Source organism: Pseudonaja textilis, chromosome 2 (genome assembly GCF_049901715.1).
Source record: "Pseudonaja textilis isolate UNSWEBS1 chromosome 2, rPseTex1.2, whole genome shotgun sequence".
NCBI lineage: Eukaryota > Metazoa > Chordata > Lepidosauria > Squamata > Elapidae > Pseudonaja > Pseudonaja textilis.
In genome coordinates this window covers 182237704-182444656 of record NC_141991.1, presented here as the reverse complement: position 1 = coordinate 182444656, position 206953 = coordinate 182237704, and the positions used below count along the sequence as shown (strand labels likewise).

General features: G+C 37.2%; 4 protein-coding genes across 5 annotated transcripts; 1 reads left to right on the top strand and 3 right to left on the bottom strand.

Annotated features, from left to right (window-relative positions):
* The first annotated feature begins 20361 nt into the window (after positions 1-20361).
* Positions 20362-160486, top strand: FOCAD (focadhesin). Of its 2 annotated transcripts, none has more exons than XM_087926563.1 (44): positions 20362-20441; positions 22892-22978; positions 25239-25313; positions 27669-27823; positions 35033-35137; positions 37559-37660; positions 38549-38753; positions 40747-40953; positions 43514-43601; positions 47229-47428; positions 48851-49108; positions 60553-60657; positions 64609-64710; positions 68137-68267; positions 69764-69890; positions 88566-88700; positions 96070-96120; positions 97150-97233; positions 99117-99249; positions 100862-101050; positions 102144-102265; positions 113135-113227; positions 115602-115690; positions 117354-117395; positions 118405-118513; positions 119046-119162; positions 125891-126129; positions 128564-128653; positions 136502-136649; positions 136796-136915; positions 138665-138787; positions 140147-140224; positions 142631-142702; positions 143664-143766; positions 144238-144318; positions 145162-145290; positions 146777-146892; positions 147229-147489; positions 149897-149983; positions 151251-151428; positions 154201-154298; positions 157258-157506; positions 159394-159469; positions 160026-160486. In XM_087926563.1, the coding sequence occupies exons 2-44, from the start codon at positions 22922-22924 to the stop codon at positions 160097-160099; spliced, it is 5403 nt and encodes a 1800-aa protein (XP_087782689.1). In that variant the 5' UTR covers positions 20362-20441; positions 22892-22921; the 3' UTR covers positions 160100-160486. The 2 variants fall into 2 exon arrangements, with proteins under 2 accessions (XP_087782689.1, XP_026574141.1); XM_026718356.2 differs by having other exon boundaries at positions 149894-149983.
* On the bottom strand, positions 159376-180674 carry HACD4 (3-hydroxyacyl-CoA dehydratase 4). Its single transcript, XM_026718359.2, has 7 exons — positions 180088-180674; positions 177729-177844; positions 173530-173657; positions 166982-167094; positions 165650-165756; positions 163754-163885; positions 159376-162227 (listed from the first exon to the last, which is right to left on the bottom strand). The coding sequence occupies exons 2-7, from the start codon at positions 177823-177825 to the stop codon at positions 162145-162147; spliced, it is 660 nt and encodes a 219-aa protein (XP_026574144.1). The 5' UTR covers positions 177826-177844; positions 180088-180674; the 3' UTR covers positions 159376-162144.
* Positions 180675-189408: 8734 nt separating this feature from the next.
* LOC113447915 (interferon alpha-21-like) lies at positions 189409-189972 on the bottom strand. Its single transcript, XM_026718397.1, has one exon. The coding sequence runs from the start codon at positions 189970-189972 to the stop codon at positions 189409-189411; it is 564 nt and encodes a 187-aa protein (XP_026574182.1).
* A 12492-nt stretch (positions 189973-202464) lies between these two features.
* Positions 202465-203022, bottom strand: LOC148127269 (interferon tau-5-like). The gene has a single exon (XM_087923211.1). The coding sequence runs from the start codon at positions 203020-203022 to the stop codon at positions 202465-202467; it is 558 nt and encodes a 185-aa protein (XP_087779337.1).
* Positions 203023-206953: the final 3931 nt, after the last annotated feature.

Below are 206953 nucleotides of genomic sequence, written 5' to 3'. Positions count from 1 at the left end.
CGCTCTCAGCAACAGAGCGCAACTATAGTCAGATAGACAAGGAGGCTTTAGCCGCAGTGGCCGCGGTTAAGAAATTTCATGAATTCCTATTTGGCCACAACTTTGAGCTAATCACGGACCACAAGCCTCTCCTGGGTCTTCTTTCTGGAGACAAGCAGACTCCCCAAGTGTTGTCTCCCAGAATGATGAGGTGGACTTTATTCCTGGCGGCTTACTCGTACAAGCTCATCCACCGCCCAGGAAAAACATTAAGCCACGCAGACGCCCTCAGCCGCTGCCCCTGCAAGCTCCAGCAGAAGACCCAGCCCCGGTCCACGCCATCTTCGATGTCACCGAGCTCGACCTTCCTGTCACCACTCTCGACATCGCCACCAAATCCAAGACGGACAAAACCATCGCCCAGGTACTGGACTGGGTGAGGAGGGGGTGGCCGGGCTCTAACCTCGCAGCCGAATTCACACCTTTTAAGACCCGTCAACAGGAGCTGTCTAGCATACAGGGCTGCCTGTTGTGGGGCACCCGGGTTGTTATTCCGGCCTCACTACGCACACCAGTCTTAGAGGCACTACACGAGGGCCACCCGGGCATCGTCCAGATGAAGGCGTTGGCACGGAGCTACGTCTGGTGGCCTGGCTTGGACGACGACATCGTCAAGTGGGTAAGCTCATGCCAACCATGCCAGGAATCCAGACCTTCCCCTCCAGTCACCACCCCCACAAAGTGGGAGAGCGCCAACGCGCCTTGGTCAAGGCTACACATTGACTTAGCGGGTCCAATACACGGCAAAACCTTTTTGGTGGTCGTAGATTCATACTCAAAATGGATTGACGTGGCCCAACTATCCACGACCACCACGCTAGCAGTTACCAAGGCTCTAACTCGCCTATTCGTAACACACGGGCTACCAGATACCATTGTTTCGGATAACGGCCCCCAGTTTGCCTCAACAGAATTTAGCCGTTTCGCCACAAATCTTGGCATCCGACATATCTTCACGGCCCCCTTCCATCCTGCCAGCAACGGACTGGCAGAGTGAGCCGTGAGGTCCACAAAAGAAGCGTTGGCCAGATTCAGCAAAGAAGATTGGCATCACAGACTCTCCCGTTTCTTGCTTAGTCAACACTCGACCCCTTGCATGGTCACCAACAAATCCCCTGCTGAACTTCTAATGGGTAGACGCCTAAGAACTGTGTTGGATAGGCTCCACCCTCACTATTGCCCTGACACCCCTCTCGCTTCAATGACGGGGGTCAGAGATTTTGTCTTGCAGGAACATGTATTTGCGAGGAACTATGTCGGAGACCCACTGTGGATTCCAGGAGTGATAGTAGCCATCACCGGCCCCCGGTCATACCGAGTCCAGCTGGAAGACGGCCGCATCTGGAGAAGACACCTGGACCAGCTAAGGAACCCCCGGATCGGGGGCTCAGGTCAATCCTCAGGTGCTACACCAAGCTCCCGTCGTAGACCATGCCAGAGCCTCTACACCACCGCCATCCGGACCAGAGGAGCTGGCAGTAGACCGGGACTGCCCGATGGGTCCACCACCGGCACCAGTAGACGGGGCCACGACATCACCAACCAGAAGCACTACACCGGTGCCTGTGCAACCCTCAGAGCGAGGCTGCACCCCATCACCAACCCCACCGGGTTCCTTGAACTCTGAGACACTTAGTAACTCACCGGAGTTACGACGCTCGGGGCGCCAGCACAGACCGCCCGCTTATTTAAGTGACTATGCGTGTTCGCATCTGGGGGGAAGGGGTGTTATGTCCCTGGAACTTGCCAAAGTCCCCACCCAGGTCCGTTCATGCTGCGGGGGCGTTTGCTGCCCCTCATTGGCTGGCCGCCCTCGACAGCCGGCTATAAAAGCCAGCTGCAGGGTCCGGCCAGTCGCTGATCGCTGGGAGCCTGCTCCAGGCAGAGCTAACACGTTCAGTCCTTTATTGCTACAATAAAGTCTTGTTGCATCCATGCCCTGGTCTAGCCTCTCATTGCTCAACTACAACAAATACCACTCTATAAAGCCTTAGTAAGACCACACCTAGAGTACTGCATCCAATTTTGGTCACCACATTATAAAAAAGATGTTGAGACTCTAGAAAAAGTACAGAGAAGAGCAACCAGGATGATTAGGGGACTGGAGGCTAAAGCATATAAAGAATGGTTACAGGGACTGGGCATGGCTGGTCTAGTGAAGAGAAGAACCAGGGGAGACATGATAGAGGTCTTCCAATATTTGAGGGGATGCCACAGAGAGGAAGGGGTCAATCTATTTTCTAAAGCGCCTATAGGCCAAACAAGGAGTAATGGATGGAAACTGAACAAGGAGAGATTCAACCTGGAAATAAGGAGAAACTTTCTGACAGTGAGAACAATCAACCAATGGAACAGATTGCCCTCGGAAGTTGTGGGAGCGCCATCACTTGAGACCTTCAAGAAGAGATTGGACTGCCATCTGTCAGAAATGGCGTAGGGTCTCCTGCTTGGGCAGGAGGTTGGACTAGATGACCTACAAGATCCCTTCCAACTCTGATTATCTGACTTACAACTACAATTGAACCCAGAATTTATGTTACTAAGTGAGAAAATTTGTTAAGTGAGTTTTGCCCCATTTGATGACTTTTCTTGCCACATTTGTTAAGTGAATCATTGCAGTTGTTAAAGTAGTTGGTTGTTAAGTGAATCTGGCTTCCCCATTGACTTTGCTTGTCAGAAGGTCACAAAAGATGATCCCATGATGCCGGGACACTTTCACCGTCATAAATATGAACTGGTTGTCAAGCATCTGAATTATGATCACATGACACACGGGGAGGCTACAACGGTCATAAGTGTGAAAATGGTCATAAGTCACTTTTTTTCAGTGCCACTGTAACTTTGAATGGTCACTGAATGAACTGTTGTAAGTTGAAGACTACCTGTACAGGAAAATAATGCTTCAGAACTTCATGTAAACTATCCCGTCCCGTCCCAAAAAATATTTCAGTACTTAACAGGATAGATAGGTTATTCCACCTCCTTTGGCACTGTAAAACGGATCTGTTAATGCCTAACTGAAGGAGTCATTTAAAATATTTGAGCTCATGGTAAACTCCCATTTATGGATCTTTGATTTCAGGAGAGAAAAACAATGGAAGGGGGGCGGGGAAAAGGGAAGTAATATTTTATTACAACCAAGTCTGTCAGTCTGAAAAGGCTCTCTTCCAAGAAGCAGAGCAAATAATTTTAATCATCCTAGTAAACAAGAAAAGACTTGGAGAAGAACAGCTTGCATATTAAGTAGTCTGGGCCGTAGTTATGCATGCTACATATATAGAGGGAATTTTTCCTTTCCTTAGGTGAAAACAGCCTGAGCTTTAAAACAGCTTCTAAGGCTTAATCTGTCTTGCTGTTCACGGATGGCAGTAGTTTAGAAATGATGTGCTATTTTTAGGCTGCAACTTCTCCACAAATGCAATCTAAGCATCAATACCTAATTGCCGAGTTTTTTTCCTAGTTAAGATAATAGAGCGTACAAATAGGGGTTTTCCTGTGAAACTCCTGTTAACAGAATCGGATTCCTGTCCCGCGTACATAATGCATCGCTTGATTTTCTCTGACAGTCGCTATTCACTTTTTTTCTATAGTTTATTACCCTTCTTGTGTCTCTGGGAGCTGTGCATCTTTTCCAGCTTGAATAAACGCTTCTAATGAACTAAATATCATCCTCAGTCATTTTTAGGCTGAGTAAGCAAGTGACGAGAGCTAATTATGGTCTAAATGGATGTTTCTCCCCTCCCCAGCCAGAACGATAATGTTAAAAACCTATCTCAAACTCAGCTAGATTTCCCAGCTGTGCAGTTAATCTGTACTTTCATCTGACTCAATCTCAACGAAGATATTAAAAAGTATACATTAATAAAAACACCCACTCTGTAAAGTTTCTGTGCAGTGTTTAATGTCACATCTTGGATTTTCAAGCCGGATGCATTACTATAATGTGGCAATGTAGTACACCTGGATTAAAGCAGAACGAAATGCTATCCGTTTATATTTCTTGCGTTGTCTGGGAACAGGAATATGCAATAACTTTATTTGCACATTTAACCACAAAATAACTAAGCACATTTCAGCTTAGTCTCTCCAGCAAACCCTGGTCATGTGTGATCAGTTTATGATCCAATATACTTTATTGTATAGACCCAGAAAACTAGACTCAGCAGCCAATGGTTGTTAATTATGTGTAGATGCATTACGCAAAGATAATCATAGGGCAATACTAATCAACTATGTTTTAATTTATGGTTTTGGATGAACCAAACATTTGGTCTATGATGGTCCCAGGTAGCTGTGACTTAGTCCAGAAACAGTAGCATGTGATATAACACAATATGCAAAACTAACCTGCAAAGCATGGATATATGTGCTATAGGCTCTTGCCCATTCTGAATGGTAAGATCCAGGTTGTATGTCTCTCTGTGTGTTTGTGTGTACGTGTGTCCTACTGGATACATCCAAAGATTGGTCAAAGCTTCTCTGTTTGATGGAATTATTCCCAATATTTTGAGAAACATGGGCTTCTCTTGAAAAAAAAAACCCTCTTCCTGATCTTGATGCTTTGGACACCTACTACAGGTAATCCTTGACTTATGACAATTGAGCCCAAAATTTCTGTTGCTAAGTGAGACAGTTGTTAAGTGAGTTTTGTCCCATTTTGTAACCTTGCTTTCCACAGTTGTTAAATGAATCACTGTAATACAATTGTTAAGTGAATCTGGCTTTCCCATTGACTTTGCTCATAGGAAGGTCGGAAAAGGTGATCACATGACCTTGGGACATAGCAACTGTCATAAACATGAACCAGTTGCCAAGCCTCTGAATTCGGATCACATGATTGTGTGGATGCTGCAAAGGTCGTAACTATGAAAAATGGACATAAGTCACATAGTTCAGTGCCATTGTCTTTGAACGGTCACTAAATGAACTGCTGTAAGTCGAGAATTACCTGTACTCAGATGTAAATATTGGGGCTGTGTATTGCTTTGAATTCCCTGAGGAAAAGGGGCTTCAGGCCACAAAGGTATACAACGCTAAACAATACATTTTAAAAAATGAAGTACATGTCTGTTTCTTTAAAAAAAATTAAGGGGAAGGGGAAGGGAGAACAGTGAAGTAAAACACTTAGATAATATGCTTTGTTCTTTTTTATTTAATACAACTGGTTCATACTTATGACCATTGCTGTGTCCCAGGGTCACATGATCCCCTTTTGCAACCTTTTGACAAGCAAGTCAATGGGGAAGCCCAATTCGCTTAATAACCGGATTACTAACTTATTAACTGCAGGGATTCACTTAATAACTGTGGAAAGAAAGGTCGTAAAATGGGGCAAGACTCACTTAACAAATGACTCACTTAATCAACAAATATTGTTGATTAATCAATTGTGGTCATAAGTCGTATTTTTGTAGTCATATTTCTGTAGTCATCCAGTAATATGGACATAATGCCTTTTGTATACTGTGTTCCATATGTTAAGGCTCAGCAGGATTTCTCCTTTCCACCTGATCAGAAAAGCTATAGAAGCCTTTGAGAATTGTACATTCTCAAAGGTATTTGTAGAATAATAGCTATTCTAGTATAAGTCTGTTTTTAGATTGCCTCTTATCCAGCTTTTCTATTATTTTAAAATTAACTTTGGTTTAATTTTCAAAATTACTGTTTTGGGGCATCACTGGTTTTATGATTTTGATAAAGATTGCTTGTTATTGTTTTCTTGAAAATGGCTCCGGGCTTCTTCTAGGAAGGAAGCGGAGTTGGAATGAAATGAAATGAAGAAAATGAATTTAATCGTGATCAAAAAAGAAATGGCATCTGTTAATGTAAAAAAAAAAATTCCTGCAACCAAATCTGTAGTTTTATAGGGGAAAGTGCAATAGGGATGATTAAAAGTCAGTTTAACATAGAACGAGCCCCTTTAAATAGAAGGGTTAAAGGCAATTTTAAATCCACCTCCCTTTATGTATGCACGTTATTAGTGCAAAAGGTGCCTTAAAATTTCTTTCTATGGCATGTCTGAAATCTCCCTTTGTGTGTGCATGTGACACTCCCTAGCAAGCTGCCTCTTTGCCAAAGGGTCACTTTGAGAAGGCAGCAAGGTTGAGAGGCCAATGAGGCTATTGGCAAATCCTCCCCATTCAGTGAATAGTTCTATTTAAAAAAATAGATATACAAGTCTTGGATCAGCCATATAACTGTTTTGGTTCCCAACTGAAAACAATGGGATGGGTTTGTCGGGGGAAAGTCAGCACAGGAATAACAAGACTCTTCTTGATGTGGCAAGGAGCAAGCAAAAATGACCATGGAAAAGAAAAGAAAAGAGGCACCCCACAGGCAAAAAGCAACTTCAATTGATCAACTCGGTTTATTGTGTTTTTAAAATAGTTATTCAGCTGGCTGTTTTCTTTTCGCACTGCGTTTTAATATTATTATTGAAGAAACTATGAAAACTTAAAACGATAATGCAGATTCTGGGCCCTACAGGTAGACTTCGACTTGCAACCCCAATTGAGCTCAAAATTTCTGTTGTTGGGTGAGACATTGGTTCAGTGAGTTTTGCCTCATCTTGCAACCTTTCTTGCCTCAGTCGTTAAGTGAATCACTGCAGTTGATAAGTTTGCAACCCAGTTGCTAAGTGAATCTGACTTCCACATTGGCTTTGCTTGTCAGAAGGTTGCAAAATGGGATCGCGGGACCTCGGGACACTGCAACGGTCGTAAATATGAACCAGGTGCCAAGCACCTGAATTTTGATCACAAGATCATGAGGATGTGCTGCAAAGGTCGTTAGCAGTGAAAAACGATCATAAGTCACTTATCTCAGTTCTCTTTGAACAGTCACTAAATGAACTGTTGTAAATTGAGGACTATCCGTACATCCAAATTAACTGATGAATGAGAAGCACCAGTAAAATCGATAAGACAGTCTTTAACTCCTGTGGTCCATAATTTTAATTAATGTAGTTTTAATGCTATCCATGAATGCTAGAAACAATTTGTTTAGAAAGGTAGCACAGAAATAGCGGATGACTAGGCTATGTCCTATATAAAATGAGAAGTCATTATCTACTTTTAACTCAATAGACACTGTCTTCACTGGATTCAAATTTGGCAACTCTTGTTATAAAAAATCCATCTACCCCCCATGACATTTTTTGATTAAAATACCTTTGGGCCGAAAGAACATTAAAGTGATACAGGTGGTTTTTAAGTTGCTTTGGGATTCTGGAGGTTTTGTATTTTCTGTATCTTAAATTGAACCCACAAAACAAAATGCACACATATACACTGTTGTATAGGCAGCATGATCCCGAACTGCCATTGTCATTCAAGATCCCATCAAAATTAATGAGGCATACAGTGTAAAACTGTCAATAAATTGTGTGGTTTGCAATCCAGAAACCATTTCATAGCAATTTCTAGGAATAGGGAGACTCAGATGGCGCCCTAAAAGATTTCTATGGTAGGTTGATGACTGCAACTGGGAAGTACAATATATAGGAGGTAAAAATAATCTCCCATAACAATATAACACTAGGCAGGTTTGCATTTGCTGAGTGGATTCTCTTCCTGTCAATCAATTCCTCTTCTAGTGAAAGTCGGGCACATCTACTATGAAATGTTTCATTCTTTGATGAACCAAAACAATTACATGAAGCCTAAGTCCTATCCCTAATTCTACAATATGGCTACGATCACACAACATCAATTTGGCTGGATTTGAATATTGACACCTACATTACAGGTGCTCTGGCTGTCCCATTAGACTGGGATGATAATCAGTAATAATCTGTCATAAACAACTCAGAAAGCTCAAACTGCCCAAAGAGCTGCTGATTCAATTCTACAGAGGAATTATTGAGTCTGTCATCTGCATCTCTATAACTGCAACCAAACAAGACAGACACAGACTTCCACGGATAATTAGAGCTGCAGAAAAAACAATGTCTACCAACCTGCTTTCCATTGAGGACCTGTATACTGCACGAATCAAAAAGAGGGCTGTGAAAATACCTGAGAATACCCTCACATCCTGGATATAAATTGTTTCAACTTCTACACTCAAAACCACACTTTAGGACTCTGCACATCAGAACAAGACAGAAGGACAGCTTTTCCCTGAACACCATCATCTGCTAAACCAGTGGCCCCCAACCTTTTTTGTGCCATGGCCTGGTACCAGCATCACAAAATGATCCACGGCCCGGTACTGGCATCAGCATGCATGACAAGGCAAGGCGAGCCGAGCAACCAGCCAGCCAGCCGTCCCCCGCTTCTCCCCGCCACCTTCAACTCCTCCTTTGTACCTTTGTCGATGGGTTTCGGGACGGCTTCGTGACTGTCGCTCGGCTTGCCTTGCCTTGGGTGCTGAAAGAATCCTCGTGCCTTAGTTTTGTTCGAAGCCGCCTTCCCCGCCCTTCGATGAAACTAAGGCGTGAGGATTCCTTCAGGACCCAAACGCCGCTTTCCAACCGGAAAAGCTCACCGGAAGCACTTTCTCATCAAAACAAGATGGTGGCACTCAGCAAACCGGCGGCCTGGTAGAAAATGTTCCACAGACCGGTACCGGTCTGGGGCCCGGTGTTTGGGGACCCCTGTGTAAACAACTAATTCCCACAACACTGCCAACTTATTTATTAAGATTGTATTACTATTATTCCTCTCATCCTTTCTGGTATCTATATATCTTCCCACTTATGACTATAACCGTGTTGCCTGTATCTTTACAATTTATATTGTTTTATTTGTTTCCTAGTATGATTTGATTGCTTATTAATCACTTATGACCATCACTAAGTTTTGTATCTTATGATTCTTGATGAATGTATTTTATTTTTTCTTATGTACACTGAGAGCATATGCACCAAAGGCAGATTCCTTGTGCGTCAATCACACTTGGCCAATAAAGAATTCTATTATATTAACAACTTATATTAGGGCTACCAAATCTAAGCTGCAAAAATCAAGATGGCAGCAAAGGAAACTTTGCCTCTTTGTGATTATCTTGTAATCATTTAGATTTGTTTCAGCCCAGCTCTGCTAGCCATAATATATGCTATTATTACCGATTATCTTCCTGGTTTAATAGGAGAGCTAGATGACAGGGAATAAATACAAAGGTTGTAAATACATCTAGCTGCATAAGAGATTGGCGGTGGACCTTTTTTTTAAAAAGAAATAAATAAAATGTTATAGTCCCCTAGTGACAAATAATAAAAGCTTTGGCAGTCCTCCTGAGACACCTACATGAATGCATTTGACTTCTGATTGCCTCAAAAACATTATTCCCTGAAGAAAATACAGCATAACAAATACAAAGCTGACTCTACAAATTATTTCCTTCAGCCACTGTACATATATAACAATAGAGGGGCCGTTAGTCTAACCTGTTTCTAATGCTATTTTGACTGGATTAAAATAATCATAACTGTTGGGTCCCACTCTGTTCAAAAATCAGTTATCCTATTATTTGTTGATTTGGGTGCTGAATTGAATAGCTATAACTAGAGAAAAATGTGGCAGTCTTTGGGTTTCCCCTAGTTTTAGGGACAAACAGGAACTATGGAAATTCTGAAAATCTTTTCAATATGTAACTCCCATCATCCACAGCACGCATGGTCTTTGTAGGCTAATATTACTGGAGAGCACCTGGCTGGAGAAAGTAGTGTTATTTGTGACAGAACTATTATAATTCCTTATCCAGGCAATTATTTTTGTCAGTGTAATAATCTTCTCACAAATTGTATTCTCTGATAAGGAGGCATAGTGGCTCAGTGGCTTAAAGACATTGGAGATGGCCTTTGCTCCTGCGGTTTGAGTCCTAGCACCTTGTGATGAGGTGAGCACCCATCACTTGCCTCAACTTCTGCCCACCTAGCACTTCAAACGCATGTTATGTGCAAGTAGATAAATAGGTACCATTTCGGTGGGAAATGTGATGCCGTTTCATGCAGACAATTGGATCCCTGCCAGTGCTGGTAATACCTGGATTTGATGCCCAATTGCAAGGCAACCTCAGTAATGGGAGAAGGCTCCAGATGATGTGATGGATGCCACTTGTCCAGGGGTGGGATTCTTCCAGTTTGGACCAGTTCAGGCAAACCCCTTGTTCTGATGATCAGCTGGCTCCAAACTGGTTTGCTCCCATGAGCACGTGGGCCTGCCCACCCCTGCTCTTTCCTGTGCTTTATTTCCTTTGTTTAGAGCACAGCTGATTCGCGCAGCACAGCGGTTTGCCGAAACTCAGTTGTTTTATAAACAGAGGCTACAATTGAAGGTAAGTATTAGAGGCTTTTTAAAAATGCGGAGTGAACCAGTTGTTACACCGGTTGAATCGCACCACTGCACTTGTCTTTCTAGGGTGATGTCTTTCTGGTAGTTTCCCTCCTGGATAGCATACGAGAGTGAACAAAGCAGACTAGCAATCTTTGTCAGCAAAAATTGTAGTGACAACTAACAACAACAATTTGTATTAACTCCGTAATCTCCCGACTAATTGTAATATTAGCATATGCTAATGAAATATATAATGTTCTCTGATCAAATTGTGCATCATATTGTGCACATTGCTTGGGTGGTTGATTTAATATAACTTATAAGCCGCTTCATTTCTGAAGATTCTGAGTAGTATACAGGTTTATACACTACATTAAACATCAAACCTCCTGTTAAGATGTCTAAATAGATTGATAGCTTAGTTAATTTAGCTTAATATATGAAGTCAGCCAGCAATGTTTTATTCAATAATAGATGCTAAACTCAGTAGCATCTGCAGAAAACCTCTGTGACAAAATGTCAGGATACACAGGGTGAGATCACTCAAATGCTGTAGGAGTGCAGTGGCTCATGGGGTTAGAACGCTGGCCTCACGATTGGCAGGCTCGTGTTCGAAACCTGCTGCTGCCACAGGGTAGGGTGAGCCCCCACCACATGCTTCAGTCCTGCCAATCCAGCGGTTCGAAAGTCGACAACTGCAAGAAGATAAATTGGGACCATTTTGGTGGGCAACTTCACAAGGACACGAAAGGAACCCCCAACTGGGTGTCTCCTGGGCAGTGATGAGGTACCAGCCAACCCTTTCACCACAGAAGCACTTCAGTGCTTTTAATATGGAATGCTGCCCATATATATTTCCACCCTGAAAAGTGATATAAATATATCGGTTACAGAATCTACATGTATTATTTGCCCCCCACTTGCTGACACCATATAACCTGAATAACTTGTTGTTACTATTTGATGCCATACATGGCATGACGCCATGTTACCTTCAGGATTGTATTTGATTACATTGGCTGATCCCATCTGGTCAGGCAGGAAGGTATGTTACAGACCCTGTCTACTAAAGAATTTTGCTTGGTGAGGATCCAGAATAAGAGGCCTCTTGGCTATTGCCTCCACTGTGTGGAACATTCTTCTATCTCCCAGGTGAGGCAGGCCACAATTCTCCTGGCCTTTTGGAAAGGTGTGAAAACATGGCTCTGTGGCTTTGCTTGTGGCTCACATAGGAGCATGCAACCGTGGGGCTGATTGGCATCCTGAAATCTCTCCCCCTGCCTTTTAATTAACTTTCACATGCTTTTTAATTCATCCTTTCCTTTAAAAATTTAAAATATATACTGTCTTTATGTTTTTATGTTTTCTCTGTACACAATCTGTGGTTTTAAAATTTGCTAAATAAATACAATTTATCTGTGGGTGTGATCTCAGGGCTGACATTGAGGCTGGGGAAAAATAAGACTAGGTCAATATAAACAGATGGATATTTCAGTGTCAAAGAGTATTACCCCTTCAGTTTTGCATTTTGGGAAAGGTGTTTGAGGAAGGTGTATTATATATCCATCTTCATAATTTCATTAATGAATGAATGCTATTAATTCCTGTTCTTGTCAATAAACATAGTGGTGACTGTTGATGGAATCTTTCTGGGTTGTACTTTGTTCTTAAGGGCTTGACATCACCTTTAAAAAGGAAAAATTAACTACATTAAAGAAAACTTGTTGGTTTCTTTCTGGAATTTCTGACTTTTTGCTAAAAATGCTATATTAATTTTGGAATTTGACAATTATAATTGTTTATAATTATAGAAACATTGCACAATATTGAATTTCAAATTAAAAGTTTAATGTATTTTATTTTGGTAATTATATCGGAAAAAGTTGAAAGTTGTTTTTTTTACCCTGCTTATCCCTCCCCTCTTATTTCTTTGCATCTTCCCTTTCTCTATTTTTTCTTCCTTTTTTCTTGTTTTTAAATATTTTTTATATTTTATCTTTTGCAGAAATGTAAGGAAGTATATTAGTGGAACCATCTCCAGAAACATCTGAGAAGATTGCCAAGTGATTGTAACAGCCATCAGAGGGCTCTGGTTTTAGCTTTGGAAATGTTTATTCATTTTCTAACTTTATTCATTTTACTAATTGTTTGGCTCTTATATTAACTTGTTTGATGCTATGTGTTCGTGATTGTATTAATTTCGACTGTAAATAAATATACCTCAACTATTTAAAATGTGAATTTGTCAAGTGAAGGTGGTTAAGGCACTAGGTTAGAAACTGGGAGATCATGTCTTCTAATCCTGCCTTAGGAATGAAAGCCAACTAGGGGACTTTGGGCCAATTACTCTCTCTCAACTCAACACACTTCACAAGGTTGTTGTGGGGAAAATAGGAGGAGGAAGGTGTATTAGGTATGTTTGCCACCTAGAGTTATTTATAAAAAGAATAAAGGTAGGATATAAAGAAATAAAAATAAATGTGACCTGAGAAAATTTACAAAGTTTGCAACTTTACAAACTTTGCAACTTTGTAAACAGTGTGCAAATACATCCCTAGATCTTCATGTAGCTTAAAGTTCAGCGGAATTAGAAGATATTAATATTTGAAGGTTTGTTAAAGGCAAATGACACTGTAATTTCCACAGCCTAGATGAATATACTGTGCTGTAGTGTAGCATTCTACAATTAACAGAAAAATAAGAACACTACTTAATACATGGAGTCCAAAAATGTCAGCATCCTCTAGCAAATGATATAATACAACTGTCTTAAAAGTAGGTTCAAAGCTAAAAAAATACCAAAACAAGAAACCCACAAGAAAGAAAATAACCTCATATTTTCTGATTGGCCTCTTGTTGAGGATGTGTAGACATTTAATAGGTGAAGTTTTTCTATTCATGGTAAATCCATAATCCTGCCTGATTTATTCAGGCAGACTATATTATGACTGCTGTGATTTCCTCATTTCAGCATCTGCTTCCAAAACTAACAACTGCTTCTTTAATCACCTTTGATCAAGGCACAACTTCCAGATTTAGTAACGGTGTGTTTTTATAATCATACACATCCATACAAAATTTGTACAAACTCGCTTTGATGGCTATGAGTATATATTCAGTGGAGAGACCCTCACCAACACAGTAATTTCACTTGAAGTCCATGGAAGTAATGCAATCCTTTCATTAACTTTGATGAGATTTGGCCTACTATACCAGCTTTCTGGAATTCATCACAAAAGAATCTTTCATATATAGCAACAGACACTGCTTGTTTAAAGTCACAAAGTAAAATACATGGATTGGCATCATTCCATTGTTTAGCGATACCTGGTAGAGCAGGAAAGGAGAACCATGGCTCTTTTATGACTTGTGGACTTCAACTCCCAGATTTCCTGAGCCAGAGTGGTAGAATCTTGTTCTACTCAAGTTATTAGGGATTTCAGTTATATAATACTGTATAGCTTCACAATTCTTCAAAGATTCACAATTATTAAAGATATTAATGGAAATAAATTTGTATAGTATTCTCCTGACCCACCTAAACAGCTCAGAAGTTCATTGGGCCCAATCTAAATGTTTCCAAATCAGCAGAATATAATATTTCACTATAATGTGAGGTACCAAATTTGTAAAACAACCACAGGAGATTGGTGGAGAACAATATTTAGTATTTTTGCAACTGGCAACTCATCTTATAAGTAGCTGTTGCCTTAGCAGTTCTTTACTAGGTCTCGAAAATTACTTCCACTAAGATATTTATTCACAGAATCATTTGGTTCCTATTATTATTGTATAAGATGGTGACTGAGACATGGGAGTCTAGCTGAAGTCCTTTTGCACCAGGATTGTGCTAACAAAATCTGCTTTACCCCATATGTTTTGGTGAAGCTCTGTAACATCCGTTGAAAGAAAGTTGGGTAAAAATGATTTTGAAAGGAAAAGGCAGGCCTGCTTCACACATGGTGCTAAGGCTTGTTCACTTCAATTTAGTATGAAATACAAAGAAGGGCACTATGGCTTATGTTTGCTAAAAAATAATAATCCATTTTAAAAATTTTATGTGAACCAAGCCAAAGCATGAGCCAGCAACAGAATACATATTATTTTTCTAGGTATTTAGACCAACCAGTTAATTTGAGTCCCTGTGCTAATTCTACTAATATAGATCAGAGTCAGAGGTGGTATTCAGCCAGTTCTGATAGGTTCTGGAGAACCGGTAGCGAAAATTTTGAGTAGTTCAGAGAACCAACAAATACCACCTCTGACTAGCCCTGCCCCCATCTCTTCTCTGCCTCCCATTGAGTCCCAGCTGATCGGCTGGGTCTTCTTTTGTTACCCTGCACAGGAGAACGGAGCTGGAAAGCAGGTTAGTGGGATGGGGAGGGAATGGGGATTTTGCAGTAACCTTCCCCCCAGGAGTGGGGAGGGAATGGGGATTTTGCAGTATCCTTCCCCTGCCATGCCACCAAGCCACACTCACCAAGCCTTGGTGGGCGTGGTGTGGCCACTAAGCCACACCAGGCCCACCAAGCCACACCCACAGAACCAGTAGTAAAAATTTTTGAATACTATCACTGATCAGAGTGCAATATAAATAGCAACTTACTTATATATTGCTTCACAGAGCTTTACAGCCCTCTCTAAGCAGTTTACAGAGCCAGCATATTGCCCCCAACAATCTAGGCCCTCATTTTACTGACCTCAGAAGGATAGAAAGCTGAGTCAACCTTGAGCCGGTCAGGATTGAACTCCTGACAGTCAGCATGAGTGTTTGAACAGTCATATTATTATGATCATCATATAACTCCCAACCTCTATCAATAAATCATGTTAGCTGGGTTACTGTTAAAATCTGTAGGGCTTTGGGTTCCCAACTTGACATAAATAATCTTAAGAGGGTCCTGACACAGTCGTATTCCTGGGAGAAATGCCCTTAATCTATAGCATTGACTGGCCAAACAAATAGCCTCTTTGGTGACTAGCTGACCTTCACAGCAATGAATTCTATAACTGTAGGAGATGACTGGGCTGAGCCCGAGGGTGGTGTCAAATGTATTATCAGTTTTGAGTGCCTTTGTGTCCACAAGAGGTCTAAGTCCAGCCCACCTTGATCTCCATTGACTCTGATCTACTGCCAATTTGCTTTGACTGTACTAGTTCAGATTCTTGTAGAGATCTTAAGTGTGCCTTTATGTTCATGAACCTTTATGTTCATCTTAACTGTCTGGATTTCCGATTTTTCTATACATTGCAGAAGTTACTTATATACAGTATACTATAGACCATATATACTGGTCTTTTCATGGTACCCTAATTCTACATAATGCAGGCCACACATTTTGCCAGCTGTCTGAATGAAGGATATATTGTTTGCGTGGATTTGAGCTTTATTTAATCAGCCATTTAGGTTAATAGTAGCTGCACCTAAAAGTTTGCTTTGTTTTAAATTACATGTAATCATGGAAATGATTAACACTCTTTGGGTCAAGATATATTTTACTGTCTGGATTAAGCACTTTAAAATAAATATTATTTTAAATGGAAGGCTTTACTTGGAAAGATTCCTATAGTGCATTTTAAATTATCACTGCTTTTGATGTTTGCATTTTTATCTTAACATTTATTTTAAGAAATACAATTTTTTAAAATGCTGTTTAAGATAGTATGAACTTGATGGATCTCTTTTATCGAGCACAAATTAATGTAGTTTGGTGGTGTTCTCTGACAGGAAACTGTGATTGAAAAAAGGTTTTAGGCCCCAAATTGCTAGCTTACATTATAACTTAGTGTATGGGCCACCAGTGTAGCACACCGTGTCCCTGTAGACACTTCTTTTGTTATCCACTTTGTTGATTTTATTTTTAAAAAGTGGGAGCTAGCATGCTACAAAACAAAGTGCTAGCTCTTACATCATCCTTATTCATAAGCTGTGGGTCCCTGTTAATGGACTTTGGATGCTACAGATATAATTTCTGTCCAGGCATTCCTGAGTTAATGGACAAGTTTGTTGAATTCCAATAACATGGACAAGGATCTTAAATTTACATCATTGAATAATATTCACATTATTTGTATCAAGTTATGACAAGGGTCTTCAAACTTGGCAAGTTTAAGACTTGTGGACTTCAACTCCCAGAGTTCCTGAGCTAACATGACTGGAGGAGGATTTCTGGAAGTTGAAGTCCACAAGTGTTAAATCTGTGTTTGAAGACCCCTGAGTTACAACATAGAGATTGTCAACCCTGAAATGAACTTGGCTGAGGCCATCTTTGAGGCTTTAAGTTGCCAAAAGGAAGAAGAGACAGGGAGTGGGGAAAGCAGATGGAGGGGATTTTGTAGCCAAAACGAAAAGTTTCCTGTGGGAACCAAGGGCACTCTAACAGGTGGCTGGGGAGAGGAAGAGAGAAGTAACCAAACAACTGGCCAGCACCTCTATTGACCAATGACTTGGGGAAAGGGGGAAATTTCATTTTTTAATGAGGTGAAAACCACTGGGAACTTTCAGTCAGCTTTCACCAGTTGTGCCAATATGATGTATTCAATAAATTGTTATTTGAGGAATCTACCTGCCTCGGAGTTCTGATTTCAATGGGTGCATTACTTGGAACAGATAATCCTTGACTTATGACCACAATTGAGTCCAAAATTTCCATTGCTAAGTGAGACAGCTAGATGAGTTTTGCCCCATTTTATAAACTTCCTTGCCACAGTTGTTAAGCGGATCGCTGCAGTTTTAAGTTAGTAACATGGCTGTTAAATGAATTGGCTTCCCCGTTGACTTTGTTTGTCAGAAGGTCACAAAAGGGGATCACATGATCCCCACTGCAACCGTCATAAGCATGACCCAGTTGCCAAGCACCCAAATTTTCATTACATGACCACGGGGATGCTACAACAGTCAGAAGTATGAAAGCGAGTCATAAGTCACTTTTTTCATTGACATAATTTCAAATGGTCACTAAACAAATGGTTGAAAGTCAAGGATTATTATAATATAAACAATATAAATTGCCACATCTGATATACTTTAACACAAAGGATGGGGAAGTATTGTTCAAAGTTGTTCCATAAAGCAAAGGGCTTCATTACAAGGAATGAAGATAGAATATAGAATAACCGAGAGAGATAGAATACAGAATAACCGAGTTGGAAGGGACCTTTGAGGTCTTCTAGTCCAACCCCCTGCTCAGGTAGGAAGCCCTATATCATTTCAGACAAATGGTTATCCAATCTCTTCTTTAAAACTTCCAGTGTTGGAGCATTTACAATTTCTGGAGGCTAGTTGTTCCACTGATTAATTGTTCTAACTCTCAGAAAATTTCTCCATAGTTCAGGTTGCTTCTCTCCTTGACTGAACATTTCCACAATAATAAGTGTTATTCACAATGAAATGGATTGCCTTGGAACATGATGGACTCTTATTCACTTGATAGGTTTAAACAAAGTTTGGACGGCCATTTGTCACACATGCTCTAGCAGTGATTTTCCTATACAGGACAGAAGATTGGTTCAAATGATCTTCCAACTTCTATGTGTGCAAACCATATTCTCCCACTTAGCTAGGACAATATGCTGAAAGTGATTACAATAGCATTTATAAAGAAGAATCGTTCTTCACTGAAAACTGTGAAGTAGAATGTATGACAATATAAATAGAAGCTTGCCCTGAAATCCCACAATGGCAAGTGCAAATACTTAAATAATTGAAATTTTATATACATATTTTATTTATGCTATAGATTAAAAAAACAGTACACTGTCAAGATAGACTGATGTGATTAGTTTTCTTTATATTAAAAAAAAAACCTCCACAATATTCTTTCTGAACTTTAAACACAATAGGCTAGTCCTTGTATAACCCATAAAGCATTACATTTTCTTTGCTTCTGGCTTTGCATGATCTCACCCTGATAGTTAGCATGGTTTGTTTCACAGAGAAAAATCTGTTGCCATAGGTGGGGATGCAGCTGGCCCTTTAAATAACCAGCCAGCTTTCTGGTCCCAGAGGGTGTCACATGACCTCTGAGAGCCAATAAAGGAAAAGAAAAAAGGTTCTGTCAGGTTTTTGGCGGTAAATTTTTTGGATGTTTTGAAAGAGTTGATGATTACTAGTTCTATCTTTATTATAAGCTTGCATTAAAAGATATTTGAAATGAATGATAGTTCAGGTTCTATAAATATATTTGAAATATATCATACTTGAATATTCTGTTTGTGTACGTATATATACACGCAGGCATTCACTGTACACATACATATACATATATGCTTACACACACGTGTGTGTATGTGTATATGTATGTGTATGTGTACAGTTTATATGTGTATGTATATGTATCTTTTATGGATATGTGTATATATGGATATGTGTGTGTGTGTATGTGTGTGTGTATAAAACTATGTTAATTCCTTTATTTTGCCTGTTATATTTTTCACTTTTTAAAAAGTTTTTATATCCAGTCTCAGCCTTTGCAAACATAGGCATTATAATTATCCTTGTATTTTATTTGTTGTCTTTTTTATTATTTCAAAAGCAATATTAAAAAAAAGACTGAAAAAACTCTTCCCTTCCTTTGCTTTTATTTTCTTGAAAACTAGGAAACATCCTGAGACGTTCTGCCACTGCCTCCTTTGAACTCAAATTTCATTTATCAGACTGTTGTTGAGGTTGAGGATCTTCTGCCTGCCCTCCCATTAACCCATTGGGAGCTAGAACAAATAACTTCTCTGCTTTTAATTAAAATTCTTTGTAGGTATTTCTCCTTAACTAGTCTGATAGTATCAATTCAGGTTTGGCTATTTGCATATTGATTTCCTTTGTGCTGGTTAATAACTACAATAAAATATTTCAGATTTAGCATTATATGCACAGTTAGGATTGTTTCTTTAAAAGAAATGGACTCTTATTAGTTTCTCTGTTTCACCAAGAGATTTGGAATGAGGACTAAATACAGTACAATATTTGGCTTCTAATTTCATAGAACTGTTTTTAAGTCACAATCCAATATAATCTGATCTTTTATCTGAAGATGTTGAAGAAGGTTGCTCACAATGTCTATATACACATTGTGCTGAGCCACAATGTGGCTTTCACATAACATGGCTAGTATATTGTATAGAGACCTAGTCACTGCAATTTGCAAATTATGTGTTTGTATGTTGTGCAATCCCAGGCAATATTAGTTTAATAAACTATGAATGAATTATAGTTTAGCACAAAGTGTGAATACATTAAGGGAGAAATATTTTGTTGTATTAACTTATTATAAAATACTTTTCTCCAACTTTGATATTACAGAAACTCTTTTTGTTTAGCCAGTTATTTGAATTAATAATATTGTTATGTGTTTCAGTATCTTTTCTTTAATGGGATTGTAATTTGAGGCTATTTTTATTTTGATGGTTATATTGCCATGAGTATTTTAATTGTGTTTATATAAGTGTTATGACCAGGGTGATTTGTTTTTAATGAAACAAAATAAATTGTCTCTCTAACACGAGTTAGAATCCTAATGTTTTAAATAAAATTAGTGTAGTTTGGAGTGTAGGTTAATTTTATTGTATTTGTGCTATTTTGTAAGGTATGGATTTTTTTTTCGAGGCAGCTGTTTTTAAATAATAGTGTATGAAGAAACTAACTCTTCACAGGTCATTAAATTTTCTTCCATGTTCAAAGTCTACTAAATAACCCCAGAGATTTCTAATGGCTTCATTGTAGCTATATATAGGTATATGCATGATTGTAATAAGCAGCCACAGAGTAGTAAAAACAATATGAAGAAAGTGAAAAATCTGTCATATTATACTTAAAAAACTAGCCACATATAAATTGGTAAGTGACCGACACTTCAGTAGCTGGGGAATTCTGGGAGTTGAAATCTTCCAGGCTTAGGTTGTAGACCCCTGCGTGAAGTTTAACACACCACTCTTATGAAACCAAATCTTCCTTATTTGTAATGCGGCTGCTCCTCTTCCCGGGCATGCTCAGAAGCAACAATGTAGCCAACGTGCCCTTTTGTGAGTCAGGGCGACCGAACGCTCGCTACTGAGTCTGCGCTGTACATCACGTCTCCGGCCGTGGGACGTTCCTGCGGGGTTTGACAGAGGGATCTCTGGTGAAGGCAGGTGAGCGCCTGTTTCCGCCTTAAGAGTCTGCTTTCGGTTTGGAACACTTGCTTCTAACGCTGCCGATCGCAGCCTTCCAACAATGGATCTAGTAGAACGGCCTCTGCAGAGTTGTGTGTGGGGGGGGGTTGCGCAGGGCTGTTGAGTCGTGCAATTGGAAAGTAATTTAAACTTTTTAATGTCTTTTATTCTCCTGGATTGCGTTGATGCATGCCACGTTTTAAGTTATGCCTCATAACTTAAGTCGGGCACTGCAGTTTAAGGCAAGCTTCCCACAGACTGAAGTCCTCCCATCAGTTGGACTCCTAATTTTTATAATCTCCATGCAGAATGGCTTGGCTGTCTGGCAATGATGGGGTTGCAGCCCACCGTTTCTAAAAAGCTGAAATAATAGAGGTCTAAAGTCGAACCTAGCTAGTATAAGGTTTGCTGAGATTTGTAGTGCTTTAGCAGTTCACTACTGGGGAAATTATTTATCTACGTGTATGTAGTCCTTATTGGGTTACATGACTACCAGAGTCTTCTGAAACTCCCAAATTGTTTTTTTTAATGTTTAAAGTTGTGTAAATAAAATTTGAAATAAATTTAAAACCACTGCAACATGAATAAGATGAATTAGAATTATATAACAAAGCTAAGCTGCTACAGGAACAGAGCTTTGGACAATGAGAAAAATGAAAGCTTGATTCAAACCAGTGCTATTTCAACTTGCTTCAGAGTTTTAGAGAGGTAATCCCTGCTAACTTGGCCTTGTGGATGCTGGCCCCATCCTTAGTGATGTTACATGCACTTGATCCCTTAGCTCCAAACTTGCTCTCTGAAGATATGAAGCAAGGTTCCTGATGATGCAGTAAACTGTTGTATTTTTCAGTTAATACATGTAGATTGTCACTGTCTTTGACTTATGGACAGAACCCAGTTAATGCAAACATTTTTAAGTCTGAATGTTTCATATACATATCAGCTAACATTTTGAACAGTATGGCAGAGTACTCACCTCTACTCATCTGGTTTTTCATACTATAAAAATACAATGCCTTTGCCAGTGTTATTAGAGCAATAGGACTGACAGCCCTCAGCCTGAAGATGATATATGTTTGCTGATAGAGAATATGTGACATGATTAAGAAATAGAGTAATATTACCAGAAAGTTAAAGCAAAACAAAAGTTAATATACAGTGGATATAAACAGTCTACACACTCCTGTTAAAATACCAGGATTTTTTTATTTTTTACCCAGGAGACAATTTTCAGTTTGTTTTTCAATTGATTGCTCAGTTTATATGTTATGAAGGTGGAAACAATTCTGAAGTTATTTATCTTAGTCTGATTTTCTTATATTTCAAAAACCTGGGATTTTAATAAGAGTCTAGACTTTCTGTATCCACTGTGCCATGTGGAATACAATAATCCAGGAATTTTGACAATGTACTGCTATTACAGAAGAGTAATTATAAATAAATAAGATGGTTGATCTAATACCTTATTCGGCTGGTAAAAATCAGAACAGATTCCCCCCAAAGCATCTTGTTAATAAGGCACTTCACTAAGTAGATAAGCATCTTTTGTGGTGTACTGTATAGTTAAAGGATTGGGCTAAGTATGGGAAATTAGGTTCAAATTAGATATTTATTTATTTAATTTATAAGCCGCCCACGTCACTTTGCAAGGCATCTCTGGGCGGTTTACAAATTGCTTACAGATTGCTAAGTGGTTCACTAGCGGTCTCTGAGCATCCTATATTTCAAAATTGTTGCCAGGGTTAAATTAAGGGTGGTTCTGGTATGATCTCCTAGACCAGGTGTGTCAAACACACATTGTCATAGCAGCATTACGTGATGTATTGGGACATTTTTCCCTTTTGCTAAACCAGGCAGGGGCGGGGCCAGCATGTAACACATCCGGCCTGCGGGCCATGAATTTGGCACCCCGCCCTAGACAAAGACAAGTAGCTACAAAAACAGAGTTTTGGTTTAAATATAAAGCAATAGAAACAAATTAGCAATTCTGTTAAATTGAAAAACCCTTACTACATTCTATACTTTCAGTAAGAAGAATAAGTGTTTTCAGTTGTTTGTTTTCAACAAAATGAGCATATAGTACTTTGGAAGATTGTTTGGGCAGCAACAAACACACGCAGCTCAACTTGTGCGACTGGTGGGCTGGTTCACCTCCCCCACGCCTGCTGGGTCACCAAGCTGTAAAGACTGGGGACTGCTATGCTACACTATGTGCTCTTAATTTAAGAAGATGATTGTTTAGACTTGTGTGGACCTTCACTTAAATAACTGTTATTCAGAATGCACACATGGCTTAGCCATGATGTGGTTACTTTCACATAGATTTAGTGTAAATCTATAAACTCAAAATTTTGGTTTATGTTTAATCATTGCAGTTTATTCAGCAAATCAATGATAATAACATTTTGTATCTACTTTTGTTGTTTCAGAAGTTCCATTGTCTATAGCTTAATCAAACAATGTCTGAAGAAATCAGAAAAAGGCTTGATTTTCCTAACACGCTTATACAGTCACAGGTGAGAAAGCTTCTGTTTGGTGTGTACCATATATGGCCTGAATATATAGATTTATCCACACAAGCAATTATACTTGCTGAAAAATAAATTCTTTACATGAAACCCCTGGGGAAGAGTTTTGAGTGGGATGTCTTCAGGATGATGGGACCCTGCTTTGCTGCTTCTTACCACTCCATTTCAAGTAAGCATTTGATACTCTGGAGTATTGCCAAAGTGCCATTATGGACTGGATGAGAAAGAACAAGCTGCTGTTTAATCCAGCCAAAACAGAGACGCTGTTATTAAATAGGGGTCAAAGGTTGAGATTCAGATCATTTTGGAGTGGGTTGCATTCTCCTTGAAATAAGAGATTCATGGATTCTGGAGTGGTTCTTGATCCTCAGCTGTCACTGGATTTGGCATCTGCAACAACTAGTGTACCAGCCGTGTCCCTTCTTGAGCTAGTTAAATTTGATGATATATTCATGTCTTGTCTTAACTAGTACTGGAATACAGTAGGCTATTTTAGTTCCACCTGGTATAAATAAAAAGCTGCATTTGTTGTTTGTCTCTTTTGAAATAGGAAAGAGAAAAAAAAACTTAAATTCCTATTTTAAGGTTACATTTTACTAGACGGCTGCATCTAGCCAATTGTGGCTGGTTTTAAAAAAATAAGAGATAGAACAGATTAGTATTTGACCACAAAAATTACCAGGAGCATAAAAATGGGAAGTTTAAAAAAATGCAAGATACTGGGGATAGTGGGAAACTGCTTCTATATTATTACTATTAATGCATTGCTACCAATTTTATGGAACTCTCCTAGAAGTCACCAGAGGCTGAATTTGACTACTAGAGTATATGCTAGTAGTTTGCTAATTCTTTCATAGAGAAGTATGAAATAGATTCTGTGAGATCAGAACTAGTAGTCTTTCTGTTGCATCATTCTACTTTTCATAATAGCCATCTGGCAGCTGAAGTGCAATAATAGTGAATTGACAGATAAACTTCTAAACAAAACTCTAAATCTCTTGGCCAAGACATGCAATTGCATCAGGTTCCTTTAAGCCTTTGCTTGGTTTCCACATTGTAAGAATAACCGATATGCTCTTGTATGGTTTGTTTTAATTAGTGAGAGCAGCCATTATATCAGTGAAGAAACATTCTTAAGAGAAGATGCAAGTTGATGTTAGGCCTTCTTATTCTTTCTGCTGATTTATGATCCTGTTAACTAGAGCTGTTCATTTTTCAAATATGAATACTGTTCCTACAAATATTTGGACCTTTTTTTAAAAAAAAAAGATTCTTGCCTCTATTCATTGGATAAAGTTGGGCATTTTGTGGTCTTTGAATTGATACTGTAATACAACTTAACACCACTGACTTCATTAGTTTACACTGTTGGGAATAAAAACTGTCTGGAGAACTAAAGGAGGCTCATGCCTACTCCAGAATGTTGTCTGCAAAATTATATTTCTAGTAGGCATATGATGTATATATTACAAGCAGCTTGATATCTTTTCATATATCTATCATATTTTCATATCTTACCTGTCTGACTTATTGCCACTTTGCTAAATAAATTAATCAGAATGTATTCAAATTTAGAAAGTGAAAAACAGCCTTGTACATGCATTAGCAGAAAGGTTAGGGAAATAGCATTTGTTTATTTTAAACTCCATGAGGGAGTCATTCCTTATTAGGTGTAAATATACAAGATAAAATATTTTAAATACCTCTAAAGTGCTTTCTTATAAGATTTTCTACTTTTTTTAATAGAGGCACCAAATTCTTAAGGAAGTTTAGAACTCATCTGGCTATTTGTCCATTTACTTTATAATGACAGAGCACAGAATCCCATGTCCTAGGCAGAACTTTTTCCCATTATCAGGAACAGTTATTAAATCACTTTTTAAATAAATGTAACTCCTAAGTAAAGGCCCATCTGCTCTAATTTTTTAATATTAGCTTTAATATGTTTTTGCTATGCTTATTCAGGTAGCAAGTTCTGGCCCACTTGAATTGACAATCTAAATGGTTGTGAGTGGCCATATTTTTAGCCCCGGGATATTATAGCCCAGAATTATCTGTGAAGATAAATAGAATATCAAGTTGGTACTATTGAATTGTGTGTGATAAATTATTCCCCCCACCCCCCCATATAACCTTAGCCTTCATGTTGCTGTTTAACTAACATAGCAATGGGGAGGGGGGGAGGTAGGACATGGTTGCTTCTGGCTGCAATAAAGTTCATAGTTTAGTGATTTATGTTTATTCACAGGCTGTGGGCCATCTTATTGCTGCAGTGCTGAAAGAAAATGTTTTATCTAACAAGATCAGCCAGTCCAGTAACCAGGTTTGTGACTTTGCTTTCATTTTTCTTTCCCCCCATTGCCCTGACAACTGCTTTTGTGGTGCAACATGATTGAAAATCAATTGTGGCAACTTTAAATTTTCACAGCTAGAGGATGATGCTTCACTGAGAAAAAAAGAAACATTGAAATGGTGTACGTAACAATATCATCAGACTGTCTAATGATAATGATGTACTGTCTGGAATGGGTAGATTCATGCAAGGAAGACTTTGAACTGTTCTCTGGTCTACCGGTATTTCTCTTACTGAACATGTGCAAGCAATTATTTTACAATTATTTCTCTTTGCTATAACCTGTATCAAGCGTTAAGGGAACCTACAGGTAGTCCTTGCTTTAACAATCCTTTGTTCAAAGTTCTGACAGGGTTGAATAATACTTAAGCCTGGTTCTTGAAGTCATGGACAATACAATGCCCCTGAAGACATGTGATCAAAATTCCGGTGCTTGGGGTGGTAGAGTGCAGGACGGCTTGCTCACCCACCATAACAGCAGCCAGCCCTGGCCTGGCTGCACTTTGGTCAGGCCACAGCAGCCACTTACCTGCCTCCCAACCTGCTTGTGAACTGCCTAGGACTTGTGACTTCCTGCCAATGTGGTCATATGGCTTTGCACTTTTTGATCGCATCACTTAGCAATGGCAATTCTGGTCCCAATTACCAGAAGTAAGTAAACACAGTTTGCCACAGTTTGTTAAGTGAATCATTGCAGTTCTTAAGTTAGTAACATGGTTCTTAAGTAATCTGGCTTCCCCGTATGCTTGTCAGAAAGTCACAAAATGTGACCACATGACCACAAGACACTGCAACCATCAAAAATACATGCCAGTTGCCAAGTGTCCAAATTTTGATGTGACCAAATGTGACCACAGGGATGCTGAAATGGTCATAAATGTGAACAAATGGTTGTAAGTCAAGGACTACTTGCATTTGCTTCATTTTCCTCAATTGTTCATCTTGACTTAGAGATGCTGAGATTTGTAAAAATCTGTAATGTAATTGAAAAAAGATTTTCAAAAGATTTGCAAAATCTGGTAATAGATTACCTGGTCCTGATATAAAATACATTTTCCTATTCTGTTATCTTTTTCATGACGTTTACTTTGTGTTATAGTTTATTAGGTTTAAATGGAACAAAATTTACATTTTTGAAGTTAAATTTAGAATTGTTGGAGCAAAAACTATTTGTTGAAGTTTTACTTAATTATTGCTTGATCCCTTTATATCTGGTTTTCATTCAAGATACAAAGAACTCCCTCTTCCTGTTTCTCTCCATAATAACCCTGTGAGATAGCCAGATCTAAGAAAGCATGACTGACTCAAAATTATGTCAAAATCCATAGCTGACAGCAGACTAGAATCTGAGTCTTCTCAGCACTAAAGTTACCCTTTGCACCTCCTTTTTCATTCCCAGTATTGTTTTCATGCATATTGTAATGCTCATTAGAATATAAGTACACAACTGAAAATGAAATAATTAATTGATCATGGCCTTTTTCTGTTGTTTATGTAAATTTTGTGGATATTTCATTATAAGTGGATTTTTAAAAAAAGAATACATACTGTACATGTAAAAGTGTAGCAAAGTAAACCATCTACTAGACATCTTTCCAAGTATTAAATGGAAACATGCCTTTGTTTATTAAGAAGGCCAGAATTTTGTACTCTCACAGAACATTTGCCATGATGAACAGTTCCACTTTTGAAGCAGACATTTTATGCAACCCATTGACTGATGTAAATTGCTAGGTGCAGTTAAGCGTTTTAGCTATATTTTTAGAAGTATCAAATATTAAAATTACAATAGGATAACTACCAGTCATCTCAAGATTAAATTACAGATTTTGATTAAATAAAAATTAAATGTCAATCCTAATAAAAAGCAAACTCTGAAATAAGCCTTCCTCAAAAGATACTTACATTCTAAATGCAAAAAAAAGAACAAAACCCCCCCCACATTTTTACGAGGTATTTCCATAATTATGAAGCCGCTACTGAAAAATGCCTTTTATATATTATTTATTTCCCATGCTGTCCTGAGAGAGATATTTGATGTTCAAGCCATGCTCCAATATCTTACACAACTATCAAAAGCAGGAGTCTTTATGTCAACAGTTTCTTGTATCACATATTACTTAGTTTTGAGTTCAGAAACCCATCTGAGGTAAATTAATGATATATTTAGCAAGTGGCAAGAGAAAAAAAGAGTCAAATGTTCATTAACTTTCTCTGTTTTTACTCAGATATCAATTGAAGCAGAATAGCTATGAGAATAATAATTGAATTTATGAGTCATCAGTCCTGAGTAACAGATCTTGTTTTTCCTCTCTCTGATTCTAGACCCCGGCGTTAAATTTGCTTTGGGAAAAGTCCTGCAGTGACAATATGATGGTCCGGACAACCTGCTGTGAGGCTCTGGTGATGCTTGTTAAACAAGATCATGCAGAGTTTGGCTACATTCTTAACACAGCACTCAGCCTCATTCCTTCAGCCAGGTGATGGTCATTTAATTAAAGATCAGCTCCTTTGTAGTTCAGAATCAGTGATACTATCTTGTAAAAAAAAGGTAGACTTGATCCTGGGGAAAACGTGAAAGAGCCACTAGTGGAGGAAGGAAGAAATGAGCTATTAAGGTAGAAAAAATTATATGGGTTGTCCTCAACATACAACCATAATTGAGCCTAAAATTTCTGTTGTTAAGACATTTGTTAAGTGAGTTTTGTCCTGTTTTATGACCTTTCTTGCCACGGCTGTTAGGTAAATTGCGGTTATGAAGTGAACCTGGTTTTCCCACTGACTTTGCTTGTCAAAAGGTCCCAAAAGGTGATCACATGACCCCGGGATACTGCAACAGTCATAAATATGAACCAGCTGTCAAGTGTCTGAATTTTGATCACATGATCATAGGGATGCTGCAAAGGTCATAACAGTGAACACAGGTCATAGGTCATATTTTTCAGTGCCATTGTAACATTGAACGGTCACTAAACAAATTGTTGTAAGTTGAGGACTACCTGTACAAACCTGAGATAGAGGAAAGCATGAGAAAGATGCCAAATAACTCTACTTTGGTTTTATCTAATATATAATGTAACAGAGAGAAACTTGGACAAGTTTTCTAGATCCTATTTTTTACTTTATAAAGAACATTCCACGAATTCTTGCTGTTTCTGTTACTTGACCTGGCCTACCTTGCAGGGCTACCACCTCTGCTCTTTTCTGCTCCAGTGCCCTCATTTCTGAACACTAAATAGTGATGGGGCTTCAGAGTCATACTGTCTTCTCTAATCTCTGGAACACCTAGTCTCTTCCTTTTCCTCTTCCTCTTCATTATTATTATTATTATTATTATTATTATTATTATTATTATTATTATTATTATTATTATTCAGAGAATATCTTTCTAGGTCTTGGGCAAAATAATAATGCTTTTCCTCCAAGAAAGCTTTAGGCATGTAACTGTTTCCTTATAATGCTCAAAGGTATTCTCATTTTGCTGTTGTGAATGAAAACACTACCAAATACTCTCTTTTTTGCCATTTCTTTTGAGACTCCAGAGATCTTATTGACTTGGCCCTGGATTCAGTGTTCATGATGTCTTTGCTCAACCCAAACCCAAACAGGTTTTATGGAAGTTTGCCAAAGTTAAATATGTTCCTTGATGTTCTTCCTCTTCTCTCGTATTCTTAAATTGGAGTTAGATAAATGATGGAGCAGAGTGGTGTAGCAAAAAATAAATAGGCAAATGATGAAAAAGAATAATTGTAATGATGCTGAAGCTTAATCACCTACAGATTTCTGCTCTTTGCATAGAGGTTGTTTTATTGCTCAAGGCTAGTAATTTGGTTTTCCACCTGTACTGTATTATAAGGTCACTGACTCTCAAAGTCAGAGATTCTATGATTTGAATCATCAAAACGTATTTCTACATTCTAACTTTCACAAAATTACATTTTGAACATGCCTTGCTTCAACAAGTAAAACCAATATATCCCTCTCCACCCCCAATCCAGCACAGTAAAACAGCAATCTCTTTTTTAAACACTACCAAAAGACTCTATTAAACTCTAGCTGTGTATTACAATGTACATTAGCATATGTCTTAAAAATATAATCCAAGCCCCTGAAGAAGGTTAAAGGAAATTAGTTAACTTGTCAAGGTAACAGCTGGAATTAAGCTAAATAAGAACAGGAAAACTAAACAATTTCCACAATATCTTCTTGAGCATATAAGTGCCATTTTCAAGGAGAACATCAGGAATTGCTTGCAAATCCTGAACCTCACTGACAGAGAATCAGAGCAACTATGGATTGAACATAACAAAGATGTGAAAAGATACTGCCAAAGACAATGAAACAAGAAATCAATGATGGATGTCAGAACAGATCATGGAAATTACCAAGAAAAGAAGTCAGAGCCAAGAAAAAAAAATCTCAAGAAAAAAACTATCAAACAATTTCAGGGAGCTGTTAGAAGAGACAAGAAACAGTACTAAGAGTATTTCTGTAAAGATACTGAAGATGAAAACAGTTTTGAAAAATAAGGAAAGCTTTCCAAAATATCTCTGAACTCTAGAAGTGGGTTGTAACCTCAAACTGATATGCTAAAAGATGCCAGTGGATAGCTTCAAAAAAAGATTGAATGAACAGCCTTAAATATTGTATAGTGAAATTGTCAACATTCAAGATATTATAGAAGATATTGCTACTTACAAGCACCTCTAGTACTAGAAGATGAAATTAAATTAACATCCAGTCTTTTCCTAGTCAGAAAGTACAGAAATGGATGGAATACTCACTGAAATATGGCAACCAACAGAAGAAGAATCAGTAATGATTCTAACCAGGCTATCAATTAAGATTCTAATGAAGCAAATCTGGAGGAAAACACAGTGGCCAACAGATTGGAAAATTTATATCCCAATATGAAAAAGGAGGGGGGACGCGGTGGCTCAGTGGCTAAGATGCTGAGCTTGTCAATCAGAAAAGGCCAGCAGTTCGGCGGTTCGAATCCCTAGCACCGCATAACAGAGTGAACTCCCGTTACTTGTCCCAGCTTCTGCCAATTTAGCAGTTCGAAAGCATGTAAAAATGCAAATAGAAAAATGAGGATCACTTTGGTGGAAGGTAACAGCGTTGCGTGAGCCTTCAGCATTTAGTCATGCCATCCACATGACCACAGAGATATCTTAGGAAAGCACTGGCTCTTTGGCTTTGTAACGGAGATGAGCACCGCCCCCTAGAGCCGGAAACGACTAGCATGTATGTGCGAGGGGAACTTTTACCTTTATGAAAAAGGAGACTTAACAAAGTATGCAAACTATTGCACAATATCCTTGATTTGATATGTCAACAAAATAATGCTTGAGATCATCTAATGCAGATTGGAGCCATAGATAGAAAGAGAGATGCCAGATGTTCAAGCTGACATTAAAAAAATGCTAAGACGCAAAAGATATTGCTGAGCATGCCGAATAATTAAGAAAGCCGAAAAATACCAGAAAAAAAATCAGCATGTGCTTCATTTCTTTATAAAAAGGCTTTTGATTATGTCAACGTGTGAAACTGTGAAATGAATATTAAAAAAATGGGAATCCCAGGACATCTCATTGTCCTCAAGCAAAATATATATACAGATCAGGAAGCCCCAGCATGGACAGTACATAATAAAACCCATTAGTTCCAGGTTAGCAAAGGAGTGAGACACAGTGCGGAGGTCAGGGAATGGTCTTGAAGGACGGTTGGGTGGCAATGATTAGATAAAAGGAGACTGAACCTGTGTCAAGAGAGTAACTTGGCAAGCCCGCTACCTAATTCAGTGGAGATAAAGGGAGGGAAGGGAAAGCACATTCAGACTCGCAAGATTATTATAGCTGTTGCAATAAAAATAGTACTAACCTACCTGACGTTAGTTTCTCAGTCTGATCTACCTTGTAAGACTGACATAAGTCTTTGTACTATCCCTTCATTTATTCAACCCGTATCCTGAATATATATTAAGGGAATTTGGATTCGAAGCAGATGAATGTGTTACTTTGGAGGAAGAAATATCAATAACCTAAGCTGAAAATATAAAGGATCTCCAAGCCCTAGTAATAAAAGTTAAGGAGAAAAAATGGAAATGAAATGAAATATAAAGAAGACTAAACAAATGACGGCTAAAACAACCACCTTTAGAAGATATCTAAGTGGTAAATAGCTTCTATCTTTCAGGATCAACAATCAATAGTAAGGGAAGGAGCAGTCAAGAAATAAATCATAGACTAGATGGTGCAGCTGCGAAAGTCTTTGAAAGGATGTTCAGATGCTGTGATGTGTTTATACTCACAAAGATCAGAATAGTGCAGGAAATGACATTCCCTATGGCACATATGAAAGCAAAAATTGGACTTTGAAGAAATAGAACAGGAAGAATATTGCTGTTTTTTAACTTCACTGTTGAAGAAGACTCCTGGGAATATCGTGGACAGCCAAGAAAACAAAAAAGTAGATCATCAAACGAATCAATTCAGATATTGCAATTGAGGCTCAAATTATCCTACTTTAGATTAATTATGTAAAGCTCTCTGGAGAAGGCTGTAATGCTGAAAGTGAAAGAGAAGAGGACAACTAGCAGTGAGGTAAATGGACTCAATTACAGTGGTGATTTATATACCATTGGAAGATTTGAAGCACTAGTTTATGAGCAGGTTGTCATGGACAAAATCTAGATGATTGCTAATAGTCAACACCAACTTAATAGTACATAATCAAATGGGCCGTAGAGAGCAAGGAAGGTGACCTTGACAGAAATGTGTAAGCTCTATCACCAAAGTGATGAGGGGTGAAACAAAACTTAAGTCCACAACAGAGAACAAATATATGAAAGGGGCTCAGAAAGACACCACTCCCTAATTCACCACAGAATAAGAAGAGGAACGATATATAGCATAACCAGAAAAAGTGGCTACAAGGAGCCTGTCAAGATTTTGGGTTCCCCCTCTCAGTTGACTTTTAGAAGACTGGAGGATAGTATCCATTTTGTCTTGGTTTTCAGTATATGTTTTTCCCCCTTCAAAAGGACACTAGGTTTACATACCATGCTTCTCACAAAATAAGGCCGGGCCTCTTTTTTTTTTTTTTGACCCCTGAAAAAACAGCTAGGCCATCTTTTTGGGGGTGACTTAATTTCCTCCCCCACCTAGAGTGCCCCATGCGCAGGTACTTGTCCACGAGGCTGTTTCTATTGGCCAACGAAAGCTCCCCAAAGGCAGAGTCACCAGCCGCTTTGGGGTGAGGCGTGTCTGCCCGCGTCCCCTTGCCACGAGGCAGTGTCTTTCAGGCAATGGAAGCTCCCCAAGGGCAGTCACCAGCCACTTCGATCGGCTGGTAGAAGTGGCCTTGGGTGAGCACCCATGCACACTCCCCTCACCGCAAAAATACCCAAGAGCCCCTCCACTCTGCCCCCTCCCTGCCCCCCCAGTGCCTGCTCTACTCAAGTCAGAGATGTGGGGGGCAGAACCAGTCCTTGGATTCCCAGAGCGCACCTGGGAGGGGGCTTGTCTAGGATGGAAACTTAGCAGGGTTGGAGCTGGGATGGAGTCCCCAGGAGAGGATTTCAAAGGCTGGAGAGAGAAGTTTAAAACAGTGGGACAGGAGAAGACGAAAGCTTCTTTAGCGACCCTCCTGTGATCCAAATGGTTGCAGTGGGAAATCGGGGTGGGGGGAATAGGGCTATCTGAGGGGACAAAGAAGAGTGACTGGCTCAGGAAGCAGAAATGCAGCAGGAATCTTGGGGTCATCTGATATTTATTCTGACAACAGCATATGTACATTGCATTGAATTTGCAGTTGTATTGTTTGGAGTTAGGAACCTGATGTACAGCCACACCTTGCCCCAAAGTGGCTGATGACTCTGCCTTCAGGGAGCTTTCATCGGCTGATAGAAGCGGCCTCATGGCGAGGGGAGTGTGCATGGGCGCTTGCCCCAAGGCCATTTCTACCAGCCGATTGAAGTGGCTGGTGACTGCCTTTGGGGAGCTTCCATCGCCCGAAAGACACTGCCTTGTGGCAAGGGGATGTGGGCAGCCATGCCTCTCCCCGAAGCGGCTGGTGACTCTGCCTTTGGGGAGTTTTTATCGGCCAATAGAAGCGGCCTCGTGGCGAGGGGAGTGTGTGTGGGTGCTCACCCCTAGGCCGTTTCTACCGGCTGATCGAAATGGCTGGTGACTCTGCCTTCAGGGAGCTTCTATCAGCTGATGTTCTATCGGTAGTAGATTGGGGTATTCTGGCCTAGGCTACCTGCAGGGTGCTCCTAAAGGCAAGTTTTCTCCCCGCCCCGCCACCCTTCCCCCCCATTTCTCTTCACCTCGTGTAGTTCTAACGAATGATGTGAGAAATGGCGGGGAAACGCATGGTTTAAATAGGCCTAAATGGGGGCGGGGCTTAATTTCACCTCATGCCTAGAAATCATGCTGAGCCTTCCTATTGCTGGAGGCCGTATTGTTGGAGAAACACGGTACTTCCTTTTCTAATTACTTTTGGAAAATATTTGTTAACTGGTTTTCAGCTATTGGAAACCTTTGGATTGGTTTAGTTTTAATAATACTACAGTATGTGAATTTCCTTCAATCCTTAGTGAAAGAAGTTTTAACAGTAAGTTTAAGAACTTTAAAAACAATTATGAAATACACAGCAAGAATGATTAAAACTTTGATTTTAGAAAGTTAAAATTTGAATAAGTATCCAGTTAAATTTGCAATAAGATCTTGGAATTGATTATAAAGAATCCTCCATGTGAAAATTCTTTTGTTTCAAAACATAATGAGAGAAGTTTTAAAAATAGATACTAAAGGAAACTAGAATGAGTTAAAAATTATAATTAAAGGAGAAAACCACATAAACTCTATTTACAATTACAGAATGAAGCAAACTATTTTAACATTGGATATTTTGAAGAATATTTTTGAACAATGGACTGATAAGTTAATTTTAACTGTAGAGGTGTTTGCCTCTATAGATACACTGTATCTAAAAGATTTTATGGAAGTGGAGCAAGTTCTACCTGACGAGTAGAACTGAGTTGAAAGTGGATTTCTATAAGAATGACATGGAAAAAGATGCAGAATTAGACATAGAAAAACTTTGGCTAATGTCTTAATAATTAAAAGGAATATCAAAACAGCAAAAGGAAGAGAATGATCTGAATAATTTTGCTATATTGGATTGATAAAAAAATGGCTTGTTAATATTTGAAGAGTTTTGTGATAAGGAGCAAAGAACCAATCAGGTTCAATGACATTACTTGAAGGGATTAAAGACTGAGATTGTTAGAATAAAAGGAAGAAATATAAAGTTGGTTTATTTGATCAAAGTTAAACTAAGTATGTTGTTAATGATCTTTTTGCTGACACCAGGACTGACCCTTAAGGATCTCTAGTATATGTACATATGACCTGTTATATCTTCAAAGAAGATATTTTGAAAATTAAGGCTGTCTTCAGATAGTGCCTACAAGATAATTTACTATGTAAAACTGGTCACCTAGCTATTGGAATCAGAGCTAATCAAATGAAAAAGTGGTATGTTGAATTAAGTTTTGATCCTGTATTAATGACATAAGCTGAGAAGTCCTTTCAAACTAAAAAATGGGGACATCATGAAAATGTTTCTCTTTGTGTAGAAATCTGTTCATTGAACATGTATTTTTACTGTGCTCTTGATAGGAATGTCCAGGGCTTGATAAAAATAATTGTAAAGCTGTTACAGATGCAAGCCTTGAAGATATCAAAAAGTGAACAACAGCACCAGCTTGACTTATATGCAATCAGGTATGCCTTAAATCAGTGAAATTTGCCATGTTGTTTTGAATTGTAACATGATTAACATTGCAAGTACCAAGGATTCTCATTATTTGCAGTAATGATTTTATAAAGTCATTTTGAAGACTAAATTAGTGAATACTAAAACTTTAGCTGAGAACATGTGTGTTGGGTAACCCAATTTTTCTCCATTCTGCATGTCCATAAATGACCACATGTTTCTTGAGATTAAGAGGAAGAGCCACAATCAAGGCAATGGTCAGATAAATCTGAGTAAATAATAAATAATAATCAATAAATCAGATAAATCCAAAGCAAGAATGGAATTTCAGAAAATATTTCAAGCTTAACCCTCCCTGTGAAGGCAAAGAAACTGGGAGACACATTCAGATTTACAATATTGATGTCGGCATTTTGAAGTATAAAAGACTCAAACTCTAACATTATGCATATTAAAACTACTTTTATTACAGGGTTGCAGTAATCAAATCTTGCAAGATTTCTCTTTATATGACTATTGTCTTGGCTGTGGTTTTTTCCTCATGTTTCTCAAGTTTATCTTCAAAACCCATTATATCACAAAAATGTCAGAAATATTGTGACATATTAATCAGTTACAAATACATTTTATTCAGTGGACAAATTTGAAAATATGAAATCTGCAAATAACAAGAATTCATTGCAGGTATGCAAATAAAAAAAAATTGCCTGAAATGCTGGTTGCTAAGAGTCCAATAAAATCTTCATTAGGCAACAACCACAAAACGGTGGAACTAGGTTTGGGGGGAAAGCCTGAAGAAAATTGGAGAGTAATTTTGGTTTAGTGGTTAAGCCACTGAGTTAGACAGCAAGGGACTGTGAGTTTAAGTCCCACCTTGGCCACTAAAACTAAATGAATGACCTTAGGTCAGTCACTCTCTCTTAGCTCAAATCACTTCACTGGGTTGTTGTCAGAAAATAGGAGGAGGAAGGGCATTGGTTATGTTCACCCCCTTGACTTATTTGTAAAAAAAATAAAGGCTGTATATAAATAAAATAAAACTATTCAGCTGAACTTTTGGCTTAGTATTCTCCAGAAAGCAGCATATATTCAAGTAGACAGTTATGGAGGATGTGATGAAGAGGTAGAAATGTGGCTTGAGGTTAATAGACACATATTTACAATGAAAGAGTTTAAATCTCCAAAGCCAAAGTAAAAACCTCTGACATTATAGACATAACTTAATGATTTGATCAAACCTATATCCATTAACAGTGAGAAAGCTCAGAGAATTTGTGAAATGCCAGACAATTTAAGGAGAGTAATTGATTATGTTTTAAAAAGAGGCCAAAGGATTTGAGGAACGGACATTTGATACCAGAAAGATAAAACAACAAATCTATAAACACTTTGAATGCAACACAGTGATTACTGGAATTCATCATGGATTTCTTGAGAATGAGTCTTAACAGACTTCCTTCCTCCCTCCCTCCCTCCCTGTAGATCTGGAAAGTACTTTGAACCAGAGGTAGTATTCAGCAGGTTCTGACCAGTTCTGGGGAACCAGTAGTAAAAATTTTTTGAATCCCACCACTGCTTTGAATGCAATGTTTCAGCAAAATATTTTACAACTTAACCTATACCTTTAATTAACAATTTAGTTTACACTATGCCTATTAGGTGGGTCAATAGCTACTAAAAACTTGAAAATTAACAATCACATGCATCAAATTATTAAGGTGTATTTAGTGGAGTGATATACAGTCAGGTTTTGGATTGTGGGTTCTTTAGAATCAAATAATAACTTGGATGGCAAGGTGAAAAGTAAAATTGCAAATTACATAAAATTGAATATCTCAGCTAACAGGCAACAAAACCATGCCCAAAACTTGTCCGGAAAATCAGAATTAATTTTAACAGAGGCAGTTTCATATTTTTTCATTTGGGTGAGTGGGTGGGGTGGGATAAAGTCCCGAACAAGCTACATCCTGTATATCAGAAAATATGAAACATTACCCAATATATTTTTCTTGCATTATCATTTTTCTTGATAATGCCCTTTGAGCATCTGAAAAGAGATAGTAGTAAGGAGTGCACAATACAGTATGTTATGCATATATTCATATCAAAGAAGAAATATTATTCATTCATTTATTTCCTAAAATTTATGCAACAGAAATACATTGTAGGAAAAGTTCTGGTATCACAATAAACATATCTTCATTAGAGTTATTATCACCATTCATGAAAGTCATTAAAGAGTTTACTAATGTATTGCATGTAAATACATTCTGTATCCATGAACATGTACTCCGATTAACAAAGCATATATCATGGGCAATTCTGTATATTATTAAAATACTGTATTTATGGTTGTGCTTATTTTTAGGATAATCATATTTGCAAGTTTTATTTTCAATGCATTTCTCCTCATTTTGGTTTTCTCTTAGAAACTCTCCTCACCCTCTTATTATTACACTTGAAAACAGACCTGATTGCTGGCCATTCCTTCTTCAACATATGACCATATTTTTCCAGCAATGTCCAAAAGGGTAGGAAAATAAAATAATTGCATAAGTAATTGATGACACAGTTGGTCCCTAGGTTCTTATGTGAATTCAGGCTTTAACAATACCAGATTTTTGCTGCTAATTAATAGAATGGTAACAGTTACAATAGCTTAGCATTTTAGGTTTAAAACCCCATAGTGCTTTACAGTATTTCTGGGCAGTTTACAATGTAAGTTTTATTTTCATGTTGTCCCCAACAGCCTGGGTCATCATTTTACTGACCTTAGAAGAATGGAAAGCTGAGTCAACCTTGAGCCCTTTTCAGGATCGAACTCCAGGCTGTGGGCAGAATTTGCCTGCAGTACTGTACATGAACTGTGCCACTAGTTCAGCAAAGTGTACTATTCTGACAATAATCATGGTATCGTATTAACATGGTGAAAATACCTCTTGTTTTTTCACTGTTTCACAAATTATATTAGTTACTAGGCTAATGCATGTTTTGGGTAGCACATGAATTTCTGAAAACTTAGGCTTGATTGCTTGCTATGGTTCCTTTATTCAGTATATATCCATGAACATGCTAAGATATTGGATAAGGTCTTGCAGGTTGTACTGCAATCGGCAGATTGCCACCTGTTTAGGCTCTCATTCTTTCTAATTTTTTCTATGATTAGGAATCAACAACTGCTGTGTATTCTAGAAAACATTTTAATTCAGGTCTTTCCAAGTAGCAGTGTTTTATTTGCTTTTCTTTGGTTGTATTTGTTAGTTTACATGTTTTAAACCTTGAGGGTATAGACATTAATTACAATTTTTGTATTTTTCCAGTTTTTTCTCTGACTTTTTGTTGTATACCAAAAGAAGCAATCGATACATTGATTTGATAAATGTCTTGTGATGTCTTAAAATTATTTCTTATAATTTCAGGGCAGAACTTCTATGTGTCAATATAATGAGGCCATTTCTTAGGTACCTATATTGTGAACCTTACCAATTGCGGGAACATGCAGAATTACGCATAAGCCTGCTTAGAGTCTTGCTTCAGCCATATGGACTTTTGGATAGAGAGGAACCCCCTGCGCTTGAATGCCACCTTCTTCAATTGTTTTGTGACCTAGTCCCGTATTATCAGGTAAAACTTCTCCAGTGCTAACCTCTCATTGCACATTATTTTATTTATTTACTTTCTATTTTTTCTAAATTTCTTTAACATATGTACATATGCCAGTTAAAGATGCTGAGCTTGTCCGCTTGGGTTCGAGACCTGAGTGCCGTATGACGGGGTGAGTCCTGTTACAGCTCCTGTTCACCTAGAAGTTAGGAAACATGCAAATGTGGGTAGATAAATAGGTACCGTTTCAATGGGAAGGTAACAGTGTTCCATGCGCCTTGGCCACGTGACCATGGAAGTAACTTTGGACAATGCTAGCTCCCTCGACTAAGAAACAAGGATGAACACTCTGCTAGCAGACATGACTAGACAGGGGAAACCTTTACTTTTATGTCTATGGCCACCCATATACCAAACCTGGGATAGTGGATAAAAGAAAACAAAATGACAATCCATAGTGTAAAAATAGCAAATCTGAGGACCTTAAAAAAATTCATTAATCACAGATGTACCATATCAGAGGGTTTCTTTTGGGTGGGTGGGGCATCATGGCTCTAGTACCTGGGGAACAGCCAAGCCTTTATGGCTTTCCTTTCTGTAGTTAAAAAAGTTACATGGAAGGAGCATCATGGTTGCCTGTATCTCAAGTCTGTTCCATAAGACAGGCACCATTACTGAGAAAGATTCACCAAATGATCTTACTTTACTGAAAGGAGTTGGAGCCTGCCCACTCTGATTTGGTGGGATAGGCAGAAACTATTGGGGAGAGGCAGTCCTACAAGTATCTTGGCCCCTTCCATGTAGGACTTAAAAATAACCATCAAAACTTGAATTTCATCCAGAGCCCACTGCACCTTATGAAGAAACATGCAAATGTGGGTAGATAAATAGGTACCATTTCAATGGGAAGGTAACAGTGTTCCATGCGCCTTGGCCACATGACCATGGAAGTAACTTTGGACAATAATTGGGTTTACAGATAGTCCTTGACTTATGATGACTGGTTTTTTAATAATTGTTCGAAGTTATAATAAACTCAAAAAATTATTTATGACCTGTCCTTGAAGTTTTGGCTGCCACACACATCCATGATCACATGACTACACTTTGGGTGCCTGAAAACCGGCTTGTATTTACAACCAATTACAGTGTCTGTGGTTACATGATTGCTTTTTGTGACTTTTCTTGTTTTTTCTAGCTGGATTTGGACCATGTGATTTGCTTAGTGACCAGAGTGACTTGCTTAACAACATTATAAAAACAGTTGCAGGATCACATCTGGTCATGTGGTAATTTGATTTACAGCAACTTATGATAAATTCTAGGCTCAATTGTGGTCACAAGTCAAGGACTACCTGTGCTATGGAACGCTCAGTACTGCTTGGCTCTTGAATTCTGGACATGCAGAAAATTCTAAATGTTCTTCAGCCGTGCAGAGCATGTTGCATTGATCCAAGTGACTGAGATATGAGTGACCATGACCATTCCTCCAGTTCTAGGAATGGATATAGTTAGTGCACAAGATGTGATCGGGCAAAGGTCCTCCTGGCAATGGCTGTCACCTGCTTCTTGAACAGGAACTCTGAGTCTAAGGGAAACCTCAGATTGTACACTAACTCTGCCTGGAGGAGAGTTACCCCATTCAAAGACCACTGCATGCAAGGGACCCTGAGGCTCATAGCCATTTGGTCATGTCAAGGTTGATGTAAAGTTGGTTTATCCCTATCCAGACCCACATGGATTCCAATCACTGGGAAAGCACTTTGACAATATTGCTTGGCAGCTAGGGATAGAGATGTACAACTAAGTATCATCAGTATAATATCAGGCACGTGTTTCTAGAATGCATATAGAGGTAGGATCTTAGATTACCTATTCCAGGTAAACTGACATACTATGAACACAATATGTATTGCTTTCCTCTATGCAAATTCTTCATTTATATATATCTATCTATTAACACTTTATGCCTTTGCATGTATAATGTAATCTTGTTTTTTTTTTCTTTCCATAGGTAAAAGATGCTGTACAGATCACAGAAGCATTGCTTTTTCTGCAGGAATTATTTCGGAGTCTGCTGCGTTACCCTAGTTTTTGGAAGACACAATTATGTCATCTTTGTCTGCAGCTTCTGGTTTTCTGTGGGGTTAGCCTGCAGGCCACAGGGGAATGTTCATCTTTAATTGGCTTAATGGAAGAAAATGTTGAGCTTCTGAAAGAGGTAGGCTTTTTGGGGAATAAGATAACTTTTAAAGATGTATTCATATCTAATTTGGGTGGTGGCCCTTAACTTTTGTCACTTAGTTGTAAGGCTTTTGTTAGTAAGGTGGACTGTAAACAGGCATCACAGGTATGTAAGGACACAAGAGTTGCTGAGAAGTACATTTATTATAGAAAAACTAAGTCATTATATAAACTTTCCCAGCATCTATATACAACTAAACAGGGGTGGAATTCAATTTTTTAAACAACCGGTTCTGTGGGCATGGCTTAGTTGGTGGGCGTGGCTTGGTGGTCATGTGATTGGGTGGACGTGGCTTGGTGGTCACGTTATTGGCTGGGCGTGGCCAACTAAATATCACATTGAGGCGCGCATCTCCTCGCCTGGCCTCTCATGACTCTGGGGATGCTGTGACAGTCATAAGTGTGAAAAACGGTCATAAGTCACTTTTTTTCAGTGCCACTGTAACTTTGAATGGTCACTCCATGCAAGCAAAGTACCAGCAAAGGAGGGAAAGAAAACTCCAGAGAAGTTCTTGAGACAGGAAGTCTAGTCCTGCCAAGAATGTAATAAGGGTTAATGGAGAGGCAGTTTCTGTAAGCAACACCAGAATGTTTCCTTCCTGCCCCTCCGTGCACTTTGGCTGAGCTGTGTAGTACCACTCTTGTCCACCCTCATACACAAAGGTAACCCATGCTGCTCACCCAGACTTCCTTTCCTACCTGCAAAGTATCTCTAATACATGTACTCCTTTCCTGACCCCCCACCCATCATCCAGTGTGCCTTTGTTGACCTATGCAGCACTTTCTGTGCATCCCACACATCATTTCTTATTTACACTGCCCTCAGTAACTTTCAAGCTTCCCACAAGCAAAATAAATGGAGAAGCCAGCAGGAATTTGAGGGAGGAAGGAAAGAAGGTAGGTAGGTAGGTAGGTCGGAAGGAAGGAAGGAAGGATATCCAGTGCTTCCTGCTAGTTCCCACAAGGAATTTCAATGGGGAAGAATTTGGAAGCTGCTGCCCCTCCTACTGCTTTTTTTTTTTTTCCTGCAGGTGGTCATACTATTTTTTTGTATAGATAAGAAAACATCTTCGAAAGAATGACCCAGTGAGGCATTGGTTGTATAGTAAGCTTTATTTGCAGGTAATCCTTGACTTAACAATACAATTGAGCCTGGAATTTTGGTCGTTGAGTGAAGCGATCACACCAGCAATGTGGCTGCTTCACTCAATAACTGCAATCCTGACATTCCTAATTGCAGTTGTTAAGTGGATGGATTTCTAGATAAGGAGTACGGATGGGGTTGAGGAAACCCTGGAGGTTCCACTCAAGAACTGAAAATACTCTGTGCCAAAATCCTAGCAGGTTTTTCAGCTTCTGAGGAAAAACACTCTTGGTCTGCACCGGGCCTCCCAGGTCTTCCTCCATCTGCCTAAAGTACTCTGTGCTGATTACCTTATCACACTGCCACTCTGTTCTCTGCTTGAATTTTGGATTCCTCTCGTCTCTAGAGTCTGGCTGAAAGAGCTGCCTCCTGAAGGATGTCAGCTCTCCTCTGAGTTTGGAAAGGATCACCTTCTACTGGGTGGAGAAATGGAATTCAAATCATTAGGATCTGAGCTCTATTTTTGCACTGCATGGGAGGATGTCAGTTTTTCTCTGCCTGCAGAATAGAACTTCTTCCATGGGTTGCTGAAACAGATCTCAAATCATCAGGACCTGAGCTCTGTTTATCCACCTTGCTGAAGGCGTTCAGTGTCCCTTGGTGGGCAGATCTTTCAGCCAGTCCTCAGAGACAAGAGAAAGTCCTTTTGGCTGGCAACGGCAGCTTGCAACTTTTCCCCATCTTCTGTGTGATGATGCTAGGAAATAAATCTGGGTCTTACTATCTTTGTTCCTGTTGGAGTCATATACATTTTTAGTAATGTAGAGAATTACAAGATTCCCTAGTTTACAAGTCAAGGATTCATTATTTGTAAAAGCTGACTTTCAAAGAACATTAGCCTTTTTGACAAGTAAGCACTTAAACGCAGAGATTACTCTAACCTTATTATAAAATGGAACAGTATAAATCAGCTATGCTATTATATATACCTATTACCTACTCTGAACATAGACCTTTTGGCTCTGTTTTTTCTTGTGTAATGAGGATCAAAGAAAGCTGTTGTTGCAGTCCCAAGACCAGAGAAGGGAAATCTGGCTGGCGTTTTTCATGTATATATACACTTATTCAAGCAATATGTTTAAACACCAGTTAGTATTCATTAACTCTCTTGAGAGGAGCCAGAGTCAGTCACTGGCTCTTATGTTATGACACTGTTGTCTGTTGCTGAGGAAATGGAACATGGGAAGTAGCTATGTTACCAACACCAAGTAAAGTCAGAAGGAACTTAAGAGTTATTTATTTTACATATTAAGGCTGAAGAAATATGCTTCATTTTATTAGTTTAAAAAAAACAAGAGTGTAAAATTTGCTTAGGGTATTTATTTCCATAGGCTGTGTTGTATGTTATGCTTGGAAAGAAAATCAGACTTGATTGTGTATCTTGGTTCTTCAGGGTTTTCCATTTCAGATGACCATCATTGGATTAGGTGTGCTTCTGCTGCAGATTCCAGCTAGTCAGCAAAAGCCTATTTTAAATCTAGGTAAGACTTCATCGTAAAATTGCAATAATTCCCTGAAAAATTGCTTGCTTTATTTAGGAAGTATCGGATGGGATTCAAATTTTTTAACAACCAGTTCTATGGATGTGGCTTGGTGATCATGTGACTGGGTGGGCGTGGCTAGGTGGTCATGTGACTGTGTGACCATGGCCAACCCCGACATCACTGACATCGAGGGGTGCTTCTCCTCTCCTGGCCTCTCATAACCATGGGAATGCTGCAATGGTTGTAAGTGTGAAAAACAGTCATAAGTCACTTTTTTCAGTGCCACTGTAACTTTGAATGGTCACTAAATGAACTGTTGTAAGTCAAGGGTTACCTGTACAAAAATACAAAAAGCTTATTTGCTTGCAAAAAGCTGCCCTAAATACCAATCATTAGATTAAAAATACCTGCAAGCTGGAGTTACAAATCAGGCAGGGTGCCAGAGCATCTTGAGGAATTAAAATAGTTAAAATGCAATGATAACTATCGGCAGCCAACTCTTGCTTATAAAGTGAAACCCTTTAGCAGAGAGGTCATTTAAACTCTCCAGAAAGAGCACACCCAGGAGAAGCAATCCTTAGATCTATTTGCACCACTTGAAGATACCACTTAAAGATACTGGTCTCATTCATCTTACAAGATATCCTAAGGAAATCATCCAGATTTAAGGAAAGGCCACATGCCCTCCAGAAAGGCAATAAAAAAATCAGTGCCAAACTTGCATCCTGCCTCTTGGAAGTACACCCCAAAATGACAGTGCCAGGAACCACTAAAGCATTGAAGGAAGACCCCCTGCCCAGATAGAAAAAGAAACCATGAGGCAGGAAAAAATTCAAACACAATGCAAATAATTAAATCACAACAGTAGCTATTGCTTGTTAAACCAATTACCAGAACAAATAGACCCAGGAACTAGTCAGATTTCTCAACCCAGTTTCTTTTCAGGAACAGAGATTAACTTTTTTCTTTCCAAACAAAGCTGAATAGAGAAAATTATCCCGTTAATAAACACAGGATTAAACGTCACCAAGGACAGAATTGAACTTCATCAAAAACCAATTTTAGACCAAAATTCAGAAAGGATATGTAAACTCACGTTTGAATGTCGATCTTTCTAGCTAGCCAAGAAGCCTTGGTGAATGTCACTCATCTTGGTTCCTTTTTATTAAAAGCTTCTTTCTGGCAGATTTGCTTCATTATTCAATTATTTCTTCAAAGTACTGATTCCGGCTGGAAGAACTCCAACAGGTATTTCCTCCCAACAGCAGTTTAAAAAGCTTAAAACAATCTTTCCCCATTAAGAAAGTACCAGCAAAGAAAAAAAAAACTCTGGAGACAAGAAGTCTAGATGTACTCCCAAGATTGTAATAAGGGTTAACAGAGAGACAGTTTCTGTAAACAGGGCAATAAAGATTATGCTAGAAACAACACCAGAATGTTTCCTTCCTGCCTTCCTTACAGGATTAGCCCTGTAAAGTGGAAAAAAGCAAGAGATTTCTTCAAACAACCGGTTCTCCGAACTGCTTAGAAAGTTAACAACAGGTTCTAGCAAATAGGTGAGAACCGGTAGAATCGCACCCCTGGGAAGTATCACTTTGTTGCTCTTGTTGGCAACTATGGTAGATTGAATTTGTTGCCCATAAAGATTAGTAGGAGATTATATACCATAAATATATATTTGTTTAGGTATTTTTATGCCCAGAATGTCCTTCAGTTACTTGAGAAAAGGTCAGTGATTTAAATATCAAATTAAGTAAGAGGAAATACAGAACATTACTCACGAGTTCCATGAAATACTTAGATTGGAAACTAATTTCATTTACAATAATCCTAATCAAAATTAGAATAGAATATCCATTTAATGACAAAAATACATTTGTCATATTTATCAGCCAAAAAGTACTCCAGAAATTTCTTCTGTATCATCTCAAAGACTTTTCCAGTTAGGCATCATGCTGATTTAATTTTTCTAATGTATATTTAAGGTACCAATTAGTAATCCAATATTATTCAAGGGTTTTCATCCAATGATGAAACCAGATTGTGAAGGGTGGACAATCAGTTTAATAATTTATGTAATCCACATACCGGAGTCACTGTCAACATTTTTCCATTAGTATTTAATAAAATCACAATGAACATTTAATAAAATACAAATAAAGACTGTAAAAGAAGTAAAAGAAAAAAAAGAGAAATCTGAAAAAATAAAATATTAATAGATTTCCAGATAAGAGGTACTGAAATAGAATATGGGGACTTTCCCTCTTCCCAACTGTTGGTCCCAATCCAAAGTGGTTCATCTCTCTCTAAAAATGTGAAAAGAAAAACACTGAGCATTAAAAAAGCTGCTACTACCTTTCTTCAAATGATCTCAACACAATAACCTTCTCTGGATCTTCTGTGACAAATTGCTGGAAAAAGGAAAAAAAAGAATTAATTTATTTTTGATTTGCTGCCCAGTGGGCTTTCTGAATAACATCTGCGTCTGAACTGTTTGTGGAGTCAGATCTGAAAAAATCATTATTTCCTTTGTATTTTATTCCAAAAATCCCACTAGCTAAGATAAATGCTGGATGTGATCCCATAGTGTATATCTTACAAATTTCATAGCAGTAGGACAGTGAGCATCTCAACATAGTTTTTCCCCCTCTTAGTTTCTTTATTTTACTCTTGTGGATCAGGAATAAATTTAGAAGAAGCTAAAGCTTTCCGCTGTTCTACATCTCACTTAAGAAGCTTCTTTCCCTGGAAAGAATGGTCCAATTCTTATTTATTATATTTTTTGTGGTTATCTTACAGGTACTAGGTGTTGATAAATGACGCAAGACAAAGGTTTTTCCACTTAGCAATGAGAACTACAGTATTTACTAAGCACAGTGAAAATATGCTGAAATACTACTTCGTCCTTGAGAGGTCTTTGATGCTCTCTGAGTTTGGTTGTTTTCTTGCAGTTGTTTCATTACCCAAACTAGATAACATCATCTGTGTGCGCTGATGTTGTTATCTAGTTTGGGTAATGAAGAAAACTACCAATGAAGAAACTTAATGAAGAAAACAAGAAAATATCCAACTTCAGAGAGCACGAAGAACTCAGCATTTCAACTCTGAGGTTTCTTGGTCCCTTGTCCTTGGAAGGTATCAAAGTTATAAACTCAGTTTGCCACCATTCAACCCAGGAATCTCATATTCCTATTTCTACATTGATTCCATAGTAAATGTACATGTAGTATTGTGGGAGTTGAGATTCTCTAAATGAGACAGAATTATAAATTATCTCAGATTAAAGGGTATTTGTCTACTGAAGGAACTTTGAGTGTAAATGTGAATGCAGCCACTTTATTATGACTCCCTAGGACAAGGGTCTCCAACCTTGGCAAGTTTAAGACTTGTGGGCTTCAATTTCCAGAATTCCTGAGCTAACGTGACTGGAGGAGGAATTCTGGGAGTTAAAGTCCACAAGTCTTAAAGTTGTCAAATTTGAAGACCCTAGGATGTTGATGCTGCATGTTATTGAATACCTTTCTATTCTAAAGGGAGATTGTATCTATTCTGTTACTTTTCAGTATTGTATTAGATAGTTTTGAGTTTTAAAATTCTTAATACAAATGTTCTCTTGTTTTATAGCCATCAAGCTTCTGTCAGGTTTGGAAATAAAGATGACTCCAATGATGGCTGCTATCTTAGTGATGCCTGCATTGCAAATATTATCATCTACAGCTGTTCAGGACAACATGACTGAGGAGAATGATAGCACGACTAGGCAGCAATTAGCCATTAATCTTCTAGAGATTATAAAGCAGGAAGAGCTGAAAGAGCAGCACTTGGTAAAGTTTTCATGCTTACTTTAAGTTTTCCAGCTGTGGGAAAATAATAGTTATATAATAATTCAAACTTTCAACTCTTTTTTTTTAAATCAAACAATGTAAAATATTAAAATAGGTAATGAAGTATGGGGGAAGAATATTAGGAGAGAATAAATCAGATTGTGAGGGGGCAACATAAATAAGCACATGTGGTAATTGTTAGCTGATATCATATCATATCTTAAAGACATTGGATTGTCCTTTACCTAAGTAGAATCTTGGCTTGAGAAGGTCTTTTAGTTAATGTGTCAGGGCTGTTAAGTACCTAAAGCATGGGTACCTAATCTTTGGCTTGCCTGGCTTTATTGAGTGAAGAGGAATTATCTTGGATCATACACAAAATATATAATAATGTATATAAATAATGTGTGTTTTAAATGCAGGATTTGAGGGAGGAAACATGAGGCTTTTCAGTAGGTCGGGAGGTCTTGAGTGGCCGGTTCCATCACTAAGCTCCCCCCATGGCCTTCCCCACTCTTAGATACCTCATGTACTTAACTTACACATTTGTTAACAAATGTATGGGCAAAAGCAGGGAGTAATCACGTTCAAGTTACATGGTTCACTCCTATGAATTCTCGAGTTATGAATGTAATTGGCAAGCCCCATTACATTTATAACTCAAGGATTACCTGTAATTCATACAAAATGGGGGAGTTAATTGGCAAGTAGAATTAAAGAGTTCCAAATAAAACCAAGTCCATCTGGGGCTTAATCAAATATCCTGTGGGTTAGTCCAGCAATTCATCTGATTGGGTTGGAGAGCGTCCAAAACATGTCCGCCTCCTCATATTAAGCCTATATTGATATAATCGTGTATGATATGCCTTAAGAGCCAGAAATGTTTAGGTCCACTTGGAGTGGCAATGGGGTACTGCTTTGAAGAACCTCCTTAAAGAGGAAGCAAGAATCCCTTTGTATGTTAAGAAGCTCCAGCTAATTTTAGCATGCCAATAATTCATAATTATTTGGGGCTTTAAGCATGCTTTTTAGTAACAGAACTCTAGCACTTCCTTTATAGCGATTGACATTTGGGAAGTTTAAGAGGGTATGTAATATAAGTATAATGGTAAGTTTAGTTTAAAAGAGGAAGCCATAATTGACAACAGTGATGTTGGTGACTTATTTGAATGAAAAAAACTCTTCAACAGCAATAAGATAATGTAATTGTTCTTTGCAGCTTTCCCCAACCTGGGACTGTTCAGATGTGCCAGTCCAATATTTCCACAATTCCTAGCCAGTATTTTCCTTGTCCACACAGGCTGCAAATTATGGGAATCATGGTTTTAATATATATTTGAAAGTTGAATAAAATATCCAATCTTTGGCATCATGAAGGAAAGCAGGTTCGTTGTTATAATAGGCCTTTTTCATTTCCCACAGGTCTCTTGGGAGCACTTCTTCCCCATAAATAGCACCTATGGTTCATTGTATGTCACTTGGCAACTCCTTTGGCTTCTGAGAGACAAGACCTCCATGCTTGACTGGTTGTCTTCTGTAAAATCAATGCTTCCTATTGCGACACAAGTTTCTGTCCATGTTGTTCTCCTGGTAGCTCATCTCCTCATTCAAGAGAATGGGGATAATCTTCATAGTGTGCTGGATGCAACCATAGAAATGGCAAAGGTGGATTCATCACAGGTAAGATTGATTTTTGATAAAAGGCCTATATCTAATATCCAAATGACCTCTCAAAATCAGTCTGAGCCTCTTACCTCTATAACTTTTGGCTTTTTGCATATCACCTTTTTGTTATATGTTCTTCCCAGCTCCTCTTATAACAAAAGTAGCAGATGATCAGATGTGAAGTTAGTGATTATTAATTTCATCTACGGAGGCTCTTGTGTGTGAAACCTTAACAGGCTAATCTACACATATATGAAAATACTCATGGACTTTTCTATTTTCTATTAACCTTGGATATATTGGAAGCATTAAATAGGTTGATATAATGTTAAAATACAAAGAGAGCTGAACCATTGAATTATAAGAAATAAACTTTGCAAGAATAAAGAATGCAATTCATTAATAACTATGAAGCATTCAGTAATTGTATTCTATTAATGTTAAACACTTTAGGGTGCATTCAAACACTATATTTCTTTCTCACTGTAAAATTATTAAACATGCAGAACTATTAAATGGCTGTTTAAGTATCATAAAGTCCGAAGAATTGCAAAGGTTAACAATAAAATAGTGAGAGAAAATCTTACGTTGTAGATACACAACAGCTGATCCACTGTATTCCATTTCCTTGGCTGTCTTGTTTTTTTTTTTAAAAAAAAAACATGCATTCAAAATGCAAAAAAAAAACATTTAATGATAAGAGAGGAATTCTGCTTTACAGTTTGCAGCTCTCTGCGGGAACAGCTGTCTGTGGATGGTTTTTGTTCAGGATGCTTTTATCATATTAATTCAGAACAGATAAATGGGAACTACTTTACACAAAATGGGGAGCTTGGGAATTTCTTTTCAACCTCAAATGGCCTGAATTGTCTTTGTTCAAGATTTTCTGCTGATTTTTTTTTTTCAGTATAGAATAGAGAAACGGAAAAAGGTTAGAACCACAGAGGCTGTTGCCAGTGGCAGTCAGCTGTAAATTATTTGCATAGTTATGGATGAGGATATGGGTTAACCCTAGATCAACCACATTGAGTGCTAGAAAAAAGCATTTTTAGACTTTTGGGTATTTGGCTTGTTGGGAGGTTTATGGTTAAGTTTATTATTAGCAGAAGATGCTTGGCTTTTGTGTAGTTTTCTTTTAGATGTGTGTCACAATATGTTTTAGTACATTGGAAAATGGCTATGATAAATCAATGTTATAGCAGACTAACTTGTTTAGAGTTTATGTGCTAAAATCATGAAGAAAGCTTAAGACAGATATAACATTTTTGAAAGAAGCATTATACTTTGCAAAACTGATCAAATAAACATGAAATATAAGTAACAAAAATATTTCAATCAAATTTTTGCAATGTACATAGGCAATATGATAGCTATCTATTTTGCTATAAATTATTTATATTTGGAATTGAGATATTTTGCTTAAATCTCTACAATTTAATTTTCGTCTATGGGATCAAATTGCAGAGGCCTGTTCTTTTTTGATGTTTGCATAATATTTTAATAAATTAGACATTCTAAATAGGAAAAATGTAATAGAAGATGTGAAAAAACATTAATCTTAATTTATCATTTACTATTTAAGATTGTTGTGAATGCTTCTAAGGCATTTTGATAGGACTTCAGAGATACCCGTGTGCTACAATTGTGAAGTAGGAAAAGAGCAACTTTTCTTTTTGAGATTATTTATTTATTAAATTTATTATTATTTTATGCTGCCCGTCTCCTGTATAAGGTGACTCTGCTTATAGGTTATAAAATAAGTTAAAAATAATTAATGTATTAAAATGTTTAAACTACAATAGTTTATGATGGAACCAAAACCAAGAGATGGAGAAAAATGGGATGAGGTCTCCTTATTCTGTCAGCCTCCTCCTCAGGGTCCCAGGCCAAAACAGTGAGAACAGTTCTTACCCCCAGTGGTAGAAGTTCCACAGGGATGGGGTCACAGCAGGAAAGGCTCTTCTTCCACCCACCTGCTGAAATTCCTTAGCAGATGCTATCCAGAGTAGGCCTCTACTGTGATGTGAGTGGTGCAGACTAGTCCCATTGGGGAGAGATGGCTTCTCAGGTACCTAAATATTCTTTTGGATCGAAAAATAATACCTGTGAGTTAATGAGTATCTCTGAATCTCCTCAAATATTAACAGTGCCTTGTTTAAGCTCTCTTTGGATCCTGTTCTATTATGTGGATAGAAGCTATAGATCAGGGGTGTCAAACTCAAAGCCCGCGGGCCGGATCTGGCCTACAGAGTGCTTAGATCTTGCCTGCAAGGCCGCCCTGGAAACAGGCAAAGGATCGGCCTGCAGTGCCTCTGCCAGTGAAAATGGAGTTTAGCCTTCCTGAACTACGTTTTTGGCTGCAACAGCCTCCTGCAACCCTCTGCCAAACTCTGGCACAGTGCTCAGGCCATGCACCCTTCCCCCAAGGTCAAACACCATCCTGAAGTGGCCCTCAATGAAATCGAGTGTGACATCCCTGCTTTTTATTTTGGTTAAAAATTCAAGTGCTTTCTTCCAAACACAGGTAATCTTCATTTAACAACCACTTGTTCCATGAGTATTTGAAGTTATAACAAGAATGAACAAGTGGGACTTACAACTAGTCTTCGTAGTTGTGGCAGTCACAGCGTTCCCACAGTCATATGTTCATGATTTAGGCGACCAAATTGCAATTATGTTGCAGCATCCCACGGTTATGTGACTGCTATTTGTGCCCTTCATGGCCAGTTTCCAGTAGGCATGTCAGTGAAGAAGCTGAGTAGAAAGCTACAAATGGTAACCATGTCCCAGTGCATTTAACTAAAGAGGGTTTGTTTAATGATGGCAACCAGAAGTCCTGGAAATTCTAATTTGGTGCAGTCATGTGATATCACATTTTATAACTCAGTTGCTTAGGGACAGAGTTGCTGGTCCCAATTATATTAAGTAGGGACTAGCTGTAATTTGCGATCTACAACTCTTAGTGCTTTCATTTCCAGTAGCTTATGTAAAAGCAACTGTACATCTAGCAATATTGCAGTTCTCAAAGTTTGCCTTTTAAAACCTTTCCATCAACCAAGCCTCTCCATCAGAAATTACATTTTGACAGTTTTCTGCTTCTTGGCACAAAAGTATCTTGAACATGTTGTATCAAAGGTCACATAAACATATTTCATTATATTTATTTATGGAGCACTCTTTTATTTTTACAGTCAGTGTCTGATGTTTACACCAGTTCAAACTCTTGCAGTCAGAGGAGAGGAACATGACTTTTAATTTCATAGTGTCATCATGTAGATAATGTTTTTCTTTCTAAAGAACAAGACCTTGCTGAATGCTTGCTAATTGACTTATCCGAATGGATTTTAAAAGAGACATATTGTTCCATAAGCTTTCTATTGACCAATTGTAGTTGCTTTAGCTTGTAGCTACAATAGCCTTGATAGCTTACAGTACTACATGTCTGTGTTGACTAATAAGTGACCCCTAATTGAATGGCTTATCCAGTACTACTTAATATTTAAAAAGGAAGTAGGAAAGTTGTAGTTTATCCTACTTTTCCTTGATCCTTTTTTCAGGAATTCCATTTAGCTCAATATACCAGGGACAGCTGATAAGATCAAAGAGAGCAATAGGCATATAAAGCTGCCATTTCTTAACTTGCAGAGTATCTGGTCATTTAAAGGCATAAGTTCCTCAAATGAGACATTCGTTTGGCTCAGCACACAAGTTGATTGTTACATTATGACTCAATAGAGAAATGCAATGATCCCCCTCTTTAGAAAGAATCTAAATTGGCTCCTGCAAGTATTCCAGTGTTTATTTTTAGAGAAAAATAAAACTACTTTTAAAAAAGGCAGTGTAAAACAAATACTCTTTGGCAGTCTTTTTATTTTGTTTTGTTTTCTTAAATTCTGTTGAAGAGATCAATTGGTAAGCCTGTGCTATTCATCTAAGATAATAAAGAATCTGCTATGGGCTGAGATATGTAGCTCTGCTTGCCACATGAATGCTGTATATGCTTATAGGGACATCTGTCACTGATTTCTGTTGAGGTCATTTGCATACTGTGCAAAATAGCCAATATGGGCCTTAATACAATTGCAGTCTGATATAAGGTTGAGCAAAGGAGATCTGCATACTTCATAGAGGAACTATTTAACATTTGCAGTCTATCTGCTTCCAATGCATCTTATAAGGCAAAGAATGATTTGGAACAATTGGGAAGTTCAAGAATTCTTAGATGAGTATGGTGCTAGCTTGAATGTGGAAAATCACTGCAGAAGTCATACTGATTTGTTTTGTTGGCAAAAGAGTTTAATGCTGCTTTCCTAATGGGTTGAATGGACTCATTGTGTCAAAAACACTATTATTATGTTGTGTGTGAATCCAACCATGCTGCAAGAATAAAAAATTAAATCGTTTGACTGAGAGGTCATTTGTGCATTGTAATACAAGATCTATTACCATTATTAGTGGATTATGAGTCCCTGGGGGATATTCACCCTTTTATGGTCTAGCTAAACTGCAGCAGTAAAATACTTAGTTGTAAATGACAGCCTTCTGGGAAATTCATATGAAGATAGTCCTCTTCTATATTTGGACTCAAGTGGAAGACCAAGAACAAATCAAATGAAAAAATAAATGAAACTCGATTTTAAGCCAAAATGGCATTTCAAATTCTCAGTTTGGAAACTAGGGTATGTGTGTGTATGTGCATGCAAAAATGATTTTTGTCTTTAATAACTATAAATTACATTACAAAGGGAATATACTGACCATTATAAAGGAACATATGAGTAATGTAAAATTATGGCATTGTACAATATAGAATAATCAAAACACATCAGATTAAAATAAAATCCAAAATTAAGAGCACTGTCCAGGTACAGAGACTGGTTTGAAGATTGCAAAAGATGAAATAACAGTAACTTATATACAGCTTCAAAATTCTGAAATGTGACAGATACACATATTAAGTTTACAGCCTGAAGAACATGGTAGAAAATTAAATCTCATATGCTTTGTATTAATTTATAGCAGAAATGATATTGTAGTGAAAGTGATGCTATTAAGAGAATAGCAACATTGTTCTTACTCTGAAATCTTACGTTTGAGTTACAACAGTTTGTGTCCTGTATTCTTAAAATGGCAGCAATTTTAAGTTGCATTGCCAAGGTTGAGGCCTGGAGACAATGCCTTCTGCAGGCCGTCAAGTTTGACCTACACCTTCTCCCAATTAGTTCCTTATTTTTTTCCTTTATGTTATTTTGTCTCTTGCTGCCTTACTGTCGGCACAATAAACACACACTCCTTCACGTTTTGCAGATAGAATACTGACAAACCCCACCCCCCACCCCCCATTTGTTAGACAGTTTCTGTGCAAAGTATAAACAATAGTTGTGCCTGGAATTTTCATTTCTCTAAGAACCTTTTTTTTTTTCAAAAGAAGATTATGTAGTTGTGAGTCCAAGCACTTTGTTTTATAAAGAATGCTTTTTCCCGTATTGTATTATAAATTAAAAACTATTCTTCTATATCATCAGATGGTCTTATTTCTCTTTTCTTCTCTCCTCTTCTATCCCCTCCCTTCCCCTCCCCTCTTTTTTCTTTTGAAGGTAATTGCTGTGTAGCTAAATGAAGACTGACTTGTTCTCTAGATATAAACATGGGTAGCAATTCTGTTTTGTGAAGGATCATATTTTGATCCTGGCTAATAATTTTAAGAGCAGCCTTGTAAGTCTGTTCACATGCCTGGTTTGACTGAGATTTTTTTTTAAACTATAGTTTATTTTCTGAAGAAAGAAAGAAAGAAAGAAAGAAAGAAAGAAAGAAAGAAAGAAAGAAAGAAAGAAAGAAAGAAAAGGGGGGGAGGAATGAAATAGCTAACTCTTTGTCAGGCATCTAATGGAGAGGGTTGGCCTAGCTGCTGAATCTTTGGAGATGGTGAGGGGTTGAAAATGCTGCATTGCTAAGCAACACATTCATTCAATAGCTTTCTGAGTGTGTTCGTAGGCAGTGCGAAGCAATGAGGAAGGGGGTGGAAAGAACTCTTGGGGGAAAAAAGGTTGAAGAGTAAATGCTCATTTAGCATTGGTAAGGACATAGCCTTCCTTTCTTTATGCCAGAAGTTAAGAGGTAGCTTTTGCTGGATTTTAAAAACCTATAGTCGAGTACAACAAAGCATCAGAAACCATTGGCTTACGATCTTAACATAATTTATGAAGTAGATATTGGTATAACATTGCTAGCTGCTTTACAAACAAATACTTGTATATTTATCAATAGATCCCCGCTACCAGTTTAATTCTCTCTGTGTATTAGGTCCCAGAGAGAGATTTCTAATTTGAGTGTTTTTCGAGGATATCCTTAGTTAGATTTTTAAATTGTGTAGCTGGTGTGCAAATGAAGTCAAAGACGCTGTCACAAACTTTTATATTTACATATAGCACTTAGCAATAGCACTTAGACTTATATACTGGTTCACAGTGCTTTATAGCCCTCTCTAAATGGTTTACTAAGAGGCACATCATTACATCATAAGGTAAATCACAGAGAACACCAAAGAAAAAAGGCAGGGAAAAAGTGAAACTCCACTTTCAGACCCATAGCAACCAATCAGATTGCCCTCATGCAGGAGCCAGCACTCTCCAACCAATCGACTATAACTGTGCGTTCTGGCTCATTGTACAACCCCACTGTTCAAGCTACTAAATTTAAATATATTAACATATCTCTAATGATTTTTTTCCAGTTGGAAGTAACTGTTAATTCTTGTACAATTGAAAATTATAGGAATAGCCTAATGGCTTTGGAACCATATGGCTTTTGGATGCTTAGTTCCTGTTTCTGAAGTTATGCTAATTTCAAATTATTATCATATGAAAACTCTGAGTTCAAAGAAAAGTTGTGTACATCATAGTAAGCTGCTAATGTGATTAAAGATGCACTACAGAGAAAAAGAAACCTTCCATAAAAATTGTTCAAAGAAGCATCCTTTTCTGGCAAATAAAAACAATATGGGTTTGTGAGAAATTCAGGACTGCTTCGACCAAAGCCTATTTTGGCGCACTCCTCGTCTGCACCTGGACTGTGCTTTATTTAGCCTAATAAATTTCATCCCTGATTAGGCACCTACAATCTCCTGGCTCCAGTAAGATAAAATAGGATGAGGTTGTCTGTAAAACCGATTTAACAACTAACTTGAAAATCTTTGGGATGGGTACATTTTTCCTGCATGCGAAGGTGCATGTTTTTTTGTTTGGTGCTGACCCACCACTCCTAAGATCTGTGCCTTGTTTGAATTTGATAATTTTTGTTTTTCTCTATCATACACATGATATTACTTCTTTTTTTCTGTGCCACTGCAGTAGTTCTGCTTTCTTAATTGTTTTTATACCTTAATGTTGACCTGGCTCTTTAAAATATAGCCACTTTCTGTGGTTAATTATTGTTAAGCAGGGGTAAGATTTATAGTGCAGTTATGCTATTTTATCTTGAGATCAGGCTATGAACCTCGCAGGGAATATGGTCATATCGCACAAAGAGGTAGAACTACAGGACAAAATTTTGATGGGAGTAGAAAAACAAAACAAGTGAAGTTAAGCATACTGGAAATTTAATACCTATTTTAGCTCTTTGGATTTTTCTTTTTCTTTTTGAAAAGCAAAATTATACTGAAAATCAATTATTTGCCTCCACATTTTAATGATGTCATCTAGGAAATTGAAAAATAAACAAAAAGCATTGAATAGACATAAGTACACTGCCATAATACTTTATTATTTTTTTTCAACATTCCTGCCTATAATGTATAATTGGTGAGTATGGCAGATTATAGGAGGCTGGGAAAGAGATGGAAGGGGACATTAGCATAAACAAAGGAGATGAGTCAGTTGTCATCTTTTCATGACCAGCCTAGGTAGATACAAATATGGGAAGAAGCATTTAAAAGTATTCAAAGAGACTTAATTAAGTTCACTACAACTGATACCAGGAAATTATTATTACAGTTTTTAAGGTTTTGCATTTACCTTGAGTAGCATTAAAGAGATCTTATTCGAATCTGCATAATTCTTGCTTCCTTGATTTTGCTGTGCTGTGCTGTGCAAAACAAACTAAGTTGTATATGTGGGTATCAACAGGCAGGCTTGTCAGTATAGTTTTACTCATGTTGATAAATGCCATGTGGTATTCTTAGCAGGATTAAGGAGTTCTAGAAATTGGTCCATTTGAAAGGTGACCTCATATGTCAGTGACTGACTCTGATTTTAGCATTAGACTTACCATGAAGAAATTTTTTGTAAAGCAGCAATGTCAAACTATACATGGTTTAAATTTGGAATCTTCTTTCTACAAAGAACAAATCTATGGCTCTTCCTCATAAATCCTTCAGTTAAATGAATCAACTCTGCCATTTCAAAATGCAGCAGAATATATAATTCTTTACTTACCTAGAGCTGTGGAATTTATGATTTTTTTCTCCTGAAGCATGCATTGCTACCACACTGCTATTGAGTTAATAGTATCTTGCTGGTATGTAAAAATTATAGCAGATATGATATTTTGGTTAAAATAAGGTGAAAATGAGGAAATTTGTATTAAAATGTACTCCCTTTTATAGCATTATTATTTTATTATGCTTATTATTATGCATGAAGAGCATATCATTGAATCTGATGGTTTAAAAATCAGAATACCAAGAAGACTTGAGTATTAAATTTGAGTACAAAATATAAATATCTACAAAAGTATTATTAGACATATTTACTATTTTAGTCTTTATTAAAACTCTCCCATTTAATGTAAATTTTAGATCTAAGGTGTAGAAATGAGAATTAAGTCATATAATTTATTTTCAAAGCAATATTGTAGCCTAAGAAACTAGTTTAGAAACTAAAGATGCTTAATTTATTTCCAGTTCCAGCAAAGTGTAAAAATGCAACCATTTGGCACAGTGGAAATAAATGTTGAAAACACAGCTTGAGCAAATACTGGAAACATTATGGGGATACTCAACTTTTGGGGTTCATCTTAATTTTGAAAGCTTGGTGGATTTTTAAATTTATCACAAAATGATGAATATGATAGAATTTACAAAATAGCAAGCAATGAGAATGGGCCAATCACAAAATGTCCTTTTTTAGAAAAGGCAGACAGAAGGAAATGAAAGACAAGTAACCTGCCAAAAACCTCATTACAAGAATATGTCTAAGTCTGTCTTCCAAGGACATTCAGTTTTTTGCTCCAGTGAAATACACTCATGTTGTAAGGACAAATTTCAAATTTCCTTTTCTTTTTCTCTGTCAATGAGCCAACTCATCTCCACTTTATTTTCCTAGGATACATATTCATAAACCAGATCAGTGTGTCTGTTTGTGTCTTTGAGCAAGATTCAGAGTTTCACAGAGATTCAACAGGGAAAGAAAATGAAAACATACAAGTGTTGAGGCAAAGAAAAGAAAAAACTCTAATCCCAGGTCGAGTCCCATTTATTCACCTGCTAATCCTCACAACCATGTTTTTTTTGTCCATGGCAGAAATTGACATCTTTTTTGATCAATCTACCATCTTTTTTGGCCTTCCCTCCATTTCTCTGTATAACCTACTCTTTATGCTTCAAATCCATACAAACTCAAGTGTAGCCGGGTTACCAGGAGGGAACAACTAATCAAGAATGCTACATAGCCTCTTTCAAATTGCAAATAAAAAATAACTTCGTCATCATTGACACATTTGTCAAACCCGATCGCATTGCAGACTGTACTGTGATGTATCGTGATGGTTTTTGCCTTTGCAGAGTCAGGTGGATGTGGCCTGTGTAGGCCAGCATGCAGGATGCCAGTTTGACAGGTCTGCATTACATTTATTTTAAGTATATTGAATTCACCACTGCCAGGCAGCAATGAATTGAATCTACTACTGCTGAGCATTTCAAGTTCAAAAATTGGTTCAGAATCAACCAAATACTGTATATTTCGAATTCAATACAAATGAGATATGCTGAAGGTTGCTACATTTGATTCTTTCCAACTCAATGGCGTGCAGAATAACTTTTTGAAAATTGAACAAAATAGGGTTACATTTGGCATGGTTGGAAAACTCAAGGAAAGAAAGTTAAAAAATGGTCCAAATTGGCCAGAGGTTGAAGAGTTGGGGGGGGGGGAAATATCTTCCCACACAATATATATGAAGAGCAAACTACAGTGTTGCGGACTCCTCCCTCCCAACTTCCCCTTCCTCTTTTCCCTACCTCTCATTTCTTCTCCTTGTCCTGAAGTGGCATTATTATTAAAAGGGTCTGAAACAACTCCAGATGTTGTGCATGTCATGTTTTCTGCAGATTTTTCAGAGCTATATATGAGTAACTATTACATTGTTAAAAAAAAAAAAAAGAATACTGTATTTCAAGCTTGGCATGTCCAGAACAATTATAAATGGGGAAAATGCTAATATTTATTTTTAAATTTTTTAAAATGGAACTGAAAGATTTAGACTGGTACATAAATTCCTGTCTGAGAGACTTTTATAATCAGCTCCTTAATGTAGAAGCATTTTTTTCATAGAATTCAATGGTTGTCTTCAACTACAGTATGATCCTGGGTAAAGATTTAATTGGTTTAAGGAATTCCCAGCAGGTATTAATAGACATCAGCTCATATGCCAAGGCACCTTTTCCCTTTCAATCTGAAGCACCACTGCACATCCCTTTTAATTAATATAATCCAATTCATAAAAGAGGAAATAGTTGAGGAGTGCTATTATGGAACTGCTGGAGGGTATGAATGCTCATGGGAACTATTATAGTTTATTACTGCAAGAATGAACCATCCTAAGTATTTAGCTTTATTTTCCTTCAAAATAACCTTCCTTCCTTCCTTCCTTCCTTCCTTCCTTCCTTCCTTCCTTCCTTCCTTCCTTCCTTCCTTCCTTCCTTCCTTCCTTCCTATAGGAAAACGTTTTGAAACATTCCCTTTAATGGCAGTTTTGTTATCCAGATTAGCAAATGTCAAATGTTTAATATTAATTCTGGTACGTTTTGAACAACCAAGCTTTTTAGAAGTAATCATAGATATTATAAATCTTGCAAATAACAGAGAAGGTTGTATTTTGCAAAAATGGAAGCGTACAACCTGCAAATTGTCCCAGACATATTAGAAGGCAGACAGGAAGAAGAATGTGTGAAACTGAGACCTATTATATGTTTTAACATATTAAAATATAAATTGTCATAATATACAGATACTTTCTACATTCTATTGCTTCATTGTCAAACTTTAGTTGTAAATTCTCTTTTTTTATTTTGCAATATAAAGTGCAATATTTCACAGTAGCTTTTTATTTCCTTTGATTGTTTGTCTCAACCCTGATTCTGTTCTGAAATTAGGGAAAGTTAGCACAAAAAAGCTTCTATTTATCTGTATTAGTATTATATAAGTAATATAATATGCAAGTTTTAGATCGGTTGCTTTTATGTTTAGGTGCCAAATCTGATTCCAGTTCTGATGTTTAAATTGGGAAGACCACTGGAGGCCACACTCTGCCGGGACATCTTGTATACCTTACCTGCTTTGGGAGTTCATAAGGTCTGCACGAAAATATAACTTCTCTCTCATATTATTTACATTAGGTGCAATTACTTTCAATGCTGTGGTTATTTTCCACAGGATGTGTGACACTTGTGATAATGTTGAAAGCTATAACATTGGGACCCATATTCCTATGCCTGAATCTTATACACAGTTTTGATTGTACAAATTAAAAATGTTAACTATAATTGTCCCAATTATTGGCCTAGAAGGATATTTTGGTGGTTTATTTCTATACTACCACAGTCATCCTTGGAATGTGCAGTTACATGGCTCAAGACAATTATGGCTATATACATTGTGAGTGATTCCTTTTAAGAAGGTACCATGTAAAGGTACAAAATGTTATTCTGGTGCAGAGGTGGTTCAGCAGGTTCTGACCAGTTCTGGAGAACTGGTAGCAGAAATTTTGAGTAGTTCAGAGAACCGGCCATTACCACCTCTGACTGGCCCTGCCCCCATCTATTCTCTGCCTCCCTTCTTTTGTTGCCCTTCACAGGAGAATGTAGCTGGAATGCAGGTTAGTGGGGTAGGGAGGGAATGGGATTTTGCAGTAATCTTCCCCTGGAGTGGGGTGGGAATGGAGACTTTGCAGTATCCTTTCCCTGCCACACCCACCAAGCCATGCCACCAAGCCATGCCACACCCACCAAGCCACGCCCACAGAACTGGTAGTAAAAAAAATTTGAATCCCACCACTGTTCTAGTGGCATGGAAGAAGGTGAAGAAAATGTACTTTATAAATAGATTTTAAAGCAGTTATACACAAGAATCAGAATGGGGGAAGAATTCAAATGATGTCAGGTAGGAAATGATGAAGAAAAAATAGTAATAGGGTTGTTACCTTGTAATTTATCAAAATACAGACAACTGTAACAGATTACCAGACTGAGCCAGAGAGAGGGGTTAAATGGATCATCAGTCTCGAGTCCTTTGATACCCACAAGAGTTCTAAGTCTAGCTCACCTTGAATTCCATTGAGTGTTACTATTGCCAATTTGCATTGCCCATTAATAGTTCAAATTCTTGTACAGAGCTAGCATGGAATAAATTTGTACTCGTTTGAAATAGCCTTGTTCCTGATTTCTTGTGCCCGACACCAAGCCAGCTATTGATTAAATTGGCAGGTTCAACTTAGTTATAATTATTTATCTTTAATAATAAAAGGTAAAAATCAAATAAATACATCCAATGAATACAAGTTCAAATAACAACTCTACAGGTGAAACTCGAAAAATTAGAATATCGTGCAAAAGTTCATTTATTTCAGTAATGCAACTTAAAAGGTGAAACTAATATATGAGATAGACTCATTACATGCAAAGCAAGATAGTTCAAGCTGTGATTTGTCATAATTGTGATGATTATGGCTTGCAGCTCATGAAAACCCCAAATCCACAATCTCAGAAAATTAGAATATTACATGCAATCAATGAAACAAGGATTGTACATAGAACAATATCGGACCTCTGAAAAGTAGAAGCATGCATAGGTACTCAGTACTTGGTTTGGGCCCCTTTTGCAGCAATGACTGCCTCAATGCGGCGTGGCATGGAAGCTATCAGCCTGTGGCACTGCTGAGGTGTTATGGAAGACCAGGATGCTTCAATAGCGGCCTTCAGCTCTTCTGCATTGTTCGGTCTCATGTCTCTCATCTTTCTCTTGGCAATGCCCCATAGATTCTCTATGGGGTTCAGGTCAGGCGAGTTTGCTGGCCAATCAAGCACAGTAATCCCATGGTCATTGAACCAGGTTTTGGTGCTTTTGGCAGTGTGGGCAGGTGCCAAGTCCTGCTGGAAAATGAAGTCAACATCCTCATAAAACTCATCTGCGGAAGGAAGCATGAAGTGCTCCAAAATCTCCTGGTAGAGGACTGCGTTGACCCTGGACTTAATGAAGCACAGTGGACCTACACCAGCAGATGACATGGCTCCCCAAATCAACACAAACTATGGAAACTTCACACTGGACTTCAAGCATCTTGCAGTGTGTGCTTCTCCATACTTCCTCCAGACTCTGAGTCCTTGGTTTCCAAATGAGATGCAAAAGTTGCTCTCATCAGAAAAGAGGACTTTGGACCATTGAGCAACAGACCAGTACTGTTTTTCTTTAGCCCAGGTAAGACGCTTCTGACGTTGTTTGTTGTTCAGGAGTGGCTTGACAAGAGGAATACGACATTTGAAGCCCATGTCCAGGATCCGTCTGTGTGTGGTGGCTCTTGATGCACTGACTCCAGCCTCAGTTCCCCCCTTGCGAAAGTCCCCAACACTTTTGAATGGCCTTTTCCTGACAATCCTCTCCAGGCTGCGGTCATCCCTGCTGCTTGTGCACCTTTTTCTTCCACGCTTTTCCCTTCCACATAACTTTCTATTAATGTGCTTTGATACAGCACTTTGGGAACATCCAACTTCTTTTGCAATTACCTTTTGAGGCTTTCCCTCCTTATGGAGGGTGTCAATGATGGTTTTCTGCACAACTGTCAGGCCAGCAGTCTTTCCCATGATTCTGACTCCTACTGAACCAGACTGAGGGACCATTTAAAGGCTCAGGAACCCTTTGCAGGTGTTATGGCTTAATTAGCTGATTAGAGTGGGACACTTTGAGCCTAGAATATTGAACCTTTTCACAATATTCTAATTTTCTGAGATTATGGATTTGGGATTTTCATGAGCTGTAAGTCATAATCATCTCAATTATGACACATCATGGCTTGAACTATCTTGCTTTGCATGTAATGAATCTATCTTATATATTAGTTTCACCTTTAAAGTTGCATTACTGAAATAAATGAACTTTTGCACGATATTCTAATTTTTCGAGTTTCACCTGTATGCTCATTCAAAATACTAAATATGGATGGAAAAGAATTATTATTTAAATAGCACCAGCACTTAGACTTATATGTCACTTCATGGTGCTTTAACAGACCTCTCTAAGCAGCTTACAGAGTCAGCATATTGCCCACAACAAATGAGGACAATTGGGTCCTCATTTTACTGACCTTGAAAGGATGGAAAACCTTGAGCCCACTCAGAATTGAACTCCTAGAGTGAGCAGTGAGTTAGCCTGCAGTACTGCATTCTAATCACTGCGCCACCTTGGCTCTAAATAATAATAATATAATATGTTAACTATAGCTGTCTTGAGAGCCACTTTGATGTAATAGTAGAAGTATTAAATTAAGACTAGGGTGATAAAAGTTCCAGTCTCCACATAAGCATTTGGGGAATGACAGAATTAGTCTCTCTCTCTCTCTACCTCTCTCTCTCTCTCTCCCTCCCTCCCTCCCTCCCTCCCTCTCTCTCTCTCTGCACAATTAATTTTACAGGTGAGGAAAAATCGGAAGAGAGTATGTTATGTGTATTGCATTGAGTTCTTGAAAGAAAGGGTGGATGTAGCACTTAGTAATAAGTACATCTTATTTAACAATTCATACTTTCAGTTCACATCTCTGAGTGATTTAATCTAATTCCAATGTGTATAATGAATATAGTCACATGTCATTCTTAAGTCATATGTAATTTTTAAACTAAGAATATATCATTGTTTATATTTAGCAGAATAACCTTTTAATGGTTCATTTGCATAAATTTATAAAAATATTGTATGTAAAATTTCCACAAATTAGTTAGTATCCAATATCCAGTATAAACACCATGTCTACTCTTATCTTGTAATGAAAATGCAGATTATAGTTTATAAATAAAGCAAATGTGGGATTGTTGGCCAAACCTCCAATTTTTACAACTCTGCTTTCTGCTTTGTCAGCTTGTAATACTAAATTTTGCAATCAGTCAAATTAAAAATTACTTGATTACTGATTAATGTCTTAAACAAGAAGAACATATCAGTGGGTCTGGAGATAGTACAAAAGTAATCTCTCTGGATTTATTTTACATGATAAATGAATGTTCAAGGAATTGCATTTACAAAAAAAATATCTTCTAGGTCTGTGTTGCACAGATTTTACGTGTGCTGCAGGTGTTAGGAAATACGCCAAAACTTCAAGCTGTTACATTACGTCTGATGACATGTTTATGGGAAAAACAGGTAAAGCTTTGCAAACTGTTAATTTTCACTTTGACAAAAATGCTTAACAGTGTCATTCATGGGTGTACCAAGCCCTACTGTTACAAACTTAAAAAGATGGAAATATAATCTTTTCTTGAAAACATCTTTTTGTTTAAGTAGTTGATATACGTGCTGGGAGTTTGGGAGGGCTACATATAAACTGCAGGTTATCTTTCCATAATATAAACTCCTACCTGAAAATTAGTTAAAATATTGTGTACAGGGATCAGTAACTTTCTTCAGGTATGCACCCTCTTTTTTCATCCATTTTAATCCATATTGGAGAGTTGGAAAAAGTGATATAAAGGGGCTTAAGATCTTCTCTATCAGTGGGTAGTTTTAAAAAATTGAACAGAATTGATTGTGGGGTAAAATAACATTTGGTGCTGAGAAGCAGCTGGCAAAAGAACAATTTTTTTAAAAATGCCCGGGATCTGTCTGAGCAACATAGTTTTAGTTTTAGTAGTAGTTTGTCGTGTACCACTGAATCAAAGGCTTTACAGAAGTCTATGTAGATTGTGTCTATTGCTTTGCCCTGATTGAGTTGTGTAGTCCATATGTTTTTGCAGTGTAAAAGTTGCAGATTACAGGATAGTTTTTTTCTGAAACCGAATTGTTTATTGGAGAGTAGGTTGTTTGTCTCTAAGTGGAGGATAATGGATTGGTTAAAAATTGATTCCATGACTTTACAGGTGACGCAGCATAGGGAGATTGGTCTGTAATTTTCAACTAGGCTGGGGTCTCCCTTTTTGAAGATGGGGATGACTGTGGCTTGTGACCATAGGTTAGGCAAGGAGCTGGTCCTGAAAATTTTTTCAAAGATTATGCTTAGAGATTTGGCTACGGCACTGGATAGCTTTTTTAAGAAGTAGGCACATATTCCGTCCGGCCCAATAGATAGAGATGGTTTTAGATTGCGCAGTGCTTTTTCAACCATGTCTTCTGTAAAATCGATATGTATTAGATCATTGTAGTTTTCTGTGGTTCGACTAGGAAGTACTGGGCTTGATCCATTGCTGTTTACAAATACTGAGCCAAAGAATGTGTTAAAGAGGATTGCTTTGATGGTGTCATTGTTGCAGTCTTTGCCATTAGGTCCTTTCAGGGGTGGGATGGACCTTGAGTCTTTTAGTTTGTTGTTTACAAAAATTGTAGAAAGCACAGGTAGAATTTGTGCGTAGAAAGTTTTCCTCTTGTTTAATGTGATACTTAGTGCATTCAGTTTTTGTCTGGTGGCATAGATTTTTATATCGGCTTTTGAAGTTGGCAATGTAACCAGATTTGTTTTTCCATCAAAGTGATCTATTTTTGGACTGAAGCTTCCTTATTGTTATGGGTAATCTGTTTTTCCTGGTTTTGGGAGTTGTTATTGGTACATATAGCTTGATGGCTCTTTTGATTTCTAGTAAGAATATGTTGTAATGGTCTTCAACAGTATTGCATCCAGTGACTAGAAATGGCCCATCAAGGGAAGAGAGATAGTTGATTATAAGATCATAGTTGCCTTTTTTGAAGTTATAATTGGGGATTTTGTCATTGTGATGATTTTTGTGTGGACGTATGTTGAGACAAAAGTCAATCATGTTGTGGTCACTGTTGGAAAAGGAATTGAATTCAAACTATTGCAGAAGATGAGATTGAGGCAGTTGTTAGGTCTAGTATTGTTGGTTATTAGTTGTTCCAGTCCCAGATTTGTTACAGCATTGTAGAAGGTTGCATTTATGGGTTCAGTTGTACATTCATTTAGGGTCCAGTTAATATGAGGTAGATTGAAGTCACCAAGAAAGATAACAGCGTGTGGGCAGGATGTTGCCCATGTTAGTAGTGTATTTAGCTTGTTTACATGTTCGATGTCATAATCAGGCTCTGTAACATAGTAAGAACCAAAATGTGATATTTAAGGTGAGTTCACAGATGATGGTCTCAGGAAGAGCAAGTTCTTGGGTAACTTGGATGTTTTTTAGATGTAAGGACTTTATAGAAGATAGCTACACCACCTCCTCTACGGATTTCATGATCGGATCGGTAAACATGATAGTTTCTTACTGAGGTAATGGAGTCAGGGAGAGATGCATTGAGCCATGTTTCACAGACAAATATGTCGAATTTAGCTGTATTTAGTAAGAGGAGAAATTCAGGTATTTTATTTACAAGGCTTCTTGCATTGAGTAGCTTGCATTTAAGGCCAGTTGCAGTTTGAATTGAGGTAGTTGACAGAGTGCATGGTGATGGTGGGTGATGGTGGATTGGTTGAAGTAGGTTTGGATGCTGAGTTGTGGGTTATGTGACTTTCTTTTGATACAGTCTGCACGGTAATTAATGTACAAGTCCTCTCCATTGTCTAGATGATTTTTGAGTTCTGTGCATAGTATATAGGAGTGGGCACATTGCTGTAAGGTTAGGTCAGGACGAGATCGGAGGTTTTTATGGTTGGTGTTGTTTTTGGCGAGTGAATTTATAGTATAAATGAATTTATGTTTGCTTAATTTATTTTTGCAAATGACGCTGCAGAAGCGTGGGGCCACAGGGCCGTCTCTGTTTTTGAGCTCTTGGCCAATGCGAGAAATGTCAAGTATTTCATCAGGGATATGGTTGATGCTTAATAGTCATTGATGATATTGTGAGCAATTGTGATATCATTGTCATTGATGTCCTCTAGACCAAATAAGATGGTGTTTGGACGTTTCCATTCGTGCTCAACAGCTTCTCTGATGAGGATTGGGATATCATTATTTGTTGGATTTATGTTTTTTTGTGGATTAGGTTGCAGTTGTTGGTTTGTAGCTATTGGATTAGGTTGCAGTTGTTGGTGTGTAGCTATTGGATGTTCAGGTTTTTGTGTTGTGTCTTCTTCTTTTTTTTCAAGGTTAGTTAATCTTTCATTTAAAGTGTCCAGGGATGCTACTATGGTGTCAAGCAGTTTGCTTGCTCAGTTCTTCACAGTGCCTGTTTCGCACAAATACACCTGTACATACAAATACATGTGTGCACATGGGATGAGAGTTTATACACACAAATGTTTTCACTCTCTTAAATGAAAGAAAAATCAGAGGCCTCCTATAGTAGCCGCTAGTAAAAAAAAAAAACTTGGAAAATTTCAGAAGGCCTACTTTATGTCCTTTCCCTATGTTTTTAAAAATTATGCCAAATTTTGTCAAATACTCTGATATCATTGCATGAAATCCTGTGAGAGCTAGTATGATTATCAAGATATCATAGGTTTAAGGATCTCTCTCCCTCCGTCCATCCCTCCCTTCCCCCCACTCTCTCTCTCTCTCACACACACAAAGTTGGTGTGTGCAGTTATTGCCAGATATTTGAAAAATAGATTAATAAATAACAGTAGGGCAATAAATGTCACTCTCTAATCTTCTATTTCCTTTTCTCCGATCAAAATGTGTTTAGGATCGAGTTTATCCAGAACTGCAGAGATTCATGGCAATGTCTGAAATGGCTTCATTATCTGTTAGTAAAGACACTCAGTGGGAGAAGTTGATAGCCAAAGCTGCTTCTATCAGAGATATATGCAAGCAAAGGTAAATGTTAGGTTTCATATATTAAATTAGCTTGCGTTCTTCTTGGCTTGATCATATGTATTGTTTGTTACTATTAGAATGTTAACTCTTTGTTTTTTGGCAAGGGTTCAAGGTAAAAGGGTTTTGAACAATATGGTCAAAGTTTTTGGGGCTGGTCTATTTATACCATAATTTCCATTCCTTCCTCCCACTTCCCCCACCCCTTTTTTTCCTTTAAACTGATACAAGCTTATCAGTTCTAAAATTACGCTGATTTTAGTTCTTTAATGCTCCTGTGTCTACTTGCATTTTTTGTGGAAAAGGGAAAAAAATCAAATAATGTATTTTTATACTGATAATATTGTTAGTAAGGAGTATGGCCTAAGAAAGGGAATCATAATAGCCTAAAATCTAGGTGCTATAAAAACGTTGAACGGGCTAGCCTTAATGTATGTGTTATGATTCTGTGTCCTTGCTTCCCCAAACTTTATGTACCGAGCTTCAGGTTCATCTTTTCCAGTTTCAACTTTATCGTCTGTTTCTGTTGCAAGAACATTTGGTTTGACCATTGTGTATCTTAAAAGGAATACAGTATCATAAACTCATCTGCTTTTTCACAGTATTCCTTTATCTCATTTCCTACTGTCCTAGGCCAAACTGTTTTCAATTGATTCAAGCTGTTTCAAGATTTTTAGCATTTGTCTGAAAAATTGGTTAAGATCTAACTAAATCCTTAATGAATCTGTCATGTCTGAGAATGAAGTCAATTTATTTCATGCCTTTTCTACAAGTTGAGCTGTCACTATTACTGAACTTAACACAATAATGGTTTATTGAATAAGGTTCAATAGTCAAGCTTACATTTATGTTAAACCACAGACAAGTGGTTAGCATCACATTTTATACTAATGTTCATTTTAAACTGGATTCTTTAAAGAAACTACATAAATACAGAAGAAAATATGAAAGAATAAAGGAATATAATTCAGATGAATAAACTAAGAATTTTAAAATATCATGGAAGATTATAGTTTTTCTGGCTTGAAGCATTTTTATGTTTTCTGTTATGCTAGAGATGGTGAATTATGCCCTTCTAGCTCTAGATAAATTTCAGATTCCAGCTGCCCCATTCATAATGGCCAGTGCTTGGAATGGTAGATTAATAATATATGGATGGCCACAGATTACTTTCCAGAGACAGAGTATGCATGTAGATATGTGTGTGTTTTTATCCCACCTTTATTATTTTTACAAATAACTCAAGGTGGCAAACATATCCAATACATCTTCCTCCTCCTAGTTCCCCCATACAGCAACTCTATGAAGTGAGTTGGGCTGAGAGAGAATGACTGTCCCAAGATCACCCAACTGGCTTTCATGGCCAAGGTGGAACTCCCGCTTTCTAGCCCGGCACTTTAAACCACTAGAACAAACTGCTACAGATTTTGGCATAGCCATGCAATTATGTTCATTTTATATTAGTTCATAATTACATGAAAACTTTTGTATCTTGTTAGGCCTTACCAACATGGGGCAGATATGCTGGCTGCAATTTCTCAGGTACTGAATGAATGCACAAAACCCGACCAAGCCACACCTGCTGCCTTAGTTTTACAAGGACTTCATGCACTTTGTCAAGCTGAGGTACTATTTACTGAGTTCAGAGGGCTATTTTTCTCTTTTATATATTTCATGTTTTATCCATCATTCCTTCTAATAGTTGTTGTTAGAATAAAATCCCATATTTCATTCCTAGTAAATAAGATTCTATTTTCCTCATTCACTAATCTTCTAGTAACTGAAAGTAACTAGAGAGTTGTAGTCAAATCATATTTCAGTCATTGATGGACTGGCTCTGAAAAGTGTTGTTCTTGATGTATACATTGCAATTGTGCCTTGAATTTATTTTGATTCTGGTTTTATGTTGATGTCCTAGGACCTATTTTCTCCCATGCTATTAGAGGGGTAGAATTGTAGTACCTGAGATATCAGTTACAGCAGTATTTAGGTTTCTTCAATTCTTTTGTTAGCTAGTAATATTATTGGTTTTGCAGAATAGAAGCAAGTGGTAGCTTTGTCTGGGAGGGAAGAGAATATAAGTGAAATGAGGAAAATATTCCTTAGGATTGTGATACTGTTGGTTATATGGCAATGAACATGTTTGGATGTAAGCTGTTATGGCATCTAGGACCCTATGGCACCTCATACTGTGGATGGTATAGTTGGAAACAAATACAGGGGAATTCCGAATAATGAAATAACATGATGCTAGGGGCTATTGCTGCTCTTTATCATTATAGTTCTATAGCTAGAGTTCTATAGCAAGAACTCACAAATAGAGAATGTATAAAAGTAATAGAAAAACTGTGGAGCAAGCACTGAATAGTTTATGTCCATTGCAATGGTAGAAGTCATTTACATTTTCATTGCACGTCCTAAATTATTGAATCCATTCAGAAAAAGCAAGTTCAAAGCACCACACAGCCTCTCCTACTTCATATGCAGGCATAACTCTTATTATTTTTTTTGTATTTTTATGACATCCAGTGAGTTTTTGCAGATGGCTTAGAATTAGAACCATCAGTGAAACATAAAGGTACAGTTATACGCTATAAAAGAAGAAAATGGAACATTAAAGTTTCCAGTAGCAGATAATATAATTAACTAATCCTCTGAAATAGCACAATTTTTGACAGTTAAAATGTAAGAACTTAAATAAATTTTATAAAAGTTTTAAAATATGGAATGGAAATATGGTGTGGAAAATAAAAATGTTAGAAGAACTGCAAAGACAGTTTAACAGCCCCAGGATAGCTTTCTGTAGCTTATGTATCATAATCAGAAAAACATTTTTCTTTTGCAGCCACCTACTAGTCTTTATAGTAGTGGTACCAGGAGAACAGCCTCTAAATACAATTTTACATTAGATACCTCTGATATGAGGGAGAGAGATTTCAATTTTAAGGAAGGAATTTAATGGAGAAACAGAAGTGCTCGAAAAGATATTTTTTGCAATTGATGCTGAACTATGAAAAACATCTTTTAGTCTTAAAAATACTACAATGTTGCTGATGGTGATGGCCCTCAGGTGATGGGAGTAGGATTTATTTTTCTTCCAGATTTAGCTTAGAAGTCGATGGAGTGGTGGCTCAGTGGTTTGTTGAGCTTGTTGTCTGGAAAACTGGCAGCTCCAGTTCGAGACCTGTCACACAATGGGATGAAATCAGAGGTGGTATTCAGCAGGTTCTGACCAGTTCTGGAGAACCAGTAGTGGAAATTTTGAGTAGTTCAGAGAACCAGCAAATACCACATCTGACTGGAGACTTTACAGTATCCTTCCCCTGCCATGCCCACCAAGCCACGCCCACAGAACCGGTAGTAAAAAAATTTGAATCCCACCACTGGGTGAAATCCTGTCATTGTCCCAGCTCCTGCCAACCTAGCAATCCAAAGACATGCAAATGTGAGTAGATAAATAGGTATCACTTAGGTGGAAAGGTAACAGTGCTTCGTGCTGACCACATGACTGTGGAAATGTCTTCGGACATCACTAGCACGATGGCCTTAAAATGGAGATGAGCACTGCTCCCTTGAGTTGGCAATGACTAATAGACTAAAATCCACAGGAATTCCTTTTTTACCTTTAAGTGGAAATAACAGGAACATTGGAGAAAAGAGACCAAAAAGAGAAGTTGTTCTTTTTTATTAAGGGAAACTAAAACTGACTTATCTGGACTCAGAAACCTGGTTAGTACTTGTATAGGGGATAATTAGAAAATGATGGAGCTGTAAGATATTTTAGGAAGTTGAAAAGTATCGTTTGAGAAGAGAATGGCAAATTACTTACGTACTATTGCCAAGAAAGATGCATGGCGTGTATCCCTGAAGTCATGCAAAAATCACACTCATTTTACGGGAAAGCATCTATTATAGCTGATGTATTGAATAAGTACAGTACTTTGGACTTCAAGAAAACCTATTTTATTAAACTCAGAGCAGGATTCGGTGATCAGAGAAGCTAATTAGAAATGGAACTCCGAATTTTAAAAAGAAATACTAAAAATACAATTGCAAACAATTTCATTGGGAAAGAATATGAATGACGATAGAGACTAATGTGAAAGCCCAAAAGCCACCCAGAGTCATGTGTTGAGACATTTGTTGAGATACATATTGAATGATTGACTGAATAAATCTCTTAGTGAATATCTGAAAAGAAAGAGACAGATATAGGAGGGTTGTGCTTTGGATTAAGAGACAAAAAGATGCTTTGAAGTATGTGTGGGCTTCAGTTTGTCTGAGCCTCAGTCTCTTATCCTTGAGAAATGTTAGAGAATAGATGACGTACTAGAAATTGAAGGAAGCAAAACGCCTATTTTTTCAAAAGGGAGTAAAAAGATCTAGGGAATTACAGACCAGGAAGTCTGGCACAGATAGCTGGGAAGATTCCAGAGCTATCAATCTTGAATACTATGAAGTATTTAGCAGAACTTAGCACGGTTTTATCAAGACTTGATCTTGCCAGACAATAATATCATATTATTATTTTGGGAGGACAACTTCTTTAGTAGATTGTGATAATACTATGGATTTAATATTCCTTAATATCAGTGAAGCTTTTTATTTTTTTTTACAAAATACCTCATGATGATTTTGTTAGCAAGTAAGTTAAATGTTAGACAGATGGTATGATAATAGAATGGATAAATAGCTAAAAATAACAAAATTAGGATTAACAGATATACTTAGAAATCAAATGCACAGATACAGGATGGGAAACATTGCCATACATGTTGCTGTCCACGAAGAGCATCTGAAAACCTCAGCTGATACAAAATTCAGTGGTGCAGGCAGTTTTATGCCCACCTATATCAGTTCATGTTACACCACTGCTCTGTGAGTTACATTAAAGTTTAGAGAAGGGTAGTAAAAATGATTAAGGAACTAGAAACGAAATCCAATGAAAAGAAATTAAACCTGTTGGGCATGAGTCTTGAGTACACTTCTAATTCTTGAAAGGATGTCATAGAAAAGATGAAGGCTGTTCTCTATTATCTCAAGGTGGCTGATGAAAGAATAATAGTTTGAAATATGAGAAAGAAGATTCCAACTGAATGGAGAGAAGCAGTCATAAAGGCCAATTACTCAGAAAGGTGGTGAGCCTCCCATGAGTGACTGTGTTGCAACTAGAAAGCTTCTGTTGGAATTGGGTTGTGTTTTTCTTAGTTCTGTGGTTCTTTGATTGTACCATGTTAAGAATGTCTTTAAAGGAGAATACAGTAACGATCAACACTGGAAATCAATCTTGAATCTGAATCTCACAGAATAACCTGCAACTTTTAACTGCTTTTTTTAACTGCAATGAGTGTCCTGTACTAAAATATAATATCTTATATGAAATGCAAAACACTGTTCATGAATCACTCATATGACTCCTGAGTATTTGGCTTGCTATCAGTAAGCTACAGTAGCTAATTCTTTTTGGGTATTTAAATGATATACTTCATAAACGATACTTACAGTATTCTTTGCTTTCCATGTCAAACCTGGAAAACATAAAGTAGTCCTTGCCAGACCACATTTGTTAAGTCTTGGCAAATCCATTTTTTACTGGAATAATTCAACAGAAGCCAGCATATTTTCTGTGAGCCTGCATGTCCTGGTCTATAATAGATTTCATGTGGGAACTATTATCAGGGAGGCCAAGATTCAGAAATGAAAAAGCTAAATTTGTGTGGTATGTGTTTATAGTCTTTTCTTCCGTGGAAGCAGTTTTTTTGTGGTTTATTTCTTGATCCTACATTTATCAGGCTTTGACCAGAGAGAAGACATACAGAAAGGTAAAAATGAAGCGAGGCTGACAGAACAGAATACAATGGAAACTATGATGATGACAAATTACATTACCTAGTGAATTTGACAACAGGAAAAAAAATGTTTCTTGGCCGTTCTTAAAATAACTTTGCTATTAAAACCTGAAGCAATATATTTTTGTACATTAAGCAGTTTCTTGGGTTGAAAAATCTTTTCCTTGGAGACTAACAACCTACTCTTATGAGGTTTATTCCATATGCTTCCTGACAGGCACAGGTAAACATAGTAAAATTCAGAGGTGCCATTCAAAAAAAGGCATAGGGACAACTTTATCTTCATATTATTCAGGAACACCAATAATTCTGGATATTTTGAGGAAGAGAATATATTATCACAACAAAAGCTGATACAGACAACTTTTACTAATGTGATTATTTCACTTTTTAAAATATTGGATATCAAATAATCTTGAATTTGAGTAAGAAAGTGAAGTATAGGAATTAAAGCTTTTCAAGTGGCATTTTAAATGATTTTAAGAACTCAGGCTCTTGGTACCAATAGACTATAACCTTAAATGACCCTTCAAAATGCCTCTTACATTTTTTGGACGATAAGTAATAAACCAACTTCCTATACTTGTTATTAGTGGTATCCTTTTAGGTGTAACATGTCTGTCTTTCAAGTAATAAATTACTAGTTATCAATCTGTTCTTAGCTATACATACAGTAGTTCTTCCATAATCTAGTACAGGTAGTCCTCAACTTACAACCACTCATTTAGTGATCCTTCAAAGATACAACAGCAATAAAAAAGTGGTTTATGACAAGTTTTCATACTTGCAGCATCCTCTTTGTCATGTGATCAAAATACAGGCACTTGGCAATTGGAATGTATTTATGACTGTTGCGCTGCCAGGAATCATGTAATCATCATTTTTAATCTTCCTACCCGACTTCCAATAGGAAAAGTCAAAGGGAGAAAGTCAGATTCGCTCTGAGGAAAGAAAGTCCTTATGGTCCAACCAGCAAGGTACAAATCTGAGTTGGTAAACTATAAGTCAAGTGACAGATTCAAGGGAAAAGCAAGTGACAAGGGGAGAGGAAATCCAAGGTCCAAATACAGCCAAGCAGGCTTTGCTTCATAGGTAAGAGCTGACTTTTAGATGAGTTCTCAGCACTGTCTAATGTAAGTGAGCACAATAAGTAAGCCATGCTGAGATTCTATCCAGTGCACCGCTCTAGAACAGTCATACCTGTAGTGTATACCTTGACTTAAAACAGGTTGCTCAGCAACAGTCCAAAGTTTTGACGAATTTACCTTGAGGCTAGTTACGTTCCCAAATCGAAGTTCCAACAATCAACTCCAGCCAAAACCAAATGTTGGGCACTCATCAACATTTTTTAATTAATTTTTTAAATTTGTTTATACTATGGCATACAAAGAGAATACAAAAGTAAATAGTAGGGAAGTTAAGGGAGGGAAAAGGGAAATGGATAGTGAGGGAAAGCAAGGGGGGGAAAAGGCATTTGACTTCCAACTCCTTTGGTGCAGTAAAATAAGTCACTCAACAACATTGGCTGTATTCACAGTAGTTTGCAGTGTTATGAGGTCACATGATGGTGTTATATGATGGTGTCAGGCTCCGGACACACTGCAACATGCGCCGGAGCCCAACAACGATGTCGGGTGGCAGGAGGAACTGCTATTTACCTCGATGCCGCCCCAGCCACCCCTATGGACAGACTAGGATGATGTCATCCGGGGGCAACAGGGCAATTGCAGCAGGCTGGGAATGGGTGGCAGCTACTGAACCTGGGACTGAAGGAGAGACGAGCGATGGCTGACGTTTGGAGGAGAATGGCCATGGTGGTGGATAATCTGGGCACAATCACGGGATAATAAGGAAGGATACTAAGCACACTGGTGAAGGGAGCTGCAGATTGGTAGATGTTAGTATAACAAAGGACCAGAAGTTAGGCAGATTAGATGAGTGGACGGGGCGGAACTAGGGTATTTAAAGCACTGAGAGGCAGTGGCTCTCAGTGCTGGCTTTATTTGGAAAAGTCCTTACTCGCTGTTGCATTGTTTTGGTTGCTGGAATAAAGCAAAGATTACTCCAAACTGTGAGTCCTGGCTGCTTTTTCCAGGTGGGAGACCAAGAAACCAGAGGCAGCCGAGAGATGGTTTTTCCAAAATCTGGCACTTTTGGTTTTGGGCAAAAATGCCCATAGTGAATCATTTACTTAACAAGTGCCGCAAAAAAAAGAATGTAAACTTTGGTCTTGTCACATGTCCAGCTTGTTTTATAGCCATTACAATTTAAGATTGTGATGGGCAGACTCCCATAAATTGGGGATTATATACAATTATTACAAGCCTCAAGAAGAGAAAAACCCTCACTGCATTGATATTGGTTCATTTTGACAAACTGATGGATTTCCTTCACAACAGGCTCAAGAAAATATTGTATAAGAGAACTTTCTCTGTGTTACAGGGCTTATAGGCTATTTCCATCAGAACTTACTCTGAGCAGAGTATAATTTCTCCTCCATCCATTGGGGGTAAAAACAAAAGGCAGTATACAAGGTATAGTTAATTAAAACACCTTAACTATTTCCAGTTGCTCAAGGGATTTTTTTTTTTTTACTACAGTACATTATTTCTTGGGACCTGTTTGACTTCAGTCTGAGTTGTCTCTTCTTCCTTTCCTCTTTCCCTCCCTCCCTTTCTTCTTTCTCCTCCTCCTTGATATTTATACAAATATATGAATGCCATTTTTAGGAATAATAATAATTTGACTCTCAATTGAAGTATTCACAGTTTTGTAAGGTCTGACAAGAGTTAAGTCCTCATTTTTCCAATTTTCTGCAAAGTGATACAGAATGGTCACATAGAAGAAGGTTAATATACTATAAAATACATTTCAGATCTTCATGCAGGTTAGAATAAATTCGGAAAGTACTTATTACACTCATATAAGCCCACTGTATTTTTTATGATCTTTGTTGCTAACAGAAAGGTATATTAAATTTTATTTTCCTTTATGCAAATAGTTTCACTAACAATGTACTCTTCTATTCATGTCCATTCTCAGCTTTGGCAAGGATAATTAAAGCATTTTCTGGTTGAAAGTGTATATCAAATCAGTGTGTTCTTTGCACCAAAGCATAAAAAAAGACACTGTCAATAGTCCTGGAATCTGTGACATTAAATCCTTGTTAGTTCTTAGAGATGGAAATGTTCTATTCATGCTAAAACAACAATAAAGGACGGAACAATAAGCACAAAGTTTAAAACAAACTTACAAAGACTGCTTGCACCCTCAGCCTTTGAACGCTGCCTGGAGTTACAAAGATGCTTTCTGATCAGTTATCGCTCTGTTGTGTCAGAACTAATAGGTGCCCCCATATCGAGGCACAAAACGACTTTCATCTCCTGCGACTCCTTGAGGGTGTTGTGTTCTCAAATAACAGCAATGTACAATTGAGCAATAACTATCCAGACACTGGGCATTTCCTGGGGATTCATGACCGAGAGAAAGAGTTCACTGCAAGCCGTTTATCACAAGACAGAATTGGCTGCTCCCCCGGAAATGCACCATACTAAGATCGTTACTGTAGTGCTGTTATTACCTTTGCATTTGTTTACATTTACCAAAATAATAATTTAGAAAAAAAAGGATAAATTTGATTTCTGTGTAACACGAGAACATTGACAATAGCTAATTCTCAATTTGGTTTCTTTATTCCAGAAAACTTGTTTTGCAGAAAGAGCAAATAAAACATTTGAATTTGAAGTCAAGTGTGTTAAAATAAATTTTATTATAGAAATGTTTCAGTATGGATAGACATTTCCCTAAAGCTAGCCAGAATATATATGATTATATGCTTTAAATTGTGCATGGATTTTTATATTGTATTCCAAAGATATTTTAATAGTGTGGTGCTAAGATACTGCATTTCTGATTGGCTTCACTGTTACAAACTCAGAATGCTGTGTCTAACTTTATTCAATGGGAATATATGTTTGCATATAATGTTGCTGTATGACACATTTTTCATGTTGTAGCATACAATATATTCACCTTTTCCCAGACCAGTATTTTATTTGAGGTAATAATTACTGTATTCGTGCTATTGAATAGAGGAATTATAGAAACATTTCCCTTGATGTAGAAAACAATTCAAGCATAGATCAAAAGTAGAGGCTAACCTTATTGCTTTATAGGAAAAGATATTTAGTATACATTTACCCAAAAAAACAAATAAGGGACACCCATGTTACAAAGTCCTAGGCAAAAAACCATGCTTTTAAAAGAGTGCTGATAAAATGACAGAATATGGTAGTTTTCTACTAATTTTTGTTAGCCCTTCACTTTGTAAGTATAATAGACTATAACTTGTATAGTTTCCAGTTAGTAGATCACTGCTTAGAGTAGTTGGGAATTTTCTGAGGTATACTTCAATATATTCAGAAGGCATGGGAAAAGGTTGTCCTGATTAGACCAATACTATCAAGTAAATAACATTGCTTGAGCAATCACACTGGATGAGCAATTATACAGCCATAAAAGAAGATCCCAAAGTCCTTTGATCTACTCTTAAAATGCTAGGAAAATTGTATGGTATTGTTCAAAAATAAAATAGCATGTAATTCGATATGTCTTGGTAATAGAAGAAGAGCTGACTTTTTGCTCTCATTTTGGGGTCGTAGTTACCTACAACCTGTTTTTATCTTTTGATGCTTTAGTGTCTCTGTTATTGTCACTACGTTTATGATAGTATGCTTTATAATGATTTATTTGATTTGGTTTTACCATAGTTTCCTGCTTTTATAGATTCCATTTTTCTACAAGCTCCTTAGGATAGTGAATATAAATAAATGTGTATATATAAATAAATGTACTGCTTAAATCACCAGTGGATAAGAGCTGTAGTTCAATAACATCCAGAGCAGTGGGGATTCCATTTTTTTTACTACTGGTTCTGTGGGCGTGGCTTGGTGGGTATGGCAGGGGAAGAATACTTTAAAATCTCCAGTCAGAGGTGGGATTTGCCGGTTCTCTGAACTCCTCAAAATTTCCGCTACCAGTTCTCCAGAACTGGTCAGAACCTGTGAATACCACCTCTGATCTGGAGGACTACTAATTATCATCCTTCCTCCAGATTATCAGTTTCAAGATATTCAGACCCTGACCTGTTACCAGTTGCTCTTTTTCTACCATTAAATGTTACCAACCCAGATTAACCTTTCCTTTACAATTCAGGATAAGACCACCTGTTTTTTCTGTGAAACTTGTTTTTTTACCATGATGGTTGTCTACTTACAATCCGATCATTAAACAACCTTCCAAACACTTATTTAAAAAAGAACTACTTACAACCTATTCTCAAATTTATGACTTCCTGTTTTGGACAGGTCACGTGATCACATTTTGGGCACTTGGCAACCAGGTCACATTTTCAACTGGTTGCAGCATCCCACGGTCAGAGAGGACAATGATTTGTGATATTTAATGTTGGTTTCCAGCAAAAAATAAGATCCAATTAGAAGAAGGGGTTTGCCTAACAAGCATATTATTAAGTTTATGATTGCAGGTGACTCACTTTATGACCATTGTAAAAATGGTCATAAAATTGAATTCATCATGTGCCTTATAACTACAATGATTTGCAACCAATGTAGTTATAAGTCAAGGGCTACCTGTAATATTTTTTTGTATAAAATAAATATCTGGGAGGGACTCCACAGCTCTAAACTCAACTTTATGTTATAGCACAGTCAGCAATATAACATAATAAAACATTTATACCCAACAAATTTTATCTTTACAATATGCAATATTTAAATTTTATAACATTTTCTTTACTATGGAAATTAGATAAATGAGTATGCTTTTTAGAATATATCCTGTGCCTTGAATGAGAATATACAATCTGATTATTAGTATCTCGCCTAATCTGAGATTCTTATTGGATAAATATAAGATGATTTTTAAAACTGTAATGCTGGAGTTACAAAAATCATAACCTATCTTTAATCCACCCTGATCTATCTTTCTTTCTTTCTCTTTCTTTCTTTCTTTCTTTCTTTCTTTCTTTCTTTCTTTCTTTCTTTCTTTCTTTCTTTCTTTCTTTCTTTCTTTCTTTCTTTCTTTCTTTCTTTCTTTCTTTCTCCATTGATTTACTGTATCTCAACAAAATTCCAAGGGCATTTGGAAAAGATCAGTAGCTTTAAAAGCTAGGGAAATTTTGACTTTGTCTGTTATGAACAAGGGGAACCCAACCACCAGCAGAGAAGCCTGGCTGACTGGCTGCAAATCACGATTGGTGAATGAACCCCACTGAGCTGGAAATAATACCGTGACTCAAAGTATGATAATCATCAATGCTATTATGTTACCTTGGTGAATATCTGTCTTGATTTAGGTTTTGATTTTTAAAAAAAAGCATTAATCTTTTTTTATAGTGTTTCAACTTAAAGGACCCTGGGGGCCGGGGGCCAGATGTCACGCTTAAAGTTGCTCTGTGATAAGATGATAACTATGGTGCATGTTTTGAACTATAAACATGTAAAACTGAGGAACTTTGTTGAGAAACATTTATACCAGTAAGTTTAAATAGGATGATTTCATTACAGTTGTAGAGACTGGGAAATGGTTCTGGAGTGAGAGTGCCCTAGTTGAGCAACTTTTTAGGGGCCAATTTAAAACTTTGAGACTGTATGCTGGAGAAAACTTAAATTTGTTTAAAATTAAAATTCTTTGAAAATTGAACTGTGTTAAGAATTAAGTTAATATATTTATCAGTGTTCAGTAACATATCCATGCTATCACATTAAATAATGCAGTTCAACAGGACAGTTTAGAATAACTGGCTGAATTTGGCCCTAACCTGCTGATCGTTTATCTCTGCCCTAGCGAATATACAGTCCTTTTGAAAACCATCATTGAGTGTAATGTTTTGTGGATACATTTATTATTTTGAAAAAAAGTCAACCTTTTAAGATACAGATTATTAGATTAGATGTTGCAGTCTGACTGAATATTCCAGTTTAATACCAGCACTCCTCAACAAGCAATCAAATTCACTTTATTATCCTCAAGTTTAAGAGAATTATTCCTTTTTCACTTTCATTTAACAGTGGTATATCTTTTTTAATGATGATGGTTAGCAAACATGTGTTTAAACTCTTGTTGTATCTCTTTCCTCCCTTTATATAATTATTCTGATCTGGGGATCATATTAGGCATTTCCTCTGATAGTAAATCAATATTTTGGCTAATTGGAAAGTATTCAGAGAGCAGCTTAATATAGAGGTGTTTGGAAGACAAATGGGAGAACAGTCAGAAGGAACTGTGTATATTTACCCTGAAGGGTGGGGAAGATAAAGATTAAAGGGTCATAGAAAGTCATCATTGTATATAAACTTATCTCAAAGGATCTCAGGCAGAAAACAATGCTGACACACTTAGTGTGGTCAAAAGTAACACTTAAGGATCTGTAATCTTAAATCCAGAGCAAGTTTGATATAAAAGTTAGAAACCAAGAGACTGTGAGTACTTTGTAAAATATTTTCTTTTTATTATTTTATAATATAAAATACAAAAGTACAAATGCAAATATTAGAAAAAATAGGGGAGATAAAAGAGAAGAGAAAAGTGCAGGAAAAAAAGGAAAAAGAAAGAAAAGACATTGACTTCCGACTCCCATTGGAACAGTAGAATTAGAAGTAACATTGAACCTCAAATTTTTACTTTTACATAATAGTATAAACTAGCCATTTCTATACCAACAGATCCATCTAATCAGTAAAATCCAAAATCAAATTTCACTTTTTTCCACTTCAAGCACAAAGTCCAGCAATGGTTTCCAAGTGGAAGTAAAAGTAATTGTGTTTTTCTTTTTCTTTTATCAAAGTAGTCAATTTAGTCATCTCTGCTAACTCCATCAGGTTTTGCAACTAGTCATTGTGGGGATTAAAGTGTGCTTTCATTTTTGTGCATAAAGTAATCTTGCTGCCATCAACATATATAACCAAAAGAAAAAAAAATCCAAGTCTTTTTCCATTAAAACCAAGAGAAAAGTTTCTAATGTTAGCTTTATACTTAGCTACAATGTTACTTTGAGAATCTTCTTTATTAGAATATGAATCCTACTCCAATATTTCTTTGCTTTATCACATGTCCACCATAAAAGATAAAAAGTCCCTTTTTTACATTTACATTTCCAACATTCATTTGAAGTACCTTTATACATTCCTGTATTTACACTTGTAATTTAACGTAAATTTTAAAACTTCCATCCACATATTCTCCCATTGTTCAAGCTTCACATTGTATCCAAAGTTCCTTCCCACTGAATCATACAATGTTTTACATATTCACTTTCCAAATTCAAATTCAATAATGTTTTATAGACCCTAGCAATATGTTCATCACTACCCCACAGGAGGATTTCCAATCCATTTTTAAGAGAGTCAAACCCATAGCTCTTTTTGTCTAATTTAAATCTTCCTTTCAGTTGTAAATATGTAAACCAATGGCAGACATGTCCTTCTGATTCTAGCTCTTCCTTAGACCTGAGGATAGGATCATCACAATTAAAAGTCCAGCTTTGCCACCATTTCTTTTCTAAAAAAGTTTCCTGGGGGAGGGACACCCAAAGAGGTATCCTCAAAGAAAACCTTGTTTTATATTTATTCCAAACTCTTAGAATGGCATGTCTAGCAAAGTGTTAAAAATCAACATTTTCTTTAACCTTGTCATACCATAAATAACCATGCCATCCAAATCTTAATTCATAACCTTCTAAATCAAGTAGCCTCTTATTCTGGAGGTTCACCCACTCTTTTGGCTAGACCAAACACCAAGCATCGACATACCGTTTCAGTGTCTCTTTGTTGGATTGTAACATGACTAGATAACTAAAAGTGTTCAGACTGACTGTGAATAACCCAAGGTTGGCTTCTTTGTATAGACTATACACATGCACTCACTCACTCACTCACAAACATACTCTTTTACAGACATTTTTTGGTGATTTTTATTTTGTGTACTTTCCAAAAGCACCAAAATGTGTAACTATTTTGCAAAATTAATGTTCCTATCCTCCAAATGGGAATTCATATTAAGTAAGAATTCTTTGGGACCATGACACTATTATTCCCAGGTGAGTCAATATGAAATTGAAGTCTGATGCTGCTAACAAAGGTAAAATATTTACTTACTTGTTACTAGGGCTAAGATCTGCTCTTATAGACTTGATCGGTATCGGTGTGTTGCCATCACCTCATTGGCCAGGCTCTGGATCTTGATGTAAAATTATAAAAGAATTTACAATCTTAAATGACATACTTCTAAAATAATAGTCATTTATAAGAATGTCTCTAATAATTTCTTAATGATTTTTTTTTTTGCAAAATAAAAAATGTTGGTGTCATTTTACACTAAAACACACAGAGACGCAACAGACACAACAGATTCACTGTTCTTTCCATTTTTTTTGGTGGTATGATGTATTGATTAATAATTTTTTCAATTAGTTTGTAAATAAATATGATTTCTCCCAATTTCAGGATTTTGTTTTCATTTTCTCTTTTGCCTGTATACATTCTCCACATGAATTGTTTTGTCTAGTTATTGAGATCAATGTTTTCTAAAGTGGAGGTGGAGAAATGTCATTTTCACTCAACATATAATCAGATTAAGTTTCAGTAGCTGTCAACATGAGTTACACTGGAATTGTCTTCATGGATCCATCTGTTCGTTAAAAGGACTTAACTCAATAGGAGTTCTTAAAAGCTTTATCGTTACTGATTTTGAAACGGTTCCTCTAAAGTATTTCTACAGCCGTCAAAGTGGCTGTTTAATTCTGATGCCCAGGGTTTTGATTTTTTTCTAGCATAAAATATTGCTATAGTGATTTCATTAACTCATTATCTTTTCAATATGAGCATCCCAGACACAATGTCAACTCATTTATCTGCCGATACAGATATTTGATTCTCCCACTTGGCAGAGACAACTACAGTTTTCTTACAATTTTTTATAGATTATAAACTGTTTTTGGCATCTACTTCCTTGATTTTGAATAAAAACCAGATGTATAACCCTAACTTAGACACTACTTTGTCGTCTTCCCCTTAGTATCATCTTGCTGTTTTAATTTTTGCAAGGATATATATTATTTTTTCTAGCCAATTTTTCTTGTCAACATTTCTGCTGCCATTACAGTATAGATTTGAATGATTCATGATAATTGCAGGCAACTGGCAGAAACCTGCAGATATGATAATAATGTCTGAAAAGTTGAAATTCCTGAAGGGAACTTTTATGCATTTCTGTGCATGGATTGACCCCAGGGAAATCCATTGAAGTCTTCATTACAATGGTTTACTCCCTGCAGAGATTCGGCGGGGGGTGGGTGGGTGGGCAGCACTTCCAGCCTTGGAGGAAAACTAAAGGAGAAACCAGATTAACTATCAAAAAAGTACATTAGTGGTTGCTTGATCTATTTCTTCCAGTTATGATCTTACTTATTATATTTCCAACTGGCCAAAAGGATGAGGGATATGTTAGACAACTTAGGAAACTTGTGTCTCTTGAAAATTTCAGAAACTTGGAATACGGAATAAATTTTCGGAAAAAAAGTGGTCAATATTTACAGTTTTATTATTATTAGATTTTTATCCTGTCTTTTTTTACATATATAACTCAAAGCAGTGAACATATTTAATCTTCTTGCCTCTTCTTTTCTCAACAATAAGCCTGTGAGGTAGGTTGGATTGAGAGAGAGAAACAATCCCAAAGTCACCCAGCTAGCTTTCATGCCTATGAGAGGCCTAAAATTCACAATATCCTGCTTTTTAGGGCAGCATCTAGCAACTAAAGAGAACCGGCTCTCAGCTGATGCTGCTATGATGTATTTATAATAAGAAAAGTGTAAGCCTCACCATTTTAATTCTAACAAAATAACAAATTATACATTAACAATCTCATGGGGAGGCAATGGGAAAACATCAGTACTGAAGTGGAACTACTGCTATATTGCTGATTTTAAAAAAACACATATTCAATAAAGTTTGCTTTAAAAAAATAAAAAACACAAAACACTGTTTAGCTTGATCAAAATGTACACATTAAGGAAAGAAATGAAGTAAAACTGCTTAATCTATAATATTACCTCCCTTGGTAAAACCATAAAACTGAAATGAACATTTTACAATATATTTATTACCTTTTGGGAGCAGCTATTAACATCCTTGTTTCCTCTATATGTGACATTGCCATCTATGTTGAATTGCAGTTATTATCTACTCTGGAGTTCTTCAGATTTCTAAGAACTACAACTTCTAGACTTCCTGGTAGGTAAGGGTGCTGACAATACAGTTGGGAATCCTGAAACTCAAATCTTTACTCTAATTAAAATTTTAAAATGTGTGATTTTTTTTTTTTGGTATAATATCTAAAGAAGAACTTCAATATAGCAAAGAACATATGAATTTTATACTAAAAAATAAAAAGGAGACACCTAGAGCTGAGGTGGCGCAGTAATTGGAGTGCAATACTGCATGCTACTTCTGCTGACTGCCGGCTGACTCCAATTTGGCAGTTCAGATCTCACCAGGCTCAAGGTTGACTCAGCCTTCCATCCTTTCAAGGTGGTTAAAATGAGGACCCAGATTGTTGGGAACAAGATGCTAACTCTGTAAACCACTTAAAAGAGCACTGTAAAGCACTCTAAAGTGGTATATAAGTCTAAGTGCTATTGCTACTATAGATCATGAAACACAGTACTTTTAAAACTTGCCCCATGTTAATAAGATAGTGACACTTATTCATACACAGCATTCTTCAAAAACTCTATTGTTCCCAAGATTGCACATTAATGATTTGTTTGATGGCTTCTTCAGTCATGACCATATAATAAAATTCTATTGGGCAGTGGATGGATATATGTTGTTGTGTTTACTGACTAGAGCTTAGATTTCTGTGTTTAAAAATCATTTGACTTAATAAATGATATTAATACCACCTTGACATCTAGTAATACATTGCCTAGTCTAAATGTGCATTACACCTCTCTAAATTATTGCTTTTCTTGAATTTCATTCATATAGCACTCTGGGGGCACATCTAGAAAACAAACTGCTTCAGCATTGACTTACTAAGCTATAATTTTGAAGCAAGTAGGCTCATGCATGGACACAAATTACAGTCTTGTTAGATTCAAAAACTGCTGTCATTATAAAATAGTAGCATATTTCTTTTTAAAAAAATTTTTATATCAAAATATGGAGTCTTGAAAATGTATGGATTTAAAGGCTGCAAATTCCATAGGGGCTTCTGAGATGGTAAAATGTTGAAGCAGAAGCAACTTTTATTGTAGTAGCTTGTCCTGGGTCAATAATGGTCAGATAATTAGTAATGAATACAATTAGATTGCCTAAAAGTAATAAATTTTGCCATGAGTAAATGTGCAGCTCCATTGATTTATGCACAAATGGGGACAACATATTAGCATACCTCTATTATTTATAGGTTTTTTTATTAGGGCTATATTTATTCAAATCTTTGAGTTCTACTAAAACTACTTCTTTAGAATCTTACCTCCAGTGACAGATGGTGCTCACTTTGTTCAGAGATTTTTGCCAAACATTTTTCATTTTTGATAATATGTGTGATGAAAACAGTTTCAAATATGATTCATCTTTTTTACTGTTAATATTAATGTATTTTAAGGGAATGTTAATGAATTGTAGTTCTGACTAGAACTTTTTCAAATTGGTATCCTTTTAATGGTAAATTGCTATTTCCAACTATAAAAAAAACCTACCTGTTTCTCCAAAATTGATTTTATATATGAACCAGATTTTACTATTTTGTTGATGGATCTTTTCTTATCTATTGACACAAAGGATTTTGTATCACTCTAACAATGATCCGGCAAGGATCTAGCTATGAATAAATACAACAAATTTGTGATAATTATTTGAGAATTCTTCTTTAGAATAGGCCCCCTAAATGTATCTGTCTACATTATTTATTCCTTCTAGTTATTGGGATTTAGGCAATACTATATTGTCTTTCAGGGTAATCACTGTATTAGATACCCATGCATAGAATGATGTGAACGTGTCTGAGAAAAATGGATTTCGATTGTGTATATGGCATGTGAAATGTGCTCGAACAGATTTGTATTGCATGATTACCATTAGCAGGGAATACTGCATGTGGCATAGGTGTGGCTAAAGCTGTTGACCTTGTCTACATAGTTCTAACTTTGATGTCAAGTTGATCACAGATATGAGCAGTATCTGTGGGCTCATCTATGATGACCATGGCGTATTAGAATGTAAGAGGAATAAATCAAAATAGAACACAATTAATTAGAAAAAAGAGAAAAGGAAGGAAGGAGGGAGGGAGGAAAGGAAAGAAGGAAGACGAAAGAGAAAGAACTAACTAGAGATTAATAAAAATAGTCAGATTTGAAAGATCTGATCAGATTTAAAAGTATAAGAAAGTGAAAAAAATGAGCCCTGATTAAAAAAGTATTTTAAGATAGATTAAAGGCATGAATGGAAAATGGACATAAGGAAATTTTATGCCAGGAATAGAGAACATAATTATTTTAGTGTGTGCCACAATGTGGAGTTAATGGAAAATATACATGATTATCAAAAGAAGCAAAACTGCATAAACAATATGCTCTGACCACTTAAACAATATGCTCTGACCACTTTATTCATCTTGTTATATGGGAGTGAGAGTTATACCGTATATCAGGAGAAACAAAAAGAACGTTCAATTCAATAGGAGAGATATATTTAATGTGGAAAACAAGTACAGTCAAGAATGATATGAAAAAAGGTGAATGGATTGAGAGGATGGGAAAACCAGGCAATTTGTGGGAGTTGATGAGATCCTGAAAAAGGCAGATGAGAATTTTAATAAAGCAAAGGCAATGTTTGCTGCAGTCTGTGGGCATGCTGGAAGGAAGAATGGCTTACAAGGACAAAAAAGTGTATAGTGAGTGCTGTTGATGTAAACTAGTTCTAGCTGAGTTTGTTTTTCTTACGTCATGCCTTTAATTTCTTTTGCTTACTATTTTTACTCCCATTCTATGTTTTGCATAATATTGCCTAAATCAAAAGGGAATTGTATGATGATATATATGCATCATTTATGCTTTTCAATCCCAAGGCATTGGATATAGCCAGTCAGTTGAAGCTAACCAGATCTGGATTTCATTAATACCTTTACTATATCCATAAATATCAACCGTATAACATGGATTTAATTTTGGTTAAATTTTAGTTGCTTAATAATAATTGAGTTTCTATCTGAAACATGGCACTTCTGGTTTACAATGAGAGCCTACAAGATATAATTTGTAAGTGATACTTCTAATCCATATATCATATATTTTTAAACATATTTTAAACACACACACACAGAGACAGACTGTGTGATGCTAAAAGAAGCCTTTGTTTCTCTGTTCCAGGTTGTTTGCATTCGCTCTACATGGAATGCCCTCTCACCAAAACTGAGCTGTGATACCCGGCCACTTATTTTGAAAACCCTCAATGAACTATTCTCTCTAGTCCCTTCGTTAATGGTGAATTCGACTGAATATGAGGTATGTATCTCATACTGGCCTGCTTTTTTAAAAATCCGTAATTTTAAATAAGGCAGTCAAGTGAGTACCTCCTTGAAGATTGTTTATGAACATAAGTGAAGGAAACTGAACTTGCAGAGTTGAGGCAGTGTTCTAATGACATTATTGGAAAGCAGTACCGCCAGATTTCCTTTGCTATTTTCCATTCAGCTTTGAAGGATTGCTATTTTTATAGACAACGGACAACCTTGGTGTTCTTCAAAAAAGCTAAGCAGGATTGGTCCTCATTAGTATTTGGATAGCAGATCACTTTGAATTTGCATGCCATAGGCAAGGTTAAGAAATTGAAAAATATTCCAACAGATAGCAGTGGCAAAACATTTTGTTGTTGTTGCCAGTACTCTAAAGCAGACTTTATCTTTACCTCTAAGTAAAATGCATTAAATATATTGGAGGATTTGAGAAGTGGGTCAGATCAATCATAGAAACTACTCAGGGTCAGAACTAATGTTTATAGGTATCCTCGTCTTACGACCACGATTGAGCCCAAAATTTCTGTTGCTAAGCGAGACAGTTGTTAAGTGACCTTTGTGCTCTTTTTATGACTGTTTTTGCCATGGTTGTTAAATGAACCATGACAGTTGCTAAGTTAATAACACAGTTGTTAACTGAATCTGGCTTCCCCATTGACTTTGCTTGTCAGAAGGTTGCAAAAGGAGATCACATGACCCCAGGACACTGCAACCGTCGTAAATATAAGTCAGTTACCAAGTGTCTAAATTTTGGTCACATGACCATGGGGGATGGACATAAGTAGAAAAATGGTCATAGGACACTTTTTCAGTGCCGTTGTAATTTTGGTCACTAAACAAACCATCAAGGACTACCTATATATCGGCTATCATTTCATAGCTGAGTAGCGATTAAAACTAGAATGGACTGAAGAGCTGAAGGTTTTTATGATCATTTTGTTAAAGTTGAAAGTCTGGTACTTTCATGGAACTATTGAGGATTTCTTAAAAACTTATGAAAAGGGAATCATATTCAGGAAGAATCAATCTAAATAGGTATTTGCCCTTAGTGTTCTCATTGGCTGGAACCATCTATATAATCAGTTAATTTTAAATAGTTTTGTTTGCCACAAGTAAATAAGACTGCTCCCGATTAGACCAAAAGCTTATCTACCTCAGCATTTGATTCTAACGAAGCCATCCTAAATACTTCAATAGACGCAATATGAATGTATTAGCACTCTCTCCTTATGTTGCCTAGCAACTAGTATTCAGAGGCATACTGCATTTTATAAATAATCTGCAAGTAGCTAGTTGGATAACTCTATTCTGTACAAATTCGACTGTTAAATGTCTAAAAGATTTCAAATGTTCATTCCACTAAGCATGCTATTTTCTTCTTGAGGTGAAAACCTCCAAATAATTTAACCTTTTGTTATTGGAGAGTTTGTACAACACTGTAATCATTTGGGTGGTGCTTTTCTGCATTTTTCCCGCCTGCATTTTTTTAAAGTAAATGAGCAGAATTGTACTAATGCTATATAATTGAATCAAATCTTGTAACAGTGGCAGTTAGGTATTCAATTTATTTCATAAAATGCCAATCTAATGTGAAAGAGTTATGAAAAAGACAAATTCCATTTTATACGCCTATACATACACCTAAGGTGATTGCTTGGTATATTTTTGGTATATTTTAGTTATACAGGTAGTCCTCAACTTGCAATCACAATTGAGTCCAAAATTTCTGTTCCTGAACAAGACTCTTAAATAACATTTCCCCCATTTTCAGACCTTTCTTGCCACAGTTGTTAAGTGAATCACTGCAGTTGTTAAATTAGTAACCTGGTTATTAAGTGAAACTGGCTTCCCCATTTCCTTTGCTTATCAGAAGGTCGCAAAATGTGATCTTGTGATCATGGGACTTTGAAACCATCCTAAACACATGACAGTTGCCAAGCATCCTAATTTTGATGATTTGACCATGGGGATGATGCAACAGTCCTAAGTGTGAAAACGGACATAAGTCACTTTTTCCAGGGCCTTTGTAATTTTGAATGGTCACTAAATGAATGGTTGTAAGTTGAGGACAGTAATGTTGGGCTTCAGTTTGTTTTGTTTTGTCCTGATGGAAATAATGGTCACGAGGAGAGGAGAGTCTCTTTGACTGACCCAAAGAAAACCCTTCCATACGAACTAAAAAGAGAACCGTCAGCATGGCTAAATTGAAGCCGGGAAGGCAGCTGAGACAGAAGTGAAAAAGAGAGGAAAGATCTTGTAACAGTGTGCTTAGTCTTGGTAAGAATCACTCCAATTTCTGCAGTGGAATTTTCCTTGGAAAGTGGGAATCAAAGGATTAACGATCCTTTGCAATTAACGATTGGGAGTGACTGTCAGATTTAGTAAAGAAAAAAAAGATATTGCGGCTAGAAGTAACTTTAAAAGTAAAGGCAGATTGGATTGGTTAACCCAAATTTCTGGACTGTATTTTTACTACTGAACTTGAAGAACTTTGGGAAACTATTGGAAAACAATCTTATTCAGAGACATATTGATTGTAGTTAAAGTGTTTTAATTCAGCGAGTTTTGTTCTCTTTCAATAATCCAGCGTGCTTTTGAACATCCTGTTACAGCCTATTGTTTACAGTGTAATAGCAGCAGCCATCGGAGCAATAAATTCCTCCCACCCAGTAAATAACAGCTGCTAGTAAAACAATTAACCGTTTCCTTGCAGACTCTCAATACTACCTCATTACTATAATCAAACACTGATTAATTCATTGCCTCAAAACTTACAGCTTTTCTACCTCATTACCTATATCAATGATTAGATAATCAATTTCTATAAAATAATTTAATGGTTTAATTGATTTATTGTTTTAATTGATTAGTATGATTAGAGTGTTTAGTGCAAATGGTGTGATTACTGATTAGTTTAAAAAATCAAGATTCATGCAATTTAATTGATTAGTAAAATTAGTGATTTAGTGAATTTAATTGAACAGTGTGATTAGTGATTAGTGTAATTAATTGATTAGCAATTAGTGTAATTAATTGATTAGCAATTAGTGTAATTAATTGATTAGGCTGATAGTTGCTTAGCAAAATTATTTGACTAGAGAGATTATTGCAATTGATTGATTGGTGTGATATTGGCTATATTGATTACCCAAAATTGTTTCATTAAGTAATTTAATCAACGTATCACCTTAACAAACCTATCATGCCAAGAAAAAAATCCAATGCCAAACCACAACCGAAAGAGAAACCAAAAGAGAAAGCCTTAAATGCTATAAAACTCTAAAGGATAATGAAAATTCCATCAAATGTTCTCTATGTAACAAATACGCTCATGATGACTGCTTGGGATTACCCAAGCAAATGATTCAATACCTAGAAACATCCAATGAGTTTCCATATCTCTGCAAATCATGCAGACCCAAACTGTTCTGTTTGAAAGAGTTGATACCATAGAAACGCGAATATCATCCCTTGACACCATAGCAGCATCCCTGGCTGCTTTAAAAGAAAGATTATCCAACCTTGAACAAAAAGACACAATGCAAAAACCTGAACATCCAATAGCTACAAACCATATCTCTACCCAACAACCACAACCCAATCCACAAAAAAACATAAATCAGACAAATAATGATACCCCAATTCTCATCAGAGAAGCTGTTGAGCGCGATCGGAAACGTCCAAACAGCATCTTATTTGGTCTAGAGGACATCAATGACAATGATGACATCACAACTTTCTGAAACATCATCAGTGATTATCAAGCATCAACCATCTCCCCTGATAAAATACTTGACATTTCTCACATTGGCTTAGAGCTCAAAAACAGACGGCTCTGTGGCCCCACGCTTCTGCAGGGTCATTTGCAAAAATGAATTAAGCAAACGTAAATTCATTTATACTGTAAATTCACACGCCAAAAACAACACCAACCATAAAAACCTCCGATCTCGTCCTGCCCTAACCTTACAGCAATGTGCCCGCTCCCATATACTACGCACAGAACTCAAAAATCGTCTAGACAATGGAGAGAAGGACCTGTACATTGACTACCATGCTGACTGTATCAAAAGTAAGTCACACAACCTGCAACTCAGCTTTAACCTTCAACCACAATCCTACTTCAACCAATCCACCATCACCCAAGACTAGGCACGCACGCCCCTATCTACCTCAATTCCAACTACAGCTGGCCTTAAATGCAAGCTACTCAACGCAAGAAGCCTTGTGAATAAAATACCTGAATTTCTCCTCTTACTAAATATGGCTAAATTCGACATCATATTTGTCTGTGAAACATGGCTCAACGCATCTCTCCCTGACTCCATTACCACAGTAAGAGACCATCATATTTACTGATCAGATCGTAAAATTCGTAGAGGAGGTGGTGTAGCTATCTTCTATAAAGTCCTTACATCTAAAAAACATCCAAGTTACCCAAGAACTTGCTCTTCCTGAGACCATCATCTGTGAACTCACCTTAAATATCACATTTTGGTTCTTACTATGTTACAGAGCCCCTGATTATGACATCGAACATGTAAACAAGCTAAATTCACGACTAATATGGGCAACATCCTGCGCACATGCTGTTATCTTTCTTGGTGACTTCAATCTACCTCATATTAACTGGACCCTAAACGAATGTACAACTCAACCCATACGTGCAACCTTCTACAGTGCTGTTGCAAATCTGGGACTGGAACAACTAGTAACCAACAATACAATGTTGAAAAAGCACTATGCAATCTAAGACCATCTCTATCTATTGGACCGGATGGAAAATGTACCTACTTCTTAAAAAAGCTATCCACTGCCATAGCTGAACCTCTAAGCATAATCTTTGAAAAATCTTTCAGGACCAGCTCCTTGCCTAACCTATGGTCACAAGCCACGGTCATCCCCATCTTCAAAAAGGGAGACCCCAGCCTAGTTGAAAATTACAGACCAATCTCCCTATGCTGCATCACCTGTAAAGTCATGGAATCAATTATTAACCAATCCATTATCCTCCACTTAGAGACAAACAACCTATTCTCTAATAAACAATTTGGTTTCAGAAAAAAACTGTCCTGTAATCTGCTACTCTTACATTGCAAAAACATATGGACTACACAACTTGATTAGGGCAAAACAATAGACACAATCTACATAGACTTCTGTAAAGCCTTTGATTCAGTGGAACATGACAAACTACTCCTAAAACTAAAATCTTATGGTATCTCTGCACAACTGCATAACTGGATAGAAGCATTCCTGTCAAACAGACAACAAATGGTCAAAATTGGGAGCGTCCTATCAAATTCTGTACCTGTCAATAGTGGTGTCCCCCAAGGCAGTGTTCTAGGACCAACTCTCTTCATAATCTGCATAAATGATCTCTGTGATCATATTAAGAGTAACTGCGTTCTTTTTGCTGATGATGTAAAGCTGTTCAATACCACAGACAATACTGCTACCCTTCAGAAAGATCTTGACTATGTATCAGAATGGTCAAACAAATGTCAACTTCAAATCTCAACAAATAAATTGTCTGTCTTACAAATTGGCAAAAAAACCCACCAGAAAATAAAATACAAGCTGAATAGTCAAGACCTTGTTGATGATCCAAGCTCTGTCAAGGACCTTGGAATAGTCATCTCTAATGATCTAAGTGCTAGAGCCCACTGTAACTACATAGCCAAAAAGGCATTAAGAGTTGTTAATCTAATCCTACGTAGCTTTTTCTCTGGTAATATCACACTACTAACTAGAGCATACAAAACATTTTCTAGACCAATACTTGAATACAGCTCATCAGTCTGGAACCCACATTACGTATCTGATATTAACACAGTTGAGAAAGTCCAGAAATATTTCACAAGAAGAGTTTTCCACTCCTCTACTCGTTGTAGAATACCTTATACCACCAGACTTGAAATTCTAGACCTAGAAAACCTTGAATTACGCCGTCTTTGGTCTGATCTAAGTATGGTATATAAAATCATACATTGCAACGACTTACCTGTCAATGAATACTTCAGCTTCAACCATAACAACACAAGAGCACACAATAGATACAAACTCAAGGTTAACCGCACCAAACTTGATTGCAGGAAATACGACTTCAGCAACAGAGTGGTCAATGTCTGGAATACTCTACCTGACTCTGGTTTCTTCCCCAAACCCCAAAAACTTTAACCTTAGACTGTCTACTATTGACCTCACCCCTTTCCTAAGAGGTCTGTAGGGGGCGTGCATAAGTGCACCAATATGCCTACCGTCCCTGTCCTATTGTTTCTTTTATTTTTCTTATATGTACCCATTTCATGTATTCATAACTATGTATATACTTACACCTATTATCTTGTAAGCGATTGACAAATCAAAATAAATAAATAAATAGATAGGATGATTACATCCTTATATTGAAGATCATTGGGTCCTGTATCAGCTACTTTACAGTGCAGTCTCTTATATCAGGGATGCCCAAATTCTAAGCTGTGGCCCGCTATTGGGCTATACCTTGTTGGGAACCGGGTTGCTGAAGTAGCGGGCGAGCATGCAAAGCTTCATTTGTGCATGCACAGGATTTAGGATGCACATGTGAAACCATTCCCCTCTACCGCTGAAGCTGGTGCCACCGGTCCGCAGAACCCAAAATGTTTGGGGACCCCTGTCTTATATTACTCCATAGACATACTTTCCAAAGAATTTGGTAATATCCAGTTAAATATTAAATTCTAGTACTGTGTTTCCCCTATTCCTCCTCCTCCCACGCCGTTTGCTCAAATGAGCAGAAGGTGGTAATCTTAGGGTCATTTGGCTGTATCTGGTGTTCGTATTGCAAATGCATTTGTATATATTTAATATAATTGTTCTCTCAATGAAGGACTGAGCAGAATGCTTTAATAGGTAACTTCTATGCTTCTAAAAGCATTTAAATCTGTTTACATGGTTGAGATTGTCACATTGAAAGTGTTTTTTGAATTGCTTCTTTAAGGGTACTTAAAGGTCAACCCCTCCCCCTCAACCTGAAGTGGTACTTTGCATTTTTATTATACATCATTGAATATGGGATCTTGAATATAATTTTTGACCTTTGAAAATTTCTCAGTAAGTATAATAAGGACTATTAGTCTTCACTTTGGAGCCAACTAAATTGCCAAAAACCTTTCTTGTTATTTTAAATTAAACTCCAGTGGCCGCATAGAAATATTATTCCCTTGTCACTGCCTCAAGTAAACTGCTAATCCATAATTGCCTGTCTTGGTTTATTTTATGATGTGTTATTTACCTCAATTTTCTGTCCTGTTTTCTTAATAAAAAGAATGTTTATGAGTTGGATTTTGTTCTCTCTTCCCCACTTGACATTATAGAAGTTTAAAGCTCAAGTTGTCAGTTTCCTGTGGAGCCACACACAAAGCAAGGTGAGATACTAGAAAATGAACTGACTGGCCAGAATCTGGCCTTATTTAAATATTTTCTGTGTTGCATGAAACATCTACCCTGTTTCTCCAACAATACGGCCTCCCCCAATAGGAAGTCCCAGCATGTTTTATAGGCATGAAATGAAATTAAGCCCCTCCCCCCAAATTAAGGCCTATATTAAAACATGCAAAATGGGGAGGAATGGTGGGGGGGGGCTTGCTGTTAGGAAGTACTTTTGTTGCGCACCCGGATATGGTGTTGCCTGCATTGACCCTGATACGAAGTGCCCCACCAAAGCCGAGGTCAACATCCAAGCCGTCGCCGCCCACCCGAAGATGCAAGGGGGGGGGAATTAAGTCACCCCCAAAAAGACGGCCTTGCCATTTTTTCAGGTCTAAAAAAAAATAATAAGACCCAGCCTTATTATATGAGAAACACGGTAGTTGCTTTGTCTATATTGTAATGATGGTTATGTGAAAAAAGGCACTCTTTTTTTCTAAAAGTACTGTATACCTTCCTAATTTTTTATTTAATGCCCAGTTATGATTGATCAATGGTATTGATTAGTTTCCATAAGAATCCACAAATATCATCAAGACCACAGTACAGTCAAGGTAAATGAATTGTGTGTCGCTACGGGCAAGTCACCATTCTTTATTTTTAAAACATTTTACAGTCAGGAGGTTCAAAATATAAGTCAGTCAATTTGTATTTTGAGACTTTTGATCTTACCATTAAGTTATATCTCAAATGTTTACCCAAAGCCCTACTATAGTATAACTACTGCAGAATATTACAACTTCAGTGCAGTAAAAAAAAAAAAAAGGTTTCTTTTGCTCAATAATTTTGGATGATATGATTTTTAGCACACAGTATTTGCTTTTAACCACAAAGTTCAAGGCAATTTAGAACGTGGCCTACATTCTCTACTTGGGAAATCAATGCGGCATTTAACATAATATATAAATACAGTATTTTCTCTTATCCATTCTTATTTGCAATGATATGATGGGAATATTTTTCTTTAGGATTCTCTTGTAGCAATTTCTGCATATAAATCTCTCTCTGAATTTCGTTCTGAAGAATACACCATCCTCCATCTTCCTGAACAGGTAGATCTTTCTTACTTTAATTATGGGTGAGTGTTGTAATCAACAGGAATACAAGTGTGGAAACAGTGTTCGATCCCTTGCTTGGACATTCAGTAATTCATCTGATCTTAATAGGAAATGGCTGTATAGTTGCTACTCTGTCTCCTGTATTACAGTATATTCTAGTTGCTTGGACTCATATCCTTCCACTTGTTGCAGTTGGGAGTTTAGAAGCAAAGAGCCTTCTGTAAATGGGCATGTTTGTCTTGAAAATAAACAGATTTTTGAGTTGCATAGTAAGAAGGAGTTGGACCAACAAAGTCATAAAGGTGTGGATAAGCCAAGCAAAAAAAAAGGCTACCTCTCATTCTTAATACTCAATCAATATGGTGATTGTGTATTCCAAGAGAGTTATAAAAAATTTACATTTTGAACAAGAGAAGCAATTTTTTTCTTCTTTTGACTTAGGAGATTGTTCCTAATAAGATTTTAATAATAGTTTTCTGAGAAGTATGCCATATTCTACTTGGTTTGTTGATTAACTTTCAAATTCAATTTAAAATATTGATTTGATTTTTGAAACATTGTGCATCCATAGGAAGCATCTTTATCCTTTCTTTAATAGATATTAAGCTAAGCCATAGTTTATTAAGTTATAATGTATTGAATATCTCATACCTATCTGAATATTAACCAGGGGTGGGATTCTACCACTTCACACCAGTTCGGTAGAACCAGTTGTTACCATTCCTGGTAATTTGGAGAACCGGTAATACGGGTCCCTGGCAGGCCCCACCCTTCTCCGCCCACTCCTCCGTTCTCTGCCCAGTCAGTCATTATTGTGCACGTGCAACATCGCGCACATGTGCGACAATCGCTGATGGCATTCTCCACTCACCCACCCCACTCCACCCTACCCAGTCACTACTTATATTAATCCTAAACTGTTTTATAAACCTCTGAGACTTAGTTCACATAATGCATCAGTTAAAAACTATCAGATTACAATTTAGCCCAGAGATCTCCAAACTTGGCAACTTTAAGACTTGTGGACTTTAACTCCCAGAATTCTCCAGCCATCATAGCATAGGGACCCCTGATTTAGCCTGTATAAAGGTGAAATTTCCTAACTTCATCTTTTTTTAATCTGAGAGGACTAAAACATCTCTTGGTTATGGCACTTATAGGAAGGTTACAATATTTTTTTTAGAAAAGAAAATAAAGCCGTTAGTGGGACTGACATTTTTTCTGTGGTTGGTTAATTCGTCATGCCTGCTTTATATTAAAATCAAATCTTCATTAAGGTGAGCAACATATGATAATATAAAACTATAAGTTAAACAATACTGATGCTAAAATCAATATAAAAACTCCAAAATGGAATATAAACAATATCAATATTGACTTTATGCAATGTAACATGATAAGGTACAGTATTAGTTAATATAGAAAATGCCTATATGTTGGCTTAATAGTAATATTAAAAATTGTCATATAATAAAGTTCAGAAATAAAAGTTAAAGGACATAATAATTGGAAAAGTAAACCATTTCATGTTCATCAAACTCCTGTGGAAAAAGTTATGAATTTATATTAATTGGTATATGAAATGGCTTATAAATTTTTTAATAATAAACTTTTGTGTTGATGTTATGACAACGGAATAAAAAAGGCATATTTCATGTCTCAAAAATCTATTTATAACAACTTCTCTAGGAACCATGAAGTCTGGGAATTATGTCAGCTCTAGTTCATCATATTTAAAAGCATCAAACTGAGGAAGGTTGACGTTTAGTTGTCTTTCCTTTCAGTTGACTTAGGGAAACTTATTTTCAGTTTTTGAAGTTTGATTCTGTATAACTGATTGCATACACTTTTTTTTTCATGGTTTATCATACATGTAGGCAAGACCAGAATTGGAGCAACAAAAAATGGACGTAGAGGAAGAGGAAGGGGAGGAAGAAGAAGTAGATTTGTCTGTACCTGGCCAATCATATATCAAATTGTTGTTACTCACTCCTCCTCCTGTCTTACAAGGTGCAGCATATTCATAAAACATGATAATTTGTAATAAAATTGTTGTAAAATTTCATAATATCAAACACATACTTTCTTAAATTTCTTTCTAAAAGTTCAGTTTGGAAATGGCGCTTTTAGTCCTTGACTTACAACAGTTCATTTAGTGACTGTTCAAAGTTACAGTGGCACTGAAAAAAATTACTTATGACCGTTTTTCATACTTATGACCATTACAGCATCTCCATGGTCACGTTGGATAACATCTCTAAGTAATGTCCATTGGAATGTTTGGATAAGGAGTTTTTCTTCTGTTCCTTTATGCAGATAAAGAAAGGCTACTACTATTAAATTGTTTTATATGAATTTGTGTCAGTTGTCCAAAATATGTAGTTAAAGGGGCAAGAAGTGCCCCTCAAAGAAATGTTTGATAGATGCACTTTAGGCAGTATGAACAAAAATCACAAGAAATAACCAAAGTATTCCTAAATAGAAGCACAGATTTAGATTTAGTTTGGTCATGTTAATTTTTTGTTCTGCTAATAGATTTGAAAAGTTGTCCTAATCTTCATATAAATATTGGACTGCTTTTTCTGACACTTCCCTCTGGCTATTATTAAGAGAAATAACAGGCAGGAAGTGGGGTGGGAGAATGGGTAGCATTCAGGAGAATAGACGAAATAAGAAAAGATTGGAAGATAAAAAGCCAAGGCGTATCAGAGTCTGACTGGATTTTGTTAACTGATTTGTGACACTTTGTGTATGTCTGGCTTGCAGGAATGAGTATATGAATACGTTTTCAGTCAATACTAGCTCCAGTTTATAAGATACCGAGCACTGTATCTGTTTTAAGAAAACTGTGCATCAGATCCACCAAGATAATGAGAAACAGTTGTTTTTAGCTTTCCTTCTGAGGGGAAAAATGCAAGTTCTCATTATATAATAAAAAACACATACAGATTGTTAAACCTCACAAATGTTGCCTTATTTTGCCTATTGATGATAAACCAATGAGTGGTGTGACCTGCTGTGGTCCCTCTGACTATGTTTCCCCTTTCATTTCAGTTTCCCAATTATAACAATTGTTAAAAAATTCATCAGTTAACATAACATTAAAACTCCAGCTTTACTATCCTTGATCAACCTAACCCTGTTGCATCTATTTATTTTTCAGTATCTGTCTTGGAATTGTTTTATTTTAAAACCACAATAAGCATTGTGTAGCTCTAGGCTGGGATATTTTTTGGATGCTGTATGGTAAAAGTCACTTCTGTTGTTTCAAATCAGGGACCTCTTTCGAATGGTCAGACAAAGGGTCCATTGATCAACATATAAGACATTTTGGGCTGTTTGTTTTTGTTCCTAAGCTGGAACATCTGACACCATTTATTGAAGGCTTCCTGAGGTGACATTTTGAGTGGGAGGTGAATATGAAATCTCGCTTAGGAGTTACAGAAACCATGACCTTGAAGCTGCAGTTGAAAATGGAGTTAGTACTTATTTCAGTATAACATTCCCAGATAATCATTGTGGTTCTGCTTTGGTTGGGTGGTTCTGGTTTTTCCAGTCAATCACCTTTTGTTTTCTTTCTGTCCTTCACTGCCTTTTCACTTCTTCCCCTCCTCCCCTTTAGCTTTTGAAGAGTTTGCAACATCACTTGTGAAAGAAGAGATGGCTAACATGCCTCGTGGAATATACCATTCTGCACTGAGAGGAAACACTGTGCGGTCAGACCATGGGAAAACACTATCAAGTGTTCCAAACTTTATGATGAAAATGCATGAGAGGAACAAGCAGCCTGGGCTGAAACCTGGCCTTGCAGGTTAGATTCTTGCAATGCCCCTTTGTATACTTATCAACTTTATTTTTATGTCACTCAGTGAGGCATTCATAACTTTAAAACATTTAAATGTCACAATTGGCATAACTTGACATTCAGAATGAATACCATGCATGCCTTGCATGTACATTGCTTTTTTAAAAAAAACAAGAACAGTGCACAGTCACCTAGTAACGCTGTCTACTAAGTGTTCTTAGTCCAATGTTCTGATTACTAAGAGCAGGGATTTTAAAAAGCCACAGCATTTTAAAAGCCTGAATAATAAGATATTTGAATATTTTAAAACACTTAAACATATTGCACATAAAGCAAAGCATTCTACAGTTGAAATGTCACCAAAACTAATCTTCTAGACTGTTACCTATACTTTATAGGGCCTGGTTACTTGAGTAACTTCCCAGCCATTTTGATTCTATAGGGTTGGCATGCTCTGGATTCCTTCAGTATCATCTTTTAGGATTCTGGGAACATAATTCTCTGTAGCAGCAGCTTCCCCTAAAATCCAGATGACTCCACCTCACTCTGCTGTTATTTAGAAGAGCAGTGAAGATCTGGCTCTTCATCCAGACCATGCCTCATCCAAGTGCATGAATTATTAAATATTCCAATGGCATTTAGTGAAGGTCTAAAAAAAATCAATATGGTTCATGAGAATAGATAGATAATAGGTAAATTTTGTGTAATAAAATGTCTTTGGGAGATGATCAAGCTTTGCTCTTATGTCCATGTTGACTTGGAATAGATCGGGTCTCCATGTCCATTCATGGATGTATTATAGAATAAGTTTGCTATAAGAAAAGTGAGTCCTCAAAAGAAGAAAAAAATATTTTCTGCTCTCTGTACTAAGCTAATTAGGTAGAACCAGGACCATGCTCAGTTGGTGTAATTTGGTAAATGATATACTGAAAATAAAATCAGTATTTGTATCTCCACTCCTCTTTAAGAAATAATTATCAAATTCTTCTGAAACCCCAGATTTCAGCTTTTCTGAATTTATGTAATTTTACAATAATGTTAGCATATGTTTTTGGAGCAGTTAACAGCAATTTAATGCATGTATAAACACTTTTTTCAGCTGGCATGTTATTGAGTTATGATCTTCCAATCCATGTGGGCAAAGACGGCAAACCTATCAGTCGTTTTTTAGCCAGCAGGGGGCGAAACTTCCACCAGATGTTTATAGTTCTCATCCATGAGGTAAGTGGCACCATTCTCCTTTTTTGTATAACCATTCAAAGCATTTATTTCCCTACCTGAGCTTCCATTTGCTTATATTTAATTTTGAAATGGTAGCTGCAAGCAATGTGCTATTGTAATTTGCTTTTAATTAAGTAAACTTAAGGAGAATGGAAAACATAAATTCATCTAATGAAATGCTCTCTGAGTTTAAGTGTTTTCTCTAAAACACTATGCAAATCAGAGCATCAGAGTTATATCTTCAACTCTTTTAAACAGTTTTGCTTAAGCAACCGACATTCTTGACAGTTCCAGGCTTGCCTGAAAAACAATTAGGGGATGGCAACCTATGGAGTCACCCATATCCCTTGTTACTACTGCATAATGATAATAATAATAATGACAACAGCAACAACAACAACACAGTGTGTCTCTTCAATGTTCTCAGCATCTTGGGGTATTATATTAATATAACTAATATTTGTGCACTAAAGTTTTATAAAGTGAAGCTGTAACTTTCTTGCATGAAGTATGATTTAAGGTAGGGACAAAAAAATAAGAAAAGGATTTATAATTAACTGTAATCCTTATACCATCTACAACAACTGATTTTCAGAAATTGCAGAGAGCAGATAGGAGTAGAGTATGAAAGCATGTGACGGGTATGTTGGCATTTCTGTCAGATTGCATCAAACTGCTATATTATTGGTGCTATTTTTATAACTGGAGGAAGGTTCTGAGCAAGCTAACTATGTAAAATTATTTCCTGTCTGTTCAGACATTTGAATGGCAGCTGGGTTGCCAGGAAGAATTTATATCTACCTCTATTCAGATAATGGGTACCCTGCAGACTAAGGAAGAGTTACTGAAGACCATTTTGAATTTTACTCAACTTTATGAGAGTAGACAAACTTTTGAAGAAGAGTTTCTATTTTATTTAACATTTCTTAAATTGTAGTAACTACCGGTATTAGAGCAGCCTTATGCCACCCAGAAAGGGTAGAAATGTAATTCTCAGGATCCCTTGAATTAGCCATCAAGGCTGAAAATTCTTAGAATTGTACTTCCAACACTTTTGGAAGGACACAAATTTGGGAAGTTGCATTAAACAATTGTCACCCCATTTCCCTCCACTGTTTTTTCAGAACGCACAGTGCACAACGCAGTATAATTGCATTCTAAATTTTACTACTGTCATATCATTATCTGTGATATGTCTAAAAAATTCCAGGTTCAGAAGTAGTTATTAAATCTGTAAACCTGCAGAACGCTGTGCTTTTTGATCTTTAAGATGCAGCATTGCAATTATTCTTCTGAAATTCCTATTTTAAAAAAATCTAATCCAGTGGCACTTGTCTTACACCTTTATGGGTCTATGCTGAATTCTGATGTAAAATACAACGGAGGACAACGTGAGTTAAAATACACACTTCTAAAAATCTAAATCTGGCACAGGGATCTTGCTTTCATATTAGCAGAATCTATCACTTCTCAGTTTTCAGCTACAGTGTAGAATTTATTCCAGTACTCTGTTCTGACTAACTTGCACAATACTCCGAGTTCTAACTTTCTTAGCTTTCACACTTTTCTGGGTTGTTGAAAGATGTCAGTGGCTCAGCTTTCCAACTACATGTACAGTTGCTTGAATATTCTTGGTCATTAGTAAAAACCTCTTTTTACTCTTTTTTAAAAAGCCTCTTGGAGAATCCACTTCCCTATAACATTAATAATAAGGTTATGAAAATCTGTCTTGTTTTGTGTGCCTGTTTAATAAACCTTTATTTCACAGAGCCAAATTTCTGAGGATAATCAGGAGGAAATCACTTAAAATAATTTGAAGGTTTTTGTTTCCCTCATATACTTCATATCTTCTGTAGTCTTAAATTGACTTCTGTTAAGATTAACCAAAAAGATTATTTTTATGTTGCTTACAATAGTTTTGGTAGAAAAATAGCATAAAAATAAGTTTGTTTCCTGATTTATTTAATTTATACAAAGTTTTGTATCTATTAAGACAAGGCAACTGATAGCACCAAAATATATTAGAGAACAATTGAGAAGTATTAAAGTTGAAAAGTGAATATTAAAATAATTGTAAAACAATGTACAGTCACGATTGAAAATGTAGGTTTTAACTATTGTTTGAATTCAGGAAAAAAAATGGAAGAACAGTGTGTTCCCAGGTTTGGATACAATATAGGACTTTGAAATTTTATGTTTATTTGTTTGTTATTTATTTATTTATTTTTATTTGGCATCCATTGCATGTTAATGACTCTGGGCAGCTTACAGCATAAAAGTTAAATGAAAATCTTGATTTCAGGAAATAGTTGTCAATTGCTTATAACTGCAATAAAAGTTTAAAACTTGCTACTGGATGAATCTGTTACATTTTTGAACATGGAAAGATTTTTCTGCTATATGCCAGACTCTTCTTCCACATTATGTGCTTCAAATAGGAAGAGGCAAGAAGATAAACTAAGGTAATACTTAGCAGTAATAGGAATTAGCTAGCAGTTGATCCATTCCAGACTGAAAAATAGGCTTCAGTTTTTGGATAGCGTTTTGCTTACGAATAGGGCTAGTTAGAAGGACTATTGGAGGTAGATCTTGGGCTTTATGTTGCAAGATCAAAGGAAAACCAACACTTCTTTTAAATATAGTCAACTGAATAAATCTGTCTGCCTCATCCGAAATGTTTTATTAATTGCCCTGAACTTCTGTGTAGTCTTACTTTCTTCTCTTTTTCTATAGGAGATTCTTATTTAAGAATCATTTGAACTGCAAGATACACGGCAAATAAATTGACAATAATAATAAATATTTTTTGCTACAAACACATTTTTTATTTGCTATCAACCACAAAAAAGATCTTTCTTTCCTCCTTCAGAGTTTGGAATATATTTTTATTTTATAAAAAGAAATGTCTGTGTTCTATTTTACAACTTCAAGGCTTTTGTTTGTTTCCTGTGGGGCTAAATTTCCTTTTGGTTTGACAGAGATACATGTTTGTATTAAATTTGAATCGGAGGAAAAATAAAAAATGATGAAATAATGAGAGAGACGAGTGTTTTGCATTTGCAGTTCTAGGCTTTGGAAACATGATTCAGAGTTATTCATTTGTGTGGTAATTTTTTTCTGTAGGATGCAAGATATTAAGATGAAACCTTGCTCCTGATATAGCTTAATAAAAGTTATTTGAAATGGTAATTTCATTTTCAGAAACATTTTTTTTTTGGCGAAAAAGAAGTAGCCAGCTTCTGGGAAATGCAGTTACAATATTTGCAAAATAACATTTCACTTCTACTGCTTTTCTTTTTTTATATATTATTTGTTATTTTATCATAAAATCAGTAAAATACAGTACAACAAACAAATAAAATGAAACAAAACAATAGCATACGTTCAACCCTAACAACAACAAAGAAAAAATATGGCTGAGTGCTAAAAGAAAAGAAAAAGCAGTAAATTCTCCTCCCTTTTTATACAGATACACACACATGTATGTATGTATGTATGTAAAAGGGGAGGAGAAATTACTGCTTTTTCATACGAAGAAAGAAGAAAAAGCAGTCAACAGGTTAAACTAATCATTACACTAATCTTCAAATCCATCTGTTGTTATATTTAGCTCATAGAAAGGCCACAGTTTCCAGTCTCTTATGAAGCTGTCTAGTCCATTATCTCTAATCAAAGCAGTTAATTTTGCCATCTCTGCTAATTCAGTCAACTTCAAAGTACATTCTGCAACAGTCGGGGTCCCTTTTTCTTTCCAATATTTGGCAAGTACAATTCTTGCAGCCATCACCATGTGAAGGAATAGCACCCCAAATTGTTTTTCAATTGGCTTGTCCATCATATCTAAAAGAAAAGCTTTGGGTTTTATTAATATTTGTATCTTAAACATTTTTTTCCTTGTCATTGTTATGTTTATGCAGTATGTTTTCACATATTTGTAAGACTCTTCTACTGCTTTTTTTAAATTAAATAACAAATGTGTCTAATTGAATGAATGAAAGGCAAAAAAAGGAAGGAAGGGTTTTTTTTAAATGAAGGGTTCAATCGGGCCAAATAATTCCACATTAGAAATATTTGAGAAAGGCTCTCAGTTGATTCCTTGATTTGAAGGGGAGAAGTCTGCAACTTGTCTCTTGATTTGAAGTTCAGAATTCTCAACTTGTCTCTGATTTAACATATCTCTGTGCCAATGGGAGTCAGCTCTGCCACTTTGGTATTCTTCATTATTGTTAAAAACTGTAGTGCTTTATTTTACAATATTTAAATACTGCCCTGATCCAAACACTCTGGACAATACACACTAGAGATTAACTTTCATCCATGAATGGAGAGATTAACTTTCCACATGAATAAAAAGAATTGTGCATTTTGTATTACATTAGTTGTGAAGCTCAAATGTTTTTGGACACCAGGAATCAACAGCCTGGAGCTGTCTGGATCTTGGAAACTTTATTTTTGATCAGCATTAGTAAACATGGTTAACTAAGTAGTATAACACACAAAGAGGAAACAAAACTGCATATCAGTTATATGCAACAGTTCAGGCAATGAACATCTACAAGAAAACAACCAAATTCTGAGAGCCCAAGGACTCCACAAATTAAAGAATGGTTGTATGGATTTTTCTCCCCAAAGCGAGTGTAAGAACTGAGATTCCAGGAAAAAGTCTAGCACATTGATGTGGGGATTGCTGACAAATACATCAGACTTCCTCTCTGCTACTTCATGATAAATAACTTAATTCTCTAAAGATGTTTCCAAACAATTCCTAGAAGCTCCAGCCTGTGTGGATGGTTTTGGGAATGCTGAGAATTACAGTACAATAATATGCGGAGGGGGTCAAATTGCCCACTCTTAATGTTTTTTAGTCCCTCTGAGTACAAGGTTTTCCTTTACTCTATATAATAAGCTCCCTTTGAATTCATATAGGTAACCATTTTTCAGATATTACTGCGTTGATGCCTCTTAATTATACACACACATACACATACTTTCTTAAGATAAAAAATAATTGTACGATATGGTATAATTCTATGATTATAAAATAATTCTATGATTCTTAAGATAAAATAATTCTATGATATGATAGCTGTATTATTGTTATTTTCTAAAAAACTCATTCAACACATTGCTTTTCGACATGAATTATTGTCCTTTACTTACCAAAACACCCATGTAGAGATTTCTTATGATTTTTAAACATTCTTACTGTTTTTCTCTTATGAAGTTCTTTATTAATTCTGTAAGAATTTATTAAGGAACTCCTTAATTTTCCTTGCAGAGGAATCCATAGGCTGTACTTGAACTAAATACTCAAAAGTTAATTTAGGACCAGTTAAATGAGTTCTTTTCAATATGTGGAGTTTTGTAGCTGGGATTGGAATGTAAATTGCATGCAGAGAAGCTTATGATAGCTATTTTCTAAATGAATTTTTAATTGGCATTTTTAGTAAGAGGTGCGTCTAAAGACACTATTTTCGGTGAAAAGTGTAAAACTAAAAACTGTTGTTTTAAAATTATGTTTTGTGTTTCTTGGCATGTATGGTAAATAACGGATGTCAGTTTTAGGAAGAATGCTCATGTTATATACAAAACAAATGCTCATGCTATATATAAAACATACACAATGAATGAAATGTTTATCTAGTTGAGCATTTAAGCTTGGCTAACATGGTTAAATATGAATGAAGAGCATATGTATATATCATATTTATATACCCATCTCCAACCGATACAATAATCATTATCTGATGTATTTCTTTGGATAATCTTTGTTAGGGTGTCTTTGTTAGTCTGTCAATAGAATTGCTTTAGTATATAAAGTATCTTTCACATTCTTTAGAATTGATTTTCTACTAAAGACAGACATACAGTTTTATGAGCAGAAATCCAAAGTTGTGTATTCTTTACATTTCTGTAATTTTTTTTTTTAGAATAACTCTTATAGCTCATCATGTAAGTCTTCCCAAAGTGCTAACTTGTTGTTTTATTGTTTGGTAAAGAAGTTGTGGTAGATATTGCAGTATCAGCCTATCTTTTGGTCAACTATTCCAATTAGGTGTGCCTAGAAAGTGTCTTCAAAGAACCCTCCTCTGTAGATTAGACAGACCAACACTTATCTTAATATATTTCAACAGTTACAAATCATCATTTTGAGTAGTTTCTGCCCTCCCAAAGAGAATTTGATTAAGAGACATCTGATTTCTAACTTCTAGTAAAGTTGCTGGTACCAAGATTGATATTTACGGTTGTGTGCAAAAGTTAAGACATTCCTGGTAAACAGAAGCTGATCGAGTCTCTTCATGGTAGAAAGTCAAACATGTCATCTTTCTGCAAATTTGAATGCATACAGCACTCCCTATTTATATGTAGTTGCTTACTGATTCCGAATAAGAAAACATTGAACATGGCAGGTATAAAATTTGAATATGCTTTTGGTCAGTATTCTGTAATACCTCTTTTGACAGAAAGGTAAACTGAAAAATGCAGTAGATAAAAGGCTCCGGAACAAGCAGTTATACCTGTCTTATGCTCAACATTAATCATCTTACCAAGAGATTCAAGACTGTTTTTTTTTCCAGATCAGAACTGAACACAGACTAGAAAGGATTAAAAAAATTCCAAGAAGACTCCAATGTTTATTATGTCATTATTTTGAACTTTACTCCAAAAAGCAAAGATTGTGATTTCCAGATTTAAAAAAAATGGTGGCCTGAAAATGGCTCTGCAAAAAGTAGAGCCAATGATATGACAAAAAATGAAGATCTGTCATGTAGGCTGCCTCTCTGAATCTCCAGAACTTACAGCCTGGAGGGTTTTCATGAGTAGTTCTGGTTGCTTTCACCTGACAATGGCAGAGAGTGAATCCAAACTTAGGTCCTCCCTCATTTCTAATCCAATTCCTTGGGTTTTATTTATTATTAATTGTTTATTTTATCAGGAAAATGTTTTGCAAAATATTCCAGTTATACCAGTATCTCTTCTGTAATGTTACTTTATTCACTGGAAGACACTTGCCTTATTCTAATGAAAGAGATATGTCTTGATCCTGAAATGTAATTCCTTTTCCTAAAACAAGAAATTATTGAGATAGTCTTTCTGACCAGTAAGAGGATTTGGTACCAGAAGCATCTTTTTGAGTCTGAACTAGCTCAAAACCTCCTTCTCAGGGGGAGGGGGGAAGGGGAACAGCACCACCCTGAAACTAATACCCATTGTGGTCTTGAGAACACATTACTACTCTCAAATATTAAAAGCTTCATGATACCACAATCACCTTAATACTGATCAAGATAAGATCCTCTTTAAATATATGATAAAAACAAATGAAAGCTAAAATCCTATATAAGATTCAGTCAGAGACAATCCACATGTAATGTTCTAGCTTTCAATAGCTCCCCACTTCCCTGTCCCCCTTCCCATATTGGAGCTCTCCATGGTGCTACCTTTTTTGTGTTTATACCTTCTCAAAAATATCAATGTGAATAATCTGAACATAGCTGTCTACATTTGCATCCTGACCCAGATAATGTTGCTAACACACTAAACTCTAAACCTTTGATCCTTTGCTGGCTTAATGCTAAGTCCTTTTCCATTGTTACACTAATTATCTACTCAAACACTGCTGTCAGCTCCCCAGAAAATCAAAACCTGGACTTCATGCATTATGAGAGGGTGCTTGGGACTGATTATGTCAACTGCTGTCAACTGTTGCCCTATCCCTGTTCCATAGATCAACCAGATTTTCATCAAGATCACCATAGGGTTGTAGCAGCAGAATTTAGTAATTTTCAAAGGCCGTGTTAATAACCCTTTTTCCATTCCTGTGCAAAGTTTATGAGTAGTGATCCATCAATAATGCGGTTCTTTTGAACTTCTCATTCTGTGGATTTTTTTGGATCAATTTCATCTTTCCCAGCAAATAGTACGTCTTGAGTATATCTTGTCACATTAATTGAGAGGCCCATGGTTTCTATGACATCCCCAACTATTCCAGATGACAGGAATGTGACAGTGATGTAGAAAATTGCTCAGAACAAATCATTTCAGAAAAAACAGTCCTGTTAGAGAGAAAATCAAGGACACCTTCACAAGTTCTACTGGGAGACAACAAGGGCCATCAGCAGAATCCTTCTGTTCTAATGTGCTATGATTAGGCACATAAATTTCATCTTATTTAAGATTAATTACAGTTTGCCAAGGTTTGGAGAAGAAACTAGTTCTAATAATCTAAAACAGAAGAAACTAGTTCTTAATAATCTAAAATAGAAATTAAAACTTTGAAGCTAATTCTTTTGTCTACAGGTAGTCTTATGGCCTCAATTGAACCCAAAATTTCTATTGCTAAGTGAGACATTTGTTAAGTGAGTTTTGCCCCATTTTACAACCTTTCTTGCCAGAGTTATTAAGTGAATCACTGTTGTTCTTAAGTTAGTAACATGATTGTTAAGTGAGTCTGCCTTCCCCATTGAATTTGCTTGTCAAAAGGTGGCAAAAGATCATATGACCCAGGGACGCTGCAACTGTCATAAATATGAGTCAATTGCCAAGCATCTGAATTTTGATCACATCACCATGGAGATTCTGCAGTGGTCATAAGTATGAAAAATGGTCATAAGTCACTTTTTAAAGTGCCTTTGGAACTGTTGTAAGTCAAGGACCACCTGTACATTGGATGAAGCAGAACTACACAAACATTCCCATAGGTAATATGGTATTTAAGAGATCTTCCTTTTCTTGCTCATCCTCTCAATGAGTCTCATCTTACCTTGATAAATATTCAAGAAATGCAATCTAGGGTAATTAAAACTTTGATTATTGAATTATGGAACTTCCTATGATTCTCAAAGGTGCTTTTTCAAGGGGCAACTGGGCTTTCTTGTTTTTTATTTGAAGACGTTTTGCTTCTCATCCAAATAGCTTCTTTAGCTCTGACTGGATGGTAGGGAATAAAGGATTTGTATTCCTCGCAGACAGCTGGTTATTTACATTCTTTTAGCGAGTGCTTGACGCCACTTGGGGGTTTATCTGTGTTGTCAGGGTCACCTCAGGGTGTGGAGCCTTCTTGGAACTGCTGAAAGGATTGTGTTGTAGAGCTGAAGTGAAACGTCTTCAAAGGAAAAAAAACCCAGTTGCCTCTTGAAAAAGCACCTTTGGGACAACTCAAAATCTAGATCAAAGTTTTATCTATGTTTGTAGCCCAATTATTGTATGGACTGCCTCAACAGAATTAATTTCATTCTTCAACAGGTGGTTTTGATATTTCCACTTTTCTTGGTGTTTCTTGATTTTTAAGATTTAAAACTTCTATTATTATTGTTAGAATGGCACTCCTTTATTTTTTAATATTCCTTATTCAAATTACCTGAATAATCTGTTGCTGCCTTTTAAGCATTGTGATTGAAATGAAAGAAACTGAATTGAACATAAAATCAAAGTTGGGTTTTTTAAATAAATCATTCTAATGTTTTTTAAATAAAAAATACAGCAATGGATATTGAAAAAAATGTATTATAATCGAAGTTGGCTTACGTACATTGGACATGGATTGTGCAGATACACACTTAACCATGAAGCTGAGCGATGTTGGATCATTCATTTTATCTCTGGATAGTTTCACAAAATGAGTTTTGTAAGAATAAAATTGGAAGTGGGGAGTGGCAAAATTTAGTTCCTACATATTGGTGAAACAAATCAAAATGTACATGTTTGTACACCAAGATGTGTTTGTGTATTAGTAACATAGTAGTTAGTATTATGTGAATTTATGTTGACCTGAAAACTGCCAAGTTCTCATAACTTGTGTTTAATAGGCTCCAAATGGCTGTCATGACAACTTCCAATGTTTTTGGTTGAGGCCATGCTAAAAATAATTGGACACAGGAACAAAAACTGATTCTTTTGCCTGCCATACAATATTATGAGACATAACAATGCACCACAATCATTTTAATTACAGTGCTCTTTTTCTTTTTTAAAAAAATAGAGGTCTTTGAAGTCCCAGAACAAATAGAAATGATCCCAGGCATTTTGCTATAGTAAAACTATTTTACAAAGAAATGTGGAGTTGTGCTATTAGTTTCTTTGGGGAAAAAACTGACTGTACTTCTGTTATTTTAAATGATACTTAGCCAAAGTAGATTGAGGTAATAAAAGTTTTCCATTCCTATATATCAAGGGTCTTCAAACTTGGCAAGTTTAAGACTTGTGGACTTCAACTCCCAGAATTCCTGAGCTAACATGACTGGAAGAGGAATTCTGGGAGTTGAAGTCCATGTCTTAAAGCTGCCAAGTTTGAAGACCCCTACTATATATGGATAATTTTTCCTTATGATTAAGATCTATTGTAAAATATTCGATATTAATATAGTGCAATCAGTGTACTATGGATTTAAAAACCAAATTTATTTGTAGTTTACAAGTCCTTGTAGTACCTCAGAGACTTTTTGTATTATGAAATCTTTAACAAGATGTCTATTTTGCTACACAAATTGCATTTGAAAGCCTCCTCAAAGTGCACTACTTTGTTTATTTATTCACTTAGTAATTCCCTAAATGTTTAGTGGAAGAAGGAAAAGCAATTTCCCATCAGATAAGACTAATGGGGCTTTCAGGACAAGTTGTTTTGTCTTTTGAATTACAGTCTGCATGAAAAATCTGTAAAACTGAATAACCAGAAGGAAATGTAAAAGTATGAGTATTTTTATTTGTACAAACTTCAAAACTGATACTTGATACAAAGAAGAAAAATATTTGATAATGGCAGCGATCCAGTGTAAATTTGAGATTGTGTATACGTGTGTGCTTGTGGGTATGTGTTACTTTGTAACTGTATATTTTTGTTCAGTTTATTCTCTTTTCTTTGACATGCAGGTTAACATTCAGCCTTCAGAGTGGCATCACTCTTTGTTGCTGCCTCATTCCTGGGCTGGATTTATGGAGAGAGCATACCATGCAATTATTCAAGTATGAGATATTAGTATATACAGTATATAAATGGATATTCTTGTTTTCTTGTAAAGTGGGATGAACTTTTTATGTAAATACATAAGTAAGCAAGCATGGCCGATGCATTCAGGGTTTGCAGTTACAGGTAGTCCTTGACTTACAACCACATTTGAGTCCAAAATTTATGTTGCCAAGTGAGAAATTTGTTAACTGAGTTTTGCCCCATTTTATGACTTTGCTCACCACATTTGTTAAGTGAATCACTGCAGTTCTTAAATTAGTAACATGGTTATTAAGTGAATCTGGTGTTTATTATAACCATACACCGCACTCTGGATTTAAGATGAAGAAATAACATTAATTTTCAACATGTACATTTAATGAAAGGTATCTGTTCTGGCCAGCTCACCAAAGAACCTGCCAAAGGGATCTCCATTTCAAAAACATGCAAATGCAAATAAATAAATAGGTACCACTTTGGTGGGAAGACAACAGTATTCTGTGTGCCTCCGTGTATAGTCATGCTGGCCACATGACCATGGAAACGTCTTCAGACAACGCAGGCTTTTCAAGTAAGAAATGGAGATGAGCCTCGTCCCCTAGAGTTGGAAGTAACTGGACAGAGGAAACCTTTACCTATTAAAGGGGTGTATCCAACATTGAATAGATGGTATATCAGTAATAGAACAGATTTTCAGTGTTATCTACTTAGATAATTTTGGGAGATCTGGATCAAATTTACTTCATTTACTGTGTAATGCTGAAAAAGAACAAGAGGAAGAAAATGAAGTTATATGTGACACTGAATAGAATTCTGTGTCTATTATGAATATAGAATAATTTCAGTTAATTTTGCTAGTACATTTGGTCTTCATAGCATTGCAAAAAGTCCAGTAGTATCCAAGTTTCTAATTGTAGGTTTCTAATTCTAGGATTTTAAAAAATGTTTACTGTTACTTTTTTAAAAAAAATGATTTATATCATGGAAATTTCCTGCATTCTAAAATCCTGCATCATAATTATGTACACATTTGAGAACCAGAATAAGGTGATGGGTGTTTTTAAAAAAATGGCTTTTGGGAAGTCTAAAATTAGGAAAGTTGCATATAAAAATGCCTTACAAATCTAACCTGTTTTTAACACATGTCTTTTAAAATATATTTTGAATTTGTTTTTTTAAACAAAACAGTGTTGCAGTGCTACAGTAATGTGGACAATAAACCATGAAAAATGCATAATTACAACTTGTAAAATTGAAAGAATTTTACAGTTTAATTGTACCTTTTTAAAAAGTATAGAATTGTTATGAATTGAAATCATAGTCTATAGAATACTTACTGTACTAAGAGAACATTTAAATAGCTCTTTTGTGATTTTTCTAACATTTCTGTATTTTATTAAGATGGACATTGCAACATAGATAAAGAACCAAAGAGTAGAATCCACACTTTTAGTTCTAACCTAATTTCTTTCTCAGACTAATTTGAGGTTGTTAAACATGAGTGAGCACAATTCATTTAATTCTTTCTGAATCTGTGTTTAACTTTTCACTTAACTAGAGCTGAATGAACAAGGCTATCTATTAGGTTGTGGTAGTTCAGCCATGAACTACCAGAATCTAATAGCTGTTAAATTTGTATGTATGTGCCTCTGCCTCTGTATGTGTGAGTTAGTGTGTGTGACTTCAAAAGATTAGGGTAACCTCTATGCATATCATTAGCACAAAGAAATAGTTGCCAATCTCAATTAATGAAGGAACTGTTGTTTCACAAACATAACTTTGTGAAGAATTGTATTATTATTTACCCATGTTACTAAAAATTATATTTTTATAATTTCAACATACCAGAAAAATGTGACAAATAATTGGGAAGTATACTTTAGTATACTTTCTCACAAAGATACAATATTGCATATAATTTTTATAATCTTTACATCACAGCAGAATTTACAGAGTATTCCAAGAAAAAGTTTCTTTCCATTTCCCTACACTTAGGAAATTTAGAAACTTTCTTCTAAATATTAGAATCACATCTCCTGGATATTTATTGTGATAAATAACAGCAAGATATTTAAGCTGAATGCTACAGTTGTTTACTAATAAAGCACCTAGCAACTTTTCCCAATTTATACCATCAAAGTGTACTGAACTGTCTAAATGTACATTATTTTATCAGAGAACTCTCCAAAAAGTGCCAATCATGAATGAAAGTAATGAGAAAATATGGCCTCATGAAGAGATGCATCTTTATTTTTCAAACTTAAAATTTTAGATTCCATCACTTAACACATATCTTATTACGCAGAAAAGTAGAAATTGTACAAAACTGTAAAAATCACTGTGTTACTACCTATGTAAGTACCCCTGCTGATTTTTGTTACGATTATACAGGGGAGGCATGCTGAATTGGAGATGCAGTTAAAGCATGGAAAAGAGGAACTAGAGCAAGTACAATACAAGCAATTTACAGCCTGGCTCTGGTAAGGCAATGACTATATCTATTCCTTGTCACCTAGAACAGTGGTGGGGTGTTTGGGAAAGAAACAAGTAGTATAATTTGAAGGATTCAGTGTTGTAAGTTTTACTAACTTTAAAAGTGTTAACGATAAAAACCAGATATGATCTTGCAGAGAAATGGCAAGTCCCAGGTGTAATCGCAAAGAGTTGTTTTTCACCAGTAGCTCTTCTTTTGTGTATGAAGAATGTCTGAAGGATTTTGATGATGGACTTGCCAGCACATCCCTAAACAAGTTGCTTAAATTGTTCTGAAATTTCTTTCTGAGCGTTCAGTAATTTGATGCATACAGGAAATGTGTTTAGCATCTAAATGCATGACTTTGTTGTAATATCAGTGACCATACTTTAGTTTTTTATGTTCAATATATTTGAATGTATGGATTTGGTATAAAAATATGCCTGGTTGTGATTGCAATATAGAAATATATGTATCTTAAATACATAAATTTAATATTTATCCAACATTATTAGGCTGTTTCTTTGCCACATAGCAATCTGAATGTTGCTAAAAACATAACCCAAAACATCGTATTTGGTAGATTATTTTCAAGGTAATGTCAACTGTGCCTCTAAACATGAAATAGAACAAAACTAGAAATTCAGTTGTAAAGTAGAAAATTGTATGTAATCCAAGATTTTCTGGTTCAAATTTTGGAATTTGAAGTTTATCTTAATAGTAAAGGCAGTTATCTAGTCTCAAGGAAAACCACACCTCATTGTTGAACTGTGGGTTTAATCGCACTAGCGATAAATGAAGAAGTTTTGATTATGATGAACTTTCTTATAATATTCTTATGTCCCTGTACAAAAACGACATTAAAAAGATTAATCTGTCTCTACGTAGAGACAAAGCAGAAGATAATTAAAATAAACATTTGCTTGCTAGTGAGAATTGGTTTATATTTATAATGAAGCATTATGTGAGGAACATTTTAATAAATAAAGTTTCTTTGAGTTTGCCTAACATAATGCAAGAATGTAGCCTCTGTGGCTATGCAACAAAATATGGTCAAAAGAATATTTATTGTTTTATACTGATATGAAATTGTGATGAAATAATCTGAGTTGAAACAGTGAGAGAGAGGCTCCTTGGGAGTCCACATGTCAGCTATCTCCTTATTCTGCAAATCCATCAGTCCTTCAACAGAACAACCAGTTCTAATGACTAGAATATTCAGAACCTCCAAGAAATCTGCAAACAATGCAAAAAATAGGTTTCCCTATTACTGCAAAGGTTATAAATCTCAATCTATTGTTTTCATTCTGTTCAATAAATACTTTAGAAATCCCTACTGATCTGTCTTAGTGGATCACTGTCTCTTCTAGAAAACTATAATTAACAGCTCAGTATTTGAGCAACCCAGTATGCAATTCAGCAATAGAATTTCAGTTGATGCAGACTATCAAGAGTGCACATCCATTTCTTAGAGATTGCCTGGAACAGGATCTTAATTGGGGGGATGATTGTACAATCAATAATGATTCTTCCATCTCTGGTCTCCCCCATATTTTGCTTGCTACCCAACTCAGACCTTTTAGGAAGCTCCCTCACGCACACGCACTCACACTTAAAACTGTCTAATTCCATAGCACATTCTTTACTTTCTTGTTTCTCTCTTTTAACAGGGTTAGAGATATGCTAACTGATGCAGTCAAAGGAGCTTCCAAGTAAGATCTTTGCTTCTTAATAAATACAGGCTGTGATATTATTATTATTATCTCTTTTATTCATTAAACATGTAACTCAGTCAACTGAACATTTAAAAATGTATCACAAATATCATTGACTGGCGCTAATGGTTGATACAGGTTGCTGCCAGCATCCTAAATATCAACCAATATCTTTAAATGCACAGTGTTGTTGTTATTGGACAAGCTGCTTTAAACAAATATTATTATTACATCCCTCTCATGAGAAGCTTTCCTTAAGAAGCACTATCTGACCAAAGGTTGTTTAAAAGAAAATCTTACTAAAAAAACACTATCCCCCTCATACAGGATGAACAACTACACAACACTGTTGCTTTCATAGATGTTGACTCTCTCTCACACACACAAACTAATATTTTTGTTCTTTTCACTGTTATCTTTATTATATATATTAACATAACAGTTACAAAACATTATTGGAGATATACTAAATGCTGTACCTTTGGTTCAGTTAGTGAATAGGGTCTTTTTAAAAAGCAAGCATGGATAGCCTAATTTGGATCAGGACCCTGATGTAGGAAGGAAGGGCTTTGGGTTTTTTTTATGAATCCTGGTCCTCTTATCCATCATCTCTGAATACTGATACTGAAATACATTTCTAGGGGATGTATGCAAACAAGTTCAAACCTTTTTTTAAATGGTTTAACTCGTAATTTAATCCCTTCTTCCAAAACCCATACATATTTAAAATTCTGTTGTAGTTCATGGAAAGTATATTAAATGTCAACCAAAGTCAACCTTCTTTTTTCTAAAAGGAAAAGCCTATGCTAGACCTACTACTTTTAGAATTCAGCTGAATTATACTGTATATGCTGGGTGGTAATCCTAAAATTTGTAGATCTTTAAAGTTTTAGAAGACACCAGATTGTTGAAAAGGGATGACTTTTCATTCCATTTCTCTAACCTCATTCTCCTTCCTTTATTTTTTCCTTTATTTCATTGACAATTGATACATGATTTTCAACAGGGAAAGCCCAGTGGTTAAAGGGAATTGTCTTCTAGCATTAACAGGACTGGCAGTTGCTGTTGCAAAGCATGAAAAAGAACTTACTTCGGACATTGAAGAACAATTTGATGTGAGTTAAAATGACTTGATTGCTTTCACTGTAAAACAAATACTGTATATGTAAACATTAATAACTGGCCATGATGTTCTCATAGTTCTATTTCTAATATATGGTGCAATCAGGTACATGAGTTTTAAATTCAGTTGCTTAAAATATCACTGGAAACATGAATAGTTTATGACCACAAGAACAAAAACGATGATTTAAAAATCTATATAGATTACTCATTTAAAATTGCATTCCTATATCCGTTTGACTACAGTGAAAATTACTTCTTACAGTAATAAAATTAGAATTGTACTCCAATTCTTTTTGGACAATGTGTGTGTGTGTGTTTGTGCGTGTGTGTAAATAAATAAATAAAAATATATCATTCAATCTTTATGTACATGTACATACTAATTCGGGAGTAATTTTTGATAATGGTGCCTAGTGTTGTTCTATTATTTGGCAGTTAATAAAATTATTACATCATTTAAACAACCAGATTTGTTTTTAAAAAATATTATTAGATAATTTTCAGTGCTTTTGTTCTCTGCAGACTGAGCCAGACTTTCTTCCAACAAAACACTGGCTTTCCATGGTGATCGATACCCTCCTTAGCATTGTGGACAGTCACTATTGTCCCAAGGGTCGAATCTTTCCTTGGTTTTATCAGGTAGGTCAAAGCAGATTGTACGAAGAATCATTATTACAACTGTACTTTACTGTATTGGGGAAAGAAATTGATTTGGATTTTACTTTGTTTATCTTGGCTTTTAGAATGACCTTACATTTGAAATTGTACATAGAATCTACTCTCATTCTCTAATGGTAGATATTCCTTCAGTGTAGATCTGTCAGTGGCATCAAAAAGAAATTTAAAAAATCAGCTGGTCCTGGTAAAACCAAGAGGCTTTGGGTACCAACAGCCTCAGGATCCTGGAGCTTAATATCTTTAGTTTTTTGATGGATTACACTTTCCCAGGCAGAATCTGTGTGAAGCCTAGCCATCCTCCTGGATTCACAACTTCTGTTTAAAGAGGAAATTGTGGTCAATTGTGGCCTTTGCACAATGCACAACTTCAGATTGTGCACACCAGTTGTACCGTTTCCTATACTGTATATTGTGAGACTATCCTCGAAGAGCACTTGGAAGCTAAAACCTGGCACAAAATGAATAAACAGTCTTAGGGATTCCGAGGTGACCCATTTAAACCACTGCTGTGTAAACTGCACTGTTTGCTGCTTTGCTTTCAGATGCAACTCCAGGTTTTGGTTATCCCGTTAAAGCCCTAGATGACATAGGCCCAGGTTACCTGAGACATGTTTCAACCCAGTGGGATTGACCCGCCCCACTTGCTTTGGAAGAAGGGGCATGTTTCAATCCCATCGGCCAAGGAATTGCAGCTGGCAGGGTCCAGGAGAAGATTCTTTTCTTCTGCCCTTTGAAATATGTCCTCCAAGTTGAGATCTGCCCCCAACTTCATGATCTTCTGAAAGAGCCTGAAAACCTGGCTTTGCCAACTGGCTTGGGACCCCAAAGGGGACTAACATTTTAAAGGTAGTTAGTAGACTAGTGCAAGAACTCATGTCAACCCTATCTATGTGTTGGGGGTTTTAAAAACCGGTTTTAATGTTAATTTTAACTTTTAATGTCTAATGTTTTAATGTTGTAATTCTATAATTGCTTTATTCTCTTATGTATGGATATGTAAGCTAACCAGAATTTCTTGGTAGAGAGATGGGTGGCATACAAATTTAAATAAAATTTAGGTGGCATACATTCCATAGATAACAGAATAAAGCAATTGTATAATTATATAACCTTATTCTAAGCTTTACCCTACCAAAAAAGCATCAGGCCTAGAATCTTCTCAGATCCTACCATAATCAACTTTTGTGATATTATCATCTCAGTTCCATGCTGACTATGATCATTATCTTCTAATCTGTGGTCCCTGAACACTGAAAAATGGACCATGTTTGTCATAGATAGTGGCTACCGATTCGTAAGTGCTGAAGAAATAAAATATGAAAAGGTTGTATATAATTTTGGTCAATTATAGACAGAAAATGCTTAGCTTTTTTGGAGCCTTACCACAGTGCAGCTTTAAAATGATGTTTTATAGAAGTAAGGAGGAATCTGAATGAATGGGATGAGCAGAATACCGTTAGGAAGGTTCAAAATGGTTGATAACAAAGCTTGAACAGGAAGCAGTCTTTCAACTTTGTAAGTTAGAGCACTCTAGGGAAAATATATACATGGTTGGCAACATTGAAAAGATCAGTCTAAAAATGGTATTTCTATGTTAATCCTCACCCTTTTCTTTGGAATCTTTGATATTACTTCTTCCATGCTGTGAAAGAGACTATCTTGTTACAAGAGACTGCACTCAAGGGATGGCATAACAGTGTTATGGCCATTTCATTGTGTGGGTGAGAGAAAGAACCAAAGCCAGGTGCCATTGTCAGTTAACATATAGTGTCAGTCAAATGAAACTAAAAAAGTTAAAATTGTCATGTGTAGTATCATAGAATCATTTTAATAATATAACTACAATTAGGTGTAAGTTACTGATAATCTACTTCTTTAGAATGAATGGGCACTCAAGGGAACCCTAAGGCAAAAAAACTGCATTGCAGAACCCATTCGTCTTATAGGAGGTGAACATTCATATAGCTTCACAACCCGATGTTTCCCCCCAGGACCTGATTCTTCTGATTTATGGGAGATGGAATGGATATGCAGATTTACATGCAATTAGATTTTCTGCTTTGGGCTCTGGTCACTTGGTCTCCCTCTCTATTTTTCCTCTTCTGCTGCTTCTGTGGTTCTTTTTAATAAACCTCACTGTGTACATTATGAACTTAGGCTATGCCTCACCACGAAGTCTTGGAACTGACAGGAGGGACAGGAACAGAAGAGGTAGCACTCACATTCTCATCTATTTTAGTATAATGACATTCCGCATGTTACTTCAGTTAAATAAGATGGCCATCCTTTTGTACAGAGGCTTTTATATAGAAGTCAATGGGGGCACCATTTTCCTCTCTTTTCTTTCCTGAAAGGTCCAGCAAATAACTAATTGCAGATTTTCCTAAGGAGCTATGGACTCATCTAAGTGGTTTGGCAATTGTGGGTGGTGGAAATATGATAAGACAGCCTTTCCCAATCTTCTGATTTGCCAGGGGTTTACATATCAACTCCCACAATTCTTACATGAACTAAATTTGTGTTGGCCAGTGGATTATGGGAGTTGAAGCCCAACATATTTGGGAACATTATTTGGAGGAAAACTGTTGTAACTCTATGATCTATTCTAAATGATTTTCAGTTAAGTAGCTGCTGAATAGGTAGGTGGATCAAAATAATAACTTTTTTTTAAAGGGACCAGATGTCTGTTGAGGAGGGATGAACATAATTTTTTTCAAGTATTGAATTAAATCATTTGCATGTCTTTGATTAGAATCAAATCTGGGATGAATTCTTCTAACAGAAAGTCTACTTGGGCCACTCTAGAAATATTCACACAATATATCTTTGGATAGTCAGACTATCTTGGCATCAAAATAGATGTCGAATTCCTATATCAACCTGAGATTTGTGGTAATTCTTTCTGGAAATGACATGTTTTATCCTTTTTCTCATGCTAAATGTATGCTGTGGAGTAATCCAAATCTCATAATACAAGAACTATTTGTTATCAAAAATTGGGGTAAAATAGGTATTTAAAATAAGGCTCAATTAATATATAAACATGAAGAGTTTTTGTTTTCTACTTCAAAATTCAAGTATTAATTGGTACAATTCACTGGTAATATTTATAACTGCAATATTTGTTGACACCCCAAGTTGGATCTGCAGTATTTTCTGCCTTAGAAGTATCTAATCTACTGCAAGCAGAATTATAGCTGTGACACAAAACAAGTCACAATTATTCTTTATAAAATTCTATTACTGACTAGAAAATTTGGTATGGTATGCAAATTTTAGTGGTCAGTTCGAATGATAAATTAATACTTTCGATTTTCTGGGAAGAGATGTTAACATCAAAGCCAAAAACTTCAGTAAATCTTAGTTTACACCTTGCTCAACAAAATATTTTACACTTACTAGTCTCCATTGCACTTATATAGAAAAGAATTGAATAAACTTATCATGTTGAGGGAGATACAGGTAATCCTCAAGTTATGACAGTTCACTTAGCAACCGTTCGTAGTCACGACATAACTTTCCAAGTACTTATGATGCAGTCCCAAATGTTGCAGCACCCAAGTACTTATGATGTACGAATGTTGCAGTACCAGGGCAGTCGCACACTTATGAATGACCACAGAGGCTCTGCAATATTCATCCTGCCAATTGCCCCCACCCCCGCCACGTCTCCACAGACGCTAGACTTGTGAATACTCACATTGTGTCATGCCCCCATAGGAGTCTGGATCTGCAGGGGAAGATGAGTTGGAACAAGAGCCAGCAGAGATTGAGGGGTGGCTCTGTTGGCTTTGGAGGAAACTGGGGAAGGGCAGAGCTTATCAGGATTAGAAAGGCCTGCAGGATTAGAAAGGCAGAGACAGAGCTCAGGAGAAGAGCAAGGACTAGCCCCTCCTAATCTGAGAACAAGGAGGGAAGAGAGAAGGCAAGATCAACGCAGATTGAGTCAGCTATGAGGGAGGAGAATGCCCCACCCCTGTTCAGAAGGCATATCTGGGGACTGAGGTGCCGGTGGGAAGGGCATTTGTCGGGAACAAGCATTGAATCTGTGGAGTCTCATGTACACTTGCCAATGCCCGGAGATTGCTGTACTCTGTCTTGTGGGGCTTGCCCAGTTTGCCTTCTTGCTCTGAATTACTATCTGGCTTATCTGGTTTATTGGACTGCTGGCCCTGGTTGCTGTTTGGCTAACCTGGCTTACTGGACTACTCGCAGCTAGAGGTTTCTGTAGGTGCGTGTGAGAGCTTTGCTCCAGGACTTGCAGTGAATGTGGGGACATTTGGAGGCACATCTGGAGCAATAAAGGGAAGTTAGACCTGTTCTCTGATTGTGTAGCTTTTGTGCCACACCCTGGGTCATCACACATTGCAAAGATTTAGCGAGCCTTGGGTCACTTGACCTGCTTCAGTGCTTCAGAATGGAGGCCTAAAGTACTGCAAGATCCATGCAAGATCGTGCTACTGATGTTGCATGATCTCAGGGTACTTAAGGCCTCTGTTCTCTGCGAACAGAGGCCTGGACTAGTTATGCAGCAAAATGCTTTGCAAATGGAGGCAAGGCCTGAAGCACCAAAGCCTTCCCTCCATTTGCAAAGCCTTTTGCTATCTTTGCAGAAAGCCTTTGCCACCAAGAATGGAGGCCAGGAGTGGCGCATGTGTCCCCCCAGGCCTCCATTCTCATCATTGAAGGCCTTTCCTCAAATCCTTTGCCACTGAGAACAGAGCCCAGGAGGGGCGAGTACATCCCTCTGGGGCCCCGTTTTCATTGGCAAAGGACTTTCCTCAACTCCTTTGCTAACAAGAACAGAGTTAGGGAGGGAGGTGTGTGCCCTTCCAAGCCATTGTCAAAGGCTTTTTGCAAAGATGACTGGCGGCTATAGGGATGCTAGGTCTCTAGGCCTTGGCAAGCCTTTGCTCAAGGCAAAGCCATGGCAGAAAGGCTGGAGAGGAGACAGCTGCATTGATCATCAAGATTTGTGTAAGGTTAAGTGATCCAGTCGGGCAGAATGGGTGGGAGAAGCATGAGATATCTCAGTGGGTTAGAGGAGGCCTTGGGTGGTCAGAAGCACTAGGCTCCCCTCCCTTCCCCACCCTGAAATACCTTGTACACTTAACAACCCGCACATTCAATTAGTGAATGAGTGGGCGAAAGCAGGGAGTTACCATGTTCAAGTTACGTGATTAACTCCTATGAATTCTTGGGTTACGAATGTAATGGGCAGGCTCCATTACATTCGTAACTTGAGGATTACCTGTACAATAAGACTAATGCTTCATTTAAACATACGTTTGTAGAGTGTCCTACGATCATTTCATTTGTAGAGGAAGCTATTGCATATATTAACTCAGTGTTGAGACAAGATTTAATAATCTCAGATACTCATATTCTTCTGAATTATATTCCTATTGTAAAGAAATTGACATCTAAACAAAGAAATTTGATTCTCTTGCTTATAGCTGTTAGTCTTATTTTTAAGCACTGGGGAGATAAAATACAACTCATACAACTCCGACTACTGAATAGTCTGCAGAATTGATGTTAACAATTTACAAACGAATCACTTATCAACTTAAATTAGTTATGGGTGATTATATTGAAATATGGCCAGCAGTCATTGAAATGCTTATGTAGAACACTTATGAATGCATATGTGTCCATGAATACCTTCCCTGTGTACCATGTTTTCCTTTCTAATTTTTAAGGGTTCTTTTGTCTTACTATCTTTCTATAACTTAACATGTTATTTTGGTTTTTTTGTGTGCAGTTAATTAAGTGAAATGAAAAATCTTGAGTTGTTCCCAAACAGGTTCATTTGGTAGTTAGTTATCTGAATTCTGTGCTTAAAATAATTCCCAAGGCATAATTCCCTAATGCTCAGCAGGACTGTTTTTCTCTTAACTTCCCTTGTATTTTTATAAATTCACCTATAAACTGTATGGGTTCTCTCTCTATATATATTGAAATAAATGTCACTTGACTTCACACTGTTCTGTTGTTCCAGTTGCTTTCTTTTTTCTCATTATGCCAAGTGTGTTTCTCTGTGTAATTTAGCCATGGTAATGTTGCCTCAAAGGGAAAGATACAATTTTGTATGTTTTGATGATCAGTCCTATAGATATGTATTCAAAAGTAAATCCCATTGAAAGTAAGACACTAATTATAGTTAGTGACTTTTAAGATTTCAGGATATTTCTTCCTCTGAGACTGTTTATTTAATGTTATAAACTGCTGTTAGTACCTACAAACTGAGAGGTGACTCTAGGTGTGTTTAAACACTTTAAGAAATATGTTGAAATGTGTATTAATTATTAAATGTTTAATTCTCTTGCATTGAGTATTTGATGTTTCTGCGATGATTACATATTCTTTTCTTTTTCACATAATGCTTTTATTGATGTTGATTCTCTCCTCCTCGTCTCCTGCCTGTTCAGAAAAGTTATACAATGAATTAATAATTTTAATTTACGTTAATATATTTTAGAAAATACATATTTGCTTTTATTTTCTTCAAGAAAAGCTTATTTCAGTGTTACCAAATAAAAAGCAAAGGGATGCAGAGTCACACAGTTAAAATCATCATTATATCTCCCTTTCACTTTCCTAGATGAGTGTGCAGTGTGCCAAATCCTTTTATACACGGAAAAAAGGATGAAACTAAGAATCTTTGGTACTTTTCTTTTGTGTCCTAGAAATCCTACTCGGGTGAAAATACCGCAAGTGCTATTGCTCGTTCCTGCGCAGCAACCTCTTTGTCTCTCTTGGTGCCGGTTTTTATTGTATCCTACAAGGAAAGGGTTGAGGAAGTCCTGAATTTACTGATTGCCATGTTACCTGGGAAACCAAATGCAGATGAGTCTCAGGCTGTTCAAATCCACATGAGCCTTGCATTGGGGATGTTTATTTCACGGTTATGCGAAGAGAAAGTCAGGTATGAATTCCATCCTATGGCAGGTGTGCAAATAACTTTTGCTTCCTCTCACGCTAGATATTCAAATTATGCAGAGCAACATGTTTAGCCTTCTGCACTTCGCAAATCACAAGCCATTCTGCAAGATGCTTTCATTTTGAATTACTTCCTTGATCACCCCATCTTCTTCCTTTTTCAACTTATTTCACTGCCATGTAACTGATTGCTTTCCCTTTCTACAAGATTGCAGTGGTGTCTGAGGCCTCCTCTGGGTTACGTTCACAGCGAGAAAGCCCCCTCAGTGTGGACTTTTCTGCAAAAATAAAAGCAAAAGTCTTAACCCGCATAATCTAAGCTTTTCCCAACCTATTATCCTCCAGATGTGCTTTGTTATAGCCCATCTGCCCTAGCCAGCATTACTGTTATTTTGCTGGCTGGAAATCATATAAAATATCCAACATTTGGATGGGCTCAAATTGGATATAGTTTTCTTAGTATTCCAATACTGGATTATTTTGATATGTTTTGTATAAAGAGCAACAAAAACAAAACAGATTTGCTTCCCATCCAGTCCAGACAATATTACTTTGGAGTAGAAAACTAGAGAAAATTCTGGATTATTCCAATCTCAGAATGAAAGGTTAGGAAGCAGCTACTTGTATTAAAAATAGTAATAATCAAATGTTGTATTTGGAGAAGATAAGGTTGCCTAAACTTCTTTTTTATCCACATATTGTTTGTTTGCCACATTGGATTGTAACTTTATTTTCTGTTTGGATATTCATATACTTCAAAACTAGATGTGTCTACTAATATTTGAAATGAATATATCTTGCTCTCCCATGTCATTTTGTTTAAAAGTGATTATTTATGGCCACAATTGAGCCCCAAATTTATGTTGCTAAGTGAGGAATTGGTTAAGTGAGTTGTACCCCATTTACAACTTTTCTTGCCATATTTGTTAAGTGAATCACTGCAGTTGTTATATTGGTAACATGGTTGTTAAGTGAATCTGGTTTCCCCACTGACTTTGCTTATCAGAAGGTTGCAAAAGATGATCACATGACCCCCGAGACACTACAACCATCATATATGTGAGTCAGTTGTTAAGCATCCGAATGTAAATGAGTTGACCATGGGGATGCTGCAACAGTCATCAGTCTGAAAAATGGTCATAAGTCGCTTTTTTCAGTCCCATTGTAACTTCGAAAGGTCACTAAGTGAATTCTTGTAAGTTGAGGACTACCTGTACTAATATTTCAGGAGATTACAGTTATATAATTTTTTTCCAATGTGTAGGAAAAAATAGGAACAATAAAATCAAAAGTAGTTTAAAAAGAAATAGACAAAATTACACCAGTGCATTGTGCATGGGAACAAAGTCATCTCTCTACTGTTAATAAAAAAGACACCACAGTATTGTATAATATGGAACTAAGCAACTACTTATCATAATTTCCCCAAATATCCATCCATTCATCCTATTTGGGACTTGGTATCTTAAGTCATAGGGTTTTTTTTCATTGACAGACATACCATACAAAGGTGCAGGTTTTGAGAGCTTCAGCAGATAAAGGAAACCTACATTTTAAAGAAAGCTGCTATTTTTGAAACTGATAAGAATAAAACTGATTCAGTTCTCTATAACTATTTAGCTCTGCTCTTGTAAGATCATTTAGACTACAATACTGAATATGTGAGAAGAATTGAAAGGAAATAGATTTGCACACATTCAGTGGAGCCTAAATTAGTTTTGAGCATACTTTCTAGTAAAATCAGAAGGATGGAAAGATGGAAAAACAACTTTGTCTAGAAATTATGAATCCTATTCTTTCATTCTTTAAAGCGTCTCTTGCATAAAGAATAGAGTCAAGGGATAAGGAAGTTCTCTCTCTTTTGGTCTTTTGAGAGATGTTTGTCAGAAATCAAAAGAGAAGAAGGAGAAGTTAGCAACACTTCCCATTGGCACGCTCTTAATATAATTCTGGATGCTGCTTTTGGAGATGTGTGTATATATCAAAAATAATGACACATGGTGATTCTTCCAGGTTGAGTTCTTTATTGTTTCATGCCTACAGACAGTTTTGCCAGACGTGTGTTTACAATATACTTTGTGAATGATTAGGGAGCTCCTATCTTCACCATCTTTCTCTCATATAAGATCTGGACTTAGTTGCCTCTTATTCCTTTGGAATGCACACTCTTTCTCCTTGGAATCCACTCCTTACTACATGACACTGTATGTTGTGTGGTTAGTTTGTTTATTTCTGTGAGTGTACGTATAGCTCTGTTGCCCATAGATGCAAAATGTTAACTTTATCAGACTAGAGAAGAATATATAAATAATGATAACCAATTGGTTATCAGATCAAGAAAACACTGTAAGAATTTACAAGACTTACAGTGGAGAGCAATTTATCACTAGGATTTATTATCACTACTCTTCCTCCCCTAGTGATGTAGCTGACAAGCAAATGAATCTTCTGTTGATGAAATCCCTGGATGCATTAGAAGATTGCTGCTTTGACACAAGTCTTGAGTACAGGTATGTACATTTATATGTTTGTTGTTGTGCTTGCATTTTGATGTGTAGAGTGAAGTTGTGCTTAGATCGGGGCAGGAATTATATTCCTCTAGATCAAGGGTGTCAAACTTGATTTCATTGAGGACCTCATCAGGGTTGTGTTTGACCTTGGGGGGGATGGGGTGGGCATGGCCAGCCTGACATCACTCATGTTGGGGGCGCCTGCAGCCCGAGTACTCTGCCAGCAAAAAAGGGCTCCTAAGCTCTGTTTTCGGCTGGGATGGTCTCCTGCAACCTTCCGCCAGCAAAAACAGTGCTTGGAAGGGCTGCACACAGCCCTCCCGAGCTCCATTTTTGCTGGCAGAGGCACTGTGGGCTGGACCTTCACTGTTTCCAGGGCAGTCTCACCCTAGAAACACCCTGTGGGCCGGATCTGGCCTGCAGGCTTTGAGTTTAACACCCCTGTTCTAGATGCTGAGCTATAACATCCAGTAACCAAACAACATGACTATTGACAAGAATACTAGGAACTGTAATTCACGAACATCATGCAGGTCCAGGTTTAATAGAGTTAAAACTGGATCATGGAGCTTAGTTGTGACTCTTTGCAGATCTCATACGAGTCGCATAATAGCGTCTTAATTCTACTTTCTAAAATGTTTGTGAAGATAAAACTAGGCAATTCCTGAACACTTTACAGGAAAAATGGGGTATAAATAGGAGGAATACATAATGTTTGCTTGATTATCCATTGTAAAACAGGTATATGCTTTTTTGTTGTACTAGTGTGAGATGCTTGTTTAAAGGAAATTCTTTGAATAAACAAAGGAAGTGTATTTTTAAAATGCCATAGACTTTTGGATTGCTTAATTTTATTGTAGTTTTGTGCTGTAGTATGCCATGTTTTTTCCCTTTTTAGTATTGTAATTTCTGTTATTTTACTTATGTTCTCCACACTGCTTTAGGAACAATAATGAGGTTAGGCTGAAAACAGTGATAGTAGTCGTAAATCTCTGTATTATAGCTGGGCTTCTTATGAGACATAAGATTCATATGTATTTAGAGCAGCTACATATATTGAACAATTAACTGTACTTTATACAGTTTTTATTATATATTTTCATAGTATTTGTGCAGTAAAATAACCTTGCCTATTACATGATACAAAGTGGTGCATGCTACATTTATAATATATACTTGCTTGTATAAATATAATAGAGATTTAAAACATCTCCAAAATGCTTGCCCTCTGAAACAAAGACAGTCTTCTGAGTTACTAGATTTCATTGTTTTCTTTCCACAGCTGTGGAAGAGTTTATAAATTCCATGCAATATGTAGAAAACTGTAGGACTGCTTCATTCATTACATTTTTCTCTAAACTCCTAAATATATTTCTATGTGTTCAATAAATGGTTCTAGGTATAGTTTATGTTTTTGCTGGGATGGCAAAAAACTAAGCAGAAAAAGCAAAGTACATAATAAAGATAACTATGCAGTGTCACTTAGATCCTAAACCTAGAACACTGAAGATTTGGAGCATTTAAGGTAAAATGGAGGGCAGTAATGGCATCATGGAGTCAGCCAGCGTTGACAGGAGACTCTTCCTTTACAGGTTAATTAATAAAATGCACTTTTGAAGCTTTCGTTGGTAAGGTTGAGTTGAGCCTAACATCTCTGGAGCCTGTTGTTAGAACAGACATGTGCTTATAATGCAGTCTGAGCTGCAGGAGCAGCTGTCTCACCCTGCCCCTTTATTTGGAGGGAACTATTGTGTTAATTTAACAGCTGGAGATTGGATGTAAAGTATGGATGAAAGGAAACTTATTTAGGTTTGCCAAGCGACAGGCTAGAACTCCAGGTGTTGAACAAAAAGGCTGAGAATCTGGGAAAAGACTAAAATGTATGGAACAGTGATGCTGGAAAAAAACACATTTAAAATTACATGGGCCTTGAGGTGTATACTGACCATTACAGTCAGAATCAATGTTTAGATAAAAAGGCCATTTTAGAGGTGAATTTCGGGTTGATACTTCCAAAATCCATTGAAATTGTAAGCATTATTGAATCAGTCCTGATTCAGTATCTAATGGCCTCAACTAGGTTAATTCCACTCCACCCACCCCCATTTTCATCCTTCAATTCATTCCTTTTTCCGTTCTTATTTTATGCCATAAAGAATAAATGTTCAGCCTTCTTACTTTCTTTTGCTATTTGAGAATCTGACACTTGGAAGCAAAAGAGAAATACCTAGTTGTGCAAATGTATGCAAATGTATGCGAATTCCTTGTTTCGTTGGCAGAGATTTTAGACTTTTCTTTGGCACTGCGTAGATGCTGCCCTCACTGTAATCTAAGGAGAGCTGAGTTTAGAATCAAATTGGCATTGCTCGACTGTCTTCTGGCATGATAGGAGGCACATATGGTAAAAGGGAGATGCATTAGCCACATTGCTTTGCAATGCCCACTGTTTCATGTCTGAGTGCCCATTTAGCATAAGATAAAAGCTTGATAATTGTAGCCAAATTAGCTTTCCCTGCCAGCCAAGAGCAGATGGAGGTATAGTACAGTGGTAGGGAGATGAAAGATTAGGATCTTTTGCCTCCTATTTTAGGTATGGTTTGGGGCAAAATAAGCTAAATAAAAATCTGGTTATTACCAATACCAAATGTCATTTTAGATTGCAAATATTCCTAGCTCATAAAATATTTGAAGAGATAGTATCTTCACACCTCATTCTAAACCACAGTTTTAAAAACTATATCAAGAAATGAAGCACTCATATGGACCAAGTAATTTTTGTATTAGGGAGGTACATAAGGAATTCATATTTTATCCATTAAAATACTTTATTGAGGTGTTGTTTTTTTAGAACTTAATTGCTAAACGTTAAGACATGTATCAGTCACCCAGTTCAGATGCTGAAATGATCATTTGGAAAACTGTCTGATTTGATTGAAACATTTCAGATTCTGAACAGTTTGATTCAGAGCTAAATGTGAACTAAATTTTGAAATCATACATTTTTCTTTTGTTTTGCTGCCCAGAATCCCTTGCTCATAAGATGAACGGCTCTATAAATTAGTTAAATATTGTGGCTCTCATTGGCCAGCCTAGGATATCTACAAAAGTAGGTACAGCATTTTTTTTTTTTCTAAAAATGGGTTTGTAAAATCCCAGAGAAAGGAATGGAAGGATTTCATAAAGGGGACACATTTAGGTAGTAGTGGACCTTCCTTAAATATGTAATTTTCACATAATTGATCCTATGGAAAACAAATTTAAATCTAAGGCCGTTCAAATGAATATAGGTTTATTGTATGCTACTATTCTCTACAAAATCTGAACTATTAATGGTCAAAACAAATTGGTGGTAAATAAGGGTCGATGGAATTCAAGGGTAGTGGAGGACTTAGATCTGTGGATGCGAAGGGACTCGAGACTGATGATCTATTTAACCCCTCCCTCAGGCTCAGTCTGGTCATCTCCTACTGGGATTTTGATAGAAGATGAAATCTCTCCTTTAATTCTCCCATGTGGATTGTGTAGTCTGCCCTCACAATGAACTGAGTGTAAATAACTATTTATTAGCATTACAGATATCTATATTGTATTATTCATAATGGTGTGCATGTAAAATAAAATGCCTATAAAACACAGAGTACACAGGCAATTAAATAAAAGGCCCACAGAAGGAGCACTGTGAGGCAGAACAATATATAATTCAACAAGAAACAGTAATTACTGATACATACACTAGAGAACTACAGAGAGAGCATAGAATTCAAAATAACAATTAAGGCCCAAGTAGAGAAAGAAAAAGTTATAGAAGAGCTTATGCTTCTAAGGGTGGATAGGATATGATCAAGATGAAATTTGACATCAGAGAAAATGAAAATAGAGCTGCCATTTTTGCAGTTCATTATCTGTCTTTCATTAAGTTCAGAATTTGATTCCGTCATTTTGGAGGGAATTTTACTTTACCTGGAGAAATACTTCTAAAATAGTTCAGCTCCGCTCTGGATAGCCGTTGGAAACCCTATTCATCTTTGATATGCATAATTCTCTAAATTAGCTGCATCAATCTCCATAACTTAATTATGTATTATGTAAAGAAGGGCTTGGATTTTATCTGATATATTACTATGAAATATATTATCAATCAAGGCTATTGCTTAGCCATTGCCATCTAGTATATTTTAAGAGAAAGGGAAATAAATCTTTTTGAATGAAAATTGTACAGTTTTCATGACAAGTATGTTCAATTATTGAACCTGTTGATTTTCTGAGGATTTGTTTTTGTTTTTCTTGTTCATCTGTTTTGTGCTTCTGTATTTTGTTTTCTGTTTGTCCCCCTGCTCCCCTTTCTCACACATACAATACCATTTCTGACCTGAGCAAAACTAAAGGGGGAAATATTCAAAACATGACTACTCAACACTTTATACAAGTGGCACTTGCAACAAAATACTGTATTTAAGATTAAGCAGCTGACCCTAACCGCCATTCTGTTTCCATTCCATTTCTCTCTGACTTTACTGTTGTGTTTTTACCATTGTGTGAACATTTCCCCTCTTGGTTGATCTGCTTGGGGAGAAGTTCCTCCTTTGGTTATTTTCTTAACATTTTACAAAGTTTAATTTGTTTTTTTTAATTGTCATTAATGTGTCAAGTTCAATCCATTTATAGTCATGATTGTTTGTTATGACTTTAATAAAATAATAAATTTTTAAAAACCAAGAATCTTTGTGCATCAAATTTCCTTGTTAAATGAGCTTAATTCACCTGTCTTCCTCTCCCAACTATTGGCAGAGATTCCCTTGACTCTTTGACATAAAATTTTGAGGGTGGACAGAAGTTGGAGGAGGAAAGGGACACTCAACAGTTTCTGTGATTTGATGAAGGCCTCAAAACGGTTCTTCTCTGTTTTTAGAAGCATAAGAATCTATGCTGAATCTGGAATGTATTGATAATAAATGCTCATAAATAATCTAAATAAAAATGTTTATGGGAGCCAGCTTGTTGAAAGGGGTATTTTTTTATAGTTTCACATAGCTTTCTTTTGACAGGGGACAGTTGCAGCCTACCTATAAGACTTTATTGCCATCTAGCGGTGGATTGCTCACAATGTAATTTTTAAGTAATCAGGAATTACAGTGATGCTTAGAATGGTTGGTGAAACATGAAGAAGGGGCAAGCAAAGATCATGCTGGATGAATAAAATCAAAAGATGGACATTCAACAACTGAAAGAATTAGAATTAGAATTCTTTGTTGGCCAAGTGTGATTGGACACCCAAGGAATTTGTCTTGGTGCAAGTGCTCTCAGTGTACATAAAAGAAAAGATACATTCCTCAAGAGTCAAGAATCATAAGGTACAACACTTAGTAATAGTCATAGGGTACAATTAGCAATCAAATCATACTAGGAAACAGTCAATATAAATTGTAAGGATACAAGCGACAAAAGTTACAGTCATACAGTCACAAGTGTGAGGGGATGGGTGATAAGGAGTGATGAGAAGATTAATAGTAATAGTAGTGCAGACTTTGTAAATAGTTGAACAGTGTTGAGGGAATTATTTGTTTAGCAGAGTGATGGCTTTCGAGAAAAAACTGTCCTTGTGTCCCGTTGTTCTGGTGTGCAGTGCTCTATAGCATCGTTTTGAGGGAAGGAGTTGAAACAATTTATGTCCGGGATGTGAGGAGTCTGTAAATATTTTTCCCTCTTTTTGACTCGTGCAGTATACAGGTCCTCGGTTGAAGGCAGGTTGGTAGTAATTATTTTTTCTGCAGTCCTAATTATCCTCTGAAGTCTGTGTCTGTCCTGTTGGGTTGCAGAACCAAACCAGACAGTTATAGAGGTACAGATGATAGACTCAATAATTCCTCTGTAGAACTGTATCAGCAGCTCCTTGGGCAGTTAGAGCTTCCTGAGTTGGTGCAGAAAGAACATTCTTTGTTGTGGTTTTTTTGATGACATTTTTGATGTTAGGTATCCATATTAAATCATGTGATATAATAGAACCCAGAAATTTGAAGATATCTACTGTTGATACTGTGTTGTCTAGTATTGTAAGAGGTGGTAGTATGGGAGGATTTCTTCTAAAGTCTACCATCATTTCTATGGCTTTAAGTGTGTTCAGTTCCAGATTGTTCCGGTTACACCACGAGGCAAGTTGTACAACCTCCTGTCTGTAGGCGGATTCATCATTGTCTCGAATGAGACCAGTCACTGTTGTGTCATCAGTAAACTTCAGTATTTTAACAGATGGATCATTTGAGATGCAGTTGTTGGTATATAGAGAGAAGTGGAGAAAGCACACAGTCTTGAGGGAGGCCCTGTGCAAATTGAACAAGTATCAGATGTGATTCTGCCTAGCTTGACCTACTGCTTCCTGCCTGTTAGGAAGCTTATGATCCACTTAAAGTGCGTTCAAATACCGCTAGTTGCTTTAATTTAGTTAGAAGAATGTCTGGAATGATGGTATTGAATGCTGAACTGAAGTCTACAGAGGATCCTTGCGTAAGTATTTGGAGATTCAAGGTGGTGTAGGATGTAATGCAGAGCCATATTAACGGCATTATCTGTCGACCTATTTGCTTGGTATGCAAACTGCATGGGATCTAACAGCGGATCCGTGATGGTTTTCAGGTGGGACAGCACAAGCCTTTCAAAGATTTTCATAACTACAGATGTTAGAGCAACTGGTCTGTAGTGACCAGTTTTTGGCACTGGGATAATAGTGCAGCGTTTGAAACAAGAAGGAACATAGCACATCTCTAGTGATCTATTGAAGATTCGGGTGAAGATGGGGGCCAATTGGTCAGTATAGACTTTTAAGCAAGAAGCTATGCTTGAAAGGGTAGCATAGAGAGCACTTGCCTAGAAAGTCTCCATGGACACGACTGAATGGTTAAAGCAACAACAGTGAGGAATTGTTTCACTAGCATTATTCTTTTCTTAAATATCTACTACATGAATTGAATAAATATGCTTCAGTTCTGTGAAGATATGACTATATCAGGGCCATCATTGATATAGTTTTTTTTAATGTAGCTCCTAATACTAGCCAATGAGAGTGATTTTCAAATTCACACAGTTCTTGCATTGTGGATGTTCATCATGAATCACCACATGTACGTGCCTAATACCATATATTTCCAGATATTTCTCATTGTTTCCAGTGGAAGGATTGAACAGCAGGGCCTTCCACATTGTGCAGTAAGGGCAAGGTATTTTGTTACTTGATGAGAATCACTTGTCTGAAAAGGCTGTCATATATATTTCTTCACATTATCTCAGATGCAGTGCTTTTTAGTGGAGCCAATTATGCTTGAACTACTATTGAGTGGCATACTAGTTTAATAAAAATATTATAACCATATACAAGTCAGGCAGAACCTGGATGACAGACAGATCTTTTGTAATGAATTTCATTTCAGATATGTCAGTTTCTTCACTTATCTATGAACTGCTGTGAACTGAATAATGATTGCACATACTTGTTTAAACAGGCATTTAAAAATAAAGTTCTGTGGCTGTGTGTAACTTTAATATGTGAATATAAAATGGAGTTGTGACACTGATCCCCCAAATAAAACATTAATATTTGTACAAAGTTTGTAAACAAGAAACAATTTTATAATCGTTATCTTGAAAATGCAATGACTTCTATGCATGACACAAGTGTGTAATTATACCAGTCACATGATCATGTTATCACACGTGTAATCGTTTTCACATCATTGTGATTTCTTACAAGTGACACGAATAGAATTTCTTGGAATATGAAAAAAATAAGCATTCTTTATAATTGGTGAAATTTTGACTGACTTAACACATCACTTTTTTCCAATTTCCCATATTTAGCACTGGATGTATCTTGGGGGTAGGACTTGTTCTGTCACTGATGAGTCACAGCAACTTGACAGATTCTGAAGCTCACGTCTCCACTTCTCTGCGTAAACTTTGCAAATACTTGGATGACGCAGAAGACCAAAGCCGAACATTACAGGAAGTAAGAGAATGATGTTTACTTTTCCAATCTTGCTTTTCATCTGCTGTTTCTCCAGCATCTTTGTTTTTCCCAGATTGTGTGTACATAAAACATACTTTTAAAAAATGACTTCATTCTAATCATTTCTTACTTTTTCTATTTTGTAGATTCTTGCCTACACAATTGCCTGTGTCTGTGTTTCTGCTTTCAGCACTAGGATTGTTGAGGCTACAGAGGCCGAAGAGGTTATGGACAAGTTGCAGAAATTAACAGAAATGAATCAGCAGGTCATATAAAGCTTTTAGATCAATTTTATGCTTTTATATTTCTGTAATATTTTATGTCATCCTAGTGTTTTCAGCAACAGCATGAATGATCTGAAAAGCTAATCAAACAGCTTTTTGAAATGGAGGCAGCAGGAAACCTTAGTCCTGTATGTCTGTGGAGATTCTCAATCATCCAAGTCATGGTTGTCCCAAAGGTGCTTTTCCAAAAAGCAACTCTTGTTTTTTTTTCCCCTGGAAAACATTTCAATTCTCATCCAAGAAGCTTCTTCAGTTCTCAGACTGAGATAGGATTCAAATTTGAATGAAATTGGAGAAGGAAAAGGGAGGGGGAGAGATAGTTACAATATCCAGATTCAGGTTACAGATGAGACAGATTTCAAGTACCTTATCTATTGACAATTGTAATGTGTAAATAACCTGTATACTGAGATGGCCTGAAAACTTTGCAAGTGCTGTTAAAGTCCTGCTTTTCCAAAACATCCAGTTTGAGGTTTGTCAGGAAATTTGCTGGGAGATTGAAATGCTTTGATATTCCTTTGTTTTGAATCCTGATGTCAAATTTGTGACCTACCAGAATCTTAACAAGAACATGCGTAAGATTAGAAGTAAGTTCATATACTTTGCTTCCATTGTGATGTATGCTATCATTTTGCCAACAATATCTATCTGAAATTTTTATGTGTCTGTTATTCAGTTATTCCTTTCTGGTGACTGCCTGGACAAATCCCTGCAGTTTTCTTTGCAAGGATTTTTGGAAGTGGTTTGCTGTTGTGTGCTTCCTAGACCTGTGAGAGAGTAACTGGGTTTGTACCTATGGCAGGACCAGAACTCTGGATTCTGGCTAGGACAAATGGGAGATAGTCCTTGTGCAAAAGACTTAATGAAAAACTGACATATATTAATACATTACAATTGTTAATTGATAAGGTTTTTGTGATTTGTTTTATAAGTAAATTGCATCTGCATAATCACTTTTCCTTCTCTTCTTTCTCCTGCCTTTGCTCAGTGTAAATCCTTCATCTACAACTGATGAAGTGAGTTGCAGTTCAAGAAAGCATAATAATAAGTTTTAATAAAAATTCCTATTCAGAAAAGTTAGTATCAAAGTCCAGATTTTTTTTTGCCACTGTCAACTAACATGGCTTCCTCTTACAATGTCCAAATAATTGAAAATTTTAAGAGTATAATCTCAACTCATTTGGAGGGTACCAGTTGAAAAAGGCTGCTCCATAAAACATGGCCATCTTATTCAGGACTTTGAAGTCATTATGTCAACTGTTTCCCTGCTCAGAGTCTAGCCTGCTAATTTTTAATGTAATTATATAAAGAATACTAGGAAACTGAAAGGGGTCACTCCAAAGTGGAAGGGGATGATGTTTACCATATAATGAAACCATTCATGGCTTTGCAATCTTTTAATCTGGTATATTTTTGTTTGTGAATGCTAAGATTTTTTTTCACTTTTAATTACACTTGATCTTAAGCAGTATTTTATCTGGTTTGGAAGAAGGGCTGCTCTGTGAGCAATACTGTACAGTGCAAGTTCATTTCCATGCTTGAGTGCGACAACGTAAAAGCATTCTGATTTTGTTTCAAAGAACTCACAACTGTACTGCAGTACACATCTTAAATTAAGGATTTCTCTGCCCTTCCCCTTTCCTCTGTTTTTTTTTTCTCTCACTTTGGAAACTATGCAAAACAAACGGCCTTTGTAATGTGCTGCCTGCTTTTTGTCTTATTCTGCTCCAGACACCAGGTTTTGCCTTAGCCTTGGGGAGCCTTGTTCATGGATTGTCTGTATGCGGGCATGGAAAAGCAGATGTTCTCAGCAATAAGTTATTTCCTGCCTGGATGAAAACTGTACTTGCCGAGGTAAAGCACTTGGAACTGGATGAGTTGACTGACAGCTAGAACTATTCCTGGGGATGCAGTGTGCCAGTTGGCTGCTTTTTTTAAAATATGGAATAAATTTATCTGTTTTTGCTAGCTGTGTTTAATGGAAAGTCTTGAGGCTTAGAATGGCCTGATTCTATTCATTCTTTTTTCCCCCAATGAGACTGGCTTATTAGGGCAACCTGGTCTACCCAACTATGGGATGAAACATACTGCTTCCACTTTCATATTTCAGCCACAATCCAGAAGCCTTTGCAGGCAGCCACTTTCACGACAAACTATTTTTGTGTTCAATTCCATTCTTTTTGTTTCTATTTCCCCCACTAATGGTGGGATTTTACCGGTTCTGTCCACTTCTGTAGAACCGGTTGCTCTGAAAAGCAGCAAACAGAGAACATACATAGAACCGGTTCTATGTCTACTGCTGTTTTGGCCCACCTGCCCACCCGGGCTCTTACCTGACCTTTATTTCCTGCTTTTTCAACCTCAGGTACTTTGCGTGACACAGCTGCGATTGAAAAAGCAGGAAAAAAGTGCTTTTTCAACCACTGCGCACCTGCGCACAGCGCTGCTCAGCTGTCCAGGCAGCTAGCTGATGATGATATACATGCGCATGCAGCGCACATCAGGTGTGTGTGTGTGCGAGAAGCATGCATGTGCACGGAAAATGTAAAATCACTGAACCAGTAGTTACACTGGTCGGATCCCACCCCTGTCCCCCACTGATAAAGTACACCTGAAGATCCGGGATTCATGCAGTGGAGCTAAGTGAGCTTCTGGATCTTCTAAATTATTGAGAACCGGGCTGCGCTAAGTTTGACCCAGGGCCAAACTTACATCAGCAGATGTATTTCCTAGTTCCTACACTGCTTTTAACTGGAAACCAGTGGCATGGTAGAAATTAAGTGAAGCTGCTTAACACTTCCCTGTCCATCTGTTCTCCCCACCCCAGTTGCTTTACCACAGTATTGTTTTTTAACGGATAGAAAAGCAACCACAAAGATTTCGAGGGTTAAAGTGGTTGAAGGTGAAAGTTTCTAAGCAGTCATTTTTCTCTTCCCTTTTGTGTTATTCATTTCTTCCTGACCACAGAGTCCCATAGCTGCATTTCATTTTTGAAATGATTAAAAGGCTGAATAAGATATGGATTGAATCCTGAGAGGATGAGTGGAAAGCTTTCCATTTCACAATGCTGATAGTAGCATATTTGGTATCAGGATGTCTGTCATTGGATCAGTGGCTAGAAGAATTTGGGGGAAGGGGGATCTTTTCTTGCAGGAAGCAATTCAAGAACATTCACTTCTTCTCTAACAAACTTTGATTTTGCTTTGATTCTAGGGAGCCCCTACAATGCAAAGACTAGCAGCAGTCAATGGCTTGGTCTCTCTAGTGGGTTCTGAAAATACCATGATACAGGTAAAATAAGGGCATGGTTATTTCCATCTTGAATTTACATTGTTTTCAAATTTAAGAATAGGAAGGTAACTTTATAGGGTAGATTTAGGAGAAGAGGCAGAGCCTGTGGGCAGAGTCAAGAAAGGACTCAGCCTAGAATTGTTGCATGTCCACAGATGCTCCAAGCCCAGCCCCTCTTGAATTCTGTTGTCTTTTATCTCGCACCAATTTAGTACTGACCAATTAGTGGGCTAGATTCTTGTGTTTAGGCTTGAGCAATAAACCTTTTTTATTTGGAATTTATCATATGGTCTTGATTCTTTGCTCCTTATATTATATTTTCAGGTGAATTGAACAAGCCCCACGGTGTTGCAAAAATATGCTCATATCTTGTGGAAAAACCATAATGTCACGTGAAATTTAGGCAACTTTAGTTCCTTGAGAGCTGCCCCAGAGTGGTTCAGATTTGGAGGGGGGGGGCACAACAGTGTACATGGATAGCAGTACATAAACATCTAAGTCTTCTTTTACGTAGAGCACCCTTATAGCTTTCTCTACAATAACACCGCCAATGCTTCCTCTGCCCACTTCTGCCTAAATGGCTATTTTGAACCATTTTACTGGGAGAATGGCCAGAATATAACTTTGTTTCCTTGCTGCCTGAAAGGATATAAGGCTAGGGCAGAATGTAGTACGGAAAGAGCGAGAGGTCTGTAGATGTATACATGCCTGCAAGAACTGCTGCTCATCCTTCATTCCATAGTACTTCTACTACTAGCCACTCTTTTCCCATATCTCTATTCTTGTTTTTGGAGGAAAACCCTTCTACATTTAAAAAAACAAACATGATTTTTATAGGAAAATGCTAAAGCAAGTTGCATGAGCATGTAACAAAAAATGAGAGAGAAGTTGTGCGTGTGTGTTGTCCAAAAGCAAACTCCAACTACAGGCTTCACAACCTGCTTCCCTCTGGATGTCTTGGTTATCCGAGTTCCAGAATTCTTTGGGACATCTAGGTGAGAATTTGAGGGGGTTACCAGCCTAGCACCTCTCCTCTGTATTGCTCTCCTCTAGAACCAGCAGTGGTTTGCCTAAGTTTCCATCAGTGATGCGGAACAGACTTTGCCTCACCAGACAGGGTGGTCTGGGTTATCCCTCCATGCATGAATGAGAGACAAATGTTTATTTAGAATATATAGAACCTCGATTCTTTTTTCTTCTCTGTGTTGCAACATATTAAGTATTTAGTTTAGGATTACACAGTATTTTTCTTTTGAGTATATAGAAGTTCTTTTAATTTATGGTTACACAATGTTTTTCTTTACAGCAGGGGTCTCCAGCTTTGGCAATTTTAAGCCTGGAGGGCTTTAACTCCCAGAATTCTGGGATTTGAAATCCTTCAGGTTTAAGATTGCCAAAATTGGAGACCCCTGCTTTAGAGTATATAGAGGATCACTTCTGGTCTCTTCTGGGTGATACAATATATTAAGTATTTAGCTTATTATTACAGAATATTTTTCTCAGTTATACTTTAGTGTGATGAAATATAGGGAATCTCTCTCTCTCTCTCTCTCTCTGTGTGTGTGTGTGTGTGTGTGTGTGTGTGTGTGTGTGTGTATGTATGTATTCACTGATAAAAATAAATAAGTTTTAAGTGATTGGTGTTTTCCAATAACAGACATCAATACAGAGTCAACAAAGGTATAGCTTTTACTCAAGAGATATTATACTGTAGTGGTTAAATGTAGGATTAATCCTGGGAAAACCCAAATTCAAGCCTCCCCTCAACCAAGAAGAAGCTAATTGGGTGACTTTGGGCTAGTATCAAAGAGATGTCATTGGGAAAAATGGGGAAAAGGAGTATGATGTGTTCCTGTATATAACAAACACAGTAAATAAATAGCTGAGGAACAGATAGAGTGGCTTACTCAAATAAGTGACTTACTCGAATTCCCTTATGCTTCCTTGATTAGTAACCTATAGAGTGTAATGTCATGTGATTTATTTATTTACTTGTATCCTGCCCTGATTATTTTTACAAATAGCTTAAGGCAGCAAACATATCCAACATATCTTCCTCCTCCTATTTTCCCTACAATAAAACCCTGTGAGGTGGGTGGGCTGAGAGAAAGTGACTAGGTCAAAGTCACAAGGTGGCTTTCATGGCTAAGGTGGGACTAGAACTCAAGGTCTCCTGTTTTCTGGCCTGGTGCCTTAACCATTAGACCATACCCAACATTGCTTTAGCAGTATGCGTTTGGTGTTAGAAAATAAAATTGTTCTCATTTTAAATGAATCATTTGTGTGCGTGTATGTGTGTACACACATACATAAAAGTTCCTCACCATATAGATGTGTTGGCTTTTGGTGCAATTTTTTTCCCATCCATCAGTGTTCTCCCATTTCTTTTTCCTTTTTTTTAAATAGCTGAAATCAGAAGCTATCCAATCTTCTCAGTTTCAAAGCAAACTAAATGAAGTTATCCGAACCCTGACTCAGGTATGGGTTGACCTATTGGCATTGCTGTGAAATTATTTGGGGGTAAAGTATGGAATTATCTAGGCAGGTCTTTAAGTCCTCAGGTCCTCTATTTCAAAATTGCTGTCACTTTTTTTGTGACATGGTAAAATGATTAAATATAAGGGAATAATTTAATTGTCAATGTAATTAATATGATTCAAACACATAATATTTTGTTGCTGAGGTTATCTTGCTTATTACTTTCCTGGGCCCATTTCCTTTTCTGAAAGAGCTGGCTTGAAAATGGTTATTAATCATATCAGTCTTTTAACGAGGTTAGAAAATAAACATTGAAATTGCTGTCCACTATCCATTGGATCTGACACACCATAGTTCCATCTTCAGCTTTATCAGTAGTCTTTATTCTAGCTTGTAGTGACCTATCTCACTCCAACTAATCATTAAGAAAAAAGACACCTTAATAGCAGCCCGCACTTATGGTCATAGTGATTAAAATTCACTTTCCAATTTTGGAATCATAGTTTCTTTGCTTTGTATTTTGTATTTCATATCTACTAAATATTCACAGAGGTGTACTCTCATTTGAACAGAATGACTTTCGAGTATGGGTATAATCAGGCAACAGTCCCAAAATAGTTTTATATAGTTTTTGCTGTCATTTTTGTTCTTGTTTTGGATTAAAGTTTTCTTATTTAGAATAGACATGAATTTTGTTACAGGGAAAATATTCACAGACAATTGAATGGTCATGATTGGACATTTTTCCTTCAACATTTGCCTATTTTTTTTCTCAAAGAATAAAGCACCTTTTATTCTATTATCTACAGAATGGTATGGTCTACTCACCTAAATATTGAGTGTGCCTACAGTAATATTATGGGGAACACCACATTAAACTAGTGACATTTATTTTATAATTATGATAACTTACATACAATGAATTATAATTTGGGTTCATTTGTGATGCTTCTCCTTGCAGGTAATCAGCTTTTCTGGGGTGATAGGCCTTCAAGTAAACGCAGCATGGATGTTAGGACATTTGTACCTTTCTAATGTGTCTGCAACCCGTAGTCGAACATCTGGTAAGTAAGCTTCTCATGAGTTTGTAGATTCAGAAAATGTCAGTGGAAAGAGAAAGAGATAATAATAAAGAGTTTTGATATGGCTGGGGCTTATTTTTGAGGCTATGAGGTCATCTTGAGTAGAGTGTCTTTTTTCAGTTCATGGGGAGGGCACCTGTTGATGACTCTGGTAGAGAAAAGTTTTATTTCTGGTTTGCTAGCACTCACTGAATTTCCCACAGCCTGCTTTTTCCTACTCTAAGTTGCCCTGTGATCAAGAGTTAATCATATTGGCTTTCATTTCATTAAATGTAAGTGAAATGAAAGTTACTTTTTGATTTGGTCCTGTCCACTATTTCCAGCGTACTAAACAAATATCATGCATGGACCTCAGTTTTGAACTCTAATGTCAGGCACCTTTCTATATTCTGCTGTAAAATTGTCAAGTGTAAATGTGAAAATGGTTAAGCTGATTTGTCTTTGTGTTTACAGTTCCTTCTGACTTTAGCTACCTCCCTGAGAAAAGTTTCCTTAGAGCAGCCATTGATTTTATTATAGAAGGCGGAAAGAAAGGTAAACAAAAAATTATTCTATGGGGGAAACATCTTCCAGTGAGGAAATGAAATAATTATTTCACTTCTCTACCACAAATGTGACATGATAATTGAAAGAACGGTCCAAACATTTTTTTTTAACTATAGAAATTATCAGCATTCTCTTTTACAACCGGAGAAGACTTATATTGCTGATGTGAACTTATGATTCTACACATTCTCAATGACTGTAATATGGACACAGCCAAGAGTATCCCTCTACTTTTTTCCCAAAGAATCCGAATTTTTACCATTTACAAGAAGATATTTATAATAGAAAGCAAAGGGTCTGCTTTATGGACTATGGCAGCAGTTTCCAATCTTTCCAGCTTGATGGAACAATGGCGGCGGCGGGGAGTGGGGATGGTTTTGTGTGTGCGCCACTTTCACTAATGCAGCTGCATATGCAAGCTCTCGCTCCCCACCATTTCCACAATATGGTTCTGAAGGGCCGGGTGTTGGGGACCCCTGGACTATGGAATAAAAAATGGTGCATGCCCATTTCCTTGTGTCAGTTTTAACTTCTTTCGTGTCAAATTGGGGTTCTTAGGTGGGAAATGGAGGGATATCTGGACCGTGTTTGTATATTTATTTTGAATATCTGAAGAAAAGGGGGGAATGGATCTGGACCTTACTCTGATGAAGGGCTTTCATACCAGATATTACTATGAAGATACAAAATGATTGTATTTTTAAAGCTCAGTAAAATATAGTTAAAACTCACAAAAAGTAATCAAGTTGTTCTTAGTTTTTATTACTATAAGACATGCCAGTTATTTGGGGTATCTAATTCTTCAAGTAGTAATCGGAGGCTTTGTTTTAGGGCCTGGAGAAGTTCATCCAAGCTTCTTAAAGGCAGCCATGGCACCCATTGCATTGATTGGAGGAAGCTATCAGTATCCCCCTTTGAACTGGGCATCAATTCTTGCCCCGCTGCTGCGACTAGATTTTGGTATGCTTAAAATAAATAAATAAATAATTGAATCTTGTTTGTATTCCTTTGAGTAGATAAATAATTTCATCAAATCTCTTCTTTTAGTATAGAGCAACATTTTTTATTTATCCCCGTTTATCCATTATTAAGCATTCTTCATAGGTGGTGGAAGGTGAAAACTTTATGCATTCGATTTCCTTGTAACTTAAAGGGCTCCATTACACCATTTGTTTGTCATGACATTTGAAAATTTAAATTTGCGTCATAGATTTCAAGGAGCAGAAGAAATACAATTAGAACAAAAGTGCAGCGTCCTCTCCCATATGACAGGACTTGGATACATGGTGGAGAACTGATTATGAGTTTCCTTATTTCCTCAGCATGTATTCTCAGTTCATGTAAATACCATTTTTGTTGTACTATTTGTTTAAATCTAAAATCAAGTCAAGCTCTTCTATTCTAATATATTTAAATTTTGTTTAAAGTCCTACTTGGCCTTGGTTGACTAATGCAAATTTTTCTATTTATCATGCTCCTGTAATTGGATTTTAGTTTTATTATACTTTTAGAATAATTTTTGTAACTCAGTATCAAATCAAAATGTAATTGCAGTCATCTATTGAATTGAGTATCTGCTGGAACATAGAAAAAGTAAATGGTAAGTGTAAACAAATGAAATAAATACTTCATGTATCTGAAATGAGTAAATAAGAGATAAAGACCATTTCACTTGGTTTTCATTTTTGCACAGAACCAGGCACTCCCTGGTACCCGATGATTGTTTCAACCAGGATCAGCACTAGTATATAGGTAGTCCTCAACTTACGACCACATTTCTATTGTTAAGTGAGGCTTTTGTTAATGTCTCACTTAAGTGAGTTTTGCCCCATTTTACCACCTTTCTTGCCTTAGTTGTTAAATGAATCACTGCAGTTGATAAGTTAGTAACCCAGTTGTTAAGTGAATTGGACTTCCCCATTGACTTTGCTTGTCAAAAGGTCATGAAAGGTGATCAAGTGACCTTGGGACATAGCAACAGTCATAAATACAAATCAGTTGCCAAGCGTCTGAATTTTGTTCACATGATCATGGAGATGCTGCAACACTTGTAATTGTGAGAAATGGTCATAAGTTACTTTTTTCAGTACCACTGTAACTTTGAACAGTCACTAAATGAACTGTTAAGACACAGATTACCTCTGTACTGCTTTTCTGTGGTCCCTGAAACATTACTTGTATTCTGTTATGTTTTCCAGGGCAATGGAAATTTCCCTGAATATAGAACATTAGAACATAAGACTAATGGAATTGGAAGGGACCAACTCTATTATTGAGTTGGTCCCTTCCAACTCTATTATTCTATGCCAATAGTAGACCAACTCTATTATTGAGTTTTAACTCAATAGAGTTGGAAGGATATATAGGAAGTTGAGGTTGGTGTTTTATTCCAATCCTTTTGCTATGTCTTCTTATGACTTCAGTTCTCCATCCTTTTTTCTTTTAGGAGAAGAAATACAGCAGTTGTGTATTGAACTAGCTGTGACCCAGGCCCAATCATCTCAGAATGCAGCAGTGATTTTAGGCATGTGGGTGGCACCACCTCTGGTCTACAGTCTAAGTGTATGTGTTCTTTCTCTAATGGGTCTATTTCCCTGTTTTGGGGGTGGACATGGAAAGTCAGTTTTTTTTACCATGTGGTTCCTCTCCATTCAATAGAAAGGGTGGGGGGAACACATATCTTAGTGAAATAGGTTTATACTCTTTTTAAAACTAACCTGAAAAAGAAGAAACATTTGTAAATGTAAAATGAAATCATATTGGTTTACGTATTCTTCAAATACATACATGTATTTTTCAAAGACATTTGTTGAAAATAATAAACAATCAACTATGATTTAACGTTGTAATACATATTAGATTCCTGTGAATCCCTAATGCTATGAATTTGCTCATCAGATACAAGCCAAGAAGTACCTTTTTTCTTCCTTACCTCTGTGGATGAAATATGTAGCAGAAGACAAACAGCAGATCTTCACTGAAGTATTTATGGTGCAGCATTTTGAGACAAAGAAACAGTCAAAAAACCAAGACCTTTGCTGGAATATTTTGCAAGGACTCAGCCAAGCTATGAAATCTCCTAGCCCAACTCAGCACAGCTGGAGTTGTTTTTGCAAGGCTGCTGAGAAGATATTTGAGCTTTTGCCAGATGAGATTTGGGTAAGGAAAAGTAAACATTTGAAGTATTAAAATTTTGCTGAAAAAACGTCTCATTTGAGAAGATAAAAGAGGTTGATGAACTGGAAAGGCTAGAGGAAAAAGAATGAACTGTGACATATGCAGATATTTTACTGCATACAATATTTTAATCAGAGCTTTCATAGAGATTGCCTTACACAAGTATGCTGTAGGATAATCTCTTGTACTTTTTAAAATGAGTATGCATGTAATTTGAGGACAACTTAGATCAACATTGGAAATGTCTATTTCTCTGATTACTGTACCATTGAACTAGAGAATCACATTTGATTCCATTGCTTCAAAAAAAATCTATTAACTCAATTAAGTTGGAATTCCACTCAGAGGATGTTCACTGAACTGAGTTCGTGTTAGAAACTGAAGTACTGAGTGAATAAGATTAATTGAAATGTTATTTTGCAAAATTTTCCTTGGGGCCTGATATGGCAAATATATAAAATGGATTTAGAAATGACCTAAGCTGTTATTTTTAATAGAGCAAAATCATATTTAATTCTGCCCATTAATTTAGAATTATGATTGCAGGACTTGTAAGGGACTCCAGTCTTAATGGACAATACTGAAGCCCTTTTTACATGTTGATTTGAACACATTCAAGGAAAAAGTGGGGAGTGGGGTTATTCATACTAATCCTACCTCCCTCATCTTCTCATGTGCATGGGACTAAATTTCTCTAAAATCATTCTAAAAATGATTGCATTCCTTTGATCAAAAGTGTGTTTATTTTTATACTTATTGCAAATTTGAACAATTTGCAATAAACTGGGCAACTTTACAATTAGACTCGGTGGCTCAGTGGCTAAGATGCTGAGCTTGTCGATCAGAAAAGTCAGCTGTTCGGGGGTTTGAATCCCTAGCGCCACGTAACAGAGTGAGCTCTTGTTACTTGTCCCAACTTCTGCCAACCTAGCAGTTCGAAAGCAAGTAGAAAAATAGGGACCACTTTGGTGGGAAGGTAACAGCGTTTTGTGCGCCTTCAGCATTTATAGTCATGCCGGCCACATGACCACAGAGATGTCTTTGGACAGCGCTGGCTCTTCGGCTTTGTAACAGAGATGAGCAGCATCCCCTAGAGCCGGAAACGACTAACACGTATGTGCAAAGGGAATCTTTACCTTTACCTTACAATTAGACATCTTCATTTTATCGAAAGCATAGTTCTCTGAATATTACATTCTTGAAGTCTCGGAAAATGTAACAAAGGCCAAAGTGACATGAAATGAGGAAAAAGGGCACTTGGTGGACAATTATATGTGTATATATAGAATTGTAAAGAAGGCAAATCTGGCTTATCCAGTATTTAAAAAAGCAGAAATATAATCTTCTCATACATTAGACTCTTTATGTTTTCAGAATTTGAGTGTATCTAGTTACAGGATAAAAAGATCCCAAAACAATTTTGATTTTTTTTTATTTAGAGCCTTACCAGTAACGTAACACAAAGTTATTGAAGCAGAGAGTATTAATTTCCAGGCCACAAGCAGTTTTTTTTTTTAAACTCTCTTGATGTTTAAAAAAAAATGGAACCATACATGACATTCAGTGATTTAACTCTGTACTTCCCTATCAGCTGTCATGGCAATGGGGCATATTTCTTCCTTACAACTGCCCTATTTATTTTGCCTTTAATATCCTGCCTTACCTCTTTCTTCTGCTTTTGTCTAGTTTTCTTGCTTATTGAAGCATGGGCTGCATTCAGGAAATTTCAGTGCAGTCTTTCCACACACACACATACACATAGCCCCACCCCCCCCAAGATTTTGTTGCTTATTACATTGGTAGGAGGAGGATGAATGATAGTTTGGGTTCCAACAGTAATACTATTTTGATTTTTACACTGGCTTTTCATGGGTATTGTATATAGAGGTTTTCAACATTTTAGTCACAGGTAGTCTTTGGATGCTTCTGGATTGAAAGGATTAGTCAGCTATAAGCTGTTGTCCAGGAGCCTTCCCAAAGAATGTGTGTTGGTAAACAAGCAAACATTTTAGTCTTACAAAACAACCTTGGAAACAAATTGATGGGGTAGAGGTTAGGATTGTTTTGGTTTATATTAGGCACATTCATGTAATGCTGTGCATAAGAATCACTAGTTTGATCAGTTAATAAATAGAGATATCACTGTGGGCATTTATGATACTGTATTTGTCATTCCTTTATTTTCCAGTAACCTCAAGATAGTTTTGGTCTCTGTTTAAAGCAATATTGTTTTTGGTACATGGTATCATTTGTTCACATTGCTATCACTGATAACATTAAGTAAAAGTTTAAAATTTGAAACAGAAGAATATTAAAATCATATATCACAACATAACTTTTCTGGCTTGGCTAGGGCTAAAACATGTCTTTGTTTCTATTTCTTCAGCAGGATGATGTAAAGATGTATATACTTGCAGCAAAATGTCTCTCAGAAATGGTTGACACAGAAATTGAACGGATTACAGAAGTTTCAAAGGTAGATGCATTTTAGCCTTATTAATCTTTTATGGAGATGGAGGATAATTATTTCTGTCTACTGTTCTACATAACATTATCATTATTGTTCCAAAGTCTAGATGCATATAGTAAGGCAGATTTTAATTTTATGCTTTTATTTAAAAATAATTTGAAAATAGGGTTTGAGTAATTAAGGTATTTCCTAGTAATATCATAAAAATGCCACTTCTTGGTTGGTTTGGAAGTAGATACTGAACTAAAATCCCGATAACCTTAAAACAAGAGTTTGAAAGATGATACCATTCACAAAAATAAAGTTATGTACATAGTTTTCTTAAAGTAAGTAGCATGCCAGGGACTAATCTATTTTGGTCCTGATGAGACAGGCAGAGTGGCTTTAATTTATTACCCCCTCCAGTCTGAGACAGAATCAGTATTGATGGCTCCACATGGGAGACAGACAGACAGACGGACAGACACGCGCAACTCCCAATATTTGTGTAGTTTTATGTTCTGAGGGCTAAGCCGCTTTTTGTCAAGAAGCTTTTTTAATAAAGGAAATTATAACTTTTTGAACTAATTTCCAGAAGTGTGAAGATATCCAACTGATTCTTATTCACCATACCAGAATTATTTTTGTATGAAGTGAAGTATTGCTGTCTTACACATACATGTAACACTATTTTTGCTCTCCAAGTCAGTCTTCAAATGCTTTGACCCCATAAATCATGGTTTATAAACTAGGGTGTACTATCGTGAAAGGTGTTTTTATTTTTTATCCCTCAAGCCTGATTTCCTTCTTCCTTTTGTTTATTAGTATTATGCATTGATTCAGAACAATAATTGTGCATTTTACACAACCTACTTTATTCGTGCCCATAATTGGAGAACTCTTTAAATTCATGGCTATAATTTGTGAATCATAAAGTAATCATAATTTAAATTAACTATGATTTTCATATGTGTGTATATATAAAATGTGCAAGGAAGGGAAGAAAAAAGGATTTAATTCAATAGAGTTGGGAAGTATATGTATGAAACTGCATCCTGATTTTCAATTAGGGTATGCTTAAAAACATTTTAAATGTTGCATTTTGTTAATGTGAAATTCAGGAGCATCGCCAGAAACTTTTTCAATGGAGAACTCTTTTCTGATTATGCGATGTCTCTTTTTCTTTCTCAGAAATTGTGAGGAAATGTTTCCTGTCTTCAAATAATAATGAGTAAGAACTTACACCATGGAGCCTGTTTCCTATTTTTCATCCATTTCATGGTTTGTTTTGCAGAACAATTTGGAAAAGGTTGCATTTGTCAGAGTTTATTTAGTATCTCAAGGCAGATTTCCTTTGCTGAGATGGAACGATGTGATTAGTGTTGCGGCTGGGTGCCAGCAGAAAGAAACCATTGTTTGGATGCTGCTGCACAGCTTTTATCATGCACGAATCCTGAGCCATGAAAACACGGGTAAGATATCATGGCCAAAAACAAAACAAAACAAAACAAAAACGTGGGCGATCCACTAATCTCCATTTACTATCATTACTAAGAGTAATGTATCAAACCTCCTTTTATTCACATTTGCTCATTACTTTCTCCCCAGTCCTTCTGTAGAACTATGCATGCGCAAATACCCGCTTCCCCTTCCCCTGTTCCAGTCAGACATCAGAAAGATGGAGATTTATTGAACTGCTAGTAGACTGCATTTGGCCTTGTGGAACATAAATTGTGCAAGGTCAGCATAAATTCCTGGAGTGTATTATTTACAGTCCTTTTAAAAAATATCCCCCCCCCCCGATTCCCTTTCAGATTTCCTGAATGTTGGTATATCTTTTTCTCTTAATTTTATCAGAGCTTCATGTGCTATCGGATCCTATCAATACATAAAGAGAATCTGAGTGGGGAATAAAATAACAACAAAGTTTGGTACTTATTTCATAAATTTATCCATCGAGCACTGTGCCTGTGTAAAAAAAAAAAGTAACCACTCTCCCACCCCTATCCAGTCAATGCAGTTAAAATAATAAAAGCCAGTTGTACTTGATATTTCAGTATATAGATTTGGACCCCTCCTGCCCTATATAAACCTCACAAACTTTGCTACAACATCACCATACAAATTCTAAAAGCACACCCTATCCTGCTGTAACAGGTTTTTGAAGACTTTTATTAAAAAGTTATTAATACCTATCAATTTGAGAGAGAAAAATTACATGCAAACAATTTAGAAAGCTCTAAGCTTTGGTGATATACAGTCAGAGATACAGTGTTGAAATAGAAAAGACTTGGGGCAATAGTGGATCTTTCCAAGAGTGGTTGTCCTGTCCAAATCGATCCAAGAGCACAGCATAATACCATCCAGGGAGTCATAAAGGAATCATGGACAACATTCTGGATCTTCATGCTTCTCTCAGCCTGGTTAAATCTGGAATTCATAAATCTACCATCAGAAAAATACTGTATAGAAATGGGATGAAAGAGTAATGGTGGAAGCCATTGTTTATAAAAGAAGCGTTGATCTTCATCTGAGTCCTTAAAACTGATAGAAACTTGAAATAACTTTTTTTTTAATTTAAAAAATCTGTAAGACAATCTAATTTGGAAGAGTTATTATCCTACAACTCTTAAAATGCCTGTATGAATGGGCATATCTCTACAGAACATAAGACATAGAATAGAAGATAAAATAATACAGTTGGAAGGGATCTTGGAGATCGTCTAGTCCAAATTCCTACTCAAATAAGAAATCCTATACCATGTCAGACAAATGGTTGTCCAGTCCCTTTTTCAAAGCCTCCAGTAGTGGAGCACCCACAACTTCTGAAGACAAGCTATTCCATTGGTTGATTGCTTTCGCCATTAGGAAATTTCTCTTTAGTTCTAGGTTGCTTCTCTCCCTTGTTAGCGTCCATCCACTGTTTCTTGTCTTGCCTTTTGATGCTTTGGAAAATAGTTTGACCCTCTTGTCTTTGTAGGAGCCCCTCAAATATTGAAGCACTATGGAGAGAGACGGAGGGAGGGAGAAAGAGAGGGGGGATGGAGGGGGAGAGAGAGAGAAACCCATTGTAAGCCTCTTTTTCCTTAAGCCATCTTCAATTATTTGACCATCAATCAATCCATTATTGCCTTCAAGCAATTCTCAAAAATCTGCAAACTTCACAGTTTCTGGTAGAAACATTGAATTAAGTATCTTATATTTAAAACAGTCTCTGTGGCCATGTGGCTATGTGTCTTCAAATCAGTCTTGTTTTTTGGTGCCTGGCAGGACAAATCTCTGTGGTTTGTTTGCAAGTTTTCAAAAGTGATTTACCATTGCCTGCTTCCTATGGCTGACAGAGTGTGACTAGCCTGAAGCTATCCAGATAGCTTCATATCTAAAATGGGACTAGGAGTCACAATCTCTTGAGTTTTTAACCTGGTATCTTAACCACTACACCAATCTGTGGCTTATCAGTACCATAATGATTATAAAATAAAGCCGTTTCCACTGAATCAGGCCTCGTTTCTTTACCTAGACATAGCCATGTCAGTTTCTTGACAATTACATAATAGTTATTTCTATTGCCATCTTCTTATATGCTTTTTGAGTTCCATGTCTAATCTGTAACTGTTTTGAGATTTCCTGGTTGTCTCCTATCCAAGAAGTAACTAGCTATTGCCACCTATTGATCATTAGAAAATAATTAAAGCAATACTCCAGCTATTTAGATCAGGGGTGTCAAACTCAATTTCTTTGAGGGTCGCATCTGTGTTGTGTTGGACCTCAGGGGGCTAAGGTGGGTGTGGCCAGGGTGGACATGGTCAGCTTGATGTCACTCATGTCAGGTTCGCTCGTGGTGGCCTGAATGCTCTGCCAGAGAAAATGGGCTCCCGGGCTCCGTTTTCAGTTATGACAGCCTCCTGCAATCCTCTGCCAGAGAAAACAGAGCTCAGGAGAGCCATGGGCCAGGCTCTGTTTTTGCTGGCACAGGCCGGTCCTTTGCTGTTTCCAGGGTAGCCCTGCGGGCCAGATCTAAGCACCCCATGGGATGAATCCGGCCCCTGGGCCTTGAGTTTGACACCCCTGATTTAGACCCTTAAATCCAATATGCATATCATTTTCAATATATCTGAAGGAAATGTGGTTGTGGAATTCTTGTGTTATGACTGGAAATGTGGGGGAAATGTCCATAAGATTAGGATTACACAACATTTGAAAAGGGGTGTGTGATTTTGACCTCTGTGCTTTTGCTTTTATAGGAGTCTTAAAAAGAATGGAGTGGCTCTTGGAATTCATGGGATATATTAAAAAAGTTTCCTTAAATACGGCCTCTGTGCAAAATGTTTCTCCCCAAGAGGTACATTGCTGAAAAATTACATTTTGTTTCCAGACAAGGAAAATAAATTGAAATGTGTGGTTTAAATTCTTGTGAGGAATATCAAGAAATGCTTGCTTTGAGAGAAGATCATGTTATTATTTCCATAATGAAAATGTCAGCTTGTTGAAACACACACACACGCACACACACACACACACAAACAAATAAATAAATAAATAAATAAATACATACATACATACACACACACACACACACACACACACCAAAATAATATTTGGGGACTCCTGTTTAAAATTTGGAAATTGATCATCTGGAATGCCTGACTAGTGATAAAATCTAAGAAGAAAATATTTTGAATGTACATTTAGAAATAGCTGCAATTAAAATTCAAATGCTTTTAAGATTTGTAAAACCATCGGTATGATTTGCTTGGCACATTATTTAGCTGAATTGAATTATTCATATTATTGTCATTATAATAATAACCCCCAAATACAAGATGTAATGAAATATAATCTCTATAAAATAGGCAGTGAAAATCAAGTAAAACATATCCAAAAACTTTACACTCCACACTCCTATCTAAATGGTTTTCTGATATATTAGAAAACTGCAAGCCAGACTTTAATTTTGCATATTTATTTTCTTTTCCATTAGTGTCAGCAGTAAATTGAGCAGAATTCTGAAAAATCACGTGTTCTTAATTAATTATATGTCAATATTTGAGCCATAGTTTCTGGAGCAGTAGCAGTAGAATGCATAAAGCACAGAGGTGTATTTAGATCACTTTAAGCCAAAAGCAAAACACATTTAGGTTAGCCTTTTATGTGAACCAGATTAAATTCTGCTTCGTGACTTGTATTGCTTCTTGTTTTCTGAGGAAAGCATAAAATTCATTAGCATAGAATTACTTTATTAAGTTACATATTTTATTGTGAATAAGCCCCATGAGGATAGTAGTAAGTTTGATTGGTCGGGTAGTCCTCAACTTACAACAGTTCAAAGTTACAATGACGTTGAAAAAAGTGATTTATGACTATTTTTCAGATTTATGACCGATATAACATCCTCATGGTCACATGATTTACATTTGGATGCTTGGCCACTGACTCACATTTGTGACCATTGTAGTATCCTGGGGTTGTGTAATCACCTTTTGCGACCTTCTGACAAGCAAAGTCAGTGGGGAAACCAGATTCACTTCACCGAGTTTCTAATTTAAGAATTCCAATGATTCACTGAACTATGTGGCAAGAAAAGTCATAAAACGGGGCAAACTCACTTAACAGATTTCTCACTTAGCAACATAAATTTTGGGCTCAATTGTGGTCATACCTGTACTGCTAGAACCACAAATGAAATTGTAGTGGAAGTAGTGGTTTCTTTTATATAGCAATTTCTCAGCATAAAGCTTAAACTGGTATTACTAAAAAATTCTCCTAGAATTCAGTGTTAATATATGTTGGCATTATAGGTAGTCCTCAACTTACGACCATAATTGGACCAGTCACTAAATGATGCAGTCGTTACAGGAGTCATCATGTGTCTAGAGCCAATTTTATTACTATTAAACTATCTGCAAGATGTTGCAGATGTCCTAAATGGGAATTGGTTGCCAAGCTCTCAAATTATGATCACATGACTGTGGGCGTGTGGCAACAGTCATAATAACTTTGTTGATGGATCATAAGTTGCTTTTTTCCGAAGCTCTTACAACTTCGAACCATTTTTAAGTTGAGGACACCTGCATTTGTGGTTTAGAAAGCAGAGTGTTTCACATATCTTATCTAGATATTCACACTAAGATCCTTTGAGTCAGGATTTTTATTCCACTCCATTTATTTTACTGAGACAATTAGTGTTATTTACTTGGCCAAGGGCACTGAATAATAGATAGATTGGTTCTGAAAGCATCTCTATTATAGGAAATACTCCTGAAGCTGAATGCAGAAAAATTCCTGATCCACAATTCATTCTTTTATTGTCATACGTACAAATTTCTATCCTTTCAGATAGAAGAAGAGCCCTTGTGTAGTAAATACTTTTTAGAGCTGCGCGTCACTTTGGAATCAAAGACAAAGGTGCTTAAGGACATATAGGACTACTTGTTCAGTCCTTGTCTGATCCTCCTTAAAGCAGCTGTATCTTTCATAGGATTATAAGGGTGCTGTCGGCACCTGCAACATGATCCTGAGGAAAAAAATATATTTGCTTTAAGTAGCTGGAACCAAATGTTATGTGCATGCCCCTTTTGGCCTTCAAGGTTGAATTTGTGAAGACTTATTTTTATTTCTTATATATCTGTTAGATCCATATCCCATCTTTCTTTCAGGATTCAAGGCTATACATAAAACAGTCACTGCTTCAATTTTGCCCCGCATAACCATCTTGTGAAGTAAATGGGGTTGAGAGAAAGTGACTGGCCCAAAGTCAGATAGCGGGCTGAAGATGGGCTAGAACTTGGGTTTTCCCAATGCCAGTCTGACCGTAACCACTATACCACAGTCCTAATAGCCACCATCTTTATCTTATCAACAAGTCTACAAACTGGTGCATCCCATTTATAAGAAAATGACAGAGCTAATAAAATATGATCCTCCAGATTTGAAATCTGGAACTCCCTACACTATAGTTATTGCAATGTTAATGTGCGCTAATGGTACTTTTTGGAGACATTTTTATATTAGATGAACAGGCTTACTTACAACATAGCAGGATATATTATAAAATATTGTACTTAGTCATTTCTACAAGCTCACTTGGTCTTTCTAGAAATCAAAGATACGTTTCTTTTGTTCCAGCCTGATATAGCTCATGTTAAAGAAAAAAATATACTAGCTGTAAGACGATTAAAAAGGTCTGGTAGCATTCTTCTTCTTAATTGTTTGAACTCCATAATTTATAAATTATTGTGGCTCTAGACCTTTCCAGGCTTCACTGATCCCCTTAGCAAAATGTGCATCTGTTTCCTGTTCAGGCTGTCAGCTTCCTGTTGTGGATTTTCACCGCTTGTGTGGTTGCCTGGGCTGATCATGCCTTGCCAATGCTACTTGGCCTTAGTGCAGACTGGTCTGCCTGGCAGTGTGAAACAATAGACAGAGTCTTCGCCCGTGGCTTAGGCAAGCGTCCAGTGGATATTTTGGCAGTCAAAGAGATACTCACCCTTCTTCCAGGTAGCTTGGAAATTCTGTTGACCAAAGAGCCTTGGAAAGAGCAAACACCAAAGGTATGTGTTTTAAGTTGTACATGTCCACTGGACTCATGATGGGCTTGAACCTTTTTTTTTTCATTGATTGAACTCAGTATTGTCATTCAGAAGACAATCTGGGTGGAATTTTTATCCTGCAAGTCACCCAAGCCATTTACAGTATTCATTACATAATAATTACAAAGAGGAACAAGGGCAAATGGAAAGTTCCACCAGCTGAAATGGGATAGTTAAAATATTTCTATAGGTAACAAAAATAAACAAGAGAATTTTAGAGTAAAAGAGTTTTTTTTTTTTTAATGGAGCAAAATAGTCATCCGTGTTTTGCACAGAAATCATGAAAACTAGTCTGCCACTATCATGTCTTGGCACTAGTTCACTCAGCAGTCTGATCTCACAATGTGAAAGAATCCTTTGCAGGTTTTGCAGCAGCTGGACTCGCATATAGTAGAAATGGGTATCTGTAGATTGCAGCAGTATAAGAATGCAATCATTAAATAAATCCAAAAATATTTTGAGAAATTGCCATACCTGTTGATACACTCTCTTCTTGACCAGAAATCCTTCATGTCTGCATTCTAATATTGGGATCTGACTTCAATTTAAGTTTGTTTATAGTTGTATGTGTTTTATAGAAAGAACTGATGATGAAAGAAAGAATTCCCATCATACCGTCATCTTTCCCAATACATTTTTAAGGTCATTGTAACTTCTTTCCTAGCTATGAACTTGTTCAAACTAATGTACAGACGTTCTTTTATATTGGCAGTTTAAAATGTAGTCCACCCAGCATATCTTCTCTAAGTGGTATGTGGGTAATTGCAATATCTTCCCAAAATCATTCCAGTGAAAAGCACTCCGTATGAGAAGAGCTTGGCATGACTGAAATTAGGTCTGGGCATAAAACACACTGAAGCACAGAGAGGGAAAGATAAAATTTGTTGACAGGTCTTTAAATGAAATTCATACTTTCCAGGATTGCATGAGCTATGGGATGGCTTTGGAGAGTAGCCATAGATTCCTGGGAAGAGATACTGCTGCTCTAAGGAAGTGCAGAGAGATGCAATTTAGCATGCCTTTCATTCTGAAATGCTGCCAAACACCAACAAATTTATAACATTAAGAAATTAATATTAATTACAAACTAGGATTTTAAGGTATGACTTTGCAGGAACTTTACAAACAATGATGAAAGAATAGCAACAATGCTATTCTTTCTCACTTGCACAGTAACATGCAACTCTCGCTCTTATCTCTAATAATTACACAGATCAGCATGCAATATCAATCACAGTTGGCCAGTAGAATTGAGAATCTGAATATTATGTGACAGATTATATGTCCATTTAATATGTCTCTGTTTTATCATTTCTAAGAAGTTGTGTTTTATTTTTTGCTTTTCAAAGAAATGGTTAAATATCCATACATTTGATTGTTCTCATCGAGAGTATGTTGAATTGTCATTAAAATGCATTTCATATAAAACAGTTTGGATCAGTGGTGCCATTCAACCGGTGTAACAACCAATTCGATGAGCGCGCGCTTTGTGCGCGCGCTCCACATTTTGAAAAGCCCACTTTCAGCTCCAATACCTACCTTCAACTGCAGCCCCTGTGAATAAAACAGCTGAGGCATGGAATCAGCTGTGTTCTAAAAAACGAAATAAAGCACAGGAAAGAGAGGGGCGGGTGGGCGGTCCCACATGCTCATGGGAGCAAACCGGTTCAGAGCCACTGAACTAGGGGTTCGCCCGAACCAGGAGAATCCCATCCCTGAATAGATGACTCTTGAGATGGCAATAGTTGTATCCCAACATGTCTGGACAAAGTTGAAAAGGCTTGATTTGAGTTATTTTAATTTAAAAAAAGAACAATTTTAACATTTGAGTTTTAAATTTATTCACAGTTTATTGACTGGCTTTTTAGCCTAATGGAGAATGCTGATGAAATGCTCACTCAGTCTTCCAGAGAACTTTTGAAAGGTATGATAGAAACTGAGTTACTTACAGACTTCCAACTTAGAAAAATAATAACACTTTGTTTTTTTTTTAAAAAGGTGATTTATATCAATTTAAAAGCAAAACATGTTTACAAAAGATAGTTATTTAAACTTATTTTGCACATCACATTATAAAGTTTTGGGCAAAGTTGAGGGTAGACTCTTTCAGCTTCAGGTCTCAGACCTCTATATTGGCTAGAGATGGGACAATTTGGTTAGCATCAACTAAGAAAGGCTACTTCAGGGACTTTGAAATGTTTTTCATATACATTTCTTGGAGGATGAGCCTCTTACTGGCTTCTTGTAATTACCGTTAGATGTGAAAAACACAAGTGTTTTTTCTGTTCAGTTACTGTTTGTGGATTTTCTATAAGCACTTGCTGCTATGAGAAAAAGAAGGCTGAGCTTGGTGTTTCTTTGATTTGATCCAAGGGAGTTTTTCCTATGATATTAATTGACTTTCAAATTCTTTCAGACAGGCAACAGTAGAAGATTTCTTTCTGTTTCCATTGCTGATATTGTGTGTGTTCTTTTAACAGCTGCTTTATTGGCCCTGAGATCTCTTCCAGAGTTTAAGAAGAAAGCAGTATGGACAAAAGCTTATGGCTGGTAGGGATCTTGAAGAAACGGAGAGAAACTGTAGCTGCCGATTGTACATGTCAAGCTAAAAACCTTTGGAATAAGAGCTTTGGTTACAGATATATTTTTATCTTTCCTGGGGAAAGATCCTTAAAAATCCTCCCTATTTGAATATGTACCATTTGTTCTATGATGAGAGAGAGAGAGAGAAAAAAGAAAGAAAGAAAGAAAGAAAGAAAGAAAGAAAGAAAGAAAGAAAGAAAGAAAGAAAGAAAGAAAGAAAGAAAGAAAGAAAGAAAGAATTACTATAGGAAATGGGAGTTGGGTAAACAAGGCAAGAATATTTTATAAATGGTTGGTCAGCATTGCACTTGACAATCTCAGTGTGGCAAGATTAAAGATGTTGCCTTGAAAAATTGAACTTTTGAATGTGTTTTATTTGTTAGACAATGAACCCACTGTTCATTAATATTCCTGCTACCACTATCGGTACCGAGGAAATTAGGCTGACAAAAAGTATTTCCCCAAGGGTTCCTTCAACATGGAAATAAATGACCCTATTTTGAACTGGTTTTCTCTGTGGAAAAAAATGTTTTATATGGAGATGCATACAAATTAATGAGCCTACAAGTATGGAGGGCTGTAGCTCAAACTGAGGTATGTCATTTTAATCAGAAGTAGGCCTTTGTATAGCCAAGTGATATGTTTTCTTGCCTTAAACATTTAAATTTGCTCCAAAATATCAGGTCATAGGCTTACAAAAAAAGTTCACTTATGGTGATAGAGAAAACATGGAAGAGGATCCCAGCACCCTAATCTATATTTAAGCCTCAGATCAAAAGAAAGTTTCCCAGAAAAAGAGCTACAGAAGCACTGATGGAGGTACATTGGGACTTGATCCAACAACGTTCATATAAAAATTTCTAGTTTCTGTTCCTGGTTAATATCAAGGTTTCTCCACTCATTATCCCCACCCATCTCTTAATGTTTTGAACTTCAATATTTCTATCTCCCTAAAATCTCCACTCATTTCAGCATACTTTATTCTTCCTTTAAATATCTTTGGTTACTGCATTTCTGAAATGACGTGCAACTATGGATCGAGGGAAGGGAGGATTTCCGCGTGGAAAAATGTAGATTAAAAAGGAGTCTCAAGGAAAGGGTAGTCAGTGTTGAAGTATGGAGGCATTTCAGAAATGTTGCTACTGTTATATAGTCTAATCATACGGAGCACATTCACACGTATACTTTAACACAGGAGCAAGCACCATTTTTAAAATCATTTTTCAACCTCAGCATTTCAGGGATGTGGTTGATTGAGAGAAAGAATACAAGAAGTCAGAGTTTTAAGGTTTTGAAAGGCTTAGCGTGCTTATTTTGAAAATCCTAAAACATCCTAAAAATCCCAATCCCAATCCTAAAATCATGTGGCTGATAGATAAGAAGCTTTTTGTCATTAAATTTCAATGGCATGATCCTAAGACGCTCCAGAATAATAGCAAAATACAGATTTAGGAATAAATAAAGTTCCTGAGATACAGAAAGTTCATCCCTATGTTATCTGTTACGACTTGCAACATATCACCAGACATGTAATCAAAATTTCAGGCGCACACAAAATGCCCGACAATATATCCTACTTTTAAAAAGGTTAATTATTGCTATCAAATTGTTTTGTTCTGGTCTGGTTTTCACATAATATTTCTTCAAAGGCACCAGCTGACAAAAACTTAGGTTCGAACAAGTTCATTTTGGCTGTGGTGCTTTCTGGCAGTGTTAGAAACAATGAACACCTCCTATATAACTTTAAAAGAATTCTCCAGTGTGTGTGTTTGTGTATACATGTATGTACATAATATCCTGCCTTTTAAATGAGGTAATGTTCATTCCACTGAATATAACGAGAAAGCTATTGAAAGTGTGTTCACGGAGTCAAGGAATTCTTTTGATTCTGCCTGGCGTGTCTCTGTGTACAAAGTCTTTGAGCAAGGAAATCTCCAAATGACTAGATCTTGATATATTGTTGCAAAGACTGTTTCACAGGAGGTGAAATTTGTCATTTTTCACCAAAAACACGAGTTAGCTCCTTTTCTCTTTGATGTTGTTGCTTCGTAGATAAGTCTTCCGTTCAGTATAAAGGTATTGAACAATGAAGTAGGCACCTAAACCCAGACCACAGCATGTTTGAAACATAAAAAGAAAAAAAGAAACATATAAATTACACAATAGCATTACCCTTTATCAAATAATAGTCTGTCTCCCAAATTCTCATGCCTTAAACGTGTTCAAATTTATTTTAAAATGAATTTATTTATTTAGCCTACAGCAACTTATATTTTAGAACTAATTTAGCACATTTTTCTGATTCAGTAGCCAGTCCCCCAATATTCTTTGTTTCCTATTGTTTAATATTTCCAAAAAAACTGAAACTTGTACTGGGGCTACTACCAAAATGAAGAAGCAAATTAAGCTCACAATTACTTGAAATGGTGTTAGGAAAATCAGCATCAGACCAGGACAAGGGTTGTCCTCATTCTTTTTGATCATTCAGATATGTTAAGCCAGGGGTGTCAAACTGGCAGCCCACGGCCTGGATGCATCATGCACAGGCCACACCCACCCCAGCTCCACGAAGGCAAATGTCGCAACATGTCACATGACATCAGCGAGTTTGACACCCGTGTGTTAGGCAATATTAATTTGTGTTCTGAACAGTAGATATATAAGTGTACATATATCCAAATAACCGAACACACAAAATAGCAATAGCAATAACACTTATATACCACTTCATAATGTTTTACAGCCCTCTAAGCCAGAGGTGGTATTCAGCAGGTTCTGACCAGTTCTGGAGAACCAGTAGCAGAAATTTTGAGTAGTTTGGAGAACTGGCAAATACCATCCCTGACTGGACCCGTCCCCATCTATTCTATGCCTCCCGGGTCCCAGCTGATCGGCTGGGTCTTGTTTTGTTGCCCTGCACAGGAGAACGGAGCTGGAGAGCAGGTTAGTGGGGTGGGGAGGGAATGGAGATTTTACAGTATCCTTTCCCTGCCACACCCATCAAGCCATGCCCACCAAATCACACCATGCCCACCAAGCCATGCCCACAGAACAGTTAGTAAAAAAAATTGAATCCCATTACTGCTCTAAGCGATTTACAGAGTCAGCATATTGCCCCCAACAATCTGGTGTTTCGTTTTATCGACCTCAGAAGGATGGAAGGCTGAGTCAGTCAGAATCGAACTTCTGGCAGTCAGCAGAATTAGCCTGCAATACTGCATTCTAACCCCAGCACCACCACGGCTCCTGATAGAGTAGCCCACTTCTGACAATTAAAACATGTATTGTCATTTAAATCATTTAAAGAAATAGGCATGATTATTTCCATTTGGGATTCAGTATCTGTGGGAAACACACTATGGCTAATGAGAGCTTTGCATTAATATATACTGTACCCATCTGTTTATAGCTGTTTCAGACTTTGTATATAGTTTGACCAGGAATCTGATGTAACTGTGCTGGATACCTCTATACTTTACACTGGTATAATGAGAGAGCGGAGGCTTGTGCGAATAAAGAACTTCCTATACCAATCAGCCCCCCAGGAGGAATGGGAGTGTATTACCCAATTCTGCCAATGCATTACAGTGTATTGTTGTATTTGCCAAGAAATAAAAGGACTTACCCCCAAATAATATTGCCATGTACATTTTCAGTACATAGGGAAAGTAAATAGTTAGATCAAATGGAAAGGATATTCGGGTGGAGTAAGTGCCTGAGGCTTCAAAGTGAGGCAATGATTCATATATGGCAAATGCTGGGGGACAAAAGAAAAAGAAAAATCAGCCAAGTGAAAAATTCCAAATGGGTAAAAATGTCTCATTTCTGCATAATACATTCAATTCATATGGATATAGGTTAGGTTCAGGCTTCAGCCAGGACTAAAGATTCACAATTAGAAGTTTTCATCATTAGATTGGATCCCAATTTCCATCAGCCTTATACAATATAGGCAATAGCTTCCAGTGCTGGGAGCTGTGGTTCAGCACATCTGGAAGAGCACAAGTCTTACCCGAGGGGTGTCCAACCTTGGCAACTTTAAGACTTGTGGACTTCAACTCCCAGAATTCCCCAGCCACCATGAAGTTGAAGTTCACAAGTCTCAAAGTTGCCAAGGTTAGAGGCTCCTGTTCCACTTTAAAAAAAACTGAAGCTGATTTGAAGGAGTACTCCAGTGACACACACACACACACACACACACAAAACATATCCCATGTTGTTTCAGAGAAATCATTTTTCCAAGAGGTAGCATCACAGAAAAAAAGTTACCAACTTTTGGAACCATTCTTGCTGAACAATATTTGCCTTGCGAAGCATGTGACTCCTTATTGGAAATATTTTCTTATGGAGGGCCATCGTATTTATCTTACTGCAAATTCTACAAACACATTCTACAAGCCTACGAAGATCTACAGCTAGTCCTCGATTTACGATCCCAATTGAACCCATAGTTTATGTTGCTAAGTGAAACTTTTGTTAAGTGAGTTTTGCCCCATTTTATGTCCTACCTTACCACAGTTGTTAAGTTAGTAAAGCGGTTGTTAAGTGAATCTGGCTTCTCCATTGACTGTGCTTATCAGAAAGTCACAAAAGGGGATCACATGACCCCGGGACACTGCAATTTGTCATAAATATGAGTCAGCTGCCAAGCTTCTAAATTCTGATTCTGTGACCAAGGGGACGCTGTAAAGGTCGTGAAGTGTGAAAAACAGTCATAAGTCAGTTTTTTCAGGGCCTTTGTAACTTTGAACAGTCACGAAATGAACTGTTGTAAGTGAAGGATTGCTTCTATCTAGAAGAATGATCCAGTGAAACTTACTCCTAATTAAATATACAGATCGTCTTTGTTTAACAACGGTTTGTTAAGCAACTATTTCAAATTATAGTAGCATTGAAAGAATGGTGGTTACAGCCAGTCCTCAAAGATACAGTCGTTAAAGCACCTTCATGGTCATGTGGGGCCGGGCAGCCCATCCACATTTATAAACAACCGCAGCATGTACTTCAACTCGCTCCCCACATATCTTCCCTCCCCCATCTCGGCTCCTTTGGCTTTCTCGCATTCTACCATCACCTACTTCTACCACCCTCAGCTGACCCTCACCATCATCTTCCTCCCGGCTATTGAGGTGCACCTGGCTGAGGCACCCGCTGACTCTTCAAGTTTTCATGAAGGGCCGGCAGCTGCCTCAGCACCTCAATCAGCCACAGGAGGAAAAAGATGGCCAAGAGTAGAGTGCAGAGTGACCCTAAGGGCAGAGACCGGCGCTTCCATAGGCGAGCCGGATGTTGAATGGAGGCAAGTACAGCAGGGCAGGCGAAAAGCATGAGGTCCTCACTTAACAACAACAGGGTCCTCACCTAACAACCACTGCCAGAACTGTCGGTGCGTTCACATGACGTTTCACCTAACAGTCATTCTGCTTAGGGATGGAAATTCTGGCTCCAATTAGGATCGTTAAGCGAGGACGACCTGGGCAGAATTGCAATGCCAGAAATTACAGCCTCTTCCTCCACTTACCTTGAGCCAAAACTGAGAGAGGATAGAAAGGAATCCACAGCGAATGGTAGAGCCAAGCTAGTCCTTGAAAGTATATCCCGGTCTCCGATAATATGCAGTACGTGTATCTAGAAGGAAAACCAGGACAGGGGAGTGGCGTCATGCATGCCATGTTATCAAATAAATAACACATATGGTATTGTTATTATGATTAATACTGGTTTTTTATGGGACAGATGAATCCCAAGCAGCCTTCATAACCCAGGTTCCCTGCAGTTGTGTTATAACTGCCATTGTTCCAACTTAGAAGAAATGATCAAATGATTATATTTGAATCTTGGTCAAGAGGATGTATGTATGTATGTATGTATGTATGTATGTATGTATGTATGTATGTATTTGATTTCTAATAACCACCCATCTCAACAAGTAATTCTGGGCGGCATACTTCATAAGTCATAAGAACAATTAAAACTATTAGATCAATTAAAAATACTGCTACAAAATAAATATATTTGGCACCAAAGAAAGCTGCTATTATGGATTTTAATGCAACCAAGAAACAGAGCCCATTACACACTCGAGGCCCCAGGCTCAGGAGTACAACCCTATCTACACAACCTTAGGAAAGGCCAACATTGTTGGACTTATCTGGATATCAAAGGAAGAATACTGCAGAAGGCTGGGACCTACGACAGAGAAGGGCCTGTAGTTGTGTGACGTAAGCCCTTCAGTCAATTAAGTTATTTACTCACCCAAAGGCTGACATTCCAAGGCAGATGGGAACCTGTAGCATCTCCAACCCGCCTGCCCGAATTGAATAGGTAAAAACAGATTTGGGAAGGATGATGTGATTGGTCAACTCTTTTAACATTTGCTAGTTTTCATAGAAATCAGAATTAATCAGCAGCGACCTTCTGGTTTTTATTTTTTTTATTGGCTCCAATAAACTGCAGGAAACTCAAGAAACTAGTTTGCTTACATTTTTGCTCACTGAATCATACAATGTTTTTGTGTTGCCTCAGTTCTCAGGAATTAACAGAGTCTAAAGCAACCTATTTCATTAATAATGTGTTTGCAGTATTCGGATGTTCTGGGTATTCTGATATTATCAAAATCTTGGATTCTAATATTCTGGTTATTGCTTTCTATTGATAATAGAAAGCAAAAGAAGACAATATGCGGATCTACAGCTAGAGGTTGATTGTTTTTGATAAGAGAACGCACATCCTTATCTTCTGAGCTATGTTGCAAAGAAAGCCTCCCAGATAATAACAGTGAATACCATGCAGGGAAGATAAATATTGGAAACTTCTTGGCTGTGTTTCCACAGGAGTGGCATTAAATTCTCACCTGATGACATCAATGCAACTCCAAAGGAAAAATAAGACACATACAATGCCTTTCCCTTGAACCTCTTCTTGACTTGCTATTGCAACAAATAAGATGATAATTCTTTCTGTGATCTGGAAAAAGTAAGACAGTTTATTCCTCAACTCGTTCTCTTGGGACTGTTAGTGTGATAAAAGCAGCCAGAAAGAGATACTATTTTCAATTATGGTAAAGGCTGCATCATAAAAGACAAGTGGCCTGTAGTTGTGTGACATAAGCCCTTCAGTCAATTAAATTATTTACTCACTCTAATTTTCTGGGTTTGACATATTAATAAGTACGGAAGCAGAATTCACACACTACGTTATATTAAAAGATGTTTGTCTAATCAGAATATTATGTAAGTACAGCTGCAGCATTGGATGCACTAAATACTAAGACAATAAAACACACTTTTAGTTTTGTCATTAAATGCTTCTGCTATCTTAACTTAGGAAACACTGTACTGTAGTTTTGCAAAGTAGATTATTATTCACTAATAAGTAGCAATATTTGCCCGCTCACTAGATTTCCAAACAATGCGGTTGAGATAAAAAAAATGTGTAGCAGGTTTGCAGAACCTTGAGTATATGAATACACTGTGAAGGTGAGTTATTTTGCGCAAACCAGAATTAAGTTTAGTTACAGATTAGAAGTGGGGTGAAACCCTAGTCTTTAAGCATATGCAGGTAATCCTTGTTTTAATTGCTTGGTTTAGCAACTTTTCAGTTAAGACGGTGATGAAAAAGTAACTTTGCAGCCAGTTCTCATGTTTATGATTGTCATAGGTCTGTAAAGTAAAGGAAAGATGAAATAAGATCATAAAATCATGATCTTTCACTTAGCAATCACTTCATTAGAATAAGCATTAACAAAGAGCAGGGAGTGAAGAAAAGGAAAGCGCAATTGAGGACGTGTGATTTCCCAGTTAGTTTCGTATAACGACAGTCACCAGTCCCAATTGTAGACAAGGACTACCTCTAGATAATTTTTTGAAATTGTGCATTTTCATATTTATTTTGTTGGTTTTCATTTTTTTAAAAAAATGAAGTTCAAAATCCAAATTCCATATCCTGTTTTCTATAATCAGATGTCAGAAACAGAAAACTCGTGCCACTATTTTATAAATGTATGCAAAGATGCTTCTTTGTCCTATTTTGTACTATTGTTTTTCCTTTTTTGTACTATTGTTCTTGAGTTCTCTCTATCTTTATATCCTATTTCCCAATTTTTTAGCAGACATTCAGGTTTCTGAGGTGGCTGAGTCAGTGCAACAGCAGATACTAACTCAATTAATAGCCCACTATTAAAACTAAAATTACAAATATATAGTGTGTTTCAAAATCCCAACTTGGTTAGGAAATTCTGTTCACATTCTGTTCTAGCGAGAAAGATTTTCATCTCTAGCCTTCCCATCTCCCCACGCCCATGAAAAATGCAATTTATTCAATATGTGTCATGTCCAGACACAATTCTAATCTGATTAACCCACAAAGATTGCATTTTTAAAAGGGGTGATGGCAGAAACCAAGAATGCAGGTTACAGTTCACCTTCAATTATGGAAAGTCACAGGGAGACTTTAGATCAGTCAGTATCTAATAGCCTAATCAACACTACAAACTTCTGGAGAAAAAAACTGGAATTGGGAATATGATATATCCTGTCTTGAATTACTGAACAAAAATGTTCAGTGTTATAATCCTTGCTTGCTGACCGCTAATTTGATGACTGTTAGAAGTTATAATAGCACTGAGTGAGTGATATTCATTCATTACATACTCAGATCATATACACAGTTTATGCAAGAAAACCACACAAGCTTATTATAAACAATGGCACCGCACAGTCATCAAAATGGTTCACTGGAACATCTGTTGAAGTAATCATTTGCCAATAATGAAAAAGTGGTGAGAATACATAGTTGAAAAAGTAGTAAAAATGACCAGGTTAAAATAGTGTGAGATTCTGAATACAAATGGATAAGGTCTTGGCTCATAATACACAAGATTTAACTGTGGTTGAAAAAAAAAAGTGGGTAATTGATGTGGCAATACCAAGGGATGGTAGACTAGAAGGCAAAGAATTTGAGAAGATCACAGAGTACCAAGATCTGAACATCAAAGTTAAAAGATTATGGCATACAGCAGTCCCAGTGGGTGCCATATTGTACTTAGAAAATCTACCTATTAACAAAATTTCCATTTGTCAATTACAAAAGATCACACTGCTAGCTCCGCATGTAAGGACTGGAAAAATAATGACAATGAATCATGGCTTCATCCACGCAGGAACATTGACAGACTCTACATGCCATGAAATATAGGTGAGAATGGAAAGTTGCAACAGTTGAAGAAACAAACAGTTGAAGAAGAAAAAAGGAGGGGCATTGGAAGAATATCTGAAGGACATTGAGGGAAACGCATGGAAGTTGGTATGCTACAAAGGCTTACTGAGTACTGGAGAGACCAAACTGTCCTACAAGAAAGACCAAATGAAAAAAACAGGAAAGAGACATGGCAAGGCAAAGTATTACATGGCCAGTATATTTTAAAAAAATAGCAGTCAAAGCATATAACCTGACAATGACTAAGAGCTGGAAAATTGAAGAAAGAGACAGAGTCTGATCTTGACTGCACAAGATCAAGCCTTACGAACCAAATGCTTCAAAACCTAAATTGAGAAGACAACCACAGACAGCAAATGCCACCTCTGAAAAGAAGCTGAAGAAATAGGGGACCACCTAGTTAGCTGCTGCAAGAAGATCTCACGGTCTGATTGCAAACAACAGCATGACAAAATAGCAACAATGGTGCATTAAAATAGCTGCAAGATATACCATTTGCCAACAAGCAAGAACTGGTGAGACCACAAAATAGACAAAGTCACAGAAAGTGAAATCAAAATGCCGAATCCCGTTTAAACATGTGGCTGGCTGTGTAACCAACCACAACATAATAATAATAATATCTTGCACACATTCCTTTTTTGTACAGGGATAGAATTAGCGTATCCACGTAAAGCCAGTTTTTATCTTTAAGTACAACTGTCTCAAGCAGCCGATCCTAAATCCAAGAAGTATCAAAGAATTGGAAGGCAAAGCATTGAGCTCCCTAACTAGTTTTCCACTCTCACCCACAAATGAGAAACCATAGTTCAGCAGCAACAGTGCCAAAATAAATCGAACTGCTGGGCTAGTCAGTTCTTATATATGAAAGGAGAACAACATCTTGCTCTTGATCTCAGGTGTGAAATGACTTGAAGACTCTAATCTTCAAATTTCCCGCCTAAGTCAAGCAACAAAGTACATTCATATAGCACAACTTACAATAAATTTGAGAGAATATTTGTGCACATACTTCGAACATGTTCAAGGCAATACCTTTCAAGCTACTGAATCAAGTTCTTGTGAGGAAGAGAAGTTTTAAAGATGCTAATCTATTGTTAAATTATATTCCAAAAATCTGGAAATTGTATATGAAAACCTCTGGATTAATTTTGCCTTGACTGTTGAAAGAAAAAATGCTCATAGGAAGGACACACCAGACTCTTAAAGATTGGCCCAATCAAATTTATATAATTCTCAACTTCTGAATCATATTTGTATTCCTGAAGGCAAGTTCAGATAATATGATATCATATGATCTCATATTAATTTGCTACTTATTTTTTTTAATGATTTGCATAAGCATGTTTTTCTTCTTTTGTTATGGTCAAAAAGTACATTTATTTCATCTAAGATGAAAGGAAAAGCAGAGGAAAGGTTTGAACTAGAAATGATTGGCACTGTACACCTGTTGCCTATTTAATACTGTGACAATTTGATATCATTTTTATATTGCCTAAATATTGTCACGTAAATATAGGAAACATGATTATGATACACTTGGAGTTGATAGACTGGAGTTGATAGACTGAGTCCAAACATTATGTCAGAAATAGCCAACTTCTGCCCTGTGTATGTTTTGAATTCCGAGTCCAATAAGGAATTGCTATTTGTCATCATAGCCATATACTAATAGGAATTTGAATTCAAAATAACTGGGGGGCATTACCTATCCCTGTATTAGAGGATGGTTTCTTCAGTTTTAATGATTAAAAAATGATGCATGTTTAGTTTATAGAGAACGTATTGACGATGGAAAATGGCAACTTTTATAAAATTTGCTAAAACCTTGATTGTCTTCTGATCGTATTTCTCACCTGTATTAAGTTTTCTTCCAAAACTCTGATCCACTGTGAACTGAGCACTTTTATTACCCATGTTTTTAACCCATTAAAATGGTATCCAGAATTCAGACCTAAAACCAGTTCATGTTCATGTTAAGTTCTCTATTATTATGCATTCTAGTAAAAAAGGGATTGTGTGTGGGATATAGGCAGAGAAAAATATTTAACAGTGCTATCCCAAAAATTGTCAAAAGTAAATCTCATAGAGTTCAAAAATTATGTTCCCCAGGTAAATAATTAAAAATTTAGAATTACCTACCTATGTACTGAATAGGTCATCCCACAATGCATCTTTCTAGTGTAATCTAAGTAGACATCTATAAGATTGTATTGTCAATCTCACTAAGTTTAGTGTGTGTTACTTGGGAGTAAACACCTTCTAACTTAGCATTATATTTTTCACGGCCATTCTTTATACCCAGGGCATAATCAGAAGTCTAGGCTGAAATGTAAGCTGACAATCTTCCCACTCAAGAAAAGCAGCATCTTCTAAAATTATTTTTAAAATGCCATTATCTTGTGCATTTGTGGGGCGTACTGATTATCCTATCATTCATATTTATCCTACAAATTCATTTTCTCAAATTCAAATTCTGTTGGAGAAATGCAAACAAACAAACAAACACTACCTTCATTCTAGTTGATTTCTTTCTGTCCCTTTCCTTTCGAGTGATTAGTTAACCCATTTTTCTATTTAAAAAAAAATATTCCAAATTCTGTTCTTTAACTTAATGCCCTTTTCCTTCTGCATGGGTCTTTTGAGATTCAAAATCGACTGTTTTGCAAAACAACCATTTTCTGAAGGCTGCTTTGATTTGATTGGGGCAGACGTGGCAACCTGTGGCCTTTAGGGCCATATGTGTTTCCCTTAACTTAATTGTATGCAGCTATGGGCATCTAGTCAATTAGGACCTCTATTAAAAGGAACTATAACCTCCGGGCAGCCTGATGCTTGACAGAAAAAAGCCATAAGAGGAAGACAACCATAATTTCACAGTGTTAGATCCATTGTTCTTCATTCATTTTTGCTCAGATAATGGTTATTGGAATGGATATCTTATGTGTTCCTTTCTGGTAGGCTTTGATAACTGTAATTAAACTGTGTGTTATTTAGCCAGGACTTTCAGGATAATTTGAAGGTATACACAATAACCAGTGGCTTATTGTAGTAGTGACCAAAGTCTTTGTATAAAGCCATTGTACAGGTAGTCCTCAATTTACAGCCACAATTGAGCCCAAAATTTATGTTGCTAACCGAGACATTTGGTAAGTGACTTTTGTCCCATTTTATCATTTTTCTTGCCACATTTGTTAAGTGAATCACTGCAGTTGTTAAATTAGTAACACAGTTGTTAATGAATCTGGTTTCTCCATGGACTCTGCTTGCCAGTGAAGGAGATCACATGACTCTGGGACACGACAAACGTCATAAATCTGAGTCAGCTGTCAAGCATCCAAATGTAAGTCACATGACCACTGGGATGCTGCAATGGTCATAACTGTGAAAAACAGTCATAAGTCACTTTTTTCAAAACCATTATAACATTCACACGATCACTAAACAATATAAGTCGAGGATTACCTGTATCTATATGATTCAAAACATCTGAATATTAGCTACACAGACTGATTGATTTGGCTCTAGTATGATAATGTGATCATAAGCTACATATAAATTTAATACATAAATAAATAAAGAGGCAGGGTGTAAGGTTGGCGAGAACAAGATCTGAAACACTAAAAAGATACGATGAAAACTAGATTCCAGGAACATCTGGAGGAAGTAAAGATTCCCCTTTCTGATCCAAGGACAGGAGCTAAACTTAGAAGATGTGTAACCTGAAACTCATATGCAGCCAGCACTTACATGCTTTTGAAAGGGGAAACACCCAATCATCCCATTTGGATATGAGGTTTGAATGAATAATATTCACATCTGGATTCCTAGATAAGTTCACTATTTTTAGAGTGATTGAAATCACTTCAATTATTTTTTTTCCACATAGTAATGAAAACAAAGCCAACACCTCCTAATTCCTTCAGTTAGAGGCAACATAAACCTCAGGTGTGAAAATTATCAGAGGCAACTTTCAACCTCGGAGGCACACACAGATAGGTTTGCTTTCCTATGGTGTAATTAAGTCACGTGTGAACTTTCTCTCATTGATTTTCCAAGTTGGGTTTATTCAGTTTCATCACAAGTATTTGCTGTGGGATTTTCAGGGACAGTAAGAATAACCAAAGGAGACTGAATTCCAAATATCGAAATCCTAATCTTGAATATGATGATCGTTTGCCATACCTGTAAGAATCTTGGGAAAAACTGTTCCTTCTCAATGCCAAACCAAATATGCAGGAGCTCTAGTATCGATGCTAGCTGGCAAATACGCATCACAAGTCCAATAGAATGGAAAGTGTCTGCAACAGAATCTACAGATGCAAAAGGAAAAATAGGAAAGGCTGATTTAAATTTTTAGGACACTCCCTTTGCCACATTCTTCCCTCTTCCCACTGACCTTCAAGAAAACAGGATGTTAATACTTGTCTACTTTTTAAAACCGGCATTAAAGATTTTTGAAGATTTCCTGTACATATATAAATAATAATTCCAGAAGATTTGGATGTTTTTGTCTCTGTGTATGTTTTGGCACAGAGCATACTGTGCAAATTTTTTTCCACAAGATTTTCAAAGGGGAATAGATCAAATGTGGCAATCATGTCTGTGGAACATGGGCCCGTAGAATACGTGACATTTAATTTGGTGAGGGTATGAAAAGTTATTTCACAACCAAATTTATGAATTAAATTTCCAGGAAATTTTAACTTGAATTATTCTCCTTCTTAAAAAAGGGCTAACTTCTATTCTCTCTCTTTTTTCATTGGATAACAAATCATTGTGTTAATCTACCAGCAATTTTCTGCAAGTATGTAGTTACATTTATGCTGCTGTGCGTTCTAATCTAGTTCAGTTTTACATAGGCTATATTCATGCAAGATCGATTAAAATAATAGGTCATTATTCAATATAGTTCTTTTTGCTGGACTTGATTTATTGCTATATCAATATGTGATTATAGACTGATCATGTCCTCTTCATTTTCAGATGCAAAATGTAAGGCTTTCCTCAGAGTAATAAGTTCCACATGTTCTAAAAATGGGCTCAAAGCTTTTCCAGTGCGATTAAATGCAATAAGATTTTCAGATCCTGGGTCTCCCAGCAATTGTTGTTCACTGGGGCTTTTAATCCATTTGATTAATGTGCATTTAATGTAATTTAGTCATGATTTACTTAAGCTGGATTAGGCTGATGTCATTTCTGTTATATAGGAAGTGACCAGTCAGTTATAATTACTTGCAACCTCACTCTTTCCCCAATATTCTTAATCAACTTTGATCAGATGATTAAACTAAATGGTTTGGGCATATGCAATGTGTTAGGAATTAAAAGGTTAAAAGAAAGTCCCTAGATGATTAATTGTTGAGTTTTACTGGAATAACTATACTAATTGCTTCAGAATTGCATAAGCTTGCACATGCAGAAAACTTGAGCTTTAAAGAAAAAAAGCTAACTTAATCTTCATTAACAACTTAGATGAGGGAATAGAAGGAGAACTTACCAAATTTGCAGATGATACTAAGCTGGCAGGAATAGCTAACACCCAAGAAGATATGCTCAAGATCCAGATGGATCTTGACAGACTAGAACACTGGGCCGTATCTAACAAAATGAATTTCAATATAGACAAAAGTAAAGTCCTACACTTAGGCAAGAAAAACCAAAAGTACACATATAGACTGGGTGAAACCAGGCTCAATAGCAGTAACTGTGAGAGGGATCTTGGAGTTTTAGTGGACAACCAGCTAAATATGAGCCAGCAGTGTGCAGCCACCGCCAAAAAAGCTAATGCAATCCTAAGTTGTATTAACAGAGGGATATAGTCAAGATCAAGGGAAGTACTAATACCCCTCTATAAAGCCTTAGTCAGACCACACCTAGAGTACTGCATCCAGTTTTGGTCACCACATTATAAAAAAGATGTTGAGGCTCTAGAAAAAGTACAGAGAAGAGCAACCAGGATGATTAGGGGACTGGAGGCTAAAACATATGAAGAACAGTTACAGGAACTGGGCTTGGTTGGTCTAGTGAAGAGAAGGACCAGGGGAGACATGATAGCAGTCTTCCAATATTTGAGGGGCTGCCACAGAGAGGAAGGGGCCAATCTATTTTCTAAAGCACCTGTAGGCCAGGCAAGAAATAATGGATAGAAACTGAACAAGGAGAGATTTAACCTGGAAATAAGGAGAAACTTTCTGACAGTGAGAACAATCAACCAATGGAGCAACTTGCCCTCGGAAGTTGTGGGAGCGCCATCACTTGAGACTTTCAAGAAGAGCTTGGACTGCCATTTGTCAGAAATGGTGTAAGGTCTCCCGCTTGGGCAGGGGGTTGGACTAGATGACCTATAAGGTCACTCCCAACTCTGATTATCTGTAACCTGTAATCTTGCTAAAAGTCAACTGTAATTGGGAGATATCAAGCCTGCTTGGATCTTCTCATATTGAATAATAATGTTACTAAAATAACACCATATACACACAAGGATAAGATATTAGGGGACTTGGGGGATCCTAACACTGAAAAGGGAATAAAAAGTACAAAAACAAAACATGTACGAGAACTTCCTTCTATCAATCCTTGTGTAATTAAGACTGATCATTGTCAATGAATATATCCTGCAAAAGTATGGGGACAATTTGTTTTTTTAAAATCTCATTTCCATTCAGAATCACCTAGAAAAAGGCCCAGGTTTGGGTCACTGAAATTGTCAAAAGTAACACACACACACACAAACACACACACTACTTATGCTGAGCCCATACAAATGGAATAATTGTACTATATTAACCAGCTTGTTGACTCACACAGCGAGCTACTTCTCTAGTTAACTCTTTTTCAAACTGTAGGTCATAATAACCAAGGAGGTTATAAGCAACTTATAGAGCAGTTTTCTATCTATCTATCTATCTATCTATCTATCTATCTATCTATCTATCTATCTATCTATCTATCTACCTACCTACTTACCCACCTACCCACCCACCCATCCATCCTATATCTATCTACCTTAATATGGAGAGCAAAACCTGGAGTAAGATTTGAGAAATGGCTAAACCCATGGATCTAGCCATTTGGCCAAACTACCTGCCAAACATACCATCTCTATTTATTTTTTTAAAAGATAAAGGAGTCTCTGCGGATTTTACTCCGTTAGTCATTCCCGACTATAGGGGGCAGTGCTTATCTCCGTTTCAAGGCCATTGAGGCAATGTTGTCCAGAGATGATTTCCACTGTCATGTGGCCAGCATAGAGCACTGTTACCTTCCCACTGCTACCTACCCTCCTATTTATCTACTTGCAGTTGCATGCTTTTGAACAGCTAGGTTGGCAGGAGCTGGGGTGAGGACAGGAGCCTGCCTACTGTGTGATGCTTGGTCTCAACCCTGGGCTGAAGGCTTTCTACCAGACAAACCCAGCATCTTAATTGCTGAGCCACCCTGTCAGCCCATTCTATTCATTGTTTCATAATCATAGTTTGGTTTTATTCATAAAGGGAACGCATCTTCATTTAGCATTTACAGTGTTTGAATTGTAGAGTTAGAGCACCTTTGCCTCAATCTATAATACTGGTTCTTTATTTTTTTTAAATCTTTCCACTTTCCAGGAATTGGGATTAAATCAACCCTATTTCACACAACCATCTGAATGCATAAAAGCAAAAAAATAAGTGGGTTCCAACTGTGAACAGAACTACACTTGGATTTAGGCTAACGTTTATAATTCACCTTCAGTCCTCTGTTCCACACCAGGAAGTTAAAAATGAGGCTCTGAAGAAAACACTGCAATAAAGAAACGATTAGGCCCACAGTGCCTACACTTTCTTCTCCGGGATTTATCTGTAAGCAAAGACGTCAATAATGCCAAAATGGCAGACAGGATAGGGCACTTCACCTCACCCCTTTGTGTGCCGCACATTATAAAGCACAATTTTAAAAGGGGCAGGACTTTGATTGCTGGGTTAGGCTGACATTTTGATAGCCATTTTTTTCTTATGAATGCAAAGAAAAACATGAAGTTTTTATCATCAGAGAGATAAGTGGATATTTAAAAACAAATAAACCATGGTTTCCTGTTTGTAATTTTAAGAAATAACAACCAGGAAACTGATTTGAACTGATTTTATAGTTCTGTTGTCACAATTTCTTTATATCAAAATAGCTTCTCAGTGAATAAAAATATAAATACAATGGTTCTCTTACATTTTTTTTTTGCTTTTGAGGGAATTTAACTCATACATATTATATATGGGTAAAAAGGATTTTAGACTTCTCCAGTGCAAATATCTAGAGCAATATCACTGTTAGATCTACTTTAGTTAATACTTAATTTGTTTATTACTAGCAAGCTTTAGCAAAAAGGAAAATGTATGACATGAGCTTACCTTCCCCAAATGAAAGGAATCTGATGAACATATTGGTAAATATCCATGAATGTCCACAAAACTGAATTAAGTAATAGCTGAATATATATGTATTCATTGTTTTTCTGTTTTACCCCCTGAAAAGACAAAAATACCAATTCAAAAACCGAAAACTGACCTCAAAATTCTAATAGAAAGGAATCATTTCTTACCTGCTAGCTATTTTCTTCAAAGCATTTTCTACATCACACTAACATCTTACAAATTGTGCCAAAGCAAAGCAAAAAAAAATGAAAGCCACATTTAAAAGCTTGAATGCCCATACCATTATTTTTTATTTATTTACACTAGAGTACTAGGGAATAAAAGTTTTATTTTTCTGATAATGCGCCCCCTCTGTTTGTGAAAATAGCTCTGTTATCCTTGCTTTTTTAGGTCTATGTTTGTATGTGTGTGTGGTGGCATGGTAGACCACAGAATAAAGAAACTCAAAATAAATAATGGTAAGTCCTCTCACTTAAGCTTAAGCAAGCTGAAAGAGTCAGCAGAGTTTTTACTAGCTGAAGCAAAACAACAGTGGGCACCAGCAAGTTTTGGAGCAAAATTACACAAACTGCAAATAAAGGAGAATATTTGTAGCTCAGGGTTGAAATAAGGAGCCCTTGATATTCTCTGGGCTTGTTTGTTTTCTTGTACACATTTCATTACCCAAACTACTGACTAGCACTGATGATGTTACCTAGCTTGGGTAATGAAACGGCTGCAAGAAAACAACAAGCTCGGAGAGTACCAAGGACCCCTCAAAAGGTTACTTTTGGATGCGGCCAAAATCAGTCTTTCTATCTTAAGACCAACTGGCTAAACTTCCCTTCTTTTTCTGGTCATAAGAATACAGGCGCATGACAGACTTGGTCAGATATTTTTGTCACCCACTCCTTCCATTTTTTTTTAAGGCAACGGATGTTTTGGCATGTCGTAGATATTAGGAACTGAGTTAACCACAAGTGTCAGCTGTGGCATTCTGACATGGTTTCTAAACCAGAGAAGCCTTTCTATATATATAACAACAGGGCTCACACTTATTTGCACATAATATTTGAGGAAGCATCTGCTTCATCTGTTTCTTTGCAAATTTCTCCTTTGTTGGCAGCCAAACGCTGGGTGCCACTGTTTTTTGCATGCTTTTGATGAAGCCGGCTGGGTGACTTTGGGCCAGTCACTCTCTCTCTCTCTGCCCAACCCACCTCTCAAGATTTTTGTTGTTGTGCGAAAATAGAAGGAAACAGGAGTATTAGGTACATTCACCACCTTGAATTAGTTACACAATAATAAAAGTGGGGGAAAATATTCTTAAAAGATTGACAGCTGCCTTCTTTAGTGCAGAAGACAGAGAAACCAGTGTGGTTGGAGGACCATTCAACCCTGGCCAAGACATCTGATTTCCTTTCAACAATAACATATTACTTACTATTCAATTACTCCATCGGGATCCAGCCAATCTCTAAAGTTAGCTAATGAGGGATTAATGGGATCAGGCCACCAGCTTTTTCCAGAACTGGTGGCCCAAAGAGCTGGCAAAGTTTTCCTCAACGCACGACCACCACTGAGCCCAACGTTTCTGTTGCTGAGCGAGGCCATTGTTAAGTGAATTATGCCCCACTTTATGACCTTTCTTGCCACAGTTGTTAAGTGAATGGCTGCAGTTGTTGAGTTACTTAGTTGTTTAATGAATCCACTTTGGACTCTGCTTGTCAAAAGGTTGCAAAACCCGATCGCATGACCCCCAGGGTTGCTACAACTGTCATAAATCCGAGTCAGTTGCCAAGCGTCCGAATTTGGATCATGTGACTATGGGGATGCTGCAACGGTCGTTAAGTGTGTGGAGGAAAATGCAAGTTGCTTTTTTTCTCCTGCCCTTGTGACTTTGAACCATCCTAAACGAACAGTTGCAAGCCGAGGACTACCTGTACCCAATAATAAAGATTAAATGAAATTAAAAGGAGCGATGGAATCCAACCCGACGCGTCCCGAAGCCTCTGAAGGCGCAACGCTTTCTAGATCAGGGGTCTCCAACCATGGCCACTTTTAAGACTTGTGGACTTCAACTCCCAGAATTCCACAGCCAGCAAAGCTTGAAGTTGAAGTCCACAAGTCTTAAAAGTGGCCACGGTTGGAGACCCCTGATCTAGATCCGTAGAGGAAACCCACTCTCCAGAAACATCGGAAAGAGGGGAGTCCTAAAAGGGGAAAGAGAGCCCCAAACGAACCCCAACCTCTCCCTAGCACCTCCGTGCGCACGCGCGGGGCTCCGAGAAACACTCACTCACTCCCCTCATGACAAGGAGAGGCCGCTCGGTTTTCGCACCAAAGCCTGACTTACCCGGGGCGGCTCCGTCTCTCCGCTCCTTCAGCTGAGGGCTTTACGCGCGCGCGCTCCTTCTCCGACAGTCGCGCCTTCCTTTTTCGCCCTCTCCGGCAGCTTCTCGACCCTGAGCGGAGGCGAGCTCTGGAGGCCGTCCCACCCACCTCTTCCCTCCTTTTTCTCTTCCTCTTCGTTTACGTCTCCAGCCAGGGCGGCCAAAGCCGGCGACGGTGCCCCAAGTCTGACTTTTGAATGGAGCAGAAGGAACGGCTGAGGGTGTGTGGTGTGTGTGTGTGTGTGTTCTTTTGCGTTTCTGCAGGGAGGCTGACGACCCCTTTTCCTGGCCTTTCCTTCGCCGGTCAAGGAAACAAAATAGGTCTAAGAAATGGCGTGTCCGTGGCTTCTCTCTTTGGCAGCCTCGCGTTGAAAAACGTAGGCAATTTCCCCGAACAAAGTGGTTGTGCAATTCTGCTCTCCTACTGATCAAGAATGTCGTATCAACGGAGGCTAATTTTTTTTTTAAATTGATTTCTCTTCCAAACCGACTAAGAAAAATGTTTGGCCTCATCCCCATGGCAGTTTCTGTGCTGTCCCGGGGCGGGGAGGAAAATTTGGTGGCACATACAACACCTTTAATGCGTAACCAACCACCGAGATCCAATTTCCCAAGAAGGCATCAACGGCAGTGGATGTTGTTATCCCCCCACTCAACACACCCTTTATCCACAACCCTTGAAGAAGGGACACAGGACATCATCTTGACACCATAATCCCTTGCAGGGTTGAATGGAGCTAGCAGAGTGTTTTAATGGCTGGATGCCCTTTCCAGTCGCCAATACGGAGTTTTGTTCAACAGATGTATTCTCCGTGTACTATAGAGAAATATCTGCCTCTACCTAGGATCCAACTCACAAGTCTCCTGATTGTGAGGTGACAGCTCCATCTCTAGGCTACCACATCACTCCCAACCAGAGTACAGGACATGCCCAATTAAAACCTGTTTGGGTGCTTTTGATTTTTTTTTTTTAATGGAGCAATTAGATAAGGAAGTGAATCCGAATTAGACCTGGCAAACCAATGAGAATGATGTAGATCCAAGGCTGGTCCCATATAATTAGCAGTCTCCCCACCATGTCTCAATATCTGCATGGAATGTGGTGGCAAGAAAGATTATCCTACTTCTGGGATGGGACAATTTTGCCTGACTTCAGCCCACCTGAGTGGGCTGTATTTCTAGTTCATCTTCCCCTGCACTTTGCATTCATGGCATTTTCCATGGTTAAGTAAAGCATGACTCTATTATTATTATTATTATTATTATTATTATTATTATTATTATTATTATTATTTCATTCAACAGAGGGCTCTGCAGAATCCTGGATTTCATGAAATGAGCATGCAACATTGCACCACGAGCTCTGTCCCTATATGTGTGTCCGCGATATCATAATGCACTATGAACATCATAGAGCTTACATCATGACAATACAACACTTGTTTGCAATTTGCACCTAGGTATGAAGATGTCTCCGTAATCCAGCATTTTGATTCATACTACACCTGAAGCCAAAAAATTAGCAACACTGCCCAGTTTTCAGAACAAGCTATGTTAAAACACAGTTGGCAGATTTATGGTTACGTGTGTTCTTCAAACACAGTCATGGTCACCTCCAATGCCTACTCTTGAATCCATTTCTAATTTGTACACAGGTATGCCTCGATTTACAACCCAAGTTCTGATGTTTAACCACTCTGGAGTCACATGATCACACTCCAGGGGCGCTTGGCAACCTGGCTGTATTTATAGCCATTTGCAGTATTCCACAGTCACATTTTACGACAGCTTTGTTGAAAACAGACATTTAGTTAATGACTGCAGCATTCACTTAACAACCACTTGAAAAAAAGATTGTAACACTGGATTAGTTGCAGAGGTGGTATTCAGCAGGTTCTGACCAATTCTGGAGAACTGGTAGCGGAAATCTTGAGTAGTTCCGAATCCCAGCTCTGACTGGCCTCGCCCCCATCTACTCTCTGCCTCCCGAGTCCCAGCTGATCTTCTTTTGGCTGAGTCTTCTTTTGTTGCCTTGCACAGGAGAACGGAGCTGGAAAGCAGGTTAGTGGGGTGGGGGAATGGGAATTTTGCAGTAACCTTCCCCTGCCAAGTGACGCCCACAGAACCAGTAGTAAAAAAGTTTGAATCCCACTACTGATCAGTTGCAATCAATAAGCTCCTTTACAGTCGTAACCCAAGGACTACCTGTACTACAGATATCCCAAATCTTAGAATAAAGCTGGAAATCTTCTAGTCTAGTCCATCCCCCTGCTCAAGCAGGAGAACTTATACTATTTCAGATAAGTGACTGTTTAGTCTCTTCTTAAAAACCTCCAATGATGGAGAGCCCACAATTTCTGAAGGCCAGCTGTTCCATTGGCTAATTGGAATTAAGATTATTTTCCAACCATTGTTTCTTGTCCTGCCCTCTGATGCTTTGGAGAATAATTTGACCCTTTGTGGCAGCCCCTCAAATACTGGAATACAGTTATCATGTCCCACCTAGCCCCTTCTTTTCTCTAGACTAGCCAAACCCAAACCCTGCAGCCATTCTTCATATGTTTTGGTCTCCAATCTTCCCAAATTCTCCATCTGAGAAAGGCCACATGGCCTAAAGAGGGATGTGGGACATTACTTTAGCCTGCAATATATTAATACAGTCCACCTACACAAAATGAAAGGAACAGTATGGGAAGTAGGCTCAGATACCACCATTCTCCTTTCTTCAGGGAGAGAATCTTATATATTCACACATTTCTTATTTCAGGAAAAGTGAATAAATTGCCTTATGATTAATAGCCTTTTATTTCTTCTCTCTTACTTCTTTTTAATATTTGAGCTTTAACCCAATTTTCTATTCAACCAGGATAAAATCAAAACAGCTAACATTAAAAAATGGTTAATAGAGGAGATCTTCTTTAAGTTAGATTTGATATGTTGGGATTTTTGGGCTAAGTTTTTATTCCTTTTTGCCTGCCAGTCAGTTTTGCACACCAATCAGTTGTGTCTGCTTCTTTGGGCTCTCTCACACTTCCTTCCGCCATTGATGGGTTAGATTTATTAGTGACGATTAATGATACCTGTCAATAAACTTAAATGCAATTTATATGCCACAGAGTAATTACAATAAAGATATTATGCCAACTGTTTATATCCACAGTAGGGAAAAAAATTCAGACCTGACTTCTTAAAATTAGTGGTCACCAAAAAGAAACAAAAGCCTAATTGTTTAAGTTTGGGTTCTGGCCTACATTCCTGATATTTCAGGTAATCTTTTATCCAAATTCTATCCAGGTCCAGCCCAGCTTCATTTTCTGAAATAAGCCAAGGTTGACAAAGGTGCTGCTCACAAGGTGAGCTCTGAAAGTAGGTTTATAACTAATTAAAATACTTTCCTTTTAAGGAAGTACTAAATTAGGAACCCTAGACCCAAACACAGCGCTAAACCTCTTCAGGAGAGGAACATGGTAGAATAGAGAAGAATTAACATTATTATCTAATAAATATGAAGAAACCGATTCTCCCTGCAAGCTGTTGATATTCACTTTCTTTAAAAGCCGATCAATTGGCTCCCCCCCTTGGGTGGTGAACTGGCATGATGGGCTATTTAGATATAATTGGGAAAACACTGCAGATGCTTAATAAATAATGTAAGTTCCTGTTTAGTGACTGCCTTGTTTCATGATCCTTCACAGTTAGTGATGAAAAAGTAACTTTATGACCAATTCTTGTATTTACAATTTCTGCAAATCTGTAAAGCAAAAGAAAAATGAAGTGAAGCACCAGTCACAGTTTCACTTTGCAACTGCTTCGCCTAACAATCAAGTTGCCAGTCCCAATTGTGGTCACTAAATGAGGGCTATTTGTAATAAATAACTATAGTACGAAATCTTTTGACCAATATGTCTTCAAAAGAAGCCACCTTCAGCATATGCAGTGAAGCCTCGTTTAAACAAAAAAAGGGCCTTCAGGGAAAAAAATGCCTAAGAGCTTAATGGGTTAATCTTCTTTCTCTTAAAAAAAAGGAAACTCAAACCAGTGAGAAAAATTGGAGCTAAGCACTCTATGAATGATTGCAGAATTTTCCTCCAGAATTGGAAGAAAGATAATTATGTGGGGGGTATGGGAATGGATTAAAATCCTGCAAAAGGAGTGCAGTTGATTAGTTGGGTGGAACTGTGGTTTTAGGCACATTGCCCACATTTCCTGAAAGATCTCACCTTTTCAACTGATAAACTATGTGCAATCGCTACATTTCAAATGTGATTAATTTTACAGCATCAGTGAAGTTTCTTTTAGCCTTGATCTCATTTTGCCCTCTAGTGGCCAGGAGAGGCATAACACTTTTTAAAGGTAATGTAGCATCAATGTACAGGTAGTCCTCGACTTACAAAAATTCATTTAGTGACCGTTCAAAGTTACAATGTCAATGAAAAAGTGACTTATGGCCATTTTTCACACTTACAACCATTACAACATCCCCATGGTCATGTGGTCAAAATTCAGACCCTTGGCAACTGACTCATATTTATGACGGTTGCAGGGTCCTGCAGTCATGTGTTCCTCTTGTGATAAGCAAAGCCAGATTTGCTTAACAACCGTATTGCTAATTTAACGAGTGCAGTGGTCCACTTAGCAACAATGGCAAGAAAAGTCGTAAAATGGGGCAAAATTCATTTAACAAATGTTTCACTTGGACTACCTGTATATATTAGACTTACTACCAATTGTTTAATGACCGTGTAAAGTTATGAGGGCCATGGAAAGTGTGCATGATGATTCGTAAAACAGTTCCATCTATCATAAAACATCACACCGCCCTCTCCCATAGTCACATGACTAAATTTTAGGTGCTTGACAATCAGTTGCATCTGTGACTGGTTGTAGCTTCCCACGGTCACTTGACCTCAATTTGCAATGGTTTTTGCTGGCTTCTGAACAAAAAACACCCATTTGGGTGAATGAATTCACTTAATAACCATGTGATTGCCTTAACAACCACCATAAAAACAATCACAAACTTAGGTCCAGTCATTTGGGGGCCTTGATTTATGACCGCAATGACTTAAAACCAGAATTCCAGACCTAGTTCTGGTTGGAAGTTGAGGACTTCCCATACAATACTTCTGTACTTCTCATTTTAAAAAAACACTCAAAATTAATTGATATTGAATAGCTAAATTGCATTGGCTTGCCTAGTACTTGGATAAAAGCATTTGTACTTAGCACTTGGACCACCTAAGGCAAAGCACTGTTGTAATATTGTCAAAACCTGTATGCATCCATATGATCTCTAGGAAAGAACTTTACTGAAGGGAATTTTATATTTTTACTAAAAGTACTGACACTTCTTGAGCCCATGATACTAGGCAACAAAATAAAAGATGGATAGGTGTAGCTGATATATTTAGCTCATCCCTTTTACTATGTGTATGCTGCTTTGTCATAATGTCAAAGTCATGTTATTCGGTCAAAATAACCGAATAACAGAGTTGGAATGAATTTTGGAGGTCTTCTATTCAACCTCCTGCTTAGGCAGGAAACGCTATAACATTTCATCAGATGGTTGTCCGCTCTCTTCTTAAAAACTTCCAGTGTTGGAGCGTTCACAACTTCTGGAGGCAAGTTGTTCCACTGATTAATTGTTCCAACTGTCAGGAAATTTCTTCTTACTTTCAAATTGTTTCTCTCCTTGAATAGTTTCCGCCCATTGCTTCTTGTTCTACCCTCAAGTGTTTTGGAGCAGTGGTCGCCTTGAATAGTTTCCGCCCATTGCTTCTTGTTCTACCCTCAGGTGTTTTGGAGCAGTGGTCGCCTTGAATAGTTTCCGCCCATTGCTTCTTGTTCTACCCTCAGGTGTTTTGGAGCAGTGGTCGCCAACCAGTGGGCCGAGGACCACTGGTGGTCCATAAGAAAATTTTGGTGGTCCACAGTGAAATGTCACTCACAAAGCACCCCAGAAAGCAATTAATCCAGGCTGCACAGGAACACAAGGCTGTGCCACCCACGTGGCCCACAGGAACACAAGGCTTGCATCACTTGAATTGTGCACAACACATAGTGAGGGGAGGGGGGGAAAGAGCAGGGGGTGGGATTTGCCCCACTCACCCAACGTGCCTCGCCTGGCGATCAGGCTGCTTCTTTCTGCTTCTTTCTTCTGCTTTTGGCTGCATGCAAGGAAAGCAGAAAAAGTCTTTCTTTCTCTCCCCCAAACTCCACCAGAAATGAGTCTTTGGGTCCCTGCAAGGCATCCTGCTTCAAGAGGCTGCATCGGCATGACAACTCTCACAAAGACTCTTTTCTGGTGGAGTCTGAGGGAGAGAAAGAAAGACTTCTGCTGCTTTTGCTGCTTTCCTTACATGAAGCCAAAAGTCTCTCTCTCTCTCTCTCTCTCTCTCTCTCTCTCCCTCCCTCCCTCCCTCCCTCCCTCCCTCCCTGAGAACGGAACTGGAGACCATATCCTGTGATCCTAAATAAAGAATGCTCGATCGGAAGGAAAATGGAATGGGCAATTTTTCTGTAGTCTTTTGGGGGGATTTTCTCAGGGTCTCTGGTCCTCAGGATTTAAAATTATGAGTTTGGTGGTCTCTGAGGTCCAAAAGGTTGGCAACCCCTGTTTTGGAGAATAGGTTGTCTCTCTCTTCTTTGGGGCAACCCCTGAGATATTGGAACATTGCTATCATGTCATCCCTAATCCTACTTTTCATTAAACTAGACATACTCAATTCCAGCAACCATTCTTTGTTTGTTTTAGCCTCCGGTTCCTTAATCATCTTTGTTGCTCTTCTCTGCACTCTTTCTAGAGTCTCAACATCCTTTTTACATCATGGTAACCAAAACTGGATGCAGTATTCCAAGTATGGCCTTACCAAGGCATTATAGAGTGATAGTAACACTCCACATTATCTTGATTATATCCTTCTGTTAATGCAGCCTAGGACTGTGTTGGCTTTTTTGGCAGCAACAGCACACTGCAGGCTCATATTTAAGTTATTATCCACTAGGACTCCAAGATCCCTCTCACAGTTACTACTATTGCACCAGCTACCACCTGTACTATACTTGTGCGTTTGGTTTTCCTTGCCTAAATGTAGAACCTTACTTTTTTCACCATCTCTGAAAACTTGAATCTAAATGAATTTATCGATTGACTACAAAGTGAAGGAGTGTTTACAAATAAGATCAACTTTTTCAGCTGTCTTCATTTCTGAAATTATATACAATGGAAAAAAGCTCAAGAACATTTAGATTGCTTTTTTTATTTAGAAAAAATATTATTATTTCCCCATCAAAGTACAATGGAAACTTTATTAAAACATTTTATAGCTGATAAAATAGTGCTGATAAAGACAATAAAAAGAATGCAAATATCATTCAACAAATGACCCTCATAGATCCATGACAGATGATAACAACAGGGAATTGTTTCGGTGATGATTATCTAGCAATTGAAAGCTACTGTAAGATTTATCAGTCAAAGCAATCCTTAAAAATATTATTTTTCCCAGTTCCAAAGTTTTTCTAGACAGGAAAAACTGAGGAATGCACAGGTAGCTCTCGTGTGGGTTTCACACCATTGCAGTATTTCCCATGGTCATGTGATCAAAATCCAGATGCTTGACAACTGATTCAGTGTCCCAGGAATCATGTGATCACCTTTTGCGACCTTCTGAAATGGAATCGGGATTCCATTTCATGACTGCCCTTCTACTTACAACTATAGAAAAATTAAACAGCCATGGGGGGATAGTCCTAGACTAAGTACAAATAATATCTGAAGAATACATACACTTAAATACTCTTTTTTTTTTTAAAGCAGAATGTTAAATATTAAAAAATAAATAATATCTGGAATTGAATAAATAAAATAAGTAAATAAATAAATAATTTTAAAATACTATGTTTAAATTTCAAGGAGGCATTTCTCCAGAATGACAATCACATCTTAAGCTTATAGGATCGGTGGAGGTTCTGTTTCCTGGCTTGTATTCAGGTGATGGAGAAGTCAAGTTTGAAAGCTTGATCTCAACCGTATATATTTTTTAAAAAGTCTCAGTTCTTGTTAAGTGATTGTTCCAGAGTTTTTGTGATGTGCTTTATTCTTGTGTGTCTGCTTCAAGATGAGGCTGTGCATCCCTTGTTGTCTCAGAATTTTTGTTGAACCTGTAATGTAGAAGAAAAAAAGAAAAACATTAGGTCATAGGTATAGTTTTGGCATTTGACCTCTGAAAAGCTCACTTTAAGAAACTAGGGCAATTTAAAACTAGGTAGTAAATGCATATTCTAAAGGATACATGGTGCCTCTTAAAATATTAAATAATAACTCCAACTCTATAGTCATCTAATGAGCACCATGAGTTTAGTCTCCAATAGAATATTATATATAGGATTGCATTGCATTCATGTCAGAAGCACCAAGGCATTTCTGGGATTTAAAAAATTTAGCCAGTGACATCACTAATGCCCAGGGTAAGCCAGTTTGGCTTTCCTTTTATGTCCTGGCAGGAGCTGAAGAAAATGACAGGACCTCACCCTGTCCCAGGGCAGCACTCAGGTCTCAAACCTGTTGTTGTCCACCCAGCATCCTAACCATGTGAACCTCCGTACACCTATCTCAAGAAGGATGTGACAAGTTATATACTGCCTCCCGGAGGTCTATAACTTTACTATACCAATGAAAGTTTTCTCCAGAGAATGTTACATTATTATTTTTGGTATAAAAAACAAGGCTAATAAATAGAAAAAATGAAATATATATGTAACCTATGAAAATATTTAATAAGGATTATTTCACATGAAATGAGTTTATCCTGTTATTTGGACTGAAACTAATAGGAAGGTTAACAAGGCTAGTTTAAACCATTAGTTAACCAATAAGGGTGTCTATGTTCTTCTTGGCTGTTTCAAGACATCAACAACTGAGGAATGAGGAATTACAGAAAGAAATATTATACAACACCAGAAGGATAAATTTTAATTTTAAGCAGTGCATTGAGTTAGGGTTAATAGGAAAAGGACTTCTGGGCAATTTGATCAATTTAGGAAGGGCTTGTTTTGTTTACAATATAATTTTCAAGGCCTTGATAGCAATTTCCCCCTTTTTGATATTAATGTTATATGACAAGGTTGATGTGAATAGTTTAAGAAAGAGATCTATTTTCAAAAATATATAGTATCTACAAATGGATAGAAAATGACTATAGTTTATACAATTAGTTATTTCAAGCAAAGTATATTCACTGTTGTTAGTTTTTTAACCAAACCATGAGATAAATATCTTACCTTTAGTGTTGAAGAGTGCTCAAAAGTTGGTCGAGGAATACAACCTGGATGCCCATGATTTCATGTCGCACAGCTTCCCAGGCACAAGAGCTGTATTCTTCATCCTTTAAGAACGTGTCTAGTCTTAAAAAATACTTCCTCAGTTTGAGTTTTATACGGACATCTTTAAATGTTGCTTTCTTCCCAGTCTCTGCAACAGAGCACTTCTCCCACTGCACAAGCTGCTGGTCCAGAGATATTTGAAGATGTTCAGTGACCGTCATGTTCCATTCAGCTTTGGTGAAGTTTTGCCAAAACAGTCTGTTAATCTGCTCCAGCATCAGACCAACGGCTGCTCTTGCATCCTCTTTGATGGACCCAGTATTGTTTCCTATTGGGAAAGCGAAGTCTTGAATTTTATTGAAGCATTGCCAGGGAATCATTTTTGGTCCCATTGACTCCAAAAGCTTCACGATGTTCACAGTTCCACTTTGCTGGCATTTCACAATGTGGTTACAGTCCAGACTTCTGATTCCTGAGAAAAGTAAAAGGAAGAGGACAATGTTCTGGAAGCAACCTGAGATCATGGTGATGCCGCTTCAGTGACTTGTGTGGAGATCCAAGACCCTGGACCTTCTTCAAGGATTCTTTGAGATGTTTGAGTCTGGATACCATGTTCCTGAGTTTATTTATCAGAGCTGCAGAAAACTTCCCTTACCTCAGCCCTACCATTTTTCATTTTCATTTTCCATTTTCATTGATTTAACTGGGTAATTTTTGAGTTACCCTTTTCATCTCCCAGCAGATTGAAATGTAGACTTTCAGTTTGGACTATCTATATTGAACTACAACAACCATCATCCCCATCTTCCATTACCAAATAAGTAAAAGTAAAAGTGGATTGTTGCCATGTTTTGCACAACAGTGATCAAAATCATTTCATATGGTAACTTGTGCCTCATACCAGCCTTAGTGAGTATTTGATTTATCAAGAGAAGAGAATATTTGCAGTTCAGGGTTGAATCGGAGGTTCCTTGTTGCTCTCTGCCTTCAGTTGTTTTCTTGCAGACATCTCCTTTCCCAGCAAGGTAACCTTATTAGTGCTAGAAAGTCACGAGTCCCTTCACGCCCACAAGAGATCTAAGTCCAGCCCATTTTGAATACCTTTCTTATTGCCCGCTGATTTCCCTTAGTTGGTCAGATTCTTATAGAGAGCTTAAGCGTGCAAGAAATCTTTATACTCATTTGAAGTCCTGAATCTTCTGATTTCCCCAACACTTGATAAATCTACTGTAACATATTTTAAAAGACGAGTATGAAGTTTGACAGGCTACTTAAGAGACTAACTTCAACTACTGAATGAATAATTTATAAAACCTATTTTAAAAATCCTTTGTAATTGCTCTTATTTTAGGATTTTCTTTTTTTTAAAAAAAAGTCTATAATTTAATAGGATTATATTCTCTGCCTTTATTATTAGAGAAAGAGAGAGAATAATTTAATGCCGATTAAATTCAGTAAGTCTATCAATATGTGCAAAAAGTGATTGATGAGGATAAGCATGGATATTTTCCCTTTTTAATATAACTCCAAATTATTTTTTTGGAGCTTTTCAGATTTGGATTTGGATTTGTAGAGGTAAAGTTACTACAGCATCAGATGCTCCACTTTCTGCCACCACTTTCACTTTCCCATCGTCACTCCGCAGCTGCTGAGTAATTTTTCTTGTTAAAAAAGAGTTTGAAAACCACACTCTTTTCACTGTTAATGGAGCCAGGAAACCAATGAACAGACCAGAAAACTTTGTTTTTCTTTTTTAATTAGATATTGTAAATTCCCAGCGGAACTGACAGAATGCATCAAACATAACTGATGAGATGGAATTTGAAATTAGATTGGAGGGGATGTCTACTCCATCTACCGTAGTTTTGGACTACAGTATCCATTTTCCCCAGCTGGTCTAGCTAATTGTCCAAGATGAGGAAAGCTATTTGGTAGTTGTGCAATCTCCAGGGACACACAAGATTGGTGAATACTAGATAGGTAATCCCCAATGCCCTTTGAAGATTTTAGGCTACAATTTCCATGATCAAACATTATGGGATTTGCAGTCCAGTTGTGTGCCTATTTTCCAGTTTATGAGAGGTTATTTGGCCATGACAGTAATTTGTAATCTACACATGCTGACTGGTCAGTAGATGCTCATTAAAATTACTTGGGATAATTTGAATATTCAGTGTGATGTAATCATTCAAATGCACACTCGGCTTTGTTTGAGCTTGACCCATCTGTGACATTTTATTTTTTTATAAAATAACAGAATTGGAAGGGACCTTGGAGGTTTTCTAGTCCAACCCCACTGCTTAAGGAGGATACCCTACAACATTACAGACAAATGGCTGTAAAATCTCTGGTGTTGGAGCACTCACAACTTCTGGTGTTGGAGCACTCACAACTTCTGAAGTCTAGCTCTTCCATTAATTGTTCCCCCTGTTAGGAAATTTGTCCTTGGTCTCTAGGTTGCTTGTCTCCTTGTTTCAATCCATTGTTACCATCCATTGTTTCTTGTCTTGCCTTCACGTGCTTTGGAAAATTGGTTGACTCCCTCCTTTTTGTGGCAGCCTTTCAAATATTCACCCCATTAGGAAAATGTCCTCATTTACACATCCCTTATGGAAATCCATCTCTTGAATTGAAGCAGAAAAATTAATCTGGCATTATGCTACCTTTTCCTGGCTCCCTTTGTCAACTCTGCAGGTTTTAGATGCTAGGTATTTGGGGGTACAGAAAACAGTGGAGTTAAGGCTACATAAATTTTATCCATATCAGCATCAAAGAAGAATCATTTATATTCTTTCTTTCCTTCAGGAGCTACAACATTATTTCATTTTTTTTCCATCCAAAGTCTATGAAATACTGTAAGTTAGGCTGGGAGACCGTTTCTTTAGTTGTTTGTAGGGTCCTTGAAATGGGTTGGCAAATTCTATGTTACCTCCGGTCTCCCTGATTATGGCTATGCTGTAGCTCCCAGAAGAAAGGCAAAATATAAATAATCCAAATGATAATTAACTTTAAATAAGTAAAAGCTAATGCAATCCTAAATTGCATTAACAGAGGGATACAGTCAAGATCAAGGGAGGTACTAATATCACTCTATAAAGCCTTAGTAAGACCACACCTAGAATAATACACTGTATAAAAAAAATTGAGACTCTAGAAAAACTACACAGCAGAGCAACCAGGATGATTAGGGGACTGGAGACTAAAACATATGAAGAACAGTTACAGGAACTGGACATGGGTAGTCTAGTGAAGAGAAGGAGACATGAGAGCAATCTTCCAATATTTGAGGGGCTGCCGCAGAGAGGAGGGGGTCAAGCTATTTTCTAAGGCGCCTGTAGGCCAGACAAGGAATAATGGATGGAAACTGAACAAGGAGAGATTTAACCTGGCAATAAGGAGAAACTTTCTGACAGTGAGAACAATCAACCAATGGAACACCTTGCCTTGGGAAGTTGTGGGAGCATCATCACTTGAGACTTACAAGAAGAGATTGGACTGCCATTTGTCAGAAATGGTGTAGGGTCTCCCACTTGGGCAAGGGGTTGGACTAGATGACCTGTAAGGTCCATTTCAACTCTTCAAGGCAATTTCAAGAAACTTTTCTTTGGAATAGCAACTGTCTCCTTAGTAGTCCTCGACTTACAACATTTCATTTAGTGACCATTCAAAGTTACAACGGCACTGAAAATGGTGACTTATCACCATTTTTCACACTTATGATCATGCGATTTACATTGGGATGTGTGACAACTGACTCACATTTATGACGGTTGCAGTGTCCCAGGGTCATGTGTTCCCCTTTTGAGATCTTCTGACAAGCAGAGTCAATGGGGAAACCAGATCCATTAACAACCATGTTACCAATTTAAGAACTGCAGTGATTCACTTAACAAAGGTGGTGAGAAAAGTCGTAAAGTGGGCAAAACTCACTGAACGAATTTCTCACTTAACAATATAAATTTGGGGCTTGGTTTTGGTCGTAAGTTGAGGACTATCTGTATTTCATATCTTTGCTCGGGGGAACCAGTAGATGGCAGCAAAGTGTTGTAGATCATTCTGATGCCACCTAGGGGTCCCCTGGAGTTTTGCAGCAAAACATGGTAGCCTTAGATCCCATTTCTATACCTAGGAAATATACTTAGTGGGCTTGATTCTTACATGTGTGATGCTTATAATTTTGGTGGGAATAAACTGGAGGAACCCAATTAGAATTGTCTCAAATTTTTCCTTATGCATTTCCTTATTGTGTTCCTTATGCGTTTACTTATTTACTTATCCAGAGCAGTCTTTCCAATCTTGTCCCATTTGAGAAAGCATTGGGACTACAAATCTTATCATTTAAGGCTGGAAGTTTTAGTCTCAAAAGACACATAGAATTTCAGGCTGAAGAAGAATCGCTTATAATGATAGGGTTTTTAAAAAGCTGACTTTTGCTTTGTTTGAAGCACAAGAACTGATGCATCAGCTCTGGTACGATGCAAAGTTTGATTGCATCAACATTCTCTCATGTGGCTGCACCGAACATAATCCCCAACTCCTGGTTCACAGATCAGCACTGGTCTGCAACATGCCAGCAACTGGGCTACACAACCAAGCGAAGCCCCATTTGCGGGATGCAGGTAGCACGCAAAACCACACCCCCTCCGGTCCGCGGAAAAAAAAACTCTCTCCACGGAAGCTGTCCCCGGTGTCCGAAAGATTGGGGACTGGCGTGACGACCCCCAAGAACTATATACATGCTTTCCGAGATAACTCATGCAAAGTGAATTCAAAATAAACTCATCTGTCACAGAGTACTAACTATATTCTTGCCTAAATTAGATATCACCATTTCTGTTTTCAAGTAGTCAATTTTAGCTTGAGTCCTCTGAAAAATTTCCCAGTCTGTTCAATCAGAATATGCATTCTTCTTCGTCACTCCCTCCCACTTCCCTCTCAATTTCACTTTCAGTCTTGGGTTGTCAGCCTGTGATTTCAAGCGAGCACTGTGGAATTTTCTTTGCTGGTTTTTGTTTTAATTGAAATCATTTTTTTTTAAAAAAAAACCAAGTGGAGTTTACTGCAGCTAGTCGGTTTCTCAATCCTGCAGGGAACACATAAGTTGAAACCTATCGGTGCATGAATGCTCTTAATGGATTTGGAAGTGTAAATACACAACTGGAGTCTGAATCACCTGGGTGATATACTTTCCAGAATTGGGCACTGTGAATTGTATTGTAAATTCCAAGCAGTTTTATTGTTTGATTTATACAGATAGTTCTTGAGTTACATAATTGTGCAAAAAAATGGCAACTGCTAAGCGAGACATTTGTTAAGTGCTTTTTACTCCTTTTTACAACGCTTCTTGCCACAGTCATTAAGTGAATCACTGCAATTGTTAAGTTGGTAACACAGTTGTTAAGTGAATCTGCCGTCCTCATTGACTTTGCTTGACAGAAGGTCGCAAAATGTGATCACATGACCCACTGCAACCGTCATAAATATGAACCAGTTGCCAAGTGTCTGAATTTTGATCACATGACCACGAGGATGCTGCAATGGTCATAAGTATGAAAAGTGGTCATAAACCACTTTTTTCAGTGCTGTTATAACTTTGAATGGTCACTAAACGAATGCTTGTAATTCAAGGACTACTTGTATATTGCCTTTATTATTTTTTTATAAATAACTCAAGGCAGCAAAGATACATAATAATTTTTGCTTCTCCTATTTTCCCCACAACAACCACGCTGTGTGTTGTGGCCCGCCAACGGCCAGTGAGGAGGTTGAGGAAGGCTCTGATGAGTGCGCTGCGTTGGAGGCAGAGATGGGGCCAGGGCTGTCTGACAGTTATCAGCTGCCTTTGGAGTCAGAGATAGTGGGGCAGAAGACTAGCTGGAGCCTATTCCTGATGTGTGCATACGCAGAGCCATCAGGAGAAGGGAACAGTTAAGGAACAAGGGTCAATGGGTGTAAAGGCTCAGGTGGACAATGAATGGCTCTTCCCATAGGGAATAAAGAGGAGCGAAAGGGGAGTGGTGTTTGTAGGAGACAGTTATTTCATTTAATTAGTGTGAACATTAGTTCATGACTCTCAGAGACTCCTTGCCAAGTATTTCCTTGTAGAGAGTTGTGCTTGGAAGCTATCGACCTGGCAACTCTCCAAGCCTGATAAAGTCTGTGGTTGTAATTCACCCTTAAAAGACTGTTTGCCGGGATGTGAATGATTGGAATTCACATTAGCCTAATAAAAAAGGGTTTTCTTGGAATGAGGAGTCTGCTTCATGATTTTGTGAAACCTAGGTCAGAACACTGTGGGGTGAATTGGACTGAGAGAGAAAGGCCCAATGTCACCAGCCAGCTTTCATGCCTAAAGCAGGTCTAGAACTCACAGCCATCTGTTTTCCAGGCCTGCATGCTGCTTTACTTCAGGGATCGACAGCTGGAAGTCTGAGGCCAAAGATTACCCAAAAGCTATCATTCCTGTTTGAGTAAGAAGGCAGGAATCCCAGTTTTTATCATTTGGTGGACTCCTACTTAAGAGGTACTTGGTGTAATATTCCAGAGGATGATTTTTAAAAAAATCCTAATTTGGGGAAATTATTTATTTAATTTTTCCAGAAAATTTTCCAGAAAACAATAATTTTTCTTTTATTAAAATAATGAGTGAACTGTATAGCAGGATCTATAGAAAATTTATTGATGTAAAACAGGTACATTTTAAGGTAACCATCTTGGTAAGTTTGCCAATCATCCCCAAATATCCTTTGATAACAGCAAGGATAGATTTCATTCAGAAGGGGGGTTTGTTCACAGGTAGCCCTCCTTTAGTGACCAATCATTCAAAGGCTGTTCAAAGTTACGATGCCACAGAATGAGGGGAGTTATGATTCTTCCTTGCAGCCATTGAATGGTGCCGCTAGCACCAGTTTGTGATTGGGTGCTTGACCAACTGGCTCACAACGATGATGATTGCAGTGTCCCACAATCATGTGATCTTCGTTCCAGTCACATGGTGTTGCATTTTATGCCTGTGTTGCTTAGTGGCCATTGTTGAGTGAGAACTACTTATAAATAGGCTACACACACCTACAGATAGTCCTTGACTTACAACCACAATTGAGCCCAAAATTTATGTTGTTAGCCGAGATATTTGTGAAGTGAATTTACGACCTATCTTGCCACAGTTGTTCAGTGAATCAGTGAGGTTGTTAAGTTAGTCACATCGTTGTTAAGTGAATCTGGTTTCCCACTTGGCTTTGCTTATCAGAAGGTCACAAAAGGTGATCTCCTGACCAGTGGGGGATTCATATTTGTTTTTACTACCGGTTCTGTGGGCGTGGCTTGGTGGGCATGGCAGGGGAAGGATACTGTAAAATCTCCAGTCAGAGGTGGTTTTTGTCGGTTCTCCAAACTATTCAAAATTTCCCCTATAGGTTCTCCAGAACTGGTCAAAACCTGCTGAAGACCACCTGTGCTCCTGACCCCAAGACACTGCCACCATCATAAATTGGAACTGGTGTCTGAGTTTTGATCATGTAACCATGGGGATGCTGCAATGGTTGTAATTATGAAAAATTGTCACTTTTTTTCAGTGCCATGCTAACTTCGAATGTTCACTAAATGAACGGTTGTAAGTCAAGGACTAACTGTATGTGGCTATTTCTTGTAAAGGGCTTGGTTGTCTGAACTGGGATGAAAGTCTGATCAGGGGTATCTGAACGATGATATTTCTACATCACTACAACACTTCAAGCATTAGTGTAACTCAGGGGTGTCAAACTCAATTTCATTGAGGACTGCATCAGGGTTGTGTTTGACCTCAGGGGTGCATGGCTAGGGGTGCATGGCCAGCTCAATGTCACTCATTGAGGCTCTGTTTTCAGCCATGATGGCCTCCTGCAGCCTTCTGCCAGTTAAAAGGGATCTCGTGGAGGCCACGCCTGTCCTGCCCAGGATCTGTTTTCGGCTGAAGCTCTTTGACAGCAAAAATGGAGCTTGAGGAGGTCACACGGGGCCCGTCTGGGCTCCATTTTTGGCAACAGAGGCACCATGGATCTGTCCTTCACTGTTTCCAGGGTGGGCCCACGGGCAAGATCTAAGTACCTTGTGGGCGGGATCTGGCCCACAGGCCTTGAGTTTGACATTCCTGGTTTAACTGAACTGGTCCTATGCAGAACCTTATTCTATGCCCAGTTATAGGACAGGAAAGCAGGTTATACTCTGTGTCAGGGTTGGATTCTACTGGTTCTATCTGGTTCTATAGAACCCCTTGTTAACTTTCTAAGTAGTTCGGAGAACCTTAGTTAGAAGCAATCTCCTTTTTTTTTTCCTACCCTTATTACATTCTTGGCAGACAGCCTAGACTTCCTGTCTCCGGAGCTTCTGAGGCTTTCTTAAAGGGGAAGGGTTGTTTTAAGATTTTTACATGGCTGTTGGGAGGAAATACTTCCCTGGACAATCAGCACTTTGAAGAAATAATGAATAATGAAGCAAAGCCTTTAGTGACAGGGAACCAAGACGAGTGATATTCAGCAAGGTCTCTTGGCTAGCTAGAAAGATTGACATTCAAATGTGAGTTTACATACTCTTTCTGAGTTTTGGTCTAAAATTGGTTTTTGGTGAAGGTTAATTCTGTGCTTGGTAAAGTTTAAACCTGTGTTTATTGGTGGGATAATTTTCTCTATTCAGCTTCAACAAGCAACAGTTACTGTTGTGATTTAATTATTTGTATTGTGTTTGAATTTTTTCTTGCCTCATGGTTTCTTTTTCTATCTGGGGAGGGGGTCTTCCTCACTGCTTTAGTACTATCTGGTACTGTGCTTTGGGGGTATACTTCCAAGAGGCAGGATGCAAGCTTGGCACTGATTTTTTTACTGCCTTTCTGGGGGGGCATGTGACCTTTCCTTAAATCTGGGTGATTTCCTTAGGATATTTTGTGAGATGAGTGAGACCAGCTGGTATCTTTAAGTGGTGCAAATGGATCTAAGGATTGCTTCTCCTGGGTGTGCTTTTTCTGGAGAGCTTAAATGACCTCTCTGCTAAAGGGTTTCACTTTATGAGCAACAGTTGGCTGCTTGATAGTTATCACTGCATTTTAAATATTTTCATTCCTCAAGGTGCTCTGCCTGATTTGTAACTCTGGCTTGCAGGTATTCTTAATCTAATGACTGGTATTTGGGGCAGCTTTTTGCAAGCAAATAAGTTTTTTGTACTTTTGTACAGGTAATCCTTGACTTACAACAGTTCATTTAGTGACCATTCAAAGTTACAATGCACTGAAAATAGTGACTTATGATGATTTTTCACACTTACGACTGTTGCAGCATCCCCACTGTCATGAGAGTCCAGGCGAGGAGAAGCGCCCCTTGACATGAGTGATGTTGAGTTGGCCATGCCCACCCAGTCACATAACCACCAAGCCACACCCACCAACTAAGCCACGCCCACAGAACTGGTTGTTAAAAAAACCTGAATCCCACTCCTACTCTGTGCCTATTCAGTTGAACATCATCATATTGATTTCATTTGTCTATTATCTGTTTCTGGAATTGTCTCCACAGAATTGCCCAAAATCATAGATTTGCAACACAGGACGGAAAATGATACCTTGATGGCTGTTTTCTGCTCTCCACTGAATTGAAACTACTTGCAAGTAAACTCTGTGTCTCTTTTCTCTGTTCTGTTTTTAACAAATACATCAAAATCTTTAATGACAAACGGAAAAAATGATTTTATGAAGAAGAAGCTAGTGCAAGTCATTGTTTACAATGTGGAACTAAAACTGAAAACACAAAACTTCTGTTGAACTTGACACGCAAGGTGACAATCAGAAGTACAGTACACTATAGAAATATCTAAAAATTTTAGCCCTCGCTTGGTGACAAACATTATTTTGTTTGATATTATCTTCTGTTGAAGTGGGAACAATGAAAAAACACTTCAATGAATTGTGGGTTTATCTCACTTTAACCTCACTGAGTCAAAATCCTATCTGTGCCCTACAAGCCCAAGAACTGTCCAAAACTGATTTGCATTAACATTTTTATATTTAGTTTGGTTGAAAGAAGGAACAATAAAAAGCAGGCAATTGTATTGTGGAGAGAAGAAATATTAATTTTTATCATCTGTGAAAATAATATCTCAAACTTTCTTCACAGTGAAGAGCCAGTTTGGTCCAGTGGTTAAGGCATCAGGCTAGAAAGCAAGAGGTCACAAGTTCAGGTCCTACCTGAGCTGTGAAAGACAGCTAGATGACCTTGGCCCAGTCAGTTTCTCTCAGCCCAATCCACCTCACAGATTCTTGTTGTGGAATAAAAGGAAGAGTGAGGTGTATTGGATATGTACGCTTTGAGTATATTGGATATGTACGCTTTGAGATATTTGTAAAAACAATAAAGGTAGGATATAAATAAATAAATGACAGTAGTAAAAACCTGTTATGATTTCAGTGCGGATTATAGTTTAAATCAACTCTATGATAACATGCCAGTGTTTCTGTCGATCAAAAGTGGTCAGATATTAAGGACAGAGCTTCATGAATTAATGCATTTTATAACTTCATTCAAGGAAGATTTCTGATCCTTTGGATTAAGTGGAAGAATGACTAAAATGTTGCGTTTCATGAATTTGTATGATACTATCCTCTGTAATATTTATATTATTATTTATAATTATTTTTAAAAGTACAATTGTAATACCATAATTCTATACATTCTTGGAAAGAAAGAATGATTTGTTATTTCATATTTAGTTTTTTTTCCAAGTAATGTTGCATAATATCCCACCACATGGAAGGAAGGAAGGAAGGAAGGAGGGAAGGAAGGAAGGAAGGAAGGAAGGAAGGAAGGAAGGAATATGTCCACAGTGAAATAGATGAAAATAATCCAAATAGATGAATTAATTCAAATGACCAATTTTATTTGAAGTTAGCATTTTAATAGACAGACTTCCTGAATTTTATAACATAGCAAGGACGATTGGGATAGTATAAATATAGAGCATAAATAAATAGATAAATAAATAGATAAATAGATAAATAGTATAAATGAATGAATAATAAATAAATATTGGCCAGCAATGTATACATTGTTTTGTTATAATGACAAAACATAAATAAATAAATAATACTGTAATTCTCTAGTAGGATTAATATTTTTTTAAAAAGAATAAAGATATTTTGTAAAATAGTTTAACCAGTACTACTTCTATGAAGCTTGGACATCTGCACTCAGTAGTTATAGTGGATCTCATCTATTCTACTGGAGCATTTTTCACCTAATTTTACCCCGAGAATAAACATCTTTCTGTATAATTTGTCTCCAAAGAAAGCAAAGTGAGCAATAGTGGCCTGTTATCTCTCCCAAAGTTGCTTCTCTTTATAGGCTCTGTGGTTCAAGTGGTCTAGTAGAGTCAAATGAATCACACACAACTTTCGGTAGCAATTGAATCCGCTTTGCAGGTGCATTGCGGCCTCTTTCGCTGTGTTTCAAGTGCAAAATATTGTGGAAACTTCTTCCCTCTGGTTGGTGTGATTTCCATGAGTTTCAGTGGAGATGAATTATCCAGTACATCTCTCATCACGTGTCAATTGTCTTTCTTAGCTAATTGAAACCTCCTTGTATCATTAAGTCCAGCTAGACATAATTTAAATTCTACTGGCTGCATTTGATGTTAGAATTATGAATTTTTACCCTGTATATAATACCATAGAAACATGCATCAATTTTAAGGGAATGAATAAAAGAACACAATTTTATCTTTTCACGCAGAATCCTTTGATCAAGTTCCCGTTGGAATCTGTGGAAGCAATTCAAGGAAACTCAACAAATTTGGCAGGAAACCTTTGAATTTGTTTTGGGAGGACTTTTTCTGTGGATTTTGGTCCTTGCTTTTTTTAAAAATAAGGCTCCATTGTTTAATAAGGCACTGTTGCTTTGTGAAGCAATGCAGTCAAAGAGAAATTGGAAACAGGAAACATCAGAGGCTTTCTAGGAATATGTGAAAGGCATGGAGTGAAAGCTGAAGGTTGCTGCTTTTCGGATCGCATCATAGAGAGCAAGTCAAGCTAGAAGGAAAAGGAAAAACAGTTAGAAATCCCTATTCATGTTAACAATTGTTTCAACGATTAAGGATTTTAATTCAAATGAATTAATGAATTAATGAATTGCATCCTTGCTTCATATGAAAGTGAACTATACTTTTCTACCAAATCTAATCTAATTCCTAAAACGTTGGATTCATAAAAAGTGTATGTCTCTACTTATTAGAGCTATACAAATCGTTCCATGGTGCTCAAATGATCGTGGCAGGCCTTGACATGATTGCTTCTACTTTGCCATTTGAGAAGAAGATCCAGGGGGGCATTTCACTCATGAAGAAATTGTATTGTGCAATTATTTGTGTAGCCCAATTGTTCTTATAGTGGATTGAGTTGCCATTCAATTTTGCCCCCTTGTAAAATTCAAAGGTCAAAGATTGTAGTAATTTAATTAACACAAGCAGTCTAGATGCTAGAGATTTAGGTCAAGCTATATATGAAACCTATAATCACCACGTCTTCATGCTAGTTTCTTCTTCAGATGCAAAATAGCCAGTCAGAGGCCTTTTAAAAGAAACCATACAATACAGAAAAAAATATCCTGTATTATAATTCCAAATAGTGGGGCATTGTAAAGGGAGACATTTTTATAGAATGAGATTAACTTTTTTCATGGACACCACTTGGTAATCCCAGTTTCACAAGGTTCACAGTTGAGTTGGGCCATTCCTTGTCAAAAAGATGTTGTGTCTTCATAATTGCTTGTATTAGGGATCTAAAGGTAACTTGAAGGACAATAGAGAAATGAAAGAGAAAATTCCTAGCATAACAAATTCAGTGGGAACTACTACTATAGTTAAGAGTGTGGACAAAGAGTGTAGCAATTATCCACATGTAAGAATACAGAAACGCCTCAATGGAGATTTTTAACAAAGATATTCTGTCGATGATATCAAACACAATAGTCATGTAATTCATATAATGTTTCTCAAAAGAATCATATCAAATATTCTCTGAGTTGGATCTGGACAATCTCCCAGGCGCAGGAGCTGTATTGCTTATCTTTCAGGAAATCATTCAGCCCTTGGAAATACCTCTTCACTCTTAATCTGGTGAGCTGCAGTTTCTGAGCTCTTGGACTGGATAGGGTGCGAGCTCCTAACTCTGCATTTTGGCACGTTTCCAGTCTCTTAATCTGCTGATCCAATCCAGTATGGAATTTTCTTAGAAAAGTCTCATCCCAAAACAACTCGGCATGAACTTGCTTGAAGACGAGGTCTGTCTGTTGGAGTATTTCTCGTATTGCTATTTTGGCATCCTCTTCATGGGATGCTTCATTCATGCTCATTACATTTTCTTCAAGGAGAGCTGAGAAGTCCACAATATCTCCAATACATTCTAAGGGAATGGTGGCTCTCATATGACTTCCCAAGAGTTCCAAGTTTCCTTTGTTGTCTTCTTGTAGTCTGCTGTGAAGTTGATCGCAGTGCTGAGATGAGACGTTGGTGAAGAACATCACTAGGCAGATTTGTAGAAACCAACATAGTGTCTTCATAATGGAGATGAAGGAATATGGCCTCTTTTTTTAAATAGTGGAATCTGGAAGATTGGTTCTTCTGAAAGATGCTCCTGAGTCTGCTGCATCTTTGCATTTATACCATATTGTAATTTCTTTTTTCTGTTTCCCTACTGATTCTTTGTGTTCTGATTTTCACTTTTCATCTTGCTTGTGTATACCCCCAAACCATCTGAAAGGGGATCATATTTGGAAAGCGGAATGTTGAATGTGTACATTCCCCCCCACCAAATTAAATTAAATCAAAATTGTTAACTGAAAATGAAGAATCTGATGCAACTTACTTTCAACGTTCCTAATTATTTTAAAGATGAATATAAAGTAGGGTTTTTGTGTGTGTTGTAATAGATATTATGGCTTCCGTATTTACTTGTGTTTTGTTAAATAATTTCTGATAGCCTAGAATTCCCCCAGAGATAAATCTTGTAGCAATTTTCCCTCATGTGATTGTATGAAGCAGATCATATATAGATAGTATTCCAAAAAGAGTATAAACAGTTATGAATAACAATACAGAAAGTCCTCAACTTATGACCGTAATGCAGCCTATGGCCATAAGTCGTGATGAGACTGTTGGGAGCACGTCTTTCTGTCCTTTTTCTTCTGAGTCAGAAAAAGAGACCAAGCATTCAGAACACAAGGAGAGCTGCTGGAACTGAGGTCTCCCTTGTTATTTCCAAAAGCGAAATATAGAGTGGTTTGGGGGGCATCTGGCAACTGACTCGCGAGAGTTTTATAAGAATGGGAGGTCTCTGTGAAGCAAATGTGAGTGTGATGTTTAATTTATGACCAGAGGAATTGAGAGGAAATATTTTGCTTGTTATCTCCTTTATCCGAAAAGATCTTCCTGGTTAAGCCTCTGGTTTTTCTCTTTTAGGGGCATGGGTGTAGAATTCCCATGCCTTTTGAATGTGGATTGGCTGCAGCGATAGTTTGCTGCCTGTCTGTGCTCTTTCTACCGCCATCTACTAGAGCTTTGAATTATTCCTTTCTTCTGTTTATCTAAGGTCGCGAGAGACAACATACCTCCGCGATTGTCAATTAGTGGTGAAAGGTTTGCTTTCTGTAGTCTATCTCAGTCTGCCAGTGATTTTAGCACCTTGAGCAATCTGCAGCGCCCTGAGTTTATTATCTTCCTGGCTTTCGGAAGTGATCAGATATATTAGGATACCGCCATCTTAATCGGATAAGGAAACCGATTATATTTTATGAATGGAGACAAGCTTTCCCCATCTTAATAAACAGTGCTGGCAGATGGCCTAAGCGGTTTAAAGGAAAATAAAGAGACCAGGGTGATTTCTTATGGGATTCCTCCTTATTCCCTCAGGAATATTTTTCTTTGGTGTACCGATTTTGTGGGGTGGTGACGATGGTTTCAAAATAAACTGCATAAGAGACTAGATAAAAACAGAATTGGAAGGGACCTTGCTGGTCTCGTAGGCCATCGGCTGCCCAAGCAGGAAACCAACTCGGTTAATGGGAGTGGAACAACATCCGGAGATGACAATCCATGTCCTCCAGATTCAGAGGAAGCTGTTCAAAGTTAGGATGCCACTGAATGGGGGGAATTATGATCCTTCCTGGCAGCCATTGAATGGTGCCACTAGCACCAGCTTGTGATTGGGTGCTTGACCAACTGGCTCACAACGATGATGATTGCAGTGTCCCACAATCCTGTGATCTTCGTTCCAGGCACATGACGTTGCATTTTATGCCTGTGTTGCTTAGCGGCCATTGTTAAGTGAGAACTCCTTCTAAATAGACCACACACAGCTACAGGTAGTCCTTGCCTTTCGACCACAATTGTGCCCATTATGTATGTTGTTAGATGAGAAATTGTGAAGTGAATTTATGACCTTTCTGAACACCATTGTTCAGTGAATCAGTGCGGTTGTAAAATTAGTAACACCGTTGTTAAATGAATCTGGATTCCCCCCTTGGCTTTGCTTGTGAGAAGGTCATAAAAGGTGATCTCCTGACCCTAGGACACTGCCACCGTCATAAATAGGAACCGGTTCTCGAAGCGTCTGAGTTTTGATCCTGTAACCATGGTGATGCTGCAATGGTTGTCAGGATGAATAATGCTTGCTTTTTTTCAGTGCCAGGGTAACATGGAATGTCCACTACATGAAAGGTTGTAAGTTGAGGACCACAGGTATGTGGCTATTTCTTGTAAAGAGCTTGGTTGTTTTCAGTCTGAATTCAGATGGAAGGCTGCTCAGGGGTATCTGAATGATGATGTTTTCTTTCTACATCGATACAATACTTTAAGCATTAGTGTAACTTGGGGGTGCCAAACTCAATTTCCTTGAGGACCACATCAGGGTCGTGTTTGACCTCAGCGGGGCATGGCGAGGGGGGCATGGCCAGTTCAATGTCACTCAGTGAGGTTCTGACATTGGGTGCATTGGCCTCCTGCAGCCCTCTGCCTGGGCTCCGTTTTCAGCCCTCTGTAGACCACAACCTACTTCTTATTAGACCTCAACCTACTTCTTAGTAAGCGAGTAAAAAGCAGAATAGATAGCACCACCACTAGATGGACTCGCAACTGGCTGGCAAACAGTACACAACGAGTAGTCCTTAATGGGTCTAAGTCTGCATGGAGGGAAGTAAGCAGTGGGGTGCCACAAGGTTCCGTCTTAGGCCCAGTACTCTTCAATATCTTCATGAACGACTTAGATGAGGGAATAGAAGGGGAACTTACCAAATTTGCAGATGATACTAAGCTGGCAAGAATAGCTAACACCCAAGAAGATAGGCTCAAGATCCAGGTGGATCTTGACAGACTAGAACACTGGGCCATATCTAACAAAATGAAATTCAATGTAGAGAAAAGTAAAGTCCTACACTTAGGCAAGAAAAACCAAAAGTATACATATAGACTGGGTGAAACCAGGCTCAATAGCAGTAACTGTGAGAGGGATCTTGGAGTCTTAGTGGACAACCAGCTAAATATGAGCCAGCAGTGTGCAGCAGCATCCCAAAAAGCTAATGCAAGTGTAGACTGTATTAACAGAGGGATACAGTCAAGATCAAGGGAAGTACTAATACCACTCTATAAAGCTTTAGTAAAACCACACCTAGAGTACTGCATCCAATTTTGTTCCCCACATTATAAAAAAGATGTTGAGACTCTAGAAAAAGTACAGAGAAGAGCAACCAGGATGATTAGGGGACTGCAGACTAAAACATAGAACAAACGGTTGCAGGAACTGGGTTTGGCTAGCCTAGTAAAGAGAAGGACCAGGGGAGACATGATAGTGGTCTTCCAATATTTGAGGGGCTGCCACAGACAGGAAGGGGTCAAGCTATCTTCTAAAGCTCCAGTAGGCCAGACAAGGAATAATGGATGGAAACTGAACTAGAAGAGATTTAACCTGGAAATAAGGATAAACTTTCTGACAGTGAGAATAATCGACCATTGGAACAGCTTGCACTTGGAAGTTGTGGGAGCACCATCACTTGAGACTTTCAAGAAGAGATTGGACTGCCATTTGTCAGAAATGGGGTAGGGTCTCCCGTTTGGGTGGAGGGTTGGACTGGTTGACCTGTAATGTCCCTTCCAACTCTGATTATCTGTTAATCTGTTAATCTGCCAGTGAAAAGGGAGCTTGGAGGGACAGTGCGTGGCCCGGCCAGGCACAGTTCTTGGCTGCAATGGCCTCCTGCCGCCCTTTGACAGCAAAAATGGAGCTTGAGGAAGTCTCACGCGGCCTGCCCGGGCTCCATTTTCACTGGCATAGGCACCGTGGACCGGTCCTTCACTGTTTGCAGGGTGGGTCCACAGGCAAGATCTAGGCATCTCGTGGTCGGGATCTGGCCCACGGGCCTTGAGTTTGACATTCCTGGTTTAACTGACCTGGTCCTATGCAGAACCTTATTCTATGCCAAAATTTCAGGACAGAAATGC

Coding starts and splice junctions, on each gene's coding strand:
- LOC148127269 (XM_087923211.1), bottom strand. CDS start 203,022: ATGAAGACACTATGTTGGTTTCTACAAATCTGCCTAGTGATGTTCTTC.
- FOCAD (XM_026718356.2), top strand. CDS start 22,922: ATGTCTGAAGAAATCAGAAAAAGGCTTGATTTTCCTAACACGCTTATA. Junction 35,138..37,558: donor CTTGACTTATATGCAATCAG/GTATGCCTTAAA, acceptor GTTTTCTCTTAG/AAACTCTCCTCACCCTCTTA. Junction 37,661..38,548: donor TTCCAGCAATGTCCAAAAGG/GTAGGAAAATAA, acceptor TTATAATTTCAG/GGCAGAACTTCTATGTGTCA.
- LOC113447915 (XM_026718397.1), bottom strand. CDS start 189,972: ATGATCTCAGGTTGCTTCCAGAACATTGTCCTCTTCCTTTTACTTTTC.
- HACD4 (XM_026718359.2), bottom strand. CDS start 177,825: ATGAATACATATATATTCAGCTATTACTTAATTCAGTTTTGTGGACAT. Junction 167,095..173,529: donor TTTTCCCAAGATTCTTACAG/GTATGGCAAACG, acceptor TACTTTTTCCAG/ATCACAGAAAGAATTATCAT. Junction 162,228..163,753: donor CATGGCAATATTATTTGGGG/GTAAGTCCTTTT, acceptor GTCTGGGTTTAG/GTGCCTACTTCATTGTTCAA.